This window comes from Artemia sp. Qi Xiang Cuo, chromosome 19, assembly GCF_049724085.1.
Source record: "Artemia sp. Qi Xiang Cuo chromosome 19, ASM4972408v1, whole genome shotgun sequence".
NCBI lineage: Eukaryota > Metazoa > Arthropoda > Branchiopoda > Anostraca > Artemiidae > Artemia > Artemia sp. Qi Xiang Cuo.
Window position 1 is genome coordinate 49,309,562 of NC_142812.1, and position 288,358 is coordinate 49,597,919.

Below are 288,358 nucleotides of genomic sequence, written 5' to 3' on the forward strand. Positions count from 1 at the left end.
TTTCTATTTTTAATCGAATGAGCCCTTTTCGAAGACACAGTCGCGATGAAATTTCGTACGTCGCCGAACTTCGCAGCAAGTTATTGTCTATTCCTGCGACTAGTGTGACCGCAGAAAGACTATTTTTGGTGGTAGGCCTGATAGTGACAATGATAGTGACTTAGAAGAGAAATGGCCTCAGTCCATATAGAGTGGATAAGTTGATTTTCATTCACGATAACTATAGCCACATCCCGCTGTTCTGATATACTTCTGAAGTTTTCCTGAAGGATTTTTTTTTACGCACTAATATCCATAGATAAATGATGAATTTTGTGATACGGTATTCGAAGTTTTGTATACAGTAATTTTTGAGGAATAAAAATAATACTAATTTTGATTATTAACTCTTTTAGAAATACATAGCTCTTAGATATTTCAACTATACTGCAAGGATTCTGAAATGCCACAGCCATTTCGTTTTTACCAGATTTCTACTTCTCTTGATGAATAATGAAGAAGACCAGTGTCCAGCAAGTGACTCGCAAAGTTTCTACCTCATGAATAGGTAGAATATCTTGTAAATAAAAATTGGTTTTGAGGAAGACTAAAATCTATTCTCTTATAGGTGCGACGCCGGGGACTAGTAGTAATTGTAATAGCAGTGGTGGCAAACAAATATTAAACTTTATACGCCCCTAGGACATTGATTACAGCCCATGCCCTGAGGGTTTTTTTTGGGGGGGGGAGGGTTGTCATCCTCAAAGACCTAATTTCCAGAAATTTAAACTATGTTAAACAAAATGGCCTTCTCAAAAATTTTGATTCAATGTGTTTGGGGAAATGGCGGGTGTGATGTTTTTACTTTTATAACTTTAATAAATATAATAATATTAACATTTTGATTACTAAATATCAGTATATGTATATTAAACTGACTATGCGCATTCATGTGTTTTTTTTTCAGTAAAGTGCAAATTATGTTCTGGCCTTGGGAAGGAATAATAAAATCTTATATGCCCCCAGGGCATAACTCTTGCCCTGAAGACTGTTGGGGGAGTGTCGTGCTCAAATGTATAATTTCCTGAACTTTAACTGCGTGGAACAAAATGGCTATCTCTAAAATTTGATTGGATGTGTTTGGGGAAATGGTGGGCGTGGAAGGGGTGTTAGTTGTCTTCCAATTACTTTCGACTATTAAAAAGGGGCACAAGACATTTCAATTTCTAATCGAATGAGCCCTTCTTGAAGTTTCTCCGAAAATGCGTTCTATAAAAACTTTATATGCCCCCAATGCATTACTTAGAACCCTTTTCCTGAGGGCTGTGAGGGGGTTGTTATCCTCACAGACCTAATTTCCAGAACTTTCTACTAATTTGAACAAAATGGCTGTCTCAAAATTTTGATTGGATGTGTTGGGGGGAATGGTGGGCGTGAGAGGGGGGTTAGTTACTGTCCAATCACTTTCAAATATTAAAAAGGGCACTAACCCTCTCAATTTCCAATTGAATGAGCCCCGTTCGAACTTTTTACGACAACTCTATCATTAAAAACATTATATGCCCCCAGGGCAAAACTTACAACCTTTGCCCTGGGGACTCTGGGGAGTTTGTCATCCTTAAATACATAATTTCCAGAACTTTCAACTACGTTGAACAAAATGGCTATCTCTAAACTTTAATTGAACATGTTTGGAAAAATGGCGGGCGTGAGAGGGGGGTTAACTACTCTCCACTCACTTTCGACTATTAAAAAGGGCAATTTCAATTTCCAATCAAATGATCCCCTTTTGCAATTTTTACACCTACTTTCTGTATAAACCTTATATGCCCCCAGTACATAACTTACAACCCTTGCACTGAGGGCTCTGATGGGGTTATCATCTTAAAAGACCTAATTTCAAGAACTTTTGACTACGTTGAACAAAATGGATATCTCAAAATTTTGATTGGATGTGTTTGGGGAAATGGTGGGCGTGAGAGGGGGGTTAGTTGCCCTTCAATCACTTTCGATTATTAAAGGGCACTAGCCCTTTCAATTTTCAATTGAATGAGCCCTTTTAGATGTTTTTACAACATCGCTTTCCCCCTGAGGGTTTTTACAACATCGCTACAGCTGTTACCCTGAGGGTTGTGGGGGGATGGGTTGTCATCCTTAAAGACCTAATTTTCAAAACTTTCAACTGCGTTGAACAAAAGGGCTATCTAAAAATTTTGATTGGATGTGTTTGAGGAAAAGGTGGGCGTGAGAGGGGGGTTAGTTGCCCTCAAATCACTTTCGACTATTAAAAAGGGCACTAGCCCTTTGAATTTCCAAGCGAATGAGCCCTTTTTCAAGTTTCTACGACAAAGATTTCACTAAAAACCTTATATGCCCCCAGGGCATAACTTATAACCATTGCCCTGAAGACTGTGGGGGGAGTGTCCTGCTCAAAGGTATAATTTCCTGAACTTTAAACTGCGTGGAACAAAATGGATCGTGGCTTGTACAGCATTATTCATTTCAGAACTAAAGGGAGACGAGCGTAATTCCACGGGTGGCACGGGAGAAAGGATTCGCAACTGATTTAACTGCATAATTAGGGTGTCAATAGTAGCTGTTTTTTGTCAGTTAAGTTCTGAAGGTAACATATATCAGATTGGAATGATTCGGGGGCATTTCATAGCGGTGATGGTTCCTTCTGAATAGCTGATAGTTGATTCTCAAGAACGGATCACCTGATAGTTAAACCAGAGATTTCACTCACGTGTTCAACGTAAACAATTTGTGTATGGGGTTTTATCCTTACTGATGGGCCTAGTTACTGTCTTATTTTGGGGATTAGAAGTCCTTGGTGTGACTATGGGTGTATTTTTGATAAAGGATCCAGGTCTAGGGCTCACTTGTGGCTTAACTTTGCACAGAATTTTCACACCGTAGGTAATTGAAGGTAAAGTGGGTAAGTCACAATTTAAGCACAATCATAGCGGTAGTTTCTCTCTTGCTCAAAGCGTGATCCGTGCACACTTAGGATGCGCACATTGACTACATTTGGTGCACTGCACTGTCCCACTTGTTGCTGGGTTTCTACATTCAGGACAGTAATATTTAGGCATAATTAACTTAGAAAGACTAGGTGCTGTGCACTAGTCCTGATGCGCAGGTTTGGCTGCGACACTCAAAGCCTAAAAAATGCCTATATTACGTATGTGAGACCTCTACTCGAATATGCCGTCGCTGTCTGGGGACCTTTTGTCCAGAGCACCCACTACCTTTGCGATGACCTTGAATCTTTGCAGAAACGAGCTGTTAACATAATCGTTGGTAACAGAAGTGACGACTACAACAAACTCTTGCAAGAACTGAACATTGAATCTCTCAGCGACAGACGATTATCACTGATCATTTCCCTCGGCAAGTCACTGCTATCTTCTCCCCATCACAGACTGATCCTCCCACCTGATGCTCCTGTTAACCAAAGAACCAGATCCCAGTCGAAGCTACAACCCCCTGTCTGCAGGACCAACCGCTACAAAAACACGTTTGTCCCCTTTTTCGTAGAAGCATACAACAAGACTTAGTGTTATTTGAATTCACGTGTTAGTGTTTTTATAGTGTTATTTGTATTTTTTTTTTTTTCATATTGTTGTAAATACGACATAAATTAGCCATGGCTACGCTGTTCGATCTTAATAAACCTATGTCTATGTCTAAGCTGATAGGGAGGAGGACTACCTCAAACCCGACCAAAACCATCTTCACCCGGGTTAAAAACGACAGAAATTCTCTACCTGTTGTGCGGAGGTTCAATATCCAAAATATCCATCATGTTCATATTTATAGACCAAAATTGTAGATTAGATATACAAATGTCAAACAACGCCACTGCGCGTAAAGAGAATTCAAACAGCACCTTTCTGCGTGCAAGTCAAATGAAGACTGAGTCTTAGAGGCATGTTACTCTTTACTTGCAGCTCCTCTTTGTGAATTTGCTTAAAATTTAAGAAAATGTTAAATGTTTACTTAACAGTTTATCTTTTTGTGTGAATGTCTACTACAATTCTGTGCATGCATAAAATTGTTACAATGAAATATTCCTTCCCTATCTCGATATATGTTTTGTAAATAAATTTAAAAAACTTTTTCGACAAGATATGTTTTAAAAAAAAGTGAAGAACTCCATTAAAGCAAAAATGAGCAAAACTAAAATCAAATAATCTACCAAGTGTAAAACTACCACAAATCACCATCAATAAACAAATGAAACCCAAAACGAACGGAAATTACAATAAATAACCGAGGCAAACTCAAAACAAGCAGAAATTAGTATAAGTAGGGCTGACAATCCCTATATCTTCTCAAGGCCAGAACATAATTCGCATTTTGCTGAAGAAAAAACATTTTAAATGATTTCACTTTTTAACTTTAATAAATAAAAAATTATTAAAATTTAAGGGATAAATATCTGCAAATCTATATTAAACTGACAATGCACATTAATTTTGTGTTACGGGTACGAGCAGCAGATAGACGGGACAGGGTAGATTATCTATCAACAAGTGAAATGACATCATTTTATACAATTCTAAAAAAGGGTTAATCCCAGCTTTCCCTCTCACTGAGACTGTATGTTTTGGCTTTCAGTCCATTAGTCCATCAGCAGTACGTGGAACAATTTTTAAGTTGCATAATAATTATTCCTCCAAATAATTGGGGGCAACTATCCCCCCACGACGGCTTCAATGACGGCTCCAACAAAATTTCAGCTGGGGGAAACTCAGGTCGGGGAAGGGGGACAAACCGAGGTCTAGTTGCCCCCTGCCCCATAGTATATTACGCCTATGAAATTACTCCATTAACACAAAGGAATAGAACATGCACTACTTCTTTATTTTGAAGACAATTTCTCACCTCCAGTCAGGGGCAGATCCAGCCTTTCGTTCTAGGGGTGGGGGCCGATTCTTACCGAAAAGAGTGGGGGTAGTGTCCTTTTTTTCGGCCAAACAAGGCTGAGTTATTTCGCGTTTTAAGTGTCCCTGTCGGTCTCTTATTTAACGAAAATAGGGTTTTCATACATTACAAAAATGCTTACAAAAACTGTACTTGATCAACTGACAGCTTAAAAAACATTTTTAAGAGAAAACTTCTTTTCTCGTTTACAAGAAAAATTAAAGCTTCCTGGGTCCACTGTTCGCAAACCTGTTGATTACCCTGTCAATGCTGATATCGATGTCACGGTGCACATTAAGGAGGGCCAAACCACTGAGTCTATTTTGCTCCATTTGTACTCTGAGCCAGGATTCCAGTTTGCGTAAAGTTGAGAAGCTACGCTCGGCAGATGCCACGCTCACTGGAAGATTTATGAAAATAGCAAGAAGTGAGCTGTCACAAGGACATAGGTCTCTATCACATTCCTTTGCAGTTTGTTCTACTCAAAGAGGATAAAGACCTCCTCCTTTTTTAACACGAAGCTATCTACTGCTTCAGATCTACACTTCTGCCGAAATAAGCGTTGCGCTGGTAGACAGCACAGTTAAGCCATGAAGTTGACCGCTCATGCTAGAGATCTCTTTGATGGAAGATTGTAGCAAATCGTTAGTACAATTCACAATATTTGATGACAGTTGTACGGTATACCGGAAAGAATTCAGTGTGTTTCTTGAGAATCGGCTCTTTAAGTTACTTATGACTGAGTCGAGCATAGGTAGAAAAACAGCACGTCGATAATATTCTTTCTTCAGGCATAGTATGAGGAGGATTATTTCGATGAACCTGTCTTTGTGTAATCCTAGGAACTTCAACAGACAATTGGATTTCGTCTGAAAATTCTTTTACTTGCTCGAATACATGCGAACTCTTCGTCACACGTTTCCCGTCACTTTTCCAGAATATCTAAAAGACCGCAAACATGGCCATTGGCAGCACCCAAGTCCAAAGTCTTCTTCTGGAATAACCGACTAACAGGCAAGGTCACAGCAAAAATACTGCGTAAACACTGATGGGAAACCACGAATTCCGCACCATTTAACACTGTTACAAGTGTCTTTGCCTTCGGAGCGGTTACTGATTCACTCCAGTGACTGATGTGTCCGAAAGACTGGATGATTTTTGGAAATTCAGACACAAACTGCATAAGTGACTCGTGCCACTCGATCCACCTCGTCTCCCACATTCCCGTGAGCTTAGCTTTCAGAACCTTATTCAAGAGGTAATTTCTCTTCGCAGATGCATCAAAAAATGCAACAACTTCTTATAATGCCTATGGCATTTCTGATGCTCGAAACAGCTGGGCTCCTTGACAATAAAAAATTCAGGACGGGGTTAAAGCAGGAACAACGAGACGCGTTTTTAGCTTTTTCTGAATTTCCACTACAGTACCACAGTTATTTGATACCATGATTGCACATCCATCCGTCCCGATTCCAACACAGTCAAGTAGATTCAAACCCATTTCTTCCAATAGGCTTAGAACTAACTGGTCAATCATTTTTCCGTTGACAGTCGGCCCTTTGTCTGCAGCAGAACTTTCAAAGGTGGCATGATGAATGTCAACAAAACCTATGAAGTCCTCGCGTCTATGGTTATCAAAGGCATAGAAGAGAGCTAAACTAAGTTCCGATGAATGTGACAAATCTGTTGTCTCATCGAAAATGATGCTGTAATACCTTGCTGACTTTACTCTCTCTAGAATAACCCCTATGACTTCTTTTCCACAACACTTACTGAACTGGTTTTGAGTTGTTTTGCTGATATAGGTAGCATTTTGTCCAATGTTTTCAGTTGTTCCTTTAATTTACTGTCACCACTTTCAACACGATAACGTAGTAGTTCTTGGAAGTTTTCCTTTGCTGGAAAGCGGCACGTCATCCAAGTTTAAGTTACCATCATCCTGATGGCCCCTCAGTCAAATATTCTGCCTTCCTAGAAATATTATTGATTCCAGAATCGGCGTAAGCCTCTCTCTGTTTTATGTTACTTGCTTCATTCGCTGTTCGTTAACGCAGTTATTTAGAGATTCGTGCGAAGAATGGTAGGCTGTTAGAAAGACTTTCCAGCTTCTACTGCGTCACGATGATACTGGGAAGTATCATGTACTGTCAGGTCACTATCTTTTCCCAGTAACTTAGCAAATTTTGTGACAGGCTTTGTGACCAGCTTTTGTAAGGCAACCTGTCTTCTTGAACCCCTGCTATCCCCAGTTACAACAACGAGGCAGTATTTACAAAAAAAGGCCTTTCTGGGCAGCGGAATATACAAGCCAGAGTAAACTCTGCAAATGAAAGTCGTTTAAGTACCTTTTTTCATCTTTCCTCCACTTTAAATGAATATAATGTGGCATTTGGTATTCAATCGGCAGTTACCATGGTCTCTCCAGAAGCTTGCACTTTATTCGGTCGTCAATGGCATGTATTGTTCTGATGGGGATCCCAATATTGTTTTCTGGAAACAGGATAGGGGCGGGAATCTTTCTGGATGATCACTCTGAACACTTACGGGGTTAACGAAGATTGCAAAGTGTCCGAAATTTGTCCATGTTCGCCACTTCCAACAAAACTAATTGAAGATCTACTTGCAGTTATAGTTACACTATCCGTTCTCCGAGAGTTTGAAATGACAAATCTGTCAAGCGTCTTTTGTGCGCGTTTTCCCGACATTAATATCACTTAAATAAAGAAAGTCTTCGTGACAGACGCATATTCAAATTTCACAATGCACTGGAATGAAACGTTTGTTTTGACGTTTCAGAACATTCAGGTCCGATTGTGTTGCGTCTTAAACAGGGAGGCGACTAGCCAGAACTAGCTGAAATTTACCGGGTAAACTGTTGCTATAGTATGAGGTTAGAAATACTCTAAGAGGAAAAGCTGTAGACCACTACAACTGCTACAAAAGCGGCTAGAAAATAAAAAAAAATTATTATCCTTTTTACTACCATTTTTTGGAAGATTACAACTATTATCCTTTTTTGGTCAAGTATCTTAGCTGATTTATTTATTGCATTGATTTGCCTGTTATCAATATTTTTGCCATTTTCCTTGACTGAATGTCAAAACCAGATCCACCTGGCCCCACTTAGAAGGGGGCCAGTCAAAATATATACTTTGATTTATTATCGTTTTTTTGGACCTTATGTCAATATTTTACATTTTGAATTTCCGCCGTATCGACATATGATCAGCCAAACTGCAAAATTACTCGTCATTTAGATAAAGACGTTGCTCAGTGCTGTTTCGAAACGTATTTTTCTGGTGTCAAACAGTTCGTACAAACACAGGTAACTTCAACCACCATTCCTTTTCAAATAAAATTAAGCAGCCTAATGGACAAATTGCCAGTAGGCCATTTTTGCAGGTGCCATAAGAACAAAGAAAAAAACCCTGAGCACAAACTTTTGAATTGTAAAATACTGGAAAAAAAAAAGTAAATCTCCTCAATTTGAAAATTAAACTAGGACTAAATTTAAACCCACTGACAGACGTAAAAACTTTTAACCCAATCTTCAAGAAGAGATTTTTTCATACATGGTTTCAAACTGTTAATGGATCTAAACCTACAACATCATATATATAGTAAGTCATTTTATTCCGAATTTATTGAACTGGACATACCCTACTATGATTATACCACATATTTTTACCTAGTTCGCTGATCTACATGTTTACATATTCATCCATATTTTGAATACTTATAAGCAGTGGTTACAATAACGCCGTTTACTATGATAGTAACGTAATTTTTTTGACTAAAAAATTTACATCGTAAGTCAAAATCTCATTCAGTCACAAGTTAATTGCCCCTAGAAGAAGCCAACAAATTTATCACTAGAAAAAAAAAGAAAAAATCAAAGACTGGGATACATTGTCACCTCAACCCAGAAAGAAGAGGGGCAAATAATCTAATTCTCAGAACGAAAGTCTTGATTATTTACAGTTGATTGAACGTAATATAAAAAGTTTTAGAGTCTAGTTACAGTAGTTTGAACATGCGTTAATGCAGACTTCCGTAAGTGCAGTAAAACAAAAACAAAAATATTATAGCCTGTCTAGGGGGATGATCGCCCCCATCACCCCCTCTGGATCGCCACTGCCTCCAGTGTGGTATCACAGAACGCACGTTTTGTTATCTGAAAATCAGGTTCTTTCAAAAGAAGTTCCTCTGAATCTTCTCGATGTCTACATGGAAACTTTTAATTTGGTTCCTTTTTTGTCTAGCTACAAAATCTCGCAATAAATTTATGAACAGGCAACGCTGTATTTGTTGTAATTTGAAGAAGTAGAAATAAAAAAAGTTTTGGGAACTAGGCCTAGAGGAAAGGGACAAGATGAAATTGCTGCTTCTAATTTTGCTGGGGCTTGTGGGAATTGTCTTTTCTGTGGAGCTGACGTTTGAAGTCCAAGATAAAGGGTCTGAATGTTTTTATCAAGACTTAACAAAGGGAGAATCAAGTACCATAGAATTTCAGGTAATAAAGAATTTCAGTAAACTGATTTTATAACACATAGGCTATTCACAGCTCCAAAAAGAAATGTAGGTCATCATTTGATTTTCTGCCAAAATCCTGGTTTAGCTACTTTTTTCTATCTTGGAAAAGGGTTTGGCTAGGAAGATTAAACTTTCAGAGATGAGTCAACATCCCTGTGACATACTTCACCTAGGCCTACCTTCACTCCTTCTCTCTCTAGTGGGCAGTGACATTTGATGACCTTTTAAAATTGTTGTGTTATAAAAATGAAACCTTGTAAAATGGATCTTTTTCTTAGTCTAAATGAAGTAGGCTACAACAAAACTGTTTTCAGCTTCACAACTTTGCTCTATCCCAATTTATGAGGTTTCAAAGATATGCAAATACATTTCTTAAATTGGTAAATTTTTCATTGTTCTTATTAGCCTATTGACTTACAAATAGAGTAGCCTAGGCCTAAACACACCACTCAATGCCTTTTTTATGCTCTTTCCAAATATAGGCCTAATAGGCCTAATCATTTTTGTTGGAAATGAATTTTACCCCCACCCCTATATATACCAATTCAGGGTATATATTTGCACATTAGGGGGGTAGGGGGAAGTTTAAACTTACCTCTCATTTACATCAGAAATAAAATTGGGTTAGTTTTTTCCCTATTTTTTCCTCTTAGACAAGTACATAGTCACCAGTATTCACTTCTTCATAGTCAATGTTTCCAACAACATCTGCATACATGCTTTCATCATCTGAGTCACTTGGATAGAATTCAGTAAAATTCTACTTTAGTTACTTTTGGCTATCTTGGAAAGGGGTTGGGTTTGGAAAATGAAACTTTCAGGGATGGATCTACATGCTAAGGTATGTCCCAGGAAGGTACTTTGAAGTACCTATCTCCACTCCTCCCCCCTCTATATAATGTAAATTATTGCACGTTACTAGCTGTTTTGGCTCACATTTCATCCTATATTACTATCATAATTATAAATCACTGCTTACCTTACACAACTTCAGCTTTTAACCTTGTTCATTAAACTATATTCCAAACTCCTGTTTTCACTTAACAGTCATTGCTTTAACTTATTTACTATCTAGCTGACATTGCTTATGGAACCCATTTGTGATGTCACAAGTTTGCTTATCATAACCCCTTTAACAGTAGCATGCAGGTGCCATGGTGTAGAAGACAACTCTGTGTTGATAAGCCATTTAAACTTTATTAATTAGGGAAATGATTTGACAAGAGATAGACCAGTAAAAAAATCCAAATTGTTTTTAGAGGACAAATTATGTTATGAGAAGATGTTTTTATTTTTATAGGTCCATACGCTCATGAAGCTTTTTAAATATTTCTGAAGCACTAACTGATAGAGCGCCACAAACATCAGAATTGACTTTAGAGGACAAATTATGTCATGGAAAGATGTTTTTGAAATCCCCCTCCCCAAAACTCAAAATTTCTAAAATTCTACTTAAGAAGCTTTTTAAATATTTCTAAAGCACTAATAGATAGAGCACTACAAATATCAGAATTGACTTCAGAGGACAAATTATGTTATGGGAAGAAGTTTTTGAAATCCCCCTTCCCCCCACACTCAAAATTTTCTAAAATTCTACTTAAGAAGCTTTTTAAATATTTCTAAAGCACTAATAGATAGAGCACTACAAATATCAGAATCAACTTCAGAGGACAAATTATGTTATGGGAAGATGTTTTTAAACCCCCTTCCACCCAAACTCAAAATTTTACTTTAGAAGCTTTTTTAAATTTTACTAAAAACATCATACACGACTTTATATGACAAAATATTCAATTAAAAAGTGTCTATAAAATCCCCCTTCCTCCCATGTTCAAAATGTTCCAAAATTCTGCGTCAGAAGCTTTTTTATGTATTTCTTAATTAATAAGCTAGAGAGAGATAAAAACATCGAAGACGAATCTGAAGGATAATTTATGTTATGGTACGATGTTTTTGAAATCCCCCTTTGCCCCAAACTCAAAATTTTCCAAAATTCTACTTTAGAGGCTTTTCTAAATATTTCTAAAGCGCTATGACATAGAGCACTACAAACATCAGAACCAACTTTAGAAGACAAGTTATGTCATGGGAAGATGTTTTTGAAATCCCCCTCCCGAAAACTCAAAAATTTCTAAAATTCTACTTAAGAAGCTTTTTAAATATTTCTAAAGCACTAATAGATAGAGCGCTAAAAATATCAAAATCTACTTCAGAGGAAAAATTATGTTATGGGAAGATGTTTTTGAAATCCCCCTTCCCCCCAACCTCAAAATTTTCTAAAATTCTACTCTAGAAGCTTTTTCAATATTTCCAAAGCACTAATAGATAGCATCCTAAAAACATCAGAATAAACTTTAGAGGCCAAATTAGTTCTACAATAATTCCCCCTTCTCCCCAAACTCAAAATTTTTTTGAAATCCCTCTTCCCCCCAAACTCAAAATTTTCCAAAATTCTACTTTAGAAGCTTTTTTAAATATTTCTAAAGCGCTAAGACAGAGAGCACTACAAACAGCAGAATCAACTTTAGAGGACAATTTATGTCATGGGAAGATGTGTTTTTGAAATTCCCCTTTGCCTCAAACTCAAAAATTTCCAAAATTCTACTTTAGAAGCTTTTTAAATATTTCTAAAGCACTAAGACATAGAGCACTACAAACATCAGAATTGACTTTAGAGGACAAGTTATGTCATGGGAAGATGTTTTTGAAATCCCCCTTTGTCCCAAACTCAAAATTTTCAAATATTCTACTTTAGAGGCTTTTTTAAATATTTCTAAAGAGCTAAGACATAGAGCTCTACAAACATCAGAATCGACTTTAGAAGACAAGTTATGTCATGGGAAGATGTTTTTGAAATCCCCCCTCCCAAAAACTCAAAAATTTCTAAAATTCTACTCAAGAAGCTTTTTAAATATTTCTAAAGCACTAATAGATAGAGCGCTAAAAATATCAAAATCTACTTCAGAGGAAAAATTATGTTATGGGAAGATGTTTTTGAAATCCCCTTCCCCCAAACTCAAAATTTTCTAAAATTCTACTCTAGAAGCTTTTTCAATATTTCCAAAGAACTAATAGATAGCATCCTAAAAACATCAGACTCAACTTTAGAGACCAAAGTAGTTCTAAAAGAATTCCCCCTTCCCCCAAACTCAAAATTTTTTTGAAATTCCTCTCCACCTACAGATCAAAATTTTCCTAGAGTCCAGTTTCTAATCTTTTTTAAATATTTGTGATGCGCTATGAGATCTCGCGCTACACACACCGGAATCGACTGTAGAGGACAATTTAGGTCGTGAGAAGACGTTTTTGAAATCCCCCTTTGCCCTAAACTAAAAAATTTCCAAAATTCTACTTTAGAAGCTTTTTAAATATTCCTAAAGCAATAAGACATAGAGCACTACAAACATCAGAATTGACTTTAGAGGACAAGTTATGTCATGGGAAGATGTTTTTGAAATCCCCCTTCCCCCAAACTCAAAATTTTCAAAAATTCTACTTTAGTAGCTTTTAAAATATTTCTAAAGCACTAATAAATAGAGTGCTAAAAACATCAGAATCTACTTCAGAGGACACGTTATATCACGGGAAGATGTTTTTAAAATCCCCCGTCTCCCCAAAATAAGAATTTTCTAAAATTCTACTTTAGAAGCTTTTTAAATATTTCTAAAGCACTAATTAATAGAGGGCTACAAACATCAGAATTGACTTTATAAGACAAGTTATGTCATGGGAAGATGTTTTTGAAATCCCCCTCCCCAAAACTCAAAAATTTCTAAAATTCTACTTAAGAATCTTTTTAAATATTTCTAAAGCACTAATAGATAGAGCCCTACAAACATCAGAATTGACTTTAGAGGACAAGTTATGTTATGGGAAGATGTTTTTTAAATCCCCCTTTGCCCCAAACTCAAAATTTTCCAAAATTCTACTTTAGAGGTTTTTTTAAATATTTCTAAAGCGCTAAGACATAGAGCGCTACAAACATCAGAATCGACTTTAGAAGACAAGTTATGTCATGGGAAGATGTTTTTGAAATCCCCCCTCCCAAAAACTCAAAAATTTCTAAAATTCTACTCAAGAAGCTTTTTAAATATTTCTAAAGCACTAATAGATAGAGCGCTAAAAATATCAAAATCTACTTCAGAGGAAAAATTATGTTATGGGAAGATGTTTTTGAAATCCCCCTTCCCCCCAAACGCAAAATTTTCTAAAATTCTACTCTAGAAGCTTTTTAAATATTTCCAAAGCACTAATAGATAGCATCCTAAAATTATCAGAATAAACTTTAGAGGCCAAATTTATTCTACAATAATACCCCCTTCCACCCAAACTCAAATTTTTATTGAAATCCCACTTCCCCCCAAACTCCAAATTTCCCACAATTCTACTTTAGCAGCTTTTTTAATATTTCTAAAGCGCCATGACTTGGAGCGCTACAGACATCAGAATCGACTTTAGAGAACAATATACGTCATAGAAAGATGTTTTTGAAATCCCCCTTTGCCCCAAACTCAAAAATTTCCAAAATTCTACTTTAGAAGCTTTTTAAATATTTCTAAAGCAATAAGACATAGAGCACTACAAACATCAGAACTGACTTTAGAGGACAAGTTATGTCATGGGAAGATGTTTTTGAAATCCCCCTTCCCCCTAAACTCGAAATTTTCAAAAATTCTACTTTAGAAGCTTTTAAAATATTTCTAAAGCACTAATAAATAGAGTGCTAAAAACATCAGAATCAACTTCAGAGGACACGTTATATCACGGGAAGAGGTTTTTAAAATCCCCCGTCTCCCCAAAATAAGAATTTTCTAAAATTCTACTTTAGAAGCTTTTTAAATATTTCTAAAGCACTAATTAATAGAGGGCTACAAACATCAGAATTGACTTTATAAGACAAGTTATGTCATGGGAAGATGTTTTTGAAATCCCCCTCCCCAAAACTCAAAAATTTCAAAAATTCTACTTAAGAAGCTTTTTAAATATTTCTAAAGCACTAATAGATAGAGCCCTACAAATATCAGAATTGACTTCAGAGGACAAATTATGTTATGGGAAGATGTTTTTGAAATCCCCCTTCCCCCCAAACTCAAAATTTTACTTTAGAAGCTTTTTTTAATATTTCTAAAGCCTAAGACATAGAGCACTACAAACATCATTTTGTAGTTCTACATATTTCTAAAGCACTAATAGATAGAGCGCTACAAATATCAGAATCGACTTCAGAGGACAAATTATGTTATGGGAAGATGTTTTTAAAATCCACCTTCCCCCCAAACTCAAAATTTTACTTTAGAAGCTTTTTTAAATATTTCTAAAGTGCTAAGACATAGAGCGCTATAAACATCAGAATCAACTTTGGAGGACAAATTATGTTATGGGAAGATGTTTTTAAAATCCCTCTTGCCCCCAAACTCAAAAATTTCCAAAATCCTACTTCATAACCTTTTTAAATATTTCTAAAGCACTAATAGATAGAGCGCTACAAACATCAGAATTGACTTTAGAGGACAATTTATGTCATGGGAAGATGTTTTAGAAATCCCCCTTTGCCCCAAACTCAAAATTTTCCAAAATTCTAATTTAGAGGTTTTTTTAAATATTTCTAAAGTGCTAAGACATAGAGCACTACAAACATCAGAATCGACTTTAGAGGACAATTTATGTCATGGGGAGATGTTTTTGAAATCCCCCTTCCCCCAAACTCAAAATTTTCTAAAATTCTACTCTAGAAGCTTTTTCAATATTTCCAAAGCACTAATAGATGGCGCGCTAAAAACATCAGAATTGACTTTAGAGGCAAAATTAATTCTAAAATAATTCCCCCCAAACTCAAAATGTTTTTGAAATCCCCCCTTCGCCCCAAACTCAAAATTTTCCAAAATTCTACTTTAGAAGCTTTTTTTAAATATTTCTAAAGCGCTAAGACATAGAGCGCTACAAACATCAGAATCGACTTTAGAGGACAATTTATGTCATGGGGAGATGTTTTTGAAATCCCCCTTTGCCCCAAACTCAAAATTTTCTAAAATTCTACTCTAGAAGCTTTTTAAATATTTCCAAAGCACTAATAGATGGCGCGCTAAAAACATCAGAATCGACTTTAGAGGCCAAATTAATTCTAAAATAATTCCCCCGTCCCCCCAAACTCAAAAGTTTTTTGAAATCCCCCTTCATCCCAAACTCAAAATTTTCCAAAATTCTACTTTAGAAGCTTTTTTAAGTATTTCTAAAGCGCTAAGACATAGAGCGCTACAAGCATCAGAATCGACTTTAGAGTACAAGTTATGTCATGGGAAGATGTTTTTGAAATCCCCCTTTGCCCCAAACTCAAAATTTTCAAAATTCTTCTGTAGAAGCTTTTTAAATATTTCTGAGGCACTAAAAGATAGCACGCTATAAACATCAGAATTGACTTTAGAGGCCAAATTAATTCTACAATAATTCCCCCTTCCCCCAAACTCAATTTTTTTTTTAAATCCCCCTTCACTCCAAACTCAAAATTTTTTCAAAATTCCATTTTAGAAGCTTTTTTAAATATTTCTAAAGCACTAAGACATAGAGCGCTACAACCATCAGAATCAACTTTAGAGGACAAGTTATGTCATGGGAAGATGTTTTTGAAATACCCATTACCCATTGAAATTTTGATAAAACAACATTTTACCTTAATTTTCAGTTATCAGTTTCTTTTTCTCTGGCTTTAGTTCTGAAAACGCAATTTCAGTTATTTGAGCAGAATTTTAAGCCATATCATTGTTGCAAGTTATGTCATGGGAAGATGTTTTTGAAATACCCATTACCCATTGAAATTTTGACAAAACAACATTTTACCTTAATTTTCAGCTATCAGTTTCTTTTTCTCTGGCTTTATTTCTGAAAATCATTTGAGCAGAATTTTATGCCATATCAATGTTTTATTTCCAAAATTTAGGAAATGTATTTGCATTCAAAGTTTTTGAAATCCTCCTTACCATTCATCCCATTCCCCCTTCATACTCTAAAATCTGGTTGATAATTTGAAATTTGAAAAGCCTTATTTTCCACAGGGATATTTTTTTTTGGGGGGGGGGGGATTTTACTTGAGGGTATTTACCGTGGGGGGGATTTTCTGGGGGGTATTTGCCAAGAACAGCAAATTTGATGGTATGAGTTTGGGGGGAAGGGGGATTTCAAAAACATCTTCCCATAACATAATTTCTCCTCTGTAGTCGATTCTGATATTTGTAGCACTCTATCTATTTGTGCTTTAGAAATATTTTAAAAGCTTCTAAAATAGAATTTTTGAAAATTTTTAGTTTGGGGGGAAGGAGGATTTCAAAAACATAACTTGTCCTCTAAAGTCAATTCTGATGTTTGTAGCGCTCTATGTCTTAGTGCTTTAGAAATATTTAAAAAGCTTCTAAAGTAGAATTTTGGAAAAATTTGAGTTTGGGGCAAAGCGGGATTTCAAAAACATCGTCCCAGGACATAAATTGTCCTCTAAAGTTAATTATGATATTTGTAGCGCTCTATGTCTTAGCACTTTAGAAATATTTAAAAAAGCTTCTAAAGTAAAATTTTGGAAAATTTTGAGTTTGGGGCAAAGGGGGATTTCAAAAAAATTTTTGAGTTTTGGGGGAAGGGGGAATTATTGTAGAATTAATTTGGCCTCTAAAGTCGATTCTGATGTTTTTATCGCGCTATCTGTTAGTGCTTTGGGAATATTTTAAAAGCTTCTAGAGTAAAATTTTGAGTTTGGGGGAAGGGGGATTTCAAAAACATCTTCCCATGACATAAATTGTCCTCTAAAGTCGATTCTGATGTTTGTAGCACTCTATGTCTTAGTGCTTTAGAAATATTTTAAAAGCTTCTAAAATAGAATTTTGGAAAATTTTGAGTTTGGGGGGAAGGGGGATTTCAAAAACATCTTCCCATAACATAATTTGTCATCTGAAGTCGATTCTGACGTTTGTAACGCTCTGTGTCTTAGTGCTTTAGAAATATTTAAAAAAGCTTATAAAGTAAAATTTTGGAAATTTTTCAGTTTGGGGCACGGGGGATTTCAAAAATATCTTCCCATAACATAATTTGTCCTCTGAAGTTGATTCTGATATTTGTAGAGCTCTATCTGTTAGTGCTTTAGAAATATTTAAAAAGCTTCTTAAGTAGAATTTTAGAAATTTTTGAGTTTTGGGGAGGGGGATTTCAAAAACATCTTTCCATGAACATAATTTGTCCTCTAAAGTAAATTCTGATGTGCGCTCTATCAATTAGTGCTTCAGAAATATTGAAAAAGCTTCATGAGCGTATGGACCTATAAAAATAAAAACATCTTCTCATAACATAATTTGTCCTCTAAAAACAATTTGGATTTTTTTACTGGTCTATCTCTTGTCAAATCCTTTCCCTAATAATTAAAGTTTAAATGGCTTATCAACACAGAGTTGTCTTCTACTCCATGGCACCTGCATGCTACTGTTAAAGGGGTTATGATAAGCAAACTTGTGACATCACAAATGGGTTCCATAAGCAATGTCAGCTAGATAGTAAATCAGTTAAAGCGCTGACTATCAAATGAAAATAGGAGTTTGGAATATATTTAAATGAACAATGTTAAAAGCTGAAGTTATGTAAGATAAGCAGTGATTTATAATTATGATAGTAATATAGGATGGAATGTGAGCTAAAAAACTAGTAATGTGCAGTAATTTACCATTATATAGAGGGCGAAGGAGTGGAGGTAGGTACTTCAAAGTACCTTCCCGGGACATACCTTAGCATGTGGATCCATCCCTGAAAGTTTCATTTTCCTAACCCAACCCTTTTCCAAGATAGCCAAAAGTCACTAAAGTAGAATTTTACCTGGAATTCTTCTTCCATTTCATCCTGAATACTCTCTATAGTGTTAAAACTCGGACCTTTTTCCCTTTTTTGCTAATTTTTGCCTTGTTACTTCTCACTGTTTCCTTCCCTTAGCCTTTGCTGTTCATTCAGCAAAGTCTTTCATTAGTTGATTTCTAGCAGGTGTGTCAGTGGCTAAAATGCTCTTAGTCCTTTTGTGGTTGGTAATATTTATTCTGGCACTGGCCTTAGGGTGAGGAGAAATCTGTTCAAGGGAGATATTTGGGCATACAGGCATTTCTTCTCATAATTCTGAAGATGCACTTGGTTTAGACAGATCATTGCTTTTGTGAGGATTAATGCTCGGAGGGGCTGGTTCTGCACAATCAGAGACATAGGAACTCAAGAATTTGGCATCCATAAAAATATCACATTTGAAGGGATAGACTCCAGAAACTCTGAAGCCAGACTGAATAGTCTGCAGTCTGAAAGACTGTGGGAAAGCAGTGCCAAGCAGTTCATTAATATTATCAATCTTGATGAGCTGACCAGGATGGTTAAGCATCAACTCATCGACAGCTCCATTGTAGCCAGCTTTTAATGGTCCAAAGACAGATCTATCCAAGGGCTGAAGCTTGTGACTTATGTGTGGTGGGATAGTAAGTATCACAATTCCATTCAATTTCGCATATTCTACTGATTCCAGGCTTAAAGTGTTTAAAAAATTCTGGAAAGGTTTCAACAGTCATCCATCTGCTTACATAAGCAGCACCATTTGTGCCAGTAGGGGCACCAGGGACTATACAATCTTTGAAGTGAACACGCGGAAAGACCATAAAGGGGGGAATTGCTACACCTGTAGCACTAACTGCTCAACATACCGTTACAAGCTCACCCCTCTCAGCTGCTGATAGTTGACCAGCTTTCTTAGCACCTTATGGAGCTAACACTTTCTTAGGCTTCTGCACAGTTGTAAGACCAGTTTCATCAACATTCCATATAGCATAAACTTCAAATTTCTTCATTTCTAACACAGCTGATTAATTGTCCATAAACTTATTGACTGTTCTTGGATTGAATGCTGTTGCCCGAGCAATGCTCGTAACTTGAGGAGAACTGATAGACACACTTGGGTTTCTTTTCAGGAAGGACATAAAGCAATCTGCACCAGCAATTTTATTATTTTCCCAGCTGTCCGGAATCTTTTTCTTCTTCATTTTTGCAAACTGATAGGCCAGAATACGATATTGTTTTGGCTGAGTCCATAGTGCAGCTTACTAGCTTTTGTCAGATAATTAGCTAGATTGTTTTCTTCAATACCACTTAATATTTTTTTCATACCATTATCAGGTTGAAAAACCTCTGATTCTTTACTCTCAAGTTCATTTAAAGGCACTTCGTTCCAAAGTTCTACCCATCTTATCAGGCTTGCTCAAGGAATGCTAAGTTTCTTCTTGGAAACACCCCTGCGTATCATTAGCAAAGTGTCTTTAATTGTCTGCCCGTCTGTTAAGCCCTGGGTTGACTTTCTTAGTTAAGTTCTTGCCATCTGAAACAGAGTTACCTATTATAATGTAGACGTGGTGTGGATTATGTTTCTATTGGGGCATCATGGACACCCCAGTCCATATTCCCCGGGTCTTTGGTGGCCATATTGCCCCTTAATCAGTTGCAATAAAAAAATTAAAATATGTCCTCTCCACGAAGTGCCACTTCAAATAATAAGTACACAATGCCTAGTCTAAACAGTACTCTCTTGAACTTACCTTAAACACATTGTAATTAAAACTTAATTGAAACTGAATTTAACTGAATTTAATTCAGTTAAAACAAAGAAATTTACTTCACCTTTAAAAATTCCAAGTTTATGCTCTCAGAAATGAATGCATAATCCAAACGACTGAAGTCATTTACCATGTGTCTCTACCATTAACGCCACCTATTTTGGCTATAATAAACTTTAATCTAGAGTCACCTGGAGCACATAGGAGTGGGGTTTCCATATTTCCCCATTCTCCCGAGACCTGCCATGTAGGCAACTTATTAAGACTTAGAAATCAGAGTAGGATTAACATAGAAGCTTAGCAATACCTTCCCTGAGTATGTTTATGGCCCTGGATTCAATATTCAAAGTTTCGTTTTCCCTACCTAACTGCTCTCCAAGATAACAAAAAGTAGGCCCTAGCTAAACTAGAATTTTACTGATTGTCGATTGGGTTCTCTTACCAAATATAGGCTATGTCTAGCCTAATAATCTTGTTAACCTTTCACTTTCACACCTTTTCTAGAGCATTGGGTAATTATTTATTGATTAAGCACTGGTACTTGTGTATTATATAATACACACTTGAGAAGTGAAGTTTGATGAATGCTAATGAAATAAAGCAAGATATGATGAAAATTCAATATTTTAGTAACAAAATTATGAAAACAACCGCAAAGAAATATGAAAGGGAGACTGCCTAGAGTGCATTATATCAAATACATAACCTTACCAAAATACCAACTAAAAACTTAATTAATTAAAGTATAGCTATAATGTAGTTTCCCAACAAGCCAAGGGTATTTGTCTGGTATAGACAGCATGAAAACCAGGTATTGTCTCATGTTCACAATACAAGTTCTCAAGTGTGTGTTACATAATACACAAGTACCTAAGCACTTAACATAAACATGGTATAAAAAAAATAGTAAATTACCATTAGATTCCTGCTTTTATGCTCTTTCCAAATATAATGGTTGCTTATCAGACAATGCATCCTACCCTTCTGATTATCTCAGATATAGCCCTAATAATAGCCTACATTTTTCTACTAATGAAAATTTAGTTAATTATTTGGTGGGTTGTCTCTTCTGAAGGAAAGATGGTAAACATATATATTAACTTACCTCTAAAATCAAAATTTCATCCTGAATCCAAATATGACATTCATTGCTGTTGCAAATTTAAATGTTAAGCCCTAATAAACTCAAAGATTATATATTATATATTTCCCATGTATTTATTGATTCTCAATTTTGTTGCCATCAATTCAATTTATGGGTAAACTGGGTTTTGACAAGATTTGTACTAACACAGATATATGAGCCATATCTAAAATAAGAGAAAAGGTTATCCCCATAGAATTAGAGAAAAAGTTAATCCATCAGGACTACCTCTGATGGTCCTATATATACTCCTACCCTAATAATATATTTGTCCCTAATAATTGAATATCATCATATAGCACAACATTGGTTCTTTATTTGAAACAGGTTTTCTGCAGTCTTGACTTGGTGCAATCTCGTTTTGCCTGGGATTCTTTAACAAAATATTAATAATATTGTAAAATACTACATATATTTTTGTACAATATTGTTATTATTGTAGAATATTATATTATACAAAATATTATAAAATGTGAATTGAAATGATTTTTAAAAGTGAGTAACAGTGAAAGGGAACATTAAAGCCTAATCTGATTCACAGTAATATCCTGCATAATATAGAGCAAGATTTTTAGTAGTTTCTTCTAGTTTTTTTATGCATTCTTGGGGCTAAACTTGAGACTGTCAGAAAGGGGGATGGAGGATATTATAAGAAAAGCCACTGTGATATTTGGTAATGGCATAAAATAAATAAAATATATGGTAATGGTCTAGAATTGCGGCTCTTCAGAAGGGAACATCCTAGAACAAAAACAGGCACATTTCTAGGTTGTTAATTTTTATGGTTTTGTTTGTATTTGTGATAACTAATTGTTAGTCCCTTTCTAATGGTCTTATAGGCTATATAAAAAAAAACTAACAATTGATGAGAACTGATCCAAAAATAGAAAAAGACAGAAATATGATTCATTGATACTTGCTACATAGGCTATTATAAAGTAATTATTTATTTTATTCAATACAGGAAAAAGCCATACACAGAGGAACAATATTCTACCACCAGGGCATACTATTGTCTTGTATAGTGTCATAAAAGTTTGAAGGTTAAATCTCCTGAAACTTCTCTTAGTTTGAAGCACACTGTAATTAGCATTTTGCAAAATAATTAATAATTATTAAAAAAAAATAATTAAAAAAAATTAATTAAAAAAAAAAATTAAAAATAATAATTAGCAAAATTGTTGACACATGTTTGTGAAACTCCATCTGGTTATCAAAGTGAATACCTAAATCCCTTACTGAATCTGCAGATGAAATAGGTGTATCACCAAGAAAATAATGATAAGTCAAGCTTTTCAAAAAGTAATGAAGTACAAAACATTTTTGATGGTTTACAAACATGGAGTTCAATTTACACGAATCATTTAGGCCATTCATATCCTCTTGAATAAGGGATACGTCTGCCAGGGAGTTGACACTTTTTTTAGCAGAAGCATCCCAAGGCTCATTTCACTGGGGGGGGGGGCATCTTTGTAAATTTTACCAAATCGCTACCTGATTTATGCTGAATTTTTTGCAGAAATCAGGAATTTTGATAAATTTCTGCCAATTCTGCAAAATTTCTGCCGAAATTTTCGCCTTTGGTGAAAATTTTACTGAATGCCAAAAAACGTTGGGGGGGGGGGTACCCCTTAATATTGCTCCTTACTTTCAGTTGAAAAAAACCTGTTTTTTTATTTAATTTCTGATTGATTCTTAAATAAGGCTGGGAAATCTGGCGCCCCCTTCATAGAAATGTCCCTTCCTCCATGCAAACATCCTCCATGGAAAGATCTTCCCATGTAATCCCCTCCCCCCCCCACCAGAAAAAATCCCTCCTGAAAAGGTCTGTATGCTTCCCAATAACCCTTACTATATGTAAACAATGGGCAAAATTCATAACTTGCAGCCCTTTCCCTGGGGACTATGGGGGATTAAGTCGTCCTCAAAGACATGGTTATTAGATTTTTGACTATGTTCAACAAAATGGCTATCTTAAAATTTCGTTGGGTGACTTTGGCAAAAAAATGAGTGTGGGAGGGGGCCTTGTTGCCCTTCAATTTTTTGGTCACTTAAAAAGGGCACTAGAAATTTTAATTTCCATTTGAATGAGCCCTCTTGTGGTATTCTAGGACCACATGCATCAATTATCTTTCTTCTGGCAAAAAATACAAAATTCCACATTGCTGATAGGAGCTTCAAACCTCTACAATAGGGTTTTCTGATATGCTGAATCTGATGGTGTAATTTTCATTAAGATTCTATTCCTTTTAGGAGGTGTTTCCCCAAGGTGTTTCATTAAAATATTATATTTTCATCATATCTTGTTTTATTTCATTAGCATTCACCAAACTTCACTTCTCAAGTGTGTATTATATAATACACAAGTACCAGTGTTTAATCAATAAATAATTACCCATTGCTCTAGAAAAGGTGTGAAAGTGAAAGGTTAACAAGATTATTAGGTAAGGCCGTATCCAGGGGGGTACCCGGTTTGACCCCCCTCCCCCGAAATTTTTGATTGAGTCAAAAATTAGTCGAAAATTAGTAAAACCTTAGTAAAAAACTAGTAAAATTAGTCGAAAATTAGTAAACCCCCCCCCCCCTGAAAAAAAATCCTGGATCCTCTCTTGTGTTTCCCTCTTTTTTCCAAAATAAGGCATTTTTTTTTCAGGCTTGTAACTTTGGATTGGTAAGACTAACTTGACGAAACTTACACATTTGAAATCAGCATAAAAATCCAATCCTTTTGATGTATGTATTGGTATCAAAATTCCGTTTTTTGGAGTTTTGGTTACTATTGAGCCAGGTTGCTCTTTACTTATGCTTTAATACCACAAACTGTTTGATACTAATTAATATTTATCTTTCATATACATGGACAGTAGGCTCCTAATCTTGGGTATAATATAGATAGTGTTATATAGTTTGGATTGGCTGATGGTTGGGACTGGGCTTTTTTGTATTGGCTTACTAAAATATAAGCTTTTTTTTTACATTTAAACTTATACAAAAGTTACTGCTACACTCTAGCGTATTTAAATACATTTATTATACTTTACAAGACTTAAATTAAGGTTGAAAAATTCCCTGATAGTCTGATTTAGATAGCTCAACTGTTACCATCAGTGCATTTATAATTGGTAGTGTTTATATAGTCAAGATGCTAAAGCTTAACTAGTACTTAGGGAAAAAACTTAGGCAAATCCAATGGTGAAATGATCCACTTTCTAGGTTGTCTAATAGAGATTTTATAGTGATTAATTAAAAAAGAACTTTCAGAAAAATAAGTTTTTCTAAGAAAAGTAAAGGCCGTTTTAAACTTAAGCTCAGCAGATACAAATACCTGTTAAAATTCAAACTCAAAACAACCAGAAATTACTATTAAAGATTAAATGTAACCCAAAACTAACAGAAATTAAATAAACAATCATAGCTAATAACATACAACAAGTAATATTATAAATAACTAAATAGATATTAAAGCGAGTAATGATTAGATCAAATACGGAAATCAAGCTTAAAAAAAAAAAATATTTTGCAATTGAAGTATAAATGAAACTGAAAACGAACAGAAATTGAATAAACAATCAATGCAAACAAACATACAATAGATATTAATGTAAATTAATAAATAAATATTAAAATGAATGAAACTTAAATTGAATATGCAAATTAAGCTTGAAACAAACAAAATCACTACAAACAAGAGTTTGGGTATGACATCCTTCTCTCGCTGTAAAAGTCTAAAACCAACTGTGTCATTGGCGCTTTACTGAAAACCAATTTTACGACAAATATTTTCTTTTGCACTTAATTGTGAAAATAAACATTAAAATTATAGCAAAATTTTGAACTGATGAGCTTTCAGCAATTACTATCATTATACATCAAATATTCAGTTTAATTTATTAGCTCTTTTTAAACTTGTTCAAGACAAATATAGTTTCACTACAAACATGAGTTTGGATACTGCCTCCTTCCTTAACTGTAAATAAAAACGAAGTTTCCTGCATCATTGGCGCTTAACTGAAAACAAATTATATTACAAATATTTTCTTTTCCAGTTCTTACAGCATTGAAGATAAACATAAGATTACAGTGAAATAAATTCTTGAACTGATGCATCTTTCAATAATTAATATCATTATTCATCAAATATTCAATTTGATGTTGTTTATACTTTGCAAGACTGTTCAAGAAGAAGAAGAAGAAGAAGAAGATTTTTATTTGAATAAATCAACATAACAAAAAAACATATACCCCCAACAGAGAGCAAAGCTCGTAAAATTGGGTATTAATAATAATAAAAAAAAACAAAAAAAAAAACATTTCCTCATCATAACAAAAGAGAGAAAGAAAAAAAAAACCTGGTTAAAGAATAAAGAATCAAGATGCGTATAGTTTTCAGTAAAGCGGCAATGACGCAATAGGTTTTAGACTTATACAGTGACAGAAGGAGGTGATACCCAAACTCTTGTTTGTAGTTATTTTTGTTCGTTTCAACATTGATTTAAATAATCAGCTTATGTTTCTCTCACTTTAAGATCTATATATTCATTTCTATTAATATCACTTGTATGTTTGTTCGCATTGATGGTTTATTTAATTTCTGTTCGTTTTAAGTTTCATTTATACTCCAATAGGATTGTTGTTTATTTAATTTCTGTTCGTTTCGGGTTTAATTTATTCTTTAATATTAATTTCTGGTCGTTTTCAGTATGAATTTTAAAAGGTATTTGTATTTGCTGTTGTTAAGTTTTAAATGGTCTTTACTTTTCTTTGAACAATTTATTTCTTGGAAAGTTTTTGTTTTAATTAATTTTGTTCGTTTTTGATTGCAAAAAGTTTCAAGTTTTTAAAAATTCTTATTTCAAAATCAAACTTTAAAAAAAAAATCAAATGTTCATCAAAGCGAAAAAATGGGTTTGTGTCAACCTCGGAATTTTTATTATCTCTTGTTTGAACTATTTTTAACAAAATGGCTATCTCAAGATTTTTATCGGATGGGTTTGTGGAAAAAGGGCGTGGGGGGGGGGGGCAATTAACCTTTGGTCTCTTTTGACTCTTTAAAAATGAACTAGAACTTTCTGTTTTCAATCAAATGAGTCCTCTCTGAAGTTTATACAAGTATCCCTTCTATAAGAACCATATATATCCCTAGAGTATAACTTACAACGCCTGTCCCTTGTGTTGTGTTGACACAACACAACACATCCGGGTTGTGTTGACATCGGAGTTTTTGCTATCTGACCTTTAAACTATTTTGAGAAAAAATGGGTCTCTCAAAGTTCTTATCGGATGGGTTTGAGGAAAATAGGGCGTGGAGAGGGGGGGGGCTAATTGCTCTCTGATCTCTTGATTCGTGAAAAGTGCAGGCCTCCCACTGGGTTCATAATTATGAAAAAAGTTCATATTTTTAACCTAAGTTCATAAATGGTTCATGATGTTCATATAGTTCATATTTTCTTACCATCAGATGGAAACCACTTGCTATTGTTGTCGTTTTCCTTGTAAAGGACAAGCGAAGCAACTGTGCAAGAGTTTTATTTAAAACTTGTCAAACTGTAACACTGCATGTTTTGTGAAGATGTGGAGCTTCTCCACGTCGTTTTCTGAAACATGTGCGAAGTCGATGGCTAACCCTCATTTCTTTGGCTAAACCTTGTTTCAGCTGAGAGACTTGATGAGCAATGGGGTGCTTTCAGTGAGTATTTCCTGAAATTCATCCCTAAGAAAAGACCAGAAACGATGAAGTCCAGCGGATACCGAGAGATATCTAGCAGTCTCGAGTGTACCACAACCAAAGCATTAGTTCTCTTTGTCATATTTTTTGGAAACCTATTTGCTCAGTTCACAGAGTTGTTTCAACGTAAAGAACCACGTATCCACATTCTGTATGACGAAATGCGTCGACAAGTAATGATGACCACCAGCAGTTCTGTCAAGCAAAGTGCTTTGACTGATATTCAGAAGAAGAAAAAACTTTCTGAGCTCTCCCATTCAGGCGGGGATTTTCTTCCATCTGATAAAGTAGCATGCGGTGACGTCATGGAAGAATGCCTGTCGAAGGTACAAAATGTTGATGCTCTGAACTTCAGGAATAGTGCCAGAACTGCTTACCTGACCGCTTGCCCCTATATTGAAGAGAAATCACTAAGTCAAAGTGCCCTTCAGCATTTCTGGTGCCTGCGGCTGGATGATTCTGGAGACAAGAAAAAGCGACTTTGTGAAAATCGTTGGGTTTATGCCTTTCGTGAATACTGAAGCTGCCAGTGATGAATGGAACTTGTTCCAGCTGGAACTGAGTTTGTCTAAAAACATGACTTTATCGACGATTGATGTTTTATGGAACTCGGTTTTAGTCTGAAAAACTATCAAGGACAGACAGAATATCCATTTGCTTCAAAGATAGTAAAAGTAGCTCTCTGCATTTACATGGGAACGCTGACGTTGAACGTGATTTTTCCTGGTTAGGACGGATCATGCCCTAGGAAAATTCATTGATGAAAGTGAAAATGCTCAATTCTAGACTGATAGTCTCTGACGCTCTAAAGAAGTTTTAGAACAGGCCCGAGTTAATCCCTATTACCATAGAGTTGTTGAATTTGGGGTGAAATGCGTGTCAGAGCTATAAACTGTACCCGGAGACTCAGCCATCTAAACAGGCTGAAGAGGAGTCCAAAAGGAAAGAAGAAGAGGAAAAAAGAGGATGTTATGTGGGAAGAAGATCATTGAATACCTGGAAAAAGATTTAATTGAGAAGAAGTCAGTTGAAAAGGAGAAGAGACAAGTAGCAGAAAAGGCTTCTTCAAGAAGCTAATAATAACCTAAAAAAAAGCCATAGATACCAAAGACTTTGTAGAAAGTAGGATCTAAGCTTTGAACTGTTAAGAATGTAGATTTAGATGCGAAGATTTAGATGCGCGAAGAAGATAAAGCAGCCAGAGAGGTTGATCTGATACAGAGCAGGGTAAACAAACGAAAGTTGTCCTTAATTTCGGCATATTTTACCAAAAGAAACAAGTAGAGTGGAGTATTTTGTAGTGGTGTGTTTTGTACTGTTTTATTGAAAAACTCATGAAAAAGTAATACCAAAAAACAAGAAGAATATGGGCACCAGCGATGAAAACACCAACTGTCCATGGACAGTTTCTGTGGTGCACATATCGTAAATTTAGGTTCATAATTGGTTCATAAAAAGTGCAATCAAAAGTTCATAAAGTTCATATTTTTGTAGACAAAAGTTCATAAAGTTCATATTTTTCACAAAAAATCTATTGGGAGGCCTGAAAGTGAACAAGAACTTCCAATTTCCAATCATATGAGCCTTCTCTGAAGTTTATACGAGCATACCTTCCATAAGAGCAATATATGCCCCCAGAGCAATACTTACTACGCCTGCCCCGGGCCCTGGGGTGGGGGGGGTGTCAACACAGTGGTTTTTCTTATCTGACCTTTGAACTATTTTTTAAAAAATGGCCATACATAAAGGAGTTTCTGTTATATGGTCCTTGGACTGTTTTTAACAAAATGGCTACCTCAAATTTTTTATCAGATGTATCTGATGAAAAAGGGCTTGGGGGGCTAGTTGCCCTGCGATCACTTTTGACTCTTAAATAGGGCACTAGAACTCTCGATTTTCGATCGAATGAGCCCCCTTTGAAGTTTGTACGAAGACCCCTTCTATATGAAGTGCCTCTGGGGAAAAAAATAAATGCAGTGTGGAGGGGGGGGCTAGCTGCCCTCCGATCACTTTTGACTCTTAAAAAGTGAATTACAACTTTCAATTTCCAATCAAATGAGCCCTCTATGAAGTTTATACAAGCATCCCTTCCATAAAAAACGTATATGCCCCCAGGGCATAACACAACGCCTACTCCCGGGCTCTGGGGGGCTGTGTTCACACCAGAGTGTTTTGTTATCTAAACTTTGAACTATTTTTAACAAAATGTCTATCTCAAAATTTGTATCTGATGCATTTAGGGCGTGGAGGGGCGGGGGGCTAGATGCCTTCGGATATCTTTTTACTCTTCAAAAGTGAACTAGAAGTTTCAATTTCCAATCAAATGAGCCCACTCTGAAGTTTTTACGAGCATCCCTTTCATAAGAACCATATCCCCCAGGACAACACTTACAACGCCTATCCCCCGGTCCCTTGGGGGAGTTTTTGTTATTTAATTTTTGAACAATTTCCAAAAAATTGGCTATCACAAAATTTGTAGCGGATGGGTTTGGGGAAAAAAGGGCGTGGGGGGGGGGCTAGTTGCCCTTAACTCTCTTGACCCTTAGAAAGTGAACTAGAACTTTCAACTTCCAATCAAATTAGCCCTCTATGAAGTTTCTACGAGCATCCCTTTCATAAGAACCATACATGCCCTTAGGGCAAAACTTCCCTGGGCCTTCCCTGGGCCCTGGGGTTTGTATCAACACCAGAGTTTTTCTTATCCAATCTTTGAACTATTTTTAACAAAATGTCTATCTCAAAATTTTCATCAGATGGGTTTGGAAAAAGAAGACGTGGGGGGGGGCTAGCTGCCCTCGGATCTCTTGACTATTACAAAGTGAGCTCGAACTTTTAATTTCCATTCAAATGAGCCCTCTCTGAAGTTTATACGAGCACCCCTTTCATAAGAACTATTTGCCCTAGGGCATAACTTACAATTCCTACCCCTGTGCCCTGGGGGTTTTTTGACGCCACCTGAGTTTTTGTTATTTGACTTTTGAGCAATTTTTAACTCAACGGCTATCTTAAAATTGTTATTGGATGCATTTGGGGAAAAAGGGGCGTGGGGGTTAGTTGCACTCCAATCTCTTTTGACTCTAAAAACTGAACTAGAACTTTCAATTTCCAATCAAATGAGCCCTCTCTGAAGTTTTTACGAGCATCCCTTCAATAAGAACCATATGTTCCCCCAGGGCATAACTTACAATGTCTGCCCTCGGGCCCTGGGGGGCTGTGTCGATTTCGGAGCTTTCGTTATATGGTGCTTGAACTATTTAAAAAAATGGCTATCACAAAGTTCTTATCGGATGGGTTTGAGGAAAACATGGCATGGAGGGGGGCCTAGGTGCTCTTCAATCTCTTTTGACTCTTAAAAATTGAACTACAACTTTCACTTTCCAATAACCTGATCCCTCTCTGAAGTTTATACGAGCATCCCTTCCATAAGAACCATATATGCCCCCTGGGCATAACTTACAACACCTCCCCTGGGCCCTGGTGGGTTGTGTCGACACCTGAGTTTTTGTTGTGTGATCTTTAAACTATTTTTAACAAAATAGATATCTTAAAACTTTTTTTGGATGCATCTGGGGAAAAAGGGTTGGGGGGGGGCTGGTTACCCTCCAATATATTTTGACGCTTAAAAAGTGAGCTAGAACTTTCAATTTCCAATCAAATAAGCCCTTTCTGAAGTTTATCCGAACATTCCTTCCATGAGAACCATATATGCCCCCAGGGCATAACTTATAACCCCTGCCCTGAAGACTATGGGGGGAGTGTCCTGCTCAAACATATAGTTTCCAGAAATTTCAACTATGTTGAACAAAATGGCTATATCAAGATTTCGATTGGATGCGTTTGAAGAAATGGTGGGCGTGAAAGGGGAGTTAGTTGCCTTCCAATCACTTTCAACTATTAAAAAGGGGACTATCCATTTAAATTTCCAATCGAATGAGCCCTTTTTGAAGTTTCTACGACAACACTTTCTCTAAAAACCTTATGTGCCCCCAGGGCATAACTTACAACCCTTGCCCTGAGGGCTGTGGGGCGGTTGTTATCCTCAAAGACCTAATTTCCAGTATTTTCAACTGCGTTGAACAAAATGGCATCTCGGACTTTTGATTGGATGTGTTTGGGGAAAAGGTGGGCGTGAGAGGGGGGTTAGTTGCTCTCCAATCACTTTCGACTATTAAAAAGGGCACTAGCCCTTTGAATTTCCAATTGAATGAGCCCTTTTTGAAGTGTCTTCGACAAGGCTTTTTATAAAAACCTTATATGCCCCCAGGGCATGACTTACAACCCTTGCCCTGAGGGCTGTGGGGGAGTGTCCTCCTCAAAAACGTAACTTGAACCTGGAAAGCAGCTATACTGAGCAAAATGGCCACCTCCAACGTTTGATTGAATGTGTTTGGGGAACTGGTGGGCGTGGAAAAGGTGTTAGTTGCCTTCCAATCACTTTTGACCCTCAAAAAGGGCACTAGAACTCTCGATTTCCAATTGATTGAGCCACCTTTGAAGTCTCTACGACGACCCCTTCCATATGGAGTGCCTCTGGGGAAAAAAAAATAATAATAATAAAACGTTGGGGCCGTATAGCCTTTACTATAGGCAACGCTATAGTGTTGCCTCTGATCTGAATGAAAGTAGTGATTAGCTTACTACTGGATATCTTACCTTGTTTGAAAGGACTTTTTGGTCACTTAAAAAGGGCACTAAAACTTTTAAGTTCTGAAGTTTTTTCCTGGAAATCCAAAAATGCATAACATTTTCCTCAGGCAATTCCACCAGAACATCTCCACATGCAAAAGTGAATAGGCAAAGACAAATAAAAAGAATTTTGTATAGGAATTCTGTCAAATATCCCCAGCGTAAAATTACCCCTAGAACGTTTACCCCTGGAAATTTCCCTCAACATGGAAACTTATCCCCATGGAAACCTGTCCCCAACACAAAATCCTCCCTCCCTCTGAAAAATGGTTGCATACTTCCCAATAAAAAAACTATGTGTAAATGTGTAAACAATGGGCAGTTTTTTTTTATCTTAAAGGCCTATCCCCAGGGGATGGAGGGGCCATGTTGTCTTCATAGGTATAATGTTTTTGAGTTTTTTAACTCTGCTAAACAAGATGGATATCTCAAAATTTTGATTGAACGTTTTTGGGAGGAAAGGGGGCAGGGGAGGGGGCCAATTGCCCTCCATTTCTTTTGGTCACATAAAAAGGGCACTATAGCTTTTAATTTGTGTTCAAATGAGCCCTCGCTTGATATTCTAGGACCATTAATTTGGTACAATCACCCCTGGAAAAAAATAAACATCCATCCATTATCTTTCATCTGGCAAAAAAAAAAATCACCAAATTCCATATTTTGGCTGATGGGACCTTGAAACCTCTGCAGTAGGGTTCTCTGATACACTGAATATGGTGGTGTATTTTTTTTAACATTCGTTGACTTTTTAACGAAAGGGTTAAACGAAAGGGTGTTTCTTCCCTATTTCGAAAATTGAGCAAATTTTCTCAGGCTCCTAGCTTTAGATGAGTAACGCTAAACCTAATGAATCTTATGTATTTCGAATCAATATAGAAAGCCAATTCTTTTTATGTACTTATTGGTATATAAATCCTGTTTTTTTAGGGTTTTGGTTTCTATTTAGTTTGTTACCGAAAACTGTTTTATTATATTTTATGAGCAATACTTTAGTTCTGTCTTGTTTGTTTTCTTTATCTCAGTTTTAAAAGCATGAGAAAGCATATTACAAAAAAGTGGTAAGGGTCAATGAAAGTGTGGCCCTACTGTTTATCAACAAGTATAAGCTTTCGCTGAAAGTGTCAACTTAATTCCCATAGCCATTCATGAGATGTTAAGAGTTTGCTTTTTCTGTGACTTTGATGCACATAGTAGCAGTCTATCTTTGACTTGGCTATACCAAGTTTGCCTAAGATAGGATGAAACTTGTTCCTATTTTGGCCAAGCCTTAGTTCCATTTGTCTACTATCTTAATCAATTGGATCTACAAGGTCAGTTGGATCAGTTGGATACCAGGAAATGTAAGAAACTTGAAACAAGAAACACAAAATAGTAAAAACAAATCTACTAAGCAATCAAAAAAAAAAAAAAAAAAAAAAAACAAGATAGAAAGTAGAACATAACTGTTATGCTGAATTCATGAATTCATGACATAAAAAAAAAATTAAAAAAAATGTTCAAATTTAGTACACTCTAGTAACAACAGAATGCTGGTCATTTCCTATTCTGTCCATTAAAGTAAATTATATATTGGGTTTGTTGTCTTGAATAGAAATGGCTAAATTAAAAAAAAGGAAATGCCATGTTACAACCTACATCTATATGTTTCATTTTGTAATATTCATTCAATTATGTGGGTTTATGGCATGCCATGTTTTATTAGCCTAAATTCACAATTTTGCTGTTTTTCTGTTACTGTTCACAGTATGTGTGTAATTTTCCTTTTTATTTGTATAATTTACAGTGATCAGCAGTCTTTTGGGAACTCTTAGTTCATGAATTCAAGATCAGATTTTATAAAAACTTTTCTGTAAATTTAACATAGGTCATTCTTCATAATTTGGAAAAAAAAGTCCCTTGAGCTAGCTATTTTCTTCTCTTATTAGGACAATTTAATACCCAAGATGGTAGAAATAGGTATATATTATGTCCTAGCCTTGGTAAATCTGGTGTACGAAAAGAAATAGCATTGGTTATAGACTGCTGTGATTTGTGCAAGCAAAATAATCTTAAGTTAGAACAGAAAGTTAATCTATGTTTCAGATAGTATTTATTTATAGGCACAAAGTTTTTTTTCATAATAGCATATTTTACGGCGATAGGCAACTAGAAATGTAGAAGGTCACTTGATGTCCAACTTGTTCTCCACTTAGTTTTTGGTTTTCTGAAGTTGTAATTGCTGGCTTTCCTTTCAAAGGAATCAGTTGTTTTTACTGTGATCATTTAGGAATAATTTATGATTGAAAAATATGATAATTGGTAAACTTTTATTCATTAAGAAAAAACTCTCAATCAGACGCATTGTTTTAACTCTAATTTCCTTCTCATTAGTCCCCTTGGGCTGCCACTTTTGGGAGCAAAACTGGAACGCCTCTTTGTTAAGATGGTGGCGGGTATCCCTTTGAACTGTGCATGATGTCTTCTCTGAACTGAAATTTGGTCCCTTAATTGGCATTTATATATATATATATATATATATATATATATATATATATATATATATATATATATATATATATATAATGTATATATACATACCTGTGAATATTTTAGCTTTCTTTTGGTTGATATTTCTTATCTTTTGCATATCAATAACCTGCTTTTGATTAGCCATTCCAAAAATGGTCTATCCCATATGGCTCCTAGTGTTTCTGCTGCTTTTTCTCATGTTTGCCTTGTACTTTGTAAAAAAAAAAATCTACATTCAGGATATGCAGCTTCAACATGTTATTGTCAAAGAAACCCAGAACACTACTGGAAAAAAAGCAAGCAAAGCAATATTAAATGGGGCAAACAATTAAGTTTATCCTAAAATTTTGCTACTGCTAATCCCCTTCATTGTAATAATTTCACTACCCCTGTTGTAGATTGTATCTGGTAGTTTGATATCTCTATTACTAACAGTTTTCTGAGTTTGCATTTGCAGATTTTTACTAAAATTATCCACACTGACTGTGTAAAAATTGTTATAAACCACAATAAATATAGTAGACAGGCTCCTGCCCAAACTTACTTCACCATGTAGGGTTTAGTTAAGCCTGAATGATCTGGAATGGTTGTAGATACAATATGTGGTAAAAGTTGAGTAAAGAAAGTTGAATGAAAAAAGGAAAAGGAAACTTAAAACACTTTTGGTATTTTCCAGTCTGTAGAACTCTGAAAAACTAGTGCTTTACTGAAAACTGAGCTGACTTGAGTTTTTAAGAGAATTAATATAGTATACTAAAATTTATTGATTCCATGGCTGAGGAGAGCCTTATAAATATATCCTTTCATTTTCTACAGGCTGCTCAAGGACTTCCTGCTCTTAAGAGAACATTTTGCTTTTGGGGCTCAGTTTTGTGTTTTCAGTAAAGCACTAGTTGTTCTAAATTCTTCAGATAGAAGAAAATATTACGAGTTAGTTTGTTTTAACCTCTTTGGCAATTATATGTTACATAAACTGCAGTTAAATTTTTTTTGCTTCAAGTTTCAACTTTGCTCTTTATTTTCATCAGAAAAGGTCTTTTTTATCACCAAACAAGGTTTCTATAAAATTTAAGTAAATACACATAATATAATAATAATTAATGTTCTCTTGTAATGTTCTGGCACTGGTTCACTTTACTTCACATTTTATGACCATTCTGTCCTATATTGCTTCATGTCTTTTTCATATTTTTGAGAATGGTATTATGAATTGAATATAGATATAATTTATTTAAGATTTTCTGTTTTTCTTCGAGTCTACCTTGAACAAAGAACAGAAAATTGATTATTCTGGATTTTAGCTAGCTTGAAAATTGATCCAATGCTCAAAAATTCAGAATTTAGTTTAGGCCTTTTTTTAGTCTAACCCTAAGTAAAATAGCAATTAAGATTTACAATTAATCATTTTTTTTATGCATAAGATCCGGAAATAACATTTTGTATGTCAAAAGATGAAGTCGAAATGGTCAGATGCAATTCTTTTTTATGATTTATACTCTAAGGTAGAGATTACTAACAGAGGGAGTGACAACCCTGAAGTTTGAGGTTTGAGAAAGGATATAGTGGGTTATTTTATAAAGTTTTCATATAGAATTACCTAATATAATATATAAATATTAGCAAGAAAACTGTTTTTAAACTATGAGATGAGCGCTTCACTTTTTTGTATTCCTTTAATCTTTAGTGTTTACAGGTAGTTACTGGGGGTCACTATGATATAGACGCGCTTTACTTTTTAACACTTCTTTAATCTTTGGTGTTTACAGGTAGTTACTGGGGGTCACTATGAAATAGACGCGCTTCACTTTTTTGCACTTCTTTAATCTTTGGTCTTTACAGGTAGTTACTGGGGGTCAGTATGAAATAGACGCGCTTCACTTTTTTGCACTTCTTAAATCTTTGGTGTTTACAGGTAGTTACTGGGGGTCACTATGATATAGACGCGCTTCACTTTTTTGCACTTCTTTAATCTTTGGTGTTTACAGGTAGTTACTGGGGGTCACTATGAAATAGACACGCTTCACTTTTTTGCACTTCTTTAATCTTTGGTGTTTACAGGTAGTTACTGGGGGTCACTATGAAATAGACGCGCTTCACTTTTTTGTACTTCTTTAATCTTTGGTGTTCACAGGTAGTTACTGGGGGTCAGTATGATATAGACGTGCTTCACTTTTTTGCACTTCTTTAATATTTGGTGTTTACTGGTAGTTACTGGTTGTCACTATGATATAGACGTGCTTCACTTTTTGCACTTCTTTAATCTTTGGTGTTTACAGGTAGTTGCTGGGGGTCACTATGAAATAGACGCGCTTCACTTTTTTGCACTTCTTTAATCTTTGGTGTTTACAGGTAGTTACTGGGGGTCATTATGATATAGACGTGCTTCACTTTTTTCCACTTCTTTAATCTTTGGTGTTTACAGGTAGTTACTGGGGGTCATTATGAAATAGAAGTGCTTCACTTTTTTTCACTTCTTTAATCTTTGGTGTTTACAGGTAGTTACTGGGGGTCACTATGATATAGACGTGCTTCACTTTTTTGCACTTCTTTAATCTTTGGTGTTTATAGGTAGTTACTGGGGGTCACTATGAAATAGACGCGCTTCACTTTTTTGCACTTCTTTAATATTTGGTGTTTATAGGTAGTTACTGGGGGGTCACTATGAAATAGACGCGCTTCACTTTTTTGCACTTCTTTAATCTTTGGTGTTTACAGGTATTTACTGGGGGTCACTATGATATAGACGTGCTTCACTTTTTTGCACTTCTTTAATCTTTGGTGTTTACAGGTAGTTACTGGGGGTCACTATGAAATAGATGCGCTTCACTTTTTTGCACTTCTTTAATCTTTTGTCTTTACAGGTAGTTACGGTGGGTCACTATGAAATAGACGCATTTGACTTTTTTGCACTTCTGTAATCTTTGGTGTTTACATGTAGTTACTGGGGGTGACTATGAAATAGACGCGCTTGACTTTTTTGCATTTCTCTAATCTTTGGTGTTTACATGTAGTTGCTGTGGGTCACTAAGAAATAGACGCGCTTCACTTTTTTGAATTTCTCAAATATTTGTTCTTGACATGTAGTTGCTTTGGGTGTGTCAGATATATACTCTCTTGACTTTTTTGCACTTCTTAAATCTTTGTTGTTTACAGGTATTTACGGGGGGTCATTATGATATAGACGTGCTACACTTTTTTGCACTTCTTTAATCTTTGGTGTTTACAGGTAGCTACTGGGGGTCTCTATGAAATATACGCGCTTCACTTTTTTGTACTTCTTTAATCTTTGGTGTTTACAGGTAGTTACTGGGGGTCACTATGATATAGACACGCTTCACTTTTTTGAACTTCTTTAATATTTGGTGTTTACAGGTAGTTACTGGGGGTCACTATGATACAGACGCGCTTGACTTTTTTGCACTTCTTTAATCTTTGGTGTTTACAGGTAGCTACTGGGGGTCACTATGAAATAGACGCGCTTGACTTTTTTGCACTTCTTTAATCTTTGTTGTTTACAGGTAGTTACTGGGGGTCACTATGAAATAGACGCGCTTCACTTTTTTGCACTTCTTTAATCTTTGTTGTTTACAGGTAGTTACTGGGGGTCACTATGATATAGACGCGCTTGACTTTTTTGCACTTCTGTAATCTTTGGTGTTTACAGGTAGCTACTGGGGGTCATTATGAAATAGACGCGCTTGACTTTTTTGCACTTCTTTAATCTTTGTTGTTTACAGGTAGTTACTGGGGGTTACTGGGGGTCACTATGAAATAGACTTGCTTCACTTTTTTGCACTTCTTTAATCTTTGGTGTTTACAGGTAGTTACTGGGGGTCACTATGATATAGACATGACTCTGAAGTCTCCCAAAGACGAGGTGTTGTTTCAAGCTGTTCAAAAACAATATGACTCGCACACTTTTAATGCTGGAATGGAGGGAACGTATTCTGCATGTTTTAGCAATGAATTTTCTACATTTTCTCACAAACTAGTCTATGTTGATTGGCAAGTTAATAATGAGGAGCCGCTACCAGGGATGGAGGCCAATCCAACTGCAATGACACAGGTATTTATTGAATGTGTTAGCTCTCTGCTGCTACTAAAGGTCACAATATAAAACCAGCCAGGGTCATTGCAGTGGCAAGCACTCTTTTTTCTGTCCATCCTCACATAAGAATTCTGCTCCCCCCTTCTAAATAAAGTAACCCAAGATCTTGAAAAGCTAGGGTATATAAGGTGTAATAGGTAGTACCCTTACCTGGTATTGGTCCAAAACACCCCAGCCCTTAAAAACGGAAAAATAGTTGACTGAGATTAAACCTTTTTCTCTATGACCCAATCCCTCTTTAGAAAAGCCTTGAACTTCTCCCTCCTTTTTCTTAGGCTGATATATACAGGATGTATGACACCTCATCGCTAAGATTTAGGCATAGACTAGACCAACCCTACGAACAGGGGTATTCCTTAGGCTGGTGATGCCCAGGACAAAATTAATTACTGCCCCCTCCCTCCTGAATCAAACATTAGTTTAAAAAAAACAAGCCATGGCTATCTCCAGCCATGGTGACCAGAGCAGCTTTCCTTGACCCCCCTCCCCTTTTGAACAGCCAGTATAGTCATTAATTACAACTAATTAATGTAATATTAATAATACAATTAAAATATAAATAACAAAATATAATACAATCTTTGTCCATTTTTATAAAACACAATTCGTTTTAAAGCACATATCGTAGTACGAATCGATATTGATACGGGACTAATCGAAGTCCCATATACTTATTATTAATGTTTCAGGACTCTGAGTAAGTAAATAATTTCTTATTAGCTTTGGACCTCAGTAAGGTTTAATGGCGTGAAATATTTCTAAAATTCAATTAAGATTTTGTTTTGCAAAAATGTTGCCATCATTAAATTTATAAATTACTTACTCTCCAAATTTATTGGGTTATTTTGTGCCGGTGGTGGCCCAATGGATTGATCTCTGATTGGAAACACGGGTCTAGGGTTCCATCCCAACTGTTGGAGGGCTTATGCAAAGGATTAGATTAGGTTTGAACTAGTTGTTTTTTAGTGTCACATTTTATTTTGGAACATTTATTTTGTTTTGGAGTTTTTATTTTATTTTTTTTTGTATAAACTTATTTATTTTTTTACTATAAATTTATATTTGTTTATATTTTATTTTGAAATTTTTCTTATCCCCGATATGTAATCTTATTTTCGCGCCTCTCTAGATTATAAGTAGGAGCAACTTTAAATTGTAACAACAACCTCAACAAAAAACGAATAATAGTTGTTTCACTCTGCTTCATAAAACCTTTAACATTGCTGTAGCTTAAGACTTTACATTATGTTGTGTAATATTTTTTTGTATATTTTTTTTTTGCAACACGAGTGGTTACATATTAACCTGAGCTCTATGTTTTTACGAGTCCGAAAAACAGGTCGGGGAGGGGTGGGGTACTTAAACTCCCTACGATAAGTTGATGCGCCGGTATTGGATAGATAACATAGTTTCGCTTGATTTTGGATGACCGATAAGCTAATTTTGACAAGTTTAAGAGTATGCCAGCATATTTTATTAATACCCAGGGCTGAACCCTGACTGTGGGCCCCATGAACAAAAAAAAAAATCAGGGGTCTCCTAGAGTAGAGTGTATTTTATCATAATAATTAGAAATGCGTGTAAGAATTGCAAGCAGAGGTTCTTTACTTAAAATAAGTTGACATTAGTTTGAATCCCCTCGTCTCTAGGTAAGATAAGATATTTATTTAAAAAAAAAACAAGTCCCGAAGTGCCGAATTTGAATTTCAAGGTCAATAAATAAAAGCAGGACAATGAAGTAATAGAAGAATCAGGACTAGAATTGGTTAGAAAGTAGAAGAATAGCTAAAAAAACATCAGGATGTCAGTATCATCAGCAGCAACGATCTTACAGGCAGCTTCAGTGGCCTTTTCTACGATTTGAACATCAGATCGCTTTTACCCCCTTCAGAATGGGAAACACTGGAACCCCTAGCTTCCAAATGGTTACCGAGCAGCTTCAGAAAGCGAGTTTTATTCTGCTTATTTGAAAAGACTAGAGGTAAAACTGTTGTAGAAGCGAGAAAAAGTGGGTAAAAACCGTGAGTAAGAAAATGGGCAACAAAAAAGAAACGGGTTGGAACACAATATTATTTGCCCTGAAAGGCAGAATTGAAACGGAAAATCATATTGGATACCGGAAAACATAACGGAAAACTTTGTTTTTGTTTTCATTAAATTCAACAAAAATTTGTTTTTTTTTCTTACTTATGTATTTTTCTTACTTTTGTATGAGTCAGATAAAAATGTTGGGGGATTTTGAACCGGGTAATGGTTCTTTGTGAATGTTTTTGTTTAATATGATTTACTCGTGCCCCAACCATTTAAACATTTGCCTCTCAATTACTTGGACTATCTGTCTTGGCTTTCCTCTGTCTACAATTACCCAGCGTCTTGATGCAACCTATTGCAAAATACTTGATAACTTCAATTCAAAATCAACGGAAGCTAGCTTCCATTTGGAAGCTAGGGGTTCCACTGTTTCCCATTCTGAAGGGGGTAAAAGCGATCTGATGTTCAAATCGTAGAAAAGGCCACAGAAGCTGCCTGTAAGATCGTTGCTGCTGATGATACTGACATCCTGATTTTTTTTTTTTTTTTTTTTTTTTTTTTTTTTTTTTTTTTTATAGCAATTCTTCTACTTTCTAACCAATTCTAGTCTTGAGCCTTTCTGTTTATCACCCTGCAGCACCTATATTCAGGCTTAATAGAAATGAAGGGAGACTAGCGATTAATTCATAACTCCTCCTACCTAACTCCTCCTAACCTCCTAACCATTTGTTTAGGATCAATAGGTTGTTTGCATGTATTTTTTTTTTTTTTTGCTTTATGTTTAACAGACAAATTAAATACCTGATTTTGTTTTAATAGATAAGGTAAATGAATTAATTTGACATACAAAATTCGGTTCCATAAGCTGCGTTTTGTTTGCAATCTTTCGTTTTTCAGGCTTTTTGGAAATTGAAAATACACACGAAACCCGGAAAAAATTATCTTGCACCGAGGTAGAGCATATATTTTATGGGTCTAGGCGTTTACCCCCCTCCCCCCTCTGAAAATTCCCCCCCACACACATGGAAAATATTCCCTTGAAAATATCTACCCACGGCTGGTTGGTATCCAATCACTTTCGACTTGAAAAAAAGGACTAGAACTCTCAATCTCTGATATGATGAGCACCCTCCGAAGTTTCTGCAACCATGAGGTGTAGGTGGGGATGCGGAAGGGGTAGACAACAATGAAAGGGGTATGAGAATCAATAAATCTCGGCAAAAAACTAATAATTGTATTAAATTTTTCAGATGGAGACATCAGCCCAGTCTGTACACGAGAATCTGAACACTATAATTGATTACCAAACTCACCACAGACTCCGCGAATCTCAGGGTCGAAAGAGAGCCGAAATTATTAACGATAAAGTCATGCACTGGTCTATTGGTGAAACTGTTGCTATTTTAATTGTTAGTGTTGGACAAGTGTGGATTGTTAAAAGCTTTTTTGATGAAAGGCGTCCAATTTGAATTTAGGTATTTTTATGACAAATGATGTAATGCATCATTATATTTATGATGTATTAATGTCTTAGTTTTTGTTTTTTTGGAGTTCTTAATTGTTTTCAAACTGATATCTGGCCAAGAAAAGAATTAAGGGTGTATTTTTACAAGGCCGTACCCACGATTTTTTTTTTGAGGGGTTTTACTAAAAAAAAATTTTTTTTTTTGGGGGGGGGGGTTCACAAAAACCTCAAAAACGCATACAAAATTTGTTTATGTCCATTTTTGTTACGTTTTTACGTGTCAGACACACATTGGGGGGGGGGAGGTCAAACTCCCTAACCCCCCCCCCCATGGATACGGGCTTGTATTTTTATTTGTAAATCAGTTTATTGCCGTGGTGATTTAGACCAGTGCAATAAATTTTTTTATGTGCCGTGTGTCATCATTAACCAAGCTTGCCTCGGGGAAGAGCAATGGGGAGGGGGGTTAATCCCCATGAATTTTGACATTCTTACAGTATCAAGGACATCAAAATAAATAAAAAAATCATTCCCAACCCCCTCCCCTTGGACCCAATTTAGGTATGAAATCCATGATTTTCTAATATTTCTGTTTTAGTTGTTCTAAAGCTATGAAGTCTTTAGGGTAGCAACACATTTTTGTCACTGTTGCCATTTTGAACTGCAAAAATAGATAAGCCAAGCGAACTAGTTAAATTTAAAATTATTTTCGTCCGTAAAAATTCAAATATTAACAATCAGTTGATTACCGAAGACTTTTTGAACTTTGACTTTATTGAATTTAAACACACAAATAAAACACAACTCCAGGGACTGATCAATGATCCCTAGGGCCTAAATCTAGCCCTTGGAGAACTCGAGTATCCATATTAATATATCACTGATTATTGACAAAACAACAGTGTTAAACTTTGAAACAGAAAAAATACTGAAAAAAAGGCACTGTGCATTACATAAAAAAGAGATAATCCGCCTAAACACTATTCATTTGTACTAGTAGAAAGAAGATGTTTTTATAATTGTATCGAACTGACGGAACTGAAACAGAATCTTTTATTTCCAACGGAATACTGTTCCATAATTTCACTCCAGCGACAACTTCGCCTTTATAAGAAAGCTACACCTTCTTTATGTCTGATGCTTTGTGTTTTTAGCGTAGTTTTTACTGATTTTTTTACCCACGTTTTTTTCTTCTTATCTTCTTTTCTTCTTAAAGGCGTTTGGAGGTCTATTCCAGTAAAAAATTTATTTCCAGTTTTTGCCGAATTTTTAAGACATATATAGTTGTGTAGGCTTCCACTTAGCAATTTAAATAATCGTATTTCATTTTCATCGTCCTTGGTACTTTATGATGTACGGTGCAATCCACATGGTTCATGCTTTATATGGTTGTGTAAATTTCCACTTAACCAATTCAAACAATCATATTTTATTTTTATTGTCCTTGGTGCTCTAGTGAAATTGGTGGAAAATGCTTAGAAACATGTACGTTTCTTTGATACCCCTCCTTGTTTAAGTCATGTTAATATTTATCCACTTTACAACCAAGACCGTACCCGGGATAGGGACTCTGTTTGTTTCCCTGTGAGTAGCTACATCTAAGGAAAACTTCAAGGCCATATAATGGCTTTAGGATCTACCTGTTAGTGACCTTCATTAAATACCAAATATCCCCCCCCCCCGCTCTTGTATACTTCCCCTTTCAAACCTCTAAGTAAAAGAAAAATAAATAAAAAATGCACTTTAAAAAAAAAACTGCGTTATGAAACAAAAAATTCTATACTGATTTTCATGAAAAAATTGGAATGTTTATCTATAACTTCTCAAATTCCAGATACTGTATTAAACAGTTATGTGCTTCTGTTTATATTTAAAATGTTTTTCTGCCATAACGACATTGCTTGTCAGGATTGTCAGTCATTGCATCATTGCCGTCATAGTTATCTGCCATGGCAACATTGTTTGTAATGGCCGTCTGCCATGGTAACATTATCTGCTCATCTAACATCGCTTTTTAACGGCAGTTTTGTATGAAAAGCGAATTAGACAAAATAGAATAAAAGAGTGAAATAAATTGAAAGTGTCTGTCTACAATGGTAATGCCAACATCGTAATCACCAACTCAAAGTAAGTGTTCACAGGTCAATCTTTACTAAATAAGAATCAACATTTCTGTCATGTCCAACAAGTAACAGTGCTTAGAGATACAATGGTAAGGCGGGGGGGGGGGGGGGGTTCGTTGTGTCGGACATGCACATGTTTAATGTCCCTGTTGTCATTCTATCTTAAAAAACGAGATCAACTTTGGAAAAGTTGTAAAATGATACAGAAAATTTCACTTGAAATAGCTGTCTAACGCGAACATACGCATTGCAAAAGCTTAATCTTTAATAAAGAAGCAACAATTTTTCTTATATCAGAGAAGTACCAGTACTGGAAGATTAATGTTGAGACAGAGGGCTCTTTCTTTTTTAATCAAATACGTGTAATTAACTTTGAAATTTAAACAAGTTTTAATGCCATTGTTCTTAGATACTACTACCAAAAAAAGACTTTTAAACTTTTTAATATGATCATTATATCAATTTTGAAGGCTTGTTCGTACATTTTTCTTTTTTAAAGAATCTCTTGGAAACCATCTGATAATATAGCTTACACGGGACAGTTGCAACCTTCAGGTAATAAATATCCCTCTCTGTCTCAGGTTTTTTTATACTCACCTTTCATAATATCTGCTGAATCTGATGTGGACATAGATTACTTTTTGGTCCTTGTGGAACTCCTTTCCGTCACGTGTATAGATTTTCGTCTATGAACGTCTATCACTCTGTGTGTATGTTGCATTCGAAGTTCTATTCATTCATATAGAGTGCCTTGGATGTTTATTTGCCATCCAGGTAGTTCAGAAAAAAATAATCATTTTTGTTAAGATGATCATTTAAGTTTTTCAAATTTGACAGGAGAGCAAAAATGAAGTATTGTGGATTTTGTTGGAAGTTTTTTCTTTTGAGAATAGTTATTTCAAACCCTGTAAAAATATAATGTGTTGGCAATGCTGGATCAAACTCCCTCCCCCTTAATTTCTTCATGAAATACTTTCTTGTGTTTCTTTTATGTTCTATAATAACAAAAAAAAATGGATAATAAAATCGCAGCATTTTGTTATTTTAACTTACCCCCTCCCCCCCTGCTGATGCCCATACGTTCTATAGGGTAGTAAAACAAAGAATCAGAAATTAAGATCAACACTGAGGTTTTATAAGGTCAATGAAAATACAAGACAAAGTTTCTGGGAAGACAACCGCTTCCCTTCTTCAGTGCTATAAGAGAAAGTTTCAAAGAAATATGTTTACATTTTCTGAGAGAAAATGCAAACGAAATAAACCGCAGAAAATAAAATAAACATTGCAGAAAGCAAAAAGGACTAAAAACTAATTGGAAGAATCAACGCTGGAAAACCCAACAAATAAAAAACCACTCACCAACGTCTACGACTAATATTTCTCCAGATTTTCTGTGAGATATATACGCATATTTCTCCCAATTTCCAAATGTTTCTAGTACTCACGGATATTACCTCCCGAAATATTCATCTATTATTTTTGTTGGCCTTATTGAACCTCATTACCAATCTTCATCTTTTTATTCTTTGTTATGGCAGGCCAATGTGATAGGGGTAAGTATAGTCTTACCCCTAAACAGTCTTTGAAACAATTTTATCATACTTCTTTCTTCTGTCCTTACTGACGAGGCATATTAATCTTAATTAATTACATTCATCCAGGCTTAATTAATTACATTAATCTTAATTAATTACATTCAGCCATTGTGATTTACGAATTTATAGTAGTTAAACTGACCTTTGACCAGAGATGTTACAGTTCAAGATAAGCCATACCCAGTTTCGAGTCAGTCACATTTATGTACAGCTCTAGCATAGCACACTTTCCATGATGTGCAATTAATTATTTAGGCTATATTGGTTTTCGAAACTCAAGCTAATCTAATTGTTGATTTTTCATTTATTGTGTTTAGTCATTACAGCCTATGAAATATATAGCCTATAAGCATTACAGCCTGTAAGCATCAAGTTAAATAAAATTTAACTTGATGCTTTTATGTGATATAGGATATATTCCGATTTACTTTTTTAAAAATTATATACTGAAATATTGATGTATTAATTTCCTGTCTGTTAAAACTTGCTGCAGTTTAATATTATTATGAGCAGTAAAGTTACATTTAATAATTTATTTATAGCCCACTTGATAAAAAAATACATGACACTCGTGGAGTAATTGAAAAAGAAAGAACCAGAAACTAAACATCAACATAAAACTAAACAATAAAAAGAAGTAAAGATCATTACAAAAATTATTAACAAAAATATAACATTATAAATTATATAACATTAACAAAACTTATCTGACAAAAAAACTGACAAGGTGATGGAAGCACCCTAGTCTAACCGGAGTATCCTCTGTAAGCGTTCCAGATAAAAATAATATATTTTTAACCACGCCATGTACAACAATTAAATTAACTAAACAGATGGACTAAGGGATGATGGTCATTTGCTATATTAAATTCGGGGGATGGATAGCCGTACATCAGTGCTGGAGTTGCCTGCCTAGTTAGCGAAAGATTACGGCGTTTGACTCTCACAAATGGCGAGTTCTTAATAGAGGGAATGTATATTATTTGAAATTCTAAAGGAATTAGTGAACTTTATAGAAATTATAGTTTATTTCTGTATTAAATGAAGGAGAATTTGGGTGGGGGTCTTAGTAGTTTAGCTGCTTTATTATTCTTTTTTGTGTTTTTATTATTCTTTTTTGTGCTATATTATTATATTTGTGCTGAAAATCCTTAGTGTGATTTCTGTTGAGCCAGCTATGTAGAATCAGGCACAACTTACATGTAATGGGAGGAATAACTTTAAAAGCTAAAAGAATATGAGCTGCCATGTAGCACCAGTTCTGCCATCTACCAAACCCGATATATATCGTAGAAAAATCAAGTAAAAAATAGATGAAATAAATCTAAAATGACTGTCGTGACAGTCAAACAAATGACTGTCATGTTTGCATCACTAATGTGACGCTAACATGGAAGTGTTTACAACTAGGTTTAAGGAGACTTGTAACATCAAAACTTTATATTTGTAGTTTTCCTATAGCATTTTTTTTTATTAGCTATATATTTATATGACAAAAGTATCAAAATAGTTCTAACAACTAGCACTGGATTGTTAACATTTTTTTACGCTGACATTGACCCTTTGAATCTTAGTTCACATGATCTTTTATCTAAGGGTAGAAAACTGGATAAAGTATTAAATAGATTAATTTGTATTTGGTTTGATTGAAAGTGAGTTTTGTTATTTTTATATCTTCTCTGCCTTCTGAGAAAATAAATGTTTGTGTTTACTTGTATTCATTTCATAGTATGTTAAAAACACTAACAAATTTTAGTATTACTTTTGCTAATGAATTACGAAGTTCTTTAACCCCCCCCCCTTGAGATTAGCCTCAAGTACCTTCCACCGGGGAACATTGAAAACAGTGGTCTGAACCCTCCCCCCGCCTGATGGGGTCGGGTCCTTCTTGTGCCTACCCTAATATGTAATTAACTGAAAGCACAAATCACACTATTTTGGAGTAGTAGTTGCATGTGTGTCGTTTTTTTGTGGATAATATATGGTTTGAGTACCTTAATCGTTCTCTGTTCTGCAATTTCTTCCAATTCCTATATTTCCACAGTTAACAGCAATCTTTTTAGTGTCAAATTTTGACTTCATAAACGTGTCTAGTGTACAGAATTGCAAGCAACGCCATCTATAAAATGACAAGAAAAAAGACTTGGAGGATGATAGACCGGATCTTTCATTTAAAAATCAATATTGTGCCGTATATTTCTTACACATTTCCTACTTTGGTTTTTTGATGATGTAGCCCCCCCCCCCTCTCCCAATCTTGTTACTTATTCAGGATCTAAATTAAAATAATTCTATAGTTAAATAATGTAGCTTCATCTTGATATGTTCTGTATTAAATTTTGTTTGGTTGTCTTGAAGATACAAGCACTGGAATATTTTTTCGTGTTGGTCATTACTCATTTTCATTAAACCGATAATCACCGCTTCCTTCTTCTTCTTCTTCTTCTTCGGTATGAAATGCGACAGAAGGACAAATCTATTAGGGTCTTCTGGGTATTGCTTCTTGCTATGCTGAAGTTATATAATGTGGTGAAGATTGAGGTTTTAAAATTAGGTCTTCTTATGACCCATTATGAAGATTCTTGTGATGTAAATGTCTCTTTAAGTGCTTTGAATTGACACCGTCAATGATTTGAAGTCACTTGCAACGGTTTCTGTTTTGAGTAGCGCTTTGTAGGCGTCACAAAAGTTCATAATAAGAATCTGCAATATTGATTGTTCCCGGTTACATAAACTCAGGAAGCAATACTTCTTTTTAAAGGTAAAGAATACGGCATTGGATTTTTATTCAATGCCGTATCCCTACCAGCGTTGCTGATCTCCATTTCCTGGCCTTTCAACCAGGAAGTTCTATAGGGACTTCCTGTTGGAGCACAGGGTGTCAGCCAGCCTGTGCTTTCGCACACCCTTCCTGATTACCTTTCGCAGATATCTCCAGGTACCCATTTAGAGCTGGGTCGACTCTGGCTGAGCTTACAGAGTCACGCCACTGACCTAAAACAAAATGAAATAAAAATTGTTTTGCGAAAGAGATAAAAAAAAAGTCTTTCTTTTCATCAAGCAAAGCTCGGTGCCCTGGTACTTATAATTTAAAGTGTATAGCCACAGTAACTGTCTGGCTCAAACCAAATAACTAGTGACACCAGGACTTGAACCCCCCCCCCCCCTATCCTCCCGGACAAACAGTCTCAAGTCTAGCGCGCTAACTACTCGGCTAGGACGGCTAGCAAAAATACATCTTTTTGGTAAATAAAAAATGCTACTGCAACCTTGCAGTTGTTGGTTGGTTTGAGGGATTCGTATGCATCTAATTAGTGTGTATTTTTGAACACCTGTCGTATAGTCTCGATTAAGTCCTGAGTGATTTCCGTCTTTTGGAAGTCAATTGAAGAAGTGGCTTGGGTGGGAAGGGGCTCTTCTCAACTTATGAGGAGCTGAAATTAACCCTCAGTAATCACTCCAAATCTTCTCGTTGCGTTTTGTGAAGAAACTATTACAAATTTTTTTCACGGACAAAATTCCGGTTTCCTTTAAGTTCTTCCTTATGACGTCTTGTCAAACCATTGGGGGGGGGGGGGCTATTTTTCTTTAAGATCCAGATTGATGAACGAAATCATAATCTTTGGCAATCGGTAAAACGTGACCTCTCCGTCTCAACCTTTCTTTCCTTTCAGCCCTAGAAAGTGGGATCGAATCATACTTTTTGTATAGCTTATTGTATTGTATACGGTCAGTCCAACGACTATCGAAGACACCTTACAGATCTCTCGAACATATTCGCCAAACTTCCTCGGCCCTTTGAACCGCCTGCGCTTCAATACCGTTCTTGATCACTGGCATTACTGTGGCTTCCAATGTTCTAGTATCAGTTTATAGACTCATCTTTTTAGTCTTCCATACTTCTTTCAACTGCAACATGCACCCCGCACCTAGGCTATTCAACTTTCATGATCGCTGCATTCATCCTCTAGTAATAATACTACCCAGATAATTGAGACTATCCAGTTGATCAGTTTTTATGTTACCATTTTTTCTCGTTGGTCAGTCACCCTTATTTATTTTAATTCTAAGTGACCTAGTCTTCTGAACATTAATTTTCAAACCTGTTCTTGTACCTTGAACTCGCAAAGCCTTGCTAATTTATATATCAGTTTACCTGTGATACTCAAATCACCTGAATAATTGTAGGAGAGTTCTACTTTTCTATTTGATTGCATCCTCTCTCGTAGCCTTTTGCCGTGTTTCGTAGGCTTTTTGCCGTGCTTCCTACGGAGATCAAGCTAATGCTTCTGTGCCCACTGACTTCTATCATCTGTCTTATAAAGGGGTTTAATTAAAGTTTTCCCAAAATCACTAGGCACTTTCCCTTTTAAAAAATCACATTCATAATCGTCAGTAATTGACCGCTAAACACCATATCTCAAAATCTCACCATGCTATCAGCACCTGAGGTCCTATTATTTTTCATTTCCTTTAGTATTGGCTCTAACTCCTTGAAAAATCAAATAAAAAACCAAGTTTTTTCAACTGGAAGTAAGAGCAACATTAAAACTTAAAACGGAAAGAGAGTGTTACGTATATGAGGAGGATAGTCTCCTCATCAATATCTCCCTCTTTACGCTAAAGTTTGACTTTTTGTTCCAATTATGTGTTAGAATAACTCACGAAACACAAGGGTCGTTTAATTAGAATAATAAGCTTTTTTTAAAGTTATAGAAAACTTAAGCCTAAAGAGTGAAATATTGAGGAGGGGCAATCCTCCTCATATACGTAATAATTTCTGTCCGTTTAAAGTTTAATGTTGCTGCTTACTTTTAGTTGAAAAAACGTTTTTTTAAATTTAATTTCTGATCTTTTTTTAAATAATGTCGTTAAATCCAGCTCACCCTCCATGGAAAATTCCCCCCCCCCCGAAAAATATGTATACTTCCCAATGGCTAATACTATGTGTAAGCAATGGGCAAAATTCATAGCTTGCAGCTCTTCCCCTGGGGGCTATGGGGGTCAAGTCATCCTCAAAGACATAGTTATTAGATATTTCGACTATGCTGAGTAAAATGGCTATCTCAAAGTTTTGATAAGACGACTTTGGGGAAAAAGGGACGTGGGAGTGGGGCTAGCTCCCTTCCAAAGTTTTGGTCACTTAAAAGGGCACTAGAACTCTTAATTTTCATTAATATGAGCCCTCTTCCGATCTTCTATGATCACTGGTTCGATACGATCACCCCTGGGAAAAAAATAAATGAATAAACGCGTGATCTTGCTTCTGGCAAAAAATGCCAAATTCCACATTTTTGTACAAAAGAGCTTGAAATATCTACATTAGGGTTCTCTAATACGCTAAATCTGATGGTGTTATTTTGATTTAGATCACTTGACGTTTTGGGAGTGTTTTCCCCTTTTCTCAAAAATTGGGCAAATTTTCTCAGGCTCGTAACTTTTGATAGGTAAAATTGAATTTGATAAATTTTATATATTTTGAATAAGCATCAGAATCCGATTCTTTTGATGTATCCATTGTTATTAAGACTCTGCTTTTACAGTTTTGGTTACTAATGAGCCGCATCACTTCTTACTTACAGTTCGTTGCCACGAACTGTGTGACAAATCATCCCTTACATTCAAATTCTCGAAAACTCTTATTCTTTTAGTATCATTTCCTACGAGTTTCTCACGGTTTGGCCCATTCTCGAAATGTTTTGCTCGTCTCTATCTAATACTTCCCTTACTACTAATTGAGGCCCCGTTTTTATATTTAACTCCGGCAGTTCCCAATCGACTGCTTCCTTTCAATTTTAAATTCCAACACGATATCTTACTATCATGTAGCCTAGTTGCATCTTCTTGATCTTCAGCGATTTTATCCATGTCCTTCATTTCACGTCTCCTTAATTCATACTTCAATAAAATCCCTACTTCCTTTAGTTTCCTCTTCTTCTCGTATGATTCAGCAACTTCTTGTTCTCTCTTTTGCTAACCTAAAGGCATTTTCGCTAACATTCCTGGCTGCGTTTGTAAGTTTCATCTTTAAGATACCTTCTGCTACTTCGCAAATTATTTTTCTGAAACTATTCCATCCGTCATGTACATTGTAAAATTCTAAACTCTCTAGTTTCATATTCAACGGGTCGTCGAGATTCCTCTCAAATTCTCATCCTGGAGTCTTATCAGAGTTATAACAACTCAAAAATGTGTTACTCTTCCTAAATCTCAGCTTTAAACTAATTCTAGGCACTACTAGATGGTTGTTTTTACTTTCAACTTCAATAACGACACTCTTATATACCCTAGTACTTAGCACCGACCCCGTCAGTCTTCGATTTACATTAGCATAATCAAAAATGTTGTCTTATCATGTACCATATTAACTTAGGCCATTTTATAGCCATTACCGTATTGTTTATCACTAGATTATTGTACCTACAAAATTATAGGAGTGTATCATGATTGCTGTTTTCCTTCCCTATTTATATTCCTTCCAGCTATTTTATTATATATATACACCGAATTTACCTAAGCTAGGATACCACCTATTCCTATTTATACCAACCTTGACCCTTCATGGTCCAGGGGGGGGGGGGCTACAACTGTACCCCAGGGTGTAATTTTTTTTATTTTTTGTACTTTTTTTTTGATATAAGCACAATTCCTTTTAGGACTTTATTTATTTATAATTACGCACAGGATACATATAGTTATAACCTATACCGGTCCTTAGGCCGCTCTCAGCGGACATAGAAAAATGCGGGTTCCAGTCCTTATAGGCCGGTGAGAGCGGATATAATATTTGGCCGTATTAGACACTGTCGGTTAGGAGCGTCCAAGCGTACATCATTGCCCTCATGTGTTATCACTCTATTCAGGTTGCAGGCTGAAAAGGTTCTAGCTATAGTCAGGCTGCTAACCTAGAGGCCTACAACTGTAGGCCCTCGTGCTCTCGCTGGCATGTCACTTGATTTCTAGCAGCAGACAGTTGAAGATAATTCTATCGACAGTACTAACCTAGTCATTTACATGTAGGTTCTATTTAGTGTGAATTTAGCTATTTACACTATATCAATCAATCAATGAGGGGCTAACGCCCGGTTCCTCACCCGAAGGCGATGTCAAGAGCGTCATCTCTCTACCTCCCTCTCTCTCAGTATACTGTCTAACGGCAGGCCCATGGCATATAACTCCTCCATTTTACTCTTTTACACTATCCATTGCTTTTTTATTTTCAGATTAGCAATGCATAAAAATCATGGACCAGCCATGGGTGGAAACATTATGCATCATGGACCTGCCGTTAGGCAGAGCACAGAGAGATAGAGTCAAAACTGTAAAAGGTGTATCAGCATTTAGATAATAGACATGTTAACAAAATTTAGCTTTCAAACATGGTATTTAGCCTAAGAACTGTGAAAAACAAATGGGGTACAGTTGTACCCCGTGTTGGGTTTAAGCGGTTTATATTTGACCTTGGGTTTTGAAAGGTTAAGTCCCTAGTAAAAACACCATATTTTTACACGCGATCCTGTTTATTTGTTCCTGTAACTGAGAGTAAAATTCACCTGAGTCACTACTGTCACTGTCAATCGGTTTATAGTAGCATATACCACTATAACCCATACCTTAGACTTTTCAATCGTAAATTAAGCAGCTTGCATTTTAGTATTAATGCCTTCCCAACCTAAGCAAGACTTAAACTTACACCTAAGCAAGCTACCTTATTCATCATGAGCCCTACTCCCTGCCTATGCACCCCATCCTTCCTACCTAAAAAACAAATTCTTTATCACCTAATTTCATGTCTTCTAACCCTGAAAGAGGAGTTTCTGAAAATCTCAACAGGTCAAGTTCGAAACATCTGGAGTTTTCAGACAATATGTCAACAGAATAGCTGTCTTTCAACGTCGAAACGTTCCATATCGCAATTTTAATATTATTCAGATAACTGAAGATGTTATTCCCTCAAGAAAAGCGATGAACCCCACTCCTGAAAGTCAAGCACCAAGAATTTCTTCGTCTAAGGAATAAGGTTGAGTCGGCTTAGAACCGGACAGCAAGAAGTGCCCGGGACCTCCAGTTGAATGGAAGCCTTGTATAATTCTGGGCCCATGTTGGTCACAATATGATTTTCTGCATTTGGCAATCTTCTTTCAACAACAAGAGTTGACGTCCTGCAGAGACAATCATGCCTATTACTAGAGACTCGTTATATGTTTATGCCTGTAAATATTGCACTACAATGGGGAGGCCAACCGTAATAAATAACATGGCTAGGAAGAGTTTATTGAGCGCATCACAATAAACAAAACCCAGAAGAGTTACACATTGATCAAAATCCAGTTTAAAATTTGTGCCCTTTACTAGGCTATTCGGTCACCCGGCAGCGCTGTTTGCAGTCACTGTTCTGGTTAGGCAAGCTCGTGAAAGGTCCATCTCAACACCATGATAAAACGAAAAAAGAGAAAAACGAGGATTATACAAGCCAGTGAAAAATGTGGACTAAAATGCAGATATTTTGGTCAAGACCTCCGCTTGACCGTTCTCAGTGCATGATAATAACATAAAAATTACTGATTAAAACCTTAAAACTAATATTGTTTTAAGGTTTGAAATTTTTTTATATTATCCTTGGATTTTTATTAGTAATTTTTATGTTATTATCATGCACTGAGGACGGTCAAGCGGAGGTCTTGGCCCAAATATTTGCATTTTAGTCCACATTTTTCACTGGCTTGTATAATCCTCGTTTTTCTCTTTTTAACTATTTTTTTCGTTTTATCATGATTAGCCAGTGTGGTCTCAGAAATTATTTACATCTCAACACCGACATGAAGCCACGCAAACAGGGTTTCTCTTCCGAGGATAGGGACAGAGGAAGGTCCTTATAGAGACCTGAAACCATCTAGAAACGATGGAACAGCTCCAAGCTTTTCCCAAAATTTTAGCACCAAAGTACTTGCTTAGCTTAATACTCTTACAATGATGGTCAAAAGATTGGACAAGGATCTATAAGAAAATCTCTGTCATTGACCGCTAAATCGTATTTTTAGATTCGAAGTTTTTGTAATAACAAGTTGTTGTTGTTGTAGACAATTTGTTGTAATCTACAGTTTTCCGCATTATGAAAGATCAGTAAAGTAAATGCTAGTAAGATAATTTTCAAACTGACAAACGTATAAGGACCAACAAGTTATGTCACAATATTTTATTTACGATCTATAACAGGCATTATAAAAGAAACAAAGATAAAAATTATAACTTTTGGTGGTTTCTTTATAAAAATATGTTTTCCCGTCACTCCCTTTATTTGAAAACAACACTAACAATAAATACAGTTTATATTTAGACAACGAACTGAATATAATACACACAAAATTATATATATATATATATTTAAATATACAAGAAAATATCAACAGTATAAAACAGTTAATTTACACTAATTGAATCTACTTATAATAATTAAAAATTTTACACCTCAAAAAATCGATATGGTTTTAAAGCAACCTAATAAGGCTCAGTGGCGGATCCAGGGGGGGGGGGGCGCGCAACCCCTAACATAGTCTCAAGTAGTGTAATTTACTTAATTGACGCAAACTTGCGTTAATTAAACTTGCTCCTAACGCAAGTTTAACGGATCAACCTATTTTGCCCTCCCCCCTCCCTAAAACAAATTCTGGATCCGCTCCTGATAAAGGTCTAGTGAAACACTAAAAAGAGGTCTACCCTTCCCACGAGGGGCCCTGTGTACGTCTTACGTGAGTGCACCCACAGACAATGTTTATCTGATTATAAGGAAATGAGGCGTTAGAGGGGCTAAAAAGAGTTCTGATTTTTTATTTCCCGAGAGGAAGAACTTAAAAAAGCGCAGCGAAACTAGGTCCGCCTCTGCATTATCATCATTGGATTTTAAGGTATACAAAGGATATTCAAATTAATATTGAAATCTACCTATTAATGACTATTTTTTTCTGCAATGATTTTTATGTTAGGATTTTTACCCATAGTTTGCTGTTAGTGCTTATTTGGGCTTTTTCTGGAACGTGTTCTCCCAATATATCTTTTTCTTATTCAAAAGTCAAAGAAGTTACACTTTAAACAGCCCCAAAAGGAAGAATCGTAAGTGTGTATCACGTGTGTTTTAACAAGCATTTTGTTTTACGAAAATATAGAAATGTTTTTAGAAGGGGCGCCAGTACAAAAATGTAGAGGGGGAGGGAGCAATTTGTACTGAATCCTTTTTAATGAAGATAGAAAAAAATATATATTGCAAAATCCGGGGGGGGGGCGATTTCTTTTCCGTGAAAACACCAAAAAGAGTATTTTCAAAATCTGCCCCCCCCTCAAGTTAGGCCCTTTGTTTGTAGTATGTTTATATTTCTGGTTTATAGTATAATTCTGTTTATTATCTGACATATTTCTTTAATGATTAATATTAATTTATAAAACAATCTCCAGTCGTTTTTTCTTTTACTTTTTGGTTAGAGGGGGGCACTGGACTGGGTGCCAGATAAAGGGTATGGATCTTCACTTTAAAGCTATATCTGTAACTTTTTTGATGAAAAACGTCTTAAGAAACAGTAACAGCATTTTAAGTTGCGAATAAATGAAAATAACAACTTATTCATTAGATTATTTTTTTTCTTGTTGTTTTTTTTTAATAAAACGTGTCAAATACTGATTTAGGAACTCTATTTTGAGTACTCTTATACGATTTTTGGATTCAATAGTCAAAGACATTACACTTTGATTCCCTCTAAAAGCATGTTTTTCAATTTCCATCAGAAACTATTCAAAAACAAGAAACAGTTTCTTTTTCTTTGACAAAAAAAAACGAAACAAATGCAGATATGCTTTCAGTATGCTTTTCAGATTTTAATATGCTTTCATTTTTTGTCCTGTATATTTCTTTAATATTGATATTCGTTAATATTGAAAATCATTCTAATTATAGCATTGTAATACATTTTTTAACCTGAACATTATTTTACATCAACAAAAGCGGTAAAAAAAGCAAATAAATAACAAAAAATACACTTGAGATCAGGTTCATCCAATGAGGAGCAGTTAAAGCAGCCAATGGTTGAAGTCCCTGATATAATATATATACTGATACGCAAGCTCACTATAATGCTATACTCAATCAACAATATCCTTGCGGACAATATATAGCTCCCTTACTGCATCGCTTATACGTATCGCTATTATATAAATCCTAAGACGTACGTAATATTTACAAGAATTACAAGTGACATAGATATTTGTCAAGTCTAAGCATACAGTTATTTGATAAGACGAAAAAACTTATAAATTACCGATAACAGAATATACTGTCAAAAATGACTGCAGGCAATGATCAAGGTTGCATAGAACCATTACTTAGTTCAACTTCCTAAAACCCGTCAATGCATATAATGAATTCTGGTTATCAAAAAGTAAGAATAATTGTGTAAAAAAAACTTCAATCAGATGTACTCTCTGTTGACAACGGTATCACCAAAGATAAAGATAATAATCTCTTGTAAACAAAAGATGACAAATAAACAAAACTTCCATCAACGAGGTTTGAACTCGTTTCGCTTGTAACAGAAAGTCAATAAACCAGTGGCTTTCTGGCGACATAGGCTTTGGCGAAATCCACTCAGGATAATAAATTTAATTAAAAATACTGAATAAATCTCATTATTTAGCTTACTATGAATAAATTTGCATCTAAAATAATAGCTTTATATTTGCTGTACAAAAAATGTCAGGCATTATTATTTTTTTTTTTAATACAAAAAAGTAGAAATTTTTATGATGTCAAATGACGACATTTATGTCGACAGACAATGAATTGAACGTGTTACTAACAACACAAATATGGCTCGAAAACGCAAATTATCAGTTTTATCCATAGTTGCCAGGTTCTCTTGAATCGTACTAGCGCAAGTGGCAAAAATCATTATTTACATAGGGCATATTCTACAATTTCTTTTTAAAAAATGTTCACACTTTTTTTCACCCTACTGAGCTAATCTTTATAAATTTAATAAGAAAACTTCAATTTTTACTTGTTAAATTATTGAAAACTATCCCAACCTAGAAGCTGTGGTTAAGGCCTTCCTTGTCTCAAAGAATTGTGACAGGATATTCAGGAATTGGGCATTATAACAGACATCTTTGAAGGAATTGCGGATAATATTGGGTATTACACAGTCGTGGTGACAGTCGTTCATTCTCTCGAAGCATTTTGATAGGGGCTTAGGCGTTTTTGTAAAAGCCGTTGGACGTGATACTGGGTATTATAGGGTTAATAGTACTCTGGACGCAGTACTCATTAGCAAAAACTAGAGGATCTCCGTGCAGGTAAATCTGGGATCAACTATGGATAATCCCAGGAAATTTGGATATTTAAAATTAAAATTCCAGAAAAATTAAAGAATACACAATTCCAGGAAACTTTAGATAACTCTGGAAAAAATTAAAGTTTTTTGACAATTTAGATAATTCAAGAAAGGCTGGATAATGAAAAAAAAACACGATAACTCCAGAAAAATAAAGAATAGATTATTCTAGAAAAACTAAAAATAGATCATTCCAGTAAAATTTAGGTAATTCCAGAAAACGTAAAGAATAGAAACAACCCAAGAATTTGGATGATTCAAGAAAGGCCGGATAACCCAGAAAAAGATAATTCTAGAAAAATAATGAAAAGGTTGTTCCAGAAAAAATAAAAAATATATAATTTCAGAAACATTTAGATAGGCTAGGTCCAGAAAAATTAAAGAATAGAAAGTTTCTGAAAATTTAGATAATTCCACAAAAATTTAGATAATTCGATAAAAACAAGATAATAATGAAAACGATAATTCCGGAAAATTTAGCTTTAGTTGTGACCAGATATCCTTTTATCTAAACCCAGAAAATTAATATCTGACATTTTTTCCTCAAACAGTCACATTTTTTTCTTCGTTTTTTCATTACGACCAGACACTAAATAAGTTTATGAATAGACAAAAATGTCGTAGAAATTGCATTTAGAAACCCGAGATGATTTAGAACAAGAGATGGCGGAAAATACAGCAACTTAAATATTTTGACAACCAATGAAATGACTGCATAATCTTCATTTGGGCCTAATCTTTCAAATCATATGCATGTTGGAATGAAGTGTTTTCTGTCCATAAAAGAAAAGACAGGTCGCTTAAAGGGATTCCACACCTTAAAGAATCAACATATCTCTTATGTAATAAACTTTTTAGTTTAGGTTGCCACGTTATTCAAAACTGTTGGCGTCTTGCTATAACTTGCAGACTTTGGATAAAAGAACCAAATAATCGGCAGAAACTAAATGGCGACGACTAATTTCCCAGAAATCTTAGGAAAAACCATTTAGCTTGTTTCATTTTGTGCCGGAGATAGGTATATTCAGTTTTTATAAGACCTACATCATTAGAAAGTGTGGCTTCTGTTTTTTTTTTTATATTAAACAGGGCAGTGTCTTTTTTAGAAAAAGGCAGTTAGAAAATCAATTTTTTTTCTACAATTTCTTTTTAAAAAATGTTCACACTTTTTTTCACCCTACTGAGCTAATCTTTATAAATTTAATAAGAAAACTTCAATTTTTACTTGTTAAATTATTGAAAACTATCCCAACCTAGAAAAAAAAATTGATTTAGAAAATCAATTTGGCTGCTTTGAGAGTTCCCTGCAGTGGTGGATCCAGGGGGCGCGTGCCCCCCTCCTAACGTAGTCTAAATCAGTTCATTTTACTTAATTAACGCAAGTTTGCGTTGATTAAACTTGCTCCTAACGCAAGTTTATAGGATCAACCTATTTTGCCCCCCCCCCAAAAAAAAAATCCTGGATCCGCCCTTGGTTCCCTGTGGTGCTACCCGCTTTGATTGATAACCCCGCCAGCATAATTTCACTGCCTTTTCAAATGAAGTTCATAGTCAAAACACAATAATAAATAGCTTTCAATGATAACTAGTGTCCCGAGAAAACCCGGTAATAGACCCTTTGTCTTTGAGACGGTCATCCGACGTTGAGGCTCGTAAAATGATTTTTAAGGCATCGAATCCCCTTAATAGAGCTCTTGTTGTCTTCAGTATTCTCAGGTTTTTGGTTGACATAAAACTACCACAGAACTTGGAATTTTATGGAGATTAACGCCATCAAATAATCAAACAAGAAGAAAAAGAAAAGCCGCTGCTGTAGAGTATTTGAACCCTAAAACTCCCATAATTAAAAGATGGGTGATAATTTGAACGTGACAATTTGAAGTAATATAAGCCAAAATAGATTTAGAAAACAAAGAACATTTTTATTTATATTCCTTTCAATTTGTTTTTCTTTCGATCGAAAAAAAAAAAAACGGTTAAAAGCCTAGGAGAGCTCCAGAAGGAAACACTAGAATGAAAAAAGTAGTAGTACAATTCAACCTCTTTCCAAATATAAGAAATCGCCATATTGCTGCGAAATATGGAATTGTTGAGCCTCTGAGTGCCGTGGAGGAGGCAATTCAGAAATACGTGAAAAAACTAGAGCTTCTGGATCACGAGTGGGCCCACCTTCTGAAATAGTTATGTTATTATGTAGTTCTTTCTGTTTGTATTTGTTTTTCTTGCCAGTTTTGCTTTTTCTTTCTTTTCTTGTTTGTGCTCTGTCTTTTTCTGTTGATTGTAAGACAGGTTATTAATAGAATTCATTCATTCATTCAATATAACATTCTCTACTCTAACAATGCGCCACATCCTCCATATAGCCCTAAATAATGTATTTCTCCGTTGTTTTTCATTGATCTATGCGTCGTATGTTTTTTTTTCTTTGGTATTCGTGTTCTTAACTCGCCATCACCATTATCTCATTGCAAAAGAATTCAGATAAGTTGGATTTAAATAACAAATATAAATGGCTTAAAAATGTGGATAACAACGGAAGGAAATATGAAAATCTTATTAATAGAAACATGCTGCATTTTTCGGAGTTCAACGGACGATTGCAATAATTGAATTGCGTTCAAAGCGCCTATTGAAATCTATTGAATCAAATATCTGTTGATAGGGGACCTGGCGTTCGAATTAAGCAGCAGCAGCCCAAATTTTCAAACGCTTTTCTTGATAAACGCTCCGATTTAAAAATTGTGTCCTTTAAATTCAAAAAACAAGAAGATGGTTTCAATTGCGGGCCAATTGCAACCTTAGATGAGTAGAAAGTGGCCACAAACAGAAATTGGGCCAACCCCTTAAGTATTCTTGTATCATTTTCCCTTTACTGAGAACGATTCGTATTTCGAACAGTGTGTTTTTTATTTGTTATATCACCAACAGCAAATCACGAAAATCTTATTAATAGAAACACGCTGCATATTATAAGGTAAGAATTTCATTCGGATCTTTTTCTTTTAGTTTTGTACATTGGAGAGGGCTACTTCTGGGTTCATCGGGGGGGGGGTAAATTTTCAGAGTAAAAAATATTGCAACTGGAAAGAATGTTACTCTTTTATTGGCTGCCAAAAAATTATTTCTGAATTTAAATGGGATTAATGCTTTTGGGCTGGCATATTAAGTCTGAAATAAAGTTTTGGAGCAATGCAGTTGAAATCTGAAAAATGCTACTAGATACAGCATTTAAGTTAAAAAATTAAACAGATAGATCTCTCGTTTTTTCTATAATAAGCTGATGCCGTAGGGCTGATATTTGTTATGCTTGTTATGTTATGTTATGCAAATCTAAGTCAAAACTTCCACAAATGCATACAATTTACTAGATTTTTGAGTTTTAATTTCAATGGGAGACCTAGATGATACAGGAAACTCATCCGGAGAGAGGAAATATTTGACCCCCTCCCCCCCCCCATCTATTTCTGTTTCATCTTAGAAATGAATTCCTCCTGACAATCTATTTACATTATTTACAATTCCTCAATTTTTACCCCCTCCCTTGAACTTACCAATATATATTGTTATTTACTTTATATTTAATTTTAGTCAATATTACATTTAATATTCACGAATTGAAAACTAAAAGAAATTCAACATAAAACAGAAAAACAAGTTTTTCACCTAAATATCAACTGTGACGTTTATCCTAAAAATGTGCGGAGCTGTTCATTTTACTTAATTCTTTTCACATATTTCATTAATATGTTTAATAATCTTAAGATTATTGACAAAGAAAAAAAGAAGAGTTTATAAAATAAAGGTACAGATAAGAGGTTCCAAAATTGATATAATAAATCTCAATTTAAAAAAAAATCAAATACTGATACTAAATTTATTTCTCCAAAAATAATATTACGCTTTATTTTTGAAGCTTTACAACTCGCTCCAGAGTTTTTCAAGCTTATACTCTTATCACACGTGATAAGAGTATAAAATTTAAATTAAATATTTGTATTTAATTTATTTCTATTTATTTATTAAATATTTGTATTTAAAATTTGTATTTAAAATAAAGCTGCATATTCATACTACAGAAAATGGCACGTATTAATTTGATTTTATCAATTCTTGATTAACTTGATTATTGTTTTAGTTAAATTACAAATTTTTATTAGATTGAGAAAATAGGATGACTGGTCACATATAAAGGTAATGTTCCTGTAACTTTCTATTCTTAGAAAAAGAAGCTGTGAGAACCCAAGGTAGGTTCATCAGTTGGACGTATTTATTAATTTTTCGATTTCAACACTGCAAATACAGTAACTTAAAAGGTGTTATAGTAACTTAGAAGTTGTCAAAAGTAACTACAGTAACTACAGAAGTTACTATAGTAACTTAAAATAGTAGAAGTTACTATTCTGAAGTTACTATAAAAGGTGTTAAAAGGTGTTATAGTAACTTAAAAGGTGTTACAGAAGTGGTCAAAAGGGTATTTGTAAACTATTTTATTAAAAGAAATACAGTCTATAGATTAGTTGAATCTGCGGTCATGTATTTTATTTCGGTCTAAAGTAATTTAAAATTTTGATTTTTTTCCTAAAATCGTTACATCTTGAGCTTTTAAGATTTAAACTGTTCGTCTTATCTGCAAGGCTAGACATAAATATTTATTTTACAAAAAATCGTTCGTCAATAGCAATAAAAGAACCAAGAACATATTTTCAATTTTTTAGCTTTAATGTAAAATATATCACGTTTTGATCAACCCCGGCCTACTTCTATTCGAATCTCCAAGTAAAGTAAGTGAAATTCAATGTTGCAATTGATGAAATGATATTTGGAGTGACTAAGCCTTCCTTCAATTTATACTGTTATCTCAATTTCAGATAGACAAATATTGTATAATACATATTCTAACTTTAAATAGAAGCTTACAAAAAAAAAATTCAGTTGCGTTTTTTCTAAGATGTTTCATCCTTTTACCCCTATCAATAAAAAAAAAAAATCCTAAATTCCACTTTTTCTCCACTCCATTCGTCTGGAACGTCGACCACGTACGTTGGATTTTTCTGGGATGGGAGAAGGGCAAGAATAAAAAAATAAGCAAATTTAACAAAAAATCTCAGAACTTCTAGGGGAAAATCCAAATCCAATAGGGGAAACTTCCAAATGCGTTATAACTCCTCTCCTAAAATGTGAAAATACTCGGAATTTCAAGTTTTTAAAATCGAAACTTGTCTGTCTATCCTTAAACGATAGGTAAACCCCCCCCCCCATAAAAAAAATTGTCCAGCTCATAAAAATGTAACAAAAATGCATATAAACAAATTTTTGATAATTTTTTTTGTACCCCCCCCCCCGAACTAAAATCCTGGATACACCCTTGATAACTTATCTTTTCTCGATTTACCGCGGCCTTGGACTAAGCGCCTTATCTTCCCCCAATTTATATGATCACGCAAGTTTGTTATAGATCAAGATTGTATTTTATATATTCTAACTTTAAATGGAAGTTTAAAAAAAAATAATCGCAAATTCTACTTTTAATTTATCCACTCCTTCTGTTAAGAATTTTTTGGTGGGGGAAGGACAAGAATCGTAATATAATGATTTTCAGGGAGGGGGCACGAACACGTGCCCTTTCGGTAGGTGCAAGTATTTCGATCATCCTTTCACCCTGAAAGGTGGGAAAAAGCGAGCGTTTTTAAGTATGTAATTGTTACTTTTATAATCAATTATGTATAAGAGGGTAGAATGAGTGAAGAAAAAAAAACTCCAGAATTCATTAAATTACATAGAATATGAACAAATTTATTGGTAGACGTATTCTTTTTCGTAGAAAAATTTTCTATAGAAATGACAGAAAGTAGATAACAAATAATATAAGTATGCCATACTTACTTTATCTATGCCTTGTTATTCAGACCTTCTATAACCGTTTGGCTATATTTTGGTCATTCTCAAAGTTTCACCATAAAGTAAATTATAATTTTAAGAAAAATAATCGTCATTTTCCTTTAAAAAGAGCGAATAAATAAATTAATAAATTATACAAATTTAAAATCGGCTGCCAACGAAAGATGATCTGACGGGTAGGACATAGATGGCAGGCGGTCTTGCCCTATTTTTTCTTCATCAGGAATCTCCAACACCATTTCGACATCTAAATTACTCGGACTATAAAATATATAGTCAATAGTATGTCTTATTTCACCTTCTTCTCGAACTTTCCATGTCGTGTAATCAGGCTCTGAATTGTTATTAGTTAATTTGGCGTAGGCAGAATCAAGTTGCATCCTAGGGTGAGTTCGCATAGTTGTATAAACTGGCTCACACGGCTCTGCGTTAAAATCACCAGCTATGATTATTGGTCTGTTTGAGAATTCGTCGGTCAAAAAGGCTAATATATCCTTTCCTTGCTCATTTCTAAGATTTGATAGTAACGCCCCCTGTTTTGCTTTAAGGTGCGTGGTTGCGACACAAATTTCCCGACCTGTTGCAATATGCCGTAAAACTTGAAGGATAAGGACTTGGTTGCTTTGGACATGCCACACTTCAACTGTTCGCGTAGCAGTTTTGATTAATTCAAATTTGGATTTACGATAAAATATTGCACAACCGTCAGGTCCGTTGTTACCTTTTACGTAGACGCAAGGAGAATCAGGTTTAGGGAAGAAATAGCCATCATACCCCTGAGTTGACATCGTTTTGGCAAAAAAGTTGAAATGATCCACTTCCTGAAAACAGAAATATTAATGCAAATGTATACCTAAGAAAATTTGCTAAAAGCAAATTAAAAATAAGAAATGTGATTATCATCCCATCTTTTTTCCCTTATTTGGACTTAAGTAATTGACTTTTATTATAGGCCAATCCTTGTTTTTTAGTATTTTTTTTTTCTCTTTTACCAAAACCATTTAAGTATTTTATGTGTATATTAATTTGACGTGCTTATGCTTGCTTTATGCTGTTTTAGCGTTTAATACATTTTCTCTTTTTTATAAAAATTTTTAAAATTTTGCTAAAAATGTTGGAAAAAAACTTGCAAAATTATTGTAGAATAGGTACATCATTTTAGTTGTTTTTAAAGATTGGGCGAACACAGCTCGAGTTAGGTTTCAACAAGTGGACAAAAATCTAGACTTTTCATTTTAGTAAGTAAAGATATTAATTACATACATTTGATTTTAATATTCTATTAACTGTAAGTAAGGAGCGACCCGGCTCAATAGAAACCAAAACTCTAAAAACCGGAATTTTGATGCCAATAGGTACATCAAAAGAATCATATTTTAGTGCTGATTTCAAATATATAAGTTTCATCAAGTTTAGTGTTATCCATCAAAAGTTACGTGCCTGAGAAAAATTGCCTTATTTTCGAAAAAAGGGGAAAACATCCCCTAAAAGATATAGAACCTTAATAAAAAATCATACCATCAGATTCAGCGTATCAGAAAACCTTACTGGAGAGGTTTCAAGCTCCTATCTGCAAAAATGTGGAATTCTGTATTTTTTGCATGAAAAATGGTCATGCATGCGTGTTTATTTGTTGTTTTTTTTCAGGGGTGATCGTATCGACCCAGTGGCTCTAGAATATCGTATGATGCCTCATTCGAACGGAAATTAAAAGTTCTAGTGCCCTTTTTAAGTGAAAAAAAAATGGAGGTCAACTAGGCCCCCTCCCACGCTCATTTTTTCTCAAAGTCACCCAATTAAAATTTTGAGATAGCCATTTTGCTCAGCATGGTCGAAAATTTAATAAATATGTCTTTTAATATGACTTAATCCCCCAAAGTCCCCGGGGGGAGGGCTGAAAATTGTAAATTTTACTCAATGTTTACATATAGTATTGGTTCTTGGGAAGTATACAGACGTTTTCAGGGAGGATTTTTTCTGGTAGTGGGGGGGTAGGGGGTTATGTGGGAGGATCTTCCCATGGAGGAAGTTTTGCTGGGGTATGGAGCGTTTCTATGAAAGGAGCGCCGAATTTTCCAGCATTATTTAAAAAACGATCAGAAATTAAATATAAAAAAACAAGTTTTTCAACTGAAAGTAAGGAGCAACATCAAAACTTAAAACGAACAGGAATTATTACGTATATGATACGTATATGATACGCCTCACTCTCTACGCTAAAGTTTGACTCTGTCCCACAACTTTATTTTTTTAAACAGTAAAAAAACTTTAGCGCAAAGAGCGAGGCGTTGAGGAGGGGACAGCCCCTTTCATATACGGAATAATTTCTGTTCGTTTTAAGTTTTAATATTGCTCCTTGCTTTCAGTTAAAAAAACTTGTTTTTTTTTATTTAATTATTATACTAGACTATTTAATAGAGTTAATTCTATATATTTACTTTTCATAAGTTATAATGTACCAATTAGAAACAATCTGGATCAGACAGTATCTATGAAAAAGGCATTTCCCAACACCCAGGGGCACCGATTGCGAGGTAGAGTAGGGGTTAATTGCTCCTCTAGATTTTGCAAAATACCTTTTCAGGTATTTTCATTGAAAAAACAAAAAAACTAATAAAATTGCCTCCCCTCCTGAGTTTTAAAAGGTATTTTTTTTTATATCTTTATTAAATAAAACAACCCTTCCCCAACAATTTCGCTGTGCTTCAGCCAATGGCACTTTTTATATAAGTTTGGCCCCTCCAATTAGGCCAAAATGAATAATTAGGCCCAAGACAAACATACATTTGGAATCAACTATAAAAGTTTAATCTTTTTCTGTCTATAAAAAAAAAAGAAAGAAAGAAAACGCATAAAGTGAAAACCGTGGAACTTTACATCCCCAAAGGCAAAATCTCCCCAAAACCATGGAAAAGGGCATACCCAGGGGGGAGGAGGGGGTTAGCGGGTTTTGATCCCCCCACCTGAAATGTTTGTCCGACTCTTAAGAACGTAACAAAGATAAATGTAAACAAATTTTTAATGCGTTTTAACGTTTTTTTGTAAACCCCCCTCCCCCCAAAAAAAGAAAAAATCCTTGATATATTTTTGACCATGAATGTTCGATTTTTACATTTGTCTATTTTAGATCAAGGAAAATTGAATAATACTAAGGAAGCTTAACTTTCCAAGAAAAGAAGTTATTTTTAGACACGTTAGTTGAGTTGTTGTAAGAACAGGGCGTAAGTGTTCTAATCTGTAAATTCATCTGTTTCTTCAGAGGTTGATCTGACGCCTCAAAAGAGGGTTTTTTTTGTCCCGAAATTCCATAAGGTCGCTTTACGATATGGAAATCCATCCTCTCCTTGCATTCATATCAAGAATCCCTCCCATCCGATCATAGCTAAAGGTGAACTTAAACACAACCATCATTATAAACGCAGGTCGGGTGTCAAGCGACCAGAGGTCTGAGTCACGTAAGTTCGAGGAGAATATTACTAAAAGGAAGTCAACTACGGATGCCTAATGGACATTTAAAACAACTGCCAAAACTTCTTGTTCTTGAACTTGAGGCAGAATTTCAGTTTGGCAAGAATTATTAATTTACTGTGACTTCCCGGATGCAATCAGACATAGAAAACAATAAATAGTTACCCGACCGCGTGTTAGTTTAACTTTAAACTATAGACCAGAGAGTATAAGTAGCTTAAAAGAGTGTATTTTTTATACTCTTATAAATTTAACCTTCATTTGCATCACAAATGAATGTTACCCCCACCCCCATGATATCCAAATATATACCCTGTTTTGGATATATTTAGGGGTTGAGGTAAAGTTCATTTGGTTATATTTAGATTCAGAATACAATTTTGGGTATATATTTGCAAACTAGGGGGGTGGGTATATACTCTGTTAATATATAGGTTTCAAGATATTCATCAATGTCTTAGAACCGTATTTTAAACTTAAGAAAAAAAAAAAATCTTAGAATGGCAAGACGAACGCCATCTATAACAAAACTTATAGAAAACATTTCAAAAGATATAAACATTGTGTCGAAAGCATGGGGAAAATTGTAATGTTCTCTTTTAAGTTGGAAACAGAAGGGAAAAAGAGGAAAGATTTAAGGATAAAGGTTCCTCCCTTGGATAATATGTTAACTAGGATCAATATACATATTATATAAAGTAAGAATTGTTTTCTTAACATATCTCCTTATGAGCAGTCATAACTGTAAATTTATACCTTAATTTATAATAGACACCAGACAAAATGCATTTTGAAGATCTTCTTATGCTTTTTCTCGAATGCAAAGGTCATTAAGCAATGGTTAAGGTGCTATTAAGCAAAACCGGTTTTTTGATCTTCTCTCTGTTACCTGGTTGATTACCACCATTCTTATTTGCTGTTTAACAGCTCACGTGCTGAAATACGTTTTTCTATACTATCTGGAAACTATTCATATAATAAATTTACGGTTACAACAGTCTAGATAACAACGTAAGAGCAAAATTAGTAGCATCATTTTTTTTCGGAAGACACCAAAAGCCCACAAAACAGTCAATAGCGGTTGTGGGCTTTCTTGCGCCCGTAGCAAAATCTTGATTACCACCCTCCCCCCCCACCCCTGTCTCTCATAAAATTTCCAGGCGAAATTTTAACAAAATTTTCATTCATTAACAAACAATTTTTCAGTTTACTAATTAAATAATGATATTTTTTAATATTTTTTAATTTATTATTTAAATTATTTAACTATTAGACGGTTAACTTTTTAATTTAATTATATAATTGTCATTATTTAATTTTTTATTTTTAACTTTTTTTTATTAAATAATTGATATACTATTTATTATTTTCATTTAGTAACTGCGTACTCTACATTATTTAAATAAAAAATAAAATTTCGAAAATTTACAAATGATTATAACTGTTAGATTATTTACTTGAGATTTCTGAACCCTTTTAGGCCCCTAAAAATTCTGCACTCTGGGCAAGTGCCACCTCCCCCCCTAAAACCGCCTCTGAAAACAGTACACATTAATTTTGTGATTTCGAAACAGATTTTCATTCTTCAGAATCAATAGGGTAAGATGCCCAGCATTTGGACAACTAATTATCATCTCCATGGTTAAATCAAAATAAAGCCTTTATTATACCACCTATTAATCCATAAATAATATGTATTGAATAAAATAAACTAATAAAAGTCCATTGTAAAATCTCTATCACTCCAGAAACAAGAGTGAGTAAAAGAAGTCGTATCACCAAGTTTTTCGAAGTCACCTGAAGGGGGCAAAAAAGTACATTTTAGTCAGTGTAGTACTCAGAGTGCATTTGGACCCTGAACTACAGTAGTTGACTTGACTACAGTAAACCCCAGTTTTGACGAGGTCCAATCATCAAATGTTTGCTACTTTGTCAGTAAGTAAACTCAGGCAAAATTTTTAGAGGAGCTTTAATGAAGCTTTGAATACTCTAAGAACACCGTTGTCAAAAAGTGGATAATCCATCAGCAAATTTCACAGCATCCTGAAGTGACTGCCCATTGACTCTACTCAATAACAGGCGTTGCGAAAAGTCAACTAGAGTTCGAGGGTTCAGAATAGCTGTGATTACGGTGGCTAACACACTTGACATTTATTGTAGTTCAAGTATAGTCAATTAAATGTCTAAGTCCAAACGCAATCTTAATATTTTTAGAGGCTAAATAATCATTTTAGTTCAGGACTAAAATCGCAAAATCTTCGGGGAAAATCCCAAAGAGCGGCAAACTTGCTTAGATTCAAAAATGCCATTACATATGATTTATTATATAGATTTTTTATAATTTGTTATTTTGATTATATTTTTTTTCAATTCAATAATTTCATTCAATCCGCTACACACAAATTTAGGCTCGTCAAATTTTGTAACCAGGAATTTACGGAAAAGGTATAATTTCTTGTTAATAGATGAAATCGGCATCCACAACTATCCCCCCCCCCCCCCACACACACACAACAAAAAATCTTAAGTAGTAGTGAGTTTCCCTTACCATTTCTAGCAAATTCTTAAAAATCACCCTTTTGGCTTTATATAGAAGTATTGCCCCCCCCCCCTCCGCCCAGAAACTAACTCTTGCGTATTTGCCTGTCAATAAATAAACCTGAAAATGGGGGGGGGGCAGATTTACCAAAGAGAATGATCTAAAGAAATCATCTCAATGAAAACAATGTCACCTCAAAACACCTCCTTTTCTTGTTTTGGACCCCCTCTCCATGAAAAATCGCCAGATCTCCAAAATAGCAAGACATAAAACATAAACATATCCACGAGTCATCTTAATGATTCACAGTACACCAAAGTAAAGCCTTCAGTAAGCAGGAGCATACCCTACAGCAGAGAAATTTTCTGGTGTTTTCAGGTTCCACTTAAGACAGGTATTAAAAAATCATATATTGAAGAATTAAACCAGAGCTTTCGACATTGATAACGTCACATTCGGGTTACCAAGGACGTGGCTGTGACGCAAAAGAAGAAAGAACAGTTCGTTTTTCACAAGATTTCAATAAATCATACAATTATGAAGTTGTTGTGGTTTTATCAATACATCACCACTTACAATTTTCTTAGATAGTCCATTCGAGAAACTTGTAGTACAGGTGCTGAAATATTGGAAAGTACACATGAATATTACCATTATCGTTTGTGAACCTTCTTTTTGGATATTTCAGGCGATTATTACCAATTCTGAAAAGTTAGCAAAAGAAGTTCACTTCTATGAGAAAATTCTATCAGTTATGAATCTGTAGGTGCAACTGGAATATCCTACATATGACAGTTAAATCACTTTATTTTGGTGAACTCCGATCCTCAATACTGTCGACGAACTTTTCTTAGATATTTCGGGTGATTATTTCTATCTCTGAAAAGTTGGCAAAAAAAATTTACTTCTCCAAAAAAAATGTAAATTTTAGCAGTTATGAATATGTAGGTACGAATGGAACGTTCTATATATGGCAGTTAAATTATCTGATTTTTGATCAAATAAACTCCGATCCTCAATACTGTTGAGGTTTCTTAGATATTTCGAGTGATTATTATTATCTCTAAAAAGTAGGCGAAAAAATGTTCACTTGTCCAAAAAATAAAATTTTACCACTTATGAATCTGAAGGTATAACTGGAATGTTTTATATATGGCAGTTGAATCACCTGATTTTTGGTGAAATAAACTCCGATCCTCAATACTGTTGAGGAACCTTTCTTAGATATTTCGAGTGATTATTATTATCTCTAAAAAGTAGGCGAAAAAATGTTCACTTGTCCAAAAAATAAAATTTTACCAATTATGAATCTGTAGGTATAACTGGAATGTTTTATATATGGCAGTTGAATCACCTGATTTTTGGTGAAATAAACTCCGATCCTCAATACTGTTGAGGTTTCTTAGATATTTCGAGTGATTATTATTATCTCTAAAAAGTAGGCGAAAAAATGTTCACTTAACCAAAAAATAAAATTTTACCAATTATGAATCTGTAGGTATAACTGGAATGTTTTATATATGGCAGTTGAATCACCTGATTTTTGGTGAAATAAACTCCGATCCTCAATACTATTGATTAACTTTTCTTAGATATTTCGAGTGATTATTATTATCTCTAAAAAGTAGGCGAAAAAATGTTCACTTGTCCAAAAAATAAAATTTTACCACTTATGAATCTGAAGGTATAACTGGAATGTTTTATATATGGCAGTTGAATCACCTGATTTTTGGTGAAATAAACTCCGATCCTCAATACTGTTGATGAACCTTTCTTAGATATTTCGAGTGATTATTATTATCTCTAAAAAGTAGGCGAAAAAATGTTCACTTGTCCAAAAAATAAAATTTTACCAATTATGAATCTGTAGGTATAACTGGAATGTTTTATATATGGCAGTTGAATCACCTGATTTTTGGTGAAATAAACTCCGATCCTCAATACTGTTGAGGTTTCTTAGATATTTCGAGTGATTATTATTATCTCTAAAAAGTAGGCGAAAAAATGTTCACTTAACCAAAAAATAAAATTTTACCACTTATGAATCTGAAGGTATAACTGGAATGTTTTATATATGGCAGTTGAATCACCTGATTCTTGGTGAAATAAACTCCAATCCTCAGTGCTGTTAACGAACTTTTCTTATATATTTCGAGTGATTATTATTATCTCTAAAAAGTAGGCAAAAAAATGTTTACTTAATCCAAAAAATAAAATTTTACCACTTATGAATCTGAAGGTATAACTGGAATGTTTTATATATGGCAGTTGAATCACCTGATTTTTGGTGAAATAAACTCCGATCATCAGTGCTGTTGATGAACTTTTCGTAGGTATTTCGAGTAGTTATAATTATCTCTTAAAAGTTGGCGTAAAAAAATATTCACTTCTCTAAAAAATTAAATTTTACCACTTATGAATCTGTAGGTATAACTGGAATGTTTTATATATGGCAGTTGAATCACCTGATTTTTAGTGAAATAAACTCCGATTTTCAGTACTGTTGACGAACCTTTCTTAGATATTTCGAGTGATTATTATTATCTCTAAAAAGTAGGCGAAAAAATGTTCACTTGTCCAAAAAATAAAATTTTACCACTTATGAATCTGTAGGTATAACTGGAATGTTTTATATATGGCAGTTGTATTACCTGATTTTTGGTGAAATAAACTCCGATCCTCAATACTGTTGATGAACCTTTCTTAGATATTTCGAGTGATTATTATTATCTCTAAAAAGTAGGCGAAAAAATGTTCACTTGTCCAAAAAATAAAATTTTACCACTTATGAATCTGTAGGTATAACTGGAATGTTTTATATATGGCAGTTGAATCACCTGATTTTTGGTGAAATAAACTCCGATCCTCAATACTGTTGATGAACCTTTCTTAGATATTTCGAGTGATTATTATTATCTCTAAAAAGTAGGCGAAAAAATGTTCACTTGTGCAAAAAATAAAATTTTACCAATTATGAATCTGTAGGTATAACTGGAATGTTTTATATATGGCAGTTGAATCACCTGATTTTTGGTGAAATAAACTCCGATCCTCAATACTGTTGAGGTTTCTTAGATATTTCGAGTGATTATTATTATCTCTAAAAAGTAGGCGAAAAAATGTTCACTTAACCAAAAAATAAAATTTCACCACTTATGAATCTGAAGGTATAACTGGAATGTTTTATATATGGCAGTTGAATCACCTGATTCTTGGTGAAATAAACTCCAATCCTCAGTGCTGTTAACGAACTTTTCTTATATATTTCGAGTGATTATTATTATCTCTAAAAAGTAGGCAAAAAAATGTTTACTTAATCCAAAAAATAAAATTTTACCACTTATGAATCTGAAGGTATAACTGGAATGTTTTATATATGGCAGTTGAATCACCTGATTTTTGGTGAAATAAACTCCGATCCTCAGTGCTGTTGATGAACTTTTCGTAGGTATTTCGAGTAGTTATAATTATATCTGAAAAGTTGGCGTAAAAAAATATTCACTTCTCTAAAAAATTAAATTTTACCACTTATGAATCTGTAGGTATAACTGGAATGTTTTATATATGGCAGTTGAATCACCTGATTTTTAGTGAAATAAACTCCAATTTTCAGTACTGTTGACGAACCTTTCTTAGATATTTCGAGTGATTATTATTATCTCTAAAAAGTAGGCGAAAAAATGTTCACTTGTCCAAAAAATAAAATTTTACCACTTATGAATCTGTAGGTATAACTGGAATGTTTTATATATGGCAGTTGTATTACCTGATTTTTGATGAAATAAACTCCGATCCTCAATACTGTTGATGAACCTTTCTTAGATATTTCGAGTGATTATTATTATCTCTAAAAAGTAGGCGAAAAAATGTTCACTTGTCCAAAAAATAAAATTTTACCACTTATGAATCTGTAGGTATAACTGGAATGTTTTATATATGGCAGTTGAATCACCTGATTTTTGGTGAAATAAACTCCGATCCTCAATACTGTTGATGAAACTTTCTTAGATATTTAGAGTGATTATTATTATCTCTAAAAAGTAGGCGAAAAAATGTTCACTTGTGCAAAAAATAAAATTTTACCAATTATGAATCTGTAGGTATAACTGGAATGTTTTATATATGGCAGTTGAATCACCTGATTTTTGGTGAAATAAACTCCGATCCTCAATACTGTTGAGGTTTCTTAGATATTTCGAGTGATTATTATTTATCTCTAAAAAGTAGGCGAAAAAATGTTCACTTAACCAAAAAATAAAATTTTACCACTTATGAATCTGAAGGTATAACTGGAATGTTTTATATATGGCAGTTGAATCACCTGATTCTTGGTGAAATAAACTCCAATCCTCAGTGCTGTTAACGAACTTTTCTTATATATTTCGAGTGATTATTATTATCTCTAAAAAGTAGGCAAAAAAATGTTTACTTAATCCAAAAAATAAAATTTTACCACTTATGAATCTGAAGGTATAACTGGAATGTTTTATATATGGCAGTTGAATCACCTGATTTTTGGTGAAATAAACTCCGATCCTCAGTGCTGTTGATGAACATTTCGTAGGTATTTCGAGTAGTTATAATTATCTCTGAAAAGTTGGCGTAAAAAAATATTCACTTCTCTAAAAAATTAAATTTTACCACTTATGAATCTGTAGGTATAACTGGAATGTTTTATATATGGCAGTTGAATCACCTGATTTTTAGTGAAATAAACTCCGATTTTCAGTACTGTTGACGAACCTTTTTTAGATATTTCGAGTGATTATTATTATCTCTGAAAAGTTGGCGAAAAACTGTTCACTTCTCCAAAAAAATAAAATTTTACCACTTATGAATCCGTAGGTATAACTGGAATGTTTTATATATGACAGTTAAATCACCTTATTTATGATAAAATAAGAACTTCATGCGCATTTTTGGAGAGATTTTCAGTTTTCTTTTTTCCATTCAGCTCAGTCATTTCTCTATACAAGACTTGATGCGTAAAGTTGCCCATTTTTTACTGGGGCTCCCAGTAAAGGCGGATCTAGAGCAAGATCTCGAGGGGGGATATGACAAGGGCACCAATAATTGATCAAATTGACAAGTGTATTTAAAAAAAAGAGTTAAAAAAGAAAAATAAATGAGGGCACCAGAAAAACTTGGGGGGGGGGGGAAGTCCCCCGCCCCCCTTGATCCACCCTTGGCTTTCAAAAATTACTTTACACCACCACGAGATCTTTCCATAGAGGGCTATCATGGCAGGATGTAGCAAGCTCAAAGACAAACAGCTACTTTTAAGTGAAATGTTGAGGTGATGTCACTGACTGTCTTTTACGAATACATCCCTTCACCTCCTTCTGAGGAGATTTCTCTCCTTGTTGCCAACGTTTGTCAGAACGACGAGACAAATTCTTAGAGACACTGATAACAGTCCGACAGAGGGAAACAAAAAAGTAGTAAAAAAAAAGTTTTAGGTGGCACTGGAATCACTATCTTCATTCACTGGTATCCATAGGATTCATCCTTATTACGGGCAAGTCGACTTGCAGTAATCTAGGTGAATGCTATACACCCAACTGGAGCCCTCTGTCAACAAGGAGCGGTGCAAGACAACATGATAAACAGATTGGGATGTTCCCGGAGAGCGTCTCAGAGGATTCTGCAGAAGTCTATCATGACAGGATGTAACAATACCAAAGACCAACTGCAACTTTTAAATGAAACGTTGATGTGCTGTCACTGACTGTATTTTACAAGTACATCCCTTCACCTCCTTCCGAGGAGATTTCTCCTCTTGTGTCACCTTTTGTCAGGACGACAAGACAAACTCGTAGGGACACTTACAACAGTCCGACAGAGGGAAAATCCGAAACACAGTACTAAAAAAAACAGTCTTAGAAGGGGGGGGGCACTGGAACCAGTGTCTTCACACACTGGCGTCCAACGAATTCATCCTTATCACTCGCAAGTACGGTTTGCAGTCCTTACTTACTTGTAGCAGGACTCCAGGCATCTCAGCTCTCCCTGCCGTCCAGTGGTTTCCTCATTGTTGTAAGCCAAGAGTCTCAGTCATTCGTAAGTGGCTCAATCAATTCGAACCAGGATTCATCCCATCTTCGTTTATAATTCTTGAAGCCACCGTAATCTAAGGTGAATGCTGTATACGCATCTGGAGTCATCTGTCGACAAGGAATGGTGCAACAAAACAAAGCGAATAATTTGGGATGTACCCAATGAGCACTATCATATCCAACTGACGTCCAAGAGATTCATCTTTACTCTCAAAAGCAATTAAAATGGTAATTATAATTAAATGATAACTTAATGGTATTTAATGGTAATTAAATGACGATTTAATATTAATTAAATGGTAATTTAAATGGGTGCTGCACATCCATCTAAAGTCTAGGAGTGTATGAAAATACAAAACAGTTATTCTAAAAAACCTATGGAAGTCAGAACCAGCCAAGTACAGAGGAACATGAGGAGGGGCTTTGGTTTCTTCCCTGCTTTAAAAGATGAAGGTGTAACTTGTTTTTGGTTACCTCCCATCCCGAGAAATGAGGATGATCCTACAAATAAATTCTTACGCATCTGCCTACTCATGGCATTCTTCAAAATTTTTAGTTTCTCTACTTTTTTTCCCTTTTTTAGCTTTTTTTTATGCTTAGCAGACATTTTCTACCAAGTGCCTGGAACACCCTAACCCAACCTCTAAAGTGAAATTTTACGCATAATTCTTTCCCATTAAAACGACAAAAACTAACTGAAGCACCTAGATAAAAAAAGATAAACTAAAAAGACACGACAACAATAGACTCTGTTTCAAATGCTGTGTGTAAATTTATCTCCCCCTCCCCCCCCCCAAAAAAAAGACCTGTTTTGAAAAAGAGCTTAGGAACACGATAAATTGACGATCGACTTACTTGCATAACGACAATATCTGGATCATATTCTAATATTCCTTCAAGAATTCTGAATCTTCTGAAATTCCATTCCATAGCTTCAGGAGGGCATAATACAAAACGGTCAGTATATTCACCAAGAGCTAAAAAAAAGGTCAGAAATTTAAAAATAAATATACAAGCCCCGCCTACACACATTTGATCACGTATGGGCGTGGGATTTTTTTTTCGAAGAATGGAGAGGTATATCTTCAAAAACAAGTGATTTTTGAATAAAATACAAAGAAATACAAAAATAATCATAGAAGTATACATTCTTCAAAGGGGAGAGGGGCGATTTCCCGCCCTAAAAACGCATGTGAGTGCCGTATGTTCTGTTAAACCCTGACTTTATGACCTTTTGGGAGTGGGGAATTTAAGCAAGCACACAGCTCGATCGGAATAACTGAAAGACGAAACACTTCTGGCAGACAAAACGGAAAGAGCTCTGTTCAAAGCCGCATTACCATCAGCAGCCATCCTCCATATAGACTTCCATATAGCCATCAGTCATTTACTTCAAGTTGAACTTCCACAGATGTATACATATACATACACGTGTACTTAAAAGCCAGTGGCCATATACACAAAAAAGACAGAAAAAAATAATAATAAAAATTGAACAAATCAAACAATAGCACTCAACACTTTGAAATTATAACTTCCGTGCCTCTAAAACATTCTCTGTGAAACTTTCCGCTGCAATAATTAGCCGCCTAGAAGACATATCCTTCTCTGCCAATATTGACGTTTAAGCTGGGGGTAGGACTAGCGACATGTTCTGTACTTTTGATGTACCTGTCGTCATGACATCTAATAGCGTATATGACCAAAGACTAGTGATGTATTAGCGTATATGACCATGTGTTTAAACTGAGTGAAAGACTAGTGATGTGTTACGTACTTTTCACTTTTAACGTGCCTGACGTCATGACATCTAATAGCCTATATGACCATGTGTTTAAACTGAGTGAAGGACTAGCGATGTGTTACGTGCTTTTCACTTTTGATGTGTCTGACGTCATAGCATCTAATAGTGTATATGACCATCTCTTTAAACTCAGTGAAGGCCTAGCAACGTGTAACGTACTTTTCCATTTTGATGTGTCTGACGACATGAAATCTACTAGTGTATACGAAGATGTGTTTAAACTGAGTGAAAGACTAGTGATGTGTTACGTACTTTTCACTTTTAACGTGCCTGACGTCATGACATCTAATAGTGTATATGACCATGTGTTTAAACTGAGTGAAGGACTAGCGATGTGTTACGTACTTTTCACTTTTGATGTGTCTGACTTCATGGCATCTAATAGTGTATATAACCATGTGTTTAAACTGAGTGAAGGACTCGCGACGCGTTAGGTACTTTTGATGTGTCTGACGTCATGACATCTAATATAACAAATATTAAGATAAACAAGTTATTGCTGCAAGAAACGAACTATGCTATTAACTATTCTATAATTTACACCAAGAGTACTAATTGTATGACCGGCCTTAGCATAAAATACGCGTCTCAATAAACCACTAATTGTTATAACGAGCATTCAGCATAAATGAAAAAATATTCGGATACCGCAGATCTCCTGGTAAAGTCTGTTTCGAGGGATATGACGCCTTTTAAATCAGCCTCGTTAATTCGTCAATTTTTGAAATTTTCGAAGTACAGTCGCCCCGTCATAGCAGTACAGAAAGTCACCATTGCCCAGTGCATTTACATACTAAGGTGTAATATGCAACTATGGTGATTATATTTCTTTCGGTGTTGTTTTGCTATTTACTCCCAGTTTTTTCTCTGACCACCCCCCCCCCTCCCTACTTTCTCAAGGGTCAAAACTATTTACACACATGAATATAGATGCTTGTAATTCTGCGTTCAAGTGCAGGGAGTATAAGATTTCCACAACAGTTGGGCACAAAATTGACAATTTCTTTATGAATGGGAATGTATTTATTTAAATCTGTAATAAACCAAACTGAATTGAACTGAAAACAGAATAACTGAGATAACACAATATTCGTTTGGATTTGAGTTTTCAGGATTAAATGTTTTTTTTAGTTCTGGTGGAGTAATGATCTCAGGCTGAAACTACCCTTCTTGTAGTAAGCATTTCATTAGTTTGAGTATTTCACCCATATACAACGGAAACCATTTTAAATACACAGACAGTTAATAGTAGAGGCTAGCCTAATCGTAATTGCGAATTTTTAGCTTGAGTCTAATCTTGGAAAATAGGCTACTGCCCAATCTTGGACAAACGGTCGAAAAAACATTGTAATTTCATGCTATTGGTAGCAAAACTTCCAAATATAAAGAAAAACTTTAATTGAAGTTAAGGTAGTTGAAACCAAGACGCCAACACACATTTGAATTTGAAACCATTGGTGACAAAACTTCGAAGTATAAACAAATATCTTGGTTGGAGCTAAAGTACATGGATCCAAGAGTTGTAAAAACGCTTTAATTTCTTGTCCTTGGTAGCCAAATTTCCAAATATAAAGAAAATTTTAATAGAACATAAGGTACATAGATCCAAGAGACGAAAAAACATTTTAATTTCTAGTCCTTGGTGGCAAAACTTCCAAAATATAAAGAAAATCTTAATTCGAACGAAGGTACAAGGATCCAAGAGATAAAAGAAACATTTTAATTGCATGTCCTTGGTAGCAAAACTTCCAAATATAAAGAAAAATCTTAATTGAACCTAAGATACATGGATCCAAGAGACGACCAAACATTTTAATTTCAAGTCCTTGATAGCAAAATTTTCAGAATATAAAGAAAAATCTTAATTCGACCTAAGGTACATGGATCCAAGAGATGAAAAAACATTTTAATTTCATGTCCTTGATACCAGAACTTCCAAATATAAAGAAAATATCTAAATTGGACCTGAGGGACATGGATCAAAGAGATGAAAATTTTTTAATATCGTGTCCTTGGAATCAAAACTTCCAAATATAAAGACAAATCTTAATTGAAGCTAAGGCACCTGGAGCCAAGAGAGGAAAAAACACTTTAATCTCATGTCATTGGTACCAAAACTTCCAAATATAAAGAAGAATCTTAATCTTACTCAAGGTACATGGATCCAAAAGACGGAAAAAATCACGACTGACATAATTATATCATCCTCATTTTGTACTTTTAAAATATTACGGGTAGTTTTTTTGCTAGAAGTATATTTGATGTGATTTTAAGACATGGAAAAAAATGAAAAAAATCTATGTAAAAAAAAAACACCACTATAAACATTGTTTTTCTAATAATTCAGTTATGAACTCGCTTCCGCTGTGTTAACACCTAATTGGTGTTTTCACTCTTGGTATTTGGCAGTCGAAATTCCCCGTGTGTAACTTGAACATTTACAGACCGTGCAAATCCCTGGACCTTCCTAAGTGATATTAGTGACCTTGGTTCTTGTTAATTGGATTATAGGATTTGTATTACAGTCCTGAAAAGTGAAAGAAATCAGAGGTGAGATTTTTAGTCCCAAATAGCTCATCTCTGACACAAAAGAACCTCCTGAAGAGGACATAGATGTCTCACCTTTCCTGCCCTCAAAAAGAAACTTAACTACAACCCCCCCCCCCCATTCCTATGTCTAAATAAACCACACTTCTTAAGGGGATACAAGCCCTAAACATCCTTCAAGCCAAAAGTACTGGTGAAACCCCTGGCAAAAAAAGAAAAATGAGGCAATTAGATCATCCCCTGAAGAACCCCAACCCGAGATTATATCACTCCCTGGTGATTCCCCACCAATTGAATCACTACCTATCTCTTTAGATCAGCCATACTATTACATTGTGACCATCAAGAAAACCAAGGGTCAACCCTTTACTAGATATCGGTTAATGGATATTAGAAAGCCTATATTTCTACTAGCTAACTCAACTTTTGAAGTAGTTTTCCTGAAAGACGGTCGGATAGATCTTTTTTTTACCTCTCACAAGGCCGCAGATTCAGTCCTTTCAAGATCCAAGGAACTAATCGTTGAGGGTTCCAGAATCTTTGTCACTTCAAAAGAAGTAGAAAAGTCGTATAGATACGTGATTTATGGTGTTGCCACCGGTATACCAATAGAGGAATTTACAGCTGAACTAATTGATTCTTCGGGTCATCCCGTCCAGCCAACAACAGCCACAAGACTCAGCTTGAAAAATGATGGCAATCTTATACTCAGTCACTCAGTGCTCATTGTATGCAAAAACGAGTTGCAAAGAGAAGTTTTTTTTTTGTATGGCATGGCCCTTCGCCATAAGTCCTATAAACCAAAGCCCCTACAATGCACAATTTGCCTAGCTCATAGTCATAGCAAAAATAATTGTAAATAGTCACTCCAATCATGTCGAAAATGTGATAAACCTAGCCACGTTACAGAAAATTGCACCAAGAAAGACGCCTACTGTAAAAATTGTAATAATATGGGGCACACGGCACTTGAGAAGCAACTTTGTCCGGCCTATCAAAAGAGAGCCGAGATCCTCCGAACCTCTGTGAGATTGAACTTGCCCTACTCCGTGTTAGCGGCTACAATCCCTAGACAGCCAACTCCAAGTCGACCCTTAAATAGCCAAACTTAAGTTTCAAAGAACCAGAGGAAACAGGTCCCATCCTAACTAGATAAAGGCTTCTCATTTACCCAATGTTCCACTCAATTTCCTCTACTTAATGCCAAATCGCAGCCTTCCTCTTACCAACTTCCAGTTTATCGCATCCACAAGTTATTCATCCTTGTAATCAAGAATGGCAAAGGTCAGCCACATATCTCGCAGTTTCCCATCTTATCGAGGTTGTCAGTGAACCAGATTAACTGAAAAATATCCTTAAAAAAAGGCCGTTACTACGCTCTTAGCAGAGGAAATCTGGCAAAAAGCTACGGTCCAACTTTTATCCTTCAAAGAAGGCATGGAATGCAATTCCAACTCAACATTTCCTAAGATCCCAACAGTTACCAGGTCCCCCAGAAATTTGACAGAATCACTAGCACCTGAAACGATGGTAGAAGCCCCAAGTCATAGCAAAATAAAAAAAAAACAAGAAAAAGCCGACCAATACAGTTACACAGAAATTGACGACCCCTCACGAAGTCTCTTCAGGCGAGGATGATCTTCAAAGCAAAACCCAAGCGAGAAAATACCCAAAAAGAATGCCTGACGTCTAATTAATGTGTGACTTTTAGTTTTTAACTAATTTATCCCTTTCTAATAACATTGCTTTTAATGATTCCGATATAGAAAGTAACCAGCATGCCAACCCTATAAGCCGCACCGATATTACCTTAACTCATGCTAATTGTAAATACCTTGATATTCTCGATTTTGCTACCAGTGTGAAGCCAAAACTAGCCAATAATAATTCCCTTAATGTTCTTTGTTTCAACATCAGAAGCATCCGGGATAAGTGGCTCAAATTAAAGATTTAATTTCATTCAATGGTGTCTGTTTGCCCTTTTGACGTAATAGGATTAACAGAGACATGGCTTTCCGATAATGATGACACTAGTGATTTTTTACTCCCTGGTTACAAAATAATCCATATGCCCAGAAGATTGACAAAGTGTTCTGCGGGTATTTCACTTTACATCCGTTCGAATGTAAATTTTACCAGGCTATCCGAGTGCGAATCTATTTTCTCTACACAAATAAATCTCAGATGTATTTATTCAATGATTGTTAACATAGTTATCGGCCAAAATTCCTATATACTCTCCTTGCTTTATAAACCTCCTCAATTTCCAACCTCATGTTTTTGTAATCTGTTTGATGATTTCTCTAATTTTATTAATCCACCCCATAAAAAGGCAATAGTTCTTTGGTACTTTAATTGTAACCTACTCAATGCTGGTAAAAATATTGAATCTGACACTTTTTTTAATCAGTGACCGCGAGTGGTGTTGTACCCACAATTTTTTTCCCCAGTAGAGTTGATCCCGTGATTTCAACTTCAACATTAACTGATAACTTTTATGTATCTACTTCCCTGGGAAATGACCTGTCCTCAAATCTAATATTTTCGGATCTTTCAGACCATTTTCCTATTTACTTGTCACTACCTTCGCAACCACTACCTCTACGTTTTAGAAGTAATATACCAAAACCTACTAGAAATTATAGCTCTGCAAATATGACCCATTTTATCGATTGCCTAAGAACCACTGACTGGTCCGATGTTTTAAATTGTAAAGAGGTAAATTCTGCCACAAATGGTTTTGCGCGAAGGTTAAGTGAAATTATCCATTCAACTTTTCCTATTCGTAAACCTAACCGGAAACTATCCCTATATGCCCCCAGAATGTCACATAGCCTCATTGTCTCCTCGTATCGCAAAAACACATTATATAAGTTAGCCTGTAAGACCAGCAGTGATATTGACCTATTAAAAAATATAAATTATATAAACTTATGCACTAAACTCATCCGTGAAGCGAAGAAAAATTATTATTATACAAAAATTCTCAATTGCAAAGGAAACCTGAAAAAGATTTGTCCACCATTAATGATATACTCTCAAAACAATAGAAAATTCAATTCTATACTTATTTGCCTTAAAGGAACAAATGGCAGATTAATTGACCCTTTGCATGCACCAGACGCATTTAATAACTATTTTTCTAATGTTCCTCTTACTGACTCCCACTCCTCCTTACAGGCTGTACTCCCTTGCTTCAATTCTAGATCCATTTTTTTTTGCCCAACTGATAGCAATGAGATATTTCAAATCATCGGTTCTCTCCCTAGCAGTTTTACACCTGACTGTCTTGGATTAAGTAATAAGCTTCTGAAGAGCATATCTCCTTTTGTTTACGAGCCCATCAAGCACATTACCAACCTATCTTTAACCCCCGGAGTTTTCCCTGATTTTCTAAAGTCAGCTGTAGTTATTCCAGTTCTTAAAAAGGGTTATCCAACTGAGATAGGTAATTATCGTCCAATCTCAATTTTTTCTGTTATATCCAAAGTGCTCGACAGAATTATCTTCAGACGTCTGTATCCCTTTCTGTTTGGCAATCAGCACTCTGTTTCCTTGATTTCTCCTTATCAATATGGCTTTCGGTCGAAATTTTCAATTTCTCATGCTCTAATTGACGCCACACACTTCATACTCTCACAACTTGACCTTAAAAAACTGTATTGGGCTTATTTCTGGATTTCTCTAAGGCCTTGGACACGGTCGATCATAGTATTTTAATAAGTAAATTAAATATTTACGGTATTCGTGGGGTTCCCCTCTCTTGGTTTGACTCTTGTATATCTGGAATGGTACAGAGTATGAGCTTAGGTGGAGTATCCTCTCAGCCCTTACCTGTTCGTAGGGGTGTCCCGCAAGGCTCCGTTCTAGGCCCGATTTTATTTCTCCTATATATCAATGATATTGTTATGGATCTGGGCCCTTCAGTGTATCCTGTACTATTTGCTGATGACAGCAACTTCTTCATCACTGGCACCAATTTACCATCGGCAATAACCTCTGCCCAAGTCCTTCTGAACAGAGTCCAGGCGTGGTGCCTTACAAATAACATGACCATTAATAGCAAAAAAAAATCGAATAGTATTATTCAAAACCCCCTACAACAAAGACGTAATCCAACCTGCTCTTGGTCTCAAGTACTCCTCCTGCATCCTCCCACAAGTAGAGGTTGCCAAGTTTCTTGGCGTATTTATTGACTCATGCTTGTCATTCTCTAATCATATTTCTTACATCACAGCAATAATTTTGAGACAAGTAGCTATAATTAAGCGTGCGAATTATTTTCTTCCTCCTGATATCCTAGTTACCCTCTATTATTCCTTTAATTTTTTTTTTACTTTTCTTATTGCGGATCAGTTTGGGGAAATACAAACCGGTCCTTCACTAAAAAACTCAAATTTGCCCAAAACCGTGCCATTTAAGCAGTTTTTCGGCTTCCCCGTCTATATCCAACCCGTGATTTATACTCAGGTTTTGCCATAGCTCCAGTAGATCAAATCATACAAAAACTAAACTTAACGCTTGTTTACTCTGCTTTCCACAATAATATACCTCCTCAGCTACTAACCTATTATAACATTAAAAATTCGGATGTCCACAGTCTCCGTTCATCAGATAGAGCTATATAATTCCTAAATGCGTTTCTAGTGCTGCCCAGCAATCTCCCATTTACAAATCTATTATTCAATGAAACAAAATACCCTCCAGTGTTGAGCTAGCGACAAGTTTTTCTACGCTGTACAACAATGTAATAAAACTTGATAATATAGTTCAATCTTTCAACTTTTAGCCAATTTGCTTTAATTACCCATGTTTTATTCTTCTATCTTTTTTTTATCAGTGCCACTTCAATTTTTAATTTTATTGGTCCTTAACACGTTCTCTTCTAGGATCTCTATTGTTATTGATGTTTGTATTATGTTTTTATTCGAATGATAAATTGAAATTGAAATTAATAGAAAAAATGGCAACTGACATATTTATATCATCCTTATTTTGTACTTTTAAAATGTCACAGGTGATTTTTTCCTAGAAGTATATTTGATGTGATTTTAAGACATAGAAAAAATGTTGAAAATGTTCAGAATCAAAAATGACTAAGATGTGCATCAAGGGCTAAACTCACAAACAACTCGAAGACAGTTTTTCTGCGCTTTTTAATTTTCATATTGCTTTTTACCGTCCCATGAAGGTCCAAGTTCAAAAACATTTCACGGATTGAATTCAATAGTTCAGGAATCGGTAGTAGGAGTGTTTTTTAAAACCAAAGATGATATGATATACAAAAACATTTAACATATTGTCAATATAAAGTCATTTGGTGTGGACGAAAAGAATATGCCTGTCCAGTGTACATCTCAAATCATCATGGTATGCACATTTTCGGGATGATGCCAAAAATGATGCCCGGAAAAAGATCACTGGTCCAATTGAGAAATCGATTGCGCAATTAAAAATCGCAATTAAAAAGCTGTAGTGACGCTTACCATCAGTTGGCCAACGTCCCAGAAACAATACATTGAATGCATTAGAATGTATTTCTAAAATCATAATTTCATTAATGGCTTGTTGGCTCAGCCGAGTAACGTGGCGTTCTTTTATCATAGGAAATCATGGGTCTCACGTTCGATTCATACCTCAGATAAAAATTTCGTAAACTCAATGGAAAACTTCTTAGAAGCTAAAAGATGTATCGATGGAAAAGAAAACATGACACCATCTACTAATAGAGTTAACAATATCGCCATCTATGACTTTGACTGTGAAGTTGACAGGATTGGAGGAATCACCATTAAACCTTCTTCTTCATAAAAATGATACCTGGTCGGTTACGTGATACCACGAACTCAGTTACTAGTGTGATTGCATCGGTAATAAAACCAATGGATTAGTATAGTTCGTCCTGGCTAAGTGGAACTGCGCTGGGTTGAGAGCTCTTTATCCAAGGGGCACGGGTTCGATCCCTGGCGAGGCCAGTTACTTGGTTTGGAACGCGGATCAGTGGTGTGACTCTGTAAGCATAGCCAGATTCGACCCAACTCTAAATAGGTACCTGGAGAAATCTGGGGAAGGTAAGCAGGAAGGGAGTGCAAAATCACAGGATGACTGGCCCCCAGCCCCCCATTGCACTTCCTGGCTGAAGGGCCACGAAATGGAGATCAGCACCGCCGGTTTGGACCTTAAGGGTCTAGTGCCGTCATACTTACTTTTTTACTTTTACTTTACCATTAGAGTACGAAAGGATCTGTACCAATTGTATATTAGAACCCATAGCAAAACTATGTTTGTTAGATATCTTGTCACCTCAAATTTATTTCAAATATTGAACGAAATGCTTGACAAACGAAACAGAAATTCTTCTATCAAAGATCACGTGAGCAATAGGCCCGCTCAGAATCCTGGCAGCGCTAGTGAAAAACTCCATATCGCAGAATTCGAGATAAGAATGTCCACTTGAAATGATGTCCTATGTGGGCACCCGAAGTAATAGCACGTCTTTCGTTTAGAAAAATGTTTCCAAAAAAATGATAGATCTCGTAGAGTATGTGTGTTGCTAAGAGAGAGGATACGAGGGATTGGTAACTCTAATATGTAGGCCGCTTGTAAGGTGGGCCTCTTGTATGGTGGGACAGGGTACCCGTTGTATGGTGGGCCTCTTGTATGGTGAATCAGGGCACCCGTTGTATCTATTGACCCCATACTACTCTCGAACATACAAATAGCAGGCCAAACTATAAATTCTTAAAGCATAACCGAAAAGATTTAAGCTATTATCGTCTTTCTTCCTGAAAAGATTATGCCAATATAAAACGAACAGAAACTAATTTAAAAAAAAATTTCCACAAAATAAGTTTTTCAAAGAAAAGTAAAGAACTCCATTAAATGAGTAAACATAGAATCCAATAATCTACCAAAGGTAAAATTACCACAAATCAGTATCAATAAATGAACCTAAAAACGAACAGAAATTACAATAAATAACCGAGTCAACTCAAAACGAGCAGAAATTAACATGAGTGGGGCTCAAAACCCATATGCCTTCCCAAGGCCAGAACATAATTTGCATTTTACTGAAAAAAAATAAATGTTTTGAGTTTTATAACTTTAAAAAATAAAATATTATTAACAAATAAATATCAGCATATGCATATTAAACTGACAATGCACATTCATTTGTTGTTGTTTTTTTCCAGAAAGTGCAAGTTATGTTCTGGCCTTGAGAAGGCATAGGGTTTTTGAGCCCTACTTATGTTAGTTTCCGCTTCTTTTGAGTTTGACTTGGTTATTTATTATAATTTCTGTTCGTTTTTGGTTTCATTTATTTATTGATGCTGATTTGTGGTAGTTTTACGCTTCGTCGATTATTTGATTCTATTTTTCCTAATTTTTGGTTTAATGGAGTTCTTTTCTTTGAAAAATTTATTTTGTGGAAACATTTTTTTAATTAATCACGGTTAAAAGGGTTAATTTAATTAAGGTCATCGCACTTAGCCTAAACTTTAATCTTACGAAGCTTAGAATTGAATTACGGTTAAACAAAAAAAATTATCTATTACGGTGCTATTTCCATATAAAAACTTGCCAACCTTCTTATCCACTTCCTCAACTATGATCACAATGTAATTGACTAAGGTAGCCAAGCTTTAAATTTAATTTTAAAGTACTTAAAATCTAATTACGGTTAAACCGAGTAGTTTAATCGGTAAATTTAATTAGTTTAACCATGGTTAGACCGGCTAATTTAAATAAGGTCACAAAATTTAAACTTTAATCTTATGAAGCTTAGAATTCGATTACGGTTAAACTTCAAAATGTATGCATTACAGTGTTATTTTCACATAAAAACTTGCCAACCTTCTTATCCTCTTCCTGGACTATTATCTCAATATATTTGGCTAAGGCCGCGAAGCTCAAAATTTAACATTATTTATAAACAAACACCTTTTGTCGGTTAGATGTCTCTTAAGGGCATTAAAAGAGATGATGCCGAATCCTCCCAATTTCGCTCTGTATATTATTATTAAAGTAAAAGTTAATCTAAGAGCTGGTACTGTTGGTACACCATAAATATAACCACAAAATTATAAAAATTTCCACAAGTCAATTTAAACTTTAATAAATGAAATTGGACGACACCTTTCCTCACTTTCTTTGTCACTTTTTTATGAGATTCATTTAAAGTTTCAAATTCGCTCTTTACTTCCTTCAGGAAAACTTTTCTTTTTTTAAAATTAATGAATGATAAAAACTATCAGGTATCATTCGCTTTAGTTTTCGTTTAATCACGTTCAGATCTTGTTTAATCACAGTTTGTGAGTTTCAGAAGCCGATTATTAATAAATATATTGAATGGTTACTATTATATCTTTTATCTAAATAAATAAAAACCAGCATGTGTCTGTCGGCCTGTCCTTTAGGCATTACTATGGTGTTCATCCGACCGCCGAGAAATTGTCGAGTGCACTCTTATGAAAGTTTTAGGTATATATTTTTTTTTCGAGAGATGTACTAAATATGTTCCGGTTCCCTTGGGTTTAGTTTAATAGCATCCGTAACGTACGCATTTTTCTGTCTTGGAAAAGTAAACGTTTAGGGAGAAATTATCGTTAACCCCATCCCCGCTCTGTCAAAGTACATATTTTTAAGACCTGTCTCCTATTTTTCTACACTCTCGAATTCACAATCAATGAATTCAAAACTGGAGTGAAACCTGGCACTATTTCATAAGAATTACTTACCTTGTTCGTACAACTTTTTTATAAATATTATGTTAAAGATTTATCAAATTATAAAACACTTAACGGGTTAAGGATTTTCGCAGTTTGGACTATAAAAGTCCAATGAAATTTGACAACTATGGACCAGAGCCAACCAAATTGAATCGGGATTCGTGAACCATTATCTGTTTAATAATTTGAAGGTATATTCATTTAAAATGTGACAGTTAGTTAAAGCCTTAACATACATATGAATAACAATCACTTGTCTTGATTTTTTTTATTATTATTAAACCCCTTTGGAATTTCTTGCTCAGTAATAAATTTGCTGCAAGTTTTTGCATTGATTTTAAGATGGCCACATGCAAAGTCATATCCAGGATTTTCATTTGGGGAAGGGGGCTCGAGTTACGAAAAAACTTTACAAAACACAACAAAAATTTATTTATATGCATTTTTGATACTTTTTTTTTACGAATCCAACAAAAATTTCCGGGGGGACGTTCAAAACCGAGTACCCCCCCTTCCCCGTCGATAGGATCCTGGCTGCAGGACACAAATAGCTACACGCTTATACTAATCTTTATAGGGCGGAAGGGGGTATTCAATAAAAAAATTCCCAGTAGTTTCAATTTTCCTAGGGAGAAAATGTCGTTTCTTCACACAAATTTCGGGGGGAGGGGATATTACTTTTCAAATTTACACAAATATTATGCGACAGTAAACATTCCAGTTTACACCGATAGATTGTGGAACGGATAACAACGAAGTATAGAGTAGAAACACAGGACTTTAATTGCGAAGGTCGTAGTTAAGAAGTAGCACTCACCTCAAAAACAATTATGGGCAAAATGGGGCAATTTGTCTTATAATTTAGTCAATCATGGCAGTTCATCCGCAGAAATAGAGTCCTCAGTCCTCAATCCATGATTCAGTTCAAAATGATTTTATTGTATTGCATTTCAATTTTGATGCTTCTTTTTAATCAGTGGAATAATACTTTTAAATACTACTACAAAGTGGCTTATAGTAGGAAATGATGTCATTCTTTGTTGATAATACTTTTAAATACTAACTACAAAGTGGCTTATAGTAGGAAATGATGTCATTCTTTATTGATAATACTTTTAAATACTACTACAAAGTGGCTTATAGTAGGAAATGATGTCATTCTTTGTTGATGTCCTTAATTATGTGATTAAATTAAATCAGGGATGTCACAAATGTGATGTCATACAATTTGAGTCAACATGTTACGAAGTTTATGTCACGAATGATCTCATTCTTTGTGGTGTTTTCTGAAACTTCGGTTCTGAGCAATAATTTTTCAACAGTTGACTAGCTTGACCCTTTATTTGTGGTTTCAAATGTGCATGTGAAACATTGTTTCTAGCTTGAGTGGCTTAATTGTCCGTCAGCAAATTTTCAGCAGAAAATACAATGTATATATGTTTAACTAGGCATAAAACTGCACCTTGGTTAGCAGAAGGTCTACTCTAACGGCTTTTAAAAACCAGCTTAGGTCAGTAGGTCTTAATAGACAGTATGCAATAGTTTTTTTTAAGTGGCCCTTTCACAGGCGTGGTGTATAACCATGGTAGCCTCGAAGTTTTTCGACTTCACGGAACAACTTTCGATTTCAAATGAAGGAACAGATATGTGCATTGCTATTCATGCGCTTTACCCGTTCAAGTGTGGATTTCAGAATATGGTCTGCAAAGCTACCATCGATGTAGTGGTTATTCTGCTACATCATTAGAAATCCTTGTGCGTTTTAATGGTAAAAGCAAAGACGACTAAAAAATTTAGGAGACTGATAGATGAAAAGACGGATAATCGTAGCAAAGAAAAAGAAAGCCTCAACGGGATTTTTTTTCTAGTCTGGGGTATGTTCACTGAACACGAGCCACCATGATGTTACAACATGTTTACTTTCGAAACAAAAAAAAATGCCAATCTACGGGTTGCACAAACAGCTAGCCACAGGTGCAACGAAAACTGTTGAAGATAATTTCAGAGACCACACTGACTTTCCATGACGATAAATAAAAGTACAAATAGGGATAAAATCGTTATAATCGACAGTGTTTCACAAACAGTGATAAAATTTCATAAAAAATGCTAAATATTTCGGTCACATATGCAGTGACCGTTATCAGTAGTAAAACCCTGCATATGTGACAGAAATATTTAGAATTTTTTTGTGAAATTTTATCACTGTTTGTGAAACACTGTCTATTAAAAGGATTTCATCCCTATTTGAACTTTTATTTAAAACTGTTGAAACAATAAAGGTCTTGAAAGGTTGTGATACTAAAAGATTTTTTTTAGAAGAGGAACCAAATTACTTGACGAATTCTGTTTTACAAAATGGCCGACCTGAAGAGCTTGCACCCGGAGTTACAGAGGATGAGCGAAGTATAGTAAAGGAAAAAGTTCTCAACTGCATAAGTTTATTGAGATTTTATGGAAAGTAGCCACCTCTGGCAATAGTAAAATCCTTCCCACTCCCCTTCTTTTGAATAAGCTAAGAGTACATCTTTTTCCAAGGCAGCCTGAATCGAAATCCTTTGCCAACTGTTGATGGTGTGCTTAGTAACCATCTGATTTGTGTGCCATAAAGGAGCAGATCCAGGAGGTGGTTTTAGGGTCATGTACACCCCCACCCCCATAATGACGAAAGTTGGAATATTTAAAGGGGTAGAGGGACGAAAATACTAATGAAGGAGCCCATGTCTTTTTGGTGCCTTTGAGACAATATTTCCGTATCCACCTCTGGTGCCATACAACTAGCTCACAGTGTAAATATTTAAAGTGCATATTCCCAAGACTGTTACCTTCTTTTACCCGATTGAAGACTTTGGCTAGTATATCAAAGAATCAGTGAAACCTTGTATTACTAAATTTGTTGCTGCGCATAGTACAATGCAGTAGTTGTGATAAATGTGGCCATTTCTGTAATCTCTTTAATGTAAACTATGTGGTAAGAAAATCCGCACAGTTATGTCACCTGAAGCTCTTTGTGGATTCTGTGGAAGGATTAGATACTATCGCAAGTGTTTACGCATTGAACTAGAGGGCCTACCTATAAAAGACCACGTGCCTCAAAAGCATTTGATCTCTTCACTGGCTCAAAATTTCACAGAGAAGAGCCAATTAGGAGGAATTTATTGTTTTTTCTCGATATTTTCTTTTAATAAATCAGTTTAAAGAAATAGGTGAAGAAAAGAGTTTGAAAATTGCTCAAAATTCATCTGCTCTATACAAAAGGGTCAGGCTTATGAACTAGAACAACAGTTGCCCTGGGTATTCCCCTTCGTATTCTAGTGGTTTAGGGTAAATTCAACTGTATCCTTTTCAAATTCTTTCTCAAATTAATGTAACCAAGTGGGTGAATAGCTACGGTGGTACCAGTTTGTATCTTAATGCACCATTACCTGAATCAAACATGTCCCGAAATATTCAGTTTACTTGTGCAGTAAAGTTAGGGCGCATTTGGGGAGTGTTTTCAAGTGTGTTTTAGAATGGATAGTCAAATTGACTTCTAAAAATATATTTAGTATTCTAGTTTTTTGTTGTTGTTTTTTAATTAACTTAAGGCATTAATTCTTTTTTAATTCCACATAAATAACGAAACCCGACTGTGAAGTTTTGTAAAACCTGGCCTTTATTTCCTTCGCCGAAAAGAGCCCATGGGCGAAAGGTGATGGTGTCAAAGAAAGCCAAGGGCATTGAAGCTTTCAGGGACGCTGAGGGGAGCGCTGAAGCAAATCAAAACACACCATGAGCATGGAGGTTGTCAAAAGGACAAGAATGGCTTAGGTTATTAAGTTGAAACTTTCAGGGAACGACGAGTGGAATGAACACGAGACCAAAGGTCAAAGATTGACCAAAAGACAATATGTTCACGGTACTACTACTACCATTCTACTTCTACGCTACTACTTCTACTGCTGCTACAACTCCTACCTCTGTAGCAACTACTACTAAGGCTGAGGATATGAGGTGATAATTTCAGGAAATATTGAGGGGAAGTTGAACTAAATGTAAACAAATACAAAACAAGCCCTGAAGCAACAAAAACGTGCGTTTGATCAGATTGAGCCCTGTCAAACTAGGTCTCGTTACCCCCACCTGAAGGGACTTTCGCATCTCATTGACGATGCTTGGTGCCTTTTTCCTTGATGGCGCTGATATCTATTGTATGACAAGAATAACAATAAACCTTACTTTTCCATAGACCGACAGTTCGAATAATTGTAAAATTCCTGACCTGAAGACGGTAAAACATAAATGTACATAAAGCTTTTCGCATGCTTCTCCCTTTTGTTTTGTAAATTTTTCAGATTGAATCTACTCTGCGTTGTTTTCTTCAGTTCTTTTCCTGTGTCTTAGCAACTCGGTTGAAAATCTCATTTTGGATTTCCCCAGTGGCTTTATTTGAATCCTGCGCAACCATCAAGTATTTTAATTTTCTCAACTACTTATATATTTAATTATAATAAAAAAATGTTCAATTGAATTGATCAACTACTCCACTTTCCAGCATTCTAACCCATCTGATTCTGAAGTTTCTTAGAGCATTCTGCTTAAAATTCGATTTTCTGCCAAATAGAACAATGATAATAACGTTTAACAGCGTATAAATGCCACTTCTGTCAAGTGGCAAGCTTTTGATTTTTGTCAAGTTACAGTAAATTTCATAGAATATTTCATTCAGAATCGAAACAAACATTATCTAGTGCAATTCCACACTAATGAATAGTTACCAGACGCTCTTTTTTGTTACAAAAAGTTCTTGTTCAATATATTTTGCTGCAAACAGCTAATCTTTAACATTTTCCTTTTGCTACAAGATTAGTATAGCTTTTACTAGATCCACGATTGCGAATGCCACGATTGGCGTATATTAGGCAATCTAACAGAAAAGCCCAATAAAAATTATAACCGACCAAAATATATAGATCTATTACTGCCTTTAACATCAAACAACTGTATATTCCAAAGAGCTAAGTCAAGCCCGACATATACACCATCAAGAGCTGCCAAAGCCCATCGTGATATTTCTATAGCCAAAACTTGAGATATTTTATGATTGCACATTGGATTCCACTATCCACGCTTTGGATAGTGGATTTTTGGATAGTGGTTTTTTATTGTTTTAAAAAACAAAGTTGTGAGACAGAGTCAAACCTTAGTGTAAAGAGCGAGGCGTTGAGGAGGGGATAGCCCCTTTCATATACAGAATAATTTCTGTTCGTTTTAAGTTTTAATGTCGCTCCTTACTTTCAGTTTAAAAAACTTGTTTTTTTATTTAATTTCTGATCGTTTTGTAGTTAATGCAGCTTTTATTTTGGCTTACCGTCATTGAATAAGTAAACGAAATTTGCTTAAAAATTTTACTTTTATTTTTCTAAATGGTTGTCTCTAAATTTGGTTACGACGTAATTTACAAATTAACTTACGTAACGAACTTCTATATTCGTATATTTTTCTTCTGGCAAAAAATACAAAGTTGCAGACTTTTGCAGTTATGAGCTTGAAACCTATATTATAGGGTTTTCTGATACGCTGAATCTGAGGGTGTGATTTTTATTAAAATTCTTTCACTTTTAGGGGATGTTTCCCCCTCTTTAAAAAATCAGGTGAGTTTTCTGAGGCTCGTAGCCTTTGATGAGTAATACTAAACTTAATAAAATTCATATATTTAGAATCAGCATTATAAGCCCATTCTTTTGATACATTTATTGACATCAAAGTTCCGTTTTTAAAAGTTTCGATTACTATTGAGCCGTATCGCTTGTTTTTTTTTATTACGTATATGTTATTACGTATATGATGGGGTTCTCCCCTTAGTCAATACCACGCTCTACGTTAAAAGTAAAAAAAATAATTCACAAACCCCTGAATCACAAAGGCCGTTTAGTTAGAATAGATAGCTCTTTTGAAAGCACTAAAAAAAAAGCTGGCGTAAAGAGCGAGGTATTGATTTGGGGGCGAAACCCCTCATACACGTAATAATTTTTATTCATTTTAAGTTCTAATGTTGCTTCTTACTTTCAGTTGAAAAAACTTGTTTTTTTAAATTTAATTTCTGATCGTTTTTTAAATAATGCTTGGAAATCCGGCGCCCCCTTATTAGAAATGCCCCTTACCCCAAAGAAACATCCTCCACGGAAAGATTCTCCCGAGTAATCCCCTCCTTCAGCCCCCCCCCCCACCAGAAAAAATTCTTCCTGAAAATGTCTGTATACTTCCCAATAGCAAATACAATATGTAAGCAATGGGCAAAGTTCATAACTTGCAGCCCTTCTCTTGGGAACTTTGGGGGATTAAGTCATCGTAAAAGACAAATTTATTACATTTTCGACTATGCTGAACAAAATGGCTATCTCAAAATTTTAATTGGGTGACTTTGAGAAAAAAATGAGCGTGGGAGGGGGCCTAGTTGCCCTCCATTTTTTTGGTCACTTAAAAAGGACACTAGAACTTTTAATTTACGTTCCAATGAGCCCTCCCACGATATTCTAGGACCACTGGGTCGATATGATCACCCCTGGGGAAAAGAAAAAAAAACGAAGAAACAAATAAACACGCATCCGTGATCTTTCTTCTGGCAAAAATGGAAAATTCCACATTTTTGTAGATAGGAGCTTGAAACCTCTACAGTATGGTTCTCTGATACGCTGAATATGATGGTGTGATTTTCATTAAGGTTCTATAACTTTTAGGGGGTCTTTCCCCCTTTTTTCGAAAATCAGCCAAATTTTCTCAGGCGCGTACTTTTGATGGGTAAGATTAAACCTGATGAAACTTATATATTTGAAATCAGAATTAAAATCTGATTCTTTTGATGTGTCTATTGGTACCAAAATTTCGTTTTTTAGAGTTTCGGTTACCATTGAGCCGGGTCGCTCCTTACTTACAGTTCGTTACCACGAACTGTTTGAAAAAGGCAGAAAAAAACACGACAAGAAGTTTAAATAATTCCAGGTAAGCTATCCAGAAATAGCAACAGAACAAAAAAAAATTTGAAATATGAATAATATCATCATGAAACCATTATTATCATCATGAAAGCATTATGTGTAACTGCTACAGGATTTCACTCAACAAGCTAGCAAAGTTGGATATTTATTCTCGGCAGATGACAGAGACAGGGAAATTGATACCCTGTTTCAACAGAGAACAGGACAGTAAAAAAGAACGGAAAGTTCTACAAATAAAATAAAAGTATTTTAATATATAACGATGGGTAGAATTGTTAGTTTAGTGGGTTGACTAAATGAAATAATTAAGCCCGAGTATTTCGGTTTCCGATCCAGAGTCATTCACTAACGAAAAGAGAAAAAACAGGATTCGCGTCTGAAAGACTTGCATGAAAAGTTTTACTCGTAGTTATAAATTTCTATATATTTATTTTGTCTATAATAAATTGTCTATAAAATTTTGTCTATAATTTGTCTTTATTTTGTCTATAAAAAAGGAGTGTGGTCACCGACATTATTCATGGGTAAGCTTTATTAAGAATGAAAACTATGAGTGGAAATTTCAAGAAACTTTTTTTTTCAAAACTAACGTATACACACCTTAAGAGGGTTTTCAAGAAAATTTAACATTATTATTTTTTTTTCTGTAAGCCATTTTACCCTAATTGATTCTGTGATTTGAAAGAACAATTGTTACTTTTTCTGTTGCACAGCAAAATGTTGCCTTTTGCAGAGCGATACACAACTGAAAATATACTTTTGAAATGACATTTAAAATGCAATTTAATTCTCTTGCTTTGTTTCAAATGTAGTTCTTTGTAATCAATGATTCATAAAATATAAATCCATTCTATGAATTATGAGTGGAAATTTCAAGCAGCTTTTTTGTGGTCTTCCTTAGAATGATACCACACAGTGGCGTCAACTTACGGAAATGTAGGGGGGCTCTGTTTTTCAACATCTGGAGAGGAGCATTTTTGTTTTTAAAACTTCCCCAATGCAAATGCAAAAAAAGTCATTTTTCAAAAGAAATACTAAAAAGGTGTTCTACCAAATCTAGAGGGTGGGGACGAATGCCCCCTCCTCAACCACTACTTCAACATACTCGGCATAAAGTTAACTTTGACAAACACACCTCCTTTAAGCCGTCTCATTTAAAGTTTATGCTTTGATCAAGGAGTACAATTTGGTGTCAAACGCCGAGACACCTATGGTTTCAAAAGTGGCTGAGCCAGATTTGGTTGAACCCAGTTAAACTCTCTAGCACAACCAGTGTAAAATAAAATTTGTTTAGGAAATACACCGTTCAGAGGCCATTTTCACTAAATCCACAAAACCAATCAACAGAACTTGTTTATTATCAGGTGGAGCGATGTAAATATGATCCAACAGTTCAAGGTAAGGAACTGTGAGTAAGGAGCGATTCATATGCAAATTCATTCAGTCCAAAATTACTTACGGACTGTTAGGAGACTGATAAAATTTATCTCATTTTCGAAAAAGGGATAAAACGAAAAGGGTGAATTACCTTGACGAAAATTACACCATCAAATTCAGCATGTCAGAGAACCTAATTCCTGAGGTTTCCAGCCCCTAACAAAAAAAAAATGCGAGAATTTGTTTGTTTTTTCTTAGATAGAATAAACATGCATCACAGATACGTGTTTGTTTGTTTTACGCAAACGTGATCCTGTCGAACCAATAGTCCCGGAATACTGGGAAAACCCTCACTCGAACGTATACTGAAAATTCTACTGCACTTTTTATGTGGAAAGAAAAAAAGTATGCCAAAGCAAAATGGCAATATGCCTGAAGCCTCAAAATGGTTATATGCCTGAAGCCTCAAAATGTGCGGTTTCATGCACAAATTTCCAAGACTTCAGTAAGCTTTCCGATAAATATCGGAGTGGGTTCTAGGGAAGGGGGGGGCATACAAAATGAATTTTTCCCTTAAAAATAGAAAAATGGCAAACTTTCCAATAAATGTAAAAATTAGTCCGAGGAACGGGGGGGGGGGGGTAGAAATCAGTCTCTAACCTCAATTCATTCCGGAAATGTTTTTAGACAAGGCTGTAATATGGGTTCTGCTGTGTGATAGCTTCCTCTTATTGTATAATTTTTTTCTGCGAAACATAAAATATTAAAATCACATCCTTACCGGTAGGCCTACACAAGAAATAGGGAAGGTTGCAAATACTGCCAGAACCTATTTTTTAGTCGTATCAGCATCACTAATCTTGACTATCCAAATTCCAGAATGTGTCAATTTTTTCCAAAGAGAAGTTTCAGTTTGGAAAGGATTCAACAACTTCCAGGAAGGTGAATTATGCAAGACAACCATCATAGAAGTAGCTGGATATTTTTGCTCAGGAGGTTGTAAGTTTTCTGGGTTCGGCCAGAAGGAATTAAAAAGGTCCACTCCTAACCTTGACCATACCCGTTCTATAGCACCTTAATTTTTTTTCTAAGAAAAATTTTCGAAAACTTCAGGGAAGGTAGAGTGTGCATTATAAAAGCATCATCATAGACTTAACTCTCTATTTTTCTCAGGGGGAAGTTTCAAATTCAACGTCTTCTGAAAGACCTCAGCACTATTTTTCCTTTGAGGATTTTATGGGGGAACGGCCTTTATTCTTCTAGGAAGGGAGCAATTCTTCAATCGGAGTCTCAACTAGGTCAACCAATATCTATTAGCATTAAGCCTACCCCCTTTAGTTACGTCCACGATTTGAGGGCATGCAACATGTAACATTAAAGTAACACCGATGCACCATCAGAGATACAACACTCAAACCCGTGATTCCCAACGTGGAATGCAGACCAACCCGATGGGGCACAGCAATATTTTGGCGGGTCATCGGTAGGACGTGTACCCTTCAGCTGATTACTTTAAATCCTTACTTTAGGAAAAAACATTTTTTTTTGTGAATGACGTCACATTCAAATGCATTTAAAGAGCGAAAACGGTGCATGATAGAATTGCAATGACATTATACATCGTCTTAAATTTCTATAGTATAGAAATTTCTTTCTATTTCGTTCTAAAGAAACGTCTTTCATTACTATAGCATAAAATATGCCTAGAGGACAACCCAAAAGAGATACCAAGTTAATGGCCATTTAAGCTTCCTTGAGGTGAATAGACGTAAATATTCAATAACAAAATTTAAAGATCCCGAGGGGGGCATCAGAATTTAGAAATGGGTCAGGGCCCAAAATCGCTAGGGCTCCACGGTTCTAGATGTACCATTGGGCCCTAGTGAAAAGCGCTGTATCAGGCATATCGACAGGATTTTATTTCGGGGAAGATCTGAAGATCTCTGGAGGATGGAGGCACAGCTGCGATAAAAACCACGGCACAGCTACGGCAAATGATATGGAAAATACAAAAAAATACAAGGGTAATCATTAGAAGTTCTGAATTCCTGGGAGGGGGAGACATTTCTGACTATGAAATAAAGTAAGGGTACTTTCCCATTAAACAGGCATTTCTAAAAAGTCAAGTTTGGTTAATGCTAATGAAATAAAATAGAATGAATATATAATAGTTTATAAACAAATTTGGGCTATATATTTGCTCATTAGGGGGTGGAGATGGGGTAAAGCATTGCATATATTAAATACGTAACCTAACCTAGGTACCTCCCCCCCCCCCTAAACCCCAAAAAGAACAGTTTAAATATTGCATACGCAATGAAAACCACGCTATGGATTGCAATATTCTGAAGCCGTCTCTTGAATTAAACCGTCAAAAACGGGTTTTTCGTGACTGGTTTCCTTGTAAATACCCACATAATGGGAAAGTACCACAATAAGTTTCTAATTTTTGCAATATACACATTGTGTCTTGTTTTAAGGCAGGAGAGCAAAAGATCGTTGAATCTTATTCATTTTTGGGGCATAAAAGATGATTTCTTCGGCAATTGTTGTACATGAGGATAATCTGTAAGTTGAATTTTTGCAATTTGCAAGAAAACCCTAAACCTGAGGTCTAAGAGAAAAAAACCCGTACTTCAACAAAATGATGATGGCCATGTTCTCTCTCAATAACTAATTTAAAATTGTCTTCCGAGCTCATAAATTCTGGTCTGAACGTGAATATCAACCCACAGGTTGCCATTAAACGCAAAGATTAACGCCTTTGCAAGTGGAAGCGTGGCAATCGCATTTATATAGATAGCGCTATTCGATAAGTTTTTTCTTCTTCTATAAGTCTTACATAGGCTACATGGGTTTATAAGAATTGAAACACGGTAAAAAAATATATCCTACATTAAAAAAAATGTAATAATTATAAATAAAAACAAAATTTGGCTTAGAATAGGGCTCAAATAATAGTAACCGACTTGATAAGACCTACAGTCCACAAGAAACATACTAGCCTAAACATAATTTTCATTTAGTTATTTGTTTATCAGGCACACTTCATTGGGTATAAAAACATTTTATTATGGGTATAAAAACGTATACTCATATAAAATGGGTATAAAAACGTATACTCATAAACCGCCCTGTTATCACCTAATGAAAGAGCATGAAAACATTTTCGTATGTCCTACTACTGATAATAATCAAGAGTTCTACTTCGAAATTTTTTTACGACACACCCATCTTCCCCCCCCCCCCCCTTTCCCACGATTTGGAGTCTTACATCTTTTTAGTTGGTGCCTGTCTAATCATGGCCAGGATAGGAACAATTTTTTAAGCTTAAAATTAGAGCGACACTGTACGCCCAACCCGTCAAAAACGTTATTGGTCAAGTTGTGTGGGTGCCTGTCTAATCATGGCCAGGATAAGAATAATTTCTTAAGGTTGAAATTAGAGCGACACTGTACGCCTAACCCGTCAAAAACGTTATTGGTCAAGTTGTGTGGGTTCCTGTCTAATCATAGCCAGGATAGGAAAAATTTCTTAAGGTTGAAATTAGAGCGACACTGTACCCCTAACACGTCAAAAACGTTATTGGTCAAGTTCAGTTTGTGCCTGTCTAATCATGGCCACGATAGGAATAATTTCTTAAGGTTGAGATTAGAGCGACGCTGTATGCCTAACACGTCAAAAACGTAATTGGTCAAGTTTTGTGGGGTATGTAGTCAGTAGGAGAAGCTACAATGATTGTTCTCCTTACCTTAACTCTAACATGGACCAAAGAGTTTTTAAAACTGATAAGAAAGGAAACTCACGTTTCCCTTGGAGGAACGCCAATGAACGCCATTCTAGGGTTACCAAGAAAAATGGTACATTTAATTATAAAGATATTACGAAGGATAGATTCATTTTTTTTTTTTTTAATGTCACTTACTTTGTTTACTTTTGCTTAACATTGGCCAAAATATAAAATCCGCATTTTTGCGACATATCTGTGCATTTTTTTTAACTGGCAGTTTAAGATTGTGCAATTGTACAGAGAGCAGTCTCTTCTATGCGTTGAACAATTTAAAGTTTCTATTCTTCTGCTTTTAATCTATGCATGGGTCCCAACCCAAAATTTTGATTAATAAGGGAAAGCCATCCTTCAAATTCTTTATTTCAGTTTATACCCTAACAGGGGTCCAAATCCAATATTTCATTTAGTAAGGGAGGGGGGTATGGGTTACAACATGAACATGATGCAACCAAAGTTCGTTCTCCACAACCTGCTTGAATTAATTTTCCAAGCACAAGATATTTTTTCACTGATCACATAACTTGAAGTTAAACCCATGACGCAACATCTTCGCAAGTGGAAAAACTTTCCAAGCACAATATATTTTTTCACTGATAACATAACTTGACGTTAAACCCATGACGCAACATCTTTGCAAGTGGAAAAACTTTCCAAGCACAACATATTTTTTCACTGATAACACAACTTCACGTTAAACCCATGACGTTACAACCCATTCACGTTAAACTCTTTGCAAATAGAAAAACTTTCCAAGCACAACATATTTTTTCACTGATAACACAACTTCACGTTAAACCCATGACGCAACATCTTTGCAAGTGGAAAAATGACACCCACCCGTTGCATAGGCATCACTTTCGCATTAAATATTATAGAGTTTCTTTTCTTCTACTTTTACTGTATGCATAGGTCTAAACCTAAAACTTGGCTTATAAAGAGGGAATATAGACTGCAAAATCAAGGCAGTGTTACCAAAGTTCGCTATCCACAACAACTTCCAATTTACTTTCCAAGCTCAGTATATTTTTGTCCAAGCACGAGTATTGGTCACGTATTTTCACAATGAGCACAAGACCCAAAGTCACTGCATGTGGAAGCACGATAATTACCCTTATGAAGATGGCGCTGGCTTAATTGAATCAAATGTTAACTTGGGGCTCTACCTTTTGAGACCCAATGAAATTTTCTAATTAGCTTTTCCCTTATTTGTATTAAGAGATTTTAAGTTTCTTCTTTTCTACTTTTACTCTATGCCTGACATCTAAACTTCGACTAACATCTACTAAACGTTTCATATATTGGTGTAAGGTTTTCAATGAGTTTTCGATGAATTCGGAAAGCAAGAAAAGAGTTCCAGGGTATCAGGGGTGTACTCAGACCTGTAGTCTGAGGGAGGAGCTAAGATTAACTTTTTGGAGGGCGGAGATTTACTTTTTGAAGGGCGGAAAGCAAACAAAATAGGTCAATCCACGACCATTTTATTTTTGTAAAAAATCAAAATGAACTACCATAATTAATAGAATACCAGGTTCTTTAGTTTTAGAATAATTTCTTACAAAGTGAGTGTTCCAGGGAGGGGAAGCAAATTCTTCTATCCTTTCATCTCCCTTTCCCGATGGTGACATTCCTAACAGTAACCATCTACACCAGGATCAGTAGATACGTGCATTTTTTTTGTAATTCAAACAGTGTGGCAATCAGATCATAACGATTCTTTAAAATTAGATTCACGGTCAATGTCACATAACTGTATATTACTCAGATAACGGAACCTTCAACTACACGCACATCAAAAAAAAAAGAATTATAATCGTTATACAACTACAATAAACAGTACCATGGTCATATTTTGTCCTTTCTTGAAAGTTCACGCGTCCTCGTAACACTAATGAACGGCGTATAACTGTACATTTTGCCATTTATGAATTGATTTGAAAAATTCAATTTTACAAGAATCTCGTTGAAGGTATCTGTGAATCATTGGTAACATTTTGGTAGAAGTAGAGAAATAATATAATTGAATAGAGAAATTGCTTTTCAAGTCTTGACCTTCTCTGAAGTTATATGAAGGATTTTGTTTGATGAGTCAAGATTTATTTAAAAAGTAATAATTATGGGTTAAAGTGGAAACTGAAAAAGGAAGAAATATCAATGTTGGAAATGGGAGGCAAAAGGAGTAAACTGAAGAAGAGGGAAGAAGCAAACTGAAGAAAGGGATTGTTCAAAATGATAAAATTTGAAGCTTTTTCATAAACAATACGCCGTACATAAAAAAAAATGAATAAAAAAATTCAAAATATTCATGAAAAAAATCCATTTCATCAAAAATGAAAAAGAAATAATAATAACTAACCTCTAACCAACTATGCGTCTAATTAAGATGTCTGACAAAGCTTTTTCTAATAAGGTAAATTTTCGTTCCTATCTTTTTTTCTTTTCTTTTTTTTTGGTTCTTTAGGTCCCAGATAAAAGAAGAACTAACAAAATTTAAATTTCGCAGATTCAATAAAAATATTTCATTGCACTAACTGCGAATTATGAATTTTAGTGATACAAAACTTTTTTTTTAGATTTCTTTAGTGGAATTAGTGAAAAGATTTGTGAAAAGAATTAATGATATGAAAATAAATATTTTGAAAAGAAAGGGGGGATCGTCCACAGAATAATTATTTTGTGTTTTAATTCTGATAGGCAAGCCCAAACTCAATAAGAATGTACATGTTTTGGGTCAATATAGAACAGGAATTTTTTGCCCTATTTTCAAAAACCAAAATTTAATCTCACGAACAAAAATGGTTTTCTAGTGAAAATTTGAAACTTCAAGTCCCTACAGGCAAACCAAAGAGAAAAAGAGATATCACTTTTGTATAGTTCCATAGTAAAAAGTGTCCTTTTATTTAACTGGTCTCGAGCTTTTTTCGCAAGCCAGTGGCATTACATCTTAAGCATATGCCAAAAAGAGGAGCAAAACAATACCGCTTTTTCAAAACCTAACCCGTTTTTTTGCGCTCCGGTGTGAAGTTTTAAGCCAATAAGAAGAAAGAAAACTTTTTGAGCCACAAAATTGTTGACAAGTAGTCCCTCTGTTTATTTGAGGGTAAATGCTCACTCAAGCCCAGAGTGTTCAAACCCACTCTTTCATTTTGGACTAAAAAGAAATGAAAAACACTCAGGAGGCGTAAATTTCCAATCAAAACTTTTTAGACACCCTTAACCTAGAGTCTTCATTCATCACAAACATCATAGAAACAATGTAACAATAAAAAGAATAAGTGAGGAATACAAGATCGGATGCATTTTTCAAAAGACGTTATGTGACACTTTTTTTCATAATGGTATTTATAGCACACCCTACTAAAAGAAATACACTCTACCCATATTGGCTGAATCTACGTTCATATATCTTATTCGGGTCTTGAGATCATTTAAACTTACTATCTTTTCCAAAATGCGCTGTATCTCCTTTTCAAATACAGATATAGTTAGAAGTTCGGAGTTTTAGCATAAATATTGTGTTTGTCTTATGTTATAGGTTAAATAAAAAAAAAAACTTCCTTATGCTAACAGCAACTACCTATTACTACTAACAACTCATTGCAGCACCAAGCCGCTTGAGGTCAACACGGCAGCGCACGCTTCTCCTCCTCTATCCCTGTCTAGGCAAATCCTCCCTCTTTACACCCCCAAAGAAGCTCCCATTTTCCTTAAATCTTTCCTTTTAACCTCCTCCCATCTCACTCGGGGACAACCTGCTTTTCATTTGACCCAAGATGGTTGGCCGACTAGGACGATCTTTGGCAATCTGTCATCCTTTATCTGCAGAACGTGTTCTGGCCATCTCAACCTTTCTCTCAATATAGCCCCAGAAAGCGGGATTGAACCACATTTTAGTACATCTTACTGTTCAAAATACGGTCAGCCAGACGGGTACCCATAACAATCCGTAGACAATTTCTCTAAGAAATATCTACTAAATCCTCCTCGGTCTTTCGGAGCGCCCAGGCTTCAGAACCACATTTGACCACTGTAGCTTCCAATATTCTAATCTTGGTTCGCACTTATCTTCCTATTCTTCCTAACTTTTTTCGACTGTGAAAAAACACCCTGGGCCTTGGCTATTCACTTTTTAACATCTTCACTGCACCCACCGTCTTTACTAACAATACTACCTATGTAATTAAAGCTGTTCACTTGATCGACCTTCTCGTTTTCTCTTTACCCAGCATCACCCCTTCAACGTCACTTATTCCCAGTCTTAGCGACTTACTCTTTTTAAATCAATTTTCAAAGCTATCCTTGGACTCTGAACGCTCAAAACCACCAAAAAATTAATTTATTTTGTTAACAAATTCATCCACGAAACTTAAATCATCAGCATAATCAAAGTCTAGGATATTTTTACCTTGCCATTTGTTTCCGTGTTCCAAGAAAAATAAAAACCTCTAATTGAAAATGTCCTTATTTGCTTTCTGACGTCCACCTCGAGAATCCTTCCCTACCGAAGGATGGACCTGTTTCCACCCAGGAGGTGAGAGATTCTTTTTGCAATGATTTCCTTCCACAACTGAACATTGCTGAATAGAGTGGTATATAAGCTTGTTCTTTTCTAAAATAGTGTCCCAATTTCCTTACATCTTCTCTACGACCTCAGTCCAGGTGCGGATGTCATATGTATTGCACTACATTTTTGTCTCAAGGTCGGTATCTAGTCTCTAATACCTATTTCACTTTGATGATGTCCTATGTATTGCAATCAACAAAGATCCCAATTTCATAATATATTCTCTAATAACTATTTACAGGTTCGGATGTCATCGTTATTGCCCTCCACAATGTTCCCAATTTCCTTATATCTTCTCTATGACCTCTTTCCATTTGCGGATGTCCTATGTATTGCCCTCCACAATGTTCCCAATTTCCTTACATCTTCTCTAATACCTCTTTCCATTTGAGGATGTCCTATGTATTGCCCTACACAATGTTCTCAATTTCCTTACCTCGTCTCTAATACCTCTGTCCATTTACTGGTGTCCTCTGTCTTGTCCTCCATAATGTTCTCAAGTTCCTGACATCTACTCTAATACCTCTTTCCATGTTCTGATGTCCTATGTATTGACCTCCATACTGGTCCCAAGGTCCTTAAATCTTCTCTAATACCTATTTACATATTCTGATGTCATATGTATTGACCTCCATCATGGTCCCAATGTCCTTACATCGTCTCTAATACCTCTTTCCATTTGCGGATGTCCTATGTATTGCCCTCCATAATGTTCCCAATTTCCTTACATCTTCTCTAAGACCTCTTTCCATTTTCGGATGTCCTATGTATTGCCCTCCACAATGTTCCCAATTTCCTTACATCTTCTCTAAGACCTCTTTCCATTTGCGGATGTCCTATTTCTTGTTTACCCTCATTGGATTGCCTGATGTACCGGCACAGCCCAATGTCGATTGTTTGTAAAATGACCTATTCAATTGCCGGAATGTGCACATAAATCTATCATTAGAAAATTTCTCTTGATTATATCAAGCTTTCCTCAGTTTTTGAAAGCACCCCCTTTTAAATTTGAGTCCAATAAAATCCAAGAACAGAAGGGGAAAGTATTTCAGCCAAGAGCCACCTAACAGTTTTCAAGACAAATTATATTGAGATCTAGGAAAATCGAAAACTTAGAACCACAAGAATACTTTCTTATGCATTGTATAAGATAACATAATTATTTCAAAAATTACTATCACAAACCTCAAAGGGCCAAATTGATATTTCGGAGCCAAAATACAAAAAAAACAAGAGAACTGGTAAAGAATAGCAAAACGAAACAAAAAATCAGAATGAATAATCCATCGTTCACTCAGTAATTAAAGTGGGAAATGGCAACTACAAAGTTAAAAAGATAAAAACTGGTCAAACTAAACTAAAAAAGTACATGCATAGCTGCAAAAAAATTAAAAGGGACATTAAAAAAAGGAAGATAAGGGGGGAGGGGGAAAACAAGTGAATAAATACCAAAACTGGGCAGCATCACTATTCAATAAACAAAAGAGAAACTAGCTGGATATTTTGTTTATTTTTTCTGTAATGAAGGGGACAAAGGCTTTTTTCTATATTTGGAGGTAAAGCAGCGAATGGGGGACAATATAAGAACAGATTCAGAAGCATATGCACTCTAAAAGTTCTCTGACTGTTCCCAAAATTTAGCTGTGATTGAATGCCTTCAAATAGAAAGGATAGTGAATTAAATAATCCTAATCCCAAAAAACTGTGGTGGAGATTTGAGCAAAATAGTGAACTTTTGAGGCATCGAGCCACCCCCTCCTCTTAACAGTCAGGGAGTATCCAGCTATATATGTATCCTTACGTAACAAATTTTAAAATCACCATTACTTAGACATAGATAAACGAATTTACAACATAAAAAATGATGGTACCTTGGGCAAGAATATTCCACTGCAAAATCCTAAAAGAATTATTGTCTTTTGTACCAGAAGAATTGCAAACAGATACAAACTTCCTTTCAATTAGTGGTGGTCTACCTTCAAGTTCTGTTCTGTACATTAATTTCAAATTTTCAAAAGTGGTTTTTGGGTCCAATATCAGTGAGTCATCTTGCGCATCGGCATTCATATATCTTGGCGTTGATTGAAAGCTCCCCATTCTAAAAAGAAAAATTTCTATTCATATGTATCCTATAGGCCTACTGTTGTTATATACACTAATGTATTGTATATTGTTGTACTATATATTGTTATAATGTATTGATAACAATAATATATTGTATATTGTTGTTAATACGATTAACACTATAAGTTTAATCAAATATAAGTAATGAATTATATATATATATATATATATATATATATATATATATATATATATATATATATATATATAAATCATAATATTTATTATTTATATATGATTAACATTATCTTTTAAGCCCAAGAGCTAGGTGGAGCAAAGATGTACCTTTCATAGGTCATTGTATTCATAACTGAACCTTCATGATATACAAGCCTATATTAAATTACTACACTTCATATTATAATTTAGGGAACTCTGCCCCTCAAAATATCATCTATCTCTCATAGATATTAGCTAAACAACATAATAAAAACTTTTAGGAAATATGAATTAACATGATTTCAAATTCTCATTTTTCAAAGCTATGTAATATTAAAATAAATTGTTTTGATTCACTAAAGGTATTAATAAAGATAACTCGACAATGGACTTGCTGCGAGGTGTGGAACTGGATAAGCAGTCAATTAGGCATTGGAATTTCATATACTTTGTCATTTAGGCTTTTAGTTTCTATATACTAATCTTGCTACAAAATCACACTAACTTTTAACATTGAGCATACAGAGAGCAAATTTATTTTGATAATTCTGTATAACTAATCACAGATAACATATCAATATATTACTAAAAATGAAGAATACAGTGCCTCTATCATAAAAAGTACAAGAAGTTGTATGGAATGAGTTTTTTATTAACTTTCTTTATTTTTTTCATTTTATTGTGGAGCTTTTTGATAATCTTTTATTGGTTTCTTTCAGTTTTTATTGGTTTCTTTCAGTTGTCAAATGTAAATGCAAATCCAAGTTAGTAGGCCAATTTACAAATTGCTTTTGTGCAACAAAAATTTAATAAAATGAAATCTCAATTAAATCACTACTGGGACAGAAAATGTTAATGGAAGATTGAAAGAGAAAAATTTCTTTGTAGTTAATTGTTAATTGTAGATGACAACAAATCAAAAGTAATCAGATGAAATCCGCAATTCTGGGGAAGCAAATATCTATCCCAAGGGTAGAAAATATTATTTCTGGGGTATAGCAAATATCAATGTTATATGAAAAAAACTAAAGATTTTTGAAAATGTGGATGTGACATTGTAAAATAGAATCTCAATTAGACGCACTTGTGGGATAGATTGAAAACAAAAATTCTTCTTTAGAAAAGTGGACAAATACAAATTAAAAGTAACAAGATAGAATTTTAATTAAAACACTCCTGAGATAGAAAATTTCCACGCTATACTGAAAAACAGATTTCTTCTAAAAATAAAGATTACAGTAGCAACAATTTGAAGTTAAGCTATTAGTAGACAAAACCCAGAGCTTAGAATTAACCCTATGTTCCCATTGTTGTAAATTTCTTTAACACAAAACGGCTTTAACAGAAAAATGTTCTTGCCTTCCCAAAGCCAGAACATAATTTGCACTTTACTGAAAAAAATATAAATTTTCTTACATTTATAACTTTAATAAATAAAATAATATTAACATTTTGATTACTAAATATCAGAATATGTATATTAAACTGACAATACACATTCATTTGTATTTTTTTCAGTAAAGTGCAAATTATTTTCTGGCCTTAAAATGTTCTGGAATTATGGAAGGCATAGGGGCTTTGAGCCCAACTTATGTTAATTTCTGCTCGTTTTGAGTTTGATTCGGTTATTTATTGTAATTCCTGTTCGTTGTGGGTTTCATTTATTTATCGATGCTGATTTGCAGTAGTTCCACGCTTGGTAGAGTATTTGATTTCATTTTTGCTCATTTTTTGTTTAATGGAGTTCTTTACTTTTCTTTGAAAAATTTATAGTGTGGAAAAAGTTTTTTTAATTAATTTCTGTTGCGTTTTATATTGATATAGTCTTTTTAGGGAAAAAGAAAATAATACTTTAAATTTTTTTCGTTTTTTTTTAAGACCTTATAGTTTGGCCTGCTATTTGTATGCTAGAGAAAAATTTTCAGCAATTATTAGCAACATACACCCTTTTAAAAATCTGGACACGAACAGTAGTGTTTAATTTCGGGTCATACCTCCTCTAGTTGACCTGCAATGGAAAACTTGATACCATTCGCAAAAAAATCTGCTTACTGTCTTTGATAGGTTGAATACACTTATGCTATTTTGCCTTGGTTACATTTTAAGAGCAGAAGTGGCCCTGAAAGTTTGAACATATTACCCTCAGCCGTTCTTGGGATACTGCTGAGATGCCTTATTGGGAATTAGTATTAACACAGTGCATTTTCATTTAATCTTAAGGCAACATTTAATTTTTAAACATAAAGACAAATGGAAGGTAAAAAGGGCATCAGCCCTTTCTATTTTCAATCAAATGAGCCCTTTTCGAAATTCCTACGACAACTCCTTCGATACGAAGTGCCCTGGTCTAAACAACAACAAAACATCAAACATTATACCCACATCAATCTTTACTACAAAAATTTCAAGCCTTCCAGTCACTTTCGACTATTAAAAAGGGCACTAGGCCTTTCGATTTCCAGTCGAATGAGCGATTTTTGAGTTTCTATGACAACGCTTTGTATAAACACCTTATATGCCCCAAGGGCATAAATTACAACCTTTACCCTAAGGGCTGTGAGGTTAGTTGTCATCCTCTAAGACATAATTCCCAAAATTTTCAACTATGTCAAACAAAATGGCTATCTCAAAATTTTGATTGGATGTGTTTGGGAAAAGAGTGGGCATGAGAGGGGCGTTAGTCACTCTTCCATCACTTTCAACTATTAAATAAGGCACTAGCCCTTTCAATTTCCAATCAAATGAGTCCTTTTGAAGTTTCTACGACAACACTTTCAATAAAACCTTATATACCCCCAGGGCATAACTTACAACACTTGGCCTGAGGACTGTGGGGAGGGTTGTTATCCTCAAAGACCTAATTTCCAGAACTTTCAAATATGTTGAACAAAATGGCTATCTGAAAATTTTGATTGGATGTGTTTGGGGGAATAGTGCGTGTGAGAGGGTGGTTAGTTACCCTCCAACCACTTTCGAATATTAAAAAGGACACTATTCCTCACAATTTCAAATTGAATGAGCCCCTCTTGAAGTTTTTACGACAACTCTATCTATAAAAACCTTATATTCCCACAGAAGAAAACCGAAAACCTTTCCCTTGGGGGCTCTGGGGAGTCTGTCATCCTTAAATACATAATTTCCAAGAACTTTCAACTACGTTGAACAAAATGGTTATCTCTAAACTTTATTTGAATGTGTTTGGGGAAATGGTGGCCATGAGAGGGGGGTGTATTACACTCCACTCACTTTCGACTATTAAAACGGGCAATTTCAATTTCCAAACAAATGAGCCCTTTTTGAAATTTCTACAACAACTTTCTATATAAACCTTATATGCCCCCAGGGCATAACTTACAATCCTTGCACTGAGAGCTCTGAGAGGGTTATTATCCTAAAAGACCTTATTTCCAGAACTTTCGACTACGTTGAACAAAATAGATATCTCAAAATTTTGATTGGATGTGTTTGGGGAAATGGCGGGCGTGAGAGGGTGGTTAGCTGCCCTTCAATAACTCTTGACTATTAAAAGGGCACTAGCCCTTTCAATTTCCAATTGAATGAGCCCTTTTTGATGTTTTTACAACATCGCTTTCCATAAAAACCTTACATGCGCCCAGGGCATAAATTACAACACTTGCCCTGAGGGTTGTGGGGCAGGGGGAGGGTTTGTCATCCTTAAAGACCTAATTTCCAATAATTTCAAATACGTTGAATAAAATGGCTATCTAAAAAATTTGATTAGAGGTGTTGGGGGAAAAGGTGGGCATGAGAGGGGGGCTAGTTGCCCTCAAATCAATTTCGACCATTAAAAAGGGCACTAGCCCTTTGAATTTCCAATCGAATGAGCTCTTTTTCAAGTTTCTATAACAAAGATTTTAATAAAAACTTATATGCCCCCAGGGCGTAATTTATAACCCTTGCCCTGAAGACTGCGGGGGATGTGTCCTGCTCAAAGATATAATTTCCTGAACTTTGAACCGCGTGGAACAAAATGGATATGTAAAATTTGGATCGGATGTGTTTGGAAAAATGATGGGCGTGGCAGGGGTGTTAGTTGCCTTCTAATCACTTTTGACTATTAAAAAGCGCACTAGCCATTTCAATTTCCAATCAAATGAACCCTTTTTGAAGTTTCTACGACATTGTTCTCTATAAAAACCTTATATGCCCCCAGGACATAACGTACAACCCTTGCCCTGGGGGCTGTGGGGGAGTGTCCTCCTCAAAAACATAATTTCTATCTCGAAACGACGCTGAACAAAATCGCTATCTAAAAATTATGATTGGATGTGTTTGGGGAAAAGGTGGGTGTGAGATAGGAGTTAGTTGCCCTCAAACTACTTTTGACAATTAAAAAGGACACTAGACCTTTGATTTTCCATCGAATGAGCCCTTTTTCAACTTTCTACAACAAAGATTTCAATAAAAACGTATATGCCCCCAGGGCATAACTTATAGCCTTTGCCCTGAAGACTGTGGGGGGAGTGTCCTGCTCAACAGTACAATTTCCTGAGCTTTTAACGGTGTAGAACAAATTGCCCTCTCTAAAATTTTGATTGGATGTGTTTGGGGAAATGGTGGGTGTGGAAGGGGTGTTAGCTGCCTTACAAAAACTTTCGACTATTAAAAAGGGCACTAGCCATTTCAATTTCCAATTGAATGATACCTTTTTGAAGTTACTATGACAATGCGTTCTATAAAAACCTTATATGCTCAGGGCTTAACTTACAACCCTTGCCCTGAGGGCTGTGGGGGGGGGGTGTTGAAATCCTCAAAGACCTATTTTCCAGACCTTAAAACTACGTTAAATAAAATGTCTATCTCAAAATTTTCATTGGATGTGTTTGGGGAAAATGTGGGCCTGAGAGGGGGGTTGGTTGCCCTCCAATCACTTTTCGCTATTAAAAAAGGCATTAGTCCTTTGAATTTCCAATCGAATGAGCCTTTATTGAAGTTTCTATATAATGGCTATCTCAAAATTTTGATTGGATGTGTTTGGGGAAAATGTGGGCATAAGAGGGGGGTTGGTTGCCCTCCAATCACTTTTCGCTATTAAAAAAGGCATTAGTCCTTTGAATTTCCAATCAAATGAGCCTTTATTGAAGTTTCTATGACAACAACTTCTAAAAAAAGCCTTATATGCCCCCAGGGTAAAACTCACAAGTCTTGCCCTGAAGGCTGTGGGGGAGTGTCCCCCTCAAAAACATAATTTATATCTGGAAATCAACTACGCTGAACAAAATAGCTATCTCAAAATTTTAATTGGATGTGTTTCGTGAAATGGTGGGTGTGGAAGGGGTGTTAGTTGCCTTCCAATCACCTTTTGACTATTAAAAAGGCCACAAGTCACTCCAATTTCCAACCAAATGAGCCCTTTTTGAAGTTTCTATGACAACGTGTTCTACAAAAACCTTATATGCCCCCAGGGTTTAACTTATAACCCTTGCCCTGAGGGCTGTGGGGGGGGGGGGTTGTCATCCTCAAAGACCTAATTTCCAGAACTTAAAACTACGTTGAATAAAATGGCTATCTCAAAATTTTGATTGGATGTGTTTGGGGAAACTGTGGGCATGAGAGGGGGGTTAGTTGCTCTCCAATCACTTTCGGCTATTGAAAAAGGCATTAGTTCTTTGAATTTCCAATCGAATGAACCTTTTTTGAAGTGTCTCTGACAACGACTTCTATAAAAATCTTATATGCCCCCAGGGCAAAACTCACAAGCCTTGCCCTGAAGGCTGTGGGGGAGTGTCCCCCTCAAAAACATAATTTCTATCTAGAAATCAGCTATTCTGAACATAATAGTTATCTCAAAATTTTGATTGGATGTGTTTCGGGAAATGGTGGGTGTGGAAGGGGTGTAGGATGCCTTCCAATCACTTTCGACTATTAAAAAGGGCACAGGCCACTCCAATTTCCAATCGAATGAGCCCTTTTTGAAGTTTCTATGACAATGCGTTCTATAAAAACCTTATATACCCCCAGGGTTTAACTTACAACCCTTGCCCTGAGGGTTGTGTGTGTGTGTGGGGGGGGGGGGTTGTCATCCTAATTTCCTAAAGACCTAACATCCTAAAGACCCAATTTCCAGAACTTAAAACTATGTTGAATAAAATAGCTATCTCAAAATTTTGATTGGGTGTGTTTGGGGAGAATGTAAAAAACCTTATATGCCCCCATGGCATAACTTACAACCCTTGCCCTGAAGGCTGTGGGGGATTAGCCTCCTCAAAAACATAATTTATATCTGGAAATCAACTACGCTGAACAAAATGGTTATCTAAAAATGTTAATTGGATGTGTTTTAGGAAATGGTGGGCATGGAAGGGGTGTTAGTTGCCTTCCTATCACTTTCAACTATTAAAAAGGGCACAAGCCACTCCAATTTCCAATTGACTGAGCCCTTTTTGAAGCTTCAATGACAACTTCTTTGATACGAAGTGCCTTGCTCTAAAGGAAAAAAAATAATAAATACTACATTGTGCCAACATTATTCTTACATGCCCCCGGGGCATAACTTAAAACCCTTGCCCTGAGGGTTATGGGGGAGTGTCCTCCTCAAAAACATATTTTATATTCGGAAATCAACTACGCTGAACAAAATTGCTATCTCAAAATTTTGATTGGATATATTTGGGGGAATGACGGGGATGGGGGGGGGCGGCTCTAGTTGCCCTCCAATCACTTTTGACTATTAAAAAGGGCACTAGCCACTCAAATTTCCAATCGAATGAGCCCTTCTCGAAGTTTCTCTGACGACTCCTTCAATACAATGTGATCTGGTATGGAAAAAAAACACTAAAAAATAAATAATACATTGTGCCAACATTTTTTGTTACTTAGGCAGCACAATAGCGCTGCCTATGATTAATCTATCAAACCTCTAATGGACTATATACATGGTTGAGGGCCCTTGCCCTGGAGCTGCATTGCTAGAATTTTACACTTTTAATTCTAAATAATGGCAAAAAAAATTCTTTTTTATCTTGAATAATAGTTGAGTTAGGTGATATTACATCCCATTAAGCCATTTTAAAATTCCTGTCTCCGTCCTTTGCTTACTTATAAAGCTAAAGATTCTGTGATGACAGGTCAATCAGCCTAACAGTCTTAATTAAAAAGAAAAAAAGTCAAATTGGGTAGGTAGTCTGCTCCAACAGGACTACTGCTTTTGGCAACATTGTTACCATGTATTGAGTATAAGCCAAATTTAATTTTTGGTCAAAATCAAAATTAATCCAAGTATTTTTTTTCCTTGTCAAATGGTTATATACAATTGACAGCGATTCAAAAATACTCTATTCACTTTTTGGGGCTTAAAAGTGCTTTAAGAATTAGAAAACTAAACTGTTTATACACTGAACTAAAGCTCTAACAACTGAGTTTCTGTCTCCATCCTTTCCTTACTTATTAGGTTAAAGATTCTGTGAAGACAGGTCAATCAGCCTAAGAGTCTTAATTAAAAAGAAAAAAAAATAAAATTTGACAAGTAGTCTGCTTCAACAGGACTGCTGCTCTTGGCAACAATATTACCAGAATAAACATACCAAGCTATACTGGTCAACCCTGCCAAAAACACTCCCCTTCCTATCCAAAGAAGTCAAAAGGGCTAGAAGGAAGAAGAAAAGAGCATGGACCAAAAACATAAAGTTCAGATGTGATAACTACTATGATGCGTTCAAGAAATGCAGAAACAGGTTAAGAAATTTGACTGTGAAGATTGTGGAAAACCCACAAGGAGGCAATTGCAGCTGACACAAAGCAGAATCCAAAGGGGTTCTGGCACCATGTCTCAACAGCTAATCCCTTTAGACATGATATCCCAGACCTCATGGTTGAGGATGACACAAAAGCCTCAGAGGCTAAAGAAAAAGCAGATTTGCTCAACTCTAGCTTTGGTACAAATTTCTCCACTCAGTCCATAGCTAACCCTCTACCCACTTTACCAGAGCAACCAATCCAAGAACCAATGTACATGACAACTATAAGTATAGAGAATGTTCTGAAAAAGTTTAAAAGACTAGATACAAATAAAGCTGCTGGGCCAGATAACCTGCAATCCAGACTATTAAAAGAAGCTGGGATGTCACTCACTTCCAAAGTTCTCCCAAGTGACTGGAAGCAGGTCAACATCAAGTCTACCTTCCAGAAAGGGAGAAAGGACCAAGTCAGTTATTATTGCCCAATAAGTCTTACTTCTATTGTATGCAAGGTCCTTGAGAGCATCCCAAATGATGCACTGGTCTCTCACCTTGAAAGGAATCAGTCACTTTCAAAACATCAGGATGGGCTCTGTAAAGGTCAGCCAATCAACACAAATTTCATTGAATCATACAACTTTGTGACCAGACTCTTGGATTATGGCCTTCCAATGGATGTCATATTGCTTGATCAAGCAAAAGCCTTTGATAAAATACAGCATCAACTTCTTCTGCTGAAACTGGGAGCATACAGGGTGCATGAGGATATAGTTGCCTGGATTGAAGCCTTTCTCACTGGAAGAACTCGGAGGGTATTACTTCAGGATTCCACTGGTAAAGCTGATTATTCTGATAAAATTCTTGTCATTAGTGGAGTTCCACAGTGCACAATCTTGGGGCCACATTGTTCAGGTAATTTAAGGTAAGGTTATTTCAGTATAAGTCAAATTTAATTTTTGGTCAAAATTAAAATAAATCCAAGCATTTTTTTTCCTTGTCAAATGGTTACATACAATCAACACAGAATCAAAAATTCTCTTTTTTCACTTTTCACTTTTTTGGGGCTTAAAAGTGTTTTAAGAATTTGAAAACTGAACTATTTATATGCTGAACTACAGCTTTAACAACTAAAAAAATTTATGTTGAAAATTTTCAATCAATATGTAATAAAATTTGGAGGAAATAGAGGCTACTCTACTTACTTTATGAAGCTGACAAATATTGTTAGAGCCAAAAGCTTCTAAAATTCCACAAAAATCTTATAAGCAGCTTTAAAATTCTTGTGCTGCTGCTTTATTTTACAACATAGCAAATAATTAGTCATACTTTTTTTTTCATTGCTTGTTTTACATCAGCAGTTGGTTCCCCATACCAAATAAACCCAATCTAAAAAAAATTAAATACTGTCTAAGGCTACATCTGCCTCATGATGGCAGAGCCATTCCTAGGGTTGATTGTGCCTAGGGAAAAATTAATTACAGCCCTCCCCCCCCCCCCTCACAACTCAAATATAAGCAAAACAGCCAAATCAAAAAAACTAATTTTGATCTAAGTGGGTAATCCCCCAGCTATGATGCCCAGGCCAGCTGGGCAGCTACAATTTGACTCCCTATTCAACCCTCTTTCCATACATAACAGTTATTACAATGACAGTCGCACATCTCCTCTCCCTTAATATAGCAAGATATAGCCCTAGGGTCCATACATAAATTATGAAGGAAACACTAGCATCTGATGAAAATTATTACTGAATAATATACTGAAAATTTCTATTAGTCATCTTTCATGCTCCCTTTCATTTTAATTAATGTTTTTGAATTGATTTTGTTGATGTTTTAATATAATATATTTATTAATTCTCCCTTTGTATTTGAAATGCTTGTTTCTCTTGCATTTTAATAAACAACTACAAAAGATTTCAGAACTCTCAAGAATTTTCTCAAATTCTTTAATCTCTGAAATGCTTAAGAAATTCCAATAAAAACATACAGAAACAAACAATCAAAAGACAATTTCATTTCAAATAGTTTGAAAACATGGTAGACAAACTTCAAATTAAAGCAAAGATGACCTTGAAAAAAAGATTAATAGAACTTTTTTCTATTCTATAAAGTAGAAATTTTGTTATAATAGTGTTTTTCATACAGTAACAGAAGTTGTGTATGTAGTTGCAGAATCAGTGGCGGATCCAGAGGGGAGGGCGAGGGGGGTGCCCCCCCCTCTAGTGTAGTCTAAAGTAGTGTAGTTTACTAAATTAACTCAAGTTTTTGTTAATTAAGCTTGCTCCAAATGCAAGTTTATTGGATCAACCTATTTTGGGCCCCCCCACCCAACAAAAAAAATCCTGGATCCACCCTTGTGCAAAATAGGAAAATAGCTTCTTCCATTATGGGGGGGGGGGGGACTGGCACACCATTGTCATGGCAGCAACAATAATATTAGGGGAGAATGATGAATCAAATGGGTTAAAGTTCTAGAAGGGGGACTTTTTGTTATCTTAAAAAGTAATTGAGTTAGGAGAATGAAACTGTCAGGAACAAAATCAGTGCCTAAATTGTGCCCTATGAATAAGTTTAAACTACATATATTTCTTCCCTTTTTTAAGGCTTATAAAAAATACATGGAAGGTATGCTCTGGACCTCATCATCTGTTGTAGATCTATTTCTGAAAGTTTTCTCTTACACCCCACAATCAGCAAGAATTTTTTAGCCAAATGGTCATAAATGAAAAGAATAAATTGAGTGAGAAGTTGATGATTTCAACATCATGGGAAATTTTCAAGAAGAGATTTGACAGAGAATAGGATATTTCCATAGTTTATGACAAATACCACTGGAACTCCTATTTATATATATTTATATACATAAATGTATATTTATATACATCTTAGAAAGTAGTTCAAAATTCCATTTTCCTCATTCAGCTACTTTCTAAGATAGCCTAGCAAGAATCAATTTGAGCATTACCACTTCAGTTTTAAAAAAGCAATTCTTATTATTTTAGTTTCACTAGGTCAATAAAACTGTCAGATAGCATTGCTACTAAACTACCCTACCTTTTTTAGCAGGGTTAAGAATCCCTCTGTAAGTGACTAATATTTGCCATATATTCTGATTTAAGAAGTATCTTCCCTACACATAGACAACAGGCACCTAATTTTGGACATTTTGTGCATAGGAAGAGAGAGAGTTGTGACTGGCGGATGATTAGGACTAGACCAGTTGGAATTGGCTGACTAAATCTTGGAAAATATCTGGTTTTTAAACATTTGAATCTAGACAAAAGTTAGCCTATTTCTACACCCTAACCTATTTAAATATACTTATTCGGTTTCACAATGCTTGTCTTAGATTCATTCTGTCCCAGTTTGACTGTGTCTGTGATTGGGATATGTTTTTCCAACTTTAAGATCCTGTGTCAAAGATTTGACAGCATTTTCTAAGATTAGGCTCAAGCCTTAAATGTGTGGCCAAGATTAGACTCTAGCCTACTGTTGTCTGTCAGTATATTTTAAACTGTGATTGGTGTATATAGATAAAATATTCAAGCTAATCATTGGGGCAAAAATTGTAATATTTACACTAGGCTATTGATGGTGTGACAAGGGGCAACAAAGTCTACATTTAGCCTACCCACCTCCCTGAGAAAAAACCTAGCTCTAGTTCTGTATTCACCTAATTCAACTAACTTCTAATGTGGCAAAAAGCCCCTAACTTGAATTTTACAACTAAAGCTAGCCTATTGATAAGGAGATTGAAAACTCAAAATTAAGGTGTAATATTTCAGTAAAAGTCAATTTTACAGGCTCCTAAAGTAGTTTTATGTTATCTGCTCCTAAATGTGAGTATTGCGACAAAATTGAGCAACAAGTGCCCATAATTGGGCTTTTGCAAGTGAAATTGTGGAGTTTAGGCAACTTTTGTTGTTTGCTGTGGAATTCAGGCAACTTATATTAGCCTAGGCGTATGAAGATCATAGCAATTTGGCAACCAAAACCTTACAACAGCTTAAGTCAGTTCATGAATAGAAAACTGACATCTATTCTAGACTGGGTTCAGCAGAGAATAGTAAATACATTAATAATCCTTAACCCGCGTGCCTCATTTAAAAATTTATCTTTAGAAACAACGTGGCCAAATGATAAGAAATTCATAACGGAAAGCCGAAATTGATATCCCGTTTAGAAAAAAAAACCGAAAAGCAAATCAGCCAGAAAATCTAAGAGGAAACAGAAACTTAATTTTAAACTTTAAACAATCTTTATTTTGACTGTTTTTACTTTTGTTTCGATTTTCAGTTTGTGTAGTAATCCTATTTTTATCTAATTTATTTTATTAATGACAGCTCTTAGCTATAGAGCTGAAATATTCATTTAATAAAGTTTCACTGTACTAGAATAACTCCTTATTGTTTAGCCTTTTATTATTTGTATAATGGAAAGGTAGTGAGGTCATCTTCGTTATTCATATATAAAGCATTAGCAGCTCAGAGGTTCCGAAAGTATTGCAGGCAGTAGGAGTTTTTTCATTGTGTTTTATTATCATGGACTAAAGTCTGGAGAGGGGCAGCAGTAGGGTAGAATTCAGAGTCATCCCCTTCTTTGCTATTTCGATTATTGAAAAGACTATATTAAAGTGAAATAAGATAGAGAGACTAAAGAACTAAGCGTTTTTGAAGTCCTGCTTTATCAGCACAAAAGAAATTGTGAATTACATGCCCTGCCTCCTCTTCAAAGGAAACACTGAAATGGTATTACTGCTCATACACTGGCTACGAGAGACTAAAGAACTAAGCGTTTTTGAAGTCCTGCTTTATCAGCACAAAAGAAATTGTGAATTACAGGCCCTGCCTCCTCTTCAAAGGAAACACTGAAATGGTATTACTGCTCATACACTGGCTACGAGAGACTAAAGAACTAAGCGTTTTTGAAGTCCTGCTTTATCAGCACAAAAGAAATTGTGAATAACGTGCCCTGCCTCCTCTTCAAAGAAAACACTGAAATGGTATTACTGCTCATACACTGGCTACGAGAGACTAAAGAACTAAGCGTTTTTGAAGTCCTGCTTTATCAGCACAAAAGAAATTGTGAATTACGTGCCCTGCCTCCTCTTCAAAGAAAACACTGAAATGGTATTACTGCTCATACACTGGCTACGAGAGACTAAAGAACTAAGCGTTTTTGAAGTCCTGCTTTATCAGCACAAAAGAAATTGTGAATAACGTGCCCTGCCTCCTCTTCAAAGAAAACACTGAAATGGTATTACTGCTCATACACTGGCTACGTCATTGTCATAGCTTACACCTTTTACGAAATTGTTTATTTCAGAAACAAAATTATTGTAACGAAAGAAAAGAGCAAATTCAAAATATAAAACGAAATAAAATTATTGTTTTGTAGTTTATGCAACATACATCTGCAAAACTAGCAAAGAAAAAGTTACTCATAATATTTCCCTTTACTTTTAGAATTCTGAAGAACTAGCATACCACTTCATTGGAAACGCCCCCCTCACTCCTCACATGAAAAACGAAGCTCTGTTAGGAGCAAGAAAGTCTTTCACTAGCCAGCAGAAAACAAAAGACTAATTTACAAGGCTCTACATAGTCTTTCACGGGTAGTACTATCAACAACTTCTATTAAATCCTCTAAAATTTTCAAACAAGCTCAGTTTTCTGCAAAGCTCTGATTTTTCAGAAATCTACAAATATATGGAAGTCGAGTTAATGTAAATTAGTTTTTGAAGACATATTTTGCATAAATCGTGAAACAATAATGTTTCAGGTTAAACGTTTGAACTTCACATTGACTTCCACCAGGAAAAGCTTTTTTATAAAAAAAAAAGTCTTCTCATCCCATTCGGGGATAATTTCCTTTGAATTATGTTTTTGATTAAGCTCTTTATTTTTATTTAATATTTATTTTACATTAATTGTTTTCCCATACGGTATACAAGAATAAATATAGAGATCCTTCAAAGCCATTATGGAGCGCTGAAAAGACGTTTCAGTTGCTGGGTCTTTTTTCAGGGACAAGTAGCCGCCTTGTCACCCAAGTCGTCGTGGCGGACTTGGGCCAAGAATACAAGGACTGCATCAAGTAAAAAAAAATAGTGATAAAAAGTCAATACCCTGCTCTTTAAACTATAGTTCGAATTTTTTTTTCCAGTTCTTTAAAAATGACCTCTTAATCACAATCAGTTGATCAGTTGAAAAACTTGGAATTAAAATACTGCTGCAAATAATAAAATGTGATTATGTTATTAATACTACAATCCAAATCAGGCATTTTTACTGATGGATTTAACTGATATTGCTATTAAAATTAGGCTGCTTATTTTTTTTTTTTTTTACCGATTGAGAATGGTCTTCTTTCATTGATCATACATCTATATATGGAGCCCCTGGATCCATGATAATAAAATTTTATTTTGTATTTTAGGGAAACGGGACAAAAGCTTCTAAGTGTGAATAGTGAACCAGATTTACTATTATTAGTCATGTTATGACAAACTTATGGCTTCCTGCTAAAAATCTCTTTTTTTATCATCGTGGTTACCGCAGTATCTGCAACCTAGGAAAAAGAGATATAGCCTACAACATAGAAGAATTTAAATTCGAAAGTTATGACCTAGGAAAAGGTTTAAGGTGATAAATAATGAAAAAAATTGTATAGTAGAAGCAAACATCGCAAATATCTGATAAGGGGTGAAGTATCTTCCTCCTCCCCTCAGGCTATTGCATTGTACAGATCCCTATCTGTACCAGATAGGGATCTTTAATCATCTATAAAATGCATATAATGCAATAGCCTGGTTTATTGACATGCATATTTTTACTAATCATAGCAGTATGCAAATAGCTGTCAGTGGTAACAATAGTGGTAACAGTGGTATGCAAATAGCTGAAACAGCGCAAACAACCCAATGCGAGAGCCAAGGCAAATCTGTAGAAATTATTTGTCAAAATAGTAAAAAGTCTGTAAAACAATAAAAAAAAATCATGTAAACCCAACAGGATTATGGCCTCCAAAATCCTTTTGGAGGAGGAGGCGGAGGAGTTCTTCCACCAGCAGGTAGAGGAGGAGGTGGAGGCATTCTCCCACCAAGCCCCCCTCCTTCCGGTGGAGGAGTTTTTCCACCAAGTCCCCCTCCTTCCAGTGGAGGTTCACCGAGTTTACAAGGACCTTTTTATCCTGGAAGTGACGGGGTGGCATCTCCCATTTCTTCAGACAGCACCGATGCAATTGTCGTAAATAAGTATTTGAATTCTTTTTTATTTTTGTTGAAAATGACCCGAAAATATAATTTGATTTTTTTTTATTTATTTAAGTCGTATCAGTTTTATTGATTTTATATATATATATATATATATAACCGACTTTGCTGTGTTCTTGTTATTACCCTATTATTTTTCTAGAATGGAACTGGTGATGCCAACGATGTGTGGAGAGTTTATTGTTTACTTTTTTCTTGTTTACTTTTCTTTCATCTAAAATCCAATCGTATCAAACCAGTGGTCGTAAGTTTACGGGGAGGAGAAAACTGTCTAACGATAATGAGGAAAAATTGCCACTTGTAGCTGATCCATGAATGGTAACTATTATTTTGATAATCTAATAGTAAAAGTTGATTTCGAAAACAAATAATGTGAATTTCAAAAAAAGAGCCTAGAATTCTTCTACAATGGCAACAGATCGAAATAAAAACTGCTACATCGGAATGAAACTATGAAGGGGGATTACAAGGGGTCCACCTTGAAGAACAACAAAAATCACTTTTTGCATGGGAAGCACTAATGTGCCTCCTTTTTTCTTGTTTACTTTTCTTTCATCTAAAATCCAATCGTATCAAACCAGTGGTCGTAAGTTAATAGGAGGAGGTTTATTTGAAATGAGTTACAAATGTCTAGCACCCTTTTTAAGTTAAAAAAAAAAAAAAGATAGATCGTGCTATATCCATTTTGTACTACTAAACATGAATCTTTGTCAGAAGAGGGTCAGAATTCCAAAAAATGAAAATATATATATATATATATATATATATATATATATATATATATATATATATATATATATATATATATATATATATATATATATATATATATATATATATATATATAGCTCCGAAAAAAATTGGCAGACTAAGACATGTTGCCAAATGTGTAGCATTTTATTGCTTCCGAGCGTCTACTTTACATGACCAGTCTTTACCAAATTGGGACATAAAAAGTTCACTTTTGTGAAACTCCCAGCACAGGGAGTATCGACCTCAATGATGCACTAGGATCAGTGATCTTAGTCATAAGCCTATAGTCTATAGAACGGAGTTTGCATGTGATTTTTGCTCTACGACACCTGAAATGACTTGACTTTTTTTTATGGACAACACAAATATCGTCAAAAACATGATTATGATTTACAGTAGGCCTAGACCCAATGGTTGGTGAGTGTCCGGAACTGCCAACTATTTACTAAAAATCAACCCTGAAAACAATCGCATGAACGCTATGCAACTGGCAAGCAAGTACTGCACAGTACTGCAAATACTACACAAAGTCAAGCAAGTGCTGCACATTACGTAGAGTTAGAAGCTTTAATCAAAACAATAAAGAATTTAATATGCAGTTTTGATAACTCTGCCCTATTCTGTCCCAAGGCTGGGGAATCTGGTAGAGACTTTCCTGTATTGTTTTTGGTGGGGGATGGGGGAGGATCAATATTTGCTGATGAGCAAGTGTGCAGAGAGGCAACCATTAAGCGTCAAAAGGAGCCAATCATTAAGTTGGAAAGTTACATTCCTTGTAATCAAAGGGCTGCTCATTAAGCTTTCTGAGAGCAGCTGACCCCCCAGCGAATCGGATGATAACAAAAAAGCGTTTAGTTTCATTTTCTTTCATTATATATTATTGACGTAGTCAATATTTTGCTTTACAATTATGAATATGGCAACAATTAAATTAATTTGGCTTAATGCCAATATTGCCGTATATTGGTATCGTAATAAAGTAACATCGTGACAGTAAACAGCTATCTATAGCTGTGACAAATATAGTATCACAAATGGGAGTAGGCCGAGGGGGATTGGGATTTTGATCCGAGCCTGTAAGAAGTGATGTATTCGGTGAGTGGAAAAACGTGAAAAAAAAATCTAAAATTTCAAAAATCTTGGGGTTTTAGGGAGGAGGGCAGGGGGAGGGTAATGCGCTACATGAGGCACATAGGATATATAGGCTGGGAAAAAATTCCTCTGGAAAAACACAGCATATCTTGGTTAACTTTCGAAAAGCCGAAGTTCTAGAGGAATACCAAACCACTGTCATCAGCTGTGCTTCTATTGTCGTGTCTTTGTTCTAGGACTTATCCTCTTATCCTTCCAAACCTTTTCCTCTGGATAAATTAAGGTAAATACAAGCTATTTTTCCCTGAACAAATCAGGCATAAGAATCAAATTTTAAAACTCCTAGGAAGATCTAAATTGACACTACTGCTCTTCAGAATAAAAGGTACAATTTTTACAGTTTCAACAGTTCGTGGTAACGAACTGTAAGCAAGGAGTGACCCGGCTCAATAGTAAGCAAAACTTTAAAAACCGTAATTTTGATACCAATAGATACATCGATAGAATCGAATTTTTATGTTGATTTCAAATATACAAGTTTCTTTAAGTTTAGTCTTACCGATCAAAAGTTACGCGCCTGACACAATCTGTCTTAATTTCGAAAAAAGGGGAAAACAGCCCCTAAAAGTCATAGAACTTTAATGAAAATCGCACCATCAGATTCAGCCTATTAGAGAATCTATTTCCTATCTGCAAAAATGTAGAATTTTGTATTTTTTGCCAGAAGAAAGATCACGGATGCGTGTTTATTTTTTTTCCAGGGGTGATCGTATCGATCCAGTTGTCCTAGAATATCGTGAGAAGGCTCATCTGAACGGAAATTAAAAGTTCTTTTGTGCCCTTTTTAAGCAAACAAAAAAATTGGAGGGCAACTTGGCCCCCTCCCACGCTCATTTTTTCCCGAAGTCACCCAATCAAAATTTTAAGATAGTTATTTTGTTTAGCATTGTCGAAAATTTAATAAATATGTCTTTAAGGATGACTTAATCCCCCACAGTTCCCGGGGGAAGTTATGAACATTGCCCATTGTTTACATATAGTATTGGTAAATGGGAAGTATACAGACGTTTCAGGAGGAATTTTTTTCTGGTGGGTGGGGGGGGGGTCGGGGGAGTATCTTTCCATGGAGGATGTTTCCGTGGGGGAAGGGACATTTTTATGAAGGGGTGCCGGATTTCCCAGCATTATTTAAAAATCGATCAGAAAATAAATAAAAAAACAAGTTTTTTCAACTGTAAGTAAGGAGCAACATTAAAACTTAAAACAAACAGAAATTATTACGTATATGAAGGGGTTTGTCCCCTAGTCATTACCTCGCCCTTTACGCTAAAGTTTTTTTTTTGTATTTTCAAAAGGGCTATCTATTCCAATTAACCGGCCTTTGTGATTCAGGGGTTTGTGATTCGAAAAAAATTCGAACTTTAGCGTAAAGAGCCTGGTATTGACTAGGGGTAAACTTCTAATATACGTAATAAAAACATACAAATATAGAAGTTCGTTACGTAAGTTAATTCGTATGTTGCGTCATAACAAAATTTCAAGAAAGCCATTTAGCCAAAACAATAAAATTAATATGCAAATTTAATTCTAATTATTCATGTACGGTGAGCCAAAACCAAAGCTGCATTAATTCAAAAACGTTCAGAAATTAAATAAAAAAGACAAGTTTTTTTAACTGAAAGTAAGGAGTGACATTAAAACTTAAAAGGAACAGAAATTATTCTGTATATGAAAGGGACTATCCCCTCCTCAGCACCTTACTCTTTACGCTGAAGTTTGACTCCGTCAGACAAATTTATTTTTTAAAACAATAAAAAATTTAGTGTAAAGAGCGAGGCATTGAGGAGGGGACAGGCCCTTTCAAATACGGAATAATTTCCGTTCTTTTTAAGTTTTAATGTCACTCCTTACTTTCAGTTAAAAAAAAACTTGTTTTTTTTATTGAATCTCTTATAGAGCTCCATACTTTGTACCTCTCCTGATACAAGCAAGAGTCTGAGCGTTGTTGTCCTTTTTTTCAACTGGGGCACCAAATACCCATCTCGTGCCATTTTTAAAATCAAATCGGACCATCTACTTCTATTTATAGCCTTGTAAGAGCTCCCCTCTCCTCCTTGAAGACTTAGAAGTGCTTAACAGGGTAACTAAGATCCGAATTACAAATTATTCTCGAGCGACCAAATTGGCCTAAAACTCAAGAAGAAGCAAATATAGTCTCAATGGGTCTACATTGGGTTAGGAGGATTTGAGCTGGAGACCCGAATAATTTTTATTCTAAAAGTAAATTAAAAATATATGAGTTATAAAGCCCGTTCTTTGACTCATCAAAGTGCAAAGATCTTACAGCTCACTGTCAAATAGAATATTGAAGAGATGGCAATCTAATCAAAGTCATTAGACCATTGATTAAAGCAGAATGGAGAAAGATACTTACAAAAGAACGGACTAAGAAGCAAGATCAGAGTCCTCATACTTCCTTAAAATCGTTTTCTGTCAAAAAATGTAAAGTCCTAGCGCTTTGATGAGCCAAAAAACGGGCCTACAGTTGACTCCTAGAACGTTCATTGGGTTAAAAGGCTAAACAGACAGAGCGTTTTCTTCAATTGTTTTAAGAGCCCAAAATTGTAAATGGTAAGGCTTTTTCACAGAAAAGATATCGCATTCTTGGCAAATTATTTTCAGTTTTTAAAACGTGAACACTAAAAAAACAATAATAATGGTTTATTATATTTAATCCTAAGTCATCAAGTATTATGTTCATTGAGCTAGTAAGTAACTCCACAAATGTTATGTTCGAAATACTCCAGCATACTGAGAAAATCTTCCAACTGGACAATTCAGCCTAAAAATCGCTAAAGATAAATTTAAACCCAGGAAGAACTTAGTTTCAATGCTGGCATAAAATACAGCCGCATCGAATAAGTACGGTCATTTTTGGTTTAAAAAATTCTACATCTGTCTAGCCCTTAACCAGGGCTTCCATATTTTGCACGCTGGATGGTTTGGGATCTCTGAGACATGTATTCCAGCTTATTCCCTTTAAGAAAGTTTTCTCTAGCGAAAAATTTGAATTCATTAAATAAATAGTTTCAAAAATTGAAGAGCAAAAACCAATCTCCTTTCAGAAGATGAAGTGCATTCAGTTGACCTATCTTTGGTGAAAAAAGCAGATTTATAATCAAAGAGCTAAGGAACATTTATATAGAAATCGTGACAGATATTGGATCTGTTAAACGTTCTGCTGATTTGTGTGTGTGTGTTTTTTATAATCAGCTCTAACTGAATTTATACCTAATCTTTGAAATTAATTACTTGAAAACCTTCAGACACCAACCCTGGTGAAAACAAGATAAAATGAATGTTTGAATCATAGATACATTTGTGAAACAATTTTACGATTATTATTCCCTTACTGTGTTTTTGACTGTTTTTAGTCAACAAGCTTAGACATTCTTTGGTACAAATTGCAATCCATCTCTGAAACATACAGTCCATATTGTGTTTGTTCTAGGATTTTCATTTTGCAATTTAAGCCTAATGCTTTTTATTGGTGGCTTTAGACATTTTTTTAATACCAACTTAGGTGGGAATAAAACCCCATCGGTCAAATTCTTACTTACCACGTTTTGTTTCGGACTTATATGTTATAATATTTGTTTTTTATTTAAATCAAAAATATAAAATTCATTTGATACAAATTATGGTGATTTTGTTGTATGACAATCAAATTACCATTTCAGTCGCATATTTGTAGTTAATGACCTCAAAATATAAATTTCAACGTCGGTGAATATCAAATATCATTTGTAAATTATTTTCTTGATATGTTCTGCTAAACAGTAGCTTTTATACAGTAATAGTAGCCAAATATTTATAATCAAAGAGATCACGAATCCTTTAACTTTAACTATCATTTAACTTTAACTTCGGACAAAATTTGAGAAACCTGTGGGCTACCCATTGTATTTCATTTTAAGACATAAAAGAAAATTTTAGCTTCCTATTTGGTAGAAATTAAAACATGGTTTCTTAAGTTTGTTTTTATTTTTTTCATTTTCGGGGTTCTGATTTATTCAAACTCGGAAATTCTTTGATACAAGCTGTGGCCGGATATGCCGGATATGAAGCTTTGACGGTTCTAGGCCCAGGCGTTTTTGCCGCTTCGTTTTTGCGGGATTTTCGGGGAAATCCCCGAAGATTTGGGGATAGTGGAAGCACCGAACAGAACTCAACTGATTAGCCAAAGTAATGAAAGAAAAAGGTGGTATTGAACTCTTAGCTGCCATTGTTGGGAGACATCCGACAGTTTATAAGCTGCCAGGGAATTCGTGTATTGTTTTAAAATACTTTTCCTGTGAATAAACACCGGGGCGTGAGAGTGCACCTGGCACTTTAACGATAAATTACATCAGTCCAGTATTGTTAAGAAAAATAACTCAATGGTAATTTGTTGCACACCCTGGCATTGTGCGCCTCTAGTCCAAGTGGGCCTATTGGTAAATCTAGGCCTTTATATGCTGTACACTTTTCTCTGTTTTAAGACACTTAAAAAGCAGTGACAGCTTTTTACTTGAATACAATGACCTCGAACACTCTTGAATATAATCTTTGGTGGAATTCATATACCGTTTATAAAATATACATTTATCATATGATGATTTTCAATTTCCGTTTTACTATGTAAGCCTCTGATCTATTAGCAAGATGCCAAAAAGTCCTTTGATGCAAAATTTTTTAGAAATAAATTAGCCTCGTTGTTGTAATTAGGCACTTCAATACCGTTAAGTATCATATTAGGTAATTGCGGAACATTATTTGTGATTTAGAACAGTCGTACTGCAGCATTGATTATTTTTCATGATTGACTTGATTATCTAGGACCACTCCTCAAACTGTCCCTCAACGATCATAAGCTAAAAGGGTTTGGCATGACAGGATACAGTTCAGAAAAACATTTGGTTTTTCAAGGATACTCAAGAGAGTTTTAGTAAATATTCAGTGTGGTGGATATTGAAATTCAGCTCAAGATACCATCCACCCGATAATAATTTTTGGACTGAACTGGATATTCAATCAGTCCTTCGAGATTCTTACAGTGCTCTAAAACCAGCATAAGGGTTAATGGACGTACACTGGAAAACTGTTTGACATGAGTCAAACAGACATCTATTTGCTGTCAAATGTGGCCTCCTCCCTTTTTTGCGATCATTCGTCCTGATGCAAAGGCTGGAGGGATAAACAAATAACAACTTATTAAATCAGCATTATTATACTGATTGTGTTTATAGATGGATCTAGATTATACGAGGGCTGTTTTTTTTAACCCCCGATTAAGCATTAAAGACGGATGCATTAGCTATAAAAGAAAAACGGCAATTATGAATTATAGCGACCACACTGTTGTTCGTGGTATGCTTTAAAAGCAATTTTTTCTGTGTGTACTCGGAGAAAATTTGTTTGGCCTAACTGAGATAAACTACTATGCTGGTATATTTTAATTAAATATGTAATATATAGAGTTGGATAGGTATTTAATATAATGCAGTCTGGGTGGCCTACTTTCCATAATTATCTTTTGTAGTTTCTATAATTTTGTCACTAAAGTATTATATTTTCATCATATTTTGGAATATTTCATTACGATTAACCTTACTTCACTTCTTGAGTGTGGTCGCTATAATACATAAGTACAGGAAAGACAAACAAAGAAATGTTTTAATACCAATAACAATGTGCAATCAATATTACTTATCATCATGATCGTCTTGACTATTGATGCAATAGCCATATGTGTGAAAAAGCTTTATACTTCCTTTATAACACCTTTCCACCAATTATTTGAGGGAAATTGTACGGAATCTTTGAGCTCCTTTTCAGTTTAGATGCGCTGCCCCTCCCCGCCATAGTGCCACTTCTTTAATACAAGGAAAAGATGGACGTAGCTCAGTGCTAAGTAGGGACTCCGTGCTGGATGTTTGAAAGTGCCATATCTAAGATGCTTAAGGAGCTATTGCATTGTACCAATGCCATCTATCAGAACCATTGTAAAAGTTGAAATGCTTCCCTTCTTCTTCGATTGCTCTTCATAGATGCCGCAAAGTTTCCAAATGCTGTCCAGAGTTGCAAAAACTCTGCAAGCAATTCACCTTTTCGGTACCAAGAACCGTCTACCATAACTTTCAAGTTCGTTGAATGTTTGCTTGAACTGTTTCGGTTTGTTTGGGAATTTGTTTATCCATTGCTGCGATTGCTGTTTCGTTTCGAGTCTGCCATATTGAACTAATGTCTCAACACCTGTAACTTTCTTTGAATTGAACAAGTGGTTTGGGTGCAGTACTTTCAGATTGACCAGGAGCTCAAAGAAATCGTCACAATTCAGTCAAAATCACTGGTAGCAAAGGTCCCAATTCGCGAAATGTTAGGAGGGGTCAAAATGTATCTTTCAAAACCTAGGGGGAAGCAACTTTGTTTTTTTTTCGATTCTTTTAGGATGAAGGTGAATCTAGAAGGAGATTCATAACTCCCCCTAAAAAGATAGGGAAAGGACCCTACCCCTCCACCTCAAATTGGTGTCAATGATTGGCATTTACATTATTACGAAGTTTGTTTACAGATGTAACGAATGCCTTAATTGTCTGTGCGATTGTAAAGAGACGTAGTCTTAATTATTATTTTTAATAATAAATTCAATACAAACACTTTTTTATATAATGCGCCCTCCTCTTAAAGCCAATCGGAAGTTGAAAAAGAACCTTGGATATTCATCGTGACTAATTCATTTTATATTGTATAATACATCTCTCATTACACTATGCCTGACACAGGGACGCCAATTCATGGAAATTTAGGGGGCAAGGCTTTATTTCATTTGAAAAAAAGCAGATACAAAAAAAAATCAAAATAAACGCTTTCTCAAAATCCTAGAGGAAATGATTGCCCTCTCCTGCCTCCCCCTCGTCACTGATACCCCAGCCTGAATATAATATTGGACGTAAGAACCTAGTGTAGTAAAGCAGAATCCTGGAGTTCATACGAATTAATGCAAAAAACGTGATATTTACGGTATTCCAACATATAACAAAACTGCAAATAACGGTGCAGGAATTTTCAATTACAATATTACATACTTCATTTTCTGACACCAAACAATATTAATCTTTTTTATTACTGTTGATGGTTTATGCTAATTCTTAGCATGAAAGGTCAACGCCTCAAATCAATTCTTTTATTTGAATTAGTTTCACAAGTCTTTAACAAGTGTAAAAGAGTAAAAAAAGAGAAATTCGATGCGTCAGAACATCAAAAATCAGCATCAGAGGTTCATACAATAAGTCGATTATTTAATTTTATTAGTTTAAAACGAAAAAAAAATGTTAAAAACGGGTAGAATGTTTTATTAAGACAATGAGAAGTAAAAAAAAAACCTTTTACCAAAAAATTAATACTTAAAGTCTGAATAGTTCATTGTTTCGCTTCACATCCGGAACCCTTTATCAACAAAAACAAACTAAACAAAACATAAAACAAAAAAAATAAACAAAAAATAAAAAAGATACAACATGCCATATAGAAAAGATAAAAGGAAAACTAACATTTAAACAAAGTCGAATGTGATTGTAATGAGGAACATTTTTGTGTAAAATATCTTAATGTAAAAATTTTTGTGTATACAAAATGTTTTATTAAAAACTATAAAATGTTTTACTAAGACAATGAGAAATAAAAAATACGTTTTACCACAAGATTAATAATTAAAGTCTGAATAGTGCATAGTTCCGCTTCACATCCAGAACCCTTTATCAACGAAAAACAAACTAAACAAAACATATAAAAAAAAATACAACATGCTCTGCACAAAGATAAAAGAAAAGCTTACATTTAAGCAAAATCCAATGTGGATTGTAATGAGGAACAATTTTGTTTAAATTCTATTAATGTAAAATGTTTTATGTATACAAAATATTTTATTAAAAACGATAAAATGTTTTAATAATACAATGAGAAATAAAAAAAGCGTTTTACCACAAAATAAATACTTAAAGTCTGAATAGTACATAGTTCCGTTTCACATCCGGAACCCTTTATCAACGAAAAACAAACTAAACAAAATATTTAAAAAAAAATACAACATGCTTTATACAAAAGATAAAAGGAAAACTTACATTTAAACAAAAACCAATGTGGATTGTAATGAGGAACATTTTTATGTAAAATGTCTTAATGTAAAATGTTTTATGTATACAAAATATTTTATTAAAAACGATAAAATGTTTTAATAATACAATGAGAAATAAAAAAAGCGTTTTACCACAAAATAAATACTTAAAGTCTGAATAGTACATAGTTCCGTTTCACATCCGGAACCCTTTATCAACTAAAAAAAAACTAAACAAAATATTTAAAAAAAAATACAACATTATTTATACAAAAGATAAAAGGAAAACTTACATTTAAACAAAAACCAATGTGGATTGTAATGAGGAACATTTTTATGTAAAATGTCTTAATGTAAAATGTTTTATGTATACAAAATATTTTATTAAAAACGATAAAATGTTTTAATAATACAATGAGAAATAAAAAAAGCGTTTTACCACAAAATAAATACTTAAAGTCTGAATAGTACATAGTTCCGTTTCACATCCGGAACCCTTTATCAACGAAAAACAAACTAAACAAAATATTTAAAAAAAATACAACATGATTTATACAAAAGATAAAAGGAAAACTTACATTTAAACAAAAACCAATGTGGATTGTAATGAGGAACATTTTTATGTAAAATGTCTTAATGTAAAATGTTTTATGTATACAAAATATTTTATTAAAAACGATAAAATGTTTTAATAATACAATGAGAAATAAAAAAAGCGTTTTACCACAAAATAAATACTTAAAGTCTGAATAGTACATAGTTCCGTTTCACATCCGGAACCCTTTATCAACGAAAAACAAACTAAACAAAATATTTAAAAAAAAATACAACATTATTTATACAAAAGATAAAAGGAAAAATTACATTTAAACAAAAACCAATGTGGATTGTAATGAGGAACATTTTTATGTAAAATGTCTTAATGTAAAATGTTTTATGTATACAAAATGTTTTACTAAAAACGATAAAATGTTTTATTAAGACAGTAAAAAACTGTTTATCACAAAATTAATAACAATAGTCCTCCGCTTCACATTCGGAAGCCTTTATCAAAGAAAAAAAAAACTAAATAAAACATATAAAAAAACATACCCTATGCAAAATATAAAAAGAAAACGAAAGGAAAGCTTTCATCTAAACAAAATCCAATGTCGATTGTAATGAGGAACATAACTCTTTGTTTAAATGCGAGCTTTCATCTAATTTCTCTCTTCTTCTTTTTTGTACAGCGTCTTTAGTGTTCTTCTTTATATGTTCTATTTAGACTAGTTTTTTTTTTTTTATAATGACTTCTGGATGTGAAGCCGAGATATCTGGACTTTTATTATTAATTCGTAGCAATTATTTTCAATGCCTTATTAAGCGACTTTACCCGTTTTCGATATGTTTTAGTACAGTTGTATATGGAAAGGCAGTTATCTCACTAGCAAGGCCATATCCAGGGGGATTAGAGGGTTTGAACAACTCCCCCCGAAATGTCATTCCGACTCGTAAAAACGTAACAAAATGCGTATGAACAAATTTTTGATGCGTAAAGGCTTCCAAATGTGAAGCGGAACTATGAACTATTCAGATTTCAAGCATTAATTTTGTGGTGAAACGTTTTTTTTTTTTTTTATTTCTCACTGTCTCTGTAAACTATTTTATCCGTTTTTAATATATTTTATTTTAGTTACAAATTAATGAAATTAAATAATCAACTTATTATAAGGACCTTTGATGCTGATTTTGATGCGGCAAATTTTTATTTTTTGAAACTCCCACCCCCCCCCCCCAAAAAAAATAAAAAAACAACAAAATCATGGATACGGCCCTGCCCAATAAATTTAACGAGTGCATAACTTAATAAAAATGAGAGGTCTGGTCTTTAAAGAATCAAGGACAGTGAAAAATGAAATCTGTTTGTTTCAACCGGTTAAGTGAAAACTTATAAAAGCAAAAAAAATTGATTCCCAAAGATGTTGACTCCAAAAAAGAAATTCATCAGATATCCACAAAAGCAAGTAGTTAAGGGCTCGGCAAACGTAGCTGATTTCGGGAACCGATATCAGTGGACAAACGAAAGCGGAAAGAAAAATTCGTTGAAAGAAAAATTTATCGTGCGAGATTTTCAAAACAAAACATCATGGACACAAATAGTCAACTGAAGTTTATTAATAGTTGCATGATTGATTTCAGCTTAGTTCTCAGTTTAGTTTTCAGCTCAGTAGCGGGGTTTTTCACCACAGATGTCTCTGGCTGGCTATTCATTTGTATCCATATTTCTTTTCTAATGATCATGATGAAAATCGGCGCTGATTTTGTAAATCGGCGCCGAAAACTAGAAATTTTTCAAGCTCAAATCGATGCCGATTTCTTTTAAAATCGGCGCTGATTTGGAAATCAGTTCCCGAATTCAGCTACGTGTGCCCAGCCCTAAGCTAAAAATGTTTTAGCATCCTTCCACGTTCAGCGCCACAATCTTTATCTTTGTGTTGCCTACGTGCATTGACTTTACATAAAAAAAAAATATATGTGAATTTAACAGGTTTTTAGATATGATGTCTCTCATAGTCTTTCCTTACAGAGTCTTTCCTTATATAGTCTTTTACATAGTCTTCATAGTCTTTACTAGACTATTTACATAGCCTTTCCTTTATATACATTTGAAATGAAATAGATTCTCTTCCCTTTAAGTTTTAAAGTCTTTCTTTAGTTTAATTTTTTTAACATCGTTTTGTTTTATTTAGTTTAATTTCGTTTTTGATACTGTAAGCAGGGCTACCCTAAATGCGACGAGGGCAGTTTCCCCCTTAAAGCTTACTCCTTGAAAGCAATGCTTCAAGAAAAGGAGCCCATTTATTGTATTTGCTTTTCAACATGAAGCATAATTGCCAAAATGAAATTTCGTCTCCACAATTAGAGGAGAGCTTTTGCCCCCCTCCCCCAACAGAACTCATGCTGCATGCTTTTTCTTATATTAATCCACGTATATTCTTCCTAATGTATATTCTCCCTATACTTCCTAATAATTTATATTCTTCCATATGTTATTCATAATGAAGGGAGATGAGAGTTTAAATCTGTAATTATCTGCATTTTCAGTCAGTTCATCTGAAGTATCTTTCATTTCAATTTTGAAAACACGGGCCTAAAATGCTTTTCGGAGGCTTAGCTACCCTCTTCCCAAAATGAGATTCCATTGGCTGGCACCACAATAGATAATGTGCAACTATGGGACAGTCTATAGTCGTGCATTTTATTGGATAAACGGTCTGTAGTAACGGCTAATTTATATGGCCTGCATTTATGGTTTTGGACGGATGATATACTATATCTATATATATATATATATATATATATATAAAAAAAAAAAAAAAAAAAAAAAAAAAAATATATATATATATATACTATCTATATACTATATATATCTACTGCACGCTAATATGACCTCTGAGACTAGATGGCTATATGAGTACCCTTTCAATAGTTTCCAGATATTTGACAGGCAGGTCGATAATTCTAACGGGCCAAAAGGCTATAATGTAGCAATTTCCATGGGCGTATTCTCTTTTTTTTATATAAAACGGACACTACATCTTTAAATATTCATCTGAATAAGCCCTTTATTAATAGTAAATAACTAAAGACTAAAGACGTGACCACCCTTCTCTGGAAAAGTAAAACATTTCAGATTCTTTCAAAAGCGGCGTTAAGGTTTTCGTACATCTTGAATTTCTTTAGATGATTTCGATCAAGTCCACACACCGTTTTGGGGGAGTTCAATTCCTATTTCTAGAACTATTTACATAACTTTAACCAAAAATACGTTTTTAGAGTTTTGATTTTTATTGATAAGGCTCGCTCTTCGCTTAAAGCACGACCCCCCCGTAACCATCCACATTCTTAAAGTACCAAGGACATCAAAATGGAAAAAATGGCCCCATGGACCCAAATCACGTCCATTCGCAACTGAAAACCACGATTTTTTTTAGATTTTTATTTTGGTTCTTTCAAAATTAGGAAGTCTTTAGGGGAGTAAAACATTTTAGTCAGTGTTGCCTCGTTGAACCATGAAGGTTGACAAGAAAAACTAATTAGTTAAATAAGTTTTGTTTATAAAAATTTAAATGTTAACAATCTAGACACCCAGAGACACCTACGCCTTCAAAGAAAAGCTACATTTCTTAATCTGTTAGCTACCTTTGTTTAATTTGGCACCTGACGACCGGTACTGCATACAGAGGTCTTTTTCACAATTTTTCCTATTTTTTTTTAGATATATATGGCTTGCCAAGTTTCCACTTAAACCATTAAAACAATCTGTTTGCGGTTTCACTTTCTTTGGTTCTTTAATACACCGCTTCATTGTACATAAAAACCTGTAACATTTGTGTTGATAGCTGCGTTGTGAAGTCGAGCTCTCGCTCTGAATAGAATAAATGAAACAATTTTTGCATGAATATAAGAAAATAGTGTATGAAAAAAAACTACTAGATAAAATAAAAAATAAAACAAATTGCTGGAAAATAGAAATCGAAGTTAAGTGAACACAAATTACTAAAAGATGAAGAGCTTTTGTCCAATTCGTTATTCTAAAAATAAATGAAAAGTAAAATGAAAACGTTTTCATCTTACTGAAAATTTTATTCAATAAAATAAATAGATGTTAGTAATTAAAATGCATAGCTTTTTTTTTAGAATGAGGCACAATTCTTTTAATCTATTTTCTTGTTTTCGACAAAACTGAAAATCTTTTGCTATTTTCTGTAACAGCGTAGGCTCGACTACTCAAATCTCAGTTTCCAAGAACGGGAGCGTAAATGGCTATGGGGCAGTTTTAGTTTCTTCCACACCTCATTTTGGCCCAGCCCTTCTACCTCATTTGTCCCCCAGCCTTTGGTAACAAAATTATGGAAACTACAATAGAGCATTATGGAAAAACAGAGAAACACAATTTTTATTTCATTAGATAAAGATAATTTGCGTTCATTTTATTATCAGAATAGCTTTCAGTCTATCTAAGTCCCAGTTCCAGCCCACCCTCCCACCTGAAATGCCTGTATATAGCCATAGCATATTGACAAAATTCAGTGATTTTGTTGTTTCAAATAATTTGTAATTGTTGAGAAACATAGTCAGGTTGGGAAATTTACAGTTTATTTATTACTAGAGCTGGTTTTAGAGGTCATAGGGAACACTTGCCCCGGGCGCAGAAATTTTAAGGGTTCAGAATTTCAAATAAATAATTTACCGGTTATAATCGTTTTTGTAATTTTTAAAATCTTATTTTTATTAAAATAAAGAAGAAGGCACAGTTAACAAATGAAAATAATTAATACAATGAAATTAAAACAACACATAATTAAGGAAAGATAATTTTGTTTTGTTGGTATTGAACCCTCGATGAAGCAGAGAATTTTTTTTGGTTATTTTATTATTGGGTAATAGGAGGGTCACTGTTTCATGCAGACTGTCAGTGAGTTGACTTCTTTCCCTTATAGATTTATAAATTAGACATTGTTTAGTATTGTTTATGCCAAGTTTTTAATATTAGTCTTTTATTCTTTGTCGTTTCCCAAATAACGGGCCATTGAGCCCTTTGGGATATTATTTTTGTTATTGTTATTTATGGAAATAAATGGAACTCGAATTGAACTTGAACTTGAAATAATAGTAATTTAAATAAATAAATTAAAATTACTAATAATAATTAAATAATTAAATGATTTGAACAATAAATTAAACCTAGTCAAAAACTAAATTATTAATTAATTAATAAGTTGAAAACGATTTTGTCACTAAATAAAGTTTAATTAAAATTTGGCCAGATTTTGTGGGAGACAGGGGGGGGGGCTGTTAATCAAAATTTCACCCCGGGGCGCAAGAGAGGTCAGAATAGCCACTATTTATTACTTCACTAGGTTAAACATCAGCACCCTACTTGATATGCGTTTTGAAACTGATTTAAAATATGCTAATCGTTATGTTTGCAAAAGAAGCAACCTATTCTGCACATTGGCTTTCGGACAACAACTGTGGATATTTCACTGGATTTTTACTGACAGTATCTTTCGGACACGCTCCTAGTCTATAAAGATTGCCATGAATGAATTTATTCGTTTTCTTCGAGAGTAGTGTGTGATTTGCAAAAGAAAGATAATCGATATTTGAACCCAGACAACCAGCTAAAAAAGTAAAGTTGGCACATAGTTTACCAGCATCAAAAACCTGTGTCAAGTGAGGTATGTAATTTTTCCATTGATGGTTTGACTAATCTATCTTAAAAAACCACCAATAATTGCATATCTATCTACACTATAAAAAAAATATCTATCTATGAGCAATAAAAAACATGTATTTATATTTTCGCGACAGCGGCTCGGTAATTTTTTTATGAAAATTGGCACGCTCATACTTTCTGACTTGAAAACGATCTAGATAGGTCACGATTTAGGGAAAATTCGTTTAGAGTCTTGATTTTGGAAAAAATTCATATGAATGACGTCAAAGGGGTGATTTTATCGAGCCTTTGGTCCTATAATATCAGGTGATGGCTCGTTTGTGACATCATGCGACAATCCCATTAAAAATAAATTGCATTGGCCTAAATCAGGATAACTTATGAGAAAATGTTTACATATTTTTCTTTCAGGCGATCGTTCTGACTTTAATTTATAGTGTCAAGCAACTGGGAAAAAAATGTCATCTATGCAATCAGTTTTGAACTAATGTGTTTAATTTGTGAAAGAAAAAGTGATATGAGAAAAACAAGGATGCTGTCAAATCAAGAGATAAAAAACCGAAAATAAAGCCCAATGAAATCTGTGGTTAGAAGACATGCGACAACGAGCATCACAACGAATCGCAAAGAAAATGATGCACAAACAAATTTACGGTTAGAAAACACATGACAGCGAGAATCACAACGAATTGCAGGCGAAAATGATGGATAGCAAAATCTAAGGTTAGAAAGACATGCGAGGAATCTGCATGCTTTCCATACCTAGCAAATTGCTGACGCATATTTTACTGCAGAGAATCAGCACGCAGCTCGACAGACACCTTCGCGACGAGCAACATGGATTCAGACCGAACCGTTCATGTGCAGACTTGATATTCACCCTACAGCTACTGGCGGAAGAAAGAAGAGAATGGCGCTCCAAAATCTATATGATATTCATCGATTTTGAGAAGGCATTTGACTCAGTAGACCACCAAAGTCTGTGGAAGATCCTACTGCATTACGGAATCCCTGAAAAGATAGTTTCACTGATTGTTGCGTTTTATGAAGATAGCGAGTGCTGTGAAAAGACACCAGATGGCCAAACCTGTTTCTTCCGCATTCTGTCAGGAGTTAAGCAAGGTTGCGTCTTGTCACCGCTACTTTTCGTAATCGTCATTGATTACATACTGCGAAGTACAAGCACAGACGGAATCCAGCTAAATCCAGAAACACGCCTCAGTGATGTAGACTTTGCTGACGACATCGCCGTTCTAGAATCATACAAGCAAAGACTCCAAGAACTCCTTGACAAAGTGAGGGAGAGAGGCGGCCATGTCGGCCTAAAAATAAATAATGAGAAAACAAAATGCATGGCTACCACAGATTCACCCCTGAGCATCACTTGCGGAGACCAACATATAGAACAACTCATTCATTTCAAATAATTGGGTAGCCTAATAGAAATCACCGATTCAACCACAAAATAATTGCTAATAATAATCGACCAAACCAATGGGGTCTTTAATATACTACGGGAAGTTTCGCGGCCTCAGAGCTTCTTTCTACAGCTGGAGTCGCGACTGTCCAATAGCAAAGTTATGCCAGTTCTGCTTTACGCTGTCAAAACCTAGCACTTAAACCAGGAACAAGAGAGAAGAATACTTGCTTTTGAAAATTCACGTTTCAGAAGAATTCTCAACATCCGTTGATAGCAGAAAATGACAAACAACTCCATCTGTGACAAGACTGGCCAGCCTCTTGTGACACATGTCATAAGAATCCACCGATGGAGGTATCTTGGCCACGTACTACGTGTGAACAATCTCCGAATACCAAATGCAGCGCTCCATTAGCAGCCATCGGGTCCACGCCGCAGGGGCAGACCCAGAAACACCCTGTGTCGAACGTACCAGACAGATCTTCGTAACCAGCACACAGCAATCCAACCTCAGTGGGAGGACATACTTGCAGCAGCAAACCGGCGGGAAGATTGGCGGCTCCTTCTTGATGCCCTGGGTGCCTCGGGAGGCACAAGCGGGTCTAAGGTCTAAGAAGACATGTGACAACGAGCATCAATAATTGATAAACATCGAACAATTAACTATTGAATAATTGAGCATCATAGTTAATTTTAGTTGCTGAAGGCTGAAAAAACGATCTAGATAGGTCATAACTTTGGGAAAGTTCGTTTTTTACAAGGGGTGATCGTACTGTACCTATGGTCCTATAAGATCGGGAGGTGACTCATTTCCGACATCATGTGGAATTCCCATTAAAAATAAATTTTCATAACTTAGGAGAAAGTGAAAATGAATTTTTCAGTCTATCATTCTGAATAAATCTTACAGAACCTCAACCAACCAAAACAAAAATAAATAGAAAGAAAAATATCATATTTATAAAGAATTTTGAATTAGTATGTTGAATGTTTAAAGGAAAGAACACTATGAGAAAAACAAGGAAACTGTCGAACCAAGAGTTAAAATGAGCATCATTAGTAATGCCAGTCCTTGGAGGGGATTTCTGCCAATGATTACCTCTACAGTCCCGAAACAGCCGTAGTGAAACAATCGATACATTGACCAAAGTCATCTCTGGAAACATTTCAGAAATTTTTAGCGAAAAAAAATATGTGGTTCGATCCTGAAGAGGAACCATTCGCAGAATATATCCTGGAACTGGGAAATGGAAATCTTCCGAAAAATGACTTCAATGAAATTGAACTAACTGAAGATATAATTTCCAGTAGTAATTTAATTGAAGAAGTATTTGGAAATTACCTTGCAAATAAAAATTACAACAAAATGAAGGAAAGATTTTTTTGGCGCCGCTCAACAAACAAGTAAGTAAAATTTATGTTGACATTGTCGATCGCCTTCCAGGAGAATGCAAATCCTATAAAAGTTATGATTTTGTGCAGGACATACAGAAAGAAAGAATTGGATTCACGTCAGAATTTCTTAATTAGAACAATATCGTTGATTTGCCACCTCATGGCTTAAAGCTAGAGGATAATCATTATGCTAATGTGTAATTTATGTATTCTACAGGTTATGTGCGATGGAAAACGCCTGGCTGTTACTGAATTATGTATTAATGTAACTAAAGCAAAAATTATTACTGGGGGGAAAAGCTGGAAAAGAAATTCACATGAACACGCGGTTAGAAGAAACACGACAGTGAGAATTACAATTATCAAATTATGAAGATTTATAATACTTTTCAGTAGAAAAATGTAATCCTCAACTTAAATAGGTTTTATTAATCAAAATGGTTTTGATTTCAATTGTAGATTGACAGTTCTTGAACATCATATTAGATTCGACTATGGTGTCATTTAGAGTAAATCTATGTACAAAAATGCTTATGTACACAAATAAATTGATGTAAAAAAATTTTAGCTTATAATTAATATTTTAGATCAGCGGAAAAATGTTATGGGAATTTTTTAAACACGTCATGGTTAAAGAATAGTTATACTGTGTTAATAAAAGAGAAACAATCTCTTTTGTCGTTTCTATAACAAGAAGAGACAGGATATATGAAAATTTAAAATCACATTTCACAAAATATATTCTTTGAATTTATACCTCAAAGCGGGAGAAGAACAGGTTCTGGCTTATGTCGGAACTTGGCAATTGAGGACCGTTATTGGCCTCTACTGTTGAAAGTTGGGATGAGATTAGACCCCGGCACTGCGCCGATAAGGGAAGGCCGACAGGTTTAATAAATAGCGATGGCACGCCGCCAAAAATTTTTGGCGCCACTGCCGGTGAAATGTCGGTGGCACGCCACCGGCACGATCATTGTTGACCACAAAATTAATGTTTTGATCAGTCTTTCTCAAATCCCAACTTTAATTTACAACAGATTTGGGCCTATTCACGAGTTAAAAACTTCGCGAGTCGCTGGTTGGACTCTGGTCTTCTTTGTGATTCACCAAGAGAAGTAGAAATCTGGTAGAAAAAAATGGGTGTGGCATTTCAGAACCCCTGCATAGTAGTTGAAGTATCTAACAGCTATGTATCCCTAACAGAAATAATTATCAAAATTAGTAGTATTTTTTTTTCACCGAGCAACCGTCACCATCAAGAAGAACTGTCACCATTTACATCATAGCTGGGTTAGTAAGATAATGTTTCTCCTTAGCTTTCATACCATCAAACATCTACAAGGGATTTGGAAGGTACATCCCCTTTTAATCCAGACTGTTTTGATAATGAAGACATGTGCTATTAAATACAGACCAACCAAAGCTTTTTCAGCCCATGAAGCTGGTGGCAAATTACCAAGCAACTGCCATCAATTATGACTGCCATACTCTCACCTAATGTTTTCAGCAAGCCCTGTGATTTTGCAGCCATTGTGAAATAGTATAGTCACACCTGAACAAGTACAACGACGTTCCAACACCATTAAGAAGGCCAAATTTTTCAAGGAGGAAAGGAGGGCAGAATAAAAGTGCTCACTGATACATCCGTGAATGCCAAGATTGAAGTTGCCTGTGCTATAAGGAAGGCAAAGAAGATGTGGAAAAGAAAAAATGAAGCGACAAAAGCAAGCAAAACAAAGAATCAGGCCGTGAAAAGATTTGGTGAGAAGGCAGCACTAGGGGTGAAAATGAAACTAAAAAGCTTCAGACAGTGACTGTTGATGACAACTCAGACGGTTCTCGTAGGTAACATAGTAAAACGGAATGTGAACTTAGTTTTGATTTAGGTTGCACTTGGCAACTTTGTAAAAGTCATTTATGAGGGCCAATAGGGAGAAGATAGAACCTACTGCAGAGGTCAGTGTGATGACTATGAGTGGTGGGAGAGGTAATGTGTGAAAGTGGCTTGAACAGCCATATCATATCTACTGCATGAAAGAGCAACAAGGGTAAAAACCTCAGTACTTGGACAGTGTGTGATCTTGGACAAATGTTTTAACTAAAATGTATCTTCCCTAAAGAAGGACAAAAGGTCCTTATTCTTGGACCTGGTGCAGATAGTTGGGATTGGATGACTACAATCTTATAGCCAAGCTTATTTAAATATGATTATGATAATTCTTTTTAACAACACATTTCAGTGATTGAATCTGTCAGTGGTTTTATGACAAATAAGGAAACACATTAATTGTCCTCGATGTTAAATTCAGAATTTAACAGCTAGAAACTAGACAATTTTCTGAACCTCCCGTTTCAAGTAACGCTGCTATGTCACGGAATCAAAATCTCAGTATTTATGAACACCTGCCTATGGCAAGGCCTCTAGAAATATTGAGTTTTTGCTATACCGAGGTTTCTTGAAATAGAGAGGTCCTTAAATTTCAAGTTCCTACCTGGAATTTAATCTGGTGTCTGTTTGAAAGACAATTGTCTATTCAAAGGATGTGGTACAAGAGCTAGTGCTGAATAAAAACTCACCCTGGAAGCACAAGGAATTCTGGCAAACTGCTTGTGCGCGCACTTGTTTGTTTAATTTTGAAAACTGCACTTGAATTCTAAGCAAGAGAATCGAATTCTTTAACCACACGAAAAAAGATAAGCTCAAACATTGCGGTTCACGCAATAAAGAATTGGCTCAAATTAATCCAAATTCAGCGGAACGCCACCGCCTCGGCCGGCGGTGGCTTTACGACATTTCAGTGGCGGTCGACCGGGCCTCTCGTCGGCGGCGTTTGATGCATGCGCCGGGGCGGCGCCAGGATCTAGATGAGATAGATGTTATCCAAGTAGTTATGGAAGCGTTAATCCTTGTGATATCTTTGGTTGACATGGGTATAAGATACAACTTATATTCAATATATGTTAATCAGGGTTGCCACTGTTAATGCATCGTCACCAAACATGTTGATTTTACAGGCAATTCAGTAAACAAATTTAAATTTCCATTGAAGCTTGCAAGTCCAATATTTTTGTTCCCAAGAAGTTGGAAATCTAATAATCCAAGTTGTAAATCCCAGTTCGGAATTCCAATAAGGCCCTAAATATTCCATTTTCAGCTGGTGAAATTCCATTTTTTGTTGTTGAATTTCAAACATTTTTTTACAGTTTATTCCGTCAGATTAGAAAGCATTTTCGACACACAGTTTCTGTCAGGACATTTAAACCGGAGTCGGTGGAGAAATTATTGTTAATGAGATGACAGTTGGAATTTTAAAAAAAAAAACGTATGGTTAAATTCAAACTTAAGAAAACACTAACAGTTAGCGGAGTCCTCCTCAGAAGGAAAGACACTGGAACAAGAAAAAAAATTGATATTTCTTTTGAGGAACGTAAAGGAGCCTTCTAACAGCAGCCTCTGCCTTCTGGAAAATTATAAATTCCTACAATTATTTCCTGGTTCCATGTTTTTCATACTATTCGTCATCCGGTTGGATTTTTTTTCCAAATTTGCGGCCTGCTCCTGCCAAAAGAAGTTTTTGCATAATTGCATGGCAATTGCTACAAGATTGCCAAAGACTGTACTTTTTGAGCCTTCCATATCGGGCCAAACGAAAAGCAGTTCAAATAGAAAACTTTTCCTTACTCTGTCCCTGAGATTGACCATGGTTGAAAAATTGATTTTTTTGTAAATTTCTGGACTTAGAAGGCTTGATAATTTTATTCACATGAGACTGGGGTGAGGTTTCTCCTTTGAAAAACTTTATCCTACTTCATACCTGAACTAAGAAAACCTCATATAAGGTTTAAAGAAATTTGAATTATAACCACTGTTGATTTTCAGGTCTTTGAAAAAGGGTTTGTCTAAAAAGCGTGGCAAACGTGGCCGACATAGCGACTGAAATAATAAAATTTAGCGATATGAGCTTTGAGAAACTGAGATTCACGAAAACGAGATTCGGCAAAATTATATTCAGAAAGTTAGTTCTGTACTACCCTATAACTCAACAAGACAACTAATTACCGGATGAAGATCTTTAATAAATATTCCCATGATTTTCACAAGCATTTAATAAAAATTCATAAGCTTTTTAGAGGCACGTGTACATGTTTTCCGGTGAAACTATTAAGTAGCCTGCGAGTTGGGTTTTAGTAATCTACCCCAGTTACGTACGGGGAAATTTATTTTGAAAGAAGGTGAGGGCACTATTAAAAACATAAATTATGGAAATAATATCATAACTTCGGGGGACTCCTACGCTCGGGCTTAAGCCACTTCCATAACGTCAACTCTGGCAAGGACTGATGCAGAGTTGTCATGTCGACAACTCACAGCACTGAAATAAATGATGGAGGTTACGCGAGAATTAACCACAGCCAATTGAGCTTCGGAAGATAACGGGCGATCAGTGGTTTAGCGATATGAGGGGGTAGCCCACTCCTTAGCACCTCGCTCTTAACGCTAAAGTTTTTTAAGTACTTAAAAAAAAATTATTGTTCTATTTAATTCGATTCTAATTCCGGCTCCATCTCCGTGGAATAATCCTCCCTTCCCACGGAAATATCCTATAGACAATTCAATCCCGGTGAATATTTATCCTGGAAAATTACCATTAACATTTCCACATGTAAAACTTAGTCGGCAAAGAAGACCTTTCCCTAGGGGCTGTGAAGTATCAAGTTATCTCCAAAGGTGTAGATATTGAGCCTTTCAATTATACTGAAACAAATGGATGTCTCAAAATTTTGATCGGACGATTTCGGGAAAAAGAGGCGTGGGAGGGGAGCTTAGTTACCCTCCAATTATTTAGTCACTTAAGAAGGGCATTAGAACTTTTAATTCCCCTCAAATGAGCCCTATCCCGATATTCTAGGAACAATGGGTTGATGCAATCCCCTCTGGGAAAAAAAGAAAAAGAAATAAATGGATAAACACGCATTCGTGATCTTTCTTCTGGCAAAAAAAAAAAAATAAAAAATAAAAAATCCGCATTTTGGCAGATAGGAATTTGAAAATTATATAGTAGGGTTCTCTAATACGCTGAATTTGATGGTGTGATTTCCACTAAGATTCTTTGACTTTTAGGGGGGTTTTCTATTTAGGGGGGTCTTTTTCGAAAATCGGGCAAATTTTCTCAGGCTCGTAGCCAAGGCTGTATCCAGGGGGAGGGAGGGCTTAGGGGGTTGGAACTCCCCTCAAAATTTCGTCCGACTCGCAAAAACGTAACAAAAATGAATATAAAATAAATTGATGCAATTTTTTAAGTTTTTGTTTTGTAATTTTTTAAGTCCCGTTTGTTTCCTTCATCTTGAGATATTTTTCTCTCTGTGTTTTTGTCATGGCTGGCCAGTTTGGCTTTAGATCTTTCTTTAGAAGCATCATAGGCAGCGCAATAGCGCTGCCTAAGTAAAGAGAGATTTGGGCACAATGTATTATTTCTTTTTTTTATTTTTTTTCTTTTAGACCAGGGCACTTCGTATCGAAGGAGTTGTCGTATAAACTTCAAAAAAGGCTCATTTGATTGGAAATTGGAAGGGCTTGAGCCCTTTTAAATAGTCGAAAGTGATTGGAGGGCAACTAAAATCCCTTCCACGCCCTCCATTTCCAAAAAACATCCAATCAATAGCCATTTTGTTCAACGTAGTTGAAAGGTCCGGAGATTATGTCTTTGAGGATGAGTCCACTCCATAGCCCTCAGGGCTAGGGTTATAAGTTATGCCCTAGGGATATATAAGGTTTATATAGAAAGGAACATTGTATAAACTTTGGAAGGGCTCATTGGATTGGTAATCAGAATTTTTAGTGCCCTTTATGAGATTCAGAGTGATCGGAGGGTGGATAACCCCCCACACCTAATATTCTCCCAAAATATATCTAATAGAAATTTTGATATGGCTATATGTTGTCGTAGAAACTTCGAAAAAGGGTCATTCGACTGGAAATTGAAAGGGTTAGTGCCCTTTTTAATAACCAAAAGGGATTGGAGGGCAACTAAACCCCTCCCACGCGTACCATTTCCCCAAACACATCCTGTCAAAATTTTAAGATAGCCATTTTGTTCAACGTAATTGAAAGGTCCGGAAATTATGTCTTTGAGGATGAAAATCCCCCCCCCACATCCCTCAGGAAAAGGGTTATAAGTTATGCCCTGGGGGCTTATAATGTATATATAGAAAGGTGATCGTATAAACTTCAGAGGGGACTCATTGGATTGTTAATCAGAAGTCCTAGTGCCCTTTTTAAGATTCAGAGTGATCAGAGGGTAGATACCTCTCCCCCATACCTCGTATTTTCCCGAAATGCCTCTGATAGAAATTTGAGATGGCCATTTGTTGTCGTAGAAATTTCGAAAAGAGCTCATTCGATAGGAAATTGAAAGGGTAAGTGTTACTTTTCATAGTCGGAAGTGATTGGAGCGCATCTAACCCCACTCTCACGTCCACCATTTCCTCAAACACATCCAATCAAAATTTTTATATAGCCATATTGTTCAACGTAGTGAAAAGGTCTGAAAATTATGTCTTGGAGGCTGACAACCCCACTACAGCCCTCAGGGCAAGGGTTGTAAATTATGCCCTGGGATATATAAGGTATATATATAGAATGGATGATCGTATAAACTTCGGAGGGGGATCATTGGATTGGTAATCAAAAGTTCCAGTGCCCTTTTTAAGATTGAGAGTGATCGGAGGGCGGATACCCCCCAAGCCTCATATTTTCCCGAAATGCATCGAACAGAAACTTTGAGATGACAATTTGTTGTCGTAGGAACTTCAAAAACAGTTCATTCAACTGAAAATGGATAGGGCCAGTGCCCTTTTTAATATTAAAAAATGGCTGGAGGGCAACTAATCCCCCTCCCACGCCCACCATTTCCCAAAACCCATACAATCGAAGTTTTTAGATAGCCATTTTGTTCAACGTGATTGAAAGGTCCGTAAATTATATCTTTAAGGATGATAACCCCACCAGATCCCTCAGGGCGAGGGTTGTAACTTATGCCCTGGGGGCATATCAGGTTTTTAGAAAGAACGGTTGTATAAACTTCGGGGGGGGGGGGCTCACTGGATTGGTAATCAGAAGTTCCAGGGCTCTTTTCAAGATACAAAGTGATCAGAGGGTGGATACCCCCCCCCACATCTCGTATTTTCCTGAAATGCATCTGATAAAAATTTTGAGATGGTCATTTGTTGTTGAACAAACTTCTAAAACAGTTCATTTGATTAGAAACTGAAAGAAGCAGTGCCCTTTTTAATAGTCGAAAGTGATTGGAGGATAACTAACCCCCCTCCCACGCCCACCGTTTCCCCAAACACATCCAATAAAATTGTTGAAAGAGCCATTTGGTTCTGTAATTGAAAGGTGGGGAAATTATGTCTTTGAGAACGACACCCCCCCCCCACAGCCCTCAGAGCATGGGGTGTAAGTTTTGTCCTGGGGGCATATAAGGTATATGTAGAAAGGGTTATCGTATAAACTTTGGAGGGGGCACATTGGATTGGAAATCAGAAGTACTAGTGCTCTTTTTAAGATTCAGAGTGATCAGAGGGTGGAGACCTCCCCCCCCCCCACACCTCACGTTTTCCCGAAATGTATCTGATTTCAATTTTGAGATGGATATTTGTTGCCATAGAAACTTCGAAAACAGCTCATTCCATTGGAAATTGAAAGGGCCAGTACCCTTTTAAATAGTCAAAAGTGATTGGAGGGCAACTACCCCCCTCCCATAACCACCATTTCCCCAAACACATCCAATTAAAAATTTTGAAATAGCCATTTTGTTCAACTTAATTGAAATGTCCCGAAATTATGTCTTTGAGGATGGCATCCCCCCCACACACCCCTGAGGAAAAGAGTTTTAAGTTATGCCCTGGGGGTATATAAGGTATATACAGAAAAGGTGATCATATAAAATTCGGAGGGGGCTTATTGGATTCGTAATTAGAAGTTTTAGTGCCCTTTTAAAGATTCAGAGCGAACGGAGGGTGGATAGCCTCCACCACACTTTGTATTTTCCCGAAATACATCTGATAGAAACTCTGATGTGGCCAATTTTCGCCGTAAAAACTTCGAAAACAGCTCTTTCGATTGAAAATTGAAAGGGTAAATGTCGTTTTTATTAGTAGAAAGTGATTGGAGGGCAATTAACCCCCTCCCTCGCCCACCATTTCCCCAAACACATCCAATCCCAATATTTAGGTAGCCATTATGTTCAACGTAATTGAAAGGTCCGGAAATTATATCTTTGAGGAGGACAACCCCACCAGATCTCTCAGGGCAAGGGTTGTAAGTTAGCCCCGGGGGCATATCAGGTTTCTAGAAAGGACGGTCGTAACTTCGAGAGGAGGGTTATTGGATTGGTAATCGGAAGTTCTAGGGCTCTTTTTAAGATACAAAGTGATCAGAGGGTGGATACCGCCCCCCCCGCATCTCGTATTTTCCTGAAATGCATCTGATAAAAATTTTGAGATAGAAATTTGTTGTTGAACAAACTTCTAAAACAGTTCATTTGATTAGAAACTGAAAGAACTAGTGCCCTTTTTAATAGTCGAAAGTGATTGGAGGGTAACTAACCCCGCTCCCACGCCCACCGTTTCCCCAACCACATCCAATAGAATTGTTGAAATATCCATTTGGTTCTGTAATTGAAAGGTGTGGAAATTACGTCTTTGAGACCGACCCCCCCCCCCCCAGCCCTCAGAGCATGGGTTGCAACTTATGCCCTGGGGGCATACGAGGTATATGTAGAAAGGGTTATCGTATAACCTTTGGAGGGGGCACATTGGATTGGTAATCAGAAGTACTAGTGCTCTTTTTAAGATTCAGAGTGATCAGAGGGTGGAGACCTCCCCCCCCCTACCCCACACCTCACGTTTTCCCGAAATGTATCTGATTTCAATTTTGAGATGGACATTTGTTGCCATAGAAATTTCAAAAAACAGCTCATTCCATTGGAAATTGAAAGGGCCAGTGCCCTTTTAAATAGTCAAAAGTGATTGGAGGGCAACTACCCCCCTCCCATAGCCACCATTTCCCCAAACACATCCAATTAAAAATTTTGAAATAGCCATTTTGTTCAACTTAATTGAAATGTCCGGAAATTATGTCTTTGAGGATGGCATCCCCCCCCCACACACCCCTTAGGGAAAGAGTTGTAAGTTATGCCCTGGGGGGATATAAGGTATATTAGAAAGGGTGGTCGTATAAAATTCGGAGGGGGCTCATTGGATTCGTAGTCAGAAGTTCTAGTGCTCTTTTTAAGACTCAAAGTGATCGGAGGGTGGATAGCCTCCACCACACTTTGTATTTCCCCGAAATACATCTGATAGAAATTTTGATATGGCCAATTTTTGTCGTAAAAACTTCGAAAACAGCTCATTCGATTGAAAATTGAAGGGCAAATGTCCTTTTTATTAGTAGAAAATGATTGGAGGGCAATCAACCCCCTCCCTCGCCCACAATTTCCCCAAACACATCCAATCCCAATATTTAGGTAGCCATTATGTTCAACGTAATTGAAAGGTCCGGAAGTTATATCTTTGAGGAGGACAACCCCACCAGATCCCTCAGGGCAAGGGTTGTAAGTTAGCCCCGGGGGCATATCAGGTTTCTAAAGGACGGTCGTAACTTCGGGGGGAGGCTTATTGGATTGGTAATCAGAAGCTCTAGGGCTCTTTTTAAGATTCAAAGTGATCAGAGGGTGGATACACCCCCCCCCACATCTCGTATTTTCCTGAAATGCATCTGATGGAAATTTTGAGATGGCTATTTGTTGTCGAACAAGCTTTTAAAAGAGCTCTTTTGATTAGAAATTGAAAAAAAACAGTGCTCTTTTTAATAGTCGAAAGTGATTGGAGGGTAACTTATCCTCCTCCCACGCCCACCATTTCCCCAAACACATCCAGTAAAATTTTTAAAATAGTCATTTGGTTCTGTAATTGAAAGGTGTGGAAATTATGTCTTTGAGAATGACAACCCCCCCCCCCCAAAGCCGCGAGGGCAAGGGTTGTAAGTTATGCCCTGGGGGCATATAATGTATATGTAGAAAGGGTGATCGCATAACCTTTGGAGGGGAAACATTGGATTGGTAATCAGAAGTACTAGTGGTCTTTATAAGATTGAAAGTGGTCGGAGGGTGGATAACCCCCCCCCACACACACACACCTCGTGTTTTCCCGAAATTATATCTGATTTTAATTTTGAGATGGACATTTGTTGCCATAGAAACTTCGAAAACAGCTCATTCGATTGTAAATTGAAAGGGCAACTAACCCCCTCATGTGCCAACCATTTCCTTAAACACATCCAATAAAAATTTTGAGATAGCCATTTTGTTTGACGTAATTGAAATGTCTGGAAATTATGTCTTTGAGGATGGCATCCCCCTACGCACCCCTCAGGGAAAGAGTTGTAAGTTATGCCCTGGGGGCATGTAATTATATGTAGAAAGGGTGATCGTATGAAATTCGGAGGGGGCTCATTGGATTCGTAGTCAGAAGTTCTACTGCTCTTTTTAAGACTTAGAGTGATCAGAGGGTGGATAGCCCCCACCACGCCTTGTATTTTCCTGAAATATATCTGATAGAAATTTTGATATAGCCATTTTTCGTCTTAGAAACTTCGAAAACAGCTCATTCAATTGAAAATTGAAAGGGACAATGTCCTTTTTATTAGTAGAAAGTGATTGGAGGGCAATTAACCCCCTCCCTCGCCCACCATTTCCCCAAACACATCCAATCTCAATTTTTAGGGTAGCCATTATGTTCAACGTAATTGAAAGGTCCGGAAATTATATCTTTGAGGAGGAAAACCCCACCAGATCCCTCAGGGTAAGGGTTGTAAGTTATGCCCTGGGGGCATATCAGGTTTCTAGAAAGGACGGTTGTAGGTTTTTTTTTGGGGGGGGGGCTTATTGGAATGGTAATCAGAAGCTCTAGTGCTCTTTTTAAGATTCAAAGTGATCAGAGGGTGGATAACCCCCCCCCCGCCCCCATACCTCGTATTTTCCCGAAATGCATCTGATAGAGATTTTGAGATGGCCATTTGTGGTCGAACAAACTTCTAAAGCAGCTCATTTGATTAGAAATTGAAAGAATCAGTGCTCTTTTTAACAGTCGAAAGTGATTGGAGGGTAACTAACCCCCATCCCACGCCCACCATTTCCCCAAACACATCTAATAAAATTTTTGAAATAGCCATTTCGTTCTGTAATTTAAAGGTGTTGAAATTTTGTCTTTGAGAATGACACCCCCCCCCCCAAAGCCCCCCCCCCCAATTGCCTTCTCAAGACTAAAACATAATTTGTAATTTATTGAAAACAAAATATATTTTAAATATTTTCACTTTGTTTTTACTTGTTTTAAATGTTTTACTAAATATATGAAGTGGGGAGTCCTCCCCCTTGCACTCCAATTACAGCGCGAGTGTCGCGTGCCCTTTTTAAGAGTAAAAAGAGATTGGAGGGCAAGCAGCCCTTTTCTCAGGCTCTTTCATTTTCAAAACGCATTCAGTCAAAATTTCAAGACAGCCATTTTGATCAGAATAGTAGAGCGGTCTAACAGCTACATCTGTGGAGATATTAGGCAACTCAACCCCCCATAATTATGCAATTGCCCCAATATGTTTTAAAACTAAATGTTGCTTTAAAATAAATCAAAAGGCATTGCGTTAAATGGCTGCCAATAAGACACCTCAACAATATATCGAAACCGACTGGAGGTATTAAGTTGAAACTTTTAAGGATACTACTAGAACCACTTCTACTCTTACAATTTAAATCAAAAGAATGTTAGTGTATCCAGGTTGTCAAAGAGCATAGATAGAATCTTTCGGGAATGACATAAAGTTTTATTTCTCAGGTTAACTTCAGAGGCTATAAAATTAAATTAAAAAATACTGTTTATGTCAGGATTAAAGATTGCTGAAAAAGTTTCTCCAACATACAAATAGCAACCCATACTATGGATTGTTATAGAAGAAAACTGCTAAGATATACGTATGTTTTTTTCCGTGACAAAGAATATGTCAATAAAAAGCGAACAGAAATTAATTTTAAAAACTTTTTCCACAAGACAAGTTTTTCAAAGAAAAGTAATGATCTCCATTAAGCCAATAATGAGCAAAAATAAAGTCAAATAATGTTCCAAGCGTAAAACTACCACAAATCACTATCAATAAATAAATGAAACTAAAACGAACAGAAATTACAATAGGTAGCAGAATCAAACTCAAAACAAGCAAAAATCAACATGAGTAGGGCTGATAACCCCTATGCCTTCTCAAGACCAGAACACAATTTGTCCTTTACTGAAAAAAAAATACTTTTGAAATGTTTTCATCTTTCTTACTTACATTAATGAAAAAATTTATAAAAACTTAACAAAGAAATGTCATATGTCCATTTAACTGACAATCCACGGTCATTTGTTCCTTTGTTCGTTTTGGTGAAATGTAACAATGGACAAGGAAGGTAAAGTTAATCGGTCTCCCTTTCTGACATAGCCTACGCTTAAGACGCAATATGATAGGTTAAGACGAAAATACGTCACAAAAACCAATAACATTAGAGCAAAATTTTTCGTTCTTTTTACTGGCTTAAAATGGTATACAAAAGAACCAATGAGGCTTTGAGTACATCTTTCTGGTCTAAATTAGGCGTAGTAATAACAGGTGAAATGCAACAAGAGATTAAAAAGGTGGGGTTAATGGGCTTCCTTTCTAACATACGCATAAGACACAAAACAACAAATAAAATTAGAGCACACTTTTTAAAATGGAAGGTTGTTTTTGGTAAGAGAATTAGAAATGGTGCGGTTAACAAAAAAGTAGGTAGTCACTGATCTTAGACACACGAGATCAGTATTTGCCCAAAATTTCTTCGCTGGAAACAATATCAATATTTTTAACCGGTATTGTCTTTCATTCATAAATTTTATTCTTTACTGATTATATGTTTTAGAAAAAATCCTTCAGAGGTTTAACTACAATTGCGTATGTAAATAAACCACTAACAACAAGTTTAGTTAATGTTCCTCTAATTTTTTTTTCGTAACGCAGTTTACTGTATCTGAAAAAACTTAATGTTAACAAATCAGGAGATGAATCTGCTCTGCTGTGCCCTTTAGTATTCCATTCCGCGAGATTTGATCACTATTAATCGTGTTGAAGAAGCTCAAGAATATCTAGATGACGGATAGGGGTTGGATACTAAATGGTAAGAGCAGGCACGTATGCCGGAATTTGTTTAGGGTGGGGGCCAAATCCTTCAAATCCGTTATTCTGTGAGAAGTATAAAAAAATAATGGGAAATTAAACAAAAATCACGAGATTTCGGGGGGGGGGAGGACCTCCCCCCTTCATACGTGCAAGGGTAAGAGCACTAAGCTGTGACACGTATTGGATAGCTTCTTTGCATTTATTGGTGGCTCTGGATTGGTGCCAGTGGGTAGTCTGAGACTATTTTCTCTGTTTTGAACATTTTCTATTTTCCTGCAGATTTCAAAGGCTCAGCCAGGGATAATGTCAGGGTGACATGCATGATTTTGGTTCGGGGGAGGGACTTACCAAAAAATATCTAACCATGGAGTTTTCGTAATGACTGCAAACATTATTAGAAGCTGAGCTCTTCCCCCACTCCCTAGATACTGCCCTATATACGTTACTGAAACCCGAGGAAAGAAATTTCGGTTTCTTTCTCAGTTTCTTCAAGAGATTTAAATTCCCTACCCAATGCAAATATCTTCCTGAAGACGCTTTTCCTGAAAACTTCTCTATTGATACCTTTAAAAGAATCCAAAACATAATCTTACAGACAGGAAGTGGCTGGATATGAAGGGCTAGTGGTATATCAAATACAATAGTGTCTGGCGTAGGGACAAAAAAAAACAGTGTCTATAATTAATTATTATAATCAAAGAAAGACTTCTCCAAACAACCTGTTCAATATATACATTTTTAAAACACCGTCATGCTACCGCTGAACGACCCAAAATGTCACGATACCCTGACTGGAAGCTAATAAATCTGAAACTTGACCAGGCATATCGTCGCAGTCACGCCTAAAGGTATAACCTGAAAATTTAAGACTTGTGATATAGTTGCCTAACACCGTTTGCTAAGCTGTCATCAAGGGGAGAATCAGCAGGACAATATATGCCCAATTACATTTTGATTCTCTTGATCTCCATTCTCTGCTGATCGTCAATTTGAGAACAGCCTAGTAAACGATTTCTGGTAATTGTTTCAGTAGTGTTAAAATGTCAGGCAGAGCCGTTCCTAGGGTTGGTGGTGTCCGGGGAAAAATAAATTGCAGCACCCCTCCCACCCCAAATAAGAACAAAAAAGCCAAATCAAAGTGAAAAATTTGATCAAGATGGGTCCCCCCAGATACAGCTCCCGGGGAAGCTGACCCGGCTGCCCCCCCTCCCCTTTAACGGCTCAGATGTCAGGTACAACCTTGAGACGTGGCTGCGGTGATAAGTCAAACGCAAGATTTACACAAAAGTTTAGTAGCTGTATCAGTTGAAATACGAGCGTAAAACGATTATAAGCTCGGTGAGCCAAGAAAGTGAAATTAAATATACTTTCTCCAGTTCATTCTGATAATAGTTTTGGCAATTCATGGCCAAGAGTATGACATAAAGGTAGCTTCTGTTTCATTATTTATTTTAGTTTGCGGCTTCAATGACTTGTCAACAGTTAAACAAACGGCAAATTGTTAAGATCGGGAAAACACAAAGTATTTGCATTCTAATTGACTACTTTTTCAGTCATTGCATTGTAATTGTCTTCTTAAATTAAGGTGCTATTGTGAGGAGACAATGTAATAGGAGATCAACTGAGAAAAGTGGTTGCGCTTTTGTTCCTGAAAGCAATTGAAGTTGCTTCTGTGTTACTGCAGAAGTGCCCACTCGATTATAACCAAGGGCATATCCATGATTTTGTTCGGGGGGAGGGGGGGGGGTTTACAAAAAAAAACTCAAAAAAGATCATTGGAAATTTGTTTAAATGAATTTTTGTTATGTTTTTACGATTCAGATAAAAATTTCGGGAATGGGGTTCGAATCAGGTAACCCCTTTTCCTCCTAGATGCAGTCTTTATTATAAGATATATTCTACCCTCGTAGTTTTTCAGTGGAAAAGATATTGTTTTTATTATTTTTTTATTCAGATACCTTCGTTTTTCAAGTTAGTATGATTTAGATTCTTTCTTTGACAACGCTAAGGACGGCTTGATTTGTGTAGGTGATGCGTACGTTTGATTCTTCTTCTTTTTCTTCCTACCATAAACTCATTTTCAAGATTTTCTGCTTTGGATTTGTCATGGTAGGTCAGTTTGGATGCAGAACTGCTATTAGAGAATACTGGACGCCCTGGAATACAGGACGCTGGATCGAGGTGATAAAAGAACTCAAAGTCAGTAAGAATCTATGGAAAGTTGACGAAAACAGCTGTTCTAAAAAACCTAAGATGAAGAGGTAATGGTTTCCGGTGTTTCCAGTAGTTTCCAGTGTTTCCAGTGTTTCTACCTCAGGTGGTTAAAAGCTGCAACAAGCTTTTAATAACTATAAAAGTAAATTAAAAAAGAAATATACCTGACTAGATATAAAAGTAGGTGTTTGGGAGGTACGTAAACCCCATTATTATCATCATTGTTATTATTGTTCATATCAGCTTTTCTTCTGACAGAAACAGACATCTTGGCAAGGGTCTCTGCAAGACGTAGCGATTCCTTTAAATCCTTTACTGTGTACACACCTAGGTCGGATTCCATCTTTCTAAAATCACAGATCTGATTTCCTGAAAAAATTAGAGTTTTCCAGTCAAAACCACATACACAAATAGCATATAAATAAATCCTGAACTGGGGTATGGAACAACCTTGGGTTTATTTCCGGCATATATGAATAGGTTTTTTTTCTCAAAATCTAGGGCCCGCCTTTAATTTTCGGGTTAAAAACCTCAGCAGTTGAAATCATAAATTTAAAAAGCGTATTCCGGATTTTTATACAAGGTATGCTTACTGTTCCGTAGAGCAATCAACCTAACAATCTTGAGAAAATTGTTGAGGAAGTGTTTGAAAGTGAAACCATTTGTATGGTGACATAATAAGCCAACGGACTACTTGGTCAAGAGTTACAGACAATAGTGTATTATGTTATGCCGTTCGAAGTACCAAGAACAGTGAAACTGAAATTTCATTGTTTGAATTGGTTAGGTGAAAACTCACGAAACCATAAATATATTAAGAAAATATTCAAAATTGGTAATTCAAATTTTTAATGAAAAAAATGTCAATTTGCAGTTATTTATTTTTGGCGTGTCTTTCCTTGTAAGATGTAATGGTCTTCGGGCATTAACATACGATCAATATTTGAATTTTGGCGGACGAAAAGCATTGCAAAATTTAACTAACTACCTTAGGTTTTTTATTTACACGGTTCAAAGTGGCAACACTGACGAAAATGTCATATCGTCGGAAAAACTTAAAAATTTTTGTACACCTAAAAGAAAAATCTTAGAAAAGCACCAAAAGAAAAATTATTCATGAAAAAAACTTAAAAATGTCTAGGAGATACAATTTCTTTTATTCTCATGTCCATGGTAATTTTGCAAATTTGTCTCGGAATTTGACCATGGTTACCACAACTACTGTGCTCAGGATTCTTATTTATGGTGGTTGGAAGGGGTTTAGGTAATCCGCTTCTAAGGGGTAGATTCAACCATGAGTTGGTTTATTCGCAGCTTTTTGTTTTGTTTACATATCTTGGAATGGAAGTAAGTCAATCCTATTTATCGACCCCTTGGTTTCACCTTCGTTTTCAAACCTGTTATAAAAATAGAAGCGTGTAACTGTTGTTCAGTAAACATAATAATCGGTTTAAAAAAAAAATACATATCCAATTTAAGGAATCATGCATGGTACACATCTTTATCAAAGAAACACCCAAACCAAAAAAAGTGTAAGACATGCACGCAAAGTTCAATGGGAGGGCAGATTCGTTTAAATAGCAAAAAACAGGTGAGTTGTTGAAAACTATAAGAAACCATAGGAAAATAGCAAGGTTCGTGAGCTTTAGGAGAACCAGGCCTATGCCCTCTCCACAATTCGCATAAACCTATTTTACAACTTCGATTATTTTTACTGGCCCAGTTTTCTGAAAAGGAAATGTGTTCTTCACAGCAATGAATTTTTATCTAAGTGCGTTTCAATGGGGGTGGGGGGAGGGGAAAGGACATTGGACTAGAAACCTCTCTTAGTTTTTGAGAAATACTTTTTTAAACTTTTGAAATACTCTTCGAAAGCATTTGTTTTGGAGTTAAGGAAATTCAAAAGCAGTGGGCCTGGAAAAGAATAAGTTAAAATTACGACGTGGGAATTTGTAGGCCATTATTTTCCAGCTGGAAAGTTTCAATGATTCATGCCAAGCTTGGAGAGGGTGGTATGACACAGTATTCATGAGATATTTCAATATGGTTAGGACACTGTGGTGAGTTCTAGGGAACGAGGGGACAATTACCTTCTAGATTTTCAAAAATGTATTGAGAAAAGTCTAAAAGAATTGCCCTCTCCCCCTAGATTTGAAAAAAATGACGTTTTTCTTTGTAGTTGGCCCTGATCTTTTGTTTGAAGAAAGGAACAAGGGTTCTAAATCCATAATATTTTTTTATGTAAATATTTTGATGTGAAAATGTAATTTTATATTTATTTTTTTTAAAGAATTTTTTTCTAAAAGGATAAACTCTTTTGGGGGGAAAAGCTATATGTGTTCCAAAAGTCCATATTCCTTTCTCATTGAAAAATGTTTGCTAATGAAAAAAATATATATATAAAGTAGAAGAATAGGCTGGCCACAAGACATTCCAAGCAAGAGATTGGCGCCAATCTGTCTATCCAACTCACAGATAAGAACTGATGACTATCGCTTGTTAATTATTGATAATTAATTGTCAATAATTGTTAATTAATGCACTCCTATTCATTTTGTCTTTTCTTTTTTTTATCATATATATCAACATAATGTCCGGGGACTTGAGCAGGGCCTTTCCAGGCACAACCTGGGCAAGATCTCTTATGCTAGGCCGTACCCAGAGGGAGGGGGGCGGGTTAGGGGGGTTTGAACCCCTTCCGAAATGGTTTTTGACTCGTAAATACGTAACAAAAATGGATATAAAAAAATTTTGTATGCATTTTTTAATTGTTTTTTTGTGTAACCCCCCCCCACCCCCGAAAAAATCTTTGAGTAAAATCCCCTCCGAAAAAAAATCCTGGGTACGCCCTTGTTCCTAGGGGATTCTTTCTGAAGGATGGGAAGGGGGGAGCTATCTGTTGAACATTAGGTAACTGAAGACTGTGTATTTTCTTATGAAGGATCAAACAGTTCGTTGTAACGAACTGTAAGTAAGGAGCTACCCGGCTCAATGGTAACCGAAAGTCTAGAAAACAGTATTTTGATACAAATAGGTACATCAAAAGAATCAGATTTTAATGCTGATTTCAAATATATAAGTTTCATCAAGTTTAATCTTACCTATCAAAAGTTACGCGCCTGAGAAAATTTGGCTGATTTTCGAAAAAAGGAAGAAAGACTCCCTAAAAGTTTTAGAACCTTAATGAAAATCAGACCATCATATTCAGCGTATCAGAAAACCCTAATGTAGAGGTTTCAAGCTTCTATCTACAAAAATGTGGAATTTTTGCATTTTTTGCCAGAAGAAAGATCACAGGTGCGTGTTTATTTGTTTGTTTTTTTTTTTTTGTTTTTTTCCCCCAGGGGTGATCGTATCGACCCAGTTGTCCTAGAATATTGTGGGAGGGCTCATTGGAATAGAAATTAAAAGTTCTAGTGCCCTTTTTAAGTGACCAAAAAAAATGGAGGGCAACTAGGCCCCCTCCCACGCTCATTTTTTTTCCAAAGTCACCTGATCAAAATTTTGAGATAGCCATTTTGTTCAGCATGTTCGAAAATATAATAAGCATGTCTTTTAGGATGACATAATCGCCCGAAGTCCCCGGGGGGAGGGCTGAAAGTTATGAACTTTACCCAATGTTAACATATAGTATTGGTTATTTGGAAGTATTAAATAAAAAAACAAGTTTTTTTAACCGAAAGTAAGGAGCGACATTAAAACTTAAAACGAACAGAAATTATTCCGTATATGAAAGGGGCTGTCCCCTCCTCAACGCCTCGCTCTTTACGCTAAAGTTTTTTATTGTTTTAAAAAATAAAGTTGTGAGACAGAGTCAAACTTTAGCGTAAAGAGCGAGGCGTTGAGGAGGGACAGCCCCTTTCATATACGGAATAATTTCTGTTCGTTTTAAGTTTTAATGTCGCTCCTTACTTTCAGTTTAAAAAACTTGTTTTTTTTATTTAATTTCTGATCGTTTTTTAGTTAATGCAGCTTTTATTTGTATAAAAATTTTACTTTTATTTTGCTAAATGGATGTCTTTACAAATTAACTTACGTAACTAACTTCTATATTCGTATATTTTTCTTCTGGCAAAAAATACAAAGTTGCAGATTTTTGCAGATATGAGCTTGAAACCTATGTAATAGGGTTTTCTGATACGCTGAATCTGACGGTGTGATTTTCATTAAAATTCTTTCACTTGTAGGGGATGTTTCCCCCTCTTTAAAAAATCGAGTAAATTTTCTCAGGCTCGTAGCCTTTGATGAGGAATACTAAACTTAATAAAATTTATATATTTAGGATCAGCATTATAAACACATTCTTTTGATACATTTATTGACATCAAAATTTCGTTTTTAAAAGTTTCGATTACTATTGAGCCGTATCGCTTGTTTTTTATTGTTTTTTTTATTACGTATATGTTATTACTTATATGAAGGGGTTCTCCCCTTAGTCAATAACACGCTCTTTAAGTTAAAAGTTAAAAAAAATTTTTATTAAGAAAACCCTGAATCACAAAGGCCGTTTAATTAGAATAGATAGCTCTTTTGAAAGCACTAAAAAAAAACTGTAGCGTAAAGAGCGAGGTATTGACTTGAGGGAGAACCCCCTCACATACGTTATAATTTCTGTTCGTTTTAAGTTCTAATATTCCTTCTTACATTTCAGTTGAAAAAACTTGTTTTTTTTTTGTTTAATTTCTGATCGTTTCTTAAATAATGCTTGGAAATCCGGCGCCCCCTTCATAGAAATGTCCCTTACCCCAAAGAAACATCCTCCACGGAAATATTCTCCAGAGTAACCCCCTCCTATAGCCCCCCCTCCAGAAAAAATCCTTCCTGAAAATGGTTGTATACTTCCCAATAACCAATAAATAATGCTGGCAAGTCCGGCACCCCCTTCATGGCAATTTCCCTTCCCCCATGAAAACTTCCTTCATGAACAGATGCTCCAACATAACCACCGACCCACCCTTCCCTCCCACTACCAGAAAAAAAACCTCCTGAAAACTTCTGTATACTTCCCAATAACCAATACTATATGTTAACATTGGGTAAAGTTCATAACTTTTAGCCCTCCCTCTGGGAACTTCGGGGGATTAAGTCATCCTAAAAGACATATTCAACATATTTTCGACCATGCTGAACAAAACGCCTATCTCAAAATTTTGATCGGGTGACTTTGGGAAAAAAATAAGCGTGGGAGGGGGCCTAGTTGCCCTCCATTTTTTTTTTTAAAATAAAAAGAGAACTTTAACTTTTAATTTCATTTACAATGAGCCCTCCCACGATATTCTAGGACCACTGGGTCTATACGATCACCCCTGGGAAAAAAAAAAAAACAAACACACAAACAAACCCACAAATAAACACGCAACCCGGATGTTTCTTCTGGCAAAAAATTGAAAATTCCAAATTTTTTAGATAGGAGCTTAAAACCTCAAAAGTAGGGATCTCTAATACGCTGAATATGATGGTGTGATTTCCATTAAGGTTCTTTAACTTTTAGAGGGTCTTTTCTTCTTTTTTCGAAAATCAGCCACATTTTCTCAGGAGCGTAACTTTTGATGGGTAGCACTAAACTTGATGAAAGTTAAATATTTGAAATCAGCATTGAAATCTGATTCTTTTGATATATCTATTGGTATCAATAACCCGTTTTCTAGAGTTTCGGTTACCATTGAGCCGGGTCGCTCTCACTTACAGTTCGTTACCACGAACTGTTTGATACATACGTTTTCAGGGGAGATTTTTCCTGGTAGTGGGGGGGGGGGGCCGGGGGTTATGTGGGAGGATCTTTCCATGAAGGAAGTTTTCATGGAGGAAGGGACATTGCTATGAAGGGGACGCCGGACTTCCCAGCATTATTTAAAAAAAGATCGTATTTCAACTGCAATAGCAGCAACATCGAAACTTTAAACGAACAGAAAATATTACATATATGACTGGGTTCACCCCATAGTCAATACCTCGCTCTTTAAGCCAAAGATTTTTTAGTACTTTCATAAGAGCTATTTATTCTAATTAACGGCCTGTGTGATTAAGCGGTCATTTTTAAAGAATTGGAACAAAATTCGAACTTTCGCTTAAAGAGCAAGGTATTGACTAGGGGGCGAACCCCCTAATAAACGTATTAAAAATGTATGAATATAGAAATTCGTTACGTAAGTTAATTCGTAAGTTACATATATTTATTACTAATAAAAACGTTCGTAAATAAAATTAAACAAGTTTCGAGAAAGCCATTTAACTAAATAAAAGTAAATTAATATGAAAATTTTGTTTTAATTATTCATGTACGGTGAGCCAAGATCAAAACCTGCATTTATCCAAAAATGTTCAAAAATTAAATAAAAAAACAAGTTTTTTTAACTGAAAGTAAGGAGCGACATTAAAACTTAAAACAAACAGAAATTATTCCGTATATGAAAGGGACTGTCCCCTCCTCAACGTCTCGCTCTTTACGCTAAAGTTTGACTCTGTCTCACAACTTTATTTTTTAAAACAATAAAAAACTTTAGCGTAAAGAGCGAGGCGTTGAGGAGGGACAGTCCCTTTCATATACGGAATAATTTCTGTTCGTTTTAAGTTTTAATGTCGCTCCTTACTTTCAGTTTAAAAAACTTGTTTTTTTTATTTAATGTCTAAAAAAGAACGCCAGACTTGAAAAGCCAGATCACGGATCTAATTTGGTTCACCGATTTGAATCCTTGCACGATTTGGTTCAAATAATATTCAGCGTGTCTACCTTATCGCTCATAAGCTGTTTGTGGGGGGCTGGGGTTTTGGAGGACTTCTGGGGTTCTCTAATGATACAGAATGCAAGTTCTTGTATTACTACAAATTAATAAAGGTTTCTCAGAGGAAGACAGATTTGGAGGTGCTAGAGCCGCATCTGAAAGAGGACGCATCAGTGCTACCCATGCAAACAAAAAATAATTATTTTCCTAGTTGTTTAAGGTATGGGGTTGCAAGTTTCCTCTATAAGGTTTTTGGCAATAGCGATTCCAATGGAGTAATTTTCGTCTTGATCCGACACCATTTTCAAGAAGTTTCAGCAGGGCAGTATACAGGGGAATGGGGGTTAGGGGTTTTATTTCTTCGGGTTTTAATGTAAACTTTCACTTTTTCTCCTTTTTTGTCGCTAAACACGGAAAGATATTGGGGTCAAAGTCAAAACTCTAACGTCAGTCGGTTAATGCGCTTTAGTCTGTCGCGGAACCTGGTAGTATATTATATTATAGTTATACGAGTTTACCAAAACAAACTCCATAGTCTGCTGGAGCCCCCCAAAAAAAATTCAACGGAATGCCAACGAAGTCAATAGGGAAACGTGTGGGCGAGTGATGGTTAATTTCATGGACTGAACGAGGGCTTGTAACGCTAGCATCGGGGTCGGGTCCCGGTATTGTGTTTCATGTATAATGTCAACATCTCCTGAAGAGATGCTGCCTTTTGTTTGCTTCATTCAATTAAATAAAATCAATTTATAGTTGAATCAAATCAAGTGTTCATTTTTAGACTCCCATCAGAGGAGAAGCCCCGAATCGGCCAACCCGGCCAGATGGTAACGAAGTAACTGTATTTGTAAGATGGGATCCTAAATCTCATAAAAATTTATGAGATTTAAGGTCTCATCTTATGATAATATAGAAACAGTGATAAAACCTATGACATTCTGTGGATTGAAGTTGGGACCTAAGAACTCAAACTTACGGGAACGCAATAGGGAATTTAACACCTTTTTACCAAGTCTAGATGAAAGAAACTTAGTGACAGAAACCTTGGGACTAAATACCGTGTTGTAATTACTTCAGATTCATTATTTTTTCTCCTTCTTCTTTTAGGTTTCAGATTTCAAAGTTTATTTTGCGGCTTTTCAACTTTTAGGCATTACTCTGTATAGGCTACTATGATCAATTCTGGATTTTTATAAGAGTTGGTAGAGAGCAGTTTTATTATATAGTCCCCCCTTGATTTTGAATTTGAACCCCCCTCACCTTGAATATATGACGCTTTCTTTGGAGCTAAAGACTATACTTTTAACTTATTTTAACGGGGGGCTAGATTCTATGTAAGAACTATTTGAAATTACTTTTTTCCTTTTTTTTTCTTCTTTCATACACAGATTTCAGATCCTAAATATTTTTTGGCTTTTTTACTTTTAGACATTTCAATCACTGACGTCACTTTCCATATTTTTTCAATGTTGTCAAGTCATTTTGTGGTTACTGTGCTGGACCTGCGGTAAAAGGGTAAGATTTTTTGTTAGTGTTAAAAACATTAAACGACTCAGAAGGGCGTTGACTTTTAATTTTTCTCCTTTTTTGTCACTAAACACGGAAAGATATACGGGTCAAAACTCTCACGTCAGTTGGTTAATGCACTTTAATCTGTGGCAGAACCTGGTAGTATACTATATTATAGTTATATCTAGAACAAATCTGGTTGTATTGTATGTGTTAAAGTAAGATTATGAAACCGCCATTTTATCAAGAACCTAGTTGTTTGGTCAAGGCGCAGTGCATGACCAAATCTTGAAAAGTTGTCACAACAGGCAAATGAAACGTCCAGGAGATTTCAATTCGGCCCAAATTCGTTCTTACCAAACCTAAATAAAAAGAATTAACGTTATAGGTTGATTTCAAATATGCGAATTCTTATAGTTTTAAATTTACATCTCGAAAGTTATATTCATATTTAGAGTTATCGCCAAATGGGGTAAAATTTTACTTTAGCTACTTTTGGGTATCTTGGAAAGGGGTTAGGTTAGGAAAATGAAACGTTCAGGGATGAGTCTACAGGCTAAAGTATGTCCCGGGAAGGTATTTTGAAGTACCTACATTCACCCCTTCTCCCTCTAGAGGCTCCTGACCTTGGATGACCTTTAAAAATCCGTGTGTTATAAAAGTGAAACCTTGCAAAATACATATTCTGCTGTATTGAAGTACAACAAAATTGTTTTCAGCTTCACAACTTTGCTCAACCCCAATTTTCAAGATTTTAAAGATATGCAAATACATTTCCTAAATTTGAAAAAAAACATTGAGATGGCTTAAAATTCTACTCAAATAAAATGAATTGCAGTTTCAGATCTAAAGCCATAGAAAAAGAATCTGATAAATGAAAATTAAGGTAAAATGTTGTTTTGTCAAAATTTCAATATAGACCTGTCATGTAGGCAAATTTCAGGAGCCTCTAGAGGGAGAGTACTTCAAAATACTTCCTGGGACATACTTTAGCCTGTAGACCCGTCCCTGAAAGTTTCATTTTCATAACCTAACCCCTATCCAAGATAGCCAAAAGTACTTAAAGTAGAATTTTACCATTTCTTTTATTATTCATCAGATCTTGATAATAAAAAAAAGAATAAAAAAACAACCAAGGTATGTGATCAAGTGACTGGTTTTTTATCTTACCGCGGTAAATTTATGCGTCTAACACTGCATCTGTGCATTCATACCCCACTCGGGTCTGATCTAAGTTGGTGGTTCCAAAGACTATTTTAGTAGTTGGCAGCTTTATTTAGCATTAAATATTGTTATTAATACTGGCGGGGAAATTACTGATCTATTCAACAAACCAAGGCGTAGTCAGAATTGTACACAAAGGGTGTTCTGGTTCTGGTTCTACCGGTGTCTGTGGTTAAGCCAGGCACATGAACAGGAATTTGTTTTTTTGTGGGGGATGTTCGAGAGAAAAACATACACATGGAAGAATTAACTGTGCAAAATATATGCTAAGATACGGGAATATCTTCAAAGCTTTGGCATTTTGACGGCATTGTGACAAGTACTCTAAGAAACGCCTGCCTAGTTTACGAGCCAGTGCAACATAAGGAAAGGTTTTTTGTCTATTTAAAATAGACATTTTATAGAAAATGTCTATTAATTGGTTGTTTAAAAGGATTCTTAAGGACCATTAGTTAAGACTCAAATAGAATAGCATTTCGTTTTTATTTATTTATTTATTTTATTACTTATTTATTTTTTTTTTTTTTTCTGAGGAGTTGATGTCCCCTGAGCATTTATTTCAAGGTCTATGGTTGTATTCTCTGCGTTTTGACTCCCAGGCCTCAGGTATGTTCTCTTTTTCATCCTATATGTTATTTGGCTATTGTTCTCTTTTTTCTGGTTGTTGCGTATATTATGTTTTTTTATCCCCCTTGTATCCCTGGCCATGGAGCCTTTGAAGGGGAATAAGGGTATTATATTTCCATTTTGTATTTATCGGTGAACAAAAACTCTGAAACTCTATTAATTATTGAATTATCAAATAATGTGCATTTCCATTACACTTCTATGTTCCAAGAGTGGTGGGGTGAGGGGGTCCTAACACTCCGTTCATTCTCGGTAGGCATGTGAACTGAATTTATTTTTGGGGATCAAATGTTATAAGGGGGGGTGGGGGGCACAACATCGATTGGAAGATCACAATATGCAAAAATAAGAAATCATAGGCACAATCGTAAAAGCCTTGAGTTTTCGTGAGCACTGGACCAACAGGCCCCCCTGTCCCTTCATACCTGTCTACACCACTGGTTATGCCACAGGTGGAGTCCCTTGGTAATTTCACAAACTTCAATACGAGATTTTCGGTTTAAAACGTCGGACAGAACAGTTCCGGTAAGGGTCAATGCTATGGTTGCTTTAAAGGGTGAAGATAAAAAAAAACTTGTTATCAGGGTTAAATCATAAGAGGATTCTAGGGTAATTCTATATCTTAGGTGAGAACTGTCCAAAGATAAGACAGGTATATAAAAAAAAATATGAAGGCAAAGGGTTGCGCATTAACTTTAAGTCAACTTGAGGTATGAACACAACCATTTAGGCTTAAGCCCCACAGGAAACAGTACTTCACAATATTTAGGGGTAGTGGACAAATTTTCAATTGTTTAATTTGTCAGTGAAAATACTAAAAAAGATATTTTTCGAAATTCTGGGGGAATTTAGGAGTAAAATTTCCCTCCCCCGAATCGACATTCCTGATAAGAACCCCATCCTTGTACAAATCACTGATCGTAATAGGAGGAAGAATCACCCCATAACACCTCCTCATTAAGACCGAAAAGGTGAGATTACGCGTGTCACAATTAACTGAATGGGACAGGTACGTGTACAGGGGGAACTGGGGGCTTCAGCCCCCAAAGTTCTTAATTATTTTGAATTTCGGGACACTTGTTGTTCAAAGTATCAGATTTTTTTCTGTTACTGGCCCCCACCAAAATATTTAGTTATCATTTATCTCCCCCTACCCCCGGGAAAAATCGGGCGTATTTGTCCAGTAATATTATCGATGAGCTTGCGTGCTAGCATGAGAAGTAGCTCAATTAGAAATGAAACATGTTGTACCGGAATTTCAAACCGTGTATACTGGTTAGACCGTGTTATAACATGTTTCAAACTTGTCATACTGGAATTATATATATATATATATATATATATATATATATATATATATATATATATATATATATATATATATATATATATATATATATATATAATTGAGCTATATCACCTAACATTAAATTTTTACTTACTTAAATTTCTCTCAGCTCCTTTCCCGTGATGAAAATTTTCAAACTGAAGGAATTTACCCCGGGTTTTTGACAACTTGGGTTTAGTTTTGATTTCAGACCATCAACAATCGAAAGGTTTCAGTTTGTTAGCTTTTCATTGAGCTTTTTGTGTGACGTTCGGAAGCCGGAAGTAAGTTTATATGAAAAAGGCCACAGCTTGTCCTTAATCTTGAACGTGGCGAGCAGGGTTAATAATACCATTTATAGGTGAAAGAATTTCGAAGGCATTTTCAGAAAGTTTGCTTCAGGGAAGAGCAAGCAACCCCGGAAAATAAATACAGAGCTTAAAAAATAAGTAAATAGAAGTCTTAGCACTCATTTGGTGATGAGTTACATTTTTTATGAAAGTAATTTGTTTTACGTCATAAATTTGGAAAATGTGTCTACTTTATGTCCCAAATGACAAAAATGTGTCCATTTTTTTGCCATATTATGTCATTATGTCCAGGCACATAGAAATATGTCCTTTGGACATAAAATACGTCCTTTGGACATAAAATATGTCCAGTTGGATATTCAATTTTAAGAAACTGTTTTTTTTAGTAAATTTCTGATCGTTTTTTAAATAATACCGGGAAATCCGGCTCCCCATCCATGGAAAATTCCCTTCCACCACGAAAAATTTTTCCAAGGAAAAATAATGGGTGTGCAAAAATTTGATTCAGCGACTTCGGGGAAAAAGGGCGTGGGAGGGTGGCTGGCTGCCCCCCAACATTTTTGGTCATTTAAAATAGGCACTAGAACTTTTGACTTCCGATCAAATTAGCCCTCTCTGGATCTTCCAGAATCCCTGGTTCGATGCGATTACCACTGGGAAAAACATACAAAAGACACAAAAACAAACAAACAAATAAACACGCATCCCTGATCTATTTTCTGGCAAAAAATGCAAAATTTCATATTGTTGTATATAGTAGCTTGAAACCCCAACAGTAAGGTTCTCTGATATGCTGATCCTAATGGTGTACTTTTATTATGAACACTTAATGTTTTGCGGGTGTTTCCACCCTGTTTCTAAAATGTGCAAATTTTTTTCAGGCTCGTAACTTTTGATGGGTAACACGGCACTTGATGAGCCTTATAAATTTTTAATAAGCATAAACATTTCTTTCTTTTGATGTATCCATTGTTTGTTGCCAAGACTTTGTTTTTTAGAGTTTCGATTACTATTGAGCCGAATCGCTATTTAGTTACAATTCGCTACAACGACTGTTTGGTTGGAAAATATCATGATCCAGGCTATTTACGCCACTTCTGTAGATACATTTTGCGTAATCAGCGAAGAAAATTTGTTAGTTTTAAGTTTCTACATCGGCCTTCATTTCGTTAAGAAAAGCTGTTTTTCAAATTAGTTTTTGATCGTTTTGTTTAATTTCAAACATACACAATTGACCTTGCTAAAAGATCTTTCTTTAAAATTGGTGATGAAACTAAATAAGTCAATTTATTATTAAACCTAGCTTATTTTCAAACCCTTGAAGGTGTGCCACTGTTCTTTTGTCTCTCTGCACATAATATTTCTAAAGATGGAGTTTTTTGCTTATATATGAGGTCACTTACCCGACAATTAAACTAGGCCTTTTTGAGTAGTAACCTTACTAAACCTCTGACGTCATTTACGCCTCATGAAACGCTAAGAATAAGTAATCTTGGAATGTTCGAAGGCACTATTATATATAGCCAAGAAAAAACACAAGGAGCTTTGTCAAAAGTATACTATAGATGTCAGTAGTATACTATAGTAGTGAGTTGTAAATAGTATACTATAAATCAATCCGTCAATGGAAAAAAGACTCAAACTTCCGGAGCGGAGTAATCCACGAGATCCCCATGAATTTTCAGCAGGTGATGAAAATAAATAAGGCTAACAGTCAATAAACTAATTTTTATATGGCTTTAATTGGCCTTTAAATACAGATTATTATGATTATTATTATTATATGATTATCCAGTCAAGGGCTTATCCAGGTTTTTGTTCGATAAGGGGGGGGGGGGGTACAAAAAAGGGATGTGAATTTCCGAAATAGACATGAATTTGTTTTCACAAAATATTTTTACTCTTCAGATTAATCGAAATAGTGGTCACCATTCCTAAAGCAGCTTCACGTGGTAAGTATTTTTACAATAGACAGTTTTTCTTTTAAAAAGTGTTTCTAAACTTCCCATTGCTAACACAGCATACCTGTAAGATAGAAAAAAAAATCTTGAACAACGAACACCACTGCCTGGGACGCAGACGCAGTGAAATCACAAAATCTTATGATATAATCACCAACAGTTGCAACCCTGGTCATGTTGAGCCAAAACACTTTTAGATGAATAAAATTATTGCTAGCTGAAGCCTGAAATCCTGAAGTTACCATTTTTCAAGGCACGTCAGCTTTTCAAAAATTGTTAATTAAAACAATACAATACAAAAAATACAAAAAATACAAAATACAAAAAAAAACAATTGCAAAGAACATTTAATTTTGAATCATATTATATCACCCGGAATGGTGGGGTACGTACTTAAATGACTTATTTGCTTTTGTTGTATTTTTAACAGAACCCTAAATAGTAGATTGATTATAAAAAAGCGACTAGTAGTTTTAAATTAATAACTTAGATAAGTTAGCTAATCCTGCATCTATAAGTGCTTTCATGATATACAACGTTTAAAATGTCTTGAGGGGCTACTAAGTTAAGTTTTAATTCATACATGTAATAAAAGCAGAAGAAACTTTTCAGGAACAGTCAAGCGGTTCGTAGTAACGAACTGTAAGTACCCAGCGATGTGGCTTAGTAGTAACCGTGAAAGTCTAAAAAACAAAATTTTGAAATAAAAAAATGTACTGAAAGAATTTGCTTATTATGCTAATTCCAAACATATAAGATGGGTTAAGATTTGTGATACTTATCAAAATCTATGAACCTGAGGAAAAGTATCAGATTTTTGAAATAAATGGGAAACACCCCTAATGTTAAACGAATCTTAATGAGATTTACACCATCACATATACTGTATCCAAAAATCCTACTGTTGAAGTTTTAAGCTCACTTCGAGAAAAAAATTGAATTTTGTAGTTTTCGCCAGAATAAAATCACGAATGCGTGTTTATTCCTTTGTTTTCTTTTTCTTTTATTTGGGGGGGGCTTTTATTTTGTTTTTTTCCCAGGAGTGACCGAATCAGACCAATAATCCGAGAATATCGGGAAAGGCCTCATTCCAACAGAGATTAAAAGTTCTAGGGCTCTTTTTAAGTGACCAATAAGATTAGATGATAAAATAGCCCCCCTCCCACGATTATTTGTACCCAAAGTCTTCTGATCAAAACTTGAGATAGTCATTTTGCTCAGCATACACAGATTATTAGTAATCCACTTTAAAACTAATTCTATTAGTAAAGGATCTTTGGTAATTGGAAATTTAGCAGAAAGAAGATAATCAATTTTGACTGGTTTACAGATTCGATCAAGAGGACTCATGATTAAGAGCAAAGAATCTAAGAATTTAATAACTATGTATTTGAGAATGACTTTATCCCTCAAAGCCCCGGGGGAAAGGAGAAAAGCTATGAACTTTGGCTATTGATTATATACAGGCTTAGAGGTTGAGATTTGGAAGCATACAGATACTTTTCGTGGGGAGGGGGGATTTTCTTCCAGAGGTGTTACATGGGAGCAAGGCCATATCCAGGGGGTTAAGGGGTTTGAACTCTCTGAAATGTTTATCCGACTCGTAAAAGCCTAAGACAAATAAAAATAAACAAATTTTTTATGAATTTTTTGAATTTTTTTTGAGAGCCCTCAAAATATTTTTTGACCCCCCCCCCCTCCGAAATTTTTTTTGATATGGGATTGCATGAGATGATCTTTCAGCAGGGGAATTTTTTGTGGGGCAAGGGATTTTCCATGAAGGAGGGTCTGGATTTCCAGGCGTTATTTAAAAATAATAAGAAATTAAATAAAAAAAAGTGGTACTCCTTTATTAAACGCACTCTTTTATATACTACTAGTTTGATTAATGCTAATGAAATAATATAAAATAGGATGAATATATAATAGTTTAGAAACAAATTTGGACCATATATTTGCACATTAGGGGTGGGGGGGGAGGTAAAGCATAGTATATATTATTACGTAACCTAACCTAACCTAACCTAGGTACCTTCTCCCCCCAAAGCAAACCCCAAAAACAACAGTTTAAATATCGTATACGCAATGAAAAACACGCTATATATAGTACTACGATACAGTACTTTCTTAAATTAACGCTTCACAACCAGTTTTTTCGTAACTGGTATCCATTACAGTACATGAAAGAGTGCGTTTGATACAGGATAATCAAAAAAAGTTTTTATTCAACTGAAACTACGGAGCAACTTTAAAACGTAAAAAGAAAAGAAATTATCACGAATATGAGGGGATTGCCCTCCTCACTCTTTACGCTAAAGTTTTATGACTCTTTAAAAAAAGATTAGGTACTGTTCTATTAGCTGTAAGCCACTTGAGAAGTGAAGTTTGGTTATGCTAATAAAAGAAACAAAATATGATGAAATATAATAGTTTAGAAACAAATTGCATTTAGGGGTGGGGTACAGCATAGAATATATTAAATGCATAACCTAACCTAGGTACCTCCCCCCCCTAAACCACAAAAAACTAAAGTTTAAATATTGTAAACACAGCGAGAAACCACTGATTGCAATCCAATTCTCCGTTGAAAGAACCTGTTTGACTAGTTTCTTTTATCATCTATCTCTCGTGGTTTACAGCTAACAGAACAGCACCAAAGATTATTACTTTGAACTTTATAAGGTTTACCAAAGGACCCTTGTGTTTCATGAGACATTCTTAGATAATTACTACAAAACTTCAAATTTTAGCGTAAAGATCTATGTAATTAGGAGGGAGTAATCCCTCTCATATTCGTAATAATTTTTGTTGGTTTTAAGTTTTAATCTTGCTCCTTACTTTAAATTGAAAAAATCTTTTTTTTTTATTTAATATACTTTATTTAATAATTAGGATTTTATGGTAATTCCAAATTACTCCTTGTTTCTGCTTCTATATTTCCATTATATGCGTTTCACTTATTACAAGTCTTATTATGTCCTGGAATTTTGTAATATTGTATGACCAAAAAAAATTTGCACAAAATTATGTTATCGCAAAATGCACAATTAAACTACTTATATTTCATCATTATTTGTGAAATACGATGTTACGTTTGAAACTATTTTTGTCTTAAATCATTATAAATATTTAGCGAAAACTAAGAGTATGGTATCCAATTTGCTAATTTTTGATTTAGAACAATTTTTGAAAAGCTGACGTGCCTTGAAAGATGGTAACTCTGATTTCGGGTTTCAGCTAGCAATAATTTCATTAACTAAATTTGTTTGGTTCAACATAACCAGGGTTGCGAGCGTTGTCCGTTGGTGATCAGGGTTGCCACCGTCAGTAGGATTTTACTAGATCTAGTTAAAAAAAATCTAGTATATTTAGAGGATCTAGTAAATTTCCCGAAATCTAATAAAAAGTCATGATTTATAGTAAACAAAACTTTTTTTTTATTTTCCTTGAATTCAGGGGAAAAAAAATTGTCGTAAACACGTGACAATTTACAAATTTTGCTTGTCTGTTTTACAATTTACAATTTTGCTTGTCTGTCTCAGAGACAGACAAGCAGTCACCTATTTTCATAAACAGACAATCAGACAATTCACTTCCGGCGTCTAAAGGTCGACAAAATCAGCTTTCTGTGTATCAAATCTTACCAACTAAAAATGAAGCTATAATGACACTTGGATTTGTGATGACTGGGAATCTATTGGCATCAAAACAAAAGCCAACCACCCAAGATGATTAGGTGAATCTCCTCAGTTTAAAAAAATTTATTGAGAAAAAAGGAGCCTGCTGAGAGAAATTAAAAGTAAGTAGAAATGTTACATTATATATATATATATATATATATATATACATATATATATATATATATATATATATATATATATATATATATATATATATATATATATATATATATATATATATATATATATATATATATATATATATATATATATATATATATATATATATATATATATATATATATATATATATATATATATATATATATATATATATATGAACTTGTAGGTTTCCAGAATTTTCAATCATACTATGAAAACGAAAGAAAAGAGGAAAAGAGAAAAAAAACGCGCAAAAAATTTTTTTTGGAGCATTTAGTAAAAACAGATAAGATCTAGTAAATTTTTCCTCTCCGATTTAGTAAATTCTTCCAGGTCAGGGTGGCAACCCTGTTGGTGATTTATCATAAAAATTGGTGATTTCACCACGTCTGCGTCCAGGGTTGCCAACTGGACATATTTTATGTCCAAAGGACGTATTTTATGTCCAAAGGACATATTTCTATGTGCCTGGACATAATGACATAATATGGCAAAAAAATGGACACATTTTTGTCATTTGGGACATAAAGTAGACACATTTTCCAAATTTATGACGTAAAACAAATTACTTTCATAAAAAATGTAACTCATCACCAAATGAGTGCTAAGACTTCTATTTACTTATTTTTTAAGCTCTGTATTTATTTTCCGGGGCTGCTTGCTCTTCCCTGAAGCAAACTTTCTGAAAATGCCTTCGAAATTCTTTCACCTATGAATGGTATTATTAACCCTGCTCGCCACGTTCAAGATTAAGGACAAGCTGTGGCCTTTTTCATATAAACTTACTTCCGGCTTCCGAACGTCACACAAAAAGCTCAATGAAAAGCTAACAAACTGAAACCTTTCGATTGTTGATGGTCTGAAATCAAAACTAAACCCAAGTTGTCAAAAACCCGGGGTAAATTCCTTCAGTTTGAAAATTTTCATCACGGGAAAGGAGCTGAGAGATTTAAGAAGTACAAATTTAATGTTAGGTGATATAGCTCAATTATATATATATATATATATATATATATATATATATATATATATATATATATATATATATATATATATATATATATATATATATATATATATATATATATATATATATATATATATATATATTTGAGGAGGGGACAGCCCTTTTCATATACAGAATAATTTCTGTTCATTCTAAGTTTTAATATCGCTCCTTACTTTCAGTTAAAAAAACTTGTTTTTTTTTAATTTAATTTCTGAACGTTTTTGAATTAATGCAGCTTTGATGTTGGCTCGCCGTACATGAATAACTAAAACGAAATTTGTATATTAGTTTTTCTTTTTTTGCTAAATGGCTTTCGTGTACTTTTGATCTGACGTAACTTACGAATTAACTTACGTAACCCCTATTCAATACCTCGCTCTCTACGCCAAAGTCTAAATTTTCTTCCAGCTTTCTAAGAATGGCCCCTTAATCACAAATGCCGTTAATTAGAATAAATAGCTCTGATGAAACTAAAAAAAAAAAAAATAGCGCAAAGAGCGAGGTAATGACTAGGGGGCGAACCCAATCATGTACGTATAAATTTCTTTTTGTTTTAAGTTTTGGTGTTGCTCCTTACTTTCAGTTGAAAAATTGTTTTTTTATTTAATTTCTTATTTTTTTTTAAATAATGCTGGGAAATCCGACGTCCCCTTCATAGCAATGTCCCTTCCTCCACAGAAAGCTCCTCCCACGTAAAACCCGACCCCCCTAACTACCAGAAAAAATTTGCCCTGAAAACTTCTGTATACTTCCCCATAACAAATATTAAATGTAAACATTGGAGATAGTTCATAACTTGCAGACCGTCCCCCATAGACTGTGGGGGTCATCCTCAAAGGCATAGTTATCGTATTTTTCGAACATGCTGAACAAAATGGTGATCTAAAAATTATGATCCGGTGACTTTGGGAAAACAGTGAGCTTGGGAGGGGGCTTTGCCCTCCATTCTTTTTGGTCACTGAAAAAGGACACTAGAACTTTTAATTTCCTTTCTGAATAAGCAAATCCATCAGTTTTCTGGTCTGCCCTAAGAAAATGTAAGGATGCCAAGGATAAAAAAAATACAAGGATCTTTGTGATTTTATGCTAACGTTATGTGGCCTGCCACACTCTTCAGCAGCTGCTGAAAGACAGTTTACGCTACTTAGTAACATCAAAACTGAATTACGAAATGGTCTTCTAATGCAAAAGTCTAGTTGTTTAATGCATGTCAAGCAACTAATTTGGCGTTCTGGAACGTTGCTGGAATCCTGGATTATACATTTTGAAATGCCCAAGAAATACTCCGATTAGCAAATAGCTAGCAAAGGAAGAAATAAGTCTGACGCTCATGCTGAACATAATTTTCAAGATGAATTCTCGCTAGAAGACTAATCTTAAGCTCCCACAAATTATTTTTAGAGTTTACTTGTTTTTATGAGTTTTGTGCTTGTACTAAATGGTTTTTTTTTTGTTTTCAATATATTTGATGTTGACTCGCCGCTTTGAAAGATGTTTCCAAAACGTCTTTTGGTCAATATCCCAATTGATAATAAAAATAACCTCTAGGTTCTGAGATTTCAAGATGGACATATTTTGGAAATATTTAAGACGAAATATGGACATATTTTGGCTAAAAATGACATAATTTTGGACACTCAGGGGACATATTTATGTACCGAAAAGTTGGCAAAACTGTCTGCGTCCTAGGTAGTGGTGTTCGATGCTCAAGATCTTTTTCTATCTGCCAGTTATGCTGTCAGGGTTGCCGACTGGACATATTTTATGTCCAAAGGACATATTTCTGTGTGCCGGGACACAATGACATAATAGGGCTAAAAAGGGACATATTTTGTAAATTTATGACATAAAATAGAATATTTCCCGCTGGATACATATTTTCGTAAAAAAAAATGTAATTTTTCACCAAATCAGTATTAAAACTACTTGTCTAACACTAAATTTACTTAACTACTTATTTTCTACTAATTTTTTACAAACGTTATTTTTTTACAAACGTTATTATTTTTCAGAGTTGCTTGCTCTTTCCCGCAGACAACTATTTGCAAATACTCTTGAAAATTCTTAACAAGTTTGTATTCTTTCATCTATAAACGATCTTATTTATCCTTGCTTTTTTGCTACAGTCAAGACAATAGGCAAGCAGTCACTTTTTCAATTAACAATAGCTTCCAGCTTCCAATAGTCAGGCAAAAACATCTATGTATTTATCAAGTATTAGTAACTGAAAATGAAAAGTTAGCAAAAGAAAAAAAAATTAGATTCTTGATGATCTGGAATCAATTTTGATTTCAATAGATGTACCAAAAAATTAGCTTATTATGCTGATTGAAAATATATTATATTTTTTTAAGTATAGTGTTACTCATTAGTGGGCCTGAGGAAATTTGCCAAATTTTCGAAAAAGGCGAAAAACACCCCACAAAAGTCAAAGAATTTTAATGGAAATCACGCCATCAGATTCAGCGTATCAGAGACCCCACTGTAGAGGTTCCAAGCTCCTATCTATAAAAATGAAATTTTATAGTGTTTGCCTGAAGAAGCATCACGGATTCGTGTTTATTTGTTGTTGTTGCTTTTTCCAGGGGTGATCATATTGAACCAATGCTACTAGAATTTTGCAAGAAGGCTAGTTCAAACGAAAATTAAAAGATATAGTGTCCTTTTTAAGTAACCAAGAAATTGGAGGACAACTTGCCCCCGTCCTACGCCCTTTTTTCCTGAAAGTCGTCTGATCAAAATTTTGAGATAGCCATTTTGTTCAGTATTGTTGAAAGGTACAACAGATATGTCTTTGGAGATGACAAGCCCCCCCAAAACCACCGGAGAAAGGACCGCAAGTTATTAAATTTGCCAATCGTTTACGTATAGAATTTGTTATAGGGAAGTATACCGTTATTTTCCAAGGGAGGAAGGAGATCTTCTGGGGATGGATATTCTATGGCGAGAATTTTCCATTGGGATGGAAGTTTCTGGGGGTGAACTTTTCAGGGTAAATTTTACATGGGGGGAATTTGCCAGAATTTTTATACAGAATGTTTTTTATTTGACTTTTTTTTTCTTGTTGATCCCATTGTACATTTAGAGACACTCTGAGGGAAATGTAAAGGGGAAGTTTTCAGCGGAGTTGGAATTCTCTTGGGATCTTTTTTTTTGGGGGGGGGGGGGATTTTCCACAAGAGAATTTTCCATGGAGGAATTATCACCAGGAAAAATTCTCCATGGAAAATTTCTGGGGGATAAACTTTCCAGGGGGGGATTTTCCAAACAGGTATATTCACCAATGACCTTAAAAAGAATCAGAAACTAAATGAATATGAGTCTTTCTTCAAATAAAAGTATGGTAAGGAGTATTTTTCAGACAGAATCGTAAGCAGAAAATTTTCTGAGAAGGATTCCTAGCAGGGATGGAATTGTCCGGGTGTAATTTCCCGGCGGAAGAATTTTACATGGGATGATGGGAGTTACTTTATACAAAGGAATGTTTTGTGGGGAAATTTTCCACAGAGGGGATGGATTTCCTGGGATTATCTGAAAAACGATCAGAAATAAATACAAAAACTAGTTTTTTCTACCGAAAATTAGGAGTAACAGTAAAACTTAAAACGTACAGAAATTATTCCGTATATGATGGGGGCTACTCCCTCCTCAATACCCCCCCCTCTCTACGCTAATGTTCGACCTGCTATCTAATTTTTAAAGAACGATTCTTGAAACACAAGGGCCGTGCTACCCTTGGAGCAAGTCCCCTACCTTCACCCTTGGTGGAGAGGGGTGGAGCAACCCGCCTCCACACACGTATTATTTTCCCTAGATGCATCCAACAGAAATTTTGAGATAGAAATTTTTTTAAAAATGGTCCAAAGAACATATAACAATGCCCTCAGTGCTTACACAACCCATAAGAGCCCTGGGACAAGGGCTGTCTGTTATGCCCCAGGGGCATATAAGGTTTTATGGAATGGGTAGTAGCATAAACTTCATATGGGGCTCATTTGATTGAAGTTTAGTGCCCTTTATAAGATTCAAAAGAGATTTGAGGGCAAACCCCCCCGTGCCTATCAGTTCCAAAAACCAGCAGCCAATCAGAATTTGTAGACATCTATTTTGTTCAGCATTGTTCAAAGGCCCAGTAATTAGGCCTTTGGGGATGTCACCCCCCTGATTGATGGGCAACTCAGCTGACCTAGCGCTCCGCAACGTCGCTTGACTCCTGGATTGTACCTTATGAAAAGCAAAAGAAATATTCTGATTGGCCAAAAGCTACCAAAAGAAGTGAAAATGCTGACCCTCGTGCTGACCATACGGGTCAAGCTGAACTCCCGTAGGAAGATGAGCCTTAAGCTCCAAAAATTAGTTTTTTACTGTTTTACAAGTGTTTATGACTTTTGTGATTTCACACTAGTTCATTTCCTATGGGTGAGCTAAATTAACCTTTTGCGTTATATTAGATGTTAACTGACCACTTTGAAAGAGGTTTACAAGTCGTAAAAAAACTACTTTCTAAGATTTCAAGATGGATATATTATAGACAAAATATGGATATAATTTGGCTGAAAAGGACACACTTTTGGATGCTCAAGGGGCATATTCATTGACCAAAAAGTTGGCAACCCTGATTGCTATAGGCCCTGGTTCACTCTTTACGACGTTGCGGCTATCGCTACAACCATGATAGTAAAGTTGCTTTAAAGTAAAAGGAATCTCTCTTGTCAAAATTAAAATCTATAAATTTTATTTAATTTCTTATGTAATTTTCTGATGATCAATTTTATTTCTGATGTAAATGGGAGGTAAGTTTAAACTTTACCCCTACCCCCCCACCCTAATGTGCAAATATATACCCTGAATTGGTATATATAGGGGTGGGGGTAAAATTCATTTCCGACAAAAATGAATATTTTATTTGGAAAGAGCATAAAAAAAGGCATCGAGTGGTATATTCACTTTATTCGTAAGTCAATAATATGATTTGGTAAAAATTGACCCTTTACCGTTCCATATAAATCGAATAGCCTAAAACAATAACTAAACATAGGACAGATCTAGCCTATGTAATTATCTCCAGTGGCGTCAAATCATGAAAACTTGGGGAAGGGAGTCAACATGTATTTTTTCAAGATCTAGACGGTAATTTTGTCCGTTTTTACAATAAAAATATGAAAAAGACATTTACTAATGAAAATACAGCTCCAAAAAGGTATTTTTTTTAAATTTAGGGGGATTAAAAAATATAGGGAGCCTCTTACTCTCCCCCTCAATAGATCCCCCTGATCATTTCTTTATTGCATAAAAATATCATGGCTTGAATTACTACTTCGAGTTATTTGAAATGACCCTTAAAATCAAATAAATAGGAATATTTTGAATTTCGTTAATTAGTTGAAGAAAGGACATAAATGTAATTTATTACAAAGTTTCACTTCAAACTATAGAGAATTTTTCTTACTTAAATCAGAATCAACAGGGCTTATAATCATTTTGTAGCTATTAGCTAGTACTTCACGAACGAATGTTCAATCAATACTAAATAGAAAGTGGTAAACATGAACAAAAAAACTAAAAATGCTCGATTTTTAGCAGTCCTCTGCCAAATTGCTCAGGGGTCTATTTAAACCAGCAACAACAATTAATTTAATTCATGAGTATAGACGTGTTAAAAGAGTCAAATATTCAAATTGATAGCAATAGTTGTAAATAGTTAAGGATGGTTTAAAGGTGATCGCACAACTTCCCACCCTATTAGCATCCCACCGATGCAACCCATAGATGATTTCCGGTTGGTATTAAGGTAAAAAATTTGGATTTTGAAGCAAATGAGGCTAGAATTACCTCAACTCACAAAACAAAATACTATATATAACCTGTATAACTCACAAATGCAATGATGTATCAAGAATTGTTGTTTGGGACTGGGGAGACATTTTGTTAGTGTGAGGGGAGGGGGTCCAAAGCCAGTAAGCAACCCCCCTGAATACGGTCCTGAACAAATAGCTTCCAATTTTCACAAGAATTTGTATTCAAGTTTTGTCTCAGCCTCAGTGGCATCAAATCACAAAAACTGAGGGAGGGGCACAGCGATTTTTTATAATTAAGTGGAGGTAGTTTTGGATTCTTTTCAATTTCCTCAACGAAAATACCAAAAAAAGACATTTTCTCTCAAAAATACCGTAAAAGGTTTTTTTTTAATTTAGTGGAGGCAAACAATCTAATTGGGGGTGATTGTCCCTTCCCTCTTTTAATTAACATCACTGCTGAGCTTGTTAATTACAGGGGTAATAGCGTAATATAAGGGTCTAGAACCGAAACACTGTAAGTTCATATTTCATAAACTGGATCTGTTTTCCACTTGATGTCTTTGGGTTTTTAGCTATTTTCTAATATGATGCAAAAATTGAAATACGAGAAACGTAAAAAAATAGTTTGCAAATATTTTTCCACTAGACGCTCGTTCAGGCAGCGCTGTACAGCTGCCCAAGTAAAGAGCTGCCCTCTCCCTACCCCATAGCAAATTACGCCCCTACCGTCACAGCCTAGGGGCTATGGATGTAAATCACGTACATTACATGATGTTCAATGAAAGGTTTGGTGCTTATGTAGACTTTTATACCAACCACACTTGAGAACTGAGGTCAGGTTAATCATAATGAAATATACCAAAATATGATGAAAATATAATACTTTAGAAACGAAATTATGGAAACCAGTCCGCCCAGATCGCATTATATAAAATACCAGCCATATGTATTAAATAGTTGATTAAAATATCCTTACATCGTAGTTTTTCCACTAAATCTAAGCTCATTGTGTCTGAATACAGACAGATAGAACCGGTTTTCTCACATCTAAGAGAGCAGGGGTGGATCCAGGATTTTTTAGGGGGGGCAAACAAGGTGTATCCGAAAAAAAAATTAGGGGGGGGGGCGTCAAATAGGTTGATCCGATAAACTTGCGTTAGAAGCAAGTATTAATTAACGCAAACTGGAGTTAATTAAGTAAATTACACTACTTTAGACTACGCTAGGGGGGGGATCCCCCTCGCCCCCCCCCCCTGGATCCGCCACTTTAAGAGAGCAAACTTCTGAAGTGTGTTCGGTATGATATATAAGTACCAAAGATTTTATTAGAAAGGGAGGTCATATCTTGTCTTGACTAATACATCTTGTAATTTTTTTTCAAAGTCCCAGATTTCCAGAGCTTCATAAAAGGTAACGCCAGAATTTCTAAGCTAACCTAAAATTTGCTCTTTTTGCTTAGTGTATTTTTCCTTCTCCTTTTTAAAGCTAAGTTTTTTATCTTCTTTGTATGACATGTTTACAAATAAATAAATAAAATAACCAGGAGATACACAAGTATTGGATCTACAAATATAGGCTACACTATATTACGATTTTAAATATCTTGAACTCGTGTTTTTTGAAGTATTGGCTGGAGATTAGTAGCTAGACCTTAGTAGTTTATACCGGATGTCATAGTCAGGGTACCTCCTGCTGTCAAGAAAAAGCGATGAATAAATTTGTGAGACAAAAGCGTTTTCCATGTAGGAAGTGCAAGCAGTTAAATGCACATCTAATTATTAAGGAATCATAGATATAGAGAATCATAGACGCGCCTGCGCAAAGAAGTCATATAGGTAAAAAAGATAGAATTGAGAAAAACTAAAATAAAAGTAGAAAAATGGTTCTATACCCTACCCCTCTTCCGATCTCGTGCAGCGAGATAGTAAGAACAGGGATAAGTGAGAATGTAAATAAAGAAATGGGAAACGATATGAATAACTGAAACAGTCATATATACACACCATGCAATATATCCAAGGATGTTTCTGAGAGGGATCCGCCCTCCCTATACGAAGAGATTCTTAAAAAATAAAAAAAGAATAAAAAAATCACAGATACACCTGAAAAAAACTAAGGTTGTGCAAAAGCATAGCAATTTGGGGCCTGAACCCTCCTCCTGGAATGAGGAAGTAATAAATGGGAAGAAGGGAAAGAAGAAACAGAAAAAAGTGGAAGTAATCTAAGATACGCCCCCATAAAGAATCAAAATAGGACATGAATATGGCCAACTGGGTTCAGAACCCCTCAAGGTACGAGGAAGGTTAAAAGACAAAAAGAGGGAGGAAAACGAAAATCGTACATATACCTACCCAGTCAAGTCAAATTAGGCAGAGACATAGAAAAGTGGATGTCAGACCCCTCCCCCTGTAAAGGTGAGGGATTAAAACACAGAAAGAAAGGAAATAAGAAATAAGAAGGGCAAAAATGAAAAGAAAAAAAAACATTAGATACACCTGAGCAAAGAAGCCACTGTGGTAAAGGATATAACCAAGAGTACCTCTCCCTCCTGGTTAAAGGAGGGTAAAACAGACAGGGAACAAGGAAGAAAGGAATAAAGGAAAGCAAATAATTGAGGACTTGAAATCTAAATACAGCATCCATTTACGTTTCTCCCTAGAAAAGAAGATATCCTTTTGAAGAACTGGAAGGATGTCCTTTGGAAATTTCGAGGAGAGAGAATGAGAAATATACCATTTTCACATTTATTGTGCCAAAATTAATGGTGCCAAAAATAAATGTGCCAAAATTATTGTGCCAAAATTAATTTCACGTTTAATGGTGATATTATGTTTAACTTTTTCGTCACTTAAATCATATCTGACTACATAATCATATAAATTATATCATTATATAAATCATAATAAATGATATAAATCAGTCAGCCAATTTATTGAAGTGTCAGCCTCCACAAATAAGTCAAACGATTTTTTTTTTCTAATGACTTGCCAGATCGCCCAGTTAATCTGGTCCTTAAGATTACCTCTTGATCTCTTCTTCACGCAAAAAAATCCCGCTGAAAATACTCCCCCTCCATGACTGGCTGGTCTAAAAACTACAAAACAATCAGAGAACCCCATTGTAGAGGTTTAAGTGGTTAGAAAGTGAGGGAGATGCCTCAAAGGGTGCATTTTACTGCCAAAACATCTCAAGTCTCATTGAGCCTTCAGATAAATATACAATTAGTTCTAAAGGAGAGACGAGGGGAGGGTGGAGATAAAAATTGATGTATAATCCCCAGGGCTGTATCCAAAACTTATGTGAATAAAATTAAGCCCCAAAATAAGCAGAATTTATTCCGTATAGAAAGGGGATTGTCCTGTTTTCATCCCAACCCCCCTTCATGGTCGTAGAAACTTCGGAGGATGTTCATTCGTTCAGAAATTGAGAGTTCTAGTGCTTTTTAAAAGTCAAGAGTGATTGGAGATCGACTAGCCACGGGGGGGGATTTTCTAGGGATATATTTTCCACAGGGTTTATTTTTTGAGATTTTTTTTTCTGGAGGAGAGAGGGGGGTAAACGCAATAGATCCTCCTAATATTTATGCTCATTCGAAAATAGCCGCGGCGATAGAGTGAAGATATAAAAACAAGGAATTTTATTTGTTCTTTAAATTTTAACATAGGGGGTCAAGCAATGCCTGTTAACTTAGCTTGACCCTTGTGATTTTTAAGAGTGCGACTCTTCATATATAGAGGTCGGCAGGTTTTATTTCTAGGGGTGATGTAAGCTTCTAAATTCTTTTCTGGTTAGGGCCAAAAGTTTGAAAAGTTTATATCTTCAATTTTTTTTTTGTATTTTCTTCTGAAATTGTTTCGGGTTTCCACCGCTGGTTAGAGATACATCCCTGATCCATTCTCCATCCTCTACGAGCTTACGTGCTCGTATATATATTTTATTACGCATGTTCATTTAGAATGGGCTATTCAGGGCAGGGTTGGCTTATCTCTCAGAGATTTCTTGCTATGTGGTTTAGTTTTGGAGTATTAATCTGTTAGGGCTAAACTTAAACGGGACCCAGAAACTTTATTTTCACTAAACTATTAAATTTCACTTTATTCTTTATTTCTATTTTTAATGGAATGTCATGTGCTAGCAAAATATAACTTTGTCATATAGCATTCTAATAAAAATTAAACCTTAATATTTTCTTATGGACTCAAAAGGTCTACGAAAGTAATAAAAACACACACACACAAAGTAACGCACATTGAAAACATTATCTAAGAAGCTGGGGATATCTGGGCTTTGCAATAATACAAAAACTCGAAGTGTAAGGGAGGCCAACACGCAAGAGGAGATCTTGGGATCCAACCCCCCCCTGAAGTCCTACATTTTCTTGAATCTCCGTGGACTTTTTATTCAAACTATCTAATAAAATTTGTATTTTATTAATCCCCTCGCCGAATTTGTTTTACTATTGCCCCCCCCTCGATAAAATATCCAGCGTAAGCGCTTTATAAGACCCATATACAAAAAAAAATTGGGGAGGATTGCTTGTATTAACTAGAAAAATCAAAAATTTTTGCGACTAAAAATAAAACGCCGGAGCTCTCATGGTGATATATTTCATAACTGTGTAATTTTTACTTTTTATATCTCGACCACCTCGTGCTTTCATATTAGTTTCCAAAATTTCGAATTTTTCTGAGGAGTGAGACATTTTTTCAACTTCCTAGTGCGTTTGATGATGAACGCATTATCCTTGTTTTCTAATGCCTATTATTTCATTGGTTAATTGCCTCCTAACTAACTAAATCCATAAAAAAGATAAATAAATGTCATCTTGTATGCTAACGCCCTGGAATTTCTCACTTTTTATTTGAATAGATATCTATAAACCTTTCGCAAGAGAACCAGTTCTAAATTCCCAGCCTACAAGATCAATCGTTTCGGTAATAGATTCTGGTTAAAAGCTCAAACCTTAGTTATATAACGTTTAAATGGTATAGGTTAGTGAACTGATATAATTGATTTTTAGAGCTATTTATATAGTTTTTTTCATTCTATCGTAGAATGCGTAAGGTATGTCTATTCCTACTTACCTGTTATTTTTTTTTTTTTCAATTTAAATAAAAGAAGAAAAACGTAAAGATTTGATTATAGGAAATCAAGTTATTTTATAACAAGATTTCTGGGCCAAGCATAGTCATAAGTAAACAAGTTTTAAAAAGAATAAAAATACTCAAATACTGGATATTTCGGGCACTTATCCAGCGCCTACTAGGTGAAAACATACAAGAAAAAATAAAAAACGACGAACCTGAAAAACCGTAAGCCCTTCCTCACCCATACCACTAGTAATACTTTTTTTCGTTCTTTTTAAATCATACCTCTTCTCCTTTTAGTGACACACCATTCCTTGGTAGCGTAAGATTCTTTGGTGATGCAATATTCTTATCAGTGCTATATTAGGCTATATTATTTACTTCGTAGATCGGGTGTACTAAATTTTTAAAGACTGTCATCACTCAGAGGCAGTGTAGAAGGGCTGCCTAAGTAATGAGCCATACGGCTTCGGTGTATTTTCTTCCAGTCCAGTCATGGAAGGGGTGGAAACAGAAACCTCCGAAGGGGCTTACTTGATTGGAAATTTGGGAGTTCTAGTGCCTTCTTTAAGAATCGAAAGTAAGGGGATAACGACCAGGCCCTCTTCCGTGTCCTCTTTTCACACCCACCCTCCATGTAACCTCCAAAAACACTGAACATGATTTTAAGATAGCTACTTTGTTCATAATTGCCAAAAGGTTCAATATATATGCCTCCAGTGATGGGACGACTCGCTTAGCCCCTGGAGCAAGGGCCATAAATAATAGAAACTACCAATTGCTTAAACATTGTTTTGATATTAGACAAAGGGGGTTTCTTTGATTTGATTAATTAAAGCTTCCAAGGATCCTTATTAAAAAAGAATCAGTCATTTTATTTGGGGGGAAGCAGTAGGGGGGCAGGACATCCAGAAATGAACACACAAACTTTTCCTAATCAATTTGAAACAATACAGCATTTAGTTATTTGGTCAAGAGGACCCTCAGGTCTAAAAAAACAATTCTGGGACATGCCCCCAAGCATAAAATGGGGCCCAAAACTAGAAACCTTGTCTTTCTTTTCGGTTTAATACTTCCATGCTTAAGTCCTTGGGCTAAGGGAACTAACATACATAAGGAAAATAGAAACAAAACATTGGTTCACCCCAAACAGGGCCCAACAAAAGAGGGCTCATAGGATTATGCGAAGGGAGTCATTCGATCAAAAATTGAAGGTTCAAATATTCTTTCTAAGGGCCAAAAGTGATTTGAAAGTGATTAATCTCCCTCCCGTGCCCTTTTCAGCTACCTAGCTCCTTCATTTGTCATGGTGTTCGATCCAAATTTTGAGGTAGTCAGTTTTCTCAGGAGCTTGAAAAGGACCAACAAGCATACTTCCAGGCACACGAGAGCCCTTTTAGCCCCAAGAGAAATTGTTTCCAAAATCAAAAAGTAAATCAAAAGACGCTATGTGTATCCGACTTTTCGAATTATATGCAGTGACCCGGGAATGGTTTTTGGGTTCAAGTTGAAACTGCAGGTAGTGTTGGGAGGGGTCAGGTGGATCTTAAGTTTTGACTCGAGGAGAGGGAGAGATAGATCAAAAGACACAACATGTATCTAGGCAACGCCTGGATGATGAAGCTGTAACTCTAAGGCACAGCTAGGGAAAGGAGAAAGCAAGAAGAAAAAGAGGAGATGGGGCAGGAAACTCCAAATTCTCTATTGGTGGGTGGAGAAGGAGTTAAAGAAGTTTTGTCCCTGGTGAACCAAATCACTTTTGCACTATAAGGTCCTATGAGATTTATAGTCTACGTGCAGATAAGTAACAAAGCAAATCAAAAGACACTGTAGTTCGCTAGGTTATCAAATTGGCATATCTGCAAAATCTCGAGAAGAATGGTGGGTATTACGTTAAAACTTTCAGCGAAAGTTATTTAAGGCCTTCTTTTTCCCGTAAGGGGCAAGTGGACCTTAAATTTTGACTTGAGGATGATACAAAGTTAAATCAAATGATAGTATTTGATGCATTGAGATAATCGAAGTAGCACATCTGTCATATATTGGGAATGGTTTGGAGTATGGTGAGGTTGTGTGAGCATAAAAATTTCAGGTACTATTGGGGAAAGGAGGAGAGAGGGTGGAGCAACGGCACTTCAAATTCTGTTTAGAGGGTAGGGGCTTAAAATTCTTTGTCTCTGATGCAAAAACTTTTTTCACTATGTAATCCAACGGGGTTTTTTCTGTGTAGAGTTAAGTATTAAGGTAAATGAAAAGACACTATGTGATTTTAAAATGGTTCATCTCAGGAACACCATGGGGTATAAAGTTGAAACTTTTAGGGAGTGTTAGGGGGGGATGAGTAAACCTTAAATTATGACTTTGGGGAGAGGGTAGAGATAAATCAAAACAGACTATGTGCATTCGGATTATCAATGTGAAAACGCTCAAGGACGGCTTGGGGATGTTGAAACTATCAGATAATGTAAGGGGAAAAAAGGAAGATTGACAGGGGATTTCAAATTTGTGCTGGAGAGGAGCTTAACATCTGGGAGGTGGGCTAGCTACCATACAATCTTTTTGATCACAAAAAAGGAAAGTAGTACTTTTGATTTCTGTTCAAATGAGCACTCTCCCAATCTTCTAGGACCATTGGTTCGATACGATCGCCCCTGAGGAAAACAAAAACAAACGGAAACAAATAAACCCGCATATGTGGTTATTCTTCTGGCAAAAAAAAAAAATACAAAATTCGACGGCTTTGTAGATACAAGCTTGAAATCTCTAAAGTAGGATGAATCTTATGGCGTAATTTTCATTAAGATCTCTTGACTTTTTGGGGTGTTTTTCCCTTTTTCGAAAGTCAAGCAAATTTTCTCAGGCTCTTAATTTTTGATGGGTATAATGAAAATAACTGAATTTTACGTATTTAGAATCAGCAAGAAAAACCAGTTCATATGTCTAATGTTATAAAAATTTTGTTTCTTAGAGCTTCGATTGCCGTTAGGCCGAGTCACTCCTCATTTATTGTTACCACGAACTGGTTGATAAATTTCAATACGGCTCATTATTATTCTTTAAAAAAAAACATGTTTTTAGAAATTGCTTTTCAAATTAGTTTACCGGTTAAGTCCGTATATTTGTCATTTAATAGAAACAAGCTAGAATGGGAAAAATCTTGTAGTATGCGAGCGCGTAAATGACCGACAAGAATGGTAGTAATCATTCAGGTCACAGAGAACTAGGCCTAAATAACGAGTTTCGCCCGCTTCAAACAACTTGAGAGCCTTAGACAGTGGCATGGAGAAAAGTGTGGAGCACGCCAAAACACACTATCTGTGGTCTGTCATAAATTAATGCGTCTATGGAAATCTTTCACATCATGTGTTGTCTTACGTAAATGTAATAACTCGAGATGCCATCTTTATGGGCCTCCTCATCTTAATACCGATAGGAATACTTTAACTTTGATTTCTCACTTGCAGAGCTATACTGCCACTGCCAATAAGAGCAGAACAAAACATAATCTTAGGAAAAACACCAGATTTGGGAGAGTTGTTAGTTTTGAAGATAGGCCAAAACAGCAACAAAGGGCTTGTTTCCACATTCCTAATAAAAATCTATCAGGAATAAAAAATGCGAAAAAGAAGAATAAGAAAAACAAGATTGGAAAGGATTTTTTGTGAGTTAAGGAACCCAACATGTTCCTTCTCAACAAGGGCAACATCCAGGATTTGGCGGGTACACAAAATAAATCACTAACATAAAAATGTGCTCATATGCATTTCATGGAGGGGGTTCAGACCCTGCACCCCTCTAATATCAGATGTATTCATTCATGAAGCCAGAACTATGATATGACGTAGAATTTTTCTAAGAGAATAATCTAAAATTACTTAAAAATTGGAAAACTGTCCTTTTTTCAGCAATTTCCAACCTCCTTTTAAAGCATTTTTTATTTAAAAAATCATATATATTAAATTTTAAAAATTATAATTTTGTAGATGGATAGAACTGAACCTCAGCTATGGAGTAATAGCATAATATTCGTCTTTCATTCATATAACGTTATAATCATATCGTATATAATCATTTCATTCATATCAACGGCAAGAAAGAGGAAATAGAACATAACAAAACATTGACAGGGATCATAAGCCTGAAGAGTTAAGTGAAGCTCTTAACAATTCGAAATAAATCGTATTATAGTCTATATTTCTTGAAATAAAACACTTCCTGGTATTTTTTCTTCTTTTTTCTTTCAAAAGTGTGTTATCTATGGTTTCGGGAATCACTATTTTGACTCATATTTTAAGGGCATGACAACAATAGGGAGGTTTCTGAAACAAAATTTGCAGAGCGCTAATACGATAAAACCAAGGGTGGATCCAGGATTTTTTTTCGGGGGGGGGTACTAATTTTTGATTCAATTTTTGACTAATTTTACTGATTTTTACCTAGGTTTTACTAATTTTCGACTCGGTCAAAATTTTTTTTTTTTTGGGGGGGGGGGGTTCAAACCGGGTAACCCCCCCCCCTGGATACGGCCTTGGGTAAAACATTATACAAAATAGCGCACAGAAGTTGAGGATTCTGATTTTATTTTGTTCTTCTCTCCCGCTTACTCTGAATAACGCAGCAACTTTAAAAGCTAACAGCAAAATTCTATTTCACTGATTGTTATTTTGTTCCTTATATTTTTATGTTGTTCATTATAAGCACCAGAATAAATTTAGATAAAATCTAAACGACTTGGAATATTTAAATAGAGAGAAAGTTACTATCAATTAGTGACCTAGTTTCGTAACTTAACCTAGTTTTCGGTGAAGATGTACATGATAGGTCTTTTATGTTTAGTTTGTTCATTAGTTTCTGCTCTAAGATACAGTAAAGAACTTGGAATCCTTCATCGTTGATTAAATTATTTGAGCAAGACTTTGCACTTGTGTTAGGTTTAGGCTGAAAGAGCAAAATTATCTCTAAACAAATTCTACATTATAGGCTTTACTATGCGAAACAGTATTTGGAACCTCATTAACTTAAAAAGTGATTTAAGCCCCACCTTGAAATAATTACCATGATTATTTGAAATATTGCACACTTAAATCCTGAACATGAAGTCCAAAACTTGCAAGTTTTGTTAATCCATTAAATACCTTTACTTAATCGACTTAATAGCTATGTTTGGAAATAACTGAATCCTAAAGTTCCCCTAATTTCATAAATTACGTAAGAACCCTGAGCTTCATACGCATTGATTTACAGCTGAGCAATATAGCGTGAGCGCACAGAGTGGCGTAAAAGATCAGAGACCAAAAACTAAAGGAAAAATTTTTACCTTACTATCATCATTAAAGGTTACCGTAAAAGAATAAGGATAGCGCAACAGCGTATAACAATATTTCAGAAACCTCCCCAGTGTTTTCTGAAAACATACTCTATTTGGCAAAATTTCCTAATGATGAAGGACAGGAGTTTGAAAGACAATGACCCGCCATCTATTGAATACTGATATGGATTATAAACGTCCAAGAATAAGATAAGAAATCTCAGAAACATTTCTTTAAATGGCTTTAAATTTACCTCTACTAACAACCTCACGTGCTATGGTGGGCCAGCCCAATAATGTACGGCGGGGTGAATATGCATAGTTCTGCTCAAAGAAACGTGGCATTTTTATTAAAGCTTCTCAGAAATAACTCTTAATATAACAACTATAGTACTGCCAACCACGGTAGCCACCAGATATTGGCGCAGAAATGGTGCTACACCACTTATTTAGATGGGACAGCCTCGCTAGTGCCAAATATTGTAATGGAATGTCTCGCGGTCACCACTACTGCACCATAACTAGAGAGTATGTTAACACCCGAATACGGTATAACCTCATACAGGGTATGGTAACGTTATCGAACAGTCAAACGGCCAACTCTCTAGGCCAAGGGTACCATCACTTGGGTCACCCCTAATATCTTCAGCTATCACTTTGGAGTGTAAACGGCTCCCCCTGTCAATAGACTAGTGCCGTTACTTCTCGCAAACTCTTTTCCTACCCTATCTAGTTTCCTGGAAAAATAATCACACACGGCTGTAAAAAATAGCTTATTTGTATTTTTCCAAACGGTCTCAAAAACACAAATTTATTGCTTCTCAATACAGACTATCTAAACGGGGTCTCAAAGTCGATTACAAACAAAAACACCACTTCTGTACAAAGTATTTTCTGTATGGGTGGGCCCGACCAATCCGGTAAATCAAAGTTCAAATCCCTGGCTTCATTTGCGTAATATTACCTTCCAATGGCCCAGGTTAGGAAGACAAAAATAGAATTTCGATTGAAAGCTTGCCTATGGCAAAATAATGGCTTAGCAACGAGACTTTAAATTATCATTGAAAATTATCCTATAGGCAAAACTAAACAAATGTAATTACGGAAGGAAAACAGGTCATTTATTTGAAAATAAATACGGATGAAACCCCAACACCTCCCTCCGTAAGATGAATGCCCACCCACGCGCCATCCTGGTCCACCCTTACAAAACTAAACACTGAACTTCAACTTTACAATACCCAATTGCCTTCTTTCTTCCACCAACGTCTATGCTTCCACCGCTTCGCTTTTGATCTGTCACCATCTACACGTCTCTACTGCAGAACCACCATGTTCTACATCGTCAGGCATCCAAGTGAGGTTTTGAAAACTGAAGTCCACAAGATTAGCAGAAAATAATCGTGCTTAGCATGATTAAAATCCAAATTTTCTCTCCCTCACGAGTTTACATTTGAGAGAACCGGAAAATCACGTTCTGACACATTAGATGATGCCAGTCATTATGAAAAGTTGGCTGAACTAGCCTCTTAATTTCAATCGGTGGAAAGAACACCACATTTCAGAATAAATCGTCATCGAATGGGAATTGAATTCCGACATTTGGTTTTTCATACTGTACTAAAATTTCTCGAAATTTACGAGGAAACGCACATACAATTAATTAATTCTCGTTTTTCTCAGGTACAATCAGTGCTTCATTTTGGCATATACTTGTCAGCGTCTCATATTAGGTATATGTGCTTTGAAGTTTTTTTTTCTGAAAATTCTAACGAAAAATCAATTTCGCGCTTCCAATTTTCAATATTGTGTGACTAAGTGACTTCCGCATTTCCTACCTTTAAAGAAGTCGCTTTTAAGGATAGGAGATTTCTCATATCCCAAAAATCTCCTCCTACTAAAACATTAACTGCAAAAACAGGTAATAAGCCTACTTTTATCTTTTTTATTGGAATGTACAGTCCTTCTTTGCAATTTGTAATCTGGCCCAAGAATGATGGGCATGGGCTCATACCTCCATTGTAAAATAAGGTTGTAATCTTGTTTTTATGGTTCTATCTCTGTTGTATTACGTAGTTCAGTTCGCACGTACGTTTGATCACTGCAAGAATCAATTGCCATTTCAACTAGTTCCCCGTTGAATTTTCCGTATATTTTATGCGACTCTACAAACGGGTAATTTTTTTTCATTATTATGGGTCATGGCCCAGAATGTCGTTTTATGCAGTTTTTGACTGCAGTTTCAAAATTGCTTGCTTACTGGCAAAATTGCTCTTTACTGGGGCAGTTTCTTTCAAAATTGCTTGTAGTACCACAGTTAAATCAAGTTATTTCTCTTCGATTGTTCTGAAACGCATTTTTTTACTCTGTGTTATAGTGTATATTTCCATTATACTCTTCATATTAACATCTCTGTGTCCGCAACTTCCTCTCTTATTTCAGCCCACCTTTTCACTAATTCCGCCATTTCTTCGCTTGTTTTCGGGTTCTTTTCTTTCAAATATATTTTCAATTCTCGGTGGGTATTTTCTAAAAATTATGTTATGTAAGGTTTTGATAGTAATTAAGGATTATTGAGCTATAAGTTTTGACGTCTCAAAGCTTTGTTTCCATGGCACAATCAGATCTGATTTAAGAGATACGAATTCTTATAGGCTAGCAGGGGTTAGAAACATTCTTCTAAGCCGTGGCGATGACAACTTTTGGTGTTTGCAGGGATGAAAAAACGTGGCCTCTTCTTCTCGGGCTATCTGAAGGTCAGATTCCTTTGGGAGCATTTACCTTGGAGACTTACTAACTAGTTATCTACCTTTAGACTAGACGCATACATACAAATGAAATAAACAAAGATAAAAAAGACAAGAGGTCTTTTGAACTCACATGCTTAGTTGTACAGCAACGTATCACTTCAATGACAATAATGGTGACAAAGATGAAAGAGTTAAAACTTCTATCTCAATGGATCTTCTCAAGTCAGACTTACGATTAAAATTAAAAAACACATCTACCCCACTTCCAAATGCAGTTCTTTCGTCCTGCGCTGTAAGGACTGCTTGCCATTGGCTCACGTGGCACAAGGACGCGAATCCTCGTCCAATAGTCTCTTTTAAATGTTTTTGATGATTCTAGCATTCACACGGTTTTTTTTGCCATTTCAACTTTCTTAGAAATGTTGTGCATAGCATTTTTTTGCTACTAATTGTCTTAGGGAAATTCGAACAACTATCGTCGTTGTTTGACTGAAGCTAGAATGCAATTTATTTTTTTGCTGATTAAAATTTTAGACTCTTGGAAGTGGTATTTGAACTCAATTAGGGGACGTTTAATTTCTGCCCGAATCATCTTTAGAAGGAAAGAATCTTGTATTTTAAATATATCGCCTTTTACACCTGGTACACATCGCCCTTCCCATCAATTAATGACGTCCCGTCATTAGTAAATGCTTATTAGGAGTGCTTAAAATTTTTCAATTATTTTTCTTATTTTATTCTACATCCCTATCTAAAATTCATCTACCGGAATAAGATTATTTATGGTTCTAGGTTAGCTACTATACTAAGGATTTTTTTTCAATATCTAACACTGATTACTTTTACATTTCCAAAAAAGTTGGGGCTATTTTACTTTTACATTAGTTTTTTTTTTATTTTGCTGTCTATATGACGTACTACATACTATCTACACTACGTTAAGTAAATAACTTGATAATATTACACCTAATTCTACTTGTGGTACATACATGAATGATTTATAACATACAATATTTGGTTCACCATATTCACTGATAACATTAAAACACTTTCACTATTGGGATTTTTGAATTGTCAAAGTTATTAGGAAGTAACACATGTAGCTTCACATCTATTCATCATCTTTCGTGTCCTTATTGTACTACACCCTTCTTTTGTAAATTATTGTCCTTCACTCTTTTTGTCTTGGCAAAAATTTTGAAGCATTTACGTTATGGTTTCTTCATGGAACAGTTCGAGTCTAGTTGTCTTTATACGTTAAGTTCTCCCTAATAGTCAACTGGGAAATGACCGTTAAATATCGTTCTAATAGTCAACTGGGAAATGATTCTTCCCACTACAGGTGTTGGTGTTTTTTCTTCTCAGCATATCATTTTTAGAATTTTTGAGGCATATAGAGGATGTATTCTCGCGTAAAATTGTTCATTTGTGCCTTTTGAAACGGGTTGTCGTCATACTATAGTGACTCTCTTAATATATTGTCTTTATATTCAACTTCAAACATCTTCAAATATCACTTGACTTCTAATATCGTTTATCATATACTGCTCTATGGGGTTCTCAGAATTAAACCTCAAATTGTCTCTAACTTCAGCTTCAAATATCTTCAAATGTCATTAAGCATTATTTAACTTCAAATATCGCTAAATATCGTTTATCTTGTTCTGATCGATGGGGTTCTAAGAATTAAACTTCAAATTGTCTTTATTTCAGCTTCAAATATCTTCAAATTTAAATATTATTTAACTTCAAATGTCGTTAAATATCGTTTAGCTTCAAATATCATCACTATACTGTCAAATTGTTCTGGGGTCCATAGTGAGTATCAAAGGTGATATCTATGTATTTATATCTTGTACTGACCGATGGGTTTCTCAGCATTTTTGTGATTATATAGTCCTTTAGGGCAATTGATACTAGGGTTAAAATATTGTGTCAACCGATCCTTAATATTGTCCTTGGTCGAAGAAACGACAATTTACAGTAACTGTTGTTTTCGTAGACGAAGTTTGGATGAAAATTGCCTAGGGTCGCTGGTAAGTACTCTTCGTTGGTTGAGATATGATGAAAATAGATGTTACTGGGTCGTATCTGTACTGGGCAGCTCATTGTAATACTCAATGACCAATGTGTCCATTTATTTTCCTGTAATAAAAACAACGCGGCAGAATCACATGTTCTTTGAAGTAAATACACATACAATAATTCACACATTAATTGGGTTATAATTGTTCCCATTGGGAAGTTCAATACATAGATGTTTCTTATAAAATATTAATTCTTCAACTTTAAGTATGGCCTCTTATTATACTTTCTAATATACACTACTACATACACTTTATTTTAACTTCTTTTAAAACTTAGTTAATTTCACAATAGATTTAAAATAATCATTTAAACAGAGTTTATGCTACATGGTTAATTTTTTTAGGTCTAACTTTACGACTCATTTCATGCCTGCATTGTTCACGCACGTCCGTGCTGTTTAAGAAACGCATGTTGCAGCGTCATAACCACACGGTTTTACGTAAACGATACTACAATGAGGGAACAAGACATAACAAGGACGAGTGGAGACCTCTATACCCACTCGTTTTCTGATGTCTTCCCTATTTCCTGGCTTAGACGTTCTCATGGGGCTCCGGGTTTAACGGCTGAAATGCAGAGGTTCTTTTCTTGGAGGTTCTTTTCTTGGATTTTCCGTAATTACGAGTCAACATTCGTGCCTCTTATTCGCCTTTCGAATAAGGTAATTAGATGCAGGATTCCAAGCTTGCTGAAATGCTGCTGTTGAACAGCTGAAATGCTGAGGTTAGGACTTTCCACGATCATTTTCGGGTATGGGACCAATAATTTCTCTTGGAAAAGAAATCATGATAGCCCTGATCTGGTGTTTTATTTTTTATTTTTATTAAGCTGCCCAATATGAGGGTACGGCCTACTGAATTTCATAGTTTAAAAATCAAACTTCTTTTCAAAATACCCGACACTCCGAACTAGTCATGTTTACTTCAGTTAATAAAAACAAATTCGCTCTATCAAAATATACTGAAGGCTGGCTGGAATTTGTACGGGTATAATGGGGGTGAAGAAATATAGATTTCAAGAGGGAATCTTTTTAGTATTCACTATATCAGAATGTGATAATTTAATTTTAATATTGCTCCGATAAATTTGGCATAAACTAAAAAAAGGGGGAAACAGGAAAAAAATTTACAAAAATAAACGTTTTTCACTGAATGAAGCACAGTCTTTTCAAGTTAAACATAAGCCTTAGTATAACTTAAATAAATTATCAGGTTCTAATTAGTTTATTGTGATAATTAAATTTTAATCAATAACTTATTGAGAAATTATATTTTAATAAATAATTAAAGTAAAAAATTGAGTACGAATTGATTATTAGAATAATTAAATAAGAATTTGACTAATATTTTAAGCAAGAAAAACGAACAAAACTGCAATTAAAAAAGGGAAGATTAAACACTAAAAACCTAAAAATAGAGCAAAACACGATTCAGATCATGAATCATGAAGCTCTAGTTATGAATAGTGTCAGGTTATAGAATTTTTAAGTCAAGTTAGGCTTATGTGATTTACTTTTGATTAATTTACATCATAGTTAAAAATTTTTTTTTCCAATCTTCACGTGGAAGGCAATCTCAGTAGGGATTCTACATCTTAGAAAACTCTTATGCTCATTGTAGAGAGGAGATAAACAACAGAAATCATGATAACATTCATAAATATGTCCAGGATCCAAGGGAACGGAACTCTTGATCTTTATGATCCGGTGCACATCCACGAACATGATCAGCTCCTAATTAGACGCTTCTGTATTGGTAGTTGTTTTTTTTTTGTTTGGACCTGGGTCGATTTTTCATAGAAAATCCGAGGGGACCGCCAAAACCCAACAATGAAAAGCTACATGGATTTTGAGTTTCTCCCCAGGCTTCCCACAAGACCAGGTACATCAATTTAGATTTGATTACGCAGCTTGATACTGAGTAGGGGATAATTTCCATTGTTCATTTGTAGAATATATGTTGAATTCCATGGAGGAGTATGAATTAGAAGCACGATTTGAAGGTTTTCAAAGTCATATCGTCGTATAAAATTGACGACATTGATTTTGAAAACACAATCACCTTCTCCATGATATAAGTTCCGTTATTGATCTCAATAACTGGGTACATTATAGGTTATCCAACTGATTAATTCTCATTTATAGGGGCATAGTGGATTTTTGTAGGGTAGCTACCTAGTAGGAAGAATGTGCCACAGAGGACCTAAAAACACTGTTTGTCACCATTAGTCGACCAAAGGCTTCCCACCTTGGGCCTTTCTCTCTGATCACCGACGTTTTGACATCACTTGTATTATATATTTTTTTTTTTCATTGATATTGACTTTGTTAACTTTATTGCATACTCGTACGTCTATTATGGTGTTAAATTTATTATATTGGAAATTTGTCTTTACAATAATTATGGATATTTCCATTTCTCAGGTTTTTTAAACGTTCACCTGACTGTATCGTGATTTTCTCCTCTGTTTCTTGCGGTTTTTTATTTTTAGGTTTGTCTAGCGGAATAATGTCAAACTTTTTGTATTGTTTTTTAAAAAATTATTGCCTTTTTAATTTCGTTTGTTTACCGTGTGTGGCTGCTGAGGGTGGCCTTGATTTCTCTATTTCTTTAGCTACTATATGATTTGATTCACCATCAGACTCTTCGGAACTAGTTTCTGTTAAATCTGGATGAGAACTTTTACAGGTGGCAATTTTTGAGGTGTCACCTGCCCTTCCTTCGTAAATTTCCACTCCTCTGGAAGTAGAAGGTTTATTCTCTAAGTACTTGCCTTGAGTTCTCAACTCGGGGGATTTGAAAGATTCTTGAGAGCTTTGGGAGGAATCAATAGTTTTTGCGGGGTTCCTCCATTGTTTGAAGGCCATGTCTTCAGGGGATGGGGCATTCTTTGCACCGAAGATTTCTCTCAACGAAGTTTACTTTTAAGGTTTGACCTTGGATACAGTTATATCATGATGTTGACCTTGCTGGTCATCCTTGGGAGTTTTATTCTCGGGCAATGTACTTTGACTCTTTTTTATGGGGAAATTAATTAAATCCATAGCTTCTCGCAGATTTGTTTTAATTAAATCTTTGAGAGGAGTTTTCTGTACAGTAATACCGTGGGTTTCTACAGCTCTGTTTAATTCCTCCTGTGAAGACAGGGGCCTTTCAATCGGTGTTGCAGGGGAAACTATATCGTCTGGAAATCTTTTGGGTGGACATGGGGTCGAAATTCTATCGGGGAAGAATTGGGTTTTTGGAGATATTGTATAATCTAAATCTCCTGCACTTGCCGATGAATAACTTTTTGGGCTTTTTGTCGTTCTTATTCTTAGTGGTGTTAGGGATTTTTTCTCTTGAATAACTAGATTTTCCATAGCTAAAAATTAAAGCTACCAATTAAATAGTGTCTAAATTTGTCCAAGTGGTAGATAATAGATAACAATTCTAAGTTTGTGGCGGAATCACTACTTTCGCCTTTTGATACAGTTTTACTTGAATAGCATATAACTTTTTCTATTCGTTTGGGTGTTCCCTGTAGAGGGTTAGGGTTTTTTACCGGGATTATTTGCGAAAGGATAGCGCCTATGCCCTTTGAGCTAGCATCAGTGGTAACGATGAATTTTCCGTTTTCGAAATCACGGAATGCTAAAATTGGTTCAGAAGTGAGCGCCTTTTTGAGTTGGTCTAGGGAAGTTTGAGCCTCCTGTGACCAGGTAACATTATGGGAGTTTCCTTTGGTTAATTCCGTGAGGGGTTTCGCAATTTGGGCATAATTGCGTACGAATTTTCTAAAGTAGCCAGTAAGTCCTAAAATTCCCCTTAATTCTTTCATAGTTTTGGGGGGCTTGAGGTTTTCAACACATTTTATTTTATCAGGGTCTGGGGATATCTCTCCCTGGGTTAATACTACTCCCAAAAATTTAATTTTAGGTTGAAATAAATTAACTTTCTCAGGCCGGCATTTTAAATTGCCTTGCCTGAACTTCTCGAACACCTTAGCTAATGTTGCTAAGTGTTGTTCAGTGTTTTGTCCCACGCATATAACATCATCAACAAAGTGAATTATATTCTTTAATCCTCTTAACAGGTGCAATAGGGGTCTACATAGCGCGCTTGAACTTGTTTTAAGCCCAAATGGTACTCTCAAGTATTCATAAGAACCATATTCGGATGCTGAAAATGCAGTCTTATGGACATCCTTTTCGGCTATTTTCACTTGGTGGTAGCCTTGGGTAAGGTCCAAAGAGGTAAAAATTTAGTTTTTGCTTGAAATTGAGTCAAGAATTTCGTCTATTCTTGGTAGAGGAAATTTATCGCTAACTACTTGTTTATTGATAGCCCTATAATCTACTACGAGTCTAAGATCTCCATTCTTTTTTGGTACTAAGATCACTGGTGCGCTATACGGACTTATACTTTGGCGTATAATTTCGTTTTTTTTTCTAATTCATGGATTTTATTTTTTAGACACTCTTTGTTCTTATGTGGCACACGATATGGCTGTTTTGCTACGGGATTACCAGTTATTTAAATTTAATGTTATTAAAATTGTATTAAACCGATGTCATATTCAGATGCAGAAAATAAATCCATAAAATTACATAATAATTAGCATAATTTTTTCTTAAGTTCCAAGTCCGTAATATGATCCATATTAAATTTGTTTAAAAATTGCGATTTAGTTAAAGGATATTTGTCCTTTGAAGCTTTAATACTGTTAACTAGGTTTCTTTTAGAATTTACCCATGTATTTAAATCATTTTCCGTTAAAACCTCGATTTGGACTAAACACGTCCCCTTTTTAATTGTAATTGTATCATTTTCATGGTTATTGGTTACCCAAATAAAACCTTCTCCTTTGTCATAAGATATAATCTGTTCCTCGCATAGCAGATTTTCGGGTATTTCAGACGTCGTCGCAAACCATATTTCTGATTTGCTAATTATTGGCTCGATCATCTGTGATATTTGAATTTTTTGCATCGTTTTGGGAGGGACTTTTGTTTTCATTATCGCAAATCTGTAATATTTCTGTTCATTTTCATTGTTTATTAGATTTATACTGGCGCTATGCTGCGCCATTGCGGCATCTTGTGGCGTCACGTTGGGTTTTACTATGTTTTTCCACAATTCAACTATTTTCTTAATTTCGTTTGACCTGTACTGTCGCATGTCTCCTATTTTTATTTTCGCAGGTTCAATACTTTTATTGTTTAAATTTACTTCATTTCTGCAATATCTCTCAGGATAATTGAACAAATTTCCAATTATGTCCTGTTTTTGCGAGACATGAGGTTCATAATACTTCGACATTATGCCACTAGAAATTTTGTTTACTGTTATGTTGTCTTCGTAACCTCTGTTACGATTTTTTAAGGTGGAAATTTCGTCCCCTACCTTAGCTGGGTATACAAGCTTCTCATTGGATACGTCTAATAGTATTCTATTAGATCTTAGAAAATTTGCCCATATAATAGCTTCATATGAGAAATTATCACATATAATAAAATTTGTCACGAACGTTCTATTGTCTCTTTTTAAGTTTAGCCAAATTGACCCTTTTGCATTTCACTTATGACCTGTCACGCTTGTTAAATTGGGATTATTAGGGTTCCTCTTTCGTTTAATTTGAAGAGGCAACATATTGAATACGCAAGAGTTTATTATACCTATTGTTGCACTTGAGTCAATCAAACCCTTAAAATAAACATTTTCTTCACAAAAATCATTTAATATAGTTAACTTGTTAATAATATCATTACAAGAAGGCACTAATATTGTCTTGGACCTATTAAATATTCCTGGCACCCTCTGGGTCCAATTCATGTTTCTGAGGGGCCTGAAGCGTTTCCCTGAGGATTTATTTCATTTGTCGGTGCCTGTAATAGATATTCAAACGTATTAGGTTCCGTAGGCATATTTAAATGATTTACGTCTGCCTGTCTTCGCCATGTATTATTATGGTAACGTGGATGTCTCGTGTCAGTGCCGTTTGATGGCGCTGACCGCCAGTGCCGTTGGCTTGTAAAATTTTCATTTCTCATCGGCAAATTTTCATGATTTCTATATTGCATTCTTGCCTTATATTGGCCATGTCGAGTATTTGTGTTTTCAGACCGATAATTAATTTACTTGTTGGGGAGAGGGCTAAACAGATTTTGTGGGTACCCGGTATAAGGTATTGATTGGTACAATCCTCCATGTCTATAGTCTCCTGTATGACAGGTGCTAAAACTTGTTCTTCTGACCAAATAGTTGCCGGGACTTTGCGTATTACCGATCACAAGTCTTGGTATGGGAGTGGGGACATAGTGGAACTCTTTCGCTATGTGGCCAACACTATTACAATTATAGCACCTCATTATTGTAGGGGTAATAGGCTGTAAACGTACTGTTTTCTGCCTAGCGGGTTCTTGCGTTTTATTTCTTTGTGGCACTGGGGGGTTATCCCTTGAAAAGAAATTGGGGGATGCCTGATCGCCCTTGAAGATTAGGTTCGCGTTTGAGTCGCCTAGGCTGTTTATTTTTGCATTACTATGATTAGCAAGCATTTTATCAACTTCGATTAGTCGCTCTACCTCTTGGACTGCAAGATCCAACGTCTGAATATTCTTGGATATTACTACTCTATATAGTTTTGGGGGTAGCCCTTGCAAAAAGGAATTTAGTATGACTTTTTCATACAGTTGCCCAGAACCACTTCCGTATTTTGCTTCTAAAGAAATGCGTATATTATCCAGATATTCCCTTATATTTTGTGAAAAATCAAAGTTCACTACTCCATGTTTTAATTTATTTATAGAGCTGGTTTCTATAAATCTCTCTTTGAATGCTTTTAACAAGTCATCAACCGTATTTATTGGCAAGTTGGCGCTATTGCCTATTGTATTTTCGACCTGTTTTAGAAAGGTTAAGGCATGGCCTTTTAATCGTAGTAGAAGCATGTCTTTTAACGCTCCAACGTCTGTTTTTGTTAGTTGTACAAACTGGGTCAGTTGGATATTAAATTCGTCAATATCTGACTGACCTTTGTACTCTGGTATAGATTTTGCAATCTCTATATTTCTTGCGACTAACTTTTGCCTCATTAATAATTCATTAAGATCTTCCATTTTTTTTTTGAATTTATATCAACTTAAAATTTTTAATTTACCTATTTTGGGGATGCTACTATCTCCTATGAGATATAAGGGTTTTCCTATCATGGCTTAGCGGCAATAGGCTTACTCACTTTTCTTATATGTCTGTATCTTTTCCAATAATTAAATTTAAATTATAAAGTTTCATAGCCTAACTAGTTCGCAAGTTTTTCTCCAATTTCCGACTCGCGCCATTTGTTATGTAAGGTTTTGATAGTAATTAAGGATTATTGAGCTATAAGATTTGACGTCTCAAAGCTTTGTTTCCATGGCACAATCAGATCTGATTTAAGAGATACGAATTCTTATAGGCTAGCAGGGGTTAGAAACATTCTTCTAAGCCGTGGCGATGACAACTTTTGGTGTTTGTAGGGATGAAAAAACGTGGCCTCTTCTTCTCAGGCTATCTGGAGATCAGATTCCTTTGGGAGCATTTACCTTGGAGACTTACGAACTAATTACCTATTATTGGACTAGACGCAGACATATAAATGAAATAAACACAGATAAGAAAGACAATAGATTTATTGAACTTACATGCTTAGTTGTACAGCAACGGGTCACTTCAATGACAATAATGGTGACCGAGATGAAAGAGTTAAAACTTCTATCTCAATGGATCTTCTCAAGTCAGACTTACGATTCAAATTAAAAAACACATCTACCCCACGTCCAAAAGCAGTTCTTTCGTCCTGCGCTGTAAGGACTGCTTGCCATTGGCTCACGTGGCACCCGGACGGGAATCCTCGTTCAAAAGTCTCTTTTAAATGTTTTTGATGATTCAAGCATTCACACGGTTTTTTTGCCATTTAAACTTTCTTAGAAATGTTGTGCATAGCATTTTTTTTGCTACTAATTATGTTTGCAAAAATCGAACAACGAGCGTCGTCGTGCGACTGAATCTAGAATTCAATTCCTCTTTTTACCGATTAAAATTTTATACTATTTGACGTGTGAATTTTGATCAATTGGGAAAATATTTATCTATTCCCGACTAATTTTTAGAGTTACATAATCCTGTCTTTCAAATGTATCGCCTTTTACACCTGGTACATACAGTTCTTCTTTGCAATTTGTAATCTGGCCCAAGAATGAGGGGCATGGGTTCATACCTCCATTTTAAAATAAGGTTGTAATCTTGTTTTTATGGTTCTATCTCTGTTGTATTACGTAGTTCAGTTCGCACGTACGTTTGATCACTGCAAGAATCAATTGCCATTTCAACTAGTTCCCCGTTGAATTTTCCGTATATTTTATGCAACTCTACAAACTGGTAATTTTTTTTCATTATTATGGGTCATGGCCCAGAATTTCGTTTTATGCAGTTTTTGACTGCAGTTTCAAAATTGCTTGCTTACTGGCAAAATTGCTCTTTACTGGGGCAGTTTCTTTCAAAATTGCTTGTAGTACCACAGTTAAATCAAGTTATTTCTCTTCGATTGTTCTGAAACGCATTTTTTTACTCTGTGTTATAGTGTATATTTCCATTATACTCTTCATATTAACATCTCTGTGTCCGCAACTTCCTCTCTTATTTCAGCCCACCTTTTCACTAATTCCGCCATTTCTTCGCTTGTTTTCGGGTTCTTTTCTTTCAAATATATTTTCAATTCTCGGTGGGTATTTTCTAAAAATTATCCCATTACTGTTTTTTTCTATCACTTTCGTCATCTTTTCTTTTATCTCCTCTGGGTTTTCTAATATTCTATAATTTTCCTTTATTTACCTTTATTCTCTGTAAGTTTTGTTGTCTCGTTTTTTTCCTTCTAAAACTTCCTTGAAAGTGCTGGGGGAGAGTTGAAACTTTTCAAAAATGGCTTGTTTTAATCTTTCAAAATCTCCTGAGTAGTGAATCAGTAATGCCTTAAAGGTAGTTTGTGCTTCGTACTTAAGGCAGGGCTGGATTAATGTCACCCAATTTTCTCTCGGCCATCCACTTAGTTCCGCATTTTTTTTATAAAGTTATAGAGGTACAAATATACGTCTTGATTTGTTTTCATTGGTTGAACGTATATTGCCTGCATTAAATATACTGTAGACGATCTTTGAGGCTCTTGGGAATTCCTCCCTGCGATTATTTTCATTAGTTGTCTTCTTTCCTCTCTATGTGCCTCCTCCTTTTTCTTGGCTACTCTATTTCTTAATCTTTGTTCTCTATCTTCCTCCTCCTTTCGTTCTCTGGCTATTGTTTTATCCTCTTCTTTCTGCTCTCTGGCTATTCTAATATTCTCCTCTGTTTACTCTCTAGCAATTCTAATATTCTCCTCTTTCTACTCTCTAGATATTCTCTCTTTCTTTCTTTCTTTTCTATCTTTCTCTCTTTATTTCCTATCTTCCTTCTCTTTTCGTTCTCTGGCTTTTCTTTCTTTCTCTTTTTATTTTTATGCTTTATCTTTTTCTTTTCTATCTTCCTTTTCTTTTCGTTCTGTGGCTATTCTTTCACTATCCATGACATTTAACAGACATTGTGTCATATCTACATGAGTAATTTCTCTTTACTCCCTGCTAGATTTCGATTTCATACTGCTCCTACTACTCCTGCTGTTGGGCCTACTTTGGTTCTCTCTGTTGTTATATTCTCTGAATTCATTTATTGAGTCTGTTCGTTCCCTATCGTCATTTTCTCTTACCCACAACTCCCCTTCATTTTGCATACCATCTGGAGGTTGAGCTGGTTTTGTTTTCCTCGTATTTTCATATAAAGATTCTTCCTCGTGTTTTACCCGCCTCTATTTAAATTTCTTGTTCTCTCATATTACTGGGTGTGCTCCTTCCCAATTGTATTCTCTGTATTTCTATATCTATTTCTTTATCTGGGTCTTCCTTATCTGGGAGTAACTGCTTTTGAGTCTGCAACCTACTCTTTTCTCCCTCTATTTTGTAATGAAGATTATCGTAATTTTGAGTTTCTTGGGAAGATTCCCCCTTTGTACGAGTCATAAATGTATATTTCAGCCCCTGAAAGATATTCGGCTCCACCTGATGTTGAATTCCCTAGGGTATTTCTAGCTGGAGTCTTGTATAAATGTGAATCTGAAAACAATTTTCTCTGGCTCACCGCGGTAGCTTTCTTCAAATTCATATATAATTCCGTTAATTCTTGTTTTGTCTCTACCTTGTGTTCATCTTGCTTCTGCCTGACATTATTTCGAAATTCAACAACCCACTATTATTTCAACTCAGATGAAAGTTCCTTTTCGAAAGGCCCGATTAGCTTCCAGTTTTATCTTGTGATAAATTGTTACTTCTCAATTAGCCGAGTTAGTTGCGAAAAAAGGGGCAGTTTTATAAAAGTTGCATTCTATGCAAAAAAATTTGAATTTTAGCGTGTAATGGTTACATAAATGCAGCCTATTTATGTGCTGCAAGTAATTTTCTTCCAGACTGCCCAATTTATTTTACATATTACTCATAAAAATTTGCTGCTTATAAAAAGAGACGCCATTCAGATCATTTCTTTGGGGACCATTAATGTCTGGAAAAACACCGCTTTTAACGAAAATAATACAAAATTGTGATAAGATATTCATAGAAAATCCAAAAAAATCTGTTATTGCTATATTGTGTGACAAGAGTCCTAAGATAAAATAAAGATTATTGCACATAAAATAGAAGATTATTGCATAACATAAAATTTATACGAGGACTTGACGTGTTTAATATTATTGCGCCAAACTCGTGGCTGATTATTGATGATTTAGCTGAATCTATTGAAGAATGGTCTCAGGATATGTTACAATTATTCAACGTCTGCTTTTATCATGAAAAAATTTCCGTAAATGTTGTTCTCCATAATCTCTTTCATCGGAGAAAATGTGTGAGAACACTTGCATTGAATTGTACTTACTTCAACATCTGTAGGGTTGTTCACGATTCAACTTCTTTTATAACTTTAAACAAACAAATATATCCAGGCAAACAAAAATTTTTGCTTTCGTCATACAATCGAGCTACTATTAAGCCTTTTGTATATATTTTATTTGATCTTAATCAAAACACGCCCGAAGAGTTACGCGTAGTCACAAATATTTTTTATAATGAAATTATCGTATATCTACCCGTAAATAAAAAAAGGTAATTAGTCACCATCATAACGGTGAAAAAGGCACATGAAAATAGGCATTTATTTTCGATCTTAGATAATTCAAAACCACAGCTTAGGAGAGCTATACTCAAATATGGTATTGACAATGAACTCGCTAATCTCTTATTTGAACTTGGTTTAAATTTAACTGAAGGCAATGTTCAACTGTCAGAAGGTGTTAGGGAACAACAAAGCAACATAGATTTCTTGTTCGTACCCCTGCTTGCAAAATGAAAGGAAAATATTTTAAAAGAAAACGGCTTGTTCAAGCGGGTGATAGTTTCTATTAATTGTTACTACCAATAATCGCAGGACTTGTAAACACTATCCTTTAGAAATGGCTAAACCTTCAAAATTGACGCCAATTGAACTCTTACTTTCACTAAAAGAGCACTTTGAAGATAATTTTGACAAATTTATTAACAATAAAACAATTGCCGGTCACAAAAATTAATTTTTCTTCAAAATGCCCTTTGACGTGTCGACAAACAAAACTTTATCTTGAAAGACCGCTCAAAAACGATTCCACTTTGCGCAAAAAATCTAAATAAAAACCCTAGAAAATGACTAGAAGAAAAAATATGACTAAAAAGTACACTGCTGAGCTGGAGACTGACTGTAGAGACAGAAAAAACGACCTCCTTCCCACCAACTATTGAGCTTTCCCCAGACCTAGACGCCGTATGCAATCTACACATACGGGTCTATCTGAAGCAAATTATAATCACCTACGGAACAAGTACTGACAAATTCTATCCTCTCCACACAAAAAAGTGACCCTTTGTATACCTATGTGAACCTGGGAACTAAAAACCGTAGTTACACAATTCATCCCGTTCACTCGTCGCCTGAATCACCCTATAGCATAATTTTTGGCCGGAGCAAAGTACTTTGGCTCGGAGTGATTAAGTAGTACAACATTTTGCGTCTAGTGGCGCTGAGGTACGCAGGGTAACTTTCGGAGGGTTTTGTCAGTACTTGTTCCGTAGGTGATTATACTTTGATCTGAAGTAAGGTAGTGACTGTGTTGCAGTACTCTCACACCGTCCGCGCGCACATAGACTTAATCCAATATGGCTCTAATGGTATTTTCTCTACTCAAACTGTGTAACTTTTGTATTTTAAAGAGCAAATCACTATTACTTTTGCTCTTGGAACTAAATTACTCTCTACACAGTTCCTATAGACACTCATATTGAAAATTTTCTTTACATAGTGTGTATCCTCATTGTGTGTTTGAAAATAATAAAAATTCTGACCTGAAAGCACACTTTTGGATATCAAGTCACTTCCCGTCTCAGATTTCAAAAATAGCAATGTTTTCATAATACACTTGAACTTGCCCCTTCTTTGGCCATTGGAGCTCATACACATTGCAGTAAAATTCAAACATGAGTGTTTTGATATTTCCCAAATGGCACTGACAGTGACAAAGGTTTTATAATATCCTTCTTTTCTTCTATGTAAAAGGGCCATATTGGAGTCTATGATCGTGAACGATGTGAAATTCAGATCGGCACTGATTCAGACACATTCTTTTGGGTCAGTTACAACGTCACAATGACTCCTATTGTGCACAATTTGCACAGCTTACCAAAGGCCAAATTTAGAATGAGTTTAAAAATCTCTTTTCAATCTTTTTTGCCTTAGATCGCTTACTGACAACTGTCTTAATAAACGTCTTCATGCATGGATTCTCATCAAACTGGAGGGCTATTTGAATCTTTGTGACACAGAAACCGTTGGCCAGTATCTACCGCAAAAAAATGTGATGTACAACAATATTATGTTTCGGATCTAGTTCGGCAATCAGATTTTCTTTGAAGGTGTCCAGTACATATCCCTATCCTCTACGGAAGATAAAATTATAGGGACTCAATGAATCCCTAGGCAACAGTCTATTTATACACGGGAAAACAAAGTCCGTTGCTTTAGTCATGAATTTTACTGGCATTTCACCATTAAATTGGACAAAGCATCCTTATGGTCCATTCTCCTCATTAGTTTAAATGTTGGGGACATTTAAAGCAGAAATATCATCCAGACATTTATAATTTCCACACGGCAGAGAGAAGTAAGACATTGCCGACGGTTAAAGAGAATTCATATCCAAGAAAACAACGTTCGACTTTTCACCGGTGCTTTGTCTAGTCGGATGGGTTTCCAGGATACGATCCGCGTGAAAAGCATACCCTCCCCCCATGGACTTCTCAACAAACAAGTGGTGATCCACGTCGGTAATCAGACTTACTTTTGTATCACCGATTTTAAGAATTAAATCTATCGCCAGATGAGGAGTTGAAAAATAATAACCCAAATTTCTGAAAAAAAATTTAAATTTCCATTAAGATCGAAAAACTCAATCTCCGTATTGCTTAGGTGGCAGAGCTTTCGAAGGCCCCGCAGCTTGACTGGCATGGGACTTGGGGGCGAAGAAGCAGTATCAGGGTTTTGCAAGAGGAGCGTAGAAAGTCCTGGAGATTCATTGGCATGGGGCTTGAGGGTCGAAGGGGGTACATCTTTGCCTTTTGTGACATACCTATAACATCTGGCAATTTCACGATGGGGCTTGGAATGTACAGGAGTGACCATGCTCTCAATGCTATTTTATACCCTCACCCTCTTTTGCTACGGGGAGGTCAGAATTTTTATTAAAAAGAAACAAAAGTTTAGTTTTTCATGAAGAAAAAATACATCTTACGAAAATTAGCCTCAAGAGATAGCCCCATTGCCCCCACCTTAACAGCGTGCCCACGCAAGGGAAAAATTTCGTTATGATACGGGACTGTGGAGGGTAAGAGATGTGCAACTCCTTTGCTTTAGGTGTAATTTAATAGCAATTGTCCTTAAGCATATCATTAAAATTCTTCTAGTAAATGTTTTTCCAAATAGCTTGAGCCTCATTTCAACAGGTTCCCACTTAAATTTAGCTCATTGCACCCCACCCCTTCTATATCAATGCTAGAAACCTTTGTATTTACGCCCCCTCCGTGAGGATAAGATTTTTTCAAAGAAAGATATAGAATTCAACTAAGCAAAAATAAAATCACATAATATAGGTAAGTAGAGGTAAGTTAAGTAGTGAATACGGGAAAAAATGGAATATTTTGACAGAAAAATTTGTTCTAAATGAGTATCATATACCCTAAGAATATTTTTTCCACGATTAAATTTTGCTTTTATTCTCACTATAATTAACAATAGTACAAAGAAAATAGTCTATTCTTCACACTTCAGTAGCAAATGTTTTATGCAAGGGAGTTTAAATTTAATAGAAGAACACCCTGAAAAAGAGAGTAAATTCGAGCTTAATAGGGAGCGCATAATCGAAAAACATGGCTTCAAAATAGGTTCCAAGGACAAGTATATAGATCCGTCTTCTTTCCTTAACCTAAGCCCTTTTCAACACAGCAAAAAGTACCTAAACTAATTTTTTTTCTGGAGAGTTAAGGTACTCTTTTTATAAGCAGCAAATTTTTATGAGTAATATGTAAAATAAATTGGGCAGCCTGGAAGAAAATTACCTACAGCCTATAAATAGGCTACATTTATGTAACCATTACACGCTAAAATTTATTTTTTTTGCATAGAATGCAGCTTTTATAAAACTGCCCCTTTTTCGCAACTAACTCGGCTAATTGAGAAGTAACAATTTTTCACGAGATAAAACTGGAAGCTAATCGGGCCTTTCGAGAATGAACTTTCATCTGAGTTGACATAATAGTGGGTTGTTGAATTTCGAAATAATGTCAGGCAGAAGCGAGATTAACACAAGGTAGGGAAAAAAACAGAATTAACGGAATTGTATATGAATTTGAAAAAAAGCTACCGCGGTGAGCCAGTGAAAATTGTTTTCAGATTCACATTTATATAAGACTCCTGCTAGAAACACCCTAGGGAATTCACCATCAGGTGGAGGCAAATATCTTTCAGGGGCTGAAATATACATGACTATGACTCGTACAAAGAAGGAATCTTCCCAAGAAACTCAAAATATGACAATCTCCATTACAAAACGTAGAGGGAGAAAAGAGTAGGTTGCAGACTCAAAAGCAGTTATTCCCAGATAAGGAAGACCCAGATAAGGAAACAGATATAGAAATACAAAGAATACAATCGGGAAGGAGCACACCCAGTAATATGAGAGAAAATGAAATTGAAATAGAGGTGGTAAAACACGAGGAAGAATCGTTATATGAAAATACGAGGAAAACAAAACCAACTCAACCTTCAGATGCTTTGCAAAATGAAGGGGAGTTGTGGGTTAGAGAAAATGACGATAGAGAACGAACAGACTCAATGAACGAATTCAGAGCCGTATGAATCAAAATTTAGCTGAGGGTCACGAGAAATTACTCATGTAGATATGACACAACGTATGTTAAATTTCATTGAGGGTGAAAGAATAGCCACAGAACGAAAAGAAAAGGAAGATAGAAAAGAAAGAGATAAAGAATAAAAAGAAAAAAAGAAAGAAAGAAAAGCCAGAGAACAAAAAGAGAAGGAAGATAGGAAAGAAAGAGAGAAAGATAAAAAAGCAAGAAAGAAAGAGAGAATATCTAGAGAGTAGAAAGAGGAGAATATTAGAATAGTTCGAGAGTAAATAGAGGAGAACATTAGAATAGCCAGAGAGCAGAAAGAAGAGGACAAAAGAATAGCCAGAGAACAAAAGGAGGAGGATGATAGAGAACAAAGAGTAAGAGATAGAGTAGCCAAAGAAAAAAGGAGGAGGTAGATAGAGAGGAAAGAAGACAACTAATGGAAATAATCGCAGGGAGAAATTCCCAAGAGCCTCAAAGACCGTCTACAGTAGATTTAATGCATGCAATAGACTTTCAACCAATGAAAGAAAATCAATATGTATATATATACCTCTATAACTTTGAAAAAAAACGCGGAATTAAATGGATGGCCAAGAGAAAATTGGGTGACATTAATCCAGCCCTTCCTTAACTACGAAGCACAAACTACTTTCAAGGCATTACCGATGCACTACACAGGAGATTTTGAAAGATTAAAACAAGCCATTTTTGAAAAGTTTCAACTCTCCCCCAGCACTCAAGGAAGTTTTAGAAGCAAAAGAAAACGAGACAACGAAACTTACAAAGAATAAAGGTATAAATTGAAATACATGTTCGTAAAATGGCTGGAGCTGGAAAATTATAGAATATTAGAAAACCAAGAGGATATAAAAGAAAAGATGAGAAACAAAAGTGATAGAAAAAACAGTAATGTAATAATTTTTAGAAAATACCTACCGAGAATTGAAAATATATTTGAAAGAAAAGAACCTGAAAACAAGCGAAGACATGGCGGAATTAGTGAAAAAGTGGGCTGAAATAAGAGAGGAAGTTGCGGACACAAAGATATTTTAATATGAACAGTATAATGGAAATAGGCACTATAACACAGAGTAAAAATAATGCATTTCAGAACAATAAAAATTAATAACTTGATTTAACTGTGGTACTACAAGCAATTTTGAAAGAAACTGCCCCAGTAAAGAGGATCAAAAACTGCATAAAACGACAACCTGGGCCATGACCCATAATAATGAAAAAAAAATACCCGTTTGTAGAGTCGCATAAAATATACGTAAAATTCAATGGAGGAATTAGTTGAAATAGCAATTGATTCTTGCAGTGACCAAACATACGTGCAAACAGAACTACTTAATATAAGAGAGATCGACCAAAAAAACAAGATTACAACATTATTTTATTATGGAGGTATGAACCCATGCCCCTCATTCTTGGGCTAGATTAGAAATTTCTAAGAAGGACGGTACATTCCAGAAAAAAAGATAAAAGTAGGCTTATTACCTGTTCTTGTAGTGGATGTTTTAGTAGGATGAGATTTTTGGGATATGAGAAATCTCCTATCCTTAAAAGCTACTGCTTTAAAGGGGTAGAAAATGTGGAATTCACTTAGTCACTTTATATTGAAAATTGAAAGCGCGAAATTGATTTTTCGGTAAAATTTTCAGAAAAGAAAAACTTCAAAGCGCATAAACCTTATATGAGACACTGACAAGTATATGCCAAAATGGAGCACTGATTGTACCCGAGAAAAACGAGAATAAATTTATTGTATGTGCGTTTCCTCGTAAAGTTCGAGAAATTTTAGCACAACATGAAAAACCAAATGTCGGAATTCAATTCCCATTCGATGACGATTTATTCTGAAGTCCAATTCAAAGTTAATGATGATTTACTTTGAGAGATTGAAAAATTTGAGAAAAGTAGACATGAAAAGATACATGCAAAAAAGAGACAAAATGTGACAGACAAATTACGAGAACAAAAAAGAGCTCTGGGGGAACAAAGAAGTCCAAGACCCATTGGGAATATAATAAGATGATCACAAGATATGAATGACCTACAACGGGTTGGGGAAGGATTGGGAAATGTTGAATTCAGGGTTGGATTGGAAAAACTTGTGAAGGAATCTGAGATTAGTCCTATCAACTTTAAGGGAGATTTGGTCTCTTTGGGGGGGAGTCCCTTTGGGAAGTCAAGTCATTAATGACTTACGAGTCGCTCAATGGACAACTGGTTGGCCAGTTGTAACCCTGTTAATGAGATTTTGCCTCTCTGATCGGGAATCCTTGGGGAATACTCTCTCCCAGTCACTTCATATTTCACCCAAACCTTTATCCAGTAATCCTAGTCTCGGTTCTGATACTGCATGGAAATCGACAATTATTTCAGGCAAACCTTAGTCACTGAGTGACGCATCCAAATTCTATCTTCAGTTAGTATTTACGCCTATTCTTCCTATAATTATCCCAGGGGAGGAGATCCAGAATGAACTGATTAACGATTCACTCACAGTTTTAGGTAATACCCCTGTAACCCTATCGTTTTCAAAGGCCTGTGTATTTTCGGCCTTGGATTATTTCAAATTATGCCAAGGGGCAATTCGTGTTTTAATTGAAATGTGGTGTTGTTTCCACCGATGGAAATTAATAGGCTAGTTCAGCCAATTTTTCATAATGACTAGCATCATCAAATGTGTTGGAACGTGATTTTCCGGTTCTCTCAAATGTAAATTCGTGAGAGAGAGAAAATTTGGATTTTAATCATGCTTAGCACGAGTATTTTCTGCTAATCTTGGGGCTTCAGTTTTCAAAACCTCACTTGGATGCCTTACGATATAGAACATGGTGGATCTTTAATAGAGACGTGTGGATGGTGAGAGATAAAAAGCCAAGCGGTGGAAGCATAGACGTTGGTGAAAGAAAGAAGGCAAATGGAGTTTTTAAAGTTGAAGTTCAGTGTTTACTTTTGTAAGGGTGGACCAGAATGGCGCGTGGGTGGGCATTTATCTTACGGAGGGAGGTGTTGGGGTTTCATCCCTATTTCTGTTCTTTTCAGATAAATGACCTTTTGCCTTCCGTAATTACATTTGCTTAGTTTTGCCTATAGGATAATTTTCAATGATAATTTAAAGTCTCGTTGCTAAGCCATTGTTTTACCATAGGCAAGCTTTCAATCGAAATTCAATTTTTGTCTTCCTAACCTTGGCCATTGGAAGGTAATATTACGCAAATGAAGCGTGAGACTTGAACTTTGATTTACCAGATTGGTCGGGGCCAATCTAACGCCCACCCATACAGAGGGTACTTTGTACAGAAGTGGTGTTTTTGTTTGTAGTCGACTTTGAGACCCCATTTAGATAGTCTGTATTGAGAAGTAATAAATTTGTGTTTTTGAGACCATTTGGAAGACTACAAATAAGCTATTTTCTACAGCCGTGTGAGATTATTTTTCCAGGAAACCAGATAGGGTAAGAAAAAGAGTTTCCGAAAAGTAATGGCACTAGTCTATTGACAGGGCTGTTTACCCTCCAAAGTGATAGCTAGAGATATTAGGGGTGACCCAAGTGATGGTACCTTTGGCCTAGAGATTTGGCCGTTTGACTGTTCGATAACGTTACCATGCCCTGGATGAGGTTAAACCGTATTAGGGTGTTAACGTACTCTGTAGTTACGGTGCAGTAGTGGTGACCGCGATACATTCCATTACAATATTTGGCACTAGCGAGGCTGTCCCATCTAAATAAGTGGTGGAGCACCATTTCTGCGCCAATATCTGGTGGCTACCGTGGTTGGCAGTACAATAGTTGTTATATTAAGAGTTATATCTGAGAAGCTTTAATAAAAATGCTACTTTTTTTTAGCAAGACTATGCATATTCACTCCGCTGTACATTATTGGGCTGGCCCACCATAGCACGTGAAGTTGTTAGTAGAGGTAAATTTAAGCCATATAAAGAAATGTTTCTGAGACTTCTTAATGAAAACGCATCATTTTTATTGTTCTATTAGACGCACCTGTATGAAAAAAAGACATATTTTTGCAGTCGGTTATTTCTGACAGAATGACCAGGAATGATTAGGGGTACCAGAAGTTTCCGTTTGCACCTGTTTTTCCAGAGGATGAATAGTATGGCGCAGCGGTGTTAACAGATATGATGTGTCACGTTGATAATGGATTACAAAAACACGATCCATTGAATTTAAAGTATGATTTTTAACAAGAAAATATCTGGAAAATGTCATAAGAATGCTGCGGGGTGCCAGAAGGGCAGTAATAGTGTGGCACAGTGGTGTGAATTGACAGGATGTATTATGAAGGGTTTGGGTGCGAGCCTATGGAACAATGGATTTAAAGTATGATTTTTAACAAGAAAATTTCTGGTAAAAGTCTTGGTGTCAGGGATAATGAAGTGGTGTCAGAGAGTGCTAGAGGGCCAGTCATAGGGCAGAATGGTGGCGTGAATTTTCATAGTGTATCTCGTTTGGGATAGCTTGAGAAAACATGAACCAATGGATTTCAAGCATGAATTTGAAACAGAAAATACCTACAAAATGACGTAGCAATGATTAGAATTATCAGAGGGTGCCGTTTGCTATTCATAGAATGGCAGAGCGGCGTGAACTTACATGATGTATCACGTATAGGCCGGCCTGTGAAAGCACAATCCAATGGATTTAAAGCATATTTTTATCAATAAAATACCTGAAAAATCTCTTAAGAATGTTGAGGAGTGCCAGAGGGTGTCATGAGCCATCCGTTGTTTGCCAAGGTGGCGTGATTCGTCATGGTGTATCACGTTTGGGATTGATTTTGAAAACAAAAACCAATGGATTTAAAACGTATTTTTACCATTGAAATATGTGACAAATGCCATTGGGAAAAGGAAGGTTGCCAGAGGGTGCCGTGTGCTATCCATAGTTTTCCACAGTGACCTGAATTGCTTGGACTAGCATCTTCTACAACTTAAAGTTAAGACGGGAGTTGTTAAAAGAATGTTTTCGGTAGAGGGGGGGAGCCGAAATCTAGCACCAAGTCTAACAAACGAGGCAATTTCATTAAGACCTCTCAGAAATAACTGAATTCAAAAATGTATCCCTTTTTTCTTGCAGGTACGTCTAATAGAGCAATAGAAACGATCCATTTTCATTAAGATCCCTCAGAAATACCTCTTAATATTCCTTAACTTTTCATCTAATAACCCCCCCCCCTCCCCCTAGAATTTCTTGCTAGGTTGGGTCAGGCACAAATTGTCACGGTAGCTTCATTATGCATAGTCTTAACTCACAGAAACGTAATATTTTCATTGAAACCCCTCAGAAATATAACAAACCCTCCCCCTGGAATTGGTTGCTAGGGTTCCTACTTTTTTTTAGATTTATCGTTCCTTTTGCTTATATTTTATATTTTAAAAGCTTTTTCGCATTTTGTTTTTTCATTTGTTGAGTTTTAACTGCTTTTTCTGTGATTTAATGATTTTATAACGTTTTAATCTTTTTATTATTTTGAACGCTTGAGAAGAGAATGCGACCAGTCGGCTAAGAATGATAAAAAACAGTACTGGGAGAAAATCGCTGAAGACATGGAAGCCGCTGCCTCTAGATCGGACACCAGGAAGATGTATCAGCTACTAAAATCAATCAGGAGTAAATCACATAAGCCTACTAGTACATCTGTCGAAGATGAAAACGGCAAGTTACTCTCGAATAATACCGAAATAATACATCGCTGAAAGGAACACTTCGACAAACCACTTAACCAGCACCAACTCCGCACAGTAATAGATGATAATGAGCGCTGTCATAATCCAAGTCGTAGCCCTGATGGCCTGCAGGAACCAAGCTCTCCCAGCAGTATTTACAATGACGCGAATGTGGCTCCCCCCACGTTAAAGGAAGCCCAACAAGCAATCAATTGCCTTAAAAGCAATAAAGCCCCTGGTTCTGTTGCCATTCCGGCTGAACTTTACAAGTATGGAGGGACAGCACTTGTCAGTGGGATTCATAAACTAACTTGTCGTATATGGGAAGAAGAGATGGTTCCACAGGATTGGGGAGATTCTATCCTCCTTCCAGTCTTCAAAAAAGGGCTAAAGACAAAATGCAGCAATTATCGCGGGATTTCTCTCATATGCATTACTGCAAAAATATTTGCCATTGTGCTACATAATCGTTTTTCTATCCAGCGTAGCGCAAAGACCAGGCCCAATCAAGCGGTATTCTGCCCAGGCATGGGAGCAATTGACCAACTATTTGTTTTAAGACGAAACCTTGAATACTGGGCAAAACACCAGAAACCAACAGTGTATCTATTCATAGATTTTATTACAGCTTTTGATTCGGCTCTAAGGGATGGACTCCGGAAGGCCATGACAGAGGATGGAGTACCAGGCAAGATAGTCAGACTTATCCAGGCATACTATCAGCATACGCGAGCCCAAATTCAGATCGTTGGAGAACTCTCCTAGATGTTCCAAATTGATTTTGGTGTACGAAAGGGATGTATATTGTCTCCCGTCTTGTACATTTCGTGATCGACTGGATTATGACCAGAGCAATGACGACTTTTTCAGGCGTTGAAGTAAGTCCCAGTTTTGTCATCACCATTCTGGACTACGCCGACAATATTTGCTTTTTAGCTGAATCTCGTCCAGAAGCCCAATCTAATACCATCGAAGGTGGCTGAAGAATCCTCTCTGGTCGGCCTAAAAATAAGCTTCCTGAAGACAAAAGTCATGGCGTCTGGTATATCATCTGAAGACCCCCCAATTTTACTAGAACAGTCGTCCATAGACAATGTTTATGAATTTAAGTAACTAGGCTCTCTGGTAGACCCAACAGGAGGATGCACATCAGAAATACAGTCAAGAATTGCTTCAGCAACTGGAGTCTTAATTCAGCTAAATTACTTTCTATGGAACCAGAAAAATGTTCGTCTGAAGACAAGAATAAGGATTTACCAGGCCCTTGTTCGGTCTGTCTTACTATACGGCTGAGAGACATGGACTATAAAAGCATCCGACATTCAAGCTCTCAACGTATTTGACCATTCATGTTTAAGGAGAATCATTGGCACTAAACTCCGTGATCGTGTCAGTAATGTCGAACCCCGCAAAATCTGTTTTCAGCGTTCTCATTTGGCCACTATAATAAAACAAAGAAGACCCCGATGGTTCGGCCATACATTCGCCGCCCACACAACACTTTTTTCAATAATGCCCTCAAATGTAAACCTCTTTGAGAATGTAAATAGCGACATGGGGGACAAAAGAAAACGTGGCTCGCCTGCATCAAGGCTGACCTAGAGCCAATCGGTGGCTTCAAGAAGTATGGACGAAGATGGGAAAAATCCTGGCTTGGTTTGATTGAGCCACTCGTAAACGACCGAGACAATTGGCTTACTACAATGACGAAGCTACTGGACGCCAGGGAGAGCGGAGATTCTTGAGTCCTGCTACAAGTACAAGTAAGCAAGTAAGTAATATTTTTATTTTATCTCTGATAGTATATTCAAATTCCAATAGAGTTAAAGAATATATTACTATAAAATGCACCAAGAACACTCCCCAATATTATCTGATAATACCCTCTAAAGCATGACTTAACAAGCAGGTGCACTTCAAATGAAACCAATTTCTAGAAATCGATTTTCTCCCCTGCATGTCAATCATTACTGTCAGAGGAAAACACACGATCCATCTAATCATTTCAGTAAGCGGGATAGGGGATTCTGCTTGCATGAAATAGGTTATTATATAGAAGGTATCACCTGAATAATAATATTAGAAAGGCTTTTGTAGTCCAGCTGTCTAGCTCTCCATTCCATTGAAGGGAAATCCCTTTTGAATACTAATTCAGACAAAAATAATCAGATTATAAGGGCTCCCTGAAAAAAGGCCTTGAAAGAAAATAAAATATCAAAGAAAATAAGAAAATAAAATCCTGAAGCTCATAGACTATTACGTAGCACCCACTTGTGCACTGCCATGACATAACATCCCATGTGTATGTCGTCCTTACGCAGCATCTCACGTCTGCGGTATCATTACGTAACACCCATGTGTACGCCCGTAAGTACTTAACATCCCACGTGTGCCCCCGTCATTACGTAACACCCATGTCTGTAATGCCATTACGTAAAACCCACGTGCGCACCCTACTCAGCTATGAGTAGGAATTCCCCGCGGGGCCCCTGAACTCTTGCATGTCAAGTGAGATAGCGTCATCTTCAACACAGTTCTTTCCCTTATTACATAACAATCAAAGAAATTTTGAAGAATGTGCTAGAAAAATTCTTGAAATGTTTTGAAACGTTTTGAAAAACGTCTGAAAGAAGAATGTCATAATCTTGAAACGTCATGAAATATTAATGAATTTTTTTAAAAAAAGTCGTGCTGTCTTGAAAAAAAGTCGTGAGGAAAAACGTCTTAAAAGATGTTCATCTGGAAGTAAACAAGCCCCGGCCCTCGCAGTTTATTTTAAAAAAGCACCTGCGGGTCGGAGAAAATTAATAATATCTGTGTCTTGAGGGGATTGTCCTTAAACTTCTTCGACATCTTAAATAATTAAAGGAAGAAAGGAGTAGCGGCTATGGCTTATTCTAAAGGTATTGAGGGGATACTACTGATATTTTCAACTTTGTCACATTGAAGACAAGTCTGAGGGGCACACTAGCACCGTTATCTTTAAGATTTTTCAGAATAGAAATGCATTTATTTTCATGAAAATAAAAATAAACAATTATTTTACTATTGGGTTTTTTTTTTAATGTATTATTCGATTTCACTTGCTAAGAAAACTTGGTTGGGAGTAACAAGAGGGGTATTGTTAGCCTCTCTCGACCCTTGACATTACAAAGGTATTCTTGTTATGCTTCCCAGCCCTTTTACTCTAGAAATAGCACCATAAAGTGCAGTTTTTAGCATTATATTGCACTTTGCGATCGAGTTATCAAAACAGATTTATGAAAAGCATATATGTTTGAACAGTTACTTTTAAATGAGCGATTAAGCGTCTTTCAAATTTACCCTCGGTACGATGCGTTGTGTCTGTGCTGCGGCTGAGTGAGGAGGAGTCTCCTGCAGAGGAGTCATTGCGACTTGTTGAGTCATGGAGTCATGGAGACTTGCATTGCGGAGGAGTCTCCCAACTAAGCGAGAAGTTTTGATACCGGACAAATTACACCTGTTTTTGTTTTGTGTCTTTTATTAAACGTCTAATAAACTGAACATACTTTCGTTCCTTTAACAATAAAATTTTCACTTAAATTCATTCAAACTTTTAATAATCAATTTTCAGTTTATTTAGGAATTTCATTATTCAATTAGTTGCACAACAGATTATCTAGCTTTGGTTAGTTGATGAAAATAATGGAATTACATATTTGATCAGTGGCTTCAATTTGGTGGGGGAAAAGGGGGCATTTAACCCCTAGTTTCTTCTCCCCCCATCCACTAGATTTTGAAGGATGCCTTTTAGGGGTAGCCTATTTCAACTTAAAAAGGTCTTTTTTAGCATTTGTTTGAAAAATGACAAACTTGCCCCAGATATTGTCCAAATACACGTCCTAAAACTTTATTGATTAACGCTACTGTATTTGATATTTCTTATAGCCCACTAAAGAAACTTTCAGCACTCGTTGATTATTAGAAAATAAGTAAAAAAAGAACGGTTTCGAAAAAGAACTTTTGAAGGAATGTTATAAAGCAATATTAAACCCTAAGACGAACACATATAAAGTCATATAAAAATTCCATCTTACAATGGAGAGAAATAAATGATTCTATAAATGATTAAATGAAACTCAACGCGAATAGAAATTGAAATAAATAGTGAATATGCGTGTGACAATGATAAAGTGTGACGTGTGACTATGTGACAAAGATAAATGAACAATAAATGCTATATTTTATTACTATATATAATAACTTTACATTACTATTTATAACGGTAAGTAAAATAATAACTGAATTACTCTCCTACGATGGAAAATTCCTTTTAAGACATAAGCCGTTCGTATCCCATTGAAGGGTACTTTAAGCAACAAAATTTGCTTTAGTCCTAATTGGAACAGGATACCACTTCAGGGAGATACCAAGTCCTGGCTATAGTTATACATGCATCCAAAGTCCCTTACCTACTATTCTCCTACACTTTAGACCACTGAGGCTTTTGTGAAGAGAGTTGAAAGAGATTGTTTTTCTTTGTGTTTCAAATAAGCAAATTTGAAAAATAAATTATGAAGTTAAGTGTATTCATTTTTTAATTCCAGCTATTCTGTGTCAGATCATCAGCATTAACCTCACAGTTTTTCGCCGTCCTGAATTTTAATGGGAAGTACAATGGTGTTTCTACGCCTGGGTAAGGAGGCAGCTGCTCCCCCCAGTTTTTCTGACATCTGACGTTAGATTCCTTTAATTTATATTTTTAAACTGCTATAAAATACCTTGCCCCCCCCTCCGAGATTACAAGGCCTTAAGTCGCTACTAAGGAAGTGTAGACGGCTTTACGAGTCAGCTTTTAAACGTCGCCCAATAAACTATACTGTGGTGGCTAAGCATTTGAATCGGCAAGTGATGACAAAAAAGATCAAATCTGCAACAAAGAACAAGAATCGATAAATGTATTCTTTCGACAGAACCAAACAATCCAGAATAAAAATTTTGATTACAAAAACGATGCAAATTTTCATAATTTGAACGTCACTCTTTCTTCCAGGATCAGCACCGTTCCCCACCTGTTTATTCACGGTTTCACAAGTCCTCCTGAGAAAAAAGGATATTGTAAGTCAAGTTTGTAAGACTGTATCAGCCGGAAACTAAACTAGAAAAACCAACTGAACATAACGGAACTACAAATGCTCATCTGAAGCCGAACCCTGGTAAAACTGGTGGCCGCTGTTTACCCCATCCCCCGGGAAATACCCCCACGGAAATACTTTCCACGGGGTATTTTCCATGAGGGTATTCACGGGGAGGGTATTATCCGCGGGGAGGAGGGGGGGTACTTTCCGTCGGGATATTGTTCGAGGGGGATGGTCTTTTCCGGGCGGGACACCTAGAACCGCTTAATCCATTGTCAATCCCTCTCATGAAGCTACGACATCCTTTAAATTTTACTTTGCGATTGCAAGGTTATATTTAAGGTAATTTTATGTTTCAGTTTCAGCACTTTCCTAAGTTATAATAGGACACCGTATGTTGTTTATACAACTATTTTTTTTCCTGAAATTTGACCAAGCAGACTACCTGATTCAGGGGCGTATCCAGAATTTTTTTTAAGGGGGGGAGGGGGCAAAATAGGTTGATCCGACAGACTTGCGTTACGAGCAAGATTATTTAACGCAAATTTGCGCTAATTAAGTAAATTACACAATTTTAGACTATGTTAGGGGGGGGGGGGCTTCGCCCACTGGATCCGCTACTGACCTGAGTCCAACAAAACCATACACACTCATCGTCGGTCCAAATCTGTTCAGAGCTTCCGTCTTTTTTTTCCGCACGTACTTATCATTTCCTTCGAATCCTTTTTTTAATACTACAAATTCAAACATCGTTTGACGTGACGAAAAAATATTAAGTATATATTTAAGTATATTTATTTATATATTTATATATTTAATTTAAATATTTATTTAAATATTTAAATATTAAATATTTAAATATTAAATATTTAAATATTAAGTATATTTATTTAAATATATATTTATATATTTAAGTATATATTTAAGTATAAGTATATAATAATTAATATTTCCTAATTATTTTCAAAAGGGGAGTGATCTTAGCTGTCCTTTAAGACCCAATCTAGTTCATGTCGTGCTTAGAATTATCATCTAGAATCTAAGAGCCACCAATACCCTCACCAGGGGAGGTTTTAGGGCGTGTGCTCCTCCTCAGAAGGTCGAATTTGTACTAGCTAGATGGGATGGGGATGAAAATACCAATCGTGGAGCCCATGTATTGTTATTGCCCCTATGACATTAATTCTGAATCCACATCTGACCCTCACTATGGTTTCCTAGGAAGTATTGTATTTTGTCACACCATTTATGTAGGCAATAGGCCAAGCGTAAAAGAAGATGTCTAAAATAGTTTGTTTGATGTCATGAATCTTTACTTCCGTGTTTACGTTATGCAATAAATAATGGCTGTACTGTTTCAAAATGGTTAGTGAATTCTATTTGTCTTCAACGTGTCAATAAAAAAAAGTAAACCTTACACAAAAAATAAAATTATATGTGGTAATCAGCAGAGCTTGCCAGACGAAAGGCATGAAAAAATGAAGAAAAAGACTAGTCTTGAACATAATTTGCACTTACTGAAATAAAAGAAACAAATTACCGTGGATTGTCAGTTTAATTTACATATGCTGATATTTATTCCTTAAAGTCTGATTAATTAATATTTATTAAAGTAAAAAGTGAAAATATTTAAAACATATTTTGTTTTCAATAAAACGCAAATTATGTTCTGGTCTTGAGAGGACATTGGGGTTATCAGCCCTACTCACGTTAATTTTCGCTTGTTTTGAATTTGACTCGGCTATGTATAGTAATTTCTGTTCGTTCTAAGGCTCATTTATTTATTGAAAGTGATTTGGGGTAGATATACGCTTGGAAGATAATTTGAATTTATTTCTGCTCATTTTTGTCTTAATGGAGCTCATAAATTTTTTTTAGAAAACTTGTTTTCTGGAAAAAGTTTTTTTAATTAATTTCTGTTCTTTTTTAATTCTTTTTATAGGAAAAACATATCTTTATCTTTTTTTCTATAAGAATCCAAAATTTGGCTTATTAATTGTATGTTGGAAAAACTATTTCAACAATTATTAATCCTGACACAAATAGTGATCTTTAATTTAATTTTAAACTTCCTCAAGTTGACCTGAAAAGATAAAACTTAATATCATTTCCAAAAGATCCTATCTATGCTATTTTACAACCTGGACGCACTTACACTCTTTTTATATTTACACTCTTTTAAGTTGACCTGGCTTCAAACGTGTCGTGAGTATAGTCCTTCTTTTGAATTCCAAGGGGCCCCCGTACCAAACAGGTTTTTCTGATAGGTAAACAGGTCATTACACCTTTGCCGAGAGGAACGAGTACAATACATCTTTCAAAGAGGAACGAGTACGCAATACCGGGTCCTAGCGTGATTGATTTTTTGGACAATTACCTTTTGTCAAGACTAGTTTTTTGGGAATGTGTCGCTACTAAAGCTAACTATCATTGGAAAAAGGGGTATAAAGCTTATTGTTTTTGATAAGAATCGCACAATGAATGTATAGTTTGACGTGGGCATTTCTTATGAGCCAATCAAAGGTTGTTCAATATATGATAACTTGATTTGTGGTTGGGATTTGAATAAAAGAAATGTTTATGTTATTTTCTTGCAAGTATAGGAATTCCTAAGTTATTTGCTTGCGTGTATAGGAATTCCCATGTTATTTGCTTGTTTGTATAGTAACTCCCATGTTATTTGCTTGCTTGTATAGGAATTACCAGGTTATTTTGCTTGCGTGTATAGGAATTCCCAGGTTATTTGCTTGCAGGTATAGGAATTCCCTTGTTATTTTCTTGATTGTATAGTAATCCCCATGTTATTTGCTTGATTGTATAGGAATTCCCAGGTTCTTTGATTGCATGTATAGCAAGTCACTTGTTATTTGCTTGCCTGTATAGGAATTCCCATGTTATTTGCTTGCGTGTATAGGAATTCCCATGTTATTTGCTTGCATGTATAGGAATTCCCATGTTACTTGCTTGCGTGTATAGGAATTACCATGTTATTTGCTTGCTTCTATAGGAATTCACTTGTTTTTTTCTTGCGTGTATAGGAATTCACATCTTATTTGCTTGCATGTATAGGACTTCCTATGTTATTTGCTTGCTTGTATAGGAATTCACATGTTATTTGCATGCGTGTATAGTAAGTCACATGTTAATTGAGTGCATGTATATGAATTCCCATGTTATGTGCTTGAGTGTATAGGAATTCCCATGGTATTGTCTTGCGTGTATAGGAATTCCCATGTTATTTGCGTGGATGTATATGAACTCCCAGGTTATATGAGTGGATGTATAGGAATTGCCAAGTTTTTTTGCTTGCTTGCTTAGGAATTCCCATGTTATTTGCTTGCATGTATAGGAATTCCCATGTTATTTGATTGCGTGTATAGGAATCCCCATGCTATTTTAAGAGCTTATGTCCCCCCCCATGCTATTATACGAGTTTTTGTCCCCTTCCTATGCTATTCCAGGAGCTTATGTTCCTTCCTATGCTATCATAAGGGGCTTTTCCGTGTGGTTTTTCTTTCCTTGGTACCCATTAAAAACAAAAATTGTGTGTTAAATAAGTAGTTCTTATATCTTTTAAAAGATCTTTAAGGGGTTTGAGACACTCTGTTGCCTGATTCCGTTTGATTTTTCTTTACTTGGTTCCCATTAAAAAAAAAATTTGTGTTTAAATTAAGTAATTACTGTATATTTTAAAAGAGCTTTAGGGGGTTTGAGAGACTCGGTTGTCTGAGTCCGTGTGATTTTTCTTTACTTGGTAACCATTAAAAAAGTTGCAAGAAAAAACCCCGGCTGTATGATTTGAAATAAAAAAATTTTTAACAAGAAATGTCTGAAAAGTGTTTTGGGGGAGATGAGTTGATTGGCAGAAGGATGTATTAGCGAATTTAAAGTGGTGGGCGAGTTGCTAGAGAAAAATCTAAGCTAATAGGGGTTTTTGACCGTAAACTCTAGTTTTTTGAAAGAAAATTATGGAAAATACAATTCGTTGGTTCATAGGTGAAACTTAAGTCCAGGTATGGATCGAAAAATAAACAATTTCTGTAGAATCTGAGCTAATAAGGGTTTTTGACCATAAACTCTAGTTTCCTGTAAGAAAATTATGCAAAATACAAGTCTCTCATTCAAATGTGAAACTTAGGTCCATTCTCTGGTTCAAATGTGGAAAACCCCGTGTGAATGAGTTAAAATAGAAATTTTTTAACAAGAAATGACTGAAAAGTGTTTTGGAGGAGATGGGTTAATTGGCAGAAGGATGTATTAGCGTAGTTATAGTGGAGGCCGAGTTGCTAGCGAAAAACCCGTGTGGATGATTTGAAATAAAAAATTTTAACAAGAAATGACTGAAAAGTGTTTTGGGGGAGATGGGTTGATTGGCAGAAGGATGTATTAGCGAAGCTATAGTGGAGGGCAAGTTGCTAGTGAAAAATCTAAGCTAATAAGGGTTTTTGACCGTAAACTCTAGTTTTTTGTAAGAAAATTATGGAAAATACAATTTGTTGGTTCATAGGTGAAACTTAAGTCCAGGTATGGATTGAAAAATAAACTATTTCTCTAGAATCTGAGCTAATATGAGATTTTGACTATGAACTCTAGTTTCCTGTAAGAAAATTATGGAAAAAACAATTCTCTCGTTCAAGTTTGAAACTTAGGTCAATTCTCTGATTAAAATGTTAAAATTTATTCCATTTTCGTATACTAATAATAATGAGAAATTTCTTTTATTATTCAATATTTTTTTTTTCATAAAAGAAAAATATTTTTTTAAAATTAAAAATTATTCAACTTTTTTTTTTTTGTACTTATATTAAAATTATAAAATATTCTTACTGCTCTAAAAATTTTAATATGTGATTGGTAAGTGACAACATGTGTCTTTCCCACAGGTATTCTATGTCTGGAAATCGACACTACCTAGTCTATTGCATGTATTAAATCAGCATTTTTTACGCAGTAGTACGATAAACACATAAGTCATATCTTTTAAAAAAGTGAAGATGGAGCATTTTAATAAAGTGTGTTCACATGTCAATGTTATTGTAGCATTGAATGCTGACATGGAGAAGTATTTAAACTATGAAACAAGTAAAAATGTTAGCACTATTGGAAATGTATGTGTGCATTGTCATGACAGTAAGGAATTTAATTTCTTTGGAGTACCAAAAAATTCAACTCTTTTTATGGTGGTTATTCAAGAGTGAGATATCCAGAGATGATAGCACTCAAAGAAAATTCCAACATAAAAATAATAGTTGATGAAGAGGGACATCTTCTTTCCAGTGCTTGTGGTAAAATGCTACCTATTGTTACACCCCATCGTCAACTTTCAGGTATTTGCATTCAACGGAAGATCAAAAGAAGACATTCATACTCCTCTACTAATATCATAAAGCATATCTTGTCTACGTGCCGAATCTGTTATCTTTTTCAGAATATTGTTTTATTAGACAGTCAAATTGCCGGAAAAATAAAAAGGATATTGGCAGAAAATGTCACTAAGGAATATAAAGATGAATCAATGAAAAAAAAAGTGCCAGCAAACTTCAGGTTTATTAGGGACCAATCAGGAGAGATATGCAAAGTCGACATAGCTTTATTTCATTTTTTTAAGTTACGTGCGCGCACGTAACTTCGTCTAAATGAACCATAAAAAAATGAAATAAAGATGTGTCGAATTTGCATATCTCTCCTTATTGGTCCCTAAAAAACCAGGCTGGTTGAAAACGTGGAGTTTTCGTACTGATCACTTTTTTGCAATGTGTAGGAACCAGTGGGGAATCCCCGCTCGTTTGGAAATGTGCCAAAGAAAGGCATACAAATAGTATGTAGTTTCAAAACTTGTTTAATCACGTTTTTCTTGAATGAAGTATCTGTACTGTATAAACAAGAGGAGAAATCCCTAGAGAGCCTGTTAATTACTTACTTACAACAAATACTTTTATAATTTCTTGGATGAAATTTCTGTGTTGTGTATCCAAGAGTTGACTTCAAGAAAGAAATTGTTACTTACTGAGAATTTTTTCATAATTTCTTGAAATTAATTTCTACATCGCTTGTCTAACTCGTGAAAAAAATAAAGAGTTTATTACTTACTTAGAATTGTGTTGTAATTTCTTGAACGAAATGTCTTTTTGTTTATCAGACAGGTGAATTCAAGAAATAATTTACTTCTTATTTACAATTTTTTCATAATTTGTTGAATTTAATTTCTACATCGTATATCTAACTCGTGAAAACAATAAAAAGTTTGTTACTTACTTGGAATTTTGTCATAATTTACTGAATGAATTGTCTTTTTGTTTATTCAACAAGTGAATTCAAGAAAAAATTTGCTACTTAGTTACAATTTTTTCATAATTTCTTGAATGAAATTTCCGTATGGCGTATCCCAGAGTTGACTTCAAGAAATAAATTGTAACTTACTGAGAATTTTTTCATAATTTATACACATTAGTTGACTTCAAGAAAGAAATTGTTACTAGCTGAGAATTTTTTCATAATTTCTTTAATTTTAAAAAATGAAATAAAGCTATGTCGACTTTGCATGTCTCTCGTGTTGTCTAAAAAACCAAAAAACCAGTCTGGTTGAAAACGTGGAGTTTTCGTACTGCTCACTTTTTGCAATGTGTAGGAAGCAGTGGGGAGCTCCCGCTCGTTTGGAAAGGTGCCAAGAAAAGGCATGCAAATAGCATGTAGTTTCAAAAAACGTGTTTAATCACGTTTTTCTTGAATGAAGTATCTGTACTGTATATTCAAGAGAAGAAATCAATAAAGAGACTGTTACTTACTTAAAAATACTTTCATAATTTCCTTAATTTAATTTCCGTTTTGTGTATCTAATAGTTGACAGAGAAAAAAAAATGTTACTTACTTACTTTCTATTTTTTTAATAATTTCTTGAATGTAGTATCTGTACTGTATATCCAAGAGGTGGAATCAATAAAGAGTTTGTTACTTACTTACAAATATTTTCATAATTTCTTGAATGAAATGTCCTTACTGTGTATCAGAGAGTTGACTTCAAGAAAGAAATGGTTACTTACTGCAATTTTTTTCATAATTTCTTGAAATTAATTTCAACATCGTTTGTCTAACTCGTGAAAAAAATAAAGAGTTTGTTACTTACTTAGAATTTTGTCATAATTTCTTGAACTAAATGTATTTTTTTTTATACAACATGTGAATTAAATAAAGAATTTGATAATTAGTTAGGATTTTTTAATAATTTATTTAATTTAATTTATAAATATTATATATAACTCTTGAAAAAAATAAATAGTTTGTTAATTACTTAGAATTTTGTCATAATTTCTTGAATGAAATGTCTTTTTGTTTATTCAACAAGTGAATTCAAGAAAGAATTTGCTACTTAGTTACAATTTTTTCATAATTTCTTGAATGAAATTACCGTATTGTGTATCCAAGAGTTGACTTCAAGAAAGAAATTGTTACTTACTGAGAATTTTTTCATAATAGAAATTGTTACTTGATGAGAATTTTTTCATAATTTCTTGAATTTTAAAAAATGAAATAAAGCTATGTCGACTTTGTATGTCTCTCGTGTTGTCTAAAAAACCAAACCACTAGTCTGGTTGAAAACGTGGAGTTTTCGTACTGCTCACTTTGTGCAATGTGTAGGAAGCAGAGGGGAATCCCCATTCACCTGGAAAGGTGCCAAGGAAAGGCATGCAAATAGTATTTAGTTTCAAAAAACGTGTTTAATCATGTTTCTTGAATGAAGTATCTGTACTGTATATTCAAGAGGTGAAATAAATAAACAGATTGTTACTTACCTACAAATACTTTCATAATTTCTTGAATGAAATTTCCGTATTGTGTATCTAAGAGTTTACATCAAGAAATAAATTTTTACTTACTGAGAATTTTTTCATAATTTCTTGAATTAAATTTCTACATCATGGAGCTAAGCGAAAATTGTTTGTGATAAAGAGAAAAAAAGTTACTTACTTGCGATTTTTTTCATAATTTCTTTAATGAAGTATATTTACTGTATATCCAAGAGGTTGAATCAATAAAGAGTTTGATCCGAGAGGTGACTTCAGGAAAGGGTTTGTTACTTGCTTACAATTTTTTGTTACTTTCTTACAATTTTTTCATAATTTCTTAAATGAAATTTCTGCATTGTGTATCCATGAGGTGAATTCAAGAAAGAGTTTGTTACTTACTTACTTACTTACTTACTTCCTTACTTACTTACTTACTTGCTTACTTACTTACCTACAATTTTTCATTCTGATACTTAGATTTTGACAATGTTTCCTCCTATGTTTGAAAATAGAAGCATTAACATTATTTTTCTAACAGCTTCGATTTTTAAATAGATATTAAAAGCGAGTTATGTTCGATATGTTTCAAAAAAAAATATAACACATTACCTTTTTATGTTTTTTAATGACATATTTCTATGTAGAATATAAATACAAAAGTAAATTCTTAAGACTATTAATAGATAATGTCTAACTTAGGACATTCTTAACATTTTCCATACAAATTTTCACCCTGTTCACTATTTACATTGTAGTTATTGTCTTCTCTTAGTTCGTAATCAGTGGAATAATCATTATTCCATTTTGAATCATACACAATTTTTACTGGTGTCTCATGAACAGGCTCAATATGCTTTTCGTCTTTGGTATTATTTGATTAATTGACTGTTTGATCAATGCCAGTAACGTTTGCTGGTGCTTTGTTTTTCATCGTTTCATCTTTATATTCGATAGTGATATTTTCTGACAATACCCATTTTATTTTTCTGGCAATTTCACTGTCTATTATCACATTATTTTTACACAGGTAACAGTTTAGGCACGTAGACAAGATATGGTTTATGATATTAGTAGTAGAGTAGGCCTTTCTTTTCCTCTTTGCTATCATTTGAATGCTAATACCTAAAAGCCGACGAAAGGTTCTATCAATAGGTAGCATGTTACCTATAGCACTAGCATGAAGATACCCCTCTTCATCAACTATTATTTTTATGTTGGCATTCTCTTTGAGTACTAACATCTCTGGAAATGATACTTTCCCATATCCACCATTTGTATAATCGAATTTTTTTGGTACTCCGAAGAAATATAATTCCATAGTGTCATGACGACGCACGCATACGTTTCCGATAGTGCTATCATTTGTACTTGTTTCATAGTTCAAATACTTCTCCTTGTCAGCATTCAATGCTACAATAACACTAGCATGTGAACACATTTTTAATGGGGGGTCATCCACATGTTCAATATGCGCATCATCCGTGCTATTATTTGATTCATTAATTGTTTCATTAATGGTAGTGAAGTTTGCTGGTACTTTGTTTTTCATCGATTCATCTTTATAGTCCTTAGTGATATTTTCTGCCAATAGCCTTTTTATTTTCACGGAAATTTCACTGTCTATTACAACATTATTTTTACAAATGTAACAGTTTCGGCATGTCGACAAGAAATGGTTTATCATATTAGTAGAAGAGTATGCATGGCTTATATTGATCTTAAGTTGAATGCAAATACCCAAAAGTCCACGATGGGGTGTAACATGAGGTAGCAAGATACAGCAAGCACATTAAAGAAGATGTCAATCTTCATCAAATATTGTTTTGCTTTTTTCATTTTCTTCGAGTGCAATCATCTCTGGATATCTCACTCTTGCATATCCACCATAAAAAGAGTTGAATTTTTTTGGTACTACAAAGAAACTAAATTCCTTACTATCATGACAATGCACGCATACGTTTCCAATAGTGCTACCATTCTTACATGTTTCATAGTTTAAATACTTCTACTTGTCGGCATTCTATGCTACAATAACATTGAGATGTGAACACACTTTATTAAAATGATCCATCTTCACTTTTTTAAAAGATATGACTTATGTGTTTATCGTTCCACAGCGTAAAAAATACTGATTTAATATATGCAATAGACTAGGTAGTGTCGATTGCCAGATATAGAATGTCTGTGGGAAAGCCACATTGTGTCTCTGGCCAATCACATATCAAAATTGTTAGATCAGTAAGAATATTTTTTAATTTTAAGATAAGTACAAAAAAAAGTTTAATAGTTTCGAAGTTTCAAAAAATAGTTTTCTTTTATGAAAAAAAAAATATTGAATTATAACCATCAGTATTCATTATTACGAGTATCCGAAACTGGACTTAAGTTTCACATTTGAACCAGAGAATTGACATAATTTTCAAATTTGAACGAGATAATTGTATTTTCCATAATTTTCGTACAGGAAACTTGAGTTTATGGTCAAATACCCTTATTAGCTCAGATTCTACAGAAATAGTTTATTTTTCGATCCATATCTGGACTTAAGTTTCACCTATGAACCAACAAATAGTATTTTTCATAATTTTCTTACAAAAAACTAGAGTTTACGGTCAAAAACCCTTATTAGCTTAGATTTTTCACTAGCAACTCGCCATCCACTATAACTACACTAATAGATCCTTCTGACAATAAACCCATCTCCCCCAAAACACTTTTCAGACATTTCTTTTTAAAAATTTTTATTTCAACTCATTCACACGGGTTTTTCGCTAGCAACTCGGCCTCCACTATAACTACGCTAGCCTAATGCATCCTTTTGACAATTAACCCATCTCCTCCAAAACACTATTCAGTCATTTCTTGTTAAAAAAATTCTATTTTAACTCATTCACACGGGGTTTTCCACATTTTAAGCAGAGAATGGACCTAAGTTTCACATTTGAACGAGAGACTTGTATTTTGCATAATTTTCTTACAGGAAACTAGAGTTTATGGTCAAAAACCCTTATTAGCTCAGATTCTACAGAAATTGTTTATTTTTCGATCCATACCTGGACTTAAGTTTCACCTATGAACCAACGAATTGTATTTTCCATAATTGTTCTTCTTCAAAAAACTAGAGTTTACGGTCAAAAACCCCTATTAGCTTAGATTTTTCCCTAGCAACTTGCCCTCCACTTTAAATTCACTAATATATCCTTCTGCCAATCAACTCATCTCCCCCACAACACTTTTCAGCCATTTCTTGTTAAATATTGTTATTTCAACTCATACACACGGGGTTTTCGCTAGTAACTTTTTTAATGGGCACCAAGTAAAGAAAAATCACACGGAATCAGGCAACCGAGTCTCTCAAACCCCGTAAAGCTCTTTTAAAAGATACAAGAACTACTTATTTAACACAAAAATTTATTTTTTAATGAGCACTAAGTAAAGAAAAATCAAACGGAATCAGGCACCAGAGTTTCTCAAACCCCGTAAAGATCTCTTAAAAGATATAAGAACCACTTATTTAACACAAAAATTTTGTTTTTAATGGGTACCAAGTAAACAAAAACCACACGGAAAAGCCCCTTATAATAGCATAGGAAGGAACATAACCTCCTGGAATAGCATAGGACGGGGACAAAAACTCTTATACTAGCATGGGGGGGGGGACATCCGAAAAGAAAAGAGCAGTGTGATTCAGAGAACTGAAATCGCATCCCACTTGACGAACTATAAATTCTAGGATCTAAAATAGTTCGTCTGATAAACGAAAGCTAAATCAAGTGTGTAGTAAATTCCATGAAAGAAAAAAACATTGTGGTTCCAATAACTGACCGAACTTAACATGGTAATTAATATAATCACAAGCCAATAAAGTGAGCCTTCCGCTAATATAACTCACCTACAATCGGACTACATCAATATGCACGCGCCTAACATGGGACTTCCTATACACGCAATCAAATAACAAAGGAATTCCTATACTTGCAATCAAAAAAACTTGGCAATAACTATAAAACCTAGCAAAAAACATTGGAGTTCCTATACATTAAAGAAAATAACAAGGTAATTCCTATACACGCAAGCAAATAACTTGGGAATTCCTATACATGCAAGCAAATAACATAACCATTTCTTTTATTCAAATCCCAACCACAAATCAAGTTATCGTATATTGAACAATCTCTGATTGGCTAATAAAAAATGCCCACGTCAAACGATACATTCATTGTGCAATTCTTATCAAAAACAAAAAGCTTTATACCCCTTTTTCCAATGAGAGTTAGCTTTAGCAACGACACATTCCCAAAAAACTAGTCTTGACTAAAGGCAATTGTCCAAAAAATCAATCACGCTAGGACCCGGTATTGGTACTCGTTCCTCTTTGAAAGATGTATTGTACTCGTTCCTCTCGGCAAAGGTGTAATGACCTGTTTACCTACCAGAAAAACCTGTTTGGTACGGGGGCCCCTTGGAATTCAAAAGAAGGACTATACTGTCGTGTATGAGTAGAGCTCACCGTTCTCAGTTATATAATAGCCTAACAGTTCCTCACTTACTTGCCCTTACTCCTGTTTTGTCTTTTAATGGAACTTCCAACTTGGACAAGTAACTCTTTTCTGCAAAGAAAGTATCAACTGATAAATCCAGCTGGGGTTATGGAGAAGCATATTTATGATTTCTCTACTGAATGTAAAGTCTTCACATCTTTGGACATTTCTGTTTATTCCTTGTTTGTAGTTGTGAGTGTTTTTACTTCTGTTGTTTCTTTTTTTGTTTCTCTGGATTTTTACTCTGTCTTATTCTGGGCTCTGCCCAGATTTTTGCGATGGCTTATAGATAAAATGATTGATGATTGATGATATATTTAAATTGTAAGAACAGAAGTAGTAATAGTAGTAGCCCCAAAAGTTACAACTTACTACTCCCAGTCGTTCTAAATATATTGCTGAGGTAACTTATTAGCAACCCTAAACACAATGTGTTTTGATTTAAGTTTAAGGCAACATTTGTTTTTAAAGCATAATGGGCCAATTGCATATTTGAGGGGGGTTGATATAACCGGTATTCCTAAAGAAAAAAGTTGCTGGACCATTCTACTATGCTGAACAAAATGGTTGTCTCAAAATTTTGACTGAATGTGTTTCGAAAATCAATGGGCTTGAAAGAAGAGCTACTTGACCTCCAATCTCTTTTTACTCTTAAAAACGGCAATACAACTTTTAATTTTGCGTCAAATTAACTTCTTTACAAATTTTAATGATGTTTCTAATAATTATAGGGTGGCCACCGTTTACAATCACCCCCCAGCATGAATTCCCCCGGAAACTACCCCGGGTAAATACCCCCCACAGAAAATACCCCCCCCCCTCGTGGATAATATTCCCCCGGACCCCACTCCATCCGCAGAACCCCCCCCCCCGCCATGGAAAATATACCTCCGGAAAATACCCCCCTCCCCCCGCTCCCCATTAAAAATACCCCAGTGTGTGAGTTCCGATCCTGACACTTTTTGTAAGTTTCTTGAAGACGCAGGTGCATGTTACATCATAGGGAACTAAGAGATGTATGTGCATGCTACGTACTTGGAATTGTTTTTCTATGGTTGTTATGCTTAAAAAAAACCTAAGGATGTGGGAAAAACCCTCAGGGGGTCCGTTAAATCAAGATTTCTAAATAGTAAAATCAAGATTTTACTAAATAGTTCCTTAAAAAAAACTCGGGGGCTATCTTACTCATGGATTTCTAACATTATTCTTTAAAAACAACATTCAGGGGATTCTTTACCCACAGGAATTCTTTGAATGTCCTTTAAAAACCCCCAGGGCTTTTTTACTTCAGAGTTTCGTTAGGTTTTAACAAATACTTTCTTTTAAGAAAAAAAACTGTGTGGGCCAGGCCTTGTTTACTTTAGGATTTCCTCGAGTTTTACCTAATATATGTCCTTTTAAAAACCTTCTTGGGTGCTTCTTTACCCCAGGATTTCTAATATTGTTCTTTAAAAACATTCAGGGGACTTCTTTACCCTCCCCCAGTAGTGTGCATTCTATATATTTCAAGGGAGGTTGTATTTTACGACAATACACTCTATATCATAGACCCAAAAAGCGACCAGACACGGTATATTTTGGAAGTAGATATTCAGGGACGAAATGGTATAAAGTGACCAGACTGGTTTCTGTGGCAACACCTATTTTCTGGACCAATCATAGACAACGAATACGGAGGGTACAGTAACCTCTAGCTTAAAGGCATCTTGCATCTGATCAGGTTTGGTTAAGAATGCATCATGGGTAATTACAGAACGATGAATGGTATGGTACAGTCATAATTGTTTAAACTTGAAAGTTATATCATTTGCGTAAAAGCTAACTCAATTTGCGAAAAGTGATTTCATTTGCATAACTCTGCTCTGAATGATCTTAATTTGTGATTGAATAATAGGGGGGCAGAGCTCGCTAATATTTTTAATTGGATTGTAGGAAGGTAGTAAAAACGGTTAAACTGCTTACCAGTTATGCTAAGCCCGAGGAAGAGGGGGGGGTAACTCTTAGGCAATTTAATATAAATTTGGAATAACATTGTTGGCATCAATATATGGAAATGGTGGTATGCTAAAAATTTGAAAGTAATATTCATCGGTGTCAAGATGAACTTGTGACTTGACCTAGCTTTACTTCTCGACTGTGTTCTGTATAATACACAAGTACCATTTTGGCAGTTTTGTCAATATAAAATATGCCTTAGCAATGGGGTATGCTAAAAAGTTGAAACTAATAAAGATGTAGATACCAAGAAGAGAATTTCAATAGAGAAATTCAGAACAATCCTTAGAAATCCTTAGAAATTAACTAGTGAGAAGATTATGGGTTTGAACCATCAAGGACCGCAACCACCAATGACTCTAACCAGCAAGGACCTCAACCACAAAGGATCCCCTATCCCCAACATCCAAATGGTCCCCTGCCTCCAAATTTTTGGGCCCATTCCCCCAAATTTTACTTTTTTTTAGTTTTTTTATGAACTTTTTTTTAGTTTTTTTAATGTTAATTTTTTTTTCAAATTTCTTTTACATGTCTTAGAATGATATGAAATATACTTAAAACATAAGAAATTCACATTTAATATTTTCAAAATACAAAATGGGAATGATATAAATATGTTAGTCGTGACTTTTACTATTAAAAAATTAATGTTTGTAGTAGCACAAACATTTTTATTTTTTTATGCACTGAATTTTGTGGACAAAAATTTTCAACTTTTTTTTACGAATCTTAAGATGATATGAAATAGGCTTGCGTCAGTACCAGTCGTACTCTATACTTGCTCATGCACAAGACGCGGCTTTCCCAGTGTCACTCTATGTTTGGTTATCGACACTACGCTGCTGTACCATTAGGAGTGTGCTTTTTGTTATGGCCACTATCATGACTTCAGTAATTCATATGAGAGTAATGCAGTAAATTTGGAAATCATAGAAAATGAAAAAGAAGACGACAATCCGCAAGAAATGAGAAGAAGAATATTTGATGAAATGGTGAGAAAAAGGGTAAGCTCATCAGTGGCTGCAGTGGAAGAGGGTGACAAATATCACAAGAAACAATGCAAACAAAGGACATCCTCTCAATTACAAGGAAGATTAGGAGCACAAGGAAGCTCTCACAAAAGGAGGTTCGATATGACAGAAAAGAAAGATCTAAAGAAGAGACATAGACAAGATAGATATCTCTAAAGAGGGCACTATCAAGAGAGAACACGATGAATTATTTATGGAGCAGATTCAGAAGTCCAAAGTTGTTTAATGATATTAATAATGTATAATAACATATTTATATATTAATATTCCACATGTCATTATTTCATTAAAAATTTATTATGCATTATCTTGTTACGTGTTCATTATTTTTAGAGTAGGCTAGCATATCAAACGTTTAGAATGTCTATTAAAAAATCGGAGATTAAGAATAGGAATTATCATACATCCTATTTTGGATAGATAGGTTAACATAAACAAATCGTAAGTGTCAGAATGAATAATTTCTTTATCAACATCTTTTGTCGGATAGCTCAGGATAAAATTGATAAAATCTAAGTATGAGAGCGAATAGATTATTTATTAGCATCCTTTGCCGGATATGTCGGTTGACAATATAGAAACTTAAGTGTCAGAGTGATTAAATTCTGTGTCAACATCTATTGTCAGATACACGGGATAACATTGTCAAAATCTAAGTATCAGAGGTGATTAAATTAATTATCAACTTCTTTTGTCTGATAAATCAGATAACATTCACAAAATCTAAGTATGAGCGTGAATAAATTCTTTATCATCGTCTTTTGTCAAATATGCTTGACAAAATTGAGAAAATCTAAGTATCAGAGTGAATAAATTTTTGATTAATTTCTTTTGACAGATATGTTTGATAACACTGACAAAATTTAAGTATCATAGGGAACAAATTCTTTATTATCATTCTTTTGTCGGATACATCAGATAACATTCACAAAATCTAAGTATCAGAGTGAATAAATTCTATATCTCTGTGTGGGTGTCGTCTCTGTGTTTGTGTTGTCTCTGTGTGTGTGTCGTTTCTGTGTTTGTTTCGTCTCTGTGTCTGTGTGTATTCTCTGTGTGTGTCTCGTCTCTTTGTGGGCGTCGTCTCTCTATGTGTGTTGTCTCTGTATGTGTGTCGTCTCTGTGTTTGTGTCGTCTCTGTGTGTGTGTTTCTTCTCGATTTGTGTTTCGTCTCCGTGTATGTGTCATCTCTGTGTGTGTTTCGTCTCTGTGTGTGCGTCGTCTCTGTGTGTGTGTGTGTTAAAGTAAGGAACTCTTTCTTGAATTCACCTTTTGGATACACAATACAGAAATTTCATCCAAGAAACTATGAAAACTTTGTAAGTAAGTAACAAAATCTTTCTTAAATTCACCTCTTGGATACACAATGCAGAAATTTCATTCAAGAAACTAAGAAAAAATTGTAAGTAGGTAACAAACTCTTTCTTGAATTCACCTCTTGGACACACAATACAGAAATTTCATTCACGAAATTATGAAAAAATTGTAAGTAAGTAACAAGCTCTTTCTTGAATTCACCCTTTGGATATACGATATAGAAATTTCATTCAAGAAATTATGAAAAAATTGTAATTTCCACGTTTCATTTGGATGCAGTAGATACCGAGGGTTTTGTGACTCCTCCCCGCAATGAATTCTACGGGTTTTATGACTCCTCTCCACAATGAATTCAGGTGGTTTTAGGACTCACCTTTTAGCCATAAGTCCCTTTAACCTTGAGCTAAGGTATAAAAGTTTGATGAAGTACTTCTCTACTTAAATACTACATTAATAGCTTCCAGAATGATAGGACTTTTGACACAGAATTTTTTGGTTTGAAGAAATGATCTTGTGGTATTATGTTTGAATCTGCATTTTTATTATTGTCTGTGGAACTCTAAGAAATTGACTGTTCTCATTGGATAGTGAACTATAATATGTTTGAGTATGATAAAAGCCTGTGGAATAGTACATTACGTCGTCTAAACAGACTGGGATTCTACGATAGAGTTCTTATACAACATAATAAAAGTGGTCAAGAACTGAGAAATGTTCGGGAAGAAGTCAGTGAAATGTGCAGCTTTTTTGCGGTTGAAGCACTACGTAACGGGTAAGGTATTTACAGATAAAGTTTTAATTCGAAACTGTGACCGTAGGATTCTACTTTTCAATTTAGAAGAATTTAAGTGTCCTAAATTTGGAGGGACTTATCACCGTCCTGAAGACGCGGTTAGGTTCTTCGCGCAGTGGTTACCAAGAGAAATACCTGGTCGTTATAAGTACATAAGACACGGTAAAAACTATTCTATATCATGGGATCATCGTTTGTTGATGTTTAACAGTGAACTTTAAGTTTTATTTTTATGTAAATATTTGTTTTTTAAAAAAAAATATTTTTTAATATGTTTAAGCAATACATATCTTTAAGCTTAACCAGTCTTTATTCTTTAGAATAGTTTTATTCATTCATGAAAGTATGAAAAAAATTATAAATAAGTAACAATCTCTTTCTTGAATTCACCTCTCGGATACAAAACACGGATATTTCATTGAATAAAATATGAAAAAATTGTAAGTATCAAACTCTTTATTGACTTCACCTCTTGGATACACAATACGGAAATTTCATTCAAGAAATTATGAAAAAATTGTAAGTAAGTAACAAACTCTTTCTTGAAGTCACCTCTTGGATACACAATAAAGAAATTTAATTCAGGAAATTATGAAAAAATGATAAGGAAGTAACAAATTCTTTCTTGAAGTCACCTCTTGGATCCACAATGCAGAAATTTCATTCAAGAAATTATGAAGAAATTGTAAGTAAGTAACAAACTCATTATTGATTTTACCTCTTGGATACAAAATACGGAAATTTCATTCAAGAAACAATGAAAAAACTGTAAGTAAGTAACAAATTCTTTCTTGAAGTCACCTCTTGGACACACAATGCAGAAATTTCATTCAGGAAATTATGAAAAAATTGTAAGTAAGTAACAAACTCCTTCTTGAAGTTACCTCTTGGATACACAATTCAGAAATTTCATTCAAGAAATTATGAAAAATTGTAAGTAATTAACAAACTCGTTCTTGAATTCGCCTCCTGGATATACAATACTGAAATTTCATTCAATAAATTTTTAAAAAAATTGTAAATAAGTAACAAACTCCTTCTCAGGTGAATTCAACCTCTTGGATACACAATACAGAAACTTCAATCACGAAATTATGAAAAAATTTTAAGTAAGTAACAAACTCTTTCTTGAATTCACCTCTTGGATACACAGTACAGAAATTTCATACATGAAATTATGAAAAAATTGTTAGTACATAAGACACGGTAAAAAATATTCTATATCATGGGATCATCGTTTTTGGACGTTTAGCAGTGAACCTTAAGTATTATTTTTATGTAAATAAGTCTTTTTTAACATGTTTAAGCAATAAATATATTTAAGGTTAACCCGGGTTTATTCTTTATAGTTTTATTCATTCATGAAATTATGAAAAAATTGTAAGTAAGTAACGATCTCTTTCTTGAATTCACCTCTTGGATACACAATACGGAAATTTCATTCAAGAAATTATGAAAAAATTGTAAGTAAGTAACAAACTCTTTATTGATTTTACCTCTTGGATACATAATACGGAAATTTCATTCAAGAAACTATGAAAAAATAGTAAGTAAATAACAAACTCTTTCTTGAAGTCACCTCTTGGATACACAATGCAGAAATTTTTTTCATTCAAGAAATTATGAAAAAATTGTAAGTAAGTTAACAAACTCTTTCTTGAATTCATTTCTTGGATACACATGCAGAAATTTCATTCAAAAAATTAAAAAAATTGTAAGTAAGTACGAAACTCTTTCTTGAATTCACCTCTTGGATACACAATACAGACATTTCATTCAAGAAATTATGAAAACATTGTAAATAAGTAACAAACTCTTTCTTGAATTCACCTCTTTGGAACATAATGCAGAAATTTCATTCAAGAACTTATGAAAAAATTGTAAGTAAGTAACAAACTCTTTGTTGAATTTGCCTAGTGGATGCACAATACAGAAATTTCATTCATGAAATTATGAAAAAATTGTAAGTAAGTACCAAATTCTATCTTTAATTCACCTCTTGGATACACAATACAGACATTTTATTCAAGAAATTATGTAAACATTGTAAATAAGTAACAAACTCTTTCTTGAATTCACCTCTTGGATACACAATGCAGAAATTTCATTCAAGAAATTATGAAAAAAATGTAAGTAAGTAACAAACTCTTTATTTATTTCACCTTTTGGATACACAATACGGAAATTTCATTCAAGAAATTATAAAAAAAAATTGTAAGTAACAAACTCTTTCTTGAAGTCACCTCTTGGATACACAATACAGAGATTTAATTCAAGAAATTATGAAAAAATTGTAAGTAAGTAACAAACTCTTTCTTGAATTCACTTCTTGGATACACAATGCAGAAATTTCATTAAAGAAGCTATGAAAAAATTATAAGTAAGTAACAAACTCTTTCTTGAATTCACCTCTTGGATACACAATACAGAAATGTCATTCTTGAAACTATGAAAAAATTGTAAGTAAGTACCAAAAATGCAGAAATTTCATTCTAGAAATTATGAAAAAATTGTAAGTAAGTAGCAAACTCTTTCTTGAATTCACCTCTTGGATACACAAAACAGAAATTTCATTCATTAAATAATGAACAAATTGTAAGTAAGTACCAAAATGCAGATATTTCATTCAAGAAATTATGGATACACAACACAGAAATTTAATTCATGTAATTATTAAAAAATTGTAAGTAAGAACCAAGCTCTTTCTTGAATTTACCTAGTGGATACACAATACAGAAATTTTACTGATGAAATTATGAAAAAATTGTAAGTAGGTAACAAACTCCTTCTTAAATACACCACTAGGATACACAATACCGATATTTAATTCAATAAATTATGAAAAAATTGTAAGTAAGTAACAAACTCTTTCTTGAATTCCCTTCTTGGATACAAAATGCAGAAATTTCATTCTAGAAATTATGAAAAAATTGTAAGTAAGTAACAAACTCTTTCTCTTGGATAGACAATACAGATGTTTCATTCATGGAATTGTAAAAAAATTGTAAGTAAGTACCGAAATGCAGAAATTTCATTCAAGAAATTATGAATACACAACACAGAAATTTCATTCATGAAACTATGAAAAAATTGTAAGTAAGTAACAAACTCTTTCTTGAATTCACCTAATGGATGCACAATACAGACATTTCATTCATGAAATTATGAAAAAATTGTAATTAAGTACCAAACAATTTCTTGAATTCACCTCTTGGATACACAATAGAGACATTTAATTCAAGAAATTATGAAAACATTGTAAACAAGTAACAAACTCTTTCTTGACTTCACCTCTTGGAAACACAATGCAGAAATTTCATTGTAGAAATTATAAAAAAATTGTAAGTAAGTAACAAACTCTTTCTTGAATTCGCCTCTTGGATATACGATACAGAACTTTCATTCAAGAAATTATGAAAAAATTGTAATTGTCACGCTTCATTTGCTTGCAATAGATACCGAGAGTTTTATGACTCCTCCCCGCAATGAGTTCTACGGGTTTTATGACTCTTTCCCACAATGAAATGCAGATTTTCTTAGGACTCATCCCCTAGCCATAAGTCCTTTTAACCTTGAGCTAAGGTATAAAAGTTTGATGAAGTACTTCTCTACTTAAATAATACATTAATAGCTTCCAGAGACGACACACACAGAGAGACGAAACACACACAGATATGACACACACACACACACAGAAGACACACACACAGACGATACAAAAAATGAGACGACACACACACACAGAGACAACATACACACAGAGACAACACCCACACAGATATATAGAATTTATTCACTCTGATACTAAGATTTTGTGTATGTATCTGATGTATCCGACAAAAGAATGTTAAAAAAGAATTTGTTCACTATGATACTTAGATTTTGTCAGTGTAATTAAACGTATCTGTCGAAAGACATTGATAAAGAATTTATTCACTCTGATACTTGGGTTTTGTTAATGTTGTGATGCGTATCTGATAAAAGAAAACGATAAGAGATTTTTTCACTCTCATACTGCGAAAGTTATCTGACGTAACAGGCAAAAAAAGTCGATAATGAATTTATTCACTCTAATACTTAGATTTTGACAATGTTATCCCGTGCATCTGACAATAGATGTTGACACATAATTTAATCACTCTGACACTTAGGTTTTGATAATTTTAACTGACATATCCGGCAAGGGATACTGATAGAGAATCTACTCGCACTGATACTTAGATTATGTCAATTTTAACCTGAGCTATCCGACAAAAGATGTTGATAAAGAATTTATTCATTCTGACACTTAGATTTTGTCTATGTTAACCTATCTATCCAACATATGATGTATGATAATTCCTTTTCTTAATCTCCAATTCTTTAATAGACATTCTAAACGTTTGATATGCTAGCATACTCTAAAAAAATGAACACATAACAAGGTAATGCATAATATATTTTTAATGAAATAATGACAGTTAGAATATTAGTATATAAATATGTTATTATACATTATTAATATCATTGAACAACTTTTGACATTCTGAATCTGCTCCATAAAATAATTCATCGTACTCTCTCTTGATAGTGCCCTCTGTAGGGATATCCATCCTGTCTATGTTTCTTCTTTAGATCTTTCTTTTCTGTCATATCGTACCTCCTTTTCCTTCCTTGTGCTCCTGATCTTCCTTGTAATGGAGAAAATATCCTTTGCTGTATTGTTTCTTTTGATATTGGTCACCCTCTTCTACTGCAGAAACTGATGAGCCTACCCTTTCCTCGCCGATTGATCAAAGATTCTTCTTCTCATTTCTTGCAGATTGTCCTCTTCTATTTCATTTTCTCTGATTTCTAAATTTGCTGCATTACTCTCATATGAATTACTGAAGTCCTGATAGTAGCCATTACAAAAAGCACACTCGCAATAAAAAGATATTTCTAACTCGAAGCTTTGATCGATGTTAAAATCTTCTATGTTGTTGATTGATGTAACTTTAGGTCTCAAATTGTGCAGCAGCATAGTGTCGGTAACCGACCATAGAGTACCACTGGAAAAGGACCCTCGTGTTGATGAGCAAGTATAGAGTACGACTGGTACAGCCGCAAGCATATATCATATCATTTTAAGATTCGTCAAAAAAAGTTGAAAAGTTGAGTCCAAAAATTTCAGTCCATAAAAAAAAAGAAAAAAATGGTACTATAAACATTATTTTTATAATAGTAAAAGTCAAGACTAACATATTTATATCATTCCCATTTTGTATTTTGAAAATATTGGATGTGATTTTTTTTGTTATAAGTATATTTCATGTCATTCTAAGACATATAAAAAAAGCTGAAAATATTAACATGTTAAAAAAAATAAAAAAAAGTTAAAAAAAAATCGAAAAACCGGTAAAGAAAAATGGGGGGATGGGCTCAAAAATTTGGAGGGAGGGGGCCCCTTGGAGGTTGGGGATAGGGACTCCTAGTGGTTGAGGTCCTTGCTGGTTCGGGTCATTAGTGGTTGCGGTCTTTGATGGTTCAAACCCATAATCATCTCACTAGTTGATTTCTAAGGATTTCTAAGGATTGTTCTGAATTTCTTTATTAAAATTCTCTTCTTGGCATCTACATCTTTATTAGTTTTTAGCATACCCCATTGCTAAGGCATATTTTATTTCGACAGCACTGGTACTTGTGTATGATACAGAACACTGTCGAGAAGTAAAGCTAGGTCAAGTCACAAGGTCATCTTGACACTGATAACTCTATTAATTTCAACTTTTTAGCATACCCCAATGCTAAACCATATTTTAAATTGGCTACACTGCTCAATTGGTATTTGTTTATTATACAGAACACAGCCAAGAAGTAAAGATAAGTCATGACCCATGATCACCTTGTCATCGTGAACCATTTCCATAGATTGATGCCAACGATGTTATTCCAAATTTATATTAAATTGCCACAGATTTACCCCCCCCCCTCCCCCTCCTCAGGCTTAGCTTAACTGCTAAGCTGTTTAACCCTTTTTACTACTTTCATACAATCCAATAAAAAATATTAGCGAGCTCTGTTCCACCCCTATTATTCAATCACCAAGTAAGATCATTCGGAGCAGAGTTATGCAAATGGAATCACTTTTCGCAAATTTAGTTGGCTTTTGCACAAATGATATAACTTTCAAGTTGAAACAATTATAACTGTACCATACCATTCATCGTTCTGTAATTAACCATGATGCATTCTTAACCAAACCTGATGAGATGCAAGATGCCTTTAAGCTAGAGGTTATTGTTCCCTCCGTATTCGTTCTCTCTGATTGGTAATGAAAATGGGTGTTGACACAGAAGCCTGTTTGGTCGCTTTATACCATCTCGTCCCTGAATATCTACTTCCAAAATATATCGTGTTTGTTCGCTTTATAGGTCCATAATATAGAGTGTATAGTCGGATTATACAACCTCCCTTGAAATATATAGAATGCACACTAGTCCCCCCCCCCCAGGATTCGTAAGATCGTTCTTTAAAAACCGCTAGGGCCTTCTTACCAGGAATTCTAAGATTGTTCTTTAAAAAACCTTCAGGGGCCCGCTAAATCAGGTTTTCCTTGGGTTTCACCTAATATTAATTAAAAAAAACGTCTTCCACAAAACAAGTTTTCAAAAATAAACTAAAGAACTCCATTAATCCAAAAATGAACAAAAATAGATCCAAATAATCTACCAAGCATACAACTACCATAAATCAGTATCAATAAATAAATGAATTCCAAAACAAACATAAGTTAAAATAAATAACAGAGTCAAACTCAAAACGAGCAGAAATTAACATGAATAGGGTTCTAAACTCCATTGACATTGTAGGGTTCTAAACCCATTTCTAAAAGACAGAATATAATTTGTACTTTACTGAAAAGAATGTTCATTGTCAGTTTAATGTGAATATGCTGATATTTAATCCTTAAAATATTAATTAATTTTTGATTTCTTAAAGTTATAAAAGTGAAAACATTTAAAAGAATATTCATGTTCAGGCTAATAGTTTAAAGTTAGGATCTAGCGCAAGGCAAGAACTAGAGATTGTGGGACAATGAGAGAGCCCTTGTTCAATGCTTCTGAGAGAGGGGGGTTAATGCTATTGACCCAACGGAAAAATAATCCATTCTTTGAAGGGCTTTTCCTTAAAATTTTTCTGGAAACTATTAAGTATATTGATGCTATCCTTCAAATTTAAAAAGTAATACTTTCCTTTTGGGTTATTACAGGGAACCTTTTTAGATAATTTTGAGGGAAGACACCCTCAAGAAAATAGCTAAAAATAAGACATTATTTTTAGGAAATAACTAGAAATAATCCATTCTAGTATTAAAAATTTTTCTGAGAGGAGATTTCATGTTCCTTTGATTAATAATCCTTTTCAGTATAATAACGGGCCCCTAGTCCATTAGTTTTGAAGGGAGGTTGAGGAGTCTTAGATTAATATCCTTTTCACCATAATGAAGCGCCCCTGAGTGGTTAGTTCTGAAGGCTTTGCGGAGCCTTAGATTAATATTCCTTTTTCGAATATTTACGTGCCCCCTGGACCGTCAGTTCTTAAGGGGGGTTGATGGTACTTAGATTATTATTTCTTTGCACAGCTTAAAGTCATAAATACTTTTAAGGGGCTAAAATGTTTTATTCTTTTTCCAGGCCGTACCCGAATTCAACCTTATGATTTATTATGTGTTCACGGACCTCGTTGGGACCAGAGTGGAGCAAACCTTGACAATAGATACCAACACCCCCTCAGTGAGTTTTTTAAGACTCTTTGGAACAATATAATACCTGAAACGAAAAGAGGGACAAAGTATGTGATAATATTTGGTCATTAAATTCTTAACTGGTTGTATGGTGAGCTATGGACCCAAAGGGTCCATGTAGGGTCATTAAATACTTAGCTGGACGTGTGGGGGGGGCTCTAGAACCAAAATTTTCATGTATGCGGTAATTTCTTGTCATTAAATTCTTAGTGGGTATAGTAAGGTCTTAATACATCCGAAAGGTCGCATTGCCCATCTATGGTCATTACACCTTTTGGTGCTAGAGAGGCCCCTCATGCTCTGAATGCTCACTCTTAAATATTCTTTTCTCTTTTCAACCTAATATAGCTTTTTATAAAGGATGTGTTTTAATCAGCTAATAAGCTCCTATCATTTTCAAGGTCCCATATCGAAAATACCATCGCAATTTCGTGACAATGCAAATACGTTCCCTTAGAATAGTAAACTTGAGGGGGGACTATAGTGTGGGGGTGATCCTTATTGGTATACGTTTCCACAACTTGATCTAAACTCTGTAGTGAGGGAAGTCGACATCGATGCTGAGTTTTTGGACAATCTATTAAATCAAGTGCCAACAAACGAGGTCAATATAATGCTTGAAGGCGCAGTGTCCACCCCTCAAAGTGATATGAGGGAACCAGGACAAACTGGTAATGGCTCACCCCCTGTATTGCCTGATTTTTATTTAGCAGATATCGACAGTAAAAATGAAAAAAAAACTACTGCCCTCTTGGACAAGCTCTTTACTTTCAAAAAATCTTCTCCTTTCTTTTTTCAATCTAGGTCACTTACAAGTGAGCGAAGTTGCATTTTCTTTTGCCTAGACCTGCTGGTAGTTGAACATTGCCTTCGGTTAAATTTAAACAAAGCTCAGATAGAAGATTAATGAATTTACAGTCAATGCCGTGTTTGAGTATAGCTTTCTTAAGTCATGGCTTTGAATGACCTAGGACGGAAAATAAATGTCTGTTTCATGTATCCACCATGAAATACCTCAGGACTGATACAATTCCAACACTGATACAAGAATATTCCTGCTCGGTAGTCATGAAGTTGCCCGACATTAAGTACTTTAAGTTTATTATAACATACCTCATTGTCATTGACTTCTAAGTATCCACCAATATGTCGTATAGCTTTGTTTGAAGAATTTGTACTCGTTTAAAATTAGAATAAAAGTTGCTTGACCACAACACATCCATGTGAAATGTATGGGTGGACAAAAGCATTATATAAAAGTAATAAAATTTGTGGTGGTAAAAAATTCTTAAAATGCAGAATTGCTCCAACTCCTTGTGTGACTTTCGTTGCAACAACATCACTATGTCGTTTCCACGAAAAATTGTAATCCAAGTAGAAACCAAGGTATCGTGTTTCGTGCACTTGTTTCACTGGCTCCTTCGCAAACAGAATTTTTCCATTAATGTCCTGGGGCTCACCTACTTTTGAATATGAATAAAACTAGTTTTCGCAATATTAACAAAGAGTAAGCTTAAGAGGGAACGAATTAGAAACAATCCCGGCTATCTCTTCCATGTTAAATATTTTTAGCTTGTATGGCGACAACAGACGCATTAAGGCATCGATTTTGGTCTCTATCTATTTCCCTGATCTAGCAATATAATCTGAGTTTTCTACTTTATTAATATTTTTTAGTTGGCTTTCTAGATTAGGCTTTTTTGTGCAAATTCCATTTCAACTTGTATGAGGAAACGGTAAATACAAGTTTAATAAATTTAATACGGACTTGTAGAGGATTTTGAAAGGAACAACTTGACTTTTAAGTTTTTTTTCCTAATTAGTTCAAAAAAGACACTTTCATCAGTTTATTTAAAAGTTGTTACCATCAGTTTTATATTAGCAACTCCTGAACTGTTGCATATTTAGTTTCAATGGGCGGGCATAAATACTGGTTTTCAGGTGATAAACGTTCAGGGTTTCAACTTGTATCGACTGACATCAAAAGTGAATGTTTCAACATATTATGCAAATAAGAATGTTCCTCAAATTAGGTTGCGGTCAAAGTTTTTAAAAGAAGAGAAAGGCAATTAAAGAAATTGTTAGTTCAAAAAAGTGCTTTGTGAAAGATGGTAAAGAAGCATAATAAAAGATAAATTGACTTTGTTACTGTGTAGAAGCACAGAGTAAGACTAAATTAAAATTACAAAAAACTCGGAAGACAATGACCAGCAAAAAATTTTCTCTACTTGAAAGAAACATCTTTCTAGTAACATCCTGTGGGAGAAATTTCAAGACTGTAAGCTGTAACTGCTGGTCACAAGGTAGAATCGGATATTTTAAAAAAATCTCCCTGGATGGTTAATGTGCCATATTTTCTAAAGAGCTACGAAGAATAGGTAATCAAATATATGTAAGTACCACTTGATTAATTTTGTAGAATGAACCTTCCAAAGACATTAGACTTATTATAGGTTTGTGTGCTTTTAGGGGCTTAGATCCGAATTCTCCTACTTCTCTTAGGAAGTTGTTCGGATGAATTAATAGATTCAGACTGATAAAAAAACCAATACAGGCAACAGCGGAGAGGGCAAATACACATTATGTGTTTATGTTTATTTATTGGTTTTCTTTTTTTTTCAATTCTACTCAATTACAGACTTTCAAATTAAAACACACTGAATGTGCCTTATGAAAAAGCATGTGGCTTATGACCCTTCAATTTTATCGCACTTTGTCCCTAGTAGAAAAAATGTTTAGAAATGTAGGATAAATCAAGGAAGATACAAATTTTTTGTCGCAAGGAGAAAGGCAGGGGATTGTAGCTCCTAACAAATAGCGCAATTTCTAGGTATACAACTATAATTTATTCTATTCTGTAGCGTAAATCTTAAAAATTAGACTTTGATCTATGACCTTCTACTTAGTCACTGGCAGATCCAGGGATGCGCCCACTATCGTACGGGCAAATGAAGTACTTAATAACGATTTATGAAAGGTAATTCTTTTTTTACTTTTGCTTTATATGTTTTAGTGCATAATTTTACATAATATTTTACCGGGAGATGCATCAGACTCTATAATCTTTTGAAAAGAATGTTTAAGAAAATGAGGGGGGAGGGGAGGTTATTGAAGCTTCAAAACTCATAACTCTTTAATATCTATCCCACTTAATCCTAGTAGAAATTTCTTTTGATAATACGGGATAAAGATAGGAAGTAAAATATTATTTGTCGCAAGAAGAGGGGTAGGGGATTGCTGCCTCCTAACAAATAACATTTTTTCTAGGCATGCAACTATCATTCATTTTATTTTGATGTGTAAATATAAAAAAAAAACTAGACCTTGATTTATGACCTTCTGCTTAGTGATATTAACAATTTTTTCCACATAGTTTTTTTTTTCTTTTGCCTTATATATTTTAATGTATTGTTTTATATAATATTTCAGCTGAATATTCATAGCTCCACATAACATTTTGACGGGGAAATAAAATTAATGCGTGTCTGTGGGGGGAGGGGGGGGGTTGAAGCATATTTAATCTGGTAAATAAAAAGTAAATGCCGTAATAGGAAGTGAAGAAAGCCATAGCAGTATTTCATAGCCTTTGCTTAAATAGTTTTGTAGTAGTGTTTTGACACATTTTTTTCCTGCTCTTAAGGCCTTGCGCATATTTCAGTAGTAACAACAGAAACTCGAGTCTTATATAAGTAGGTTTGAATCCCCCGCCCCCTCAAAAAATTGTAGCAAAAATGAGCAAAAAAAAGTTTTGTATATTTTTTAAAGTTTTTGTTACCTCCCACATCTAAACAGAAATACTGGATACGTTCTGGCTTATAATTACAAATAAAATCTTATGAACATCTTTGCTCACAATTTCCGTCGCGTAGTTTTGCCACATATGTTCTAATGCATAGATTTTTTTTTTATTTTTTTTTTTTTTTTTTTTTTTTTTTTTTTTTTTTTTTTTTTAAGGGGAAATTAAAAGAAATGCTGTATGATTGGTTGAATATTCGTAAAGTAGGTTTATTGATAAATTTTTATGGATTTTCTAGTGAACTTTTCTAGATCAAAGTGACAAGGAGCGCTGGAGGGTTGGAACCACCAATAATTCGTATACCATTTTTTCCGACAGATTTCTCTCCTTTTAATTTCATTCAAATGATAGCCTTTTCAACAAACATATCTAAAAATGAACAGAGACGGGAAAATTAAAACAAAAAACATCTTTTTTGTCAGAATTTAAATGACACACAAATAATATTACGTAGGAATAGCCCTGGAACTTACAATTCTTTCGCTTTTTCATTAGGTCGCTAGTCAAAACAAGCTTGAAAGTGTATTAAATATAGGTTAAATAAATCTTTTATTTATCGAAAGTAGGGGGAGATGATATTTTATGACCTTAAAATAGAGTGTGGAATTGTAAAACAGCAGAGAATTTACCTAAGACGGTGAAATTTGTGTCGAAATTTGAAATTGGACCTTAAAAATAATGTGGCTAATTAGAGATGGAGGAACATGCCTCAAAGGATGTTTTATGAAGCCAAAAGATCTCAACTCTCATTGAGCCTTCAGATAAATACAGAATTAGTTCTAAGAACGAGACAAGGGGAGGGTGGGGGTAGAGATTGATGTATAGTCCCTTGGGCCGTATTCAGGACTTTTGTTTGGGTATTATTTTTTTTTGGGGGGGGAGGCGGGGTTTGCCCCACCCCCCTTCCAAAAAAAAACTTTCACATAAAAAATGTGAAACTGATATTTAATCTCTCTTGATTTCTGGGGATACCTCCGTCTACGCTGTTATTATGAAAGTAAAGAGTAATATCAAACCCCGAAATGAGCAGAATTTCTTCCTTATAGGAAGGGGACTGCCCCTTCATCATCCCCACCTCTGCCTCATGGTCGTTGAAACTTTGGAGGATGCTCATTTGATCAGAAAATGAGATTTGTAGTCTTTTTTTATAAGTCTAAAGTAATTGGAAACCAACCAGCAGCGGGAGGGGGTATTTTCCTTGTTTTTATTCCGGGGGATCTTCCTCGCCCTTAGTATAAAAGTGGGTGAACAAAATAGCTAGGTAGCCTACCACTCAAATACGGGTACGGAAATTTACCGCAGGACAGGGTGATGTATCGTGGGAGGCAGAGACTCCGATAACAACAGAAATAGGGGAATGATAGGTGATCGTGGAGGGAAACGATGATTCTAATCTCTAAGTCCTAATCATTCGTAAAACGTGTTTTCCGTTGAATGCAAATATTTACACTAACTTTTCCCATAGCTTACTGGGTTGGGATGATTATCAGCTGTAGAATGCTTGGGCACTTCTAATTTACAGGAGCTTGTACCGATGATTTGTTTTTTTATTGTAGGTGCCAAGACTTCAATCTTATTTCAAACATGATGTTCGACAGAGAGTACATTGTTGGTTTGCGTTCCCGATTTATCTTCAAGTGTGAATCTTGAGTATATACCATCTATTGAATTCCAAGGGGCCCCCGTACCAAACAGGTTTTTCTGGTAGGTAAACAGGTCATTACACTCGGTCATTACACTCTTTGTCAAGAGGATTTACGCAATTTCAAAGTACAACTTGATTGGTGATTAGAATTTGAATAAAAGGAATAGTTTTATGTACAATTCATATTAGTAAGAGAATTGAATTCAAAGAGAATAGTTTTTATTTGCAAGGATATTAGTGGAGAAAAAAAAATGAGTGGTGCATTTACACTATTGGAGATTAATGATGGAACCGACAGCAGCAGCAGCAACGATATACGTGTACCTAATGTAGCTGTGGAAATAACTGCTGGATGTAGACTATGTCTTTAATGGGACACTATGTACGCTAGATATGTGATATCATTAAGCAAATTTAAGCAGGAGGAGCAACTGTGTTTTGCTGGAAAAGTGAATATTTTCCGTATAAATAAACTCCGGTCTGCATTATAAGTCCTATCAAAATATATTGATGAGAACAAGATACATCAGTGAATATTATTATTATGGTAATTATGTTCAATAAAACTGTTTCTAATTCAATGGTATTTTTTTCTTTTTCTATAGTAGACTAGCGTATATTTTTTAGGGTAGAAAAGAGAAATTCTGTTTAGTCTGAAGTTGGTTGTGAGAGAGTTAGGACTCTAAAAAATGGATAGGTTCGAGAAAGATCGAATCATGAGGAATCTAATTCTTATTGGAAAAGCGTTTGATTCTAGACGATGATTTTCTAGAGTTGTCTATTCAAAGGAAGATATTTTCTTGGGGGATGCTTGTCGATATAATGAAAACTGATTCTCCATCATTATACTATTGTATGAAGCTTCTACATCGTGGTCCAAATGCATTTACACAATTTATTGATATATTGATCACGACGCAGCAAAATGATATTGTGGATATGCTTTTAAACATTAGTTTTTAGAAATTTATGACTTTTTTTTCATAAGAAAGATGGTGCTCAAGGATGATTTACTCCTCTCTCTCTCTCTCTCTCAGACAATTTTTTTTTTGTTGCTAGCTCAGTTTCATTGTGGTGGTGAGAGCGTCAACGCATGACAAAATGTTCCATACATGTTCGGTATGTATGTACACACCGGGCAGCTGGTCATCATGTGAGAATTACACAATGATTGAGGAGTATGATGAAAAGTGTAGATTCTGCAACCCGTGTAAATTGCATAGAGGATATACTGTACAAATTAAAGGTTGTAATTCCTGTCTTGAATAGGTGTGTGACTCTCATCCTAGAGGCCACCTATGCACCAATTGTTATTATGATAAATGTAAGCAGTGGGAGAGTACATATCCAGGTATGATTGGAAAGAATAATAACCGTGATTTTAGTTTATTGCTACGAGATTGGTATCGTCGTGGTTTTAGATTTTTCTGGGAGGAGGAACCAGGTCAACGATTCAACTGTTGGAACAACAAGAGAATATGGTTTCTACGTCATCGCTGTGAAGACACTGGGTCTTATGATTATAAGCCCACTGATTTTTATTTGGCAGTGACGGAATGTGATTCGACACTTGAGGACACTGTTTGTGAAATTGCTTCAAATACGCAAATTGAAACATGTGAATTCTATATAATGAATGAGAATAGTATCATTGACTATACAAAGAGATATGACAAGAGTGAAATCACACTCTACTGTAGAAAATGTGACCCTGACATTGCACTACATCAAGATCAGTACACTGTGAATTCAGATAATTTACCTGCACTAGTTGTTGTCGACAAATATCTAGTAGTGGATGAAATATAAAGAGTAGAAAAGTAGTTTTATCATGTATATAATTTTTTTTTTATTAATAAACAATTTAAAATACATCTTTGGAACATTTTATTCTTAGGGCACTAAAATCAATATTAAATACACTTGTAAGTATATTATCCCCTAGAAAGTCGATCAATCGAGGTAAGTCAACGTAGATGTTGAGAAACTGCTTGTAGGTGTAGCCACGACATCTGAACATGAAAAAAAGTAGTGCATGAAAGCCACATGTCTTAGTCGTTAAATCCTGTACTCTTCGTTGATTTTGAATAATGGTTTTCTCACTACTTTCAATAAAGTTGCTGATGTATGGTGTTTAGAATTTATACGATAGGCCAAGAGGATCAAAAAATTCAATATTCTTCGCTGTTTGAAAGATGCATAGCCAATGGCCGGTGTTCAAAGTCGATGGACAGCTATTAACAATGATTAGGATATTGTTAAGACTTGGAATTTTTTCAATGAAGTCCGAGGGTATGCAATGGGACTTGTACTGGGACATGTATGGATCCATACTGAATACCTTGATTATTTGATTTGTGTTCATGGTGCAAGGTCTAGTAGAACACTGCCGTCGAGTGTGATTTTCCAATAGGTTTCAAATTGACTCTGTGATATTAGCGTGATACTCTCAGTCAGAGCATTGATAAATGTACACTCTAAACGTACATTCCCTGTTCGTACTATGGTCATATCTTGCATGCCTGACAAGTCCAAAACAATAACCCCATGATTTTTTGAAAACATCGAATCGGTTATTCCATTTTCAAATAGTTGAGAGTCATGATCTAGGGATTGCATGGTCAACTCGTACAGAGTTCTATAGGATTGTTTTGTCAAATGATAGAGTGTACAGTGGAATACCATTCACTTTGCATACGAGGCTAGATAGACCGAAAAAATTAAAATCGTGGGGGGATTCAGTCCAGGATCCAACGGCACTGCCACTCTTCACAAAGGCCAAAGCCAATTTTGATGGGATTTCTCCATTGATAAATGATGAATCGCTATAGCTACGAGAACCGGTGGCAATGTGACGTTGATTGGTGATTGTATGGGGGACAAGAAGTTTAATGTTGTTACCATTGGCTCTTAGCTTTTCCACTGCCAACGCAACAGAGCTCATAACTTGTGGTTACGTGCGCGCACGTAACCTCGTCTAAATGAACCTTAAAAAAATATCATCTAGTTGGAAAATTAAATCATGAGATATTCAATATATCCCAATGGCTACCCCCCAATGTCAAGAGTGACATAAAGTGGCAGATGGCCCCATCGAATTTCATTTTGAGAAAAACACTTCCTGCAGCACCCAATGCAAATGTTATTATCACATCGGCAATTCTCCACGTTCGAAAACAACAAGTTATGAGCTCTGTTGCATTGGCAGTGGAAAAGCTAAGAGCCAATGGTAACAACATTAAACTTCTTGTCCCCCATACAATCACCTCTCAACGTCACATTGCCGCCGGTTCTCGTAGCTATAGCGATTCATCATTTATCAATGGAGAAATTCCATCAAAATTGACTTTGGCCTTTGTGAAGAGCGGCAGTGCAGTTGGATCCTGGACTGAATCTCCCCATGATTTTAATTTTTTCGGTCTATCTAGCCTTGTATGCAAAGTGAATGATATTCCGCTGTACACTCTATCATTTGACAAAACAATCCTATAGAACTCTGTACGAGTTGACAATGCAATCCCTAGATCATGACTCTCAACTATTTGAAAATGGAATAACCGATTTGATGTTTTCAAAAAATCACGGGGTTATTGTTTTGGACTTGTCAGGCATGCACGATATGACCATAGTACGAACAGGGAATGTACGTTTAGAGTGTACATTTGTCAATGCTCTGACTGAGAGTATCACGCTAATATCACTGAGTAAATTTGAAACCTATTGTGAAATCACACCCGACGGCAGTGTTCTACTAGACCTTGCACCATGAATACAAATCAAATAATCAATGTATTCAGTCTGGATCCATACATGTCCTAGTACAAGTCCCTTTGCATACCCTCGGACTTCATTGAAAAAATTCCAAGTGTTAACAATACCATAATCATTGTTAATAGCAGTCCATCGACTTTGAAGACTGGCCATTGGCTATGCATCTTTCAAACAGCAAAGAATATTGAATTTTTTGATCCTCTTGGTCTATCGTATAAATTCAACACACCATACATCAGCAACTTTATTGAAAGCAGTGGGACAACCATTATTCAAAATCAACGAAGAGTACAGGATTCAATGACTAAGACATGTGGCTTTCATGCACTACTCTTTTTCATGTTCAGATGTCGTGGCTACACCTACAAGCAGTTTCTCAACATCTACGTTGACTTACCTCAATTGAACGAATTTCTAGTGGATAATATACTTACAAGTTTATTTAATATTTATTTTAGTGCCCTAATAATAAAATTTTCTAAATATTTATTTTAAATTTTTTATTAATAAAAAAAAAAATTATATACATGATAAAACGACTTTTATACTATTTAGATTTCATCCTCTACTAGGTATTTGTCGACAACATCTAGTGCAGGTAGATTATCTGAATTCACACTGTACTGATCCTGATGTAGTGCAATGTCAGGGTCACATTTTCTACAGTAGAATGTGACTTCACTCTTGTCATATATCTTTGTATAGTCAATGATACTAGTCGCATTCATTCTATAAAATTCACGTGTTTCAATTTGCCTATTTGAAGCAATTTCACAAACAGTGTCCTCAAGTGTCGAATCACATTCCGTCACAGCCAAATAAAAATAAGTGGGATTATAATCATAACACCCAGTGTCTTCACAACAATGACGTAGAAACCATATTCTCTTGTTGTTCCAGCAGTTGAATCGTTGACCTGGTTCCTCCTCCCAGAAAAATCTAAAACCACGCCGATACCAATCTCGTAGCAATAAACTAAAATCACGGATATGATTCTTCCCAATCATACCGGAATATGTACTCTCCCACTGCTTACATTTATCATAATGACAATTGGAGCATTGCTGGCCTCTAGGATGAGAGTCACACACCTCTTCAAGACAGGAATTACAACCTTTAATTTGTACAGCATATCCTCTATGCAATTTACACGGGTTGCAGAATCTACACTTTTCATCATACTCCTCAATCATTGTGCAATTCTCACATGATGACCAGCTGCCCGGTGTGTACATACATAACGAGCTTGTATGGAACATTTTGTAATGCGTTGACGCTCTCACCACCACAATGAAACTGAGCTAGCAACAAAAAAAAATTGTCTGAGAGAGAGAGAGAGAGAGAGGAGTAAATCATCCTTGATCACAATCTTTATTATGAAAAAAAAGTCCTAAATTTCTAAAAAAAAATTTTTAAAAGAATATAAACAATATAATTTTGCTGATTCGTGATCAATATATCAAGAAATATTGTAAATACATTTGGACCACAATGTAGAAGCTTCATACAATAGTCTAATGATGGAGAATCAGTTTTCATTATATCGACAAGCATTCCTCGAGAAAATATCTTCCTTTGAATAGACAACTCTAGAAAATCATCGTCTAGAATCAAACACTTTTCCATAAGAACTAGATTCCTCATGATTCGATCTTTCTCGAATCTATCCATTTTTTAGAGTCCTAACTCTCTCACAACCAACTTGAGACTAAACAGAATTTCTTTTTGTACTCTAGAAAATATACGCTAGTCTACTATAGAAAAAGAAAAAAATACCATTGATTTAGAAACAGTTTTATTGAACATAATTACAATAATAATAATATTCACTGATGCATTTTGTTCTCATCAATATATTTCGATAGGACATCTAATGCTGACCGAAGTTTATTTATATGGAGAATATTTACTTTTCCAGCAAAACATAGCTGCTCCTCCTGCTTAAATTTGCTTAATGATATCACATATGTAGCATACATAGTGTCCCATTCAAGACATAGTCTACAGCCTGCGGTTATTTCTACAGCCACATTCGGTACTCGTATATCGTTGCTGCTGCTGCTGTCGGTTCCATCATTAATCTCCAATAGTGTAAATGCACCACTACTCATTTTTTTTTTCTCCACTAATATCCTTGCAAATAAAAACTATTCTCTTTGAATTCAATTCTCTTACTAATATGAATTGTAAAGAAAACTATTCCTTTTATTCAAATTATAATCACCAATCAAGTTGTACTTTGAAATTGCGTAAATCCTCTTGACAAAGAGTGTAATGACCTGTTTACCTACCAGAAAAACCTGTTTGGTACGGGGGCCCCTTGGAATTCAATAGATGGTATATACTATCTTGCCAAGAAGAAGCTACGCTTCACACTGATATTCCAGTGAAATACAAAAAGATACGAAAGCTAGCAGCATTAACATAACACAAGAGGAAAAAAAAGAATTCTCAAACAAATGACCACTCAGCCTGAAACGTAAAAAAATCGACAGGTCAATTAGAGGTATCGACAAAAAGAGGCAACAAAAAGAAACGGGGTCTAGAAATATCAACAAAGAAGTTGTAGTTGCTGCTATAAACGCCAGCATGACTCATACCCAGATTCAAGAACTTTTGTCTACAATTGGAATTAACTGCTCATCGCAAAAAACATTTACCAAGTACGAAAGCATTATCGGGGAGTCCATAGAGAAAATCCTTCACGATTATTTGCTAGAAAACGGTAAAATAGAGCGTCGAATGGCATTGAAGGCTGATGGAAGATTGACTCCAACGGAATAGTCGATACGTGTGTTATAGTTGATGGAAGTTGGTTCACACGAAGTTATGGTAATAGATATACTGCATTATCTGGTTGTGGTGTTGTAATTGGATCCTATTCAAAAAGACTCCTTCATGTAGGAATTAGAAACAAGTATTGCTGCGTATGCATGGCAAATCGACAGCAAGAATCTACTTTAGTTCCTGAACATAGATGTTTTATGAATTGGAGTGGTTCTAGCACTGCGATGGAATCAGATATACTGGTAGAGGCCTTTCGTGTTGCACCAGCTATGCATAAACTATGATATACAAAGTATATAGCCGATGGTGATTCAAGCACCCATTCAGAAATTATTACAAAGGTTTCATATGGTAGGATAGTGGAAAAAATTTAACGCGTCAATCATGCTTGTAAGTATTTAAAAAAGAGGCTTTATAACAAATGCAAAGAAAGCGCAGAATGTAGGAAATTTCTCAGCGGTCCAGTAATAAAGAAATTGTGCGATTTTGCAAGAAAAGCAATTGTGCGAACCACTACGCATGCTGATCTTTGTCGTCAAAAGATCTGATTAGAGAGTTAAACGCAATTCCTTTACATTTTTTTGTGGGGACCACAGACAGTGTACATCTTGTTGTCAGTTATCAGGAAAAATCGTGGAACTGGAAACTGAAAAAATCCCAAGGAGTGTGTTCATTAGCCATATATATGAAGCGTTTGACACCCTCATTAGACGAGCTCGCTTACTGATCGGAACGGCACAATTAATTTGGCGGAGTATTTTATGTCCATTGTTACTAGGTTTAAAGGCGGAAAAAATATAATGGTAAGCAAAAGGGGACGTTATAACACCCGTTTTACTGCTGCAGGAATACGGTATGCAAAGGGGCATTTAGGTCGCCAAGAAATTTTTAGGAAAAGCATAGGAGCAACTCGTCAATTGAAAAAACTTACACGTGATAGAATTATGGCTAGCTTAAAGAAAAAAAATGTAAAGCCAAAAAGCGCCTATTTGGCAGTATTTCAGGAAAGATTGCTAGCCGAGGAGATAAAAACTATGGTCTCAACGCAATTGCTCCAGATCTTGACGCAGAATCTTTTGAAAATGCAAAAGTGGCTGTTTTGTAGCGCTTACAGTGTTCAGAGTCAGAGATTTGCCAGATTGAATTAGCCACACGCCTTCAGGGACTCTGTATCGACAATAGATGGCAGCTGCACAGAAAAAATAGAATTAATTCTTCAGTAGCAGGGCTTATTTGCAAGCGGTGTGTTAAGACAGTAGCTCCAGCAATGAAACAACTTCTGTATCCTGAACAATACAGAATTAAGGCAATGGAATACGGTCATACCCGTGTACTAAAGGCGAAATCGTCTTTTGAAATAAAGTTTGACTGCAAAATTATTTCTGCTGGCTTATATATCCAAAAAACTTTTACATTTTTGGCTGTTAGTCCTGACGGTGTAGTACTGTTCCGATCTGGTGAAAAAGCCATAATAGAGTTTAAATGTCCCATAACAGCCAAAGAGCTGTGTATCACTGAATTGTTGGAATCAAAAAAGTCCAGTTGTATTGAAATCATTGACAGCAGTGAAATGAGACTAAAGAGAAACCACAATTATTATTACCAGATTCAGATGCAACTTGAGTGCTCAGACATCGAAATCGCATATTTTGTGTTATATTTTGGTAAAGGTTCAATATATACGGAGCGGATAATTCGTGGCAAGGAGTTTCGGTCACAGAAAATTCTACCAAAGCTAGAAAGATTCTTTTTTGAAGCAAATCCGCCAGAAATAGTTGATGGTAGAGTTCCAAGAAGCATGGACATTCGGGAACCATTCCTTTGAAGCAATTAACTTAGTTCGTATAGATAAATGGTTTTTGTTCAATGAATTCAGCTTGAATCAATTTTTACTGTCATATAAAGCATTTTTACTATCAGTTTGAATTAATATTTGCTATCATATGATAGTATCGCGTACCATCATATAAAAAAAATTTAATAGCCGTACCTCCACAATTCTTACTGTTTGACCATTATAATTCGTTTAACTTAGGTTTCAACATAAGTGAGGAAGCAGCTGTTTTGCATATTTTTTTTATTGTTTTATTAAGTTTATTGCACAGTTCATATAATTATCCAGTAAGCTTATCGCGGATCATTTCTGGTCTTCGTTCTCGGTGCGAACAAAAAGCTCCTCCCACTTCTTTCTGCATTAGCGGGTTAGTCTGTTTCCGATTGTTTCCAAAAAAGTGCATTATTCGTAATAGCGGATTTCCACTTGTTTCTGATTAGATCACAGTCTGACTTGTCTACCCGTGAAAAGATCTGATATCGCCTATGTTTCTATCTGCAAAAACGTTCTCTGGAGCACTCGCACCTTGGTCCGGGCTTTTATAATGGGTGAGATAGGGAAAGATCATACTGTATAATTATATAAATTGTGGTTTATTGTTACAAGATGTTGTCATTACAAAAATGAGTTCCTTATCTTTTCTTTTTTTTAGTATTTGTCATGTTCATTTTTATTTTGCAGAATTTGGAAGCTTTTTGAAATCAATAGATCTATTCTATAGTTGACTTTTTCTAATGATTAATATAACTATTAAAAGGGAATATCGTGCGCATATACATTATACGCGTCTACAGTTAAAACAAATAGAGGACTCCTGAATAGGGGAGAGAGTACAAGGAGGTTGCATATAAGATGAGGAGATGCTGACAGAAGTAGTAAGACAAGTCGGTATTTTTAATCTCGTAGCAATAACAGCAGTAGCAACAGCACTAGTAGTATCAACAGAAGAAGAAGTTGCAGCATGTACATAGTGCTCTTGAGTAAGTCAAACCTCCCCCTCAAAATATCCCATAAATTTTCAATTAAATACACGACATAAGTCTTGTGATATTACTGATAGGCTCCTTTGACAACTTGCATGCAAACAGTGTGTTTTGATTTAGTTCAATCTTTTTTCTCAATATTCCCTGAAACTTTCACCGTAATACCTTTATACCGCCATAGTACCGTAATAGCCTAATTAGTAGCAGTAGGAGTATTAGTAGGAGTAGCGACAGTAGGAGTGGTAGTACACTCTAAAAAATAAATTTGATTTCCAACTAATTTTTTGCTGCAATTTAAACCGGTCAATTTTTCGTTGAAATTTTGATTTGTGTTTTGAGTCCATCAAATTTTTGAAATTACTAAGATTTATGTATTTTTCAGCAGAAAAAATGTAATTCCCAACGAAAATAGGTTTTATTAATCCATATTGTTTGGATTTGTATGCTAGATCAAATTTTTTAGAATATCATATTGAATTTGATTAAGGTAACATTTAAATTAGTATATTATATAGTAATCCGAATCAAAGGTTAGAATTACAACAGAAAAAAAGAAGCTAATTGTCTTTTCGAGTAAAAAAGAGAGTATAAAATTTGGGTTGATATGAGTTGAGAAAAGTTTAATTTACATGTCTAGAAAGTGCTTACAAAAAAATTTGTCAATAAATATTATATTTGCATAAGACTTTTATAGGCGATTTTGTTTCGTAATACATTTGTTTTGTGCTTTTCCTTAACTAGAAAATTTTTGAAGCTGCTATCCTATTCTTAAAAATACCAATTCTCAACATATTTTACTATCTGAATCCAATGTTTTTCTAACTAATACCGAGAACCTTTGTGCGATTTTTGCTGATGAACATAACAAAAAATTTTTGTTGAATCTCAAACATTTTTTTAAAGTGTAGTTGTATGTAAGTATTGCCTTTATATCAGTTGAACATCCCCCTCATCATGCCCTGAAAGTTTCAACCTAAAAGCCTAATAACTAAGCGAACTTCACAGCCAACTTTGACATTTTAGTTTTTATCCTGATCCTCAGTATGAAAAGAGGATAAACATAATAACTAGGTCTTACTTGAGGACATTAACAGAATTTTACCTCAGGATACACTAACATTTCATGGGAGGCAAAGATTTCAAGAAGGCCAAGAATGGGAAAGAACTTGTGCCTTTGGGGAGGACGATTCTTTTAATTCATCATCATTCATAAAGCATGTTTTTTGCTGAATACTTATATTTACTCATATGTTTTCCCAAAGCTAACTCTGTTGGGATACTTTTAACTGTAGAATCCTTGCGTACCCCTATTTTCACATTATTTTGGACACAGCTAAATTGGAAGCAACTCTAAAAACTCAGTATATATAAATTTTCGAAGTGTAATAAGAATTTTCCTGGTAAAGTGTTTAAATTAGAAGAAAGGATGGATTGCACTGTATCTATATCTTTCATGCCATACCGAATAATTAATACTAGCAAAGTATTGTTTTTTCTTTTGAGTTACTAAAATTTTTTTCTACTTGATCATGCTATGTAGGGAAAGAGGTATGAAATGTGTTTTACGCAGTATGTTTTGTTACGACCTAATGATTTACGTATTTTTATTTCTATAGGGTGTGTCTTTTCTCTCCACTCACTCTGTTCAATTTTTGCGTACCAGAATAAATCATTTTATTACCATTTAATTAGCCTTCTTTAAATTTTGTGTTGAAATGATGAAATTGTTGGCGGTATTCAATAAAAATTTATGAAACGCATTATAAGTAGGGAGCAATAGGGCTTCAATTTATTAATCCTTATCGACGTGGAAGGAGTTGTCGTAGAAACTTTGGAAGGTGCTCCTTTAGCTGAAAATTGGAAGTTTTAATGCTTTTTATAAGAGTCAAAGGGATTGATGCCAACCCGTTTCCCTCCAAAGCCTTTTTTTTGCTACCCTTCTTCCAAAGACATTTGATCAAAATTGGGCATTTTGTTCAAAATGGAAAGAATTGGGACACAATTTAAAGAGCGAGGTGTTGAGGAAGGGGCTAATCCCCTCATATACGTTATAATTTCTCCTTACTTACCGTCAGTTATCATGAACTATTTGATCAACATCAAAATCCAAACAGAGATCACTGAAATGTTGATCTTTTTTCTGCGTTACCAAAAGCATTGCTTTCATAATTCTTTACAGTTTCATGAAATTTAATAATAAAAATAGAAAAGATTGTTCAACTATAGTAAGGATTAAGTTTAAAGCTTAAAGCAAATTGAAGTTATTCTGTAAAAAAGGGGGACTGCCCCCTTTTCAACATCCTGCTTATTAAACAAAAGTTTTTTAGTCCGTTGAAAAATCTTTTTTTTCAATTGCAAATTTTCTTTAAAAATTTGGACAAAAATTAAACTTCACAATGAAGAGTAAGGAGTTAAGAATGAGACAGACTTTTGATCTTTTACATAAATAAAGCCATCACTAGCTCTGCAATAGGATTTCTTATCGATAAATACATTGCATTCATTTGTTTAAATACATTGAAGTTCTTCATATAAATAGAAAAAAGAAAAATATTACAATTTGAAATTGCTGAAAACTAAGTTCCTAGCAGTATTTGTCACCCCAAAGAAATTTAATGGCGGGGCTGATGATTGCCTGCCTTGCTTTTCCCCCCTCTGTACTGGTAGATATGGGAATTTAATATTTTAGTGGTATAGAGAAACATTTTAATTAATTCTGACTCCTCTCTACTTCTTTTAACATTTATCTGAAGCCTCATGAAGAGTAAGCAATGTGTCCATTAATATCTACTTTTTTAGGAATCTACCCTATCTCCAACTAAAGAATGACTCCCCCCTCCCCCCCTCATTGTAGCTGATACGCAATTACAGATCACCAAACGTATCCTAATTTCATTACAAATATAGTGACTTAACTTGGTTAAATCCAGTACTGCCACCGTTTGGCATTACTTCTTTTGCAACTGGGAAGTATAAAATATAGTTATTAGTACTTTTAAATCAATTAACTTCTCACAATTTTAAATTGATTCCAAATTTGTCATCCTTAGGGAAAAGTGGTAGTTTGGGGCCATGAGCTGGAAGAAAGCTAGACTTTTCTCTGGTCTAACCTATTCTGTCGTTTAAAAAAGAGCTTCTAATTTACACTTGAATAGGATTCCTCACAACTATCTTGGACATTCGCTTTGATACAATCACCCCTGTGAAAAACAAAACAAAAAAACATGCATCAACGATGTTTCTTCTGAAAAAAAAAGGCGAAACTCTACATTTTGAAGATTGGAGCTTGAAACCTCTATCGTAGAATTCTCTGAAAAGATTTTTTATTAAGGGATTTTCAATAATATCGCTCACATTTCTGGGGGTGTTCGCCCTTTTTTCAAAAACTAGGCAAATTTTCTCAAATTTTTAGTTTTGGGTGGGTAACAATAAACTGAAATAATTTTATATATTTAGAATCAGCATAAAAAGCCAACACTTTCGATTTAGCAATTGGCATGAGAATTCCATCTTTAGTTTTGGTTGATATTTGTTAAAGCCCCTTTTTACTTCCAGTTTTTTTTTTATCACAAACAATTTGATAAGATTATCCTGTGACAACAATTTTCTTAGCCTGTTCCTTTTTTTTAGATGAATATGTTAACAGAAAGAAACAGGATTAATTTGAAAGCTAGACAGCAAGATAAAATTTAGTTTTTTCTTTCACTGTTCTGTAAGTTTTTAAATGTCTGAATATAAAAGGGATTTAAGTTCGAGGTGAAGAATTGTCCTGTTATGAATGAGGTACATTTTACATGGCCGGTATAAAATCAAGACGTGGTATCTATGCAGATAGTATGATTTTTGAGTATCTCTACTCTTTCTGCAAACTATTCTAAGGAGTAGGAAATTGCATAAAGACAAGTGTACATCTGTTATAATCTATGGAAGGAATAAATCTTTCTGTAATTTAGGTTTAAATCAGATTTTCTTTTAAGATTATATGCATAATAATTACATATATTACTGATTAAATAAAGCAATCCTTTGCCAGGAACTTTTGTTTAAAATTTACTGTATTTTGTTTCATTTTGTATGGAATTTAATTGCTCTTTTTATTTGAGAGTTTTTCACTAGAAGTATTTAAAATAAACTTATTCCTACAAAAAAAATGTCCTGAAATATATTCTCAGTCCCCCAACCACCACTGGTATTTTGGCGTCTGCCCCCCTGGAAGATTTTCTGCCGGTGTCCTTGCTAAATAAGTGTGTTATTTCCTGTCAACGTTTTATCAAACGTCCTTACGTTGTTCTTTAATTGATCCTTCTTCTTTTTTAAATCTCTAATTTTTCTCCATTTGACTAAAGGCTAATACTGAGAGGGAAACAAAATTCACCATATCTGTCCGCTTTTTACCTTTTTTGCGATTTTGTCTTTTAAAATCAGGTGAGAGCTTAAAACCCTGCTATTCAAATTCTGCAGAGTCCAGTTAAGGACCGCCTTCTAAACCCAATTGTATTCATCAAAAGATAACCGGCCCATTTTTGCACAGTAAAATCTCTTCTGCATAGCTAATTTTCGGTTTTCATATCGTCCAGATTTAAACTAGTAAAAATATGGAAACTTATAAAAACGTGATTAACCTTCAGAATCAAACTATGTAAACACCGACTAGAAAATGTTAATTCAGTTTTATTAACAAACGAAATGAGACAAGATCCAGACAGGTAAAACATCATCGTATCAACATATACCAAATACAGTAGAGGACCAAACACCGAGCCTTGTGGGACTCCATAAGCCACAGGAAACGGGGCAGAAGCGACATAATCAATCATAACATTAAAAAAACCTACCATTCAAATAATTTTCAAACAATTTTAAGCATGATCCTTTTATGCCTATATATTCCAATCTTCGCAATAAAATACTAAAATCTAATGTATCAAAAGCTTTTTTAATATCAAAGAATGCTGTTAGAGGATTTTCACCCCTTTCTAGACAATTATTTACGAAATTAACGAGGTGAATAGCAGCAAGACTAGTAGAGTGCCCTCTCCGAAAACCAAACTGCGTCTTACTTAATAAGCCATGCTTCGTAAGATGACCATAAAGGCGTTGGTGGATCACTTTTTCAAGTATCTTGAAGAACAACGGTAATATTGAGATTAGTCTCCAGTTACCCATACCTGACTTCAAACCTCCTTTAAAGAGAGTTATTACTTTAGCTTGTTTCAAGGCATCTGGAAAGGTGCCTGTTGTCAGGGATATTTTAATAATGTGAAGCAAAGAAGGAAGTAGATACATTACTATAGCTTTAAATGTCTTTATATTTACACCATCAATCCCAGAAGAATTTTATTTAATATTCTTAAGAATTTTTATAACTTCATCACTTGTACATTTTTAAACCAAAACTCCAATCCTTCCCCTCGATCATCCACAAATTCATATGAAAGAAATTTTTTTTAATTATTTCTAGCACCCTCATGAACTGAAGATCCTATTTTTGAATAAAAATGACCGAAATGATTGGCGACAACAACTTTGTCACTTACAGATAGACCCCAGCGCCGCGCCGGCGGATCGACCGAACGCCGCCGACGAGAGGCCCAATCGAACGCCGCCGAAGTGTCGTAACGCCGCCGGCGCGCCGCCGCCGGCAGATCCGGCGGCGTTCGGTCGACTTTAAATTAATTTTGCGGCAATTCTTTATTGCGTTAACCGCAAAGTCGGAGCCTTTCCTTCTCGTGGGGTTTAGCATTTCGATTTTCCTAATTAGAAATCAAGCAGGGCTTGCACTATTCCCGAATTTTTGGGTATTTCCCCGAAAAAAAAATTGGTTCCCCAAATCCCCGAAAATCACGCAATCACGGTGCCACCCCTTGCGATTTATCACCAGTGACTTTCCCTGCCAAATATTACTATACCATATTTCTTCACTACTCTCTTGTTCATTAATTATCTTCTCTTTTGTTACTTTGCATAAAAACAAGACAGATGCTATATACAATTGCAAATATTGCAATATAGACAGTTCTTAATATGTTGACAAAAAAAAGTATCGTCCTTATAAAAGGAGTTTAAATCATCTCTAATGCAGTTTCCCAATCGCTATTTCTTACATCATTCGTACTCAAGAATTTTATTTTCAAGTTGAATAGAATTATAGAACACATTCACTACTATCCAGCTTCAGCCTTCAGTTGGATTTTGAAATTGACAGCCAACATATTGTTTCTACAGCTGAATTGTAATTTTGCATTTTTTTTTTTTTTTTTTTTTGCTGATTTTATATAAGATTTTCTTAATGTTTAATACTCATTTATTGAACGCCTGATAGAAAATACGATCTTCTTTCTTAAACATTTTTAATCCACCCCCCCCAAAAAAACCCTTCTATTGAGAAAAAAAATTAGCTATAGACTAAGCTATGTACAAGGTTAGGGAATTAAAGATTGAACCGGAAGTTACCCCAAAAATATGATTAATAAATAAATTTTAAATTTTTTATTATAGGGGGGAGATAAGGAGCTATCATTTTCAAATGATAAGAACTCTTTTTTTTAAAGCAGGTACTCCAAACAGATAATTATTTTTTTTCATTTAAATTGGATACGGAAGAAAATGATATCAAATTCCTTAGGAAACCATTGAAATATTTTGATAGACCCAGGGCCCCGAATTAAGACTTGTTCATTGTCATTGTTATTTAGCGATTTCTCATAGACTACTGGCCTAATTTGGCTTTTTTGTGTGCTCCCTTTTAATTAGATTCTTTGGATCTTATTGAATGCCACGGCGAATCTATGACTCAGTTTTTTAATTTGAGGTATATCTGAATAATTTTGACATTTTTGTTGTTGTCTTTGTACCCCTTTACACTCATTCCCTCAATTTTTTTTTTTCAAGGAACACTAAGCTGTTCAACGTTATTTTGCGTGTTCTTTTTAACCTTATAGTGACCTTATTAATTATTCAGTAAATTATTTTCCTAATGAAATCTGAGACGGCATCCTATCAAGGTAGTATCCAGAGAGGGGGGGGGTAGTGAGCTATCATATTTAAATGATAATACCTCGATTTTTTTTTTTGAAAGCAGGGATGCCAATAAGTTAATTATTATTTTTTATTCAAAGCAGAGACGGTATCCTATCAAGATGGTATCCAGAGGGGGGGGGACATCGGGAGTTATTATATCTAAGTGATAGTACCTTGATTTTTTTTTTTCATTGAAAGCAGGGATGCCAAAAAGTTGAAAAGTTGACAAAAATTAACAAGATTTTCGTGAGTTATACTTGATACAGCACTTGCATGGTTTTATTGTCCAAAGGGAAAGGGACATATGCGTCCAACCCGTTTTTTTCATATTGATGAAACGGGTTTACTTTGAAAACATTCATTCATATGTACCAGGTAGATTCACACTAAAACGAAGTGGTGTGACGAAAGTAATATCGACATCCCCACCTAACGTTGCGCTCGAGTGACAATGGCGCCCTTGGTCCAGTGCCCAAGTTACAAGGCCAGGTAATAATAAAAGCTTTCAATTTGGGAGGTTCAAGGAGGTGTCTTGGACAGTCTTATGACCTCAGGGTACTAGATGTTGCAACGTTCTTACGTATCTACAGTGGTTTAAAAAATTTCATCACCCCACAAATGATTACCAAAAATATACACAAATATAACAAATGTAACATTTATAATATTATAAAAAATTTTTCAAAGCTTTGAAGAAAAGCAAATAAGGCTAAATACCCCTAACTACGCTTGAAAGCTATTTTAAAAAGAAACTCTTTGGAGATTTCCATGGAAATGAACATAGCAGAAGCTTTGAGCCTGGGTGGGGATCAAAGAGGAGTCTTTGAGTATTTTGACCGCAGGTGACTTGTTGTTGCGACTTTCTTGAATTTGGTAATTTTTGTGAGGATTTGGAAATCAAAGCTTAAGCTCAATAACTGATACTAAGTGTCCTAACATTTTGCTTGGATTAAAATCGACGAACTAGGATGAAAATCTCAACATCTTCCTGGAGCTAATTCAGTCGGCATATTCTTTCATTTAATTACATTTAAAGCGGTGAGCTTTTCATTTTTTACCTAAGAAAAAAGCTGGCATTTCAATTTTCTTCACACCGAATAAACAATTAAGTGTTTTTTGTTCCATTGTAATTGAAATGTTGTCATGTGAAGAGTTCATTATGTATTTTCCAATTTGAGAAATTTACTCCTTTTAGATGCAGTTTATAATTTGACTGATATTAGGTATTTATCAGTTTATAATTTGGAATGAATCCCCAAAAGAAAAATGAATAATATCCAAGCCTACAAATATTCAGCCTTAGCCTACATGACATGTATTATATAACGTAGCCAAAAAAAAACTTTAAAATTTATTTTTTTTTAAGTTTTTATTAAAACCCGTTTTTCAATGAAAGAAACCTTTTTAGGCATCCAAGAGCAGAAAAACACAAAAAAACAATCAAAAAAGATTTTACCCATTTAAACTGTTTTTATGGTGACAAAATATATAAAGGTAAAGAGGATGATGACAAAATTAAGCTTCTAAGTTAAAAGTTATATTCAAGTTTTTACCCAGATAACTGACGAATTTTGTGATACGGTATTTGAAGTTTTGTATGCAGTAACGCTCGATGAAAAAAACTACTAATTTTGATAATTATTTTTGTTAAGAATACATACCTAATAGATACTTCAACTACTCGTATTATGCAAGGGCTCTGAAACGCCACAGCTATTTCGTTTCTACCAGATTTCTACTTTTCTTGATGAATAACGAGGAAGACCAGTTTTCAGCCAGCGACTTGTGAATTTTTGAACTCATGAATAGGCTTGAATCTGTTGTAAATTTAAGCTGGGATTTGAGAAAGGCTGATGAAAACATTAATGTTTGCGGTCAACATTGATCGCGCCGCCGACATCTTACCGGCGGCGTGGCGTGCTGTTTTTGGCCCCACTGCCGCCGGTCTTCCCTCATCGACGCGGCGCCGGGGTCTACTTACAGACGCGCCATTAATGTTAATACAAGGAAAATGGCTGCAATTTTTTTCCCCTGTATTCATTAATAGCCTGCCACGTTGCCTTAGTATCACCCTTGTGCTCACTGAACTTTTCACTAAAACTCCTCTTTATAGCATGGAGTCGCAGAAAGTTTACTCTATTTCTTGTCTTTATGAACTCCACGAAATCAATCGGATTCTGAGTATTTAGAGATTGTTCGTATAGCAGATTTCTTTTATTTCTCTCACTTATAATTTGGTCAATTATCCATGGCTTTCGTGGTTCATCCTTCTTCTGTCTGACAGCTCGTAAGGGACACGTTTTTTTTATAAATTGGCTGTAAAATAGACATGAATTTATTTGAAGCAAGGAAGAATCATTCTTCCCTTGCTTCAAGGAAGAATCATCAGTTATTTCCAACACAGTGTCTCAGCTGAGATAGCTCAGTTTCTCGGCAAATTTATTTAGGTTTTCTCTTTTAAGTGCACACACCATTATTTTCTTTGACCTAGTATAAACTTTTTAGAGACGAGTTAACTGAGTCACAACTGGGAGATGGTCTGAACCGGATGCATAACCACGTCTGCCCAACTGTGATTCAAGTAAGCAGAACCAACGAAAACATTATCAATCAGAGTAGCCGAGTGACTTGATATACGGGTTGGAACACAAGCTAAGGGGTAAAGATCATTTGAAATCATATAATTAAAAAAATCAAAATTATCAGTAGTAAAATTCAAAAGGTTATAGTTAAAATCACCCATACATATAAAATCCAATCCTGTAGACCAAATACATCGAAGCAACCCATCAAAACCATCAATAAACTCATCCAGGTTAGCACTGGGTGGCTTATACACCATACTAATCAAAATCTTCTTTTTTTCAACCTCGATTTCAAGAAAAAAACTTCAATCGTACCTTCAATCCAAACCCCCAAATCATCTCTAATTGCATACGTTAAATTTTTCTTTATTAAAAATCCCAATCCACCACGGTTCAAAGATGTTCGGTTTCTTACTTCAAAATAATAACCTGGAAAAAAATAAGCCGAGAGAGAAATGCCAGAATTTTAAAATGTTTCACAAATACCTACAACATCAAATTTAGAAGAAGATTGTTCAATCAATTGGAGCAAATCAAAATACCCAGTAGTTAGATGACAATTCCAAGAACAAAGGCAAAGAAAATTGCCCCTTCCTATTTCAGATGGTCTAATATACGAGCTCTGACGGAGAGGTTTAAAATTTGCAACATCATTACGACCAACCTGGGCCTCCAAATGGTCTTCAATACGAAAAGGACTATTCATAAAACTTTCTAAAGATTGAACATCATTCAACATCACAAAAGAAAATAAAACCGACTTTCAACATAGCAAAGAAGAATAAAACACAAAATAAATAAAACAAATGAAAGATGTAAGAAAAAACTGTATACACAACGAAAAAGGAAACGAAACAGAAACCACGAAACGGAAACGAAACCACAACTAACAAACAAATTAGAGGGCGTCCGTAAGTGATTTGATTCGCATGGGATTTACGTCACTTTGCTCTCGTTTGAAAATGCGGCCGCGATCAGTCCAAACGTTCTTAGCAACAAATCGACATCTAGCCCCTTCTAGTACCAATCTCTTCACTTTAGTAAGGTAATCACTAACGAAAATACCAGATTTTGCAAGCTTCACTTTTGCTTTATAACAGTGTAAGCTATATCAATGTTCCCGAATTTTACCAGTACTGGAGCCACCGTACTCGGTGTTTACGTATTCCGCGTGGCGTTTAAGAGTTTTAACTGATTCACCGCAAACACGTGTGTAGATGACACACTGCTGGCTCCCATTAGTTGCAAAACGTTGAGTACTGTTGAGCCTAGACTAGTCTCAGGATTTTTCTTTACACGAAGAAACACCAACGAATCAAGAAGCTTCTCCTGTTCCAAATCATCAGTTTTTTGCTCAACACTCTCAATTCTACGCTCCAGAGACTGAATTCGACTTCTCAAACTGTCTAAAAACTTTTTTACTTTTTGGAACTTCCCACTGTACTCAAGGGTAATTGAGTAGTAAATTTGCGAAACAATCAGTTCCGTGTCAACAAAGTTTTGTTGTTTTGGGCCGGCTGATTCAACAACTTTTTCTTGAACCTTTTTTTCAATGACTTTAACAATGTCAGTACGAATTTTGTCCATCTCAGCTTGTGTGGAAACAAGTTGATTGTGGAGAGCTGAGGCATCGCTTTAAACAGTAGCCGTTTTACTCGATACTTTCCAATCACTTTCCCTGACAAATTCAAGGTAAATGTCTGGATTGCTCTCGTTTTCCCGATTGGCGTGATTTAAGCCCTTCTGTGTTCGCTTTGAAGCGTCGGCATAGTTATCTTCAAAAGATACAAGATTCTCAGCTGTCAATGCATGAAAATCATGACATCTGTAGCAAAAAACGGTAAACTTAAGTATAGATTCTTTTGACTTAATAAAATTTACAAAACGAACTGGCCAAAGTGGATATGCCTTGAACAGCGCCAAAGGGAAGTCCCCCTTCTTGAACTCCACAATTTTGAAAACAATGATCCAAAATAAATATATATATATATATATATATATATATATATATATATATATATATATATATATATATATATATATATATATAAATGATCCAAAAAGAAACTTATCTTAACATGGGCAGGCCCACGGAAGCAGTAGCGATTACCTTTATTGGGATGGTGGCCCAGTAGATCGTGGAGTGAATTTCATGAAATTCAGTAATTTAAAATCAAAATTCTCTGCCAGTGCTATCCAAAGAATAAAAAGTCACTTCTAACTTTAATCCTTTACAGTATTGTGACACATCCGTAATCACTGAGTTAATTATATTTTCAAGCTCAAAGAAACCAGTACAAACATGTGTTCACGCTTTGAAATCCAGTTCAGAACTCGAAAATACTACCAATACTACTGTCACTGCTACATTCACTACTGCAACTATAACTTCAACTACTACCTCTATTGCAATTACTTGTAAGGCTAAGAGCGTTGAGATGAATATTTCAAGAAGTATATGAACATACAAGTTATCAAAAGGACATATCAGCGATACCATAGTAATGGCTATTTGTATTAAGTTGAAACTTCAGGGACTGGATGAGAAGGATGTTCAACAGACCAAGAGACAATACGTTAATGCTACTACTGTGACCACTATTACAACTATGCCTAAGGTTATGAAGGTGAGAAGTTTTGAGGATCTTTGAGGGGATAGGTGGACTGAATCACAACACGTCATCTGTATGCAGGTTGTAAAAAGGGCAAAACAGAAATGTTTCAGGAACAGTTGGGTGTGTGAAGTCGAAACTAACAGGGCTCGTTGTGCGGAATGTTGAAACAACCAAAAGAAAATATTTGCATCCTAATGCTACTGCTTCTATTATTACTACTGCTTTTACTTCTACTGCCACTAAAGCTAAGGCTACTACTACTGAAGTTGTCCTTTCGAACTCTAGAATTGATATTCAACTGCTGCTACCACTGCTGCTGCTATTAAAACTAAGCATATTAAGGCGAAAAATCAGGAAATATTGAAACTCTATCGAAACACACCATGGCCACGCAGGTTGTCAAGATGAAACATCAGAAATGCTTCACGAACCGTTGATGGCATTAAGTTGAAACTTTCAGTTTGTGTTGAAGGGGATGCAGTTTCTTGTGTTCAAAGAGAGTGTTAGTAGCACAGAGGTTATTGTACCTGGCTAGCTGAAGAATCCCTTCTCTATTAATTCATCTGTTGCTAATAGTGTGGAGCCCAATTACTGTGGCTACATCAAAGTCTGTTCTGCCAAGTCGAGCATTCTAATCTCCAGCGATGACGAGCATGTCTTGCCTTGGTTTCCTGTCTATAGTCGTTTGGTTGTCATAGTGGAACACATCTTAGGTAATCACAGCCTTCTGCTGTGATCAACATAGACTTAAAGTAAACACCTTAATCAAAGGATTTAAATAAGAATAAATCCAAAAGCTACTTCCAAACTCGATGCGATACCAAAAATATCGATAATTAGAAGTATCGGATCAATGGATAGTCATGGAATGTACCAACGCTTTCGACAGACAGGTTTTACCATTTTCTAAAGTTCGTTTGCGTCATTTAATAATACCACTGGATCACTTACTAATATACAATATTGTCTATAAGCTAATAGTACAAAGGGGATTATGCTGTCTCTGTGCAGTGAGCTGCACAAATAAATCTAATTTTTGTGTTTTAAATTGTTTACTATTTTTTTTTGGAGTTTTTCGTCGTTATCTTTTTTCGGTTCACAGATTTGGAAGTTCGATGGCCTTATCGCTGCTCTCCCTTGTTGAAGCAGCCACGGCGATGATGGTTATGTGGCTTATGTGGCCTCTGAGAATGATTGTCGCGATACGAGATTAAACTGGCTCTCAGGTCATCACACAGTTTGCAGTAGGAGTATCTACAAAGAATCCAACTCCGTGTTGGCCCCAGCCATCAGAGGGGCTCGAGCTGTAGAACTACAATAATTAAGTAATGTTGATGGTGAGCCTTTTGGACAGAACGTCATTCATTCGTGTTCCCGACACGCAACAAATATTAACTTTATACTTCAGGATCTCCCGTGCAAGGAGTAGCTGCGTGGATTCCAACTTGTAGCTTCGAACATGCCACGTGCCAATATTCAGATGCTTAATATATATATATATATATATATATATATATATATATATATATATATATATATATATATATATATATATATATATATATATATATATATATATATATATATATATATATATATATATATATATATATAGTTTTTCAAAGAAAAATAAAGAACCTGATTAAACCAAAAATGAGCAAAATAAAAATCAAATAATCTACCAAGCGTGAAACTACCACACATCAGCATCGATAAATAAATGAAACCCAAAACGAAAAGAAATTACAATAAATAACCGAGTCAGACTCAAAACGAGCAGATATTAACACGAGTAGGGCTTAAAACTCCTATGCCATCCCAAGGGTAGAACATAAATTTCATTTTACTGAAAAAATATAAATGTTTTTACTTTTATAACTTTAATAAATCGAATAATATTAACATTTATATCTGTATATTATGTTTTAGAGGTAATTACTTGACAAGAAAATATATATATATATATATATATATATATATATATATATATATATATATATATATATATATATATATTATGTTCAAGAGGTAATTACTTGGCAAAAAAAAAAAAAAAAAAAAAAAAAAAAAAAGAAAAAAAAATACTGTCATCCTAATCCAGCAATTGAGACAAATGTGCACTTGAACGAGGTTTTAACCTTACTCAACTGTCCAACTACCTAAGACCAAACAGTATAACTGAACCATCAACCAAATAGAAATGTCCAAATCCATGCAAACTCGTCATCAATAAATATAAATCGTTGTAAATTTATAAGCAAAAGCACCTTAAACCTAGCGAAATATTTCCAAGTAGAACCTTACATTAGGGCTCATCAGAAGAAATACCACCTGCCTTAACGGGTTTCGAGGCTTTACTTTCTTTACCCGGCAAAGTGGAGCCTCTACCATAAGATCTATATGGTATCCCTATGTCAGGTAAAACTTGTCAAATACATGCACACTAGTAAAGCTATTAAGAATTACATACCAAGTGGGGGTATTAAGTGCCTCTCCAACACTCCTGACTATTGAAATGGGAATTAGCAATTTCCATTTCCAATCGAAAGAACCCTTTTTAACACTTCAACGACAACTTCTTCTATACGAAGCGTCCTGGTAAAAGACCAAGAACCAAAAAAAAATAATACATTGTGCTATTCGTGTGGTAAGGTACGGATGTCACCACTTATTAGTGCAAAAATGGTGCTACACCACTTACTGGAGGGAAAGCCCCCGGCAGTGCCAAATATTATAATGGGGTGCCCGCGCTAACCACAACGGTTCAGTAGATATAGGGTTTGTTAATACCCAATTTAGAATATACCCTGCCCCAGGGTATGATAACTTGATCGAACGGTTAAATGGCCAACCTCTAAGGCCAAGCGTGCACCCAACTCGGTCACCACTAAAAATCTTTAGCTGTTTCCTTGGAAGGTAAACGAACAGTCAATATAATAATGCCGGTATTTAGCGTAACTCTTTTCCTGCCCTGTCTGAATTCCTGAAAAAAATAGTCTACACAGCTGTAGAAAATAACTTACTTGTAATCTTCCAAAAAAGTCACACACATATGACTACTCTAAAACAGACAGACCTCCCAAACGGGGTCCCTATCTAAACTAACTAAAAAAACAATGGCTCTGTAAAACAAACATTGCATAGGGTCGGTACTTCGCTTGGCCCTCGCCAAATCTCTAAATCACCATCCAAAATTCATTCATATTTCCCGTAATTTTGTCTTGCAGTGGCCTAGACCCGGAAGACCAAGATAGAATTTAACTTCAATGCTTACGTACTGCGAAAGCACCTTGCTTAGCAACGATAATTCAGATTATTGTTAAAATTATCTTATGAGTCAATGTAATTGCAGAAAAGAAAATAGTTCATTTGTATGAAAAGAAGAGAAACTTTGGGTGGAACCCCAACATGTGCCAACATCGTTCTTTACATAGGCAGCGCCATTGCGCTGCCTATGAAAGCTAAGTATAGAATACCAAGTGTAATATGTCTATTTACAAAAGGCGTTTTAAGTAGTTTCATAATGCCTAGAGTACTTACAGCGAGTAAAGAGAGTAATTATAATGCCTAGAGGACAAATGAAGAACTTAGACCATCAAAAATGACAAGACCAATCCGATCTGACCAGATCTGACCAATCTGAGAGGCTAAGGTAAAGGGCTTGAAAAAAAGTGTAAAGTAATGATACATGAATATCAAGATGCAGACAAAATACTTGCCTCAGCGAAAATTACAACGAGTCAAAAACAAAGGTGAATATCAAAGAAATATTTGGTTACAATACATGCAACAACAAGGAGCAGAACGATCTAAAAATGAAAATAAAGAACGAAGAAATATTCGGCTAAAAGATATGCCACAGAGAGAACAAAGAAATATGCGGTTAGAAGATAAATGGCAGCGAGGATTAAAGCGACAGCGAGAAAGCGTGTATGACCGGCCACAAAAACGATCTAAATAGGTCATGACTTTAAGGAAGAATTCAAATTTTTCCCGAGGTGGTTGTAACGAACTTGCGGTTACGTCATGACATCAAGAAGGGGCTCACGTCTGCGGTTAAAAGACAAGCGACAATGAGAATCCATTATATAGAAACATGCCGAGGCCCGACGGCTTCGCCGCTGGGCTCTCGGTACTAAGAAGAGATACTATTAAGATTCTTTAAATTAACACAACTTTTTAAAATAATATTATCAAATACCCTGGTATGGTGTAGTGGATCTACTTGCTCCTTTACATCAAGGGTGTTAAGGTTCGACCGCGCAAGGTACCAGGGAAACTTCAGTCTGTAGTTGTCTATAATTAATCTTTTATAAATTACAAATATCTTATATTGTTATAATTAATATTTCAAAGAGTAGCAATTGTGGTTGGTCACACTATTTTATTTTCAGATTTTTTTTTTCCTGGAATTTTCCCTCACTGAGCCTCTTGATGAGCGGTATTATATCAGACCAGGATTGCGTAAAAAAATATTGCTTCTTAAACGACTACTTCTCATTAGTATTCAAAATTCAAAATTTTTCGGTTTTTCTCTTCTCTTTTAAAATCTTTTTAAACTCGAAGGTCGAGTGGCCGATAATTTTATATATTTGGAATACCAGCTTTTATAATATTTTTTTCATGGCTGCAGCAGTAAAATTGATGCTATGTAACCTACCGTCTTTTAAATTACCGCAATCGATATGGTCATGCATAACTAGCTTGAAATTCGGTTAAAGTTATGCAATCTGCCCATTGTTTACATAAGGTTCTTTATTGGGGAAAGGGAGATTGATCTCAATTGTCCAAAAAGTGTTTTGGTGTTCAGTGAAACTTTAAGGAAGTGTTGAGAGGGATATTGACCACAATTATAACATGCTATGTGCATGCTGGTTGTCACTAGCGTGTATCAGCAATATCTAAGGAGTGGTTGAGTGAAATAAATTGAAACTTTCAGGGTGTGACGAAGAGTGTTCGGAAGACAAAAAGTCTCCCTTGTCTTTTTAAATACCTTCTTCCCAAAATACTGATCGATATTTTAAAAAGGTCAAAAAGTCCAATAGCTGTACCTTCAGGGATAAAAGCCCCCGCCCTCAGCCCCGGGGCAAGGATTGTCTGTTACACAAAATCTCCCTTGTTGTCAAGAAGGATTTATCACTGGGAAAAGGGGGAAGGTTTAATTTTGTATGGGTCCAAAAAGGTGAGGGTATTAAGGTGAAACTTTCAGGAATTTTTGGGGGCTGAGTCAAAATCCTATTTTATTACAATTCTCTTTTGTTAATTACACAAAGGTACTGGATATTTCAAAAACTACAGATTATCAAGTTAGTATTTTCACGTATAAATATCTTAATAATTTGCTTCCCTCATCTTTCGAAAATATTTTTTCCATTAGTAGTGATCTCCGTAGTCAGGAGGAGCATCGAATCTAGTGCATCAATTTAGTAAAACAACTAGAGCTTCTTTTGTAATAAGAAATTTTGCTCCCTGCGTATGCAATATAATACCGGTTACAATTCGAAATGCAAGTCATCTGGTAACCTTCAAGGCCAGCCATAATATTTTTCCTTGCAAAAGAATATTATTTATGTATATGTTTTATGTAAGTAGGATGGTTGTTGTATATGTATGGATTTAGTATTATTACTATGTAGAATAACATAAAATAGTATTGTTTTAGAAAATCCAGAATAAAAGATTCCCACCTGCTCCCAACAGGCTCTTAGGAGTATTCTTAGCAGGTGCAGCAAAAAGGTTCTATATATATATATATATATTTTTTTGTCAAATAAAATTATCTATCTTATCTAAATTTAAAATAAATTACTAAATGTTGCAACTTTCTTTCAATTAAGTCCTGAAGCAGTTATTTTTTTTTCAGTTCCTTGTTAACGCAGACAAAAAAAAAAAAAAAAAAAAAAAAAAAAAAAAAAAGGATACAGTGGAGGAAAGAATGATTTTGCTTGTTGTTCAAGGAAGAGGGCTGTAACTTTCCCATGTGAGTTTTGAAAACAGCAATTCCTATGAAACAATATCCGTTTCAATTCCGAAATGATTTGTGAGGGTTTTCAGGCTATTTTTCGAAATTCCATAATTTTTGTTTTCGCAACAAACTCTTAATATTAATGTCAATCGAAATCAAAGTTGCCATTCCGGAATAGGCTTCTGATGGCATTTAGTCTTCAGTTGATAGTTTGTTTTTTTTAAATTGTTTTTACATTTTTGGACACTATTGGCCGTGTTTTTTTTTCTTTACTAGCTTGCAGCTATCAAAGTTTCAGCAGTAGGTCGTAAACCTACCAATGACAGTGGGAATCAGATATTTTGTTTTTGCGAAATTTTGATTGTTTTAATTGTTTAAGCGAAGAATCAAGCAACCATATGTATTACTAGAAAAGTAGAAGAAATCGAGAATCCCATTTTTAATGAAGAAAAGACTCAATGTGCTATTTTACAATTTTTGGAAGTAGCGGGAGCAAAATAAAAAATATGTATGTATAGGTGAGTGATAAGTTATAAGATACAAAACACCTTAAGAAGGTATAGCTTTGAGGTACTTGTATGATATAGCCCCGACCATTCAAGTTGTTCATCCATTGACGCATTGTAGAACCTGTTTTTTTTCGTTTACAAGACAAAGAGAAGTGACAGAATAGATGGGAAATATATATTTTGGGTTATATTTGCACGTTAGGGGTGGGGGGGGGGGGTTAAAGTATTTGGAAAGTGTGACGTTAAACAACAATTCTTATTTCATAATATGCAGAATAATAGTACTTAGCACATTAGGCATGCAGACCCACTGTACTTTACTCCTCCCCCTCCCCCCCTAATGTGCAAATATATAACCCAAATTTGTTTCTAAAGTATTGTATTTGTATCGTACTTAGGTATATTTCATTAGGATTGAGCGTCAGAAAAACAGATTATACTTAGATGAAGAATATTAGGTCGGGGTTATATCATACAAGTGGATAGCTTAGGAATCAGAAGGATGTTAGTGGTTGATTTTTTTTACGGACAAAAAAAAATATGAAATTTTGATTCTTGGTTTTGCTTTTACAGACGAAAATTTTATGAAATTTTACAGTCGGTTTTGCTTATACATGTTCACGGTTAAACTTGGCATCACTAACGAAAATGTGGTATTTTCCTCAAAGCATTATAGTTTTGAAACAACCAACAGAAAAATCTTAAATCATAGTTTTCAGGAATGAATACATCTAAGATGGGTCCAGGGAACGGAAGATTTTCTCCAAACGAGAAAAATGAAGCAGTTCCTGGCCAGTGAAAAAAAAGAAGAAAAATGTAAGTGTGTTGAATTTGAATGGAGATTCTAGGGGTCAAACTGGATGTTCAAAACTTCCACTTGGTCATCTTCAATGCAAAAGAATGAAAAATCAGATAATTGTCAACTTGTTGTGAAGCGTTATTTGTGGTATTTGGGGGTTGTAGTCGTAGATGCCTCCATTCTCTCTTTATAGGGGAGATAAACTCTGGCCCTAAGGTAATTAAACTTTGGTAGCGTGCCTTAGGCTATGACCGAACTAATGAGGCGTACCGACTGAGTATGTTCAAGAGGCTAAAAATAGATCGTAGAGAGTTTGTCTAAATTACAATACTTTTATTCATTTACCATATAATATAATCGGATATATTCTGTCTACTGGGACTGGTTGTCACAAGTAGACCAAAAGTCTCAAAAACAACAATAATATATAAATAAGATACAGACACTTACAATGATAAGACAAAGTCCCAAAGTATTTCTAAAACCACGGACCAGAGGTCAGTCCGGCATATAGTTAGTATAAGATTTTTCCTTCCGATAAAATGTATCTTTTATACATTTTTATTAGCCACACCTTCCCACGTAATCGCTATGAACTGGTAATTGCTCAATTTCCTGTTAAACAGAACTGGGCCGGATATATTCATTATCTTAGTAAAAAGTAGGATTTAAAAACTTTATTTTTGCGTCTTATATATTTTTACTAAATTAATAATTAACTAAATTATAAAGCTTTACCACAATACTCCCCATTCAAAGAACAATTGTCCCAATTCTCAATATTTTACTTTTAAAACATCTTAATTTCGTTTACAGATATTTTGCTGCCCTCTTTGGGTCATTTTGTGCATCTACCCTAAATGGGTTTCCATCGGGTTTTTTTTCTGGTCCATTTTTGACCATGTTCTTTTTTTTTTTTTTTTTTTTGTCGAATGATTAACATTTTAAATTCATCCTTGTTTCTATTTTTATATGTCTCTAGGACTGACAATTACTCTGTTACCCTCTTCATATGCATCTTCTGTTTTACTTGACCCCAAGCGGCTTATACATAATATTAGTTGTTTTTGCTTAAATTAGATTTATATTAGAAAAATTTTATGAATTTTTTTAGTTTAAATTTAATTCCCATTAATAATTTAATTTATCTGAGTGATGTGGTTGATATACCGTTTATTTTTTTTTTTTTTTAGAAATGCCTTGGGTAAATTACATATTTCAATTTGTTTTGTAACCACAGATTTCTTTAAACACAACACTTTACATTTTTTTCACATTTTACATTAACTTAATGAATGTTTAGGCTATAAGCCATTTGCTTATACATCTTAAGCAATGAAAATTACTGATTTAGCTTCACTTTCAGTCAATAAATTAGCAGTAAATTCTCACTTATTATTGGATTCTGTTGACGTTGATTTCGGACAAGGTAAACGTATCGGTCCTGGATAGAAAGATTATCTTGGGAGTTGCTAACTACAAGCTCTTGCAGTGCACCAGCAATTGGTTGATATTAGTATCATACATAAACAAAAACTGGCTGAAGATGCATCCAACTTTGGATGATATTGGCAAAAATTAACCAAAAATAGGTGGTAAAAAAAAACTAGGTCGGTGTTCTAAAGAAAAAGAAATTGATATCAGCATACAAACAAAGCATTAACGTTTGTATACATAAGGAAAAAATTACACACTAATATATACAAATAATTCTTTTTTGTTAAGTAAGAGGCTAATTATTTTTTTGGTCGTTTTCTTAATACAATGTGCCGCTAAAATAGAAACATTCCGTTTCTGGTTGGATTTTAATTGTATTTATATTCTTTACATATTAAAATTAGTATTAATTATTAAACACTCAAAATACCATATTAAACACTCATATTAGTAAAGGATTAATAGAGAATATTTTTTTAACAACACCGCTGATTTATACATTGACCAGAAGTCACAAAACTTGAAAAGAACAACTACCCCATAAACATTGGTTAAATTTTTTTTTTAAAGTTACTTTAAGACACTCACAAAGCTAAACTAAAAATTGGTATAACTCTCTTTTTCTAAAACAGAACACTCAAAATACCAATTTAATATATTTATATATAGTTTATACTGACATAAGTTATGTTGATGCATAACTTAATTGTTTAAAAACAGACAATAACTATGTAATCTTACAATTTATTTAAACACTGCAATGTTTATTCTATGTACAAATTTTAAATCAATCCAGCAAGACTTTTAATCTGATTAGTCTTAAACTGCAATTAAAATATTTACACAATTTGTTTTTAACTCTAAGAAATAGATTTATACACTATAACAGAGAACTGTGATTAGCTGCTATTTAAAGGCTTAGCAACAGTTCTTACAATACGACTATGTTATTAAAATATATACATTTGTATCTTTATACGATAAAAATTCCATATTTATTAAAGGTTTGCAAAATACAGTTATAACTGTATATTTCGTCAATAACATTTGTTCAGTTTACTCTATATCGGTTCGTTTATACCAAAACTTGAGCATTTTTATTTTTTTTGAATTTCCGGTCATTGAGACACCTTAATAGAGTATTCGAATGTCATCTCTTTTTTCCAGTTGAATGTCCTTTTGGGACAAGGCTTAGCTTGCAGCTTCGATTTGATAAGCTCAGAATTTAGCTATTCGCCTTTTTACCTGTTTTGGCACTACCAATTGACTTGTGCCCGTACCCTGAAGGTTTGCTTACCAGGGCTGCCTTCTGGTAGCTCCTATAACATTTCTAAGTTCTCTTGTCATCTAACACACAGCTAAAAAGACTATTATGAACCTGCACACAAAATAATTCTGCACACAATAATCAAATTCTTAAGGCTATTATGTGCCTTACTTTCAATTTATGTCATGCTAGTCAATTTTCTAAAAACGCTTCCACATATGAGAGCCAAATTTCTTTTCTTGACTACTTTGAGCATTTGTCCAATATTTTTATGAATCTCGGCCGGCGTTTACCAATGTAACGGTGGCTCCGTAGTATTAATGCTACTTATTTGTACTTATTTAGTACAATTTTCATACTAGTTTGTTCGTCAAGTTCAATAAGTGCGTATAACAGAGTTTAACTGATTTCATTCAGTTTATTTTCCATTTAGTTTCGTCTGGCTATATTTTCAACTTGAATCCCTCTTTTGTTTGATCCGATATTTCAATGAAGACTAAGGGTTTTTTCAAGTCTTTTCTTCTTTTTCAGTAAAATATATCTTTTTTTTTAAGCCTATATTTATATATTCCATGTTCTTTTTCAATGACCTTAACAAGTTTTTATGCTGATTGCCCTTTATGATCAAATTTATGATCTCCCTATTTCTAAGAGTTGGGGGGGTTTTTTGTCTAATTTGTGCAACCTGTATTTTTTTGAAAATATTCAAATTTTTTCTTCTAAAGTTTTTGTGTTGGAAAATCACTGAAGTTTTTCAGCTAATAAATTTTTTTTTTGAACACTATTAATTAATTTTTGCCTTGCATTTGTTAGTTCTCATTTCTTCCTTAAAATGCAATTTTTTTTACGATATACTGGTTGCCAATTTTATCCTAGCTTTAATTACTATTTTATTTGCCAAAGAAAGAGAGGCAATAATTCCCTTGCAAGGCTAAATAACTTTGAATTCGGCACTCATTATCTGCGGTTTATTGATAAGCTTGAATCTGGAAGAATTACAAGAATGAATTTATGTTCATTACTGCGAGATTTTTTTGTTGTGAAAGGTTATATTTTATTTTCAAATAAAAATTGGATACGTTTAGTTTCTGTTAGGGTTCAACGGATTGCGATTTGGGTTGGCACAGGTGAAAACCAATTGTTTAAACTAGGATTCTCCTGTGCCAATTCGTTTTCTCAGATCCAACACATCGCTAGAGCTAAAATTATTACCTTGAACTACTGTGGTTTGCTTTTGACGATGGGATTTGTTGGTTATTTTTAATGGATTTGTCTGGTTGGGTTTTACCTCCTGGTAAGTTTTTAGGTTATTATTTATTTTTATATCGCTTTTCGTTTCCTTTACCTAGCACTCTTTCTCCTTTCTAAGCTCATTCTAAGTTTTGCTTAAACCTTTATAGCGCTTCTTTAAAATTATTTTTTTTCTTTTTACCATTTGTAGCTAATAAGAAAATATTCTCTTAGACTCTAACTATTTATAATAAGATTATAGCTAGCTTGTACATGTTGCGATTCATGTAAACTCTCGCCGTCTTTCCCATTATAATTATTTTTAAATTTCTTCCAAATATTTTTTTTCCAATTCGACTGAAAGTGTCACCTCAGAGAGTCAAAGGTTAGTAGATGCTTCGCATTTACTTAACAACGAGAGACCAGCAGTGGTTGAGCTCAACTCCAAATTTGCTAGCTTCCAATGACCCCATTTCAGTAAACTAACCTGCTTCGTTTTTTTTAAATTATCCCCCCTTTTTTTTAATTCTTTAGTGGCTTTTATACTCGTTTGATTTTTATTAAATATATATTTATTTTTATTTTTTTTTTTGTTATTACTGTTTTATTCAAATATTAATCTGCTGGGGGCTGCACTTGTTCTGCCTTTTTCTGTTTCCTGGTCCGAGTTTTGGACTCCAAATTTTTGCTTTTTTTCTTAATAATATTGGCAAGTTTTTCCGTGGTTTCTATAGTGTGGCTTACAAGGCTCTGAGTCCGAGTGCTGTTTTGTTGCCTCGTCATATATCTTCAATCTTTGTTTCTCTGCATTTTTCGCCTTTTTCATAAGTGATTTAGCAATTTATATGACTGACAAAGGAACTTTTTGTTTTGTTATTGGTTTCTTTACTGTTCTTTATAATTTTTCTCTCAAGGAAGGTTTTCTTGACGAGGGCCCAGGTTTAGCTATCTTGATTTCTGTCAACTAATATTCGGTTTTAAATTCTGTTAGCTCGTGTCTGGTAGATGGCGTTTGTTCCAAAAGCCATTTTTGCGTTAAGACTGTAGGTGAGTCTAGCGTACGAAAATCAGATAATTCTTTGGTTTCTTCCAATTTTTCTTCCTCTTTGGATTTAACCTCTGGTTTATTATGTCTTAAACCAGTAGGTTGTGTTTGAGGCTCTTCTCTGTCGCTTTTATCACTAGTATCCGATGAATATTGAACTTTTCCTTTTTTATCTTGTTTGTTTTGGAACGTTTGTAGCCAAGACTGGGCTAAATATTCTTTCCACTTCTCCCAACTGTTGTGGTCGTTAAAAAAGTCATAAAATTCATATGGTCTTCTGATATATACGGGTGAGATCGTGTCCTCTATTTCTTCTTCTGACAGTATAGGCTCTGTTTTCCACGGTTTTGAAAAATATCCCTTTTTCATCTATTGTGGTGTACTATTTCTTCCTTTTCCTTATGCTGATGCTTTAGAACATATGTTAAGTTATTTGGTAGAATTTTTATAATCCTGTAGGGTCCCTCCCATTTCGGTTTTAACTTTTTTGCTCCTTCCAGATTCGTTTTGTAAACATAAACCAAATCTCCTAAACAGTAACTCGTTTTATTTTTACTTGTTCTGTCATTTTTGTCTTTTTGTTCTGTTTTCGCATCTTCCAGATTGTCTTTAACTTGTTCCATAGCTTTTTTCATTCG

General features: G+C 35.1%; 2 protein-coding genes across 5 annotated transcripts; one reads left to right on the forward strand and one right to left on the reverse strand.

Annotated features, from left to right (window-relative positions):
- The first annotated feature begins 9,256 nt into the window (after positions 1–9,256).
- On the forward strand, positions 9,257–44,145 carry p24-1 (transmembrane emp24 domain-containing protein). The gene is made up of 3 exons (XM_089105613.1): positions 9,257–9,421; positions 37,932–38,177; positions 41,501–44,145. The coding sequence occupies exons 1-3, from the start codon at positions 9,281–9,283 to the stop codon at positions 41,717–41,719; spliced, it is 606 nt and encodes a 201-aa protein (XP_088961739.1). The 5' UTR covers positions 9,257–9,280; the 3' UTR covers positions 41,720–44,145.
- Positions 44,146–56,056: 11,911 nt separating this feature from the next.
- cu (NADP/NADPH phosphatase nocturnin) lies at positions 56,057–209,450 on the reverse strand. Of its 4 annotated transcripts, none has more exons than XM_089105534.1 (5): positions 209,348–209,450; positions 157,480–157,684; positions 107,428–107,654; positions 76,627–76,748; positions 56,057–64,529 (listed from the first exon to the last, which is right to left on the reverse strand). In XM_089105534.1, the coding sequence occupies exons 1-5, from the start codon at positions 209,412–209,414 to the stop codon at positions 63,840–63,842; spliced, it is 1,311 nt and encodes a 436-aa protein (XP_088961660.1). In that variant the 5' UTR covers positions 209,415–209,450; the 3' UTR covers positions 56,057–63,839. The 4 variants fall into 4 exon arrangements, with proteins under 4 accessions (XP_088961660.1, XP_088961661.1, XP_088961662.1 ...); XM_089105535.1 differs by lacking the exon at positions 209,348–209,450 and adding an exon at positions 181,297–181,347; XM_089105536.1 differs by lacking the exons at positions 157,480–157,684; positions 209,348–209,450 and adding an exon at positions 119,534–119,623.
- Positions 209,451–288,358: the final 78,908 nt, after the last annotated feature.

Excerpts from the sequence above, each read along its gene's own strand:
- p24-1 (XM_089105613.1), top strand. The coding sequence starts at position 9,281 with ATGAAATTGCTGCTTCTAATTTTGCTGGGGCTTGTGGGAATTGTCTTT. Across the intron at positions 9,422-37,931 it reads CAAGTACCATAGAATTTCAG|GTAGTTACTGGGGGTCACTA; the intron begins GTAATAAAGAAT and ends TGGTGTTTACAG. Across the intron at positions 38,178-41,500 it reads ATCCAACTGCAATGACACAG|ATGGAGACATCAGCCCAGTC; the intron begins GTATTTATTGAA and ends TAAATTTTTCAG.
- cu (XM_089105534.1), bottom strand. The coding sequence starts at position 209,414 with ATGAAAACATTGCTATTTTTGAAATCTGAGACGGGAAGTGACTTGATA. Across the intron at positions 157,685-209,347 it reads ATCCAAAAGTGTGCTTTCAG|GAAATCAGATCTGTGATTTT; the intron begins GTCAGAATTTTT and ends TAATTTTTTCAG. Across the intron at positions 76,749-107,427 it reads GTGGAATATTCTTGCCCAAG|CTCTTGGTGAATATACTGAC; the intron begins GTACCATCATTT and ends CCTTTTTTTTAG.